The 277,798-nt window shown below is 43.5% G+C and overlaps 8 protein-coding genes, 1 long non-coding RNA gene and 2 pseudogenes across 41 annotated transcripts; 3 read left to right on the plus strand and 8 right to left on the minus strand.

Moving 5' to 3' along the window:
* Positions 1 to 48,257: 48,257 nt before the first annotated feature.
* On the minus strand, positions 48,258 to 56,548 carry LOC139706746 (uncharacterized). The gene is made up of 2 exons (XR_011708402.1): positions 51,195 to 56,548; positions 48,258 to 49,374 (listed from the first exon to the last, which is right to left on the minus strand). It is a non-coding gene; the product is annotated as an uncharacterized lncRNA (long non-coding RNA).
* A 4,413-nt stretch (positions 56,549 to 60,961) lies between these two features.
* LOC114105498 (zinc finger protein 268-like) lies at positions 60,962 to 62,176 on the minus strand (annotated as a pseudogene).
* Positions 62,177 to 62,219: 43 nt separating this feature from the next.
* On the minus strand, positions 62,220 to 63,376 carry LOC139705464 (zinc finger protein 268-like; annotated as a pseudogene).
* Positions 63,016 to 64,655, minus strand: LOC114105497 (zinc finger protein 268-like). The gene is made up of 2 exons (XM_027952023.2): positions 64,644 to 64,655; positions 63,016 to 63,674 (listed from the first exon to the last, which is right to left on the minus strand). The coding sequence occupies exons 1-2, from the start codon at positions 64,653 to 64,655 to the stop codon at positions 63,378 to 63,380; spliced, it is 309 nt and encodes a 102-aa protein (XP_027807824.1). The 3' UTR covers positions 63,016 to 63,377.
* Znf10 (zinc finger protein 10) lies at positions 63,596 to 129,866 on the minus strand. Of its 10 annotated transcripts, none has more exons than XR_011708420.1 (12): positions 129,846 to 129,866; positions 117,972 to 118,084; positions 116,959 to 117,093; positions 111,314 to 111,468; positions 110,580 to 110,657; positions 105,759 to 105,885; positions 105,365 to 105,457; positions 89,087 to 90,438; positions 87,722 to 87,821; positions 66,204 to 66,299; positions 64,833 to 64,913; positions 63,596 to 63,674 (listed from the first exon to the last, which is right to left on the minus strand). XR_011708420.1 is itself a non-coding variant. In XM_071615798.1 (11 exons), exons 5-10 carry the CDS (start codon positions 110,610 to 110,612, stop codon positions 66,226 to 66,228), a joined length of 1,779 nt encoding a protein of 592 aa, XP_071471899.1. In that variant the 5' UTR covers positions 110,613 to 110,657; positions 111,314 to 111,468; positions 116,959 to 117,093; positions 117,972 to 118,084; positions 121,021 to 121,186; the 3' UTR covers positions 63,910 to 64,913; positions 66,204 to 66,225. The 10 variants fall into 10 exon arrangements, 6 of the variants coding, with proteins under 6 accessions (XP_071471899.1, XP_071471906.1, XP_071471900.1 ...); XR_011708416.1 differs by lacking the exon at positions 129,846 to 129,866 and adding an exon at positions 121,021 to 121,186; XR_011708422.1 differs by lacking the exons at positions 117,972 to 118,084; positions 129,846 to 129,866 and adding an exon at positions 121,021 to 121,186.
* Znf891 (zinc finger protein 891) lies at positions 125,914 to 127,359 on the plus strand. The gene is given in 9 exon segments (XM_071611741.1): positions 125,914 to 126,093; positions 126,095 to 126,145; positions 126,147 to 126,275; positions 126,277 to 126,576; positions 126,717 to 126,896; positions 126,898 to 126,946; positions 126,949 to 127,182; positions 127,185 to 127,268; positions 127,271 to 127,359. Coding segments are annotated over 9 exon segments (1,296 nt in total).
* Positions 128,899 to 153,418, minus strand: Znf140 (zinc finger protein 140). 6 transcript variants are annotated; one of them, XM_071615812.1, is made up of 5 exons: positions 153,143 to 153,418; positions 150,814 to 150,940; positions 150,507 to 150,605; positions 130,840 to 132,021; positions 128,899 to 129,926 (listed from the first exon to the last, which is right to left on the minus strand). In XM_071615812.1, exons 1-4 carry the CDS (start codon positions 153,149 to 153,151, stop codon positions 130,868 to 130,870), a joined length of 1,389 nt encoding a protein of 462 aa, XP_071471913.1. In that variant the 5' UTR covers positions 153,152 to 153,418; the 3' UTR covers positions 128,899 to 129,926; positions 130,840 to 130,867. The 6 variants fall into 6 exon arrangements, with proteins under 6 accessions (XP_071471913.1, XP_071471914.1, XP_027807793.1 ...); XM_071615813.1 differs by lacking the exon at positions 128,899 to 129,926 and adding an exon at positions 129,934 to 130,175; XM_027951992.2 differs by lacking the exon at positions 128,899 to 129,926 and having other exon boundaries at positions 130,201 to 132,021; positions 150,507 to 150,602.
* Positions 153,419 to 157,631: 4,213 nt separating this feature from the next.
* Znf84 (zinc finger protein 84) lies at positions 157,632 to 212,924 on the minus strand. Of its 7 annotated transcripts, XM_071615764.1 has the most exons (7): positions 187,693 to 187,857; positions 186,247 to 186,438; positions 181,838 to 182,071; positions 181,048 to 181,244; positions 173,196 to 173,322; positions 172,479 to 172,574; positions 157,632 to 164,347 (listed from the first exon to the last, which is right to left on the minus strand). In XM_071615764.1, the coding sequence occupies exons 4-7, from the start codon at positions 181,060 to 181,062 to the stop codon at positions 162,366 to 162,368; spliced, it is 2,220 nt and encodes a 739-aa protein (XP_071471865.1). In that variant the 5' UTR covers positions 181,063 to 181,244; positions 181,838 to 182,071; positions 186,247 to 186,438; positions 187,693 to 187,857; the 3' UTR covers positions 157,632 to 162,365. The 7 variants fall into 7 exon arrangements, with proteins under 7 accessions (XP_071471865.1, XP_027807777.1, XP_027807776.1 ...); XM_027951976.2 differs by lacking the exon at positions 181,838 to 182,071 and having other exon boundaries at positions 187,767 to 187,857; XM_027951975.2 differs by lacking the exon at positions 181,838 to 182,071.
* Positions 198,040 to 212,935, minus strand: LOC114105475 (zinc finger protein 26). Of its 4 annotated transcripts, none has more exons than XM_027951988.2 (5): positions 212,843 to 212,935; positions 205,314 to 205,529; positions 203,918 to 204,044; positions 203,575 to 203,670; positions 198,040 to 199,748 (listed from the first exon to the last, which is right to left on the minus strand). In XM_027951988.2, exons 2-5 carry the CDS (start codon positions 205,350 to 205,352, stop codon positions 198,379 to 198,381), a joined length of 1,632 nt encoding a protein of 543 aa, XP_027807789.2. In that variant the 5' UTR covers positions 205,353 to 205,529; positions 212,843 to 212,935; the 3' UTR covers positions 198,040 to 198,378. The 4 variants fall into 4 exon arrangements, with proteins under 4 accessions (XP_027807789.2, XP_071471908.1, XP_027807790.2 ...); XM_071615807.1 differs by having other exon boundaries at positions 198,040 to 199,751; XM_027951989.2 differs by lacking the exon at positions 205,314 to 205,529 and having other exon boundaries at positions 198,040 to 199,751; positions 212,843 to 212,926.
* A 3,762-nt stretch (positions 212,936 to 216,697) lies between these two features.
* Positions 216,698 to 239,695, plus strand: Znf605 (zinc finger protein 605). 7 transcript variants are annotated; one of them, XM_071615785.1, is made up of 5 exons: positions 216,698 to 216,891; positions 217,276 to 221,238; positions 228,355 to 228,475; positions 228,690 to 228,782; positions 233,778 to 239,695. In XM_071615785.1, the coding sequence occupies exons 2-5, from the start codon at positions 221,224 to 221,226 to the stop codon at positions 235,610 to 235,612; spliced, it is 2,064 nt and encodes a 687-aa protein (XP_071471886.1). In that variant the 5' UTR covers positions 216,698 to 216,891; positions 217,276 to 221,223; the 3' UTR covers positions 235,613 to 239,695. The 7 variants fall into 7 exon arrangements, with proteins under 7 accessions (XP_071471886.1, XP_071471896.1, XP_071471890.1 ...); XM_071615795.1 differs by having other exon boundaries at positions 221,054 to 221,238; XM_071615789.1 differs by lacking the exon at positions 216,698 to 216,891 and having other exon boundaries at positions 217,053 to 220,688; positions 221,054 to 221,238.
* A 5,485-nt stretch (positions 239,696 to 245,180) lies between these two features.
* Positions 245,181 to 274,438, plus strand: Chfr (checkpoint with forkhead and ring finger domains). 4 transcript variants are annotated; one of them, XM_071615778.1, is made up of 18 exons: positions 245,181 to 245,268; positions 245,387 to 245,527; positions 251,349 to 251,448; positions 253,507 to 253,616; positions 254,465 to 254,524; positions 254,634 to 254,846; positions 257,859 to 258,026; positions 260,463 to 260,622; positions 261,398 to 261,552; positions 261,684 to 261,846; positions 264,010 to 264,155; positions 265,631 to 265,819; positions 267,330 to 267,413; positions 267,924 to 267,994; positions 268,965 to 269,052; positions 270,981 to 271,088; positions 271,496 to 271,568; positions 273,310 to 274,438. In XM_071615778.1, the coding sequence occupies exons 2-18, from the start codon at positions 245,398 to 245,400 to the stop codon at positions 273,350 to 273,352; spliced, it is 2,061 nt and encodes a 686-aa protein (XP_071471879.1). In that variant the 5' UTR covers positions 245,181 to 245,268; positions 245,387 to 245,397; the 3' UTR covers positions 273,353 to 274,438. The 4 variants fall into 4 exon arrangements, with proteins under 4 accessions (XP_071471879.1, XP_071471881.1, XP_027807850.1 ...); XM_071615780.1 differs by having other exon boundaries at positions 245,214 to 245,268; positions 245,384 to 245,527; XM_027952049.2 differs by lacking the exon at positions 245,181 to 245,268 and having other exon boundaries at positions 245,384 to 245,527; positions 265,700 to 265,819.
* Positions 274,439 to 277,798: the final 3,360 nt, after the last annotated feature.

The following is a 277,798-nucleotide window of genomic DNA, read 5'->3' on the forward strand; positions in this document are numbered from 1 at the left end:
CCAGTTTTTGATGCTATAGTATGAATACAATATTAGTATTAGCAGGCCAAAGAACAGCTATTACATTAGTTTGAGAGGTCACAGTATTAATATTATATTAATGTTAAAGGCTACAGAGCAATTATTACACTCGTTTTACATGCTATGATGTAAATATCATAATTGTTTAGGTTACAGGGCTGCTAGTTTATTAGCTTTATATGCTATAGTAAGGATATTACATTCGTAGTAAATTTCAAAGGGCAGGTGTTATATTGGAATTAGATTTCATCATGTAGATATTACATTAGTATTAAAGTCCACAGGGCAGCTGTTATAGTAGTTTAAGGCCATGCATGTATATTATATTAGTATTAAACATCAAAGATCAGCTATTATATTAGTTTCAGATTGTATATTATAAATACCACATTATTATGAAAAACCACAGGAAAGCTATTACATCAGGTTTAGATGCTATACTATGGAGATTTTTTAGCACTAAAGTCCACTGGGCAGATATTAAATAAGTCTTAGATGCTATAATATGGATGTTTCACTAACAAAAGTGTTAATATTATATTAATGTTAGAGGCCACAATGTAGATATTGTATTAGTATTACAGACCACAGTTTGGACATTACATTAATATTGAAAATCACAGGGCAGTCATTATATTGCTATGAGGGCACAGTGTACATATTTCATTACTGTTAGAGAGTATGATTCTGATATTATATTAGCATCTAAGGCCACCATATGAATATTATATTACTGTTAGAGGTCATAGTATGGATATTACATTAATATTAGAGGCCACAGTATGGACATTATGCTAATGTTAAAGATGATAGGGCTGAATGTAATATAGCTATGGGTACTATATTACTATCAGAGGCCACATGTGGACATGTTAGTATCAAAAGCCACTATGGATAATGCATTAGCATTAGAGGCTGCATATAAATAACATGTTAGGGCTGGGGATGTGGCTCAAGCAGTAGCGTGCTCGCCTGGCATGTGTGCGGCCCCGGTTCCATCCTCAGCACCACATACAAACAAATATGTTGTGTCCGCCGAAAACTAAAAAAATAAATATTTAAAAAATTCTCTAAAAAAAATTTTTTTTTAAAAAATAAATAACATGTTAGCACTATCACATCGCCATATCAGTAGCATGTTACCACCAAGTCTGGGAAGGTGACACGCCCTCTGGTGGTGGCTGGGACTCAATTCAGGACACTGCAGTTCAGAGGTGCACTCCTGGCATTCCTGGGAAATAGATGAACTTCAGTACTGTACTGTATCCAGATTATTCAAGGCCAATTTTGGAAATTCAAACAGAAATGAAACTCATTAAACACTATTTGTTAAAAAGTGGTGATTGAACAAGCTTTTGGAAACTATATTCAGTGAAATGAATGTATATGTAAACCAAAATTTCCACAAATATTGACTCATAATCTTCATAACTAAAATTTGAAAAAAAATTAAACAGAAACAGAAGAAAATCCATGTAATCTTAGAGAGTGGTAACAGTGTGTGTGTGTGTGTGTGTGTGTGTGTGTGTGTGTGTGTGTTCATTCTGGAACTGGAGATCAAATGCAGGGCTGTACACATGTTAGACAACCTCAGCTACATAAAACCTCAGCTACATCCTTAGCCCTTGGTGATGAGTTTTAACACACAATACTAAAAGTAAATTGACAGAAGAATATATTGATAGCATGGACTTTATGAAATTAAATTTTTACCAAGTGTGGTGTTGCATGCCAAGAATCCCAACTACTCAAAAGGCTGAGGCAGGGAGATTACAAATTTAAGGCCAGCCTGGGAGATTTTTAAAGGGATAGGGTATAGCTCAGTGGTAGAGCACTTGCCTGGCATATGTGAGGCCCTGGGTTCAATCCCCAGCATCTCATGAAAAAATTAAATTTTATACTCTGTGAAAGAGAGAACAAAAAGAAAAGCTATAGACTGAGATAACTATTTGCAATATGCAATTCTCTTGTGCCTCTTGTGAAGAAGCATATCAGATAACTAAGGCAGACAAAGCCATCAAGGAGGTGAAGCTAACTCCCTGATCCTTAAGTGTGGGCCCTGTATAATGACTTCCTCCAGAAAACACAATGTGGACATGCCCACATAGAGAAACTTGAAAGGCACTACCTCAGCCAGGTGAGCACAGTAAGTATTAACATGCCATTCACCTTGAGGGTCTGAAATGACAAAGTAGCTGTCCACCTCTGTGACCTGCTTCCCTAAGACTCACAGCCCCAGGCTAAACAAGAGAAAAACAAGGAAACAAGAAAGGCACTCCCCCAGCCAGCTGAGCACACTCAGTACTAATATGACATTCACCTTGAGGGCTTGAGATGACAGAGCAGCTCTCCACCTCTGTGACTGCTTCCCCCAGACACATGGCTTAAGTCTAAATGTGAGGAAAAACAGGTAAACCCCAAAGTAGAACAATCTAAAAGATACCTGACAGGTCCTCCCCATGGTGCCGAGGTCACTGGAACAAGGAAGTTCAGAGAAACTGTCACCCCAAGAGGAGTCTACAGAGACATGTTGACTGGATGTCATTTAGGGTCCTGGACAGGGTCCTGGAACAGGAAGAGGCAGAACTGAGAATCCAAAGGAAATACAACTTCAGTTAATTATACCATACTAGTGTTTATTCTTCATGACAAATGGTCTAAGATGTTAATACATCTGAGATAGTGTGCCGCGTCCGGCTAACGGAGCCGAGTCCTGCGAGGGACGGCGGGGTTAAAAAATACACAGGACACCAAGGTTCTTCATCCAGGAGGGAGCATGTGCGCGCTTTATTGCCAAATTTGTTCCCCTTATATATCTTTTTAACAGCTGCAGGAAATCACTCAAAAGTGAGGAGGGAAGAGTAATAACTGCGTCCTTGGGTTACCGTCATGTCACCGTCCCCTATCAGGAGGCTCGAACAGGTCAAGATGTTCCCGAGAGACACATATGCTCCAGGCAGATAAACAGGGAACCGCAAGCCCACGTCACGGCCTTGTGAGCTGGCCACATTGACATGCATAACAAAGAACTGGGGGTTGAGTCCCCAGGGGCCAGGGCGGGCCTGCTACCAGCAAGTCCCCCTTTTTTGTTTTTTGCATGTCAATGGGAATCAAGTAGACCCTGTCTTAGGTCATCCACCGCCCCTGCGCTGCTTACCCATCTCTAGGGAGGCCCCATTCCCCTGGCTTAGGTTGCAGTGCAAGCATGGAAGTTGCCCGTCACTGGATACTACAAGATCAGCTCTTGTCCTACATAAACGGACACTTTTCAGTTAGGATGTCATGGCCAGCAGAACACAACTGCGGATCCCAGTCATCATCTTTGCCAGTGGGATAGCTATGACCAGGGAGCTTTCTGAACGTAAGGGTCTGGGATGACGGCACCAAGTCGGCAGGGTAATTAGGGACCTGGGCAAAAGCAGGCATACATAGGAGGGCTCGGGTATTGGCTCCTGTCCAGTTACATCTCATCTCCGGATGGGTCCTAAGTACACCTCGTGGGCGGAGTCGTCCATCTCCAGGCGTTGGTAGTGAACCTGTATTGGCTTGGAGGTTAAAATGTTAATCTGGTCCTTAATGAATTGAGTTATCCTATTTGCAACACAAGGTCCCAAGGTTGCAATCAAAAGAAGACCCAGTAAGGGCCCCAGGAGGGGAAGAAGGTAGGGCAGGAACCCATTCATCCCAGTCCTTTCTATAAGCTGCTGAGATAGACGGCATAAGAATGTATCGCTGTACCCAGTCCAGCTGTGCCTGTGCCCACAGCAGCCGTTATCCCCAGTGTGGCGAGTAACGGTAGAGCCTGTATAGCTCGCCTGTGTCTTCTCACTAGAGTGTCTAGGCTGGGGATGGGCAGGGGCTCATCTCCTGAGACAATGGTTATGTCAGGGAGGAGCAGGGTGAGAACGCAGACACCTGTCCAATTTGTAGGGAGTCTGGGAAAAGCTAAATTTCCACCACACATAAAAACTGTACCATTAGGGGGACAAATGGGCAGAGGAGGTGAAGAGTAATTCTTTACTAATGAGCAGTTCCCAAAGGAAGAGACTCCAACATCAACATCATAGGTATTATTTTGCATCATGCCCAGAAGGCAAGACATAAAACCACCTAGAGGCTGCACCTTAAAGGGTAGCCCAGATTGACATGTGTTGTCATCATCAATGGTATAATTAATGGGGACCGCCAATGGCATGACTGCACCTGCTGTCATGCAGAGCCAGCAATCACCAGCAAGCGTAGGATCAGAGTTGTTAAGTAAAGAAAAGGTAGTTTCTAGGATATCTAATGTATTGGCATCTAAATCAGGAAGCTGGGATTTGGGCAATATCAAGGGGTGGTATGTAGGCTTAGGGATATCCGGCTTTAAAAGCTTAATCGCCTGAAGGTGTTTGATAGCATCAGTGGGTCCCCCTCCATCAGAGACTCCGATGGGGGCCTGCATGGGCCAGCAGGAGGGTTTACCCACGACGCCCTCACATCCTGCCTCCGTTAACCGAGTCGTGATGCCTTCTCCTCCCCGGTCACCAAGAAAAGGAATAAAATTATAAGTGGTCCCCCCTTCTCCACGGGTGTTAGGATGGCCTCAAAATACTGTTTTCCTTGATTATTAACACAAATTGAGGCCGATGTATAACAGGAGATGTGCATTGCCGGGGTGTAATGACAAGTGGCGGAACAGCTTCCAAGAGTCTCGGTCGGATTAGGGACAACAAGTCCGGGCTTATTAACACATACCCATTTTGGTTGCTCAAATCCTCCGATGTTTTGATTGAGTTCAGCCACCATGTAGGCTACTTTAGTCCCACAATCAACGCTCTGGATATAACCAGAGGGGGCCGAGTGCCGGGGCCCTACCTTACACTCACAAGGGGCTCCAAAAAGATATTCATGAATATTCCCAGGTGGGGGGTCAAGCCCTCCTTCAACAAACCTGTCCAGAAGGAATGCCACAAGCGGGGTCCAGCTCATGAGGTGTGTCTCGGCACTCACTTGAAGGGGTGGGAAAAACAGTGGCAGGATCAGCCATCTTGGGAACTTCATTTTGTCTTGAATTTTCATTCACCGGTCTGGTGCAGCACTCCGGGATCCAAATGGGTTTTTCCGTCCCTGGAGGGAAGACACATATAGCTCCTCTCACTCTAGCCAAGAGTGGAGCAGGGGGTTGCCACTTCCCTGTAGCCAGATCCTTCCATCTTATCTGTGCTTTTTGTATGGTGGGAGGGGAAAAGTGACGCTGCACCGCTGTACGGCCTTCGGCGTCAGTGAGCAAAAAATTTAAAGTGAATAGAGTTATGCTTAGGAGTGCTTGTGGTCCCTGACAATTCTGGTATATCTCCCCCTCTTTTGTTTTTTGCAAATAGGTTTTAAGATGTTGATGGGCCCGTTCAACAATGGCCTGTCCTTGGGGGTTATATGGGATTCCTATTTTGTGTATAATATCCCACTCTGAGCAAAATTTTTGGAAGGTTTGACTAATATAAGCTGGGCCATTATCTGTTTTTATACATCGAGGGGTTCCCATAAAGGAAAAGGTTTTAACATAGTGCTGTATCACGTCCTTAGACTTTTCTCCTGAATGTAAAGTAGCGGAGATAAAACCAGAGAACGTGTCTATACTGACATGCACAAAAGACAGTTTTCCAAAACTAGGAATACGAGTTACATCAGTTTGCCAGATGTCGTTTGGCTGAAGGCCCCTTGGGTTGACTCCCAGAGAAGGGGAATGGATAAAAGGTGCACAAGTAGGACATAGGGAGACAATTTTTAAAGCTTGATCCCGGGAACATCCTGAGCGGAAACGCAAAGTGTGTGCGTTTAGGTGAAATTTATTATGAAGTTGTAGGGCCTTATCATACTCAGTTATTGTATATATAAAATTAGTGGCATGTGTGGCAGCGTCTGCCATGGCGTTGCCCACCACCAGAGGACCTGGAAGTCCGGAATGACTTCTAATGTGACCTATGAAGAGGGGGTCTGCCTAGCCCATATAAGAAGCTGCACTATTTGTAGTTGATCCATGATAGTGGATTGTTTTCCAATATAAGGTGCCGTCTCAATCGCGGAGGCGAGCCTGGCGATATAGAGACTGTCTGTGAAAACATTAAGGGGCACCGAGCTATAGGTCTGTAAGGCCAATATTAAGGCTGCAACCTCCACTTTTTGGGCCAAACAATCGGCCACTCTCTTGCGGATGACTTGGGTCCCATCTGAAACGACAGCAAATCCTTTTTTGGCCCCGTCAGTGAAGACGGTTTGTGCCCCCGGGAGAGGATCCTTTTTTAGGATCTTTGGGAAAATTATTGGACATGTCTTTAGGCTTTCAAGGAGCCTGCTTTTAGGGTAGTGATTGTCAACCTGTCCCATGAAACTACAGAAGAAAAGACACCAGAGATCATGTTCCTGTCTTAATTTAGAAAGAATGTCTTGATTATATGGTAATATGAGAACATCAAAGGTTTTCCCAAACAAGGCATCTCCTAGATATTTTGCTTTCCAAACTAATTGTATTACCAGATCATGGAAAGGTATCAAGACCCGGGAGGGGGACGCAGGTAAGTGAACCCAATAAATAGGACCAGTCTGCCAAAAGACTCCAGTCGGGGTGAGTTTTGATGGCAGAACAATGAATAACAAGGACTGGGAGTAGTCCACCTGCATCACCTGCATCTCTTGTAAGGCTGTCTCTACTAATCTAAGCACCTTCAAGGCTTCTGGAGTAGGTTTTCGCGGGGAGGTGGGTGAGGGGTCTCCTCTCAAAAGGTCATACAGGGGTTTAAGTTCACCAGTAGGGATATGGAGGGAAGGCCCAGCCATTGGATTTCCCCCAGAAATGTCTGCCATTGGTGCAGGGTTTTGAGCTGTTTCACCTGAAATTGAGGCCTCTGGGGAGTGATCCCTACCTTGTTAATAGTATATCCTAGGTAGTTATAAGGATACTGAATCTGCACCTTCTCTGGGGCTATAATCAGTCCGGCCCCCTTTAACAGGGACTGGAGGACTTCATAAGACCAGAAAAGTGCTTTCCTATCAGGGCCTGCCAACAATATATCATCCATATAATGGACGAGGTAAAAGTTTGGGAATTGTTGCCTAAAGGGTTGCAGAATTTTTGCTATAAAGTACTGACACATAGTAGGGCTATTGGCCATTCCTTGAGGTAAGACAGTCCATTCAAACCGCTGATAGGGTTCCCTAAAATTTATTGAAGGTAAAGAGAAAGCAAAACGTTTACAATCCTGGGGGGCCAGGGGAATAGAAAAGAAGCAATCTTTTAGGTCCAAAATAATAAGATGCCAATCTTTAGGGATAGCCGTGGGGAAGGGTAGTCCTGGCTGTAAAGGTCCCATGGGCTGCATGGTATTATTAATAGCCCGCAGGTCTTGGAGAAGCCTCCATTTTCCAGACCCCTTTCTTATGACAAAAATAGGAGTGTTCCAGGGGGAAGTGGAAGGCACTATATGCCCCACCCTAAGCTGTTCCTGAACCAGAAGGGTCGCGGCCTGCAATTTGTCCTTAGTTAGGGGCCACTGTCCTATCCACACAGGGTCATCTGATAACCAAGTAATAGATAGAGGACATGGCTGCATTTCAGTGGCCCCTAGGATAAATTTCCTAGCCCCCTCCGATCTCCTCCACTTCTGGTAATTTCTTCTGTAGGGTCCACAGGCGTTGCCCTTCCCTCATGTCTTTTCCCCAGTCCTTTTCCGGGAAGCCATCCCATATCTAACATCATGTCATTAACAAATTTATTACTCCCTTTTAGGGTCTGAGTAGTGAGGATAGCTCCCATTTGTTGAAGTAGGTCCCTTCCCCAAAGGTTTGTGGGGAGTCCAGCCACTACGTAAGGCTGAAAATAACCACTGTGTCCTTCCTCATCTCTCCATTTTAGAAAGGAGGCACTTTTTTCTGGTCTCGTCTGCCCAATCCCCTGTAATACAGCTGAGGGATCTTGGAGAGGCCAAGCAGATGGCCATTGTTTCTTAGAGATAACAGAGACATCAGCTCCTGAATCTAATATCCCCTTGAAGATTTTATCCTGTATTTTAATGGTTAACTGTGGTCGGGAGTCCAAGTGTGCTACCCAAAAGGTTTGAGGGGTGCCGGTGGAACCAAAACTGCCATTACCCCGGGCTGCCTGTAGGGCGCAGCTGGGTAGGGACGCCGCTGACAGCAGCAATAATTGTGCTATGCGTTCTCCGGGAGGAATAATAACGATCCCTTGGGTAGCCTCGGCAACAATTTTTAACTCCCCGTGGTAATCACCATCAACCACACCTGTAAGAATTCTGAGCCTCTTATGCAGAGTGTTGCCTCTTCCCAGTATCAGTCCCACAGTTCCCTCTGGCAAAGGGCCAAAGGCTCCAGTCGGCAGGGTCTGGGGACCCATCTGCAGAGTCAGTACTGCTCGGGAGGTGGAACTGAGGTCCAGTCCTGCGCTTCCTGGTGTTCCCCTGAGGAGTTCCCAGATAGAAAGGGGTTGGTCAGGGGGAGGCGGCGGAGATGCCCACTCCCCGGGGCACTGTTTCGTCCCTGCACTGCCCCGTACACTTTGGCTTCCAGGGCCTGGGGCGGGCCCCTGCTCCCGTTTCCCGACGGTATTGGGTTACCCTGGATGTCAAATTTTGACCTGCACTCACTACTCCAATGATTTCCTTTATGACATCGAGGACAAATTCCAAGCGTCCCTCTGCCAGCACCCTCGCTCCTTTCCAGGCAGTTTCTCCTTATATGTCCCTCTTTCCCACACTTAAAACACCCCTTAGAGCGGGTTCCCCTGTTATCAGATTTTTGCATTCCAGTCTTAAGGGCAGCAGCCAAAACCTGACCAGTAATATGAGGCCCATCTATATCTTTGCATGCTCGAATCATGTCATCTATACTTTTGGCCCGGGAGGACTTAATAGCATTTTGGCAGTAAGTGTTAGCGTTTTCATATGCCAGTTGTCTAATAAGTGGCATAGCCTGTTCCAGATTAGGGAATATTTTTCCAGCCGCCTGCATTAGGCTGGCTATAAAGTCCGAATAAGGTTCAGAGGGTCCTTGAGCAATTTTTGAAATTTTTGCTTCAGTCTTAGAAACAGGCAGGGCTTTCCAGGCATGGACCGCAGCTGAGGCTATCTGAGCATAGACCCCCAGGATCATAATTAATTTGCTGATTTATGACAGCATATTGTCCCGAGCCTGTTAACATTTCGAGGTTACGCCGTGGGAAGCCGGCATCCTGATTGACTCGGGCTAGCTCGCCACACCTCTCTTGATTTTCACTTTTCCACAACAAAATATCCCCTCCGGACAACACAGCCCTGCGAAGCTGTTGCCAAACTAAATCCCAATCATTGTTATTGAGAAAGCCTCCTGTCAGAAACCAAGGACAAGCCTGGGCGATAACTTCAATGAATTCGGTTGCAGTCTTAGTTTTTATTCCTGTTCCTTGTGTATTTAACAGCTCTTTTAGTTCATTGGCCAGACGAACCTTCGCTGTTGAGTTACCCACGGTATGTACCCTGTCTCTTTAAATTATCTTTAAACCAATCCTCCCCCTTCTACCTTTAGAAGGTGAGCCCCGTCCGCTTACCCCTACTTTCCGGATCTCGGTGCGAACCTCCAGATTCCGCGTCCGGCTAACGGAGTCGAATCCGGCGAGAGACGGCGGGGTTAAAAAATACACAGGACACCAAGGTTCTTCATCCAGGAGGGAGCATGTGCGCGCTTTATTGCCAAATTTGTTCCCCTTATATATCTTTTTAACAGCTGCGGGAAATCACTCAAAAGTGAGGAGGGAAGAGTAATAACTGCGTCCTTGGGTTACCGTCACGTCACCGTCCCCTATCAGGAGGCTCAAACAGGTCAAGATGTTCCCAAGAGACACATATGCTCCAGGCAGATAAACAGGGAACTGCAAGCCCGCGTCACAGCCTTGTGAGCTGGCCACATTAACATGCATAACAAAGAACTGGGGGTTGAGTCCCCAGGGGCCAGGGCGGGCCTGCTACCAGCAATAGTGCACCTAAGTCATCACAAGGGAAAAATCAGGTTGAGACTTTCTTTGAAATTTCTGTATAAATATAAAGATACTCAAATAAAACTTTAAACATGGCTACATTTCTAGGCTGGGGTTGTGGCTCTGTGGTAGAGAGCTCACCTAGCATGCACAAGGCATTGGGTTCAATCCTCAGCACCACATAAATGTAAAATAAAGATATTGTATCCACCTAAAACTAAAAAATAAATAAATAAACATGGCTACATTTTCAGAAACACCTGTTTTTTAAATTATTTGTATAGTTAATTACTGGTAAATGACACTATTAGCTAGTTCTGTATTTTATTATGAACATAAAATTTATTATAACATAAAAATCAAATAACTCAAGCTAATATTTAATTCAAGACAAGTGCCTCTGTTATGTTCTGTGTTGAAGTAAAAACACATGTAAACTTGTTATATTTTTATGCTGTCACTAGGTACTTCTAAAAACTTCATCACTTTAGAGGAAAAAATGAGATTCTATTTTAACTAATGGCCAAATTTTATCAAAAGATCCACTTTATAAAAATATATGTTCCAATGGCAAATTGACTCACTTCAACTTTGGATTAGTTATCCCAAAGAATCCTTGTCTCTATTTTGTTTCTATGCATACACTTTAGCAATAATAAAATAAAATATTTTCCCTGGACAAATAGTCAAAGAAAAGAAAAAGGTAACTGCCACAACATTGGCAGTGATGATGAGTGACACCTTCTGGCATTAGAGTTTAAGAGGACACCAGTGTTCATCTTCATGATGCTCTGCAAGAAGTGGTGAGCCCAGAAAAGTACAGGTGGTAGTCAGCCCAACAGTGACTTTAGATGCTTCTGTGTTATGGGAAAACATTCTACTTTCTAAAAATCATAAGGAACTATCAGATGCCCAAACTCTTAAATGAAAAGAAAAAGGTAAACAAGATTGGAAAACAATCTGCCTTGTGAGCAGAAGAGTTTAAAAAGACACAAAGGTTCATTTCCTCCATGACATTCTGAAGGAAATAGTGAGACACAAGGAGCATAGGTGGCAGCTCCATCCATGCCTGATCTTAGATGCTGCTAAGATCAGGCATGGATGGAAAAACACTCTACTCTTTAGAGATTACAAAGAATTATTAGATGCCCAGACCCTTTAAAGTTTCAAATTCAGAAGAACTTCTATGTAATTTTATTATCACTCTAGCTAGTCATGAAGCTAATCATAACTAAAGGATCTATGGAGCTGTCAATGCAGTTCAGTGGAAGAGTGTTTGCCCAACATGTAGGAGGCCCATAAAAAAAGAATTTGTATCTTATTTGTGTAATCAAATAGGAAATGAATGATCACTGCTTCCAGGAAAATATGTTGGACCCGAAACACCATTGAGACTATCAGAATCAAAATACTCTTGCTGTGAATTGCATAACTAGACTATCATGAACAGCAGGGACACATCTTAAAGCATGTTCATGTTAAAGAATACCATTGAAAAAATAAAAAGGCTTTATTGACTGTTGAGAAGAAAAATGGACATAATATAGCTTATGAAATTATTAACACATTGTAAACATGATAATGGCATCAAACTCCTCCAGGACATGCCAGGCACATGCCTGTCATCCCAGTTGCTTGGGAGGCTAAGGCAAGAGGATCATAAATTTGAGGCCCATCTGGGCAATACAGCAAGACCATGTCTCAAAATTAAATTTTAAAAAGGACTGGGGATGTATGTAGCTAAGTGCTTATCAAGCACATAGAAGGCCCTGAGTTCAACACCCAGTGTGAAAAAAAAATTCTCCAGGCCACACATCTGATCATAGACAACCACTGCAGGAATAGAACAGGGAAGAAGCCATTATATCAACCTCCCAAAAATAATTAAAGTAAACCTGCACTTTGTTCAGCTCACAATACTAACATATCTAACCTCTGCTTCTATAAATTTAAATATGATAACATTTTAAATATGATAAAAAGTGTATGTACTTTTCTAATAAACCCAGCATATATGCAAAATACTCAACTCTGCTCTAAAAGCCAACTTATAAGCACATAGGGGCACAAACATTAGGATAAAATGTAATTATGGCATTTCACATGAAATAACTCTAAGTGATAATAAACATATAACCTCAAAAGTATAAATTCAAATTTCTGAACTCAAAACATAATGGTATATTAAAAAGTGATAATTTGAACAGACACAAAACACAAATAGAGTTCTCCAACAAGAATTCCTGGCAATATACAAAGCATCATGCATATCAGAAGACTCAATCCCTTGCTTGCAATGAATAAAATAACTAACTTTTTATAAATGTAAAACTTTAGGGGCTGGGGATGTTGCTCAGTGGTAGAGCACTTACCTAGCATGCGTGAGGCACTGGCTTCGATTCTCAGCACCACATAAAAATAAATAAACAAATGTAGAAGTTTAATAAGACATAGGGATATGCTTTCTAAATTGAAAAGTAGAAAAGAAAATGTCTGTTTAAAAAAAATTATTTTTAGTAAAAATATTTTTTAATTACAAAACTCAGCTATTGACTTGTCTCTTACACATTGTAATGACTTGAGTCCTAAGGAAACTTCATCTACAGTGATTTTAAGAATCATGCAGGGCTGGGGATGTGGCTCAAGCAGTAGCACACTCGCCTGGCATGCGTGCGGCCTGGGTTTGATCCTCAGCACACATACAAACAAAGATGTTGTGTCCGCCGAAAACTAAAAAATAAATATTAAAATCCTCTCTCTCTCTCTCTGTCTCTCTCTCTGTCTCTCTCTCTCTCTCTCTCTCTCAAAAAAAAAATAATAATAATAATAATAATCATGCAGGGGGCTGGGGTTGTGGCTCAGAGGTAGAGCACTCGCCTATCATGTGTGAGGCACTGGGTTCAATCCTCAGCACCACATAAAAATAAAATAAAGATATTGTGTCAACCTATAACTAAAAAATAAATATTTAAAATAAAAGAATCATGCAGGGGACTGGGGTTGTGGCTCAGAGGTAGAGCACTCGCCTATCATGTGCAAGGCCCTGGGTTCAATCCTCAGCACCACATAAAAATAAAATAAAATAAAGGTACTGTGTACAACTAAAAAATAAATATTAAAAAAAATTTGAGGTTGTGGCTCAGCGGTAGAGTACTTGCCTAGCATGTGTGAAGCCCTGAGTTCAATTCTCAAAACCACATAAAAATAAATAAAAGTAAAAAAAAGGAACCATGCAATATAATAGTTGACATTGAAATTTTTTCTTAAAATAATTTCATCTAAATCTGGAAGAGATATATGTAAATACATAATGTTTTTAAACATATCTCTGGATTCCTCTGATGCTTAAGTTCTGCCAAACGACATTGTGTGTGTGTGTGTGTAAAAATATATGTGTGTGTGTGGTGCTGTAATGGAACCCAAGGCCTCTCAATTGATAGGCAAGTGCTCTGTCACTGAGCTGCATACCCAAAGACATTTCAATAAGCAGAAAAATAATTAAAATCATTTAAGATTATCATGAGAATTTTCAAACAAGACAAGTCTCTCAATGAAAAACCAAGAAAGCTAAAAGCATATTTTAAAAATATTGCTGATGGAAAACAACAGACTTTCACAGGATTAAGAATTCTGTAGAAAACTAAAAAGAGAAGAAATTAAAAATTGAATAGGAGAAACCTACTGCACAGAACTGGAAACCTGGAAGATGGAAAACATGGGGCATTTTCTAGTAAATACAGAGATTGCAAAACAACTAAAATAAGAAAACTCAATCAATTAGCATAGAAAAGTTTGGACTGCTGCTTAGAGATCTCCCATTGGAAAAGACCCTGGGATCATTAAGGCTCAAAGCTGAGTGTTACCTGACTTTCACAAATTCTGATTTTATTTCAAATGTTTATAATCTAGAGAAAAGATATGACTTTTCTAAGTTCAGTTTCTGTTCCATCAAAGCCTGATATACTCAGGTTATTTCATCCAATGTAGAATGTCAATGTTTATACAACAGGCTATTTTGTGTACTACTGCAAATGTACTGTCAATTAGTGCACTGAGCTGTGGCTGTGAGAGGGGGTTCTGGAGAAGGGTAGGGCCTAGAAACAGGGTAGAGTCTGGAGGAGGGCCACAGTCGGGACAGGGCAGGGATCCGGAGAAGAGACACAGCCTGAAGAAGGGACAAGGCCTTGGGGGAGGGGTGTAGGGCAGAGCATGTGGAGGGTGCGGTCTGGAGGATGGGGTGGGATCAGGAGAAGGGAGGCAGGGCCTGGAGGAGGCCTCTGGAGGAGGGTCAAAGCAGACAGGAGGGACAACATGTGGTGACAAAATAGTGGCCTTGGTAGTCACTAGCTCAGAGCCCCTCCTTCTCTAGACTTCCATCCCAACAACTCACCCAGGGAAACTGACCTGAGCTGGGCGGAGGCAGTGACAGCCTGCCTGACCCACCACCCTCCAACTTGTACAGTGGGCACCAGCAGCTTCCCTGAATCTGGGGCAAAAGTCCCTGGGCCATCCACCACCACTGCCAGCTCTGTACCAGCCAACTTAAAGTGCATGGAAGTGGCAGGTGTTCCACTGAAAGAGGAGAGGAGCGAGGCAGGGTAATTTATACCCATAATCCTAGTTACTATGGAAACTGAGAAAGGAAAATCCTAAGCTTGAAGCCAGTCTGGGCAATTTAGCAAGATCCTGTCTCAAAAAAGAAGTGAGAGTATTGCTCACTTATAGATGGTAGAGCACTTACATAGGATGCATGAAGTCCTGAGTTCAAACCCCAGTACTAATATATATATATATATATATATATATATATATATATATATATATATATATATATTTTATATATAATATATATATATAATATATATATATATATATATATATATATATATATATATATATATATATATTTTAGGTGAGGGATATGCTGTTATTATAAAATTCAATTCCTTTTATTCTACATTTGTCTTTATCATTATTTAAATGCATTAAATGTTCATGGAGAATTAACTATTTTGGCAGAAGCTGTAGAGCACTTGAAAACTAAAATTTAAGATGCTATTTATTATATATAAATCAATTGAAGATAAATGATTCTAAAATGAAGATGTAAGTCAGTGGAAAATCTAGATTGTGCTCACAGAAACCTAACTCTCCAACATATGGGTGCAGGCAATGATTTTCTCAACAAGACCCATAAAGTTCAAAAAATAAAACCATGACTCAATAAGTGGGATGCCTTCATATTAAAATGCTCTGCCTAGTAAAGGAAATAGGATCATAAAGAGAGCCCCTCAGAATGGGAGAATTTTTTTTCCATTTACTCTGCCAACAAGGGATTAATATCCAGAAATATAAATTACTCAAAACACTTAACAACAGAAAAATGAATAGCTCAATAAAAAAATGGGTGAAACAACTAAACAGACATTTCTCAAAAGAAGAAATACAAATGGCCAAAATAACATGAAAAAAAAGGTTCAACATCCCTGGCAATCAGAGAAATGCAAATCAAATCTACATTAAGATTTCATTTCCAGTTAGAATGGCAAGAATACAAAAAAATAACAAACACTGGTGAGGATGTGGAGAAAGGTACACTCACTGTTGTTGGTGGGACTGCAGACAAGTGCAACCACTCTGGAAAGCAGTACAAAGATTTCTCAAACAAAAAAAAAACTAGAAATAAAATCATCACAAGATCCAGCTGTCCCTCCACCTTTTTTTTGGTATTTATCTAAAAGAACAAAAATAAGTATGCTACAGTAATACAGACATATCAATGTTTAAGCCAGCACAATCACAATAGCCAAGCTATGGAACCATCCCAGGTATCCAACAACAGATGAGCAGATAAAGAAAGTGTGGTATATACACACAACAGAAGTTTACTCAGCCATAAAGAAGAACGAAATTACTGTATCTGCTGCTAAATAGATGGAACTGGAGAACATCATGCTAATTGAAATAAGCCAGACTCAGAAAGTCAAGGGTCAAATGTTTTATCTTATATACAGAAACTAGAGATAAATAAGGAAATATAAAAAGGGGGAGATCCCATGAAGATAGAAGGGAGGTCAGTGGAATAGAAGGGGCTGTAGGGGGAAAGAAGAGGGATGGGAAAAGAGGAGAACTGCAGAAGGAAACTGAACAAATGATGTAAGTACATATACAACTATATTACAGTGAATCCCACCTCCATGTATATCTATAAGCCACCAATTTAACAAAAAAATAAATAAATAGAAGGAATACCATAGAGAAAGGGGAGGAAAAGGAAGAAACTGGAGAGGGAAAATAAAAATACTGGGGTGAAATTCAACAAATTATATTCCATGCATGTCTGCATATATCAAAATGGACCCCACTATCATATATAAGTAAAATGCACTAATAAAAACATTTTCAAAAGAGAGAAAATGCACATATACTGACAATTAAACTGCAATTTTCTCAACCAAAGAAAAATGTGGTTCATGAGTTTAGTTACCATGAAAGCCATAGAATAAAATTTCTTAATATTTTTAGGTGTAGATAAAACAAATACCTTTATTTTATTTATTTGTATGTGGTGCTGATGATCAAACCCGATGCCTCACACATACTAGGCAAGCACTCTACCAGAAAGCTATAGCCCCAATCCTTGGAATACAGTTTTAATAAATAAATTTGTTACAAATAATATGTTAAACTGAAATAAAGTAGTGGGCTATTAATACATGTGCTTTTTCCATATTCTTTTCTACTACTTTTTTTAAAATTATTTATTAGTTGCTCAAAACATTACAATGATCTTGACATATCATACATTTGATACAAGTGGGGTATAAATTCTTTTTTTTTTCCACTTGTACAGATTGCAGGATCACATTGGTTTTACAGCCACGTTTATACATATAGCCATATTAGTGTCTATTGTATTCTGCTACCCTTCCTATTCCCCTCTTCCCTCCCTTCCCCTCCCATCACCTCTCTCTACCCACTCTATGACACTTTTCTCTCTCTCTCTCTCTCTCTCTCTCTCTCTCTCTCTCTCTCTCTCTCTCTCTCTTTTGTTCCTCACACCATCTTATATGTAATTTTGCATAACAATGAGGGTCTCCTTCCATCTTCCCTGCGATTCCCCTTCTCTCTCCCATTCCCATGCATCTCTCATCCCAATTTAATGCTAATATTCTTCTCAAGCTCTTCCTCCCTGCTCTGTTTTGAGTTGTCCCCTTTATATCAAAGAAGACATTTGGCACTTGCTCCTTAGGTATTGGATAGCTTCACTCAACATAATCTGCTCTAATGCCATCCATTTCCCTGCAAAAGCCATGATTTTGTTATTGTTTAGTGCTCAGTAATATTCCATTGTGTATAAATTCCACATTTTTATCCATTCATCTACTGAAGGGCATCTGGGTTGATTACACAGTCTAGCTATTGTGAATTGTGATGCTATGAACATTGATGTAGCTGTGTCCCTGTAATATGTTCTTGTAAGGTCTTTTGGGAATAGTCCGAGAAGGGAAATAGCTGGGTCAAATGGTGGTTCCATTCCCAGCTTTCCAAGGAATCTCCATACTGCTTTCCAAATTGGCTGCACCAATTTGCAGTATCACCAGCAATGTACAAGTGTACCCTTTTCCCCACATCCTCGCCAGCACTTGTTGTTGTTTGACTTCATAATGGCTGCCAATCTTACTGGAGTGAGATGGTATCTTAGGGTGGTTTTGATTTGCATTTCTCTGACTGCTAGAGATGGTGAGCATTTTTTCATATACTTGTTGATTGATTGTATGTCCTCCTCTGAGAAGTGTCTGTTCAGGTCCTTGGCCCATTTGTTGATTGGGTTATTTGATATCTTATTGTTTAATTTTTTGAGTTCTTTGTATACTCTAGATATTAGGGCTCTATCTGAAGTGTCAGGAGTAAAAATTTGTTCCCGGGATGTAGGCTCCTTATTTACCTCTCTTACTGTTTCTCTTGCTGAGAAAAAACTTTTTAGTTTAAGTAAGTCCCATTTGTTGATTCTTGTTATTAACTCTTGTGCTACGCGTGTCCTATTAAGTAATTTGGAGCCCGACCTCACAATATGTAAATCGGAGCGAACTTTTTCTTCTATCAGACGCAGAGTCTCTGATTTGATATCAAGCTCCTTGATCCATTTTGAGTTAACTTTTGTGCATGGCGAGAGAAGGGGATTCAGTTTCATTTTGTTGCATATGGATTTCCAGTTTTCCCAGCACCATTTGTTGAAGATGCTATCCTTCCTCCATTGCATGCTTTTAGCCCCTTTCTCAAATATAAGATAGTTGTAACTTTGTGGATTAGTCTCTGTGTCCTCTATTGTGTACCATTGGTCCACCCACCTGTTTTGGTACCAGTACCATGCTGTTTTGTTACTATTGCTCTGTAGTATAGTTTGAAATCTGGTATCGCTATGCCGCCTGATTCACTCTTCCTGCTTAGAGTTGCTTTTGCTATTCTGGGTTTTTTATTTTTCCATATGAATTTCATGATTGCTTTATCTATTTCTACAAGAAATGCCATTGGGATTTTGATTGGCATTGCATTAAACCCATAGAGAACTTTTGGTAATATCGCCATTTTGATGATGTTAGTTCTGCCTATCCATGAACAGGGTATATTTTTCCATCTTCTAAGATCTTCTATTTCTCTCTTTAGGGTTCTGTAGTTTTCATTGTATAAATCTTTCACCTCTTTTGTTAGGTTGATTCCCAAGTATTTTTTTTTTTGAGGATATTGTGAATGGGGTGTTTTTCCTCATTTCCATTTCAGAGGATTTGTCGCTGATATACAGAAATGCCTTTGATTTATGCATGTTGATTTTATATCCTGCCACTTTGCTGAATTCATTTATTAGTTCTGGTAGTTTCTTTGTAGACCCTTTTGGGTGTGCTAGGTATAGAATCATGTCACCTGAAAATAGTGATAATTTAAGTTCTTCTTTTCCTATTTTGATGCCTTTAATTTCTTTCGTCTGTCTAATTGCTCTGGCCAGTGTTTCGAGAATATATTGAATAGAAGTGGTAATAGAGGGCATCCCTGTCTTGTTCCAGATTTTAGAGGGAATGCCTTCAATTTTTCTCCATTCAGAATGATGCTAGCCTGAGGCTTTGCATGGATAGCTTTTACAATGTTGAGGTAAGTTCCTGTTATCCCTAGTTTTTCTAATGTTTTGAACATAAAGGGATGCTGTACTTTGTCGAATGCTTTTTCTGCGTCTATCGAGATGATCATATGGTTCTTATTTTTAAGTCTATTGATGTGGTGAATAACATTTATTGATTTCTGTATATTGAACCATCCTTGCATCCCAGGGATGAATCCTACTTGATCATGGTGCACAATTTTTTTGATGTGTTTTTGTATCTGATTCGCCAGAATTTTATTGAGGATTTTTAAATCTAGGTTCATTAGACATATTGGTCTGTAGTTTTCTTTCTTTGAGGTGTCTTTGTCTGGTTTTGGGATCAGGGTGATGTTGGCCTCATAGAATGATTTTGGAAGAACTCCCTCTTTTTCTATTTCCTGAAATAACTTGAAAAGTATTGGTATTAATTATTCCTTAAAGGTTTTGTAAAACTCCGCTGTATACCCATCCAGTCCTGGGCTTTTCTTGGTTGGTAGTCTTTTGATTGCTTCTTCTATTTCATCCATTGATATTGGTCTGTTCAAATTGTGTGTATCCTCCTTACTCAGTCTGGGCAAATCATATGACTTAAGAAATTTATCGATGTCTTCACTATCTCCTATTTTATTGGAATATAGGGTTTCAAAATAATTTCTAATTGTCTTCTGTATTTCTGTAGCTTCTGTTGTGATATTGCCTTTTTCATTCCGTATATTAGTAATTTGAGTTCTCTCTCTTCTTCTCTTCATTAGCATGGCTCAGGGTCTGTCGATCTTATTTATTTTTTTGAAGAACCAACTTTTAGTTTTGTCAATTTTTTCAATAGCTTCTTTTGTTTCTATTTCATTGATTTCCACTCTGATTTTAATTATTTCTTGCCTTCTGCTACATTTGCTGTTGTTTTGCTCTTCCTTTTCTAGAGCTTTGAGATGAAGTGTGAGCTCATTTATTTGTTGGTTTTTTCTTTTTTTGAGGAATGACCTCCAGGTGATAAATTTCCCTCTTAAAACTGCTTTCATTGTGTCCCATAGATTCCGATATGTTGTGTCTGTATTTCCATTTATCTCTAAGAATTTTTTTATTTCCTCCTTTATGTCTTCTGTAACCCATTGATAATTCAGTAACATATTGTTCATTTTCCATGTGATGTAAGACTTTTCCTTCCTTCTTTTATCATTGATTTCCAGTTTCATTCCATTATGATCAGACAAAATAAATGGTATTATCTCCACCCCTTTATATTTACTGAGGGTTGCCCTATGGCATAATATATCGTCTATTTCTGAGAAGGATCCATGTGCTACTGAGAAAAAAGTATATCCACTTGGTGATGGTTGATATATTCTATATATGCCAGTTAAGTCTAGGTTATTGATTGTGATATTGAGTTCTATAGTTTCTTTATTCAACTATTGTTTGGAGGATCTGTCCAATGGTGAGAGAGGTGTGTTGAAGTCACCCATAATTATTGTGTTGTGGTCTATTTGATTCTTGAACTTGAGGAGAGTTTGTTTTATGAACATTACAGCACCTTTATTTGATGCATAAATATTGATAATTGTTATGTCTTTTGGTGAATGGTTACTCTTAACAGTATATAATGTCCTTCCTTATCCCTTTTGATTAACTTAGTCTTGAAGTCGATTTTATTCATTATGAGGATGGCCACCCCTGCTTGCTTACGAGGACCATGTGCGTGGTATATTTTTTCCCAACCTTTCACCTTCAGCCTGTGTATGTCTTTTCCAATCAGATGTGTCTCCTGGAGGCAGCATATTTTTGGATTTGTTTTTTTAATCCATGTTGCCTGCCTATGTCGCTTTATTGGTGAGATTAAGCCATTAACATTTAGAGTTACTATTGATATATGGTTTGTACTTCCAGCCATGTTTGATTATTTATCTTTTTTAAAAAATTTGGTTTGTTTCTCCATGATTAGCTTTCCCCCCACCCTCTGGCTTTACTGAGGTACTTCCCACTGTTGGTTTTGGTTATTGTTTTTCATTTCTTCCTCGTGTAGTGTTTTGCTCAAGATGCTTTGCAATGCTGGTTTTCTGGCTGCAAATTCTTTTAACTTTTGTTTATCATGAAAGATTTTTATTTTGTTATCGTACCTGAAGGTTAATTTTGCTGGATACAGAATCTTTGGTTGGCATCCATTGTCTTTCAGTGTTTGAAATACGTTGTGCCAGGATCTTTTCGCTTTCAGCGTCTGTGATAAAAAATCCGCCGTTAACCTTATTGGTTTACCCCTGAATGTAATCTGCCTCCTTTCTCTTGTAGCGTTTAATATTTTCTCTTTGTTCTGTATATTGGATATCTTCATAACAATGTGTCTTGGCATTGGTCTACTGTGATTTTGTGTGCTCGGTGTCCTGTATGCATCTACAATTTGTACATCCGTTTCCTTTTTTATTTCTGGAAAGTTTTCTATAATTATTTCATTCAGCAGGTTGCTCATTCCCTTAGTTTGAACCTCTATACCTTCCTCTATCCCAATGATTCTTAATTTTTTTTTTATGTTATCCCATATCTCTTTGATGTTTTTCTCGTGATTTTTTACCAGCCTTTCTGAGTTGGCTAGACTCTTTTCAAGATGATATATTTTGTCTTCATTATCTGACGTTCTGGCTTCTACTTGCTCCACTCTGTTAGTGATATTCTCATTTGAGTTTTTAATTTGGTTTATACTTTCCTGCATTTCTAGAATTATTGTTTGATTTTTTTTTATAATCTCTATCTCCTGATAAAGATGCTTATTTGCTTCTTTTATCTGTTTATGTAATTCATTTTCAATGTGTTCTTTCATTGTTTGAATTTGCTGTCTCATAACATCTTTAAGATTCCATTCCATCTGTCTAAGGTATTCCTTGAGTTCTTTATTTGACCATTTTTCTGATGCCTCTAGGTCCTCCTGAATATTCAGACTGTCCTGCATTGTTTGTACTCCTTTTCTTCCTTACTTTTTCATGCTGCTCATGTTACTTCTTGTTCTGTTTGACTGTTGAGTTACTGTTTACTCCTATAAATTTATTTGATGCTTGGGTGGAAAGGTATTAGAAGGGAAGGGAAGAAGTCACTAAAGAGAATGAGAGTAAACAGGTAGAATTCAAGGAAGGGGGAATAAGAAAATTGAAAAAAAAATGAAAAGACAAAAGAAAAAATAGAAAAGAAAAAAAATTTAAAAATAATCAAAAAAATAAAAATAAAAAATAATTTAAAAAATCTAAAAAATAAAAATGAAAAAAAAACCCCAAATAATAATAAAAAAATTTAATAAATGCAGTCTTAGAGTTTCATTAACTTCTCTTCCAGTAGGTGGAGCTGTGCCCACCGGGCCAAGCTTCTCCTCTCGATACGCGGGAACCAATCACTGTGCAGCAGCTCCTACTCCCCACTGGGTGGGTCTCCAATCCTGAGTGCCTCGGGCCTTTTTTTGTGTCTAGTCACTTCCCCACTTTTCCTCCAGCCAGGCCCTGCTCACCGGTGATGCTCACCACAATACTGGCTACATGCCAGGTCTGCTGTTCCTGGGAGACCTATTTTCTTGAACAACTGGGCACACTCTCCCTGTTTGCCATTCCCTCAGACCCTAAGTTTGTGGAGCTTGGGGCTGAGAACCCTCAGCGTATTTTGCTTGCCCTCTGGTAGCCATGCCCCTGGTAGCTGGTGCAAGAGACCTCAGTTGTCAGCACTGGTGGGAGCGGTAGCCGGGGGTCCCGTGCCACTCCTGATTCCCTCGGACTGACTATCGCACTCACGGGAGAGCTGGGAGGGGTCCTTGAGGTTTCCCCGCTGTGTGGAGAGGGAAGGCTAGGGGGTTACACACCTGCCGCTGCTGGTTTCAATGAAGTTATCTCCTCTGCCGCATTCTGGTGACGTCAGTTCTCTGCCATGGTGGTATCCCATGCAAATCGTGGCAGTTCATTCCCTTTGCCGGGTGACCAATGCAACGGGTGTTTCCTGACTGGCTCTCCCAAACCCCGTCTCAATCCTGTGGCCACTGCCTATGAAGGCTCAGTTGGTATTAACCTCCGCAGTTTCAGAAGGGCCAACCAGTTGTTTCAGTGGGATCATTTAGCGCAGAGTCACAGCGGTTTGTCTGTGAGACACAGGTGAACAGGAGCTTGAATTCAGCCGATCCGGGCTTGGTGTGTGTTCTGAGAGGCACAGACTGTTCACCCCAGATCCACGTCAGCTCAGCATTGCCTAGTGATCCTGAGCAAACAGCATTTAGATGGTTTAAGACTCCCTATGCCCACGCAGCTGAAGAGGTCAGAGACTTGATCTCTCCACGCCCCCCGCCATGTTGAGTCTCCAGTCTCTTTTCTACTATTTTAACGTTAAAAAAAAAAGAACCATTAAAACAATAAGTAGGACCGGGGTTGTGGCTCAGTGGCAGAGCACTTGCCTAGGATGTAGAAAGCACTGGCTTTGATTCTCAGCACCACATATCAATAAATAAAATCAAGATCCATTGGCAAATAAAATAATATTTTAAAAAATAAACAATAAGGAAAACAAGTAATAGAGTCCCTCCTGGGCTTAGAACCCTCATTTATTATTCCTCCTTCATCCCATCCTGGTTCTCCAGAAACAATCTGGGGTAACTGTATTAAGATGATGAGGGGGCTGGGATTGTGGCTCAGTAGTAGAGCACTCGCCAAGCATATGCAAGGCACTGGGTTCAATCTTCAGAACCACATAAAAATAAATAAATAAAGTTATTGGGTCCAACTACAACTAAATTTTATTTTAAATTATGGCAAGTGGAGAGGGAAGATGGCGGCGAAGGGAGTGCATCACCCCCGTGTACCGTGTCACTGTGCGGGAGAATGACGAGTTAGAATGGCTAAAAGCTATCTTGTTATGAATTTCCAGCAAAATTGGGGTGCTCCAAAACCTAGAGGAAGGATTTCCATCGCACGAGGATCAGCTACGGGGGCTCAAACGCGAGAGATTTGTCCGCACGGAGGGTCACGCTGCTTATTCAGCAAATCGCTCCGCGGCTAGAGTCTGCGGTGCACGCTGGGAAACGATGAGATAGCAACGCAAAGATACAGGGCTGCGGTTTCTGCGGGCTTCTGCCAGCTGTGCAATCACTGTGCTCAGTGCTGAATTCTGGGTTTGAGACGGGGGAAGGAAGTGGTCCAATTCGGTTCTCCACACCAGTCAGACCACAGAGGAAGCCAGCGGCCACCATCTTGGAGAGCTGACGTCACCATCCCTGTTTTAGACTGATCAAAGCTCATTCAGCCATAGAACAAGTAATTTCAGGCTGCAATTTGCCTGCGTCTCGCAGACAAATTAGTCAGGCTCAATGCTAAAGAACCCGCGGAAACTGCTTCTTGGAGCCTGCTCTAATCAGAACATACACCGAGCATGGAGCGGCCGAATTCCGGCTCCCGGAACTGCTCTGGCCCAGGGCTAAAGAACCCGCGGAAACTGCTTCTCGGTCCAGGTCCTGCTGAATACTGTGGAGGTGAATACCAACCGAGCCTTCATAGGCAGTGACAACAGGATTGAGACGGGGCTTGTGAGGGCCAGTCAGGACTCACCCGTTGCTTTGGTCACCCGGCAAAGGGAATGAAATGCTGCCATTCGCATGGGATACCAACATGGCAGAGATCTGATGTCATCAGAAAGCGGCAGAGGAGAGAACCTCATCGATACCAGCAGCGACAGAAACAGTTGGTCTCCTGGTAAAGAAAGTGAGTCACAAACACCCGAGTCTCTCTCACTTTGTCATCAAGCCAGAGTGGCAGAGCAGAGCCGCTGCCTATGCCCGGAACAGGCCCAGTGGCCCGCCGGAGGGGTAGTCACGTCACCCCAATTGGAGTAGGGGCAGAGCAGAGCCGCCACCTGTGCCCGCAAGGTAGGCAGACCTGCGACCGACCAGCGGATCAGGCCCAGCGGCCCGCCAGCGTGGTAGGCACGTCACCCCAATTGGAGTAGGGGCAGAGCAGAGCCGCCACCCGCACCCAGAACAGGCCCAGCGACCTGCCGGCATGGTAGTCACGACAGCCCAATTGGAGTAGGGGCAGAGCAGAGCCACCACCTGTGCCCGCAAGGTAGGCAGACCTGCGACCGACCGGCGGATCAGGCCCTGCAGCCTGCCAGCGTGGTACACACGTCACCCCAATTGGAGTAGGGGCAGAGCAGAGCCTTCGCCCGCACCAGGAACAGGCCAAGAGGCCTGCTGGCATGGTAGACACATCACCCCAATTGGAGTAGGGGCAGAGCAGAGCCGCCTCCCAAACCCAGAACAAGCCCAGTGACCTGCCGGCGTGGTAGACACGTCACCCCAATTGGAGTAGGGGCAGAGCAGAGCCGCCACCTGCGCCCGCAAGGTAGGCAGACCTGCGGCCGACTGGCGGATCAGGCCCAGCGGCCCGCCAGCGTGGTAGGCACGTCACCCCAATTGGAGTAGGGGCAGAGCAGAGCCGCCGCCCGCACCCAGAACAGGCCCAGTGACCTGCCAGCGTGGTAGTCACGACACCCCAATTGGAGTAGGGGCAGAGCCGAGCCACCGCCCACGCCTGCAAGGTAGGTAGACCTGCGACCGACCAGCAGAACAGGCCCAGGGGTCCGCGGGCGTGGTAGACACGTCACACCAATTGGAGGAGGGGTAGAGCAGAGCCACCGCCCACGCCTGCAAGGTAGGCAGGCCTGCGACCGAACGGCAGAACAGGCCTAGCGGCCCATCAGCGGGGTACACAGATGACCCCAATTGGAGGAGGAGCACAGCCACCGCCCGCCCCTGCAAGGGAGACTTTTCAACTATACAAGAGCAATATAAATATATAGGGGGAAAATTTCAAAAACACAACAGTTTCACCAAGCAGAAAGTAAAGCGAGCAGTATGAAAAGACAAGGAAAGAAAGGACCACAAGCAATGCAGGACAACTCAACTTTAGAAGAGGTAATAGCTGCAGCAGATGGAATGTCAGATAAAGAATTCAGGATATATATGCTTCAGATGATCTGGAGTCTCAAGGAAGACATGAGACAGCAAAATCAGACAATGAAAGATCACTTCGACAATGAATTACATAAACAAATCCAGGAAGCAAAAGATCAACTATACAGGGAGATAGAGGTTATAAAAAACAAACAAACAGAAATCCTGGAAATGCAGGAAGCAATAAACCAACTTAAAAACTCAATTGAAAATACTACCAGCAGAGTAGAACACTTAGAAGATAGAACATCAGACAATGAAGACAAATTATTTCAACTTGAAAAGAACATAGACAGCTCAGCAAGACTGTTAAGAAACCATGAGCAGAACATCCAAGAAATATGGGATAACATAAACAGACCAATCTTAAGAGTCATTGGGATACAGGAAGGTATAGAGGTCCAAACCAAAGGAATGAGCAATCTATTCAATGAAATAATACGAGAAAACTTCCCAGACTTAAAGAATGAGACAGAATCCCAAATCCTAGAAGCCTACAGGACGCCAAATGTGCAAAATCATAAGAGATCCACACCTAGACACATTATAATGAAGATGCCCAACATACAGAATAAGGAGAGAATTTTAAAAGCTACAAGAGAAAGGAAGCAGATTACATTTAAGGGTAAGCCAATCAGGATAACAGCTGATCTTTCAACACAGACTCTGAAAGCTAGAAGATCCTGGAATAACATATTTCAAACACTGAAAGAAAATGGGTTCCAACCAAGAATTGTGTATCCAGCGAAATTAAGCTTCAGGATGGAAGATGAAATTAAAACCTTCCACGATAAACAAAAGTTAAAAGAATTTGCAGCTAGAAAACCATCTCTTCAAAACATCCTCGACAAAACATTACAGGAAGAGGAAATGGAAAATATTAATAAAAAACAACAGTGGGAGGTAGGACAGTAAAGGGGGGAAAAATAATCAAAGAGGAAAACAAACCATGTTTAGTAACATAAATAAACAAATATGGCTGGAAGAACAACCCATATCTCAATAATAACCCTAAATGTTAATGGCTTAAACTCACCAATTAAGAGACACAGGCTAGTACAATGGATCACAAAACAAGACCCAACAATATGCTGCCTACAGGAGACGCATTTGATAGGAAAAGACATACATAGGCTGAAGGTGAAAGGTTGGGAAAAATCATATCACTCATATGGACTTTGGAAACAAGCAGGACTGTCCATACTCATATCAAATAAAATAGATTTCAAACCAAAGTTAATCAAAAGGGATAAAGAGGGACACTACATACTGCTCAAGGGAACCATACACCAACAAGACATAACAATCATAAATATATATGCCCCAAACAATGGTGCAGCTATGTTCATCAAACAAACTCTTCTCAAGTTCAAGAGTCTAATAGACAACCATACAATAATCATGGGAGACTTCAACACACCTCTCTCACCACTGGACAGATCTTCCAAACAAAAGTTGAATAAGGAAACCATAGAACCCAATAACACAATTAATAACCTAGACTTAATTGACATATATAGAATATACCACCCAACATCAAGCAGTTACACTTTTTTCTCAGCAGCACATGGATCCTTCTCTAAAATAGATCATATATTATGTCACAGGGCAACTCTTAGACAATATAAAGGAGTAGAGATAATACCATGCATCTTATCTGATCATAATGGAATGAAACTGAAAATCAACGAAAAAAGAAGGAAGGAAAAATCATGCATCACTTGGAGAATGAACAATAGATTACTGAATGATCAATGGGTTATAGAAGACATCAAGGAGGAAATTAAAAAATTCTTAGAGATAAATGAAAACACAGACACAACATATCGGAATCTATGGGACACATTGAAAGCAGTTCTAAGAGGAAAATTCATTGCTTGGAGTATATTCCTTAAAAAAAGAAAAAACAACAAATAAATGATCTCATACTTCATCTCAAAATCCTAGAAAAAGAAGAGCAAAACAACAGCAAAAGAAGTAGAAGGCAAGAAATAATTAAAATCAGAGCTGAAATTAATGAAATCGAAACAAAAGAAACAATTGAAAAAATTAAAACTTGGTTCTTTGAAAAAATAAATAAAATAGACAGACCCTTAGCCATGCTAACGAAGAGAAGAGAGAGAACTCAAATTACTAGCATATGGGATGAAAAAGGCAATATCACAACAGACACTTCAGAAATACAGAAGATAATCAGAAATTATTTTGAATCCTTATACTCCAATAAAATAGAAGATAGTGAAGGCATCGATAAATTTCTTAGGTCATATGATCTTCCCAGATTGAGTCAGGAGGATATAGACAACCTAAACAGACCAATATCAATTGAGGAAATAGAAGAAACCATCAAAAGACTACCAACTAAGAAAAGCCCAGGACCAGATAGGTATACAGCAGAGTTTTACAAAACCTTTAAAGAGGAACTAATACCAATACTTTTCAAGCTACTTCAGGAAATAGAAAAAGAGGGAGAACTTCCAAATTCATTCTACGAGGCCAACATCACCCTGATTCCTAAACCAGACAAAGACACTTAAAAGAAAGAAAACTACAGACCAATATCTCTAATGAACCTAGATGCAAAAATCCTCAATAAAATTCTGGCCACTCGGATACAAAAACATATCAAAAAAATTGTGCACCATGATCAAGTAGGATTCATCCCTGGGATGCAAGGCTGGTTCAATATACGGAAATCAATAAATGTTATTCACCACATTAATAGACTTAAAAATAAGAACCATATGATCATCTCGATAGATGCGGAAAAAGCATTCGACAAAGTACAGCATCCCTTTATGTTCAAAACTCTAGAAAAACTAGGGATAACAGGAACATACCTCAATATTGTAAAAGCAATCTATGCTAAGCCTCAGGCTAGCATCATTCTGAATGGAGAAAAATTGAAGGCATTCCCTCTAAAATCTGGAACAAGACAGGGATGCCCTCTCTCACCACTTCTGTTCAACATAGTTCTCGAAACACTGGCCAGAGCAATTAGACAGACAAAAGAAATTAAAGGCATCAAAATAGGAAAAGAAGAACTTAAATTATCACTATTTGCAGGTGACATGATTCTATACCTAGCAGACCCAAAAGGGTCTACAAAGAAACTACTAGAGCAAATAAATGAATTCAGCAAAGTTGCAGGATATAAAATCAACATGCATAAATCAAAGGCATTCCTGTATATCAGAGACAAATCCTCTGAAATGGAAATGAGGACAACCACTCCATTCACAATATCCTCAAAAAAATTAAATACTTGGGAATCAACCTAACAAAAGAGGTGAAAGACTTATACAATGAAAACTACAGAACCCTAAAGAGAGAAATAGAAGAAGATCTTAGAAGATGGAAAAATATACCCTGTTCATGGATAGGCAGAACTAACATCATCAAAATGGCGATGTTACCAAAAGTTCTCTATAGGTTTAATGCAATGCCAATCAAAATCCCAACAGCATTTCTTGTAGAAATAGAGAAAGCAATCATGAAATTCATATGGAAAAATAAAAGACCCAGAATAGCAAAAAAAATGCTAAGCAGGAAGTGTGAATCAGGCAGTATAGCGATACCAGACTTCAAACTATAATACAGAGCAATGGTAACAAAAACAGCATGGTACTGGTACCAAAACCGGCGGGTGGACCAATGGTACACAATAGAGGACACAGAAACCAATCCACAAAACTACAACTATCTTATATTTGAGAAAGGGGCTAAAAGCATGCAATGGAGGAAGGATAGCATCTTCAACAAATGGTGCTGGGAAAACTGGAAATCCATATGCAACAAAATGAAACTGAATCCCTTTCTCTCGCCATGCACAAAAGTTAACTCAAAATGGATCAAGGAGCTTGATATCAAATCAGAGACACGGCGTCTGATAGAAGAAAAAGTTGGCTACGATCTACATACTGTGTGGTCGGGCTCCAAATTCCTCAATAGGACACCCATAGCACAAGAGTTAATAACTAGAATCAACAAATGGGACTTACTCAAACTAAAAAGTTTTTTCTCAGCAAAAGAAACAATAAGAGAGGTAAATAGGGAGCCTACATCCTGGGAACAAATCTTACTCCTCACACTTCAGATAGAGCCCTAATATCCAGAGTATACAAAGAACTCAAAAAATTAGACAATAAGATAACAAATAACCCAATCAACAAATGGGCCAAGGACCTGAACAGACACTTCTCAGAGGAGGACATACAATCAATCAACAAGTACATGAAAAAATGCTCACCATCTCTAGCAGTCAGAGAAATGCAAATCAAAACCACCCTAAGATACCATCTCACTCCAGTAAGATTGGCAGCCATTATGAAGTCAAACAACAACAAGTGCTGGCAAGGATGTGGGGAAACGGGTACACTTGTACATTGCTGGTGGGACTGCAAATTGGTGCAGCCAATTTGGAAAGCAGTATGGAGATTTCTTGGAAAGCTGGGAATGGAGCCACTATTTGACCCAGCTATTCCCCTTCTCGGTCTATTCCCTAAAGACCTAAAAAGAGCATGCTACAGGGACACTGCTACATCGATGTTCATAGCAGCACAATTCACAATAGCAAGACTGGAACCAACATAGATGCCCTTCAATAGACGAATGGATAAAAAAAAAATGTGGCATTTATACACAATGGAGTATTACTCTGCATTAAAAAATGACAAAATCATAGAATTTGCAGGGAAATGGATGGCATTAGAGCAGATTATGCTAAGTGAAGCTAGCCAATCCCTAAAAAACAAATGCCAAATGTCTTCTTTGATATAAGGAGAGTAACTAAGAACAGAGTAGGGACGAAGAGCATGAGAAGAAGATTAACATTAAACAGGGATGAGAGGTGGGAGGGAAAGGGAGAGAGAAGGGAAATTGCATGGAAATGGAAGGAGACCCTCAGGGTTATACAAAATTACATACAAGAGGAAGTGAGGGGAAATGGAAAAATATTACAAGGGGGAGAAATGAATTACAGTAGAGGGGGTAGAGAGAGAAGAGGGGAGGGGAGGGGAGGGGGATAGTAGAGGATATGAAAGGCAGCAGAATACAACAGACACTAGTATGGCAATATGTAAATCAATGGATATGTAACTGATGTGATTCTGCAATCTGTATATGGGGTAAAAATGGGAGTTCATAACCCACTTGAATCAAAGTGTGAAATATGATATATCAAGAACTATGTAATGTTTTGAACAACCAACAATAAAAATTTTAAAAATAAATAAATAAATTATGGCAAAATATACATAATGTAAATTTAAAAAATAGATTACGAGGGTCAAAACCTAAGCCTGCTGCACAGCCAGCCTGAAAGAAATAGTAAAGCAGCAGGGCACATAGCCAGGCTATCCTCAGCTCTCAGTCCCAAGATGGAGCTCTTTCTTCACCAATAACACATTTCCCACACCTGCTGCTGGTCACTCCAGAAGCTTCTGGGGCATCACACTCAGGCAATTCTAAGGAGAAGGAAGCTTCAGGCATTCCTAGACACATGACCCACAGTGTCCCAAAGACAGGCATCTCCCTGAGGTAGCTCCGAGGAAAAGGGAGCTCCAGGCACCCCTAGAGACATGACCCACAGTGTCCCAGAGCCAGGTGTCCACCTGAGGTAGCTCTGAGGAGAAGGGAGCTCCAGGCATCCCTAGAGACATGACCCACAGTCTCTGCAAGCCAGGTGCCTCCCTGAGGTAGCTCTGAAGAGAAGGGAGCTCCAGGTGTCCCTAGACACATAACCCACATTGTCCCCAAGCCAGGTGTCACCCTCATGCAGTTCTGAGGAGAAGGGAGCTCCAGGTGTCCCTAGAGACATGACCCACAGTGTCCCCAACCAGGTGTCTCCCAGCTCTGAGGAGAAGGGAGCTCTAGGCATCCCTAAATACATGACCCACAGTGTCCCCCAAGCCAGGTGTCTCCCAGAGGCTTCTCTGAGGAGAAAGGAACTCCAGGCTTCCCTAGAGACATGACCCACAATGTCCCCAAGCCAGGCATCTCCCTGAGGTAGCTCTGAGGAGAATGGAGCTCCAGGTGTCCCTAGAGACATGACCCACAGTGTTGCTGAGCCAGGCATCCACCTGAGGTAGCTCTAAAAATAAGGGAGCTCCAGGCATCCCTAGAGATATGACCCACAGTTCTGAGGTCATAGTGGCTCCCTGAGGCAGTTCTGAAGAGAAGGGAGCTCCAGACATCCCTAGACACATGACCCACAGTGTCCCCAAGCCAGGTGTCACCCTGGGCAGTACTGAGAAGGGAGCTCCAGGCATCCCTAGAGACATGACCCACAGTGTCCCCAAACCAGGTGTCTCCCTGAGGCTTCTCTGAGGAAAAGGGAGTTTTTCCCTCCCTGAGGGGTGACCCACAGTGTCTAGGAACCAGGCTTTCCAGTGTTGGTCCTGAGGAGAAAGCTGGCCTCTCACCTTGAAGGAGATAGACCAGCATCAAAGATGTGATGATGCCTCATCCCCTTATGGTCACGCCCCTGATGGCCACGCCTTGCAGGACGCTGCTCACTGCTCAGAGGCGGTGCCAGCTTCTGGGTTCCTGGTGAATCTCAGCCCTTTCTCCACTCTTAGCAGTTACTGTATAAAACCTGTTCCCATGGCTGTCACGAGGTCTGGCTGTGTTGTCTGTGGCATCATGGAGTGGAATCTTAGGAGAGGAAGCCCACCTCCCTGTTCACAGGAAAGCAGGGAGTTGAAACTCCAAACCCCAGCTCTTGTGTTCCAATGAAGGAAAATTTAAAGTCAGACACCAAAAATCATGTAGGAGAGGTTTCTTAGAAGTGAGAGTGAGATGAAAATAAACTAAAAGAAAAGTGAGGTTAAGCAAAAGCACTCTCAAGGAGGATAGTGGGCATCTCCAGGCAGAGAATTATAAAGGAGGCTGTCCCTGAATTATAAACGAGGCTGTCCCCAAACTTTATTACTGTTTGATTTTACCAAGAGAACTGGGGACCAACTCTGTACTCTGGCAATCAGGTATTCAATTTCTCCTTCATGTTGTGCAGTGGAGTTTTTTACCTTAGCTGGTCCTCTCCAGAACAGTCATGGTGGCCATCCTATTTAGGGGGCTTCATCTACAAGTCAGTCCCATGTTAATGTGGGCACTGGGGTCAATTGCATGTCAGAAGTTACCTTAATGTGACTATGCTACTAAAGGAATCTTCTGTAATGGCACCCCCTCCTCCACAGAAAATCTTAACTAAGTTTCTCCAAAAATCTTCACCATAATTGATTTTAGGACTATCAGCAAAAGAGTCTCTATCTACAAGAGAGTTCAATATATGTAAACTTCCTATTTTCCTGTTTCTCTATTTTACTTGGCCACTGGCCTGGAAGAAATCATCACTCCAGGTGCTGAATGCCCCTTTACTAGTTTTTCCACAAATATTTATCCAGTATAGTAGTTTGTAGAAGTGTGGGGAGCCACTCTGAATGACCCACACCTTCCAGTCCTGAAGCAAGAGGCTCTGACCTGTCACTACATTTTGGGATCACTTGGGTGTTGTCCAAACCCAGAAAGTCAAAGTCATGTCTTCAGATGTAGGTGTCACCCCTGAGGTTGAGCTACACTGACCAATTCTTTTGTAATACTACCCCTTTGCCCTGTTTAGGATAGAATGTTCTATGAAAACTCCCTTTGTGTATCCCCTTCTCTTGCTTTGCTTTTGGGTGTGGCCTTCCTAGATGTCAGTCAACCTGCAGACAGCAGACATCACGAAGCTAGACACAACCCCCTGAAACCTGATCCCTTGCCTCATTTGAATGGCTTCTCCTCAATAAAAGGGTTTAGCAAGTGATCTCTCTCTCTCTCTTTCTGTGGACCCTTAAGGTCAGAGGAGCCATCATAGGACCCAAAGAAAAAGGTATTTCTGTCTCTTGTGTGATTATTCTGTACAGCCCAGTTCACCTGGAATAACCCTCAGTGTTTTAGTCATGAGAAACCCGACAATTTGTGGCCCATACAGAGTGACTCAGGATGACTTTTAGAAATTTAGTGGGTTTGAAATTTTTCTTCAGAAGTTAAGCATGCTTAGGATTGCAGAGTATTGTGGGCTGAATTGTAGAAAGTAAGTGAATTAGACAGAAGAGAAATCTATGATGCTAAACTTTTTAATATTTGGGAATAGTTTGTCTTTAGAAAGAAAAATATATTTTTATAATTCTAGAGAATTATAAAATAATGTAAAGAATTATTAAGATGATTAGTGGGATATGCTGTTAAGTTTGGTCCTCTCCCATGGGAAAAGTGCTTTTGTGGACTTTTTTGAATTGTTTTGTGAATCTTTATATTTTGAAATATTAGGTAAAGATTTTTGGGGTTTATATACTAGAAGTCTGTGCTTGGAGAGTGAGAAAAAGAGAAGGAAAATTTTGTGATGAGACTTAGTAAAAGGATTCTTTACCTGTAGAGGAGTGAATTTTATTTTCCTATTGTTTTTGTGAATACTCAGAATGCTTATACTGAACTCTTTGCTACATTCTTGTCCTACTGGATCAGAATAGCTGGAACTCAGCTGCTGTGGACACAAGACTTGAGCCACTTTCCCCTATAGTGTCTGTAACTAGACCCACCACCAGCAGTGCTTTTAACCCTTAAGCAACCTGGCCTGGGTGCCAAATGCAGACTGCCTTAAAATCTGATAGTAACACTGGTGTCTGCCATTAAAACTCACTTTTAAAGTCTCACATGCTGCAAGGGAAAGTACAAAATACAGGAGAATACAAGCTGCAAGCGCAGGTCTCAAAGACAAAGCAAGCTGCTATACACCTGTAGGATCCTGCTGGACAGGGATAGGGGGTGGGTATACAGACAAATCAAATGGAATGCAACTGACTAGGGAAGCTCCAGGAGCCTTTGCCCTGACAATGGGCAGGTGGCTCCATGCCTTTTCCATCACCATGGTAACTGCCCAAAACCTAGCATTGGAGTGACCTTCCTGGTCCTGCTTCCTGCATTTTTGCAGGCTTCCCATTGGTTCTTCCACTGTCACTCACGCATGACTTCTGGTCCCGCCTTCCAGCCACTAACCTGTACTTCCTGTTTTGGACCTGCTACCAGGAGCTACCCAGAGCCTACATTTTTAAGAATACCCTCCTGTAAATGCTAACAAAAGATATCTTTTTCAGGCAAAATTTAATTCCATAGGTTTCTATGATGCAGCCCTAAATATAAGTTATTTTTGAATTAAATAACCTGACTTTTCTCTATGGTTTTGTTACTAAATAATGCTATTGGTGGGAGATTTTCAACATATGCTTTTTTATATTTTGCTTTTAATTTTGAAGGTTACGAGGGTGCATTTTCTTGTCATAGGAACAAAAGCTGGCAATGTTCCCGTGATTAACAAAAAAAAAATATCTTTATTCTCATTCCTAATAATTACAATAAATAAATAAATAAAATATACATAAGGATCTTATTTCAGCTACATCATGTCACATATAAGAGTGCACTCCTAGTTAAAAATAAATTGAAATGAATCCAAATATCTTAAAAACCATGTGGCTACATAAAGTTAATACAATTGTAACTTATGCCCTTATTCTTAATATATATTTTTCTAGGTATTTGGATAACCTATAGTTATTAATCCATAAAATAATTAGCATATATGTCTAATTGTTTAGTTAATATACATTTATCCAATTGCTTTTCTTCAACAGAAAACCAATCATTTCTGTTGATTTTCTTATAAATGATTTTCTTACAAATGCATTTATCTGATGCTTTGCCTTTTAGTTAGATATTTTAGATAAATACATTTTACTATAAATTTGCTTTCAAGAGAGAATACAACCTTCAAGCAATCTCTAATTCTCAAGTTACTGTACAAACTTTTATATATATATATAGTTTGTTTGTTTGTTTTAGTTGTAGTTGGATACAACACCTCTTTTTTTTTTAATTTTTATGTGGTGCTGAAGATCAAACCCAGCACCCCACACATGCTAGGCAAGCTCTCCACCACTGAGCCACAACACCAGCCCCCGTACAAACTTTTATAAGATGATTAAAAATATATAATTCTATCTACAGAAATATTCAAGGGCTTTAACTAGATTTTCATTGATATTTCTTCTTATAAAAGTACAAAATTTATTTAGATTCTAAGATTTTCAGAAATTATTCCAAAGTATAGCCAGGAAAACTTTTAAAAAGATGCTTCAACAGAGAGGAAGCACACATTGGAGGTCCTAAGAAGAAGAAAACATCTTTGTGTGAAACAAGGTCTTTAGATTCTAGATTTTAATGATAAAGGTATTTTCCTAAACCAGAAAATCTTTATATCATTATCTGGACAGATGATATAGAAAGTTAAAACAATAAAAAAAAAAGATTTATATGTACTGGACTGACTATAAAAATTTTAACTGATTAATTCAAGAATATATTAGGCGGGGCTGGGGATGTGGCTCAAGCGGTAGCGCGCTCGCCTGGCATGCGTGCGGCCCGGGTTTGATCCTCAGCACCACATACCAACAAAGATGTTGTGTCCACCGAGAACTAAAAAAATAAATATAAAAGAAAAAAAAAGAATATATTAGGCTATTTCTGTAATTTTATTATGCTAATGTGAGCTAAGATTTTGTCCATATTCTGACATAATAAAAACCTATTAAAATGTTAAGTTTATTTCCTTTAAGGAAGGTCTTTATTGACTAATGATTCTTACTGTTTAATGTGATTTTTTAAAAAATACAAATCCTTTAAGAAGGCCTCTGTCCTTGAGCTGGAGCTTCACTGAAATGTTTACATTCCTAAGATAAAAGAAGTTACCAATCGGGCTCCATGGTAAGAGCTGGCAGGGGGGGTCGGGGGAAGAAAGGGGAGAAAAAGCTCTCCCCTTCTCAGTCATGGTCCTTTAAGTGTTAACTTGTTCAGAACAGTGAAAGAAAAAGCTGCTTTTGTGTGAACTTCTGCAGACTGTGAACTTCTGAACCCCTCCCCTTACATGCAGAGTATAAAGTTCTGAAACTATCTGAACTCGGGGTTCAGGGGGATTGATTGATTACAGCAAAAGCTGTGCCCCCTGAACCTGGCTTTAGCCAAATAAAATCTGCTTCCTGATTGGTGTCTTGCCTAGTCTGTGCCCTGCAACTCTTCCTTTACAGACAAATGGAGTCATCATTAGCCATAATTTGTAGCTTCACACCAATTTCAGTGGACAGTCAAAGAGTTAGTCCCATTACTCCCTTTTCTTAACTAATGAAACTAATGTCTTCCCATTAGCTCTTTTGCTTCTGTTTATTTTCTACAAATTAACTACCAGATTTTCTTTCTTACCTACTTTGGAAGTAGTTTAAATTTGTACTATAAATTTACTTTCAAGAGAGAATACAAAATCTGCCTGCATTTCACTGCTCATTGATAGCTACTACCTAACACCTTCACCCAGCCCTGCACTCCACCAGGCCAAGTGCTGCTGCAGCCAGGGGCCAGGTGGGCAGAGGTGCAGACATGTGCAGCTGCAGGAGCCAGGAAATTCACTTATGCGCCCAACAGAAGCCCAGAAACAGGCCACTGCAGAGGTCTCTGGGAAGTGTGGTCTTTGAGACAGAGTGACTTAGCCAGAGTCTGCCCCATTTTAGGATCATGGTTTTTAAGAAAAGAAGTTAAGGCTGGATGTGGTAGCACACACCTGTAATCCAAGTGGCTCTGGAGGCTGAGGCAGGAGGATCGCAAGTTCAAGGTTAGTCTCAGCAATTTAGTTAGACCCTAAGCAACTTGGCAAGACCCTACCTCAATATAAAAACTGAAAAGGGCTGGGTTGTGGCTCAGTTGTTAAGCATCTCTGAGTTCAATACCTGGTGGGGGAAAAAAACAGTTTAATCTCAGCCCATGGTGACCACTGTTAAGGTGAGGAGAACTTGATTTCAGAACAAACCCTCTGGTGATTCTGGGAATGCAGGCTTCAGTCCCCTGCCTTGGGGCATTCTAACTAATTCTAAATAAATCATTCTAGATAACTCAGCTCTAATCATGGATACCCTTGGGAGCTGCAGGCTACACTTTCATTCAGAATTCCCAGGGATTCTTGACTGTAATCTGGTGTTCTGCCCACACAGGAGGATCTGAAAGCTGTATGCCATGTGCTGGTCCAGGCACCTGGAAGACCATGGCAGTATCACCTGGTTCTCTGCAGCCCTTGCCACAGAGGACCTGAGAATTGTGTGCCTCATGCTGGTCCAGGCTCCTGGAGGACCCTGGCATTGTCAACTTGTGTTCTGCCCACACAGCCCTTGGCACAAAGGACCTGAAAATTGTGTGCCCCATGCTGGTTCAGGCACCTGGAGGCCCCTGGCAGTGTCATCTGGTGTTCTTCCTATACAGCCCTTGCCACAGAGGGCCATGGGGGCTGCATACCATGTGCTGACCCAGGCACACTATAGGTGTCATCTGGTGTTCTGCCCATGCAACCCCTGCCACAGAGGACCTGAGATCTGTATGGTCCCTAGGAGCTGCAGGCCACATGCTGGCCCTTGTACCCCAAGGATTATAAGTACTTCAGCGAATAAACTGCCCACACAGCCATCAACACTGTGGGACTTGTCAGAGGGCCCACCTCACTAGGAACATACTCACCCAGCAAACTCCAGCATCATCAGGTTTCTTCTAAAAAAATTGTAGTCATGTAATGGAAAGAAGTCTTTAATACAGCCATGGTTGAAAATAATAACTCTTTAATATATAATACCCAACTAATACACAAATTTCTCCAGCTATTTCAAATAAATTTTAGACAAAAACAAATCAGGTTCTAATAGAAGCATGCAATGTATTTGATTAATATATCTTAAGTCCTCCTTTACTTGTGGTTAAATTATACTGTAGATCTTCAAGTCTGTGTTTTGCTTCTTTGTTTTATCTCATAGTGCCTGGGATGGAGGCACTCCACCCCTGATCTATAACCCCACCCACAAGGTTCTTCTTGTAACAGACACAAATACAATATTAAGGTAACTTTGAATTTTAACACATCAACTTCTCAATATTTCTCAAGTACTTAAACCTATAAGAAAAATTAGTCATTAAAACATGAATAAGAGCAAGTGTGAGAGTAGAAGCAAATGTGACTCCATTTTATTTTATGAATTCATCTTGTAAAACAACCATGCCAAGTAGAAGGGTCATGACCAAGGCAAAATGTTCTTTTCCTTTTGCTACAGAAACCTTTAAGAACAGGAACTCCCTAATGGGGCATTGTTTCTGTAACTAGGGTAATGGGGCTCTGTTTCTGTAACTGGGGTGACTGGGCTAACTGTGATTGGTTAGGCTTCCCTCTGCTTGACTGCACTCTCCCACTTCTGTAACCTGGCTTGCTTGCATTGGCTAGACCCCCAAACATCCCTTTTGTGGTTTTCAAGCTTATAAGGAGTGCCCTTGCAATTGTTCTGGGCTGATCAGGGGAACAGTTTTATGTTCTGGTTAGTCACCACTAGTGTGCTTCAATAAAGGCTTGATTCGATTATACATGAGTGGTCTGGAAGTCAGTTTATGAAACCCTAGGATGAAGCTTTAACTATAACACAAGCAATGAGGTGCACATTAACCCTTCCCCTCAGGCCGCAGTGAGACTCCAGGCAATGGGCCCTCCCTGCACCATCTTGAGGGGCCATCTGTGTTTCTTCTGCATCCTTGGATTTCTCCCCAAAAAATATACTCAAGCCAAACAAAACGCACTGAAATGTCATAATGATGAGCAGCCAAAGCCTTAGTAAGGAATACTGTTGTAAAAGAATTTCTGCTAAAATATTACCTGGGAAAGTAAAGAATATGGCAGAACTTCTTCCTCAGCACACCAGGCAGTGCTCAGGAAGCTTCTTCCTCATGTTTTCCTCACATGGATCTCTGTCATCCTGAATGCACAGTGAGTCTCCATGGGTAGGTGCCAAGGAGAAGGAAGCTTGGTCCTCACCACAGACATATTCCCCAGGCATCCCCAGGCCATGATGTCTCTCTACATGGGACCCCAGGATAAGGAAGCTCTGCTTCTCACCATAGATATATCCCCCAGGCATCCCCAGACCAAAGTGTCTCTCCATGTGGGTCCCAAGGAAAAGGAAGTTTTTGTCCTCACCATAGACAGAGTTCCCAGGAATCCCCAGGCCATGATGTCTCCCCAAGTGGGTCCCCAGGGTAATGAACCTCTGCTCCTCAACTTAGGGCCCCCAGGTGTCCCCAGGATAAGGAAACTTGCAGAGGACACAGAACAGGACCCACAAAAGCAGGTGGTCAGAGAAAGTTGTTATGTGCGCACTCTGCTGGCTGTCATGGGTAGCGCAGGATACCAATGCTCACCATTCAGAGCTGCCTCTGCACACCCTAGTGCTAGTCAACAATGAAGCTCTGAAATTCATAGTTCTGATTATTTCAGGTTATGATTTTATAAATCAAAAAGAAATGGGAGTGTGGGGCTTATCTTAGTGGCAAAGCTCTTGCCTAGCATATGTGAGGCACTGGGCTTGATCCTCAGCACTGCATTAAATAAATAAATAAAATAAAGGCATGCTGTCCATCTACAACTATACAAAAATTTAAAAATATATAGCTCGGAGGGTGGAGGATGGGAAAGGCAGTGGAGCACAACAGACACTAGTATGGCAATTTGTAAATCAATGGATGTGTAACTGATGTGATTCTGCAATCTGTGTATGGGGTGAAGGTGGGAGTTCATAACCCACTTGAATCAAAGTGTGGAATATGATATGTCAAGAAATTTGTAATGTTTTGAACAACCCACAATAAAAAAAAAATAAATAAATAAATAAATAAATAAATAAATAAAAAAAAAAAATATATAGCTCAACCTGTGTCTTGATCAGAATGGTTGGAGACAGAAAGCTTCAAAGTACATGGCCCTTAGACAAAATTCCATTGATTTCCTATATATCAGCAATCATGTAGAGGAAAGAGTGGAATTTGTAAACTGGAATAAGAGAATTCTAAATGTATTAACATTTAAAATAGCACACCCATTGGTTGATTGGGTTATTTGGTTTTTTTGGTGCTTTTTTAGTTCTTTATATACCCTAGAGATTAGTGCTCTATCTGATGTGTGAGGGGTAAAAATTTGCTCCCAAGATGTATGCTATCTATTCACCTAACAGAATGTTTATTTTGCTGAGAAAAAACTTTTTAGTTTGATTCTGTACTATTTATTGATTCTTGGTTTTAATTCTTGCACTATAGGAGTCTTATTAGGGAAGTTGGGGCCTAATCCCACATGATGAAGATTAGTGCCTACTTTTTCTTCTATTAGATGCAGAGTCTCTGGTTTAATTCCACTTAGAGAAGTGCAAATCAAAACTACTCTAAGATATCACCTCACTCCAGTCAGAATGGCAGCTATTATGAAGACAAACAACAATAAGTGTTGGCGAGGATGTGGGGGAAAATGTACACTCATACATTGCTGGTGGGACTGCAAATTGGTGCAGCCAATATGGAAAGCAGTATGGAGATCCTTTGGAAATCTGGGAATGGAACCACATTTGACCCAGCTATCCCTCTCTTCGATCTATACCCAAAAGACTTAAAAACAGCATACTACAGGGACACAGTCACATCAATGTGTATAGCAGCACAATTCACAATAGCTAAACTGTGGAGCCAACCTAGATGTCCTTCAGTGGATAAATGGATAAAATATGTGGCATATACACACAATGGAATTTTACTCAGCAATAAAAAGAATAAAATCATGGCATTTTTAGGTAAATGGATGGCACTTGACAAGATAATGCAAAAGTGAAGTTAGCTAAAAAAAAAAATGCTGAATGTTTTCACTGATATAAGCAGTCTGACTCATAGTGGGGTAGGGAGGGGGAGCATGGGAGGAATAGATGAATTCTAGATAGGGCAGAGGGGTGGGAGGGAAAGGCAGGGGCCAGGGGATTAGCAAGGATGGTGGAATGTGATAGACATCATTATCCAAAGTACATGTATGAAGACACAAATTGGGTGTCAACATACTTTATATACAACCAGAGATATAAAAAATTGTGGTATATATGTGTAATAAGAATTGTTATACATTCTGCTGTCATTTATTTTTTAAAAATCAATTAAAAATAAAATAGCACCCCCCAAAACTGAAATACCTGCTTTCAGAAAATCTTGAAACAGTAGAAAGAAATCAAATGCAATGTAAATAAATTCAGAGATATTCCTTGTTCAGGTCTCAATGTAGTTGAGATTAAAATTATCTCAAACCTGATCTGCAGATTCAGTGCATTCCCAGTGAAATTCCCAGCAAACTGTTTCTGGACCTAGGATATGAACACACCTCAAGAAGGCATACATCTGGACCCCAGAACCTGACAAAATACTCCATAGACTTGCATTTAAAATGCAAAACTTCAAAACTCTAGAAGACATATATGACCACATGTTTCATGATGAGGCTTTAAATACAGCCCCCAACCAAATCCATGAAAGACAAAAACTGATAATGTGGATTGCATTAAATTTCTCTGTAAAAAATCATATTAAGGAAATGGAAAGACAAGTCAAAGACTGGGTGAAACAATTGGAAAGTATGTGTCTAAAATAAACATGTCCAAAATATAATAACACCCTCAGCAATAAGACAACCCAATGGGTAAAATCTGAACAGACAACTCACAAGAAAATATGAGATGGCAAAGAAGCATAGAAAGGATTCTTAGCATCATCTGTCATGAAGAAAGCACAGACTAAAACTCTTGAGATGCACTGCACACCTACTAAGCTGCTAAGGTCTTTCCTTAAGTGCAGCATCCACCTTGAAGATGATGAGCAGCCACAGGTACTCTCGTGCATTGCTGGTGGAGCACACTACAGCTCACTACTATCAAAAAGCTGGCCATTTTCCCCAAAGTTAGACATGGTGTCACCACATGATCCTAAGAACATAGACAACTGCCTCGAAAACACATCTAGGTAACAGCATGCAGTTACATATAGCAGTTCTGTTCACAGTGGCCAGATACCTCAAAGGATGTCCCTGCCCAAGGTGGGGGTGGTATTCAGAGGATGTCCCTGCCCAGATGGTGGGGGGGGATCTGGGGGCTTCAGAGGAAACACCTGACCCCACATATCATACTCTGCAAAGAGAGTACACCACACCAATCTCCAGTGGCACCACAACTACTATTTGGGGAAAGGGGATGGCTCCTGAAGGGTTCAGGGGAGCTCACTTGCACTGTGTCCCACATTGATCCCTTGTTTGTGTGTTTGTTTGTTGGCCTTCTGTTTTGTCTGCTAATAAATCAAAAGCCCAAGGCATAGACCCCTTTCCCCCCTTGTCACTGAAGGCAGAACAGTGAGGATCCAGAAAACTCACATGTCAGCTCAGGTCCCCATAGGAATCAACCCCTAAAAAAGCCCAAGCCTGGAAAATCCATTCCTGGCTCTGGAGAAAAGTCTAGGGTTTGAGACAGAGTTGGGTCAGGAAGGGAACGCCCTGGTCTCCTGGAAAGTGATGCTTCCTCTGTCTGCTGCCAGGTTCCTCCCTTGGCTTCTCCTGGTTTCCTCCAATCTGCAGCCTCAGAAGTGCAAGTCAGACAGGGATGTGAGTGTGTACACATATGTACAGGCACACAGAGGTGCATGGGTGTATCATGGGTATGTGTAACAGAGTTGGTGGGGAAGACTGTGAGGGTGTTGTATATGTGTGTGCACCTACACAAATGTGTATACTTGTATTTGTGTGTTTATGTGTCCACTTGGGATGCACCCCACTCCTCCAGGGGAATCTTAGATCCTCACTTTCCTACCTTTTTTTTTCTTTTTTAAAAATATCTTTATTTTATTTTTATGTGGTGCTGAGGATTGAACCTGGTGCCTTGTGCATTGTAGGTGAGCACTCTACCTCTGAGCCACAACCTCAGCCCCCTACCTTTTTCTTTTAAGAATATTAAGAAGTGGTGCATTTCTTATTAAAATTCACACACTTGGTCAAGGCCCAGCCCAGCTTAGGGAGGGCAGAGGGATCATGCAGGCCAACTGGATAGGGGTGTCACTCCCTCTGTCACTACACCCCTTCCTGTGCTGCTGGAGGAGGCTGGAATCAGGCCTCTCTACCCCAGCAGAAACATGACTAGAATGTGCTGAGGTCTCCCTCAGAAGAACAAGTTGAGCAATAGAGGGTTAGAAGGAAGCAATGCCCAACACTCAGGGCATGGACTTTGCTGCCCATGGAGGAAGAGAGCAGTTGCTGGTCTTGGATCTGATGCTCATCCCTGAGCTGAGAGCAGCACTTTCACACAGGAATGTTCCCAGGCACAGCAGTGAATGGCCTGAGCTCAGAATAGAATTGAGGGGCTCAAAACTAAAACAGTTCCTTTCCTGCCACATACCCTTGACCTTATCTAAGCCCCGCCTGCCTTGTTGTCTTTAAACTCAGCCCTCCAAATGCCTTGGCCACTTTCTTTGGTCCCTCACCTAACCAAAGCCAAAACTGCTCCAGGATTCCTCTTCAGCTTCAAATTCAGAACAGTCTCCTTAATGTTGAGGTGATTAGCAAGGTGCTCTGGGAGGAGAAAATATGTTTAGTACAGGGAGAGCCAGTGTGTTCATTTCCCAGCACCAACAAAACAGAGCACAGAAATAAGTGTGAGTTAAAACACAAACCTGCTATCTCACCATTCTGGAGGCCAGAATCCCCCAATGAGGGTGTCAGCAAGGCCATTCTCCCTCTGAAAGCTGTTGGGAAGGTCCTTCCTTGTCTCTTCAGCTTCTGGTGTTTGCTGACAATCTTCTGTCTTGCAGCATTAGAGAAATAATTATCCATTAAAGCAAGGGAAGAGAGTTTAATCAGGGCTCTATATGCTGGGAAAGGGGTGTCCTTGCTAAACTGATCGAGCAGGGTGCTTACTGGAGACAGGGTAGCCAGATGTCAACAGGGATGGCAGAGGATGAGGAGCCTAATCAGATACTGGGGAGGGGGTGTCCTTGCTAAACTGACTGAGCAGGGTGCTCTACTAGCACTGAATTTTAAAAGGTAGGGCAGCAACAAGCCCGGGAAAGGGTTCAGGAGTCTGACAGAAATGTGGCCAAGCAGAGGATCTTTGTCAGTATCCTCTTGTTCAAGAAGAGAGATTCTTCTCTCCTTTGAACAATATTAAATCATGTTGTCATTTGTTTGCCTTGTATTTATCAGGGACCAGCTGACTCATCTCTGGGACTTTGTAGTGGAGGATACTTGCTGGATTGGGCCAATAGCCAGGCATTTAATGAGAAGGAATTAATATGAAAGTAAAGAAAACATGGAAAAAAAGAAAAGTCACAAGTAAATTCTGTTTCTGGATTGTCTTTGATGGTGCTATGGTTTCAATTTTTGTCATCCAGAATTCATATGATGAAATTTTATTCCCCAAAGTTATGTGGAAACAGTAAGGGGGTACTCTGAGAACTGACTGGGCCCTGAACACTCTGCCCTCCTGAGTGTATTTACCCATTCATAAATTAATGGATCAAGGGGCTGAGATATAGCTCAGTTGGTAGAGTGCTTGCATCACATATACACAACCCTGGGTCCAATCCCCAGCACCACAAAAATTAATTAATTATTTAATTAATTAGTGGATCAATGAGTTGTCAAGGGAACAGATTTGCTACAAAAGCTAGCTCTCTGGCACAGCTGGTCTCATCATGCAGTGTCTCAGGATACTGCAGAGTCCCCTCCAGAAAAAGGTCTTCAACAGATTTAGCCCCCTGACCTGGGATTTTCTACACACCTTAAAATTAATATTTTTTTTTTCCTTTTGGTGCTGGGGATTGAACCCAGAGCCTATAAGGCAAGCACTCTACCAACTGAGCTATATCCCCGGCACTAAAAATCGTTTTTTTAATGAATGACTCAGTCTCAGTTGTGAAGATATAGCAACAGAAAATAGCCCAAGACAGATGGAAATATCAAGAGGCAAAGCAGATGGCTAGGGGACAAAAGGAAACTGATGAGGCAACATAGGAATTCCTGGAATATTAATTTTTAAAAAATAGCATTCCTGAAATTGAAATACTGAAGGATTACTCTGACAAAATATATACAAGTATGCATTCAGAAAACTTTGAAACATGGTTGAAAGGAATAAAAAGAAACATAAATAAATGCAGAGATTTTCCTTGTTCAGGATCAATTCAACCATTGACATAGGAGTGAACAAAAATAGCTCAAAAGGGGGCTGGGAATGTGGCTCAGTGGCAGAGTACTTGCCTCACACATGTGAAGCATTGGGTTTGATCCTCAGCACCACATAAAAATAAACAAAATAAAGATATTTTTTAAAAAAATAGTTCAAGACTCTACACATCTGGTTGTAAGCACTTATCATAAAGCTTCAGTGATCCCAGAGTGTGGCATTGGAAAAGGAATTGGAAATAGACAAAAGGAACAGAATAATGAGCCCAAAAAAGACCCATGTAAAACCAGTCAAATGGTCCTGTCAAAGGGACAAAGGCAACTTGATGGAGAGAAAAAGTCTGTACCACAAAAGGCTACAGAACAATCATGAAAAAAAAAATGAACTATGTCAAACCCATTTGGAATATAATGAACACAATCTTTATGGCTTATCCAAAAAGCTACTCAAAATAATCCATAAAGTTAAATTTTCAAATGCAAAATAATAAAATTTACAGAAAAAAATCTACATAGCCTTGTATCTTATAAATAGGAGGAATCAGACACAGAAATGCACACAGGAAAAACACCCTTGTGGAGACTGGAGCTCTGCTGACAAAGCCAGGAAACTAGAGAGGCTGCAGTGACCATCCCGGGGAATGCATCCAACACCTCGATTCCAGAGCTCTGAGGCAACAAGACTCTGTGTGTCTAAGCTATCCAGTTTGTAGTGCTTTGCTAGGCAGCTCTAGGACAATGATACAGGCACATTCTGCCCCACTCTCTGCAGATACTTCTCTCCCCAAGCTCACCTCACATAGAGAGGGGGCAGGAACAGGGCACTTCACAGGCCATGACCACTGTCAGGTGTTCACTTCCCTCCCTGACTGTCTGGAGACTCTGGCCTCAGCTTTCAACCTCCTACGGCCAGTGGAGGATGAGGAAAGGAGTGGTAAGAGGTCAGCTTTCCTGGAACTGGACACTGAGCCTCCATCTTGCTGTTCCTGGACCCCAGAAAGCACAGAACTAGACAAATCCCACCCTTTACATGTCCTTCAACTCTACCTCCCAGCCATCCATAGCTTGTAACAGCAAAAATGTCCCTTTTAATCTCATGAGGCAAAGGAGAGGATGTTCCACCTGGTCAAGGCATCTCACCTGGGTCCACTGGGCCCGAGCAGGGTGAGGGTAGAACAGCCTGGGGGTCAAACAAGACAGAAAGGGGAGAAGGGAATGGAGGGGCTGGTTGTCAGGACACTGAGGATGAATATATCTCCCCACAGAGGCTAAGTGCAAGCGCTGAAGAGGGACCTCCTGCCTCCATCCAGGGCCTCTGATAATTGCATAGACACTCCTTCTCAGAAGGCCTAGTCCCACTCAAGGGTCAGCTCCAGGGACTTTAGTCTGTTTCCCCAAAATGGGCATGATGCAGCTTGCTGAGTCAGGATTCTGACTTTTAGGACTAGCATACTCCCTGTTCAGCACAGGAGGAGCAAAATGTCCTCCCACAGCCCAGGCCTCCAACTGTGCCTCCCTTACAGGCATCTCCTTTGTGGAACTCCAGGCCCTTCTGGCTGCAGAAGAGGCCACAGGCCAACACAGGGATAGCTAAGGACTCTGCATGTTTCCTGGGAGGGCTGAGGGCTGGCACTCCCCACAGCAGCTGAAGGCAGAGCAGTCACTGCCTCTGCCCTCTTGAGTCTGGTGGGGGCTTCCTGGTGGGGGATGCATGAGCTCAGGCCTCCTGAGGCAGGTAGGAAGATAGTTGTTCCCCCAAGTCCACACACCCTGCTGGAAGCAAATCCCCTGAGCTCAGGGACTCAGCATAGTTTGTGCCTTATGTGAAACACCCCCACCTCCAGCTCCACGACCTCCACCATGTCCATCAAAACAACTGCCTGAGGAAAGCTCAAGGCTTCCAGGAAAACTTACAACACCTGATGACAGGCCCTCAACCTCCCTTTCTCCAATCATTTAGAAAGTGTCGCGACCCCTTGCCCGCAAGGAAGACGCAACTCAGGAATCTTCTTTCAGCAGTTTATTCAGGTCCTTGATATTTCTTCTTCTCCCTCTTGGATGCCCCTCCCAGCCTTAATAAAGCATCTCAAGCCCCAATGCAAAGCTGCCACGTGGAGCTTTCTCATAGGGTGATAAGGGATTACGTGCCAACTCTCCAAAAAAGGAGTTGTTTATCACAGGCCACAGTGGAAGCCGGCGCCATCTTCTAATGGAGGCCACAGTCTATAGGAACGGCTCACCACAGTTCCCCCTTCTGTTTTATAAAACAATGCAGGCGAAAGTAGAGGTCCTATCCCACTGTGCAGAAGTGGCTGCAATGTATGGTTCAGTCCTAAGGAGGCGCCTTCCCCAGACCTGATCCCATATCAGCCGACGCCTTTTTTCGTAGGGCGGGGCGTGGACGTCAAACCCGCATGCAATAGGACATGCTTTCCTTGAGGTCCGTTGAGGGATCACTCAAGTGCAGTGCCTTGCCTCGCATCCTGCATCGTGACGACGATGAGAAGTAGGATAACACAGGTAGCCTGGTAATGATGACAAAATTTAAGTTGGCAACACAATCCCTAAGCCCCAGAGGAAGGTAAAGAGTCTGTAGCCGAGAAGAAAGACCAGTCCTGAAACCCATCTGCGTGCAATGGTAACAAGACCTGCAGAGTGCAAGGGCTATTCAGCACTGAGAAAGCATAGGAAAGAGGGCACGCCAATCCCAGTGCAATGTGAAATTAACTTGGGGTGCAATGACCATGCCCAGAAATCACTGTTTAAGATGTGCAAGCCAGATTTGTGGAGAAATGCCATTTTCTAAGGCCGCAAGAGCCTGTACGATCATAGCCTTCTCTTTTGCATGGCGAGTTTTAAGACGACAGAGAAGCCACAAACAAAGTACAACACCGAAGCAACACATTGCCCCAAAAATGCCCACTCCCACCCATTCCTTAAAAAAGGAAAAGGCAGAGGACAGCCAACTGGTGAATTGACCCAAAGTCACTGGTTCGACACAGGTACTATTCAAAACAGCAATCTGAGTTGGTTGAGACTGGATCAAGTTTTCTGCTTCCAAGGACCAGGTTCCGGATAGATATTCCCCGATGATGCAGGAGGCATTTCTGGAATCATTAAATCTGACAGAGGTTATACATAAATGTGCACGTTGATCAATACAACCCAAATGTACTAGGTCAGACAATTCCTCAACTTGAGCTTGAAGCAGATCTATCCTTTGATTAGCAGCCAAAATCCCAGATAAAATGTGTTGATTAATTTTACTTTGGGATTCAAGTACGGTGGATGTTTGTTGAATAACCTGATTAATAGTGGCAGCAGTTTGTACTTGGCTGGCCATGGCTACTCCAGCTGTAACTGCTGCAGCAGCAGATACCGCCACAGCTGTCACTATAGCTGCCGTTATTCCAAAATCTCTACGGGCTCTAATCAGTTCAACAATAGGAAAAGACTCTGGATCTGCAGTAACTGGGATCGGGACAAAGGTTGGAATTTTCATAATCACTGCCGTAGTCCAGGAGCCATTCCAACACTCAGACAAGTAACAAGTAACATTAGAACAATTAAGCATCCCCTGTAATGTAACATTAGCCAAAAGAAACAGGAACAGAGATTGGAGACAGACTGCTGCGGAGGGTAATGTAGCATTAGATAATTGTGAATTATTTGCAAAAATTTTAAGCCTCCTACCTCGCTCCGAGTCTTGGGTAATGCCAGAAACATTAAACAGCCAACTTTGGACTCCTAATATTTCCCTGGGGAAACACAAGCGCGGACTAGACTAGCCCAATCTGAGGGAGTCATACAAAATCTAGTAAGTCCCTCCACCTGAGTGAGAGTGAAAGCGGCATCTATGCCATAAGTGCAGACGGATTCTGCCAAGGTTTTAACTATCTTAAAGTCTAAAGGCTCATGATATCTTCCCCTATTATTGTCCTGAAACACCGGGTACGCAAGTCCCATATCTGTATTAACTGTCCTCCAAACTTGCGCATGAAAAGATCTCCCGGAACCTTGGCTCCCCCCCACATACGGGGGTGGGGCAACAGGCATCATATCTTCTTCTAAATTTTCAACCTCCTCCTCCTCAGAATTCTGTTGACCAATATTAGATCCCTCCCCCTTCTTACAGTAGGCATGCGTGCCTTGTGTCTCCTTTTTCTTCTTTTTCATTTTTATCTTATGTAGTTGTTGTAACAATATATCAAGGTCCTCAGAACTCTCTGAGTCGCTTGTGTTCTCAGGCTTTCTGAATTCAGTCAAGTCTGGGTAGAGCCTTCTCCTATTTTTATCTTCAGGCTCTTTTGCCTTCTCACTACTGTTACTTTTGATACTCTCTGCCACTTCACTATGTGATCTTTCAGATTTTTCCTCATGTAGTTGTTCAAGAACGGCCTGACCCTCACTCACAGCTTCTTGGCATTTACCATCTGTAAGGCAACTACGGACCATTTTCCAAAGGGGTATCACCCCACCCTCTAATATGCCCTGCTCAGAAGCAAAGTCCAGATCTTTGCCTAATTTATCCCAACTAGGTACAGTAAGGCTGCCCGAAAATGCAAACCACGGTGCAGCGATATCTATCTTCTGTAAAAATCTCTGTAAAGTACTATGTTTCACTTCCAGGCCCTTGGAACGCAACAGGCCATCTAGGGCCAGGAGAAGCGGACTTGAAGATGCGGCACCCATGACACAACAACAAAGGAAGCACAAAAAACAAAAGCGAAAGTAGAAGCGAAAGTACACAGTGCAGCTGCAATAAAATGTAAGGCTCTCTCTGTATTTTCAGAAGAGCTGCCCCGCTTTGGTCGCGGATCCCACTTACTAGGGACTAACCCCGCTTTGGTCGCGGATCCCACTTACTAGGGACTAACCCCGCTTTGATCGCGGATCCCACTTACCTGGGACTAACCCCGCTTTGGTCGCGGATCCCACTTACCTGGGACTAACCGGTGCACCACCCCTGACTGCTGAAAGTTCTGGTTCCCGGGTCTCGGCACCACTTGTCGCGACCCCTTGCCTGCATGGAAGACGCAACTCAGGAATCTTCTTTCAGCAGTTTATTCAGGTCCTTGATATTTCTTCTTCTCCCTCTTGGATGCCCCTCCCAGCCTTAATAAAGCATCTCAAGCCCCAATGCAAAGCTGCCACGTGGAGCTTTCTCATAGGGTGATAAGGGATTATGTGCCAACTCTCCAAAAAAGGAGTTGTTTATCACAGGCCACAGTGGAAGCTGGCGCCATCTTCTAATGGCGGCCACAGTCTATAGGAACGGCTCACCACAAGAAAGGGTTTACAATTGACAACATGCATCTCTTGCAACACAGAAGGGCCTCTCTCAGAAACTGAGAGCCATTCCCTTGAAATGTAATCATCTAGCAGGATAAGGCCTCTCTCCCAGTCTCTGTGGGAAGACAGAATTCTTAGACAACTGTCACAAACACGATTGGCCTAATTGCATTTACAATGACTAAGTCTATTTTTTACTTCACTGACTCCTATGCTCATACTCTTCCCCATCCCTCACTTCCCCTTTAAAATACCCAAATTAACTCTGCACAGATCATAAAGGAGTTCAGGTCTTTCCTCTACCATGATTGTTTATCTAATAAAATCTGTTCCCACTGCTTTACCTGATGTCTTGTTGAATTTATCTGTGACATCATTACAAGTGAACATTCAGAAGAGGAGAGAAAGGAGTCAAGGGGACCACCTAAGCTCCATCCGCTGCACTCAGCCCCTCCAAGCACAGCTGAAGCCCATGGAGCAGAGGCAGAGGAACCACATTCAGCAGGTGCACATGGCTGAGTGCCCAGTCCACAGGGTGCAATGGACTTGCCATCTTTGTGTTCAAGGCCTGGGCTGGAGGCAGAAAACAGAAGATGCCACAGAAGCCTCTGGGAAGTGTAGTCTTTGAGATAGTTACTTTGCCAAGGACTGCCTCCATTTTAGGATTATGGCCATTCAACAGTGTCCACTCTCAATGTGAGGAGAATCTACACACAGAAGTGAAGCTCCCAGAAGCTTCTGGGAGCTGCAGGCTGCACATCTTCCCTTTCCATGCCCCAGGGATTCTGGGTAGTACAGTCCATCCTGTCTGGGGCTGCCTCCCACCCCACTGCAAAGACTCCTTGGATCTGTAGCCCCCTGAGGTTTCTGGGTAATGCAGTTCTCCTGTCACTGCCCCCTTCACTACAGAGGCTCTGGGGAGCTGTGGGTCCCTGGAGATTCTGGGTAGTGCAGTCTGTTGTTCTACCAATGCAGCCCTCACATTCACCTGGACCCTGCCCCACCAGAGGATATGGAGAGTGTAGTCTGTTCTGCCCACCAATGCCTCCTCCCACCCTCACCTCAAAGGCTCAGAGGAGTTGTGCACCCCCTAAGGAAGCTGGGTAGTAAGCCTCAGTGCTCTACCAATATAGTCCTCACCACAGAGGCCTCTAGGAGCCACAGGGGCACATTCATCCAGGCACCTCCACAGATTTTGGATAGTAGCAGTGGTAGTTCAGTGTCCATGCAGTCCTCACCATGATGGCCTCTGGAAGCTCTTGCCCCCTGCTGATTCCAGGTAATGTATTCTGGTGTTCTACCAATGCAGGCCTCACACTCACCTGGACTCTGCACCCAGGGATTCTGGAGAATATATTCTGTCATTCTGCCCACTAATTCCTCCCCCACCCTCATCCCAAATGTTCCTGGGCAGTACACTTCAGTGCTCTACCAACATAACCCTCACCACAGAGGCCCCTAGGAAACACAGGCACATTCATCTGGGCACACCCAGGGATTCTGGACAGTGTTCTGCCCATGCAGGCCCCACCATATGACCTCTGGAAGATTCAGGCCCCCAAGGATTCTGGGTAGTGTAGTCTAGCATTCTTATTCAGCCCTCAAAGCAGACAGTCTGAAGCCTCAGCCGCTCTGTGCCCAACTATCCACCTAGCTCCTCCTGGGCCCTCCTGGCAGACACTGAGGGAAGCTACACCCACTACAGGAATACCAGTTGGGACTGAGGGGCAGCCTACCAAGTTTGGTTACACAGTGGGATCCCAGGTGCTGGGGTGGGACCAGCGCTATGCTGTCTTAGGCCTGGTGAGATGACCCCTGGCCTAAGTTCTGAGGCAACCTAAAAACCAAGGCTGTAGAGGGGAAGCTATGTTCTAGGGGAAAAAATGTCATTGACTGGAGTTCAGGATCTAAGGGAGGGGAGAATGGAGGTCTTCTGTGGGGACAATGGGGGACACAGGTCCACACTAGTTTTGAACAAGGCACCTTATAGTACTGGATTTGTTTTTCCTTTAGTGTAATACCTCCCTTTGCTGATTTTCATTGTTGTTTTTAATTTTCTCCTCATGGAATATTTTGCCAAGTATGCTTTGTAGTGCAGGCTTTCCAGTTGTAAATTCTTTGAACTTTTGTTTATCATGGAAGATTTTTATTTCATCATCAAATCTAAAACTTAATTTTGCTGTATATAAGATTCTTGGATGGCATCCATTTTCTTTCAGAGCTTGGTATATGTTGTTCCAGGAATTCTAGCTTTCAGGGTGTGGGTTGAAAAGTCTGCAGAGACCCTAATTGTTTTCCTCCTATATGTAATCTGATTCCTTTCTCTTGTGGCCTTTAAAATTGTCTTCTTATTCGGTATGCTAGGCATTTTCATTATAATGTGACTTGGTGTAGATCTGTTCTGATTTTGTACATTTGATGTCCTGTAAGCTTCTTGCACTTGATTTTCCAATTCATTCTTCATGTTGGGAAATCTTTATGATATTGTTTCATTACTTTGTTTGTAACTCTATGCCTCACTCAATCCCAATAATTTTTTAATTTGGTCTTTTAATGTTATCCCATAATGCTTGAATATCCTGCTTATGGTCTTTTACCATCTTCACTGTGTGGTCATACTGCCCCCAGCCAGTGCAGGCAGCTAAACTAAGGGTCACTCAAGTGAATTTCCTAAGGTATCAAATAAAACACAGACACACAATTTACCTTTAATTTAAGCCCTGGGATAATTCCTCTGCCCTAGGCCTCAAGCTCCCCAAATGGGAGAGTGAGGAATGTCATGAGAAGCTGGCAAGAGAGAGAGCTAGCCCATTCAGGAGTGGTCTTTTATTGGGGGGACTCTCATTCTTTAGAAATTTTCATACAAAAAAGATCAAGAGGGGCGGGGTTACAAGGACAAGTAAGGTAACTCAACCCCTGGGGCTTCTTTCCCTCTGGCTGGGAGCCACTGGAGGAATGTGCCCCATGGCATCTCAGGCCATGCAGCACTCCCAGGTGAGATGAGTGCTCTGCCATCATCTCCCATTCAGAGGCTGGTAGAGGACAGGTTTGAAGCCCATCTGGCCACCTCTAGGTCCTCCTGGTATCAGTAGCACTGATGTGGAGGGGGATCTTGCTATAACCTGACCTGTCTTCACTCTGCCCTTTCACAATGCTGTCCTCAGAGGTGACATGAGAGGTGAGTCAGAGTCCCTTCTCTAGAGAACTGCATCTCTTAAAAGGAGTTGTTGGCTGCCTACCTCACATTGGGCAGGAGAAAACAGTTATTGTTGTGAAAGAATGACTGGATGCATCTGAATAACAAATATTCAGCATTTTGTTAGCTCAATATTGCATACAAAAAGTTGATAAGAAATATAAGCCCAAGAAAATCAAAGTGCATTATGAAATTCTTTTTTATTTTTTGGTACTGGATATTGAACTCAGGGGCACTTGACCACTGAACCACATCCACAGCCCTATTTTGTATTTTATTTAGAGACAGGCTCTCATTGAGTTGCTTAACGCCTTGGTTTTGCTGAAGCTGGCTTTGAAATCATGATCCTCCTGCCTCAGCCTCTGGAGCCAATGGGATTACAGGCTTGAGCCACCACACCCAGCTGCATTGTGAGCTTCTTGAATGTTAAAGATTCTGATTTTGTATTATTCCTAAAGAGCTATAACTTAGATGGTGTACACATGTCCAGTGTACACCTCTGATTTTCCATGTATATATATGCATGATCACCAATTCCAGGACCCTAAATCTCTCATGTCCACATCCACTCTGTACCCCCACCCCAAGTAGCCACTGCTCCACCTTAAGTCATCCATGACCCTGGGCTGTATCTGTACCTATATGGGTGGGGTCATCACTAGCATTCAGAATCATGACTTTGGCTGTATCTATACATATGTGGGCAGAGTTGTCACTAACACTCAGAATCATGACCCTGAACTGTTTCTGTACTTAGGTGGGTGGAGTTGTCACTAGCACTCGGAATCATGACCATGGGCTGTATCTGTAGCTAGATAGGTTGGGTGATAACTAGCCCTCAGAATCATGACTCTGGACTGTATGTGTACATAGCTGGGTGGGGTCATCGCTAGCACTCAGACCAAGACAGCTCCTGACAGCCATACATTAGTGCCCCTCGCTGGCAACATACCCCAAAGGCAACCATTGTTCTTGGCTTCTGTTGCCATAGTCTTTTCTTAAATTTCATATAAAGGGAATGATCATACTGCATGTTCTGGAGCCTGGCTGCTTCTGCTCAACAGCATTCTGAGATTCATTCACTTATGCTGTTCCAAGTATCTTTACTTTTCCTTACTGTATAGAAGTTTGTGGCTTAATGTGCCACAAAATGATTGGGCACTCAAACACTAATACGTGAACAGGCTGCAGTGTTTCATCAAAGGCACTATGGGCATTCTCCTAATACTTGGTAGCACAGGCATGCACTTATTTCTCTTGGGATATAGCGAGCAGTTAAAATGCTGAATTATACCATGGGCAACTTTGTTTCCAGAAGAAACTGTCAATTTCCCAAAGTAGCTATCCAAATTTATACTCCCTTCAGCACATGAGTTCCAGTTCCTCCACATCCTTAATGGCATTGGAAACTGTGGGATGTTTTATCCACTTTGCAGGGTGGACTTGTGCATCACCATGCTGTGTTGTTGAAGGATTGTGCCCATAAGCACATTTCCATATGCATATTGTCGATTTGGTTTTCCTTTCTCTGGAGTTTTTACACATATCCTTTGCCTGGTTCATGTTGGGTTGTGATTTTTCTTAATTTCTACTTTTATTGCTTTGCTTCTTATAGCTGGAATCCAGGGTCCCATGCATGCTAAACACACCCTACCATGAAGCCACATCCCAGCCAAGCTTGTCCTTTTTTTTTTTTTAATACAGTACTGGGAATTGAACTCAGGGTCTTGTGCATGGCAGGCAAGTGCTCACGGAATTATATATATTCCCAGCCTTTTCTGATTTTCTTAAAGATGTCTTGGAGGCAAATTTGGTATATATATATATATATATATATATATATATATATATATATATATATATATATATATATATTAGTTGTAGATGGACACAATACCTCTATTTTATTCATTTTTTATGTGGTGCTGAGGATCGAACCCAGTTCCTCACGTGTGTCAGGTGAATGCTCTGCCACTGAACCACAACCCCAGCCCATATTTCTTTATTTTAACAAAATCTATTTATTGTACTTCCTTTATGGTTAACATACTTGCATTCTTTTTGATAGACTTTTGCCTTCCCCAATGCCATAAAAAAATAGTAGTGTGGTTAATTACATTAAAAGACTTCTAACTGTAAACTTTCCAAACATACAACTGTCTTCCAAGTACAATCCTCACAAGAAAGGTGACTGAAATGGGCAGTAAATTTCTTATGTGTAAAAGACCTCCCTAGTTCCCAGAGGCAGCCTTTTCCTGCTGTACATTTGACTCAGTTTCCCTCAAGACAAATTTGGGTTTCGAGATGGCTCCTCTCTATCAGGTGTTGCAAATAGAAAAGAGGAAAGGTTAAGACACTGGGGCTCTCCCCAGCTCTTTCTCTTCTAGGGGAACTTTCCATTGCATCTTCTCAACAATTTCTATTTCCACTTTATTAGTCAGAACTAGTAACTAGTTTAGAAGCATGGTCACATTTAGCTTCAAGGACAGTGGAGACATGCAGTTTAGAGCACATTGCCATTGTGAGTAGAGTGATCTGTGGGCATGAAAGGAGATTAAGCTCACCATTAGAAGTCTGTTAAACCTAGTATGTCTTATTTACTTTTTTAGCTGTAGATGGACACAATACTTTTGTTTTATTTATTTTTATGTGGTGCTGAGAATTGAACCTAGTGCCTCACATATGCTAGGCAAGTGCTCTACCACTGATCCACACCCCCAGCCCTAGTATGTCTTTTTTTTATTTTTATTTTTGGCCAGGTATACATTCATTAGCTATAATACCATTAGGATGGGGGGAGGAAAAGGGGATTGAAGCCAGGGTCTCACACTTGCCAGGTGAGTCTTCTACCAAGTGAGCTATATCCCCAGCCTGAGAATAAGTCCATATTCACAAATATTATTTGCAAGTAATTTCTCTCCCAAATGTCTATTTGATGGCAGTTTGTAAACTGTTGAAATGATCTCTCCTTGGCTTCCCCACACACACACAAACACCCATACAATTATTAACTATTCCTGAAGCTTCTAGAACCTTTGTCTTTACTGTGCTGGGGAGCAATAGAGGGACTTACTAAATGTACAAGCCAGTGGTGGAATTATTGGTTTACTGGTGACAGATCCAGGACTTCTTACTGCTCATAAATGAAAGCTTCATTCCTGTCAAGTTTCAATCATCTGAAAAATTTTTCATTTAAGAACATTTATCCTTAACTCTGTAACACTTCTGCCTTCTATGTGCTGAGGTCACTAGATAAGATGGCAAACTTAAACCTAAGCCTAGTTGGTAGTTACCTGAATTTGCACTTTCTCTTAGGAGCTTGTTCTTATTTGGTACATCAATGACAAAATACACTTTTACAGTTTACCAGATTAGGATATATAGACTTTAGTAAATATTTGCAACTCTTTACATAGGTTTCTCTCTGTCAATCATCCGTCTCCACCCCAGATATCTTTTTTCTTAAACATCTTTGTTTTTTTATTTTTTATGTGGTAGTAAGGATCAAACCCAGTGCCTCACATGTGCTAGGCAAGCACTCTACCACTGTTACACCCCAAAATTTTGAGACTGGATTCTGAATAATGAGTAGAACACCACAAATACTGGGCATTCAGAAATCAATAGCTTCCTCCCCTCAGGGAGCAGTTCAATTCCCTTCTCAAATAAATAGCACAAAATGGAGAGTGTTTCAGAAATATTTACAGTGCTGAATCCTCATAGTTTTCACAGATAGCCCTAATCTGCCAGGATCCTGCTCTTCCCAATCAATGCTCATTCACATAAAGAATGTGCCGAGGTTGAAGGAAAGTGTCTCTGTGAAAGCAACTGGATTTGATTTTCACCACCCTGATTCTACAGCTATACACAAACATCTCAGCTGTACCACTTCTCAAAGCCCCTGGCTTGACACACCACCTCGATGTTTTGAGCTCATCATTTCCCATGTTATTGTTGTTTGAAAATTTTCAGCAGCAGCAACTTCTCATTTCCCCCAGAGCACAGAATCATATGTAAGCATGATTCTAACAGTTAGCTTCCTTACTTTATACCATGTGCCAAGTTCCTGCCACAGAACATGAAAGCCTTCCCTCCTACCACATGAAACCACAATTCCCTACTGTCCACAAAGCCTTGCAAGCTTCTGCCTAAACTTCACTCTCTGGCACCAATTCCTGAAGCAGTCTGAGTTATTATGCAATAAAACACACACATTCATGGTTAACTTGCCTAGTGTATTAAAAGGATACTAAATAATTCAACTTAAACACAAGTGACTAAGTAAAAAAATGACACTTATTAAAACTGTTCTGGCAAATCTATACAGAAGGAACTAATTAACAATCACATCAAGATGCTACCACAGAACAAAAGCTCAGGTTGCTTTTCTGTTCTTGAGAATTTTACTGAAAATATGGAATGTTTCAGCCAACCTTAGTTATCATGCAGGGCACTCTGAATGGTAGTCACATCATCATGACTCCTACACTGTGAGGGTTACTTCTCTTAAAAGAAATCAAGATGGGGCCTGGAGTTGGGGCTCAGTGGTGGAGCACTTACCTGGCATGTGTGAGGCACTGGATCCTAGCACCACATAAAAACAAATAAAGGCAATAAGTCCATATACAACTAAAAAACAAGAAAAGAAAAGAAATCAAGATGCTCTAGCCAGCAACCAGGCTATAACAACCCATGGAATATGCATCATATTGATTTCCATAACTAACAAGTTAACTGCCAGGACTGCTTACTAAGGGTGAAAATGACAGGAAGTATTTGTGGTGTTGCTAAAAATTCATTTTTATTAGCCATAGTTATACAAAAACCAACTTGTGTTTACTAAGAAACATATTGGTATAGAGGGTAGGAACTCTGGTAAGCAATCCTGTATATGCCATCTGTTTCACACACGGCATTTCTAAGTCAAACATCCAACTATACAAAAGCCACATGAAGTAACCCAGGAAGATATTTAAATCATTTCTGTAGGCCTTAGGATGTATTTCTTAGTGAAATTCTGATTATTACATTTATTTACACACTAAAAAATTGTATTTGTTTACCATTTAAAGTTCAATATTTCCTCCCATCTTTTCATAAAACTTGGATCATCTACAAAATAATTTCCCTTAAAATTATTTCTAAAGGAGGGGCTGGGACTGTGGCTCAATGGTGGAGCACCTGCCTCACATGTGAGGCACTAGGTTCAATCCTTAGCACCACATAAAAATAAATAAAGATATTGTGACCATCTACAACTAAAAAAAAAATATTTTAAAAAATATTTCTAAAGGAAATTTTTCCAGATTAAATGAAATAAGAGGCATTTTAGAATGAACATTCTGATACCTGATGAGGTGAACCTTACTGCTGAGGCTTTCCCTCATGTGATACAATCAGAAATCTTCACTCCTACATCATCATCATCATCACTAGAAGCTGGCCATTTCTAGATGAAGAAACCATAATGGGGCTGGGGATATGGCTCAGCAGTAGAGCGCTCACCTAGCACATGCAAGGCCCTGGGTTCGATCCTCAGTACCACATAACAATAAATAAAATAAAGATATCATGTCCAACTACAAGTAAAAAAATATTAAAAAAAAAAAAAACAGAAACCATAATGTATAGCATGGTCCTCTAAGGTATGGGCTCCTGACTCCTACATTTGTAATTTTGATAGTTCTGCCATTCACTGGTTCTAATATTTTTCTCTTTAAAATCCCAATGACTAATAAATAATAAATGTCAGCAGAGTCCATTCCACATTCATTTTCTTCACAAAACTTCCTCCATGAACTTTACCATGGACTAAGACAAACTGCCAGCACTCATCTCACTCATGGGAAACTTGCAGTTTCCCACAAGTATAGATTGAAGCAAGGTACAGTGGCAAGAACCCATAGTCCCCACTACTAGAGAGAATGAGGCAGGAGGGTCACTTGAGCCCAGATTCTTGAAACCAGCCTGGGCAATAGAGTGAGACCTCTTTGAAAAAATAAATAAATAGGTAAAATAAAAGATCTGCTGCTGAAAACATTCAGAGGGTTTGCTGAATTTTTAGCATCCTGTGTGTATTTCCTAGTATTTTGGAGCACAAAGAACAGCTTTTGGAGGGCTGGGATTGTGGCTCAGCGGTAGAGTGTGAGGCACTGGGTTTGATTCTCGGCACCACATACAAATAAGTAAATTTTTTCATCAACAACTAATAAAAATATTTTTTAAAAAGAACAGCTTTTTGTAATTACTGTGTGGATTCCTGGCATATGCCAACCATTGAAAACATTTCTGTTTAATGAGTTTTCTGGCATACAATGAGATGACTCAAATTGAGTTTCTCTTTTATATGATTTTGTTGCTATTCCCTGTGAATTAACTTTTGAGAGAAATTTTCTGATATGAAATATATCAATATGTTTCTCATCTGCATGAGTTCTCTGGTGCATAATAAGTTGTGACTTCCAACAAAAGGCTTTCCCACACTCAGAGCATTTGCAAGGTTTCTCTCCTATATATGTCTTCTGGTGTGCACTGAGAATTGACTTCTGAGAGAAGGTCTTTCCACATTCAGTGCATCCATAGGGCTTCTCTCCTGAGTGAGTTCTCTGATGTACAATAAACTGAGATTGCCTAATGAAGGCTTTATCACACTCACTACACACATAGGGTTTCTCTCGTATGTGCATTCTCTGATGTATGACAAGCTGTAATTTCCCACTGAAGAACTTCTTACACTGATTGCATTTATAAGGGTTTTGCCCTACATGAGTTCACTCATGTACAAGGAGTAGTGACTTCCAAATGAAGGCTTTCCCACATTCACTACATGCATATGGTTTCTTTCCTGAATGAGGCCGCATATGTATAATGAGGTATGACCTGCTGCTGAAGGCTTTCCCACATTTGCTACATACATAGGGTTTTTCGCCTGCATGAGTTTGCTGATGTGCAATGAGCTGGTCTTTCCTATTAAAAGTTTTCCCACATTCCCTGCATTCAAAGGGTTTTTCTCCTGTATGAATTCTATGATGCAAAATTAACCGTGAATGGAAAGTAAAGGACTTCCCACATTCAGTGCAGGCATGTGGCTTCTCTCCTGTGTGTGTCTGCATGTGTATAATGAGGTAGGACTTACTCCTGAAAGCCTTGCTACATTCATTGCACACATAAGGTTTCACTCCTGTGTGACTTCTCTGATGCACAATGAGCTGTGACTTCAAACTGAAGGCTCATTACACCCATAGGGCTTTACCAGTGTGTACCATCTAATGTACAATGAACTGTGACTTGAATGTGAAGGCTTTCCCACAGTCAGTACAGATATAGGGTTTCTCTCCTGTGTGAGTTCTCTGATGTACCATAAGATTTGACTTTGTATTGAAGGCTTTCTGACATTCACTGCATTCATATGGTTTCTCTCCTGTGTGAGTTTTTTTTTAATTTTTTTTTAGAGAGAGAGAGAATTTTAATATTTATTTTTTAGTTTTTGGCAGACACAACATCTTTGTTTGTATGTGGTGCTGAGGATCGAACCCAGGCCACACGCATGCCAGGCAAGCGTGCTACTGCTTGAGCCACATCCCCAGCCCGTGTGTGAGTTTTTTGATGTACAATGAGCTGTGACTTCAAACCAAAAGCTCTCCCACATTCATCACACCCATAGGGTTTCTGTCCTGCATGACTTCTCTGGTGTGAAATGAGCTGGTATTTCCAACTGAAGGCTTTCCCACATTCATGGCATTCATAGGGGCTCTCTCCTGTGTGAATTCCCTGGTGTATAATGAGTTGTGAATTAAAACTGAAGGCCCTCCCACAACTACTGCGCTCATGGAGTTTCTCTCCTGTGTATGTCCGCATGTGTATAATGAGGTAGGACTTGCTCCTAAAGGCCTTCCCACACTCATTACATCCATATGGTTTCACTCCTGTGTAACTTCTCTGATGCGCAATGAGCTGTGACTTCAAACTGAAGGCTTTCCCACACTCATTACAACCACAGGGCTTTACTCCGGTGTGTACCCCTTATGTACAATGAGCTGTGACTTGAATGTGAAGGCTTTCCCTCAGTCAGTACAGACATAGAGCTTCTCTCCTGTGTGAGTTCTCTGATATACCATAAGATTTGACTTTGTATTGAAGGCTTTCTTACATTCACTGCATTCATATGGTTTCTCTCCTGTGTGAGTTCTTTGATGTATAATGAGCTGTGACTTAAAACCAAAAGCTTTCCTACATTCATCACACCCATAGGGTTTCTGTCCTGCATGACTTCTCTGGTGTAGAATGAGCTAGTCTTTTCTTTTGCAGACATTCCCACATTCACAACATTCATGGGGATCGCTGCCTGTACGAATCCTCTGATGTGTGACATGTTGTGGAGTGAAATCAAAAGCTTTCCCATATTCACTGCTTTCATGTAGTTTCTCTCCTGTGTAGGTTTTATGGCATACAATGAAGTATGCCTTACTACTGAAGTCCTTCCCACATCCACTGCATTCACAGATTTTCCCTTCCACAGGAGTTTGCTGATGCACTACAAGGTATGACCTGCTGCTATAGGCTTTCTCCCCATGATGCACCTGCTGGCAAATAAGTGGTGACGTCTTGTTCAGTTTTCCCAGATTTGTTATTTTCATATTATGTAATTCCAGTAACAGTTTGCCCATGCTTAGAATAAAATAATAATTCCCTCTGTATGTGAAACCCATTAGGATTCTTTCCAGCATAGTTAGTTTCATAGTTCATAATTAGTATATCATAGTTCAACATCTTTTCATGTGTGCCACAGTTATGAACATTGTCTTTAAGTATAACTTGTACTGAGAAGACACAATTCTCCAAATGAAGTACATCCAAAGCTTTTTGCCACACTTCCCACCTTGCCTTGGTTCTCCTGTTGCCTCTCTGTATGATCACCAATTTCCCAGATTTTGTCTAGAAGTGAAAATAATTAGTCATGTTATAAATAACAACATGATCCTGGTATGGTATACAACCGCATTAAAATTACCATGTCATAAGATTTTTAGTTTCAGACATCAGATCTTAAAAGAGAGATCGACTGCTATAAGAAACTAACAACAAATAAAGATGGTTTTGAATTCCAAGTTTTGTATAATGTAACAAAAACAAATCCGCTCAAGGAACAGTGAGCATAATATAAAGAAGTTGTATGGGATCTTTAAGCATTAGTTTCATTCAACAAATACTGTATACATTTTATGTACCAAACATTGTGCTAAGCTCTGTAGAAATGGCAGAGAGTGTTGCGTATTAGCTCATAATCCCTTTGGGAATAATGTCCCACAGAACACCTAGATCACATGGACCATCATCATGAAGCTACTTAGGATAAGGAGCAGTTCTTAAAGACTCCCAGAGGAACAACAAAACAAAGTTTCATACAATGGACCAAAAATTAAAATGGCATCAGACCTCTCATTAGTAGTGTTTGAAGACAGAAAACAGAACAACTGACAATACTGAGAGTGAAAATATTGTCAGATACACAAGGCTCAAAGGGTCTATCACATGCACCCTTTCTCAGGAAGGAAGTGCTACTGAAGGAAGTGCTTCAATAACATACACCAAGAAGCCAGGCAATGTGGCACATGTATATAACTCCAGCAACTGGGGAGACTGAGGCAGGAGGATCAGAAGGACCAGCCTCAGTAACATAGCAAGACTGAAAAAGAAATTAGGAAAACTATCTCATTCACAATATCCTAAAAAATAATATGAAATACCTGAGAATAAATGTAATGAAGGAATAGAAGAACCTCTACCATAGAAGAAGGGGATTGAAGGGTTGAGGGAGAGGGAGAAAAAATGAGATAAGGGACAATGGAATAAATCTGATCTAACCTTCCTATGCATATTTATGAATACATTACAGTGACTCACCATTATGTACATCCACAAGACACTAATTTAAAAATAAACTGTGAACAAAGAGCAGACAAATCAGTAGACTAGAGCAAAGGGAATGGGAGAGGGAAAGGGTGCTGCCCCCGACCTGCACGGGGAGCTGAAGTTAAGGTCGCCTGCGTGAATTTCTAGGTACACCAAATAAAACACAGACACACATTTTACCTTAAAACAAGCTTCTGGATGGCTTCTCCACTCTCGGCCTCAGGCTTCCCAAATGGGAAAGCAAGAGAAAGTCACGAGAGGCTGGCAAGAGAGAGAGAGCACGTTCAGAAGTGGGCTTTTATTGGGGGAACTCTTGTTCTTTGAAAGTTCTATCCAAAAAAGGCCAGAAGGGGCAGGGTTACAAGGAACAGGTTAGTGTAATTCAACCTCAGGGGTGACACCTACATCTGAAGACACGCCTTCTACTTTTTGAGCTGGGACAATGCCCAAGTCACCACGAAATGTAGTGATCGATCAGAAGGCATGGGTCATTCAGAGTGGCTCCCCACAAACGGGTAAATACTTGGCAGTGAGTTATAACAAAATACATTCCATGCTTTTATTACTTGGTCAAAATTAACCCCAATGTTATGTATAGTTAATATGAACCCAAAATGGACTAAGAAGGTTTTAAAAGTTACAACACATGAGCAGGGGAGTTGCTCAGTGGTGGAGCACTTGCCTACCATGCACAAAGTCCTGGGCTCCATCCCCAGCAGTACGTACCACACACACACACACACACACACACACACACACACACACACACACACACCTCAGAGTTACAACATACAAGAATAAAGGAGGGGGTGAGGGGCTGGAGTTGTGGTTCAGAAGTGGAGCGCTTGCCTAGCATGTGTGAGGCCCTGGGTTCGAGCCTTGGCATCACACAAAAATAAATAAATAAAATAAAGGTATTGTGTCCATCTACAACCAAAAAAAAAATTAAAAGAAAAAAGAATACTCAAAGACCCCCACAGACATAGAGGAAACAGCAAGAGAAGACCTGAGGGGAAACGAGGACTTGGAGGAACAGCATGAAGACAGGCTCCATGGGGTGGGGGACTAAAGTGGGGAAGGGGACAGGCTTCATATGATGCTAGATGTGCTTAGAGAGTGAAAGGAGCATGTTAAGGCAACCAGCAAGGCCAACCTAGAAGGCGAAGATTCCCCAACAGTTTACAAAGAGAAAAAGTTGGAACTGCACCTGTTGAATTTAAGCATAAACTGTGTGTGTATATATATATATATATATATATATATATATATATATATATATATATATATATATACACACACAAGTATGCATGCATATATAAAGGACAGAGAGGAAGCCACGCCAGTGAACGGGGGGAGAGGAACCCTTGCTTACATGAGTAATAAAGCAAGAATATCATCAATCAAGCAACAAGGGAATGGAGGATGCCAAGGAGATTAATTAAGTGCATGACTGTGAAGGAGACCAAAACTGTATAGACAAGAGGGTGAGTCACATGGAGACTCATACCAGCTCTGAGAGAGAGGAGAGAGCACATCACCTCCATCACTGACCTGGGTGGCCTCGACTCAGGCTCTAGGTCTGCACCACACACAGCTCTGCACTTTGTTCTAACCTGAAGACAACACCAGGTGTAGAGTGTGGATACCCTGTGAAGAGAAAACCATGCACTCAGGCAAAGGTCATTCAACCAATAAACTGAGATTAACTAAGGAAAGCTCTAAGTGAAGCCAACAACACAAAGAGTTCCACAGAGCAGTAGGAGAGGTGGCCTCAGGTCTATACTCACTCCCCTCAGGAAGTGGCACCTACCCAGGGACACCAGGTTGCAGTAGTTCTCCAACATCACGCTCCAGTACAGGCACTTTTGCACTGGATCCAACAGCTGCCACTCCTCCCAGGAGAAATACACAAACATGTCCACGAAGGAGAGAGGGGCCTAGCCATCCAATCAGATGGGGTGGGAGGACATTAACAAAGTGAAGAGCCCAAGCCAGGAAGAGACAGGATTTAGATGGAGAGAGAGGATCCAGCGGAGGCTTACCCAGAAACAATCTGAACAACACGCAGCATGTGAAATGAGAGAAAATGCACCAGAACACAAGGCACGTCCAGCCCCACGAGAGATGGGATCAGGGCAGGAAAAAGCCTCCTGGCGAGGCCAGCCTTCATGGTACAGACAGAGGCAGGAGCCTCCGGTAGTGAAGCAATATCTGGCCCATTCCAGACCCCAAAAGAACAGCCAAAAAACATCTTATTTAAACTTCTTTGGTTTTAAAAGAACCAAAGAAGGATCATAGACAGGAAAACACATCCAAAATATCTGACCCTTTTGCACATGCACAACTGTCAAACCGTTCAACCATTAAACTGTTATAACTGTCAAACGGACCCCGGCTCTATAAATATGAGAGCTGTTCCTCAATAAACGGGCATTTTCTCCAATGGCAAGCCTTTATCGTTCTTTCAGTACTCACATGTCCGAATCAATAAATCAATCTATCTATCTATCTATTGTACTGGGGATTTAGTCTGGTGTTCCTCTACCACTGAGCCACATCCCTTTTCCTTTTTATTTTGAGACAGAAACTTGCAGAGTTCCTTAGTGTCTTCCTAAGTTGCTGATTCTGGCTTCACATTTGTGATCCTTCTGCCTCAGCTCCCTGAGTCTCTGGGATTAAGGGCATACACCACCACATCTAACTGAATAATGCTTTAAATGGAAAAAAAATTTGGAAAATCATTCCATTTTCCCTGGTGCCTTCAAAGCTATTTCACTCACACTGGAAAACAAATTTTCAGAATGTGAAGGATTGGATACATCCTGTCAGCTTCCCATCCCACCCCTGCTTTCCTTCTCATATATTAAAATAATTATGGAGAGAAGCCCTGAGAATGTGAGAAATGTGGGAAGTCTTCTAATTTTCCCACTTTTTTCTTAGGACTGGGAAGATTCTTCTTGAAAGATTCATGTCAAATTGAATAAATTGTATGCAAGTAAGAAATACAAAGGGCTTAGGTGTTCCAGTTTTGTTTAGTTGTATGAAAGGACTCATACTGTACAAAATCTTGTGGATAAGCCATGCGGGGCAGTATTCATCTTTCACGGTTTCCTCCAAAGACTTAAAAGGATTCATATCATGGAAAATCTTTCTGCTCTTTAAACAATGTGGTAACACTTTCACCTTTCCAGGTTCTTTTTGAGTATCATGGGAGAACTCACTCTGGAGAAAAGCCTTGTATACAAAAATGTCATGAGATTTTCAGTTGTTTTAGACTTACTCATCAAACTTGAGGGAATTTTTTACTTTATTCTATTTTACTTGTTTTGGTACCAGGAATTAAGGCCAGAGACACCTAACCACTGAGTCATGTAGAGAATCAGATGTGAGTGCATTACTATTACTGTCCTTGATGGAGTTTGCCTGCAAACGGAATATTCTGTCAAGGCATAGATAGGTAACAGCGGACATGCTTGAAAACGAGGTGTCTGCTGTCCTTGGGAGGACTTGCCTGCAAGCGGGATGTTCTGCCAAGTGGGCTAGGAGGGCGCTGAGAAAAAATTTTATTATCTGTTCTTAACAAGAGCAGAGCTCAGCATACTCCAGGCCAAGAGTAGATTAGCCATGAGAAGCGGGTCACTTCTGATTAGAAAGTAAAACTTCTGTGTGCTATGTTTAATTAGCTGAAAGACCTGATTTATTGATGTTGGAAGGCTGCCTTCTTTGATCACAATACTATAAAAAGATTGCTTGTACACAATAAAGGACTTTTTTTCTGCTGCTGCTTTGCTTGCTCTGCTTCTTCTTTCTTTTCCCATGCTGACCTGCACGTGAATTACTGCAACATTTGGCATAGTCGGCAGGATCCAGCACTGAAAGGGTAAGCACCCCGGGTTAAGAAAACGAAAGGGGGACTTTCGGAACTAACAAAATATCAAAAGGGTATCGCCCCGGGTTAAAAGAGACTTTAGGGGGACTTTCAGAACTAACAAAATACCGAAAGGTATCGCCCCAGGTTGAAAGAGACTTTGGGGGGACTTCCAGAACTAACAAAATATCGAAAGGTATCGCCCCAGGTTGAAAGAGACTTTAGGGGGACTTTCAGAACTAACATGGGAAACTCCCAGTCCTTAAAGGAACAATATGTGGAGTTACTACAAGGATTATTATATTCCATAGGTGTGAAAACATGTCATAAGAGACTCAAGGAGTTATTTAAAATTATAGAATGTCATTGTCACTGGTTCCAGGATCAAACTAAGGTCCAGTTAAATTTAGGGGAATGGAAATTGGTTCAGAAAGAGCTCCGTAAGCAGCATCAGGCTGGAAATGTTATTTCTTTGAAGATTTGGACATTGTGTAGTGCTATTACTCAGGCATTACAATTATTAGAAAGCAATAATGAAAAGGGCTCTCTTTGTGGAAGTCAAGTTAATACATCAAAATCTGATAATAAGGTTAACAAAATGGTGCCCAAGGAAGATATTTGTGATACTATAGATGATTCTCCTAAATCAGATCTGGGTGATGAGGAAGATTCAGAAAGTTCAGATAGTAACTCCAGTATGAAAGAAATTATGGAGGCCTTTGTGGAAAAAATGAAATTAAAAAAGCAAAGGTCCTCTCTTAAACCTACTACTCCTTCTAATGCTTCTCTCTTTCCAATGACAAGGTATAGAGTTGATGTGGGTAGAGAACAACAACGTTTTTCATTTCCTCTTACTATGATACATGATGATGATGATCTTGCAGATCCCCCTGGTGGTTTTGTTGATCCATCACATTTGTTTCCTATAACTAGACAACAAAACCTTCAAAATCCCCAAATGATTGATGTTCACTATACTGCAGTGGAATACAAGTTTATTAAGGATTTAAAAGCTGCAGTCTCTCAATATGGCCCTCAGTCTCCTTTTGTGTTAGGTATGTTAGAAAATTTGGGAACTTCTAAACTACTTATTCCTTTGGATTGGGAGGCATTAGACAAAACAGTTTTGGAGGGATCTCAGTGGTTACAATTGAGAAGTTGGTGGGAAGATGAGGCAAGAAAACAAGCTCGAGAGAATGAGGCTCAAAATCCCCCCGGGACCTATGGAGGATAAGTTAATGGGGGAGGGTAATTACGGTGCCTATAGAGAGCAGGCTCAATATACAGATCCAGATCTTCAACAAGTTCAACAGGTTTTCTTAAGAGCTTGGAGACATGTGATACCCACTGGTCAAGCACAACCTTCCTTTACTAAAACTGTACAAGGGGCTACTGAACCTTATACTGATTTTCTTGCGAGACTGCATACTGCTGTAATGAGGGCAGTAGGTCAAGATCAAATAGCAAAGGTATTATTGGAAACATTAGCATTTGAAAATGCAAATCCTGAATGTAAGCATATTTTGGGGGCATTAAAAGGGCAGAATGCCTCATTAAGTGAATATGTGAGAGTTTGTGCTGGAGTGGGAGGAATTGAACATCAAGCTTCTGTTTTTGCTGCAGCCATGGCTGGAGCCCTTAAACCCAATAAATCAGGAACTTGTTTCAATTGTGGAAAAACAGGTCATTTTAAAAAGGATTGTAAGAAAAAGGGTAACAATAGTATATCTCCCAGTGCAAAAAGGACACCTACTGAAGTTTGCTGACGATGTAAACGAGGCAAACACTGGACAAATGAATGTCATTCTAAGACAGATAAAGATGGAAACCCTTTGCCCCCGTCCGGGAAACTACTCAATGGGCTGTCATCCCTGGGGCCCATAAACAATACCGGGGATCATTTCTCATTTGTTTCGGGCATCTGTGACTCCCAAGTTGGGTCACCCACCAAACAACCCCAGGATAGTACTAAGTTAACTATTGATAATCTTTATGCAGCTACTCAACAAAGTGCTGCTGTTGATTTACCAATTAATAAAAATGTCTTGATATCTCCTGGAGGTGGAATTTACAAAATAAAGTCTGGTGTTTTGGGACCTCTTCCCTCTAAGAGTTTTGGATTAATTGTTGGACGTAGTAGTTCTGCCTTAAGAGGCATTCATGTTATTCCTGGCATTGTTGATCCTGATTTTACAGATGAAATTTTCATCATGGCATATTCTACTCAACCCCTTTTTTTGATCAGTGGAGAACAAATAGCGCAGATTTTGCTGTTACCTTTTTTTCAATTTCCTTCTAAAAATCAATCAAGGACTGGAGGATTTAATAATACAGAAAAAAATATATTTTGGGAAACCTTAATTACTGATCAGAGACCCTCTTTAACTCTAATTATTCAAGGAAAAATATCTTGAAGGGTTAGTAGATACTGGAGCTGATGTCTCAGTTATCTCTATAAGACAATGGCCACAAGAATGGCCTAAACAAAAATGTCAAATAACATTAAATGGATTAGGGGCAATAACAGATGTGTGGGTCAGTTCTGGCCCTTTATCATGTCATACCTTAGAAAATATTGGATTTTTAACAGGCTTTTACATAACCAATGTTCCAATTAATATTTGGGGCCATGATATTTTATCTCAGCTTGGAGCACACATTAATATTCCTTCAAAAAACTTGTAGCCACTGTTCAGTCCCCTCGAGCTATGCCATTAACCTGGTTAACCAGTACTCCTAAATGGATTGAGCAGTGGCCTTTAAAAAAAGAAAAGCTCAAGGCATTAAAACAATTAGTTACTGAACAATTACAGGCGGGACATATTGAATATTCCACATCACCTTGGAATTCCCTGTATTTGTTGTTAAGAAAAAGTCTGGAAAATGGCGTTTATTGACAGATTTAAGGGAAATTAATATATGTATTAAACCTATGGGAGGATTACAATTAGGACTTCCCTCTCCTGCTATGATTCCAAATAAATGGTCAATTTCTGTTATTGATTTAAAAGATTGGTTTTTTACAATCCCTCTCCAACCTAAGGATAAAGAAAATTTTGCTTTTACAATACCTGAATATAATAATCATCAACCTGCTAAACGTTATCAATGGACTGTGTTACCTCAAGTCATGATTAATAGTCCTACCTTATGTCAGGAATTTGTTGCCAGAGCCTTAGAACCAGCTCGACAACAATTCCCTCATTATATTTTATATCATTATATGGATGATCTTTTATTAGCAGCCCCTACTAACATTGAACGTGACCGTTTTTATAAAGCAGTTCTAAAAGGTTTATCTAAATTTGGATTACAAATAGCTCCAGAGAAAGTGCAAATTGATTTTCCTTATTCATATTTAGGATTTGTTTTGGATAAACAAAAAATTAAGCCTCAAAAGGTTCAAATAAGAAAAGATAATTTAAAGACTCTTAATGATTTTCAAAAATTATTGGGAGATTTCAATTGGATTCGTTCAACCATAGAAATCCCTACTTATCAATTGCAACATTTATTTGCTACTTTAGAAGGTAATTCTGAACTACATAGTCCTAGAACTTTAACTAAACAAGCATTACAAGAGTTAACTTTAGTTGAACAATGTTTAAATGAAGGATATTTGTCTTATATAGACTTAGAAAAATCTGTACAACTAATTCTCTTCCATACTCCTCACTCCCCGTCTGGAGTACTAACTCAAAATGATCATATAATAGAATGGATTTTTTTTTACCTAATAAGTATAATAAACGATTAACTACATATATGGATAAACTAGCCTTTTTAATAATTAAAGGTAGATCTAGATTGTTACAATTGAGTGGTAGAGAGCCAAATCAAATTATTACTCAAATAACTCAGCAACAAATTTCTTACAATTTACAATTAAATGATAATTGGCAAATTGCTCTAGCTGGTTATTCTGGAGCTTTAACTACTCAATATCCTAAATCTAAAGTCTTTGAATTTTTTAGAAAACATTCTATGATATTAGTAAACCCTATTTCTTCGATTCCTCTTTCCGGTATTACTGTTTTTACTGATGCTAACAAAACTTCAGCAGGATATCGGACTCCTATAGCTTCTAAAGTATATCATGAGTTTTCCTCTGTACAACCTGCTGAATTATGGGCTATTACCTTAGCTTTATTAGATTTTTCAAATGTTTCTCTTAATATTGTTTCTGACTCTCAGTATGCAGTTTTGGTGTGCACACATTTACCTTCAGTTAGCCTTCCTATTAATCCAAAAACTGTTATTGAAAAACTATTTGCTTTTACACAAAGATTATTGTTACAGAGAACTATTTCAGTATATTTTACTCATATTAGAGCACATTCTACACTGCCAGGATCAATATCTAGAGGAAATCAAAATATTGATCAGCTATTATTCCCCTTACAAAAGGCTCATCTAGAACATGCTTTACATCATACAAACACTAAGGTCTTTACAAAAAATACAATATAACTCAAAAACAAGCACGTGAAATTATAGCTATTGTTCATCATGTGCTCCTTTTAATATTCCTTATTGTCCTCCTGGTGTTAATCCACGGGGACTCCATCCTAATGGCCTTTGGCAAATGGATGTTGTTATAATTCAGTCATTTGGAAGACTAAGATATGTACATCATACTATTGACACTCATACTCATTTTCAATGGGCACAGCATTATCTTCAGAAAAAGCTGATGCAGTCATTTCTCATTTATTATCTTGTTTTGCTATCATGGGAATTCCTAGAGAACTTAAAACTGACAATGCACCTGCATATACCTCACAAAAATTACATTCATTTTTACAAAAATATGACATTACACATACATTTGGCATACCTTATAACAGTCAGGGTCAAGCTATTATAGAAAGGGCAAATTGTACGTTAAGAGAATATACACTAAAAATAAAAAGGGGGGATATGGCTATGGCTTACACACCTCAAAATATACTTCATAAAACTTTACTAACTTTAAATTTTTTAAATGTCTGGTCAGCTTCCGAGGTTCCTGCAGCTCAGCAACATTTCTCTACATTTAAATCTCAACCATTATTTCTAAAATCGGAAATACCTATATGGTACAGGGATGAAAATAAAGAATAGATTTCTGGGTTGTTGCACCACATGGGAAGGGGGTTTGCTCATATTTCTACAAGTAAAACACCTTTCTGGGTACCTTAAAGACTTATCAAATTGCAGAATGAGCGACCCATTTGTCAGACAATTTCAGGAGCTGGCAATGCAGAGAACAGCAGACCCCCCCAACATGGGGACAGATGAAAAAGTTGACTCAAGAAGCTGAAAAAACCCTTCAAAAGGCAAATTGGCCTTTAAATCCTGTTAATCTTTTTTTAACTATGCTTGCAGTTATTAATTGCCAGGTAAGTATAGTTTCTGCTCATTCTTTTGTTTATTGGGCCTATGTTCCTAACCCTCCTTTGGTGCGCAGTGTTTCCTGGGGAGAACCTGAAGTTCGTGTGTGTACTAATAATACTAATTTTCCCCCCCTTCTGTATGTGGGGGAATTGAAGATATTCCATTCCATAAAAATCTGTAAAATATTTCAAATATAACTGTAGCTATTGAAGGAGTCCCATTGTGTATAGGGGCTCGTTCTTTCTGTTTGCCTCTTATAGCACATAATGACTCTCATTCCTATAATACTTGGGGAGTTAATTATCATAGTTATTCTACTGCTGTTTTTACTGTCATGATATCTTCCCGAGGATTTAATACCTCTAATATGTATGTTAATCAATAATCACTATCATCTGAAGAATGCTTTGTCAGAATTCATCTTCCTTTATGTTCAGCTAAATATTTTGAAACCTTTTAAACTCATTTAGAGTGGGGAAAATGCTGTGATCATCACCCTAAAACAGTAGTCAAATATCAAAATATCACTATAGTTGATTGGAGTCCTGATCATTCTGAATTTATAGAAAGTTGGTCAAATCGTACTTTAAGATGGCATTGACATAATGGGACAATAAATGCTTGGGGTAATGAGAAAATTAAAATGCAACATTATGCTTTGGTCCCTCCAATGTTACAGCATATAAAGTTTTCCAATATTCAAGGGGATATATGGAAATTATGCGCAGTATCTGGGAAACTCACTGTATGGACTGGAAATTTCATGTTAAGACTTATCTCATTCCTCTCCTTTTGAAATACATCTACATAATAATCTGATTTATTTTGCTTCTGCATGTGTTAAATTCCCTTATTCTCTTATGATTGGAAACTGGGAATGAAATGTAACTTGGGGAACAATATCATGTATAGACTGTTATCTTACTCAATGTGTAAATAGAATTGGGAATTAATAGAAATTAATAATTATTCTTTAGTTATTGTTAAAGCTTGCACAGAATTGTGGGTGCCTGTTAATTTGACTCGACTTCGTCTGATTCACTGTTTGTTACTCATTTGTACAATGCTGTTCAAGTTTTGTTACATTGCTCTCGATGATTAATAGGAATAGTTATAGCTTCAATCCTTGCAGTTGCTTCTGTAACTGCCACTGCTGCAGTAGCTGGCGTTGCTTTACATCAAGGCATTCAAACTGTGGATTTAGTGAGAACATGGCATCAAGATGCTCATTTATTATAGCAACAACAAAAGGACTTAGACTCTCAATTGGCTACAGATGTGATCAATTTACAACACACCGTTTCCTGGCTTGGTGATCAAGTGACTCTCTTGGCTACCAGAAGTGTTCTGAAGTGTGACTGGAATTCTTCTCACATTTGTGTGACTCCTGTGCCATATAATACCAGCGATTCCTGGGAAACTGTTAAAAGACGGTTAAATGGACATCAAAATTTAACTTTAGAAATTATGAATTTGGAAAAAAATATTATGGACACCTTTAATAAGACATTACCTGAACTAACAGGATCTGACATTTTACAAAAATTGTCTTCAAGTATTGCTAATTTAAATCCTTTAAGTCATTTCTCTACCTTGTTGTCAGCTTCTTTAGGTAACACTGTAATAATTTTTGTATTGTGTTTTGTTTTGTATATAGTCTTCCAACTGAAACATGAAACCTCTCTTACCGCTTCTGCTATGGCTCATTTACAAAAACAAAAGGAGGGAGATGTAGAGAATCAGATGTGACTGTGTTACTATTACTGTCCTTGATGGAATTTGCCTGCGAACGGGATATTCTGTCAAGGCATAGATAGGTAACAGCGGACATGCTTGAAAACGAGGTGTCTACTGTCCTTGGGAGGGCCTGCTCGCAAACGAGAGGCTCCTTCAAGGTTTAGATAAGGTAACAGCGGACATGCTTGAAAACGAGGTGTCTGCTGTCCTTGGGAGGACTTGCCTGCAAACGGGATGTTCTGCCAAGTGGGCTAGGAGGGCACTAAGAAAAATTTTATTATCTGTTCTTAACAAGAGCAGAGCTCAGAGTAGATTAGCCATGAGAAGCGGGTCACTTCTGATCAGAAAGTAAAACTTCTGTGTGCTATGTTTAATTAGCTGAAAGACCTGATTTATTGCTGTTGGAAGGCTGCCTTCTTTGTTCACAATACTATAAAAAGATTGCTTGTACACAATAAAGGACTTTTTTTTTCTGCTGCTGCTTTGCTTGCTCTGCTTCTTCTTTCTTTTCCCATGCTGACCTGCATGTGAATTACTGCAACAGAGTCACAATTAAAATTCTTTTAAATTTTTTTTTTCAAATATTTAAACATGGTCTCACTGAATTGCTTAGGTCCTCACTGTGTTGCTGAGGTTGAGTTGGGAACTTGTGATTCCCTTCTTCAGCCTGCTTTTTCACTGGAATTAGTCAGGCAATCTCTTCAGCAAGGAACCTTTTTTGTCTATTCAGGGGTAATGAAAATGCACCCTGGAGTGGATGTAGGGACTGTTTCAGCATGAAGATGTGAACGCAACATGTTTCTCTTGATTAAATATCTCTTCTTGTTAGATTTAATTTTTCTGTATTTTAAATTTTTTGTATCTGTAGCCATCTCTCACAAATTATGACATAATCTTATATATACTGTGCCTGTATGTGTGTGCAAAATTTAGTGTGTAGTATAATTTTGAACATAGAAGTATGTTATAGAATAGTACACAAGATTCATTGGTAAAATGTATCAATCCTTATTTGCAGCATTTTATTTATTTTTTTTTTTTTTTAGAGTTTTCATTTCCCTACTTCCCTTAAGTACATTTTCTCTCATGTTCATTTTTTTTCACTAAAGTTCTTACCAACTAAATTATGTAACTCTAGTCTCATAATCTAAAAACTTTTTCCAGGTGAAAAAAAAAAAAAATCCTCTGAGAAACTCTACAATGCAATCTACCTCCCCTACAGGATGAAAGCCAACTAACTTCTTAATGGGGTTCACAAAGTCCTCTATGATGTGTTCCCTACCTATGGCTCTGGCTTCTTCTTTTTTTTTTTTTTTTTTTTTGGTTCTGGGGATTAAACCCAAGGGTGCTTTACCACTGAGTCACACCCCAGCCTTTTTTTTTTTTTTTTTTTTTTTTTTTCCTTTTAAGACAGCATCTTGTTAAATTGCGGAGGCTGGCCTCCAACTTGTAATGCTCCTGCCTCTGCTTCCCAGGCGTACACCACCACATCCGGCCTCACTTCTTAAAACACTTCCACCACCACCATTAAGCCCCACAACTCTTCATTCCAGCAATCCTAAAGAGCCCAAATTTCACCAACACAGCAGCTCATCTGAAGCTTCTCAAATGTGTACACGTGGCTCCCTTCACGAACTGGCGGTCAGTCCTCGTCCAGCACATTCACCTTCCCAAACTCCATTCACAAACCTCTTTTCCGCTGGGCTGATGGTGCATGCCTGTCATCCCCGCTACAGGTGCGGATGAGGCAGGAGGACTGCAAGTTGGAGGCCAGTCTGGGCAACTCAGCTAGACCTTGCTCGAAATGAGAAATGAAAATGGGCAGAAGCAATGGGTGGGAAGCCCGACGCCACCACAGGGAAACACGACAGCTCGGCAGCTCGGCAGCTCGGCAGCACGCCTACACTGACCCGCCGCCGGCTCCCCGCCGAGCCCGCAGACCCCCGCGCCCTGTTTCCGTACTCGGCACCTGCCGCGGGGCCACAAACCCAGGACAATCGGACGAATTAACCGACAAGCGCCCGAGACGCAGTGACCGCCAGCGGGACAAGCTGGAGGGCAATGACCATCCGCCAACTCGAGGCTAGGCGGGCAGGAAGCGGACTGAAGGAGGAGAGCAGCCTGACGGCCGGCAGCGCTCCCTCCTCGCAGGCCCGGCGCCTGGCAGCCTTCCCGGGATGAGCGGAAGCCCCACTCACCCAGACGGCCCCCGTGCGGATCCTAACTGCCACGCCCGGGAGGCCGTGGGGCATGGGCGCCCGCTCTGGCTCCGCGAGCCGCACAGCAGCCGCACAGCAGCCGCCGGCCCTTGGCGCCCAAGACCGCACAGAGGTTCGGCCGACCCCGACAGGCCCCGCCCCGCGGACGCACGGGAAGTGCGTCATGCTGCCCAGCGCGCGGGGAACTACAACTCCCGTAGGCCTCTGCGCGGGCCGCCCGGGGAATGCCGGGAGCCTCAGCGGCGACGGCCCCGTCCCTCATCCTGCTATATCAGGGGTTCCGGACACCCCGCTACTTGTTCCCGTTAGTGACGTTCTGATGGACGAAAAAGCGAAATACGGAGAGCGGCCGCAGTCCGCGAGTTTGGGGAGCCTCGGTCTTCACGGAGGAAACACCTGGAGGGCCGAGAAGCCGCCCGCCAGCCTCGCTCTCAAAACGCCTGGTCTGAATAGACTTCTTTTCCTCCCAGCCCAGTCCCCGAATTTTAACAGAGCGACGAGTGGGCTTCCCTCGGCTTCAAAACCCTGTGGGTGGGCCCGGCGCGGGGCAAGTGCTCTACCATGAAGCTACACCACAACCCCTAGATCCCATCGGCTCTAGAGGCTGACACAGAACGGCCACTTGGAAGCTAGCCTCAGCAATTTAGTGAGGCCCAATCTCAAAAAGTAAAAGGGCTGGGATGTCAGCGGTTGAGGCACCCCTGGGTTCAATCCCCAGTACCAAAAATAAAAAAAAAATAAAAACCGTATACGTTAACTTTTCTTCTTTATTACACTAAAATCCATTGATCTACCTTGCACTTCGGATTATTCTATCATTTATTTTGTAATGTCATGCATTAGCCATTTGGGAAGTACCAGCTGAGTTGACATATTTCACCACACAATAAAATCGTCATCATCAATATCATTGATCTTCAGTATCATGAAACTGAAATTCACAATGGTAGATATAAGTTTCCTGAAATTACATTTTTTTCGACTTTTTTTTTTTTTTTTTTTTTTTTTTCCTGTGCTGAGGCTCAAACCCAAGGCCTCAAGCATGCCAGGCAAGTGCTCTACCATGAAGCTACACCACAGCCCCAGAAAACTAATTTTATATTGTCAAAACAATACTAGCATTCTTTCCCTTAAAGTGACAAGTTCAATTGGTTGATTTAGGGGGAAAAAAATGTCAAAGTCTGTGGCCTTTTAATGCAAACTTCAGCTCCCAACCGAGGTAACAGTGCAGATGATTTTTACTTGGACAACCCCAAAACTTCAGTACACAACATAGAATGTTCACTGCAATCATAAGAAGGTATGCACTCAAGTGCTGGAATAAAATGAATTTTTACTGCTTCCTTAGGGACATTCTGAAGAGAAACTAGCCACTTTTTTTCCTGACATGCAGTTTTACCCTCCACTGTTTTTGCATTATCTGTGCAAAGGTTCACAACATAAATAATAGCTTACATTTGGGAATGTCAGTGGCTACTGTGAAATTCTAACCCCAACGTAGAGCCACACATTATCTAATGGTGGTCTCTCTACCATCTCCTTTGGGAATGTTTCACAAACCTATTCTCCACTTTTGCCGCAGGGATGTCATGAAAGTCGTGATGAGCTCTTTTCGTTGCATCCTGTGAGGTGAACGGTGGTTCTGATTTGTCATATTGCTGAGGATGTTTGTTACATTGCTGAGAAGTTTGTCACCTGGTTAAGATGTGTTGGTCAGCATCATTGCCTTAAAGTTACTCATTTTCTCCATGACTAATTAACGTGTCATAGTGAGGTAGCTGAGACTGTATAAGTACCTCATTCCTCACTGAGCATGGAGACTTGGAATAACCTGATGTTGGCTGGTTCTTCACTTCATACCCACAGCCCCAAATCCTGCATTCTAAAAGAGACGAAAGCACTTCTCAGCTCAGTGTCCTGTCCATGATTTTCTTGTAAATTTGCAGTTCTTCAACTCTGATGAAAACAAGAGTCCAATGTTATGGTGGACAACCCTTGGATTGTCAACGTTAATGTCAAGCTGAGCCTCATAAGGCTCTAAAGTCCTGAATGTGGCATCCCTGTCCCGGCACACAGCAGGAAGCTTCATGAGGTGGTCTCTGCCTGGACTCATCCAAATAAGGCTGCAGAGAATCCAATAGTTCCAACTGTAGTCAATCAAGAGCATTTAATTTGTCTCCACTGTGCTCCTTCTGCAGACAGGCCCTGCACCTCCACCCCACTCCTGCCACATACCCCAACAACCCTTCTCCCTGCCACCTTATTTAAATTGTAGCAAAAAACATAGGACAAAGATTTACCACCTTAATGTTTCTTAAATATACAATTACTGGTATTAAATGATCTAACCAAGCAGTCCAAAATTTCTGCCCTTACTCTTGCCTTTATGGTCCATTTTTTTTTTCCTGAGTCTATAACCACAAATTCAGGTAACAAGCAGGGAACACTGAGAATGCACACAGATACAAAAACATTTAAAATCTGAACACAGAACATGGTTCTGCCCTGGCAGCTGCCTTGGTAATGGAGACAGGTTGAGGGAGGGAGAAGCAGCTGCTGTCTGCCAGAATCCCTGCTGCAGCCTGAGATCAGACTTGGGAGAGGATCCCAGGGTTCTGGTAACTAACCTGCTAGAGTCTTCGGAAGACACTGGTGCCGTATCTGAATCATCCTGAGACTAGGATCTTTTGCCTCTGCCGGGCTGCACAGTGCACAGTGCATGGGCGAGTGCTAGAAATACATCAATTCGTCATGTACAGGTAATGTCAGTAACTGAGGATGCCCGGGCCTTGTAGGGCTCAGGGGCAAAGGCCTGCCCAGCATGCAGGAAGCCATGGGTTCCTTCCCCAGCACCATAAAAACAGACTTCTCTTTGCTTCCCCTCTGTCCAGCATGATGGCCAGCCCTTCAGATGCAGAGGCAAGGAGCAGCAGAAGAGATGCAGACACCAGCCCGGGACATGTGGTGTGGCACCCAGCTCCTCCGCTTCTGGTCACAACCCCAGAAGAGTCACTGAACTCATAAAGCAAAGCTGTCATGGACACTAAAGGAGGCAGCATGTGACTCAAGACGCACACAAACCATGCAGGATGCTTTCTTCACCTTTCTCTTCACCTGGAGATGGCATACAACAGGGACAGGGCAGTTGGGAGTCTGGGTAAGCGTGCCTCTGGGGAGAGCAGTAAGCACGACGGCAGCCTGCACTCAGTTCTATCTCAGAACAGGTAACTCCAACACCACCCAACTATGGACCAGGGACTACCTTATCACATCTCTGCCACAAGTTTGCTAGTTTTTTTTTGCTTTTTAAATTTATTTTATTTATATTTTTTAATGGTACCAGGGATTGAATCCAGGAGCACTCAACCAGAAAGCTACATCCTGAGCCCTTTTTATTTTGAGACAGGGCCTCACTAAGTTGCTGAAGCTGGTCTTGAACTTGCAATACTTTGGCTTCAGCCTGCCAAGCCACTGGGATTACAGGTGTGCACCACTGTGCCTGGCTTGCTAGTCTTCAAATGAAGCTCTCCCATTTCCAAATCTTGGTGAATTTGGCCAAATTACTTAAAATTTCCAAACCCTAATTACCTCAAAGTTTCCAAACCCTGTAGAATGGGGTTGGAGGGGTAATGTTAATTCTTTATAGGATTGATTTAAATATGCAGTTACCTAATCATGAAAGGGCCTGGCACATTGCTGCCTCATGTTATGCTATCCCTGGAGCTGCCAACATCAGCACCTATCATATAAATACAACCTTCAGTAGCAGCTGCAGATCTCCTCCTTGCCCTGCAAACCCTGGTTTTCTACACATTTTAAAAATCAATTTTATTGCTGGGCACAGAGGTGCACGCCTGTAATCCCAGCAGCTTTGGAGGCTGAGGCAGGAGAATCCAGAGTTCAAAGCCAGCCTCAGTAAAAGCTAGGTGTTAAGCAACTCAGTGAGACCCTGTCTCTAAATAAAATACAAAAAGGGCTGCAGGTATGGCTCGGTGGTCCAGTGCCCGGGAGTTCAATCTCTGGTACACCCCAAAAATCAATTTTATTGAGGTAAAACTTACATATAACAGACTGGACCCATTTAAAGGGTGTTGTTCCATGAGTTTGACAAATGAACAGTGGGAACCAACAGGGCCAAGAGAAGATGGCTCTAGCGATTCCCAGGTCAAGCTGACCAGTCCCTCCTCACCCAGCCAGACAACCCCTGACAGGTCTGGATCTGCTTTCTGAGACCCAGGTTCCATCTGTGGAACTTGACAATGCAGTCCCATGGTCTGTGCTGTTTCTCACTCCCTGTACTAGACTTACCCTCCTGCTGGCTGCATCCCCAGCCAGGTGTTATCAGAATTCCATTCTATTCAACACCATTTGCTCATTCACTCACACATCCTTATGTCTGTGTCTATTCCTCTTTCAGCTACTGTGAACAGTGCTACACATTCATCTACATGTTCCTGAAGGGACATATTTTCAATTCCCTTGGGGAAATACAGTGGACTTGATGGTCATACAGTTAACTGTTTAATATTTCGAGAACCTGCCAAACTAGTTTCCAAGCAGATGAACCATTTTACAGCCCACCAGCAATGTCAGTTCTAACCCCCCCCCCCACCCTCCACCCCCCACTTCGTCTGGTTCTCCTTGGCCATGACACTGGATGTGAAGTGCTAGCTCCTCCTGGTTTTGATTTTCATTTCCCTATGCTGAGCATCTTGTCATGTGTCTACTGACCACTCATGTATTCATTTGTGAAGCATGTGAAAATATTCTGCAGTTTCTAATTGGATTGTTAAAACATTATTCTCCTTTGGGTACAACAGAGAAACTCAAAGGAAAGAAGAAAACAATACAGGTGGCATATATTGGGAATAGCAGGTGAACACTCTGTACTCATCCTCATAACTGTCACAATCTCGACCCTTGGCCTCAGCTGCCCAAAGAGTTGGTGGGAAGGCCATATCAGAGAAGACATCACATATGCTAATAAAGAAATCTTACAGCCAAACAGGCTCCCCTTCCTCACCAAACTCAAATTCCTATGGAGGGAACAAACAGTAAATCATATTTGAAAATCTGAGCAAGCTTGAAACTGAGGTTAAATAGCTATTGAACTTAAGGAAGTGACTAAAAGACTCCTCTCTGGCCCAGTCTGGTGAAATGCTTCAGGCATAGGTAAAAATGAGAGCGACCAGGTATTCTGGGGGTGGGGGGTGCAGTGTTAAACAGGGTATATACAGAACCCAAGAACTAACAAACAGGTCCAGGAGAATCTGAGACCATAGGAGAAAGGGCCAGGCATTCAGCACTCATCAAGGCTCCTGGCCTGATGAGCCTGTGCAGAGCTGTGCTGCTGCTGTGGAAGGGCATCCACCTCTGCTTCCCACCAAGTGGGCAGAAAGGACGGCCAGCTCAGGCCTCAGTCTCCAGCAGGAGGCCTCCTTTCCTGGCTGGCCCTCTCGTCTCCTGCGTGTACATTCCTGCCAGCTTGGTTTCTGCTTTCTGGGAGAGCCAGCACACCTGCACCTGAGAGCTCACCAGTTGGCAGTTCTGGAGGCCTGGTACTCGGCTTTGGCTGCCATCTCTGAAGACCAACTGCAGTCACCCAAGTGGTTTCCAGCCTCAAGTCCTCTTGTTTGGGCATTATATCAACTCTGGCTCCTGTGACCACCTGCCACACTTCATCTTCCCCTATGGTCTCAGAATTCATTTTCCCAAATAATTTGTATATTGTTGGTAAAGAGAAATTAAAGTGTAAACAGCCTTAGTATATTCAGTCATTGCTTCAATCAATGGATATGTGGTTTTAGAGAGAAAGGGGGAGGTGCTGTCACCAGAGACCCAGCCCTCATTAATGCTTCATTACTAGAGAATGAGGCTCCAATTTCTCATATTTAGGAACTGCACACAAGGTCACATCAAACACAGCCACCACCATTTTCTTTTACTTTTTTTTTTTTTTTTTTTTTTTTTTTTGGCCATGGTCTTGTCATTTCTGAAAAAAAGCATTTCCTAGAATTAACTGCAATGGGAACATACTGTCTGTACCCAGAGGTCCTTCTCAACCCCACTCTGGACCCTCCAGTTGATGGAACATGGCTGTCAGGCAGAAAAACAGCCCAAGAGATGAGTCAATTGGGTTGTTTTCTTAAGTTATAGGGCTCTTTACATTTGGGATAGAAGTCTTTGTCAGATGTACATATTGTGACATACTCCTGTGGCTCAGCTTTGTATATTATTTTTTATTCAGCATCCAATTACTTGCATTATGTTAGAAAAAAATCACTGTTAGATTTTTTTTTTCTCACTCATTTAGCACTTACTAACTGTTCAGAGCAGTCATTTCCAAGTGGAGAGGTTCTCACTCCAGCTCTCCACTGACCTGTGGGCAGCACGACTTCCTGTTCCCAAGATCTCACAGCAGAACTTGCCTGCTGCCACCAACACCAGTGAGCTTGTAGACACCAGATATTGAGGATGAAGGTGGCCAGCAGGATGCCAAAAACGGCTCCCATCAATGGGCCTCTGCTCAGTCTCCACCTTCCCCTGCTTCCACAGGTTTTTGATGGTCTTGCAGTTCTGGGGATTAAACCCAGGGGTGCCTTACCATGGAGCTACACCCAGCCCTTTTAATTCTGAGACAAGGTCTAAGTTGTAAGGCTGGCCTCAAATGTTCAATCCACCTGCCTCCAGAGTCTCTGGGATTACAGGCATGTGCCACAACACCCAGTGCATTTGTAATTTTTTTTGTACTAAGGATTGAACCCACGGGTACTTAACCACTGAACTACCTCCCCAACCCTTTTTTATATTTTTATTTAGAGACAGGGTCTCACTGAGTTGCTAAGCACCTTGCTAAGTTCCCAGTCCTTCTGCCTCAGCCTCCCCAGCAGCTAGGATTGGTGTGTGCCACCACACTCAGCCTAATCAGTACTTTTTAAAGAGCTAAAGTTATTTCCATTCTGGGGATGAAACCCAGGGCTTCATGCATGCTAAGAACTGAACCCAGCTCTACCTGAACTATATCCCCTGCCCTTTTAAATTTTTGAGAGAGGGCATTGCTAAGTTGCCCAGGCTGGCCTTGAACTTGTGATCCTCCTCCTCCAGTCTCATGAGTTGCTGGGATTACATGGTGTGCCACTGTGCCTGGCTGTTCTTTTTTTTTTTTTTTTTTTTTTTTTTAAGTTTTCTTCTATGTAAAATTTGTGCTTTTGGTGCTGAGAAATCTTCCCCTACACTATTATCATAAGTATTTTTCCTAGATACCTTCACTGTCAGCTTTCATATTCAGCTCTGTGATGCATTCCAAGTTACTTCTTCTATGTACCTTGAAGTAAGGGGAGTATTTCTCTGCCCCCACGCAAATACCTAGTTATTTCAGCAGCATTCATTGAAAACTCTTTCCTACACCAAATTATTTGGACACTTTATTCAAAACTGGAGAATCTAGGTGTAGACTGGTTTCTAGACTTCGCGTCTTACTGACTTACTTACATACCCAGGCTGATGCCAATAATACACAGTACTACTAACATAGTTCTGTGGTAAAGCTGTGAAATCAGGTAGTGCAGCCCTCATACTTGGGAGTTTTGTTGTTGTTCACTCATTTTGGCAGAACTATCTTGAACCAGGTTTCTGCGAGTGCTAGGCAGCACTCCACTCTACCTCTGCAGCCTCCTTTCATTTTCAAACAGGGTCTCCAAAGTTGCTCAAGCTGGTCTTGAATCAACCTTTTTCTTCTTCAGAAATTCTTTTGTTTTTCTAGGCCCTTCTCATTGCCATTTAAATTTTTGATTACTTTGTCAATTTCCATATGAACGCCTCTAAATCTAAAAAGACTAATCTGTGGAGCACCACCACACTGAGCTTCCCAACCTTGGCTATGGCAGGGACACTCTTCTTTTATGTAGTGCTGGGACTGAGCCCAGGCCCTGCACGGCTAGGCAGGTGCTTCATAGGAGGGCAGCTGGCTCGTGCCCCTGCACTTCCCATGCTCACTGCATGCCTCTGCTGTGGCACGCAGACTGAGAGCCGGCTTCCTTTCCTGTGGCCTTGCTCAAGTTCCTCATCAAGATTACTTGCAAACATGAGTTTCTGAAGAGGAAAAAAAAAATTATATCACTGAGGGGACTGTTTTCCTGATTCTAAAACTACCTTATGTTCCTCAAAGAGACTTTGTCAAGAATAGAAAAGTAAATTTAAAAGTAGAATGAAAGAAAGAAGAGCCAACTCCAGTTCTCCCAGCAGGAAGGTAAACTTTCCACACACTGGTCGGTCTGGGTGGCACCGTCTGCTGTCTAAGGAGGCGTTCACTTAAGCAGCTATGCTCACTCCATGCTGACCCTGCTCGAGCTTTCTTCACAGTGTGTGGCAGCACTGACACTTTCCGATGCTGTCAGACTTCTGGTACATGACGTGCCACACCATGGTTATACCATGTACGACTGTTCTGCTATTGGGCACTTTTTATTATTTTGCAAATGATGCACTGTTGTAAGCAACACTTCAGCTAGACACCTGTCAGGTGTTGTCAGCAGAACTACCCACAGCCCTCACAAATGCACCTACCAGGTGTGGCTTACATGTCATGTCAGTCCACACAACAGCCCTCTGAAGCAGGTATTAGTAGTATCCTCCTTGAAAGGTTGAGGAACACCAGCCACAGATATCAGAAAACCCGAGGCCCACTTAAAGGGCTACTCTGACATTCCTGTGAAGAACTATAGCCGTAATGAAAACCGCGGACAGGAGTACACTGCGTGTGAACAGCATGGGGAAATGAGCAGCCCTGGATCTGACTGGCTCTGCCACCACGGATGTTCTCCCCACTTTATCACAAAGCACAAGTTATGAGGGGCTGTGCTCCTTTACAAGACTTTGATTCCAGCCACCACCCTAGTCTTCCCAGGAGAGATCACAACCTACTAGTCTCTGCAATGTTATCATTCAGCCATCTGAGCATTGCCTGTGCTATAAAATGGCAAACGATGGTCAGTCCCCACTGCTAACTGAGAAGCACACAGCAACACTGAAGCCAAGGCAACTGTTGCTTGGGAGCAGCACTGCAATAGGAAAATGTGTGTCACAGTAAACTGCAGATGTACTCACGGAGGTGGCAGCAAGGGGAGATTTTTAAAGGCAAAAACAAGGACACCATGTACTTTGAAAGATGACTGGCCATAACCATGAACAGCAAGGTAACGTCACTCCAAGGCTGAACACAGCCTCTGGGCAGGCATCCCCATGAAGGGCCATCTGTGTGAAGCCTCGTGGCCTCTGAGTGCACGTGTGGCTCTCTGAGCATCTTATCAAAGTCACTACCAGGCAATCATGCGTGATAGCTCTTAGGGTTGACGCAAGCTACTTCACTTTGATTTTGACACTTTTCACAACACACACACAAGATTCATTTATAGAATGAAACAGAAAATTAAAGCAGATCCTATTCCTGAATCTTTTTTGGGTAATGGGCTTACCAGAGAATCTGAAGATTGGGGTCTTCCCCCTAGAAGACCTCTGTACCAACAAAACAATTTTGCATACAATATTAAAAGCTGTTACTGATCCTCAGGAATTAAATCATAATCCCAGTAATTGTCAGTAACTTTCACAGGTAAATTCTGACTTAGGTAAAAGGGAAAAGCATGTATGAGTGGAACTCTATGGCCCCAGAAAATTTAGAATCAATAGGAACCTTGGTCAGCAGATGGTTGTCAGGCACCTGAGAACCCAGGAAGCAACAAGCACATGTAAATTAGGTGACAAGTAACATTCAGTGGGGGAATATTTTAACAATCATGGTAATGGTGACAAAGAACTTGGCACACGTGAGGCCCTCTTCTAAGCTGTCACACTCACTCTCAAACACTCACCTCGATGATCCAAGGTACGTGCTCCACTCATCTCCAGCTTGCTGGGAGGCTGTCTGCACTTCAGGCAGAGAGAAGCCAAGCAGATGCCCACGAACACCAGCTAGTCAGGGAAAGAGGTGGGATTTCACCCTGGGCATTCCAGCTGGAGTACATGCCCTCAGGTAATAAGTCTCCTCTACAAAGGGAAAGGATTCAGCAGTGCTGGGTTGTCTGGTGCGCACATGTGCTCTGAATATTGCCCAGGTTCCTGCTCCTGATCCAATGGTGACCCTCCCTTGAGTATCCAAATGCCCAACGATCCTCTAAGTCTCCACATCCAGAGAACTGCTGCATTTTAAAATGCGTAGGAACATTCAGCACCTTTTTGCAAAGAGTGGAACTCTAAGGCCCCAGACAATTTAGAATCAACAGGAACCTTGGCCAGAGGTGGTCCTCAAGCTTCCTGGATACTGAAGAAACTAGATGTCCTTTCTGAGCACTTTAAGATGTCTTAACAATTATTTCAGCAACACTGAATAGACTATAAAGCTCAAATCCCATAACCTAACACGTCAGTTTTTCCCATTTACCAAGACTTTCTCATCTTTCCACTGAATTCTTGCCCTCGTGGAACTGTATTTAAAAATGAGTTATCACCAGTAGTATAAATGTGTTCTTTACTGTTTGACATGAGAGGCATTTTCCTTGCTGCTAACCAAAGTGTGGCCTAGCCAAGATGTCAACCTCAGAAGTGCCACTGAGCAGCACCTGGCCAAGGGAGTGCGTCTTGCCAGCTTGATGCAGCAGCCCAGCTGTTCTCGTTCTTAGCAAGCCACTCCCCACACAGGCACCCTCGTCTCTTCTCCTTCTGAGGACACCAATGAGGCTGGATCATCCCCAACCACCACCCTCACAGCTCCTCCTCAGGCTAGCACTTTCAGTTGGTCAATAATGCTTCAGAAAATTGGACTTGTGTACTGAAACGAAATTAGTGGATTTTTCCTACTCCAGGACCTTTTTAGGGGGGTACTGGGTATGGAACCTAGGGATGCTCTGCTGCACCCCAACCTGTTTAAAGTTATTCTTTATTTTGAGACAGGGTTGCACTATTGCTGAGCTTGGTCTTGAACTTGCGATTCTTATGCCTCAGCCTCCAGAGTAGCTGGGATCACAGGCCTGGCCACCATACCTGACTCCACATATGTCCATGTGCAGAGCTTCTCTCCAGGTGTTCTGCAAAGCTCTGGGTGAAGGATGCCCTACAGTGACCACACCAGCCCTTGCTTCCTAGTACGCCTTGTCTGGAATGCAGGTGAGGGCAGGGCTTCCTGCAAGCTCAGCCCCACACTGATGGCAGGTGAAGAACTGCTCCCCAGTATGCCCTACCTGATGGACAACACAGGGGGAGTCCTGGCTGAGAGCGAGGCCACACCGCTGACACCTATAGGTCTCCTCTCCAGCGTGGGTCTTCTGGTGCTTCACAAGGTCATTCTTGCGGATGAAGGCCTTCCCACACTGGCAGCACTCGTAGGGCTTCTCCCCAGTGTGGATTCTCTGGTGCACGATGAGGGCAGAGCTCTGGCTGAAGGACTTTCCACAGTCGTGACACTCGTAAGGCTTCTCTCCAGTATGGGTCCTCTGATGTGAGAAGAGGTGCGAGCTGCGACCAAAGCACTTCCCACAGTCCTTACATTCGAAAGGCTTGAGGCCAGTGTGGATCCGGTGGTGCACCACCAAGTGGGACCTCTGGCTGTAGGACTTCCCACACTCACTGCACTCGTAGGGCCGCACTCGAACGTGAGTTCTCTGGTGCAGAATGAGGTGCGTGCTCTGTCGGAAGGCCTTCCCACATTCGGGGCATTCGTAGGGCTTCTCTCCTGTATGTGTCCTTTGGTGCCGAATGAGCCTGGAGCTGTGGACAAAGGATTTTCCACACTGACCGCATGTGTACAGTTTGTCCCCAGTGTGTGTCCTCTGGTGGGTGACCAGGTGGGAGAACCAGCTGAAGGACTTTCCACACTCTTTACACTCATAGGGCTCCTCGCCAGTGTGCGTCTTCTGATGCCCAACAAGGTGGGAACTCCGGCTGAAGGACTTTCCACACTCTTTACATTCAAAGGGCTTCTCTCCAGTGTGAATGAGCTGGTGCCTGGTAAGATTGGAGCGCCAGCTGAAGAACTTTCCACACTCCTTACACTCATAGGGCTTCTCCCTGTGTGTGCCCGGAGACACGTGGAGGGATGCTCTGGGATCAAGAGGGCTGCTGCCAGCAGGGCACTTGCAGTGTTGGCCTCCTGTGCGAGCTCTCGCACACTCAATCAGGTGGATGTTTTTGCAGAAGGCCTGGCCACACTCCCCACTGTCACCCACGCAGTGCCCCTGATGCTCCCTAAATGCCAGGTCATGTTTCATGCTTCTCTCATCTGAGCTCCGTGTGTGGAAATACTCCCTCAGCACCAGCTGAGCAGGAAAGAGGCAGCTGCCCTCATACTTACCACTCTCACAGACCCTGCCTGGAGGAAAGACTTTCTTTGGGGTGAAGGCCACTTGCCTCAAATGTCTGTCTTGGTTCTCCTGATACTTGCCCAACGGGTCTTCACATTTCCACACGTCTTCCAATGACAGATACCAGAGATCCTTCCTTGCCATTCCTTCTACTTTAATGCCACAGGGTTTTTTATCTTGAGAAATGTTCTTACTGGAAACAGGTGATTTCATTTCAACGTTAGTATCCAAATCTGAAAGAAATGAAAAGCTCTCTTTGATTAAAGTGCTGAGGTTAGGAATGGTGGGGAGTACATGGAGTCAGAAGACGTAGGAGTATAGAGCTGCCTTCAGGGTCGTGCTGAAAGGATAAAAGAAACTGAAGTTAAAGACCAGGCATTGTAAAGCTTCTAAGCTGCAAAGCCTGAGTTAAAATGTAAAAGACCAGGTATTGTTAAGTTCCTATGCTACACTCAAAACCTGAAATTCCTGTAGCTGTTAGGACTATCTACAGGACTGCCCAGTAGATATTCCCCCTGACCATTTAGTTGTTAAATAACCTGGGCCCTGTGCAGTTTGCCATGTAGGCATTCAGGGCCCAAACCAATCAGTTTGAATGTACCCCCCTTCTTAGGACTGACCTATCACCCCCGCCCGACCTGTTCCCGCCAATGAATGTACTAATCATGTTCGAGAGTTGTTGTTTGATTTTCCCACGGTGTATGGTGATTTGTTGAAGGGGACTGTGATGTATGTAAAGTCCCTGCCCTCCCTAAAAAATGTATATAAACCCTGCTCAAGTTGTTCTCAGGGCTCTGGGCTGCTCTCCCTCCTTGAGTGAGCACAGCGCCCCAGCATGCTGGATCTGCAATAAACCCCCTTTTGCTGTTGCATAAGTCAGTCTCTTGGTGGTCTCTTCCTCCGTCGTTCGCCGGTCCCTTACAGTGCGGGAGAGAGGAGGTGGGTGAGCAGCCAAGCGCTACGCCAGGCACACAGAAGAAACACCACATGAAGGGGAGGTGCGGTTGGTGCACAACCACTGGGACCAAGATGCAGCAGTGGCAGGAAAAGGGAAATGCCAGACGGGGTGCCCACACACTGCTAAGCTTCCCCTCCACAGGGCATGAATCCTGTGCAAGCACGGTCTCAGGGCAACAGCACTTGGAGGTGTCAAAGCCTTGGGAAGGCCTCATAGAAGGTCTTGAGGTCATGGTATGCCCTGGAGGGGACAGGGGGACTCAGGTCTCTTCCTGCTGAAGTGGGGCTCTGTTCACCGTTTGCTCCTGCCACAGAGTACCATTCCCCAGAGACAAGGCGTCACGGGCCTGCCTGGCTATAGATTGGAACCTTCACAACTGTAATTAACTATTCAAGTGGGTTTTTTTGGTTGGGGGACTGGGAATTGAACCCAGGAGCATTTTACCATGGAGCCACATCCCTAGCCACTTCCATTTTTTGAGACAGGGTCTCACTAAGTTGCTGAGGCTGACTTGAACTTGCAATTCTCCTGGCCTCAGACTCCCAAATCACTGGGATTACAGGCATGAGCCACTACACCCAACCTCAGGTACTCTTCTATAGTGACAGAAAAATAACACAGACATCAAGATTAACAATTTATATATGATAATCACTAAAGAAAACTAACTCAGAACCTCAAGTCTTTCCCATCATCTCCTAGACTTTCTGCCTACCTGCTGTCTATTGATATTAACACAAATTATTTCCCCTATTTAAGTGTGACATTTGTTTGTCAATACCTTTTAGGTAAAATGCTTGGTTCCAAATCTAAAAAACAAAACACACTACTTATACAATTCCACTTCTTACACAAATAAGGAGGAACTGTACCCCCTAAGGAGATATGGTTAAGTCCTAATGCCCAATAATTCATAATGTGGCCTTACGTGGAAATAGGACCACTGTAGAAGGAAGTAGTTAAATGAGGCAGTACTACAGTACATTGGCTCCTAATTCAATATGACTGGTGAGCTTATAAAAGAAAAGATCCAGAAACAGACGTGAGTGGCCACCACATGGAGTGGTTCACCACAAGCTCGGGAGCCCCTGGCTGTGAGGCGCTAGAAGAGGCAGGAAGAACCCTCTCCTAGAGGTCTGACATGCCCCTAGTGGCACCTTGATTTTGAACTTTTAAGCCTCCAGAACCATAAGCAGTAAAGTTCAATTTTAAATCACCTGGTTTCTGGTTCAATTTGAGCATCCCTTATCCAAAATCCTTAAGACTCAAAAGAATTTTGAATTTTGGATTTTTTCATATGTTAGAATATAAACACGTACATAACAAAATATTTTGGGGATGGGACTATGCCTAAAAACAAAAGTCACTTATGTTTCATATATACCTTACACACACAGCCTGAAGACAATTTTGTACTATATATAAATACATACATAGGTACATAGATAGATCTATACATAGATCTATACATATATACATATTTTATATAAATCTATATATATGTATACATATATGTGTATGTGAGTGTGTATGTATGTATGTGTGTATATGTGTGTGTATATGTGTATATGTGTGTGTGTATACACACACACACACACCAGAGATTGAACCCAGGGGCACTTAACCACTAAGCCATATCCTCAACCTTTTTATTTTTTTACTATGAGACAGGGTCTCACTAAATTGCTTAGGGCTTTGCTAAGTTGCTGAAGATGGCTTTGAACTTGCAATCCTCCTGCCTCAGCCTTCTGAGCCAATAAATTACAGGTGTGTGCCACAGTGCCTAGCACACAATATTTTTTTTTTTTATTGTTCGCTGTTCAAAACATTACATAGTTCTTGATATATCATATTTCACAATTTGATTCAAGTGGGTTATGAGCTCCCATTTTTACCCCATATACAGATTGCAGAATCACATCAGTTACACATCCATTGATTTACATATTGCCATACTAGTGTCTGTTGTATTCTGCTGTCTTTCCTATCCTCTACTATCCCCCCTCCCCTCCCCTCCCCTCCCCTCCCCTCCCCTCTTCTCTCTCTGCCCCCTTTACTAACATTCGTTTGTCCCCCTTGTATTATTTTTCCCCTTCCCCTCACTTCCTCTTGTATGTACTTTTGTATACCTCTGAGGGTCTCCTTCCATTTCCATGCATTTTCCCTTCTCTCTCCCTTTCCCTCCCACCTCTCATCCCTGTTTAATGTTAATCTTCTTCTCATGCTCTTCGACCCTACTCTGTTCTTAGCTACTCTCCTTATATCAAAGAAGACATTTGACATTTGTTTTTTAGGGATTGGCTAGCTTCACTTAGCATAATCTGCTCTAATGCCATCCATTTCCCTGTAAATTCTATGATTTTGTCATTTTTTAATGCAGAGTAATACTCCATTGTGTATAAATGCCACATTTTTTTTATCCATTCATCCATTGAAGGGCATCTAGGTTGGTTCCACAGTCTAGCTATTGTGAATTGTGCTGCTATGAACATCGATGTAGCAGTGTCCCTGTAGCATGCTCTTTTTAGGTCTTTAGGGAATAGACCGAGAAGGGGAATAGCTGGGTCAAATGGTGGCTCCATTCCCAGCTTTCCAAGAAATCTCCATACTGCTTTCCAAATTGGCTGCACCAATTTGCAGTCCCACCAGCAATGTACAAGTGTACCCTTTTCCCTACATCCTCGCCAGCACTTGTTGTTGTTTGACTTCATAATGGCTGCCAATCTAACTGGAGTGAGATGGTATCTTAGGGTGGTTTTGATTTGCATTTCTCTGACTGCTAGAGATGGTGAGCATTTTTTCATGTACTTGTTGATTGACTGTATGTCCTCCTCTGAGAAGTGTCTGTTCAGGTCCTTGGCCCATTTGTTGATTGGGTTGTTTGTTCTCTTATTGTCTAATTTTTTGAGCTCTTTGTATACTCTGGATATTAGGGCTCTATCTGAAGTGTGAGGAGTAAAGATTTGTTCCCAGGATGTAGGCTCTCTATTTACCTCTCTTATTGTATCTTTTGCTGAGAAAAAACTTTTTAGTTTGAGTAAGTCCCATTTGTTGATTCTAGTTATTAACTTTTGTGCTATGGGTGTCCTATTGAGGAATTTGGAGCCCGACCCCACCGACTGTAGATCGTAGCCAACTTTTTCTTCTATCAGACAGCGCGTCTCTGATTTGATATCAAGCTCCTTGATCCATTTTGAATTAACTTTTGTGCATGGCGAGAGAAAGGGATTCAGTTTCATTTTGTTGCATATGGATTTCCAGTTTTCCCAGCACCATTTGTTGAAGATGCTATCCTTCCTCCATTGCATGCTTTTAGACCCTTTATCAAATATAAGATAGTTGTAGTTTTGTGGATTGGTTTCTGTGTCCTGTATTCTGTACCATTGGTCCACCCGCCTGTTTTGGTACCAGTACCCTGCTGTTTTTGTTACTATTGCTCTGTAATATAGTTTGAAGTCTGGTATCGCTATACTGCCTGATTCACACTTCCTGCTTAGCATTGTTTTTGCTATTCTGGGTCTTTTATTTTTCCATATGAATTTCATGATTGCTTTCTCTATTTCTACAAGAAATGCCGTTGGGATTTTGATTGGCATTGCATTAAACCTATAGAGAACTTTTGGTAATATCGCCATTTTGATGATGTTAGTTCTGCCTATCCATGAACAGGGTATATTTTTCCATCTTCTAAGATCTTCTTCTATTTCTCTCTTTAGGGTTCTGTAGTTTTCATTGTATAAGTCTTTCACCTCTTTTGTTAGGTTGATTCCCAAGTATTTTATTTTTTTTGAAGATATTGTGAATGGAGTGGTTGTCCTCATTTCCATTTCAGAGGATTTGTCGCTGATATACAGGAATGCCTTTGATTTATGCGTGTTGATTTTATATCCTGCCACTTTGCTGAATTCATTTATTAGCTCTAATAGTTTCTTTGTAGACCCTTTTGGGTCTGCTAGGTATAGAATCATGTCATCTGCAAATAGTGATAATTTAAGTTCTTCTTTTCCTATTTTGATGCCTTTAATTTCTTTCGTCTGTCTAATTGCTCTGGCCAGTGTTTCGAGAACTATGTTGAACAGAAGTGGTGAGAGAGGGCATCCCTGTCTTGTTCCAGATTTTAGAGGGAATGCCTTCAATTTTTCTCCATTCAGAATGATGCTAGCCTGAGGCTTAGCATAGATTGCTTTTACAATATTGAGGTATGTTCCTGTTATCCCTAGTTTTTCTAGAGTTTTGAACATAAAGGGATGCTGTACTTTGTCGAATGCTTTTTCCGCATCTATCGAGATGATCATATGGTTCTTATTTTTAAGTCTATTGATGTGGTGAATAACATTTATTGATTTCCTTATATTGAACCAGCCTTGCATCCCAGGGATGAATCCTACTTGATCATGGTGCACAATTTTTTTGATGTGCCTTTGTATCCGAGTGGCCAGAATTTTATTGAGGATTTTTGCATCTAGGTTCATTAGAGATATTGGTCTGTAGTTTTCTTTCTTTGAAGTGTCTTTGTCTGGTTTAGGTATCAGGGTGATGTTGGCCTCGTAGAATGAATTTGGAAGTTCTCCCTCTTTTTCTATTTCCCAAAGTAGCTTGAAAAGTATTGGTATTAGTTCCTCTTTAAAGGTTTTGTAAAACTCTGCTGTATACCCATCCGGTCCTGGGCTTTTCTTAGTTGGTAGTCCTTTGATGGTTTCTTCTATTTCCTCAATTGATATTGGTCTGTTTAGGTTGTCTATATCCTCCTGACTCAATCTGGGCAGATCATATGACTTAAGAAATTTATCTATGCCTTCACTATCCTCTAATTTATTGGAGTATAAGGATTCAAAATAATTTTTGATTATCTTCTGTATTTCTGAAGTGTCTGTTGTGATATTGCCTCTTTCATCCCGTATGTTAGTGATTTGAGTTCTCTCTCTTCTTCTCTTCGCTAGCATGGCTAAGGGTCTGTCGATTTTGTTTATTTTTTCAAAGAACCAACTTTTAGTTTTGTCAATTTTTTCAATTGTTTCTTTTGTTTCGATTTCATTGATTTCAGCTCTGATTTTAATTATTTCTTGCCTTCTACTTCTTTTGCTGTTGTTTTGCTCTTCTTTTTCTAGGATTTTGAGATGAAGTATGAGATCATTTATTTGTTGGTTTTTTCTTTTTTTAAGGAATGAACTCCAAGCAATGAATTTTCCTCTTAGAACTGCTTTCAATGTGTCCCATAGATTCCGATATGTTGTGTCTGTGTTTTCATTAATCTCTAAGAATTTTTTAATTTCCTCCTTGATGTCTTCTATAACCCATTGATCATTCAGTAACCTATTGTTCATTCTCCAAGTGATATATTCTTTTTCCTTCCTTCTTTTATCGTTGATTTTCAGTTCCATTCCATTATGATCAGATAGGATGCATGGTATTATCTCTACTCCTTTGTATTGTCTAAGAGTTTCCCTGTGACATAATATATGATCTATTTTTGAGAAGGATCCATGTGCTGCTGAGAAAAAAGTGTAACTGTTTGATGTTGGGTGGTATATTCTATATATGCCAATTAAGTCTAGGTTATTAATTGTGTTATTGAGTTCTATGGTTTCCTTATTCAACTTTTGTTTGGAAGATCTGTCCAGTGGTGAGAGAGGTGTGTTGAAGTCTCCCATGATTATTGTATGGTGGTCTATTAGACTCTTGAACTTGAGAAGAGTTTGTTTGATGAACATAGCTGCACCATTGTTTGGGGCATATATATTTATGATTGTTATGTCTTGTTGGTGTATGGTTCCCTTGAGCAGTATGTAGTGTCCCTCTTTATCCCTTTTGATTAACTTTGGCTTAAAATCTATTTTATTTGATATGAGTATGGATACTCCTGCTTGTTTCCGAAGTCCATATGAGTGATATGATTTTTCCCAACCTTTCACCTTCAGCCTATGTATGTCTTTTCCTATCAAATGCGTCTCCTGTAGGCAGCATATTGTTGGGTCTTGTTTTGTGATCCATTCTACTAGCCTGTGTCTCTTGATTGGTGAGTTTAAGCCATTAACATTTAGGGTTATTATTGAGATATGGGTTGTTCTTCCAGCCATATTTGTTTATTTATGTTACTAAACATGGTTTGTTTTCCACTTTGATTATTTTCCCCCCTTTAGTGTCCTACCTCCCACTGTTGGTTTTCATTGTTATTTTCCATTTCCTCTTCCTGTAATGTTTTGCCAAGGATGTTTTGAAGAGATGGTTTTCTAGCTGCAAATTCTTTTAACTTTTGTTTATCGTGGAAGGTTTTAATTTCATCTTCCATCCTGAAGCTTAATTTCGCTGGAAACACAATTCTTGGTTGGAACCCATTTTCTTTCAGTGTTTGAAATATGTTATTCCAGGATCTTCTAGCTTTCAGAGTCTGTGTTGAAAGATCAGCTGTTATCCGGATTGGCTTACCCCTAAATGTGATCTGCTTCCTTTCTCTTGTAGCTTTTAAAATTCTCTCCTTGTTCTGTATGTTGGGCATCTTCATTATAATGTGTCTAGGTGTGGGTCTCTTATGATTTTGCACATTCGGCGTCCTGTAGGCTTCTAGGATTTGGGGTTCTGTCTCATTCTTCAAGTCTGGGAAGTTTTCTCGAATTATTTCATTGAATAGATTGCTCATTCCTTTGGTTTGAAACTCTGTTCCTTCCTGTATCCCAATGACTCTTAAATTTGGTCTCTTGATGTTATCCCATATTTCTTGGATGTTCTGCTCATGGTTTCTTAACAGTCTTGCTGAGCTGTCTATGTTCTTTTCAAGTTGAAATACTTTATCTTCATTGTCTGATGTTCTGTCTTCTAAGTGTTCTACTCTGCTGGTAGTATTCTCAATTGAGTTTTTAAGTTGGCTTATTGCTTCCTGCATTTCTAGGATTTCTGTTTGTTTGTTTTTTATAACCTCTATTTCCCTGTATAGTTGATCTTTTGCTTCTTGGATTTGTTTATGTAATTCATTATTGAAGTGATCTTTCATTGTCTGATTTTGCTGTCTGATGTCTTCCTTGAGACTCCAGATCATCTGAAGCATGTATATCCTGAATTCTTTATCTGACATTCCATCAGCTGCAGCTATTACCTCTTCTAACGTTGAGTTGACCTGCAATGCTTGTGGTCCTTTCTTTCCTTGTCTCTTCATACTGTTCGCGTTCCTTTCTTCTTGGTGAAACTGTTGTGCTATTGAATTTTCCCCCTATATATTTATATTGGTCTTGTATAGTTGCAAAGTCTCCCTCGCAGGCACGGGCGGCGGCTCTGCCCCTCCGCCAATTGGGGCAATGTGCCTACCACGCCGGCAGGCCGCTGGGCCTGCTCTGCCAGTCGGTAGCAGGTCCGCCGTCCTTGCAGGCGCGGGCGGCGGCTCTGTCCCTCTGCGGGCCGCTAGGCTTGTTCTGTCGGTGGTCGCCGTTCTGCCTACTTTGCAGGCGCAGGCAGCGGCACTGCCCCTCTGCAGGCCTCTGGGGCTGTACTGCCAGTGGGTCGCAGGTCCGCCTACTTTGCAGGCGTGGGGGGGGGGGCGGCTCTACCATTCCTCAGGCCACTGGGTCTGTTCTGTCTCTCGGTTGCAGGTCTGACCTGCTCTGATGGTGGTCTCAGTTCCGACTACCTTGCAGGCGCGGGGGGGAGGGGGCGGCTCAGCCTCTCAGCAGGCGGCTGCTCCTCTTCTGCCAGTGGGTCGCAGGCCCGCCTACCTTGCAGGAGTGATTGGAAGCTCTGTCCCGCCGCGGACCACTGGGCCTTTTCTGTCGGTGGTCACCCTTCCCCTACCTGGCAGGCGAGGGGGGTGGGGGGCGGCTCTGCCCCTCAGCAGGCCACTGGGCCTGCTCTGTGATTGGTCCCAGTTCCGTCTACTATGCCAGCGCAGGGGGAGGGGGCGGCTCAGCCTCTCAGCAGGCGGCTGCTCCTCTTCTGCCAGTGGGTCGCAGGCCCGCCTACCTCGCAGGAGTGATTGGAAGCTCTGTCCCGCCCTGGGCCACTGGGCCTTTTCTGTGGGTGGTCACCCTTCCCCTACCTGGCAGGCGAGGGGGGTGGGGGGCGGCTCTGCCCCTCAGCAGGCCGCTGGGCCTGCTCTGTGTTTGGTCCCAGTTCCCTCTACTATGCCGGCGCAGGGGGAGGGGGCGGCTCAGCCTCTCAGCAGGCGACTGCTCCTCTTCTGCCGGTGGGTCGCAGGCCCGCCTACCTTGCAGGAGTGATTGGAAGCTCTGTCCCGCCCTGGGCCACTGGGCCTTTTCTGTCGGTGGTCACCCTTCCCCTACCTGGCAGGCGAGGGGGGTGGGGGGCGGCTCTGCCCCTCAGCAGGCCGCTGGGCCTGCTCTGTCTTTGGTCCCAGTTCCCTCTACTATGCTGGCGCAGGGGGAGGGGGCGGCTCAGCCTCTCAGCAGGCGGCTGCTCCTCTTCTGCCGGTGGGTCGCAGGCCCGCCTACCTTGCAGGAGTGATTGGAAGCTCTGTCCCGCTGCGGGCCACTGGGCCTTTTCTGTCGGTGGTCACCCTTCCCCTACCTGGCAGGCGAGGGGGGTGGGGGGCGGCTCTGCCCCTCAGCAGGCCGCTGGACCTGCTCTGTGTTTGGTCCCAGTTCTCTCTACTATGCCGGCGCAGGGGGAGGGGGCGGCTCAGCCTCTCAGCAGGCGACTGCTCCTCTTCTGCTGGTGGGTCGCAGGCCCGCCTACCTTGCAGGAGTGATTGGAAGCTCTGTCCCGCCCTGGGCCACTGGGCCTTTTCTCAATATTTTTAATAATGTTGTGCATGAAACAAAGTTTGGATACACTGAACCATCAGAAAACAAAGGTGTCCGGGAGGCCAAAGCAGGAGTATATCCAAGTTCAAGGTCAGCCTGGGAAACTTAGCAAGACCCTACCTTGAAATGAAACATAAAAGGGCTGGGGACATTGGGACTGAGGTTGTGGCTCATTGGTAGCATTCTTGCCTAGCATGCATGAGGCACTAGGTTCAATTCTCAGCACCACATACAAGTAAATAAAATAAAGGTCCATCAACAACTAAAAAAAAAAATTTAAATAAAAGGGCTGGGGACATAGCTCTGTGGTGGAGAAGGGAAGGGAAGGAAGAGAGAAAGCAGGGAAGTAAGCACAGATGACTGTCTCCACACCCTGGGGACACCTATGGCTGCTTGGCACTACCACTGTCCTAACTGAATCTGTGCTACAGCAATCATTTTCTTACACTTATTCACACGTAAGGACTTAAGAGTGAAAAATACAACATGTCAATAACACAGTAAAAAAGAACAAAAACAAAAAGGTGCAGGCGCTGTGCACATGGCGACCGCCTACTAAACTCCCTGGAAAACATTCCACACCCATCTCTGTTCCCTACTACCAGCACTTGCTCTGCTCATTCTTCAGTGATCTACAGCACTACGGACCCAAGGTGAAGCTGGAGTGATGCAGTCACATTTAGGGAAAGGACATAGCACAAACACTGTTTCTGAAGAGTCTCAGCAAGACAAGCAGCTCGATTACCAAGGAAGAACTAAGGCTTGCAAGAAACCAGTGCAGCTTCCCCAAGGTGACTTGAGCCACTGGAGCAAAATCCTTATGAAATCAATCAGAAATACATTCCTGGCAATCCATGCCTTTTTATTGGCATAACAATGGCCTGGCAAGAAACCGGCTCCTTTAAAAAAGGGAGTACTAGAGCTTTCCTCACTTGCAGCAGGTCTGCAGAGCGCTGGGCAAGCTGCTCATCAACACATTCCAGCCTTGGTTCTGTTGGTTCCTGGGTCCTGCGGGGGCTTCTCATGGGGATAATAGCATGACAGACTTGTTCTGGCATCAGGATAGTGACAGCTTCCCCCAGTGCCAACCTTGGCCAGCTCTTCTGTGAATGTCCCCCTGCTTGGGCATCAGTAGATGCTTTATCACTGCCAATCTTTAAAATATATAGCTGTCTTTTCTTAATTTCTGCAACCAACCATGAATATCCAGTTCCCCTGGATTTTCAGTTTACTAAGTTGAGCACACTGTCATGTGGCATATGCTCACTGATACTGATCATCTTTTGGATTCTTCTGATGTACTGCAGACAATTTAATTTTTAGTTCATGCATTTTAAGTTTTCTTTCTATTTTTCAAGGTTTTTCCTTCTTTTCATCACTTCCAGCATGGCGTTCACCAGTCTATCCTTCTGTCCCTTCAGGTCATTCCAACAATGTATTTTTCTGTAATATGTTTCACATTTGAACTGCTGTTCAATTTCTCAGGCAGCACCTTTTGTGCTACAGAAAGACACAAATGCTTGGGGGGCTGGGGATACAGCTCAGTTGGTATAGAGCTTGACTTGCATGCAGTAGGCCCTGGGTTCAAAATGAAGAATAAGAAGAAAGAAGAAAGAAGGAAGAAGGAAGAAGAAGAAGAAGAAGCAGAAGCAGAAGCAGAAGAAGCAGCAGCAGCAGGAAAAAGAAGCAGCAAGAAGAAAGGAGGAGGAGGAGGAGGAGGAGGAGGAGGAGGAATAAACAGTGGAAAGATACAAATGCTTACACTTTTTCTTATCACCATTATCAACAGGGGCATCTGCAGGCCTTTTTGACATCTGAAGTCCTTTACACCACAGTCCAGAGAGTAAAGAAGACATAGAGTATACAATGGGCACATATCTTGGCCTCATGTGGGGAACTGGAAACCTGCCATTCATTATCCAGATAACACACATCTTATTGCACCCTTTGAGCACGCTTGTGTAAGGAACACAGGCACACCTAGAAAAGGTACACCACAGCTGAGTGGGCTAGGAGTCTTTGCTTCCCTTGGGGACTGAATAAATTGTATCACATTCCTTCATATTGACAACAACACGCAGTACACCAAGTAACTCTACACTTTTGACATCATGTCAGTGCTCAGAAAGTCTGGGTTTTATCAGGTGGGTGCAATGTGCACACCTGTAATCCTACCTACTTGGGAGGCTGAGGCAGGACGAATACAAGTTCGAGGTCTGTTGAGAGCCACCGCCCAGTCAGAATGACGCCTGGCATTTGCCAGAGGGAATGTTTGAAAGGTGACCAGCAAACCATTGAGATGATGATTTGAGTTAAGCTATATATAATTGCTGTGATGCTGGATTGATTGTATTGTATATTTGACCTTTACTGACGGGCAATAGGGCGGCTCTTGCTGCCTCGGGTGCCTGCTACTCTGGAGTTCTCCAGGGGATTCCTGGAGAGTTCGTATTGGTTGGGGAAGTGTCGGAGGAGGGATTTCCGGTGGGTGGGTGGGTGGCGTTTGGAGGGTTCCGGCAATAAAGGAGTTCCTGTTTTGAACCTACAAGTGCCTCGTGGTGGCTTAGTTATTTTGTGCCCAGTCAGACTGCAGCAGAGGTCAGCCTGGACAACTAATTGAGACCCTGTCTCAAAATTTTAAAAGGGCCAGGGATGTAGCTAGGTGGTAGAGCACCCCTAGGTTTAATCCCCAGGACTGGGGGTGTTGGGAAAACATATAACGGCAGCAGCACCCCAGAGAAAAACCCCAGCATGGCGTCTAACAACCCTCTTTCTCCTCTTTGTTTATTTCACTGGCGCGAAACTTCTCCTCTTTTTCTTTCACTGGCGCGAAATGTTCCAATGTTCAAACCCTGCTGGTGGGAAGCCTTAGCCCCAATTAGAATTAACTTCTTGGGCTCCGGAACTGACATATGGAAGAGCTTGCCAATAAATGGGCGACCTGTTATCTACCTCAGCCCTGCGACCTCTCCTTAGACCTATATAAACACACAGCCTTTTGTAATAAAGTGGAAACCTCTTTGGTGATCTGTGTCGTGTGGTGCGGCGTCTTCCAGTCTTACAGGGGGGAGAAAAAGAGTTTCAGGTTTTAGAGTAGTTTCATCTCAACTTTCCAGATTAGATGCTCAACTTGTACTTTTTCATGGCAGCTTTAGGAAACAAACACAAGCAACATGATCTCTGTGCCCAGCCAGTTCCCTGGGTGACTTCTTTTTAAACGCCCACTCCAATATCTTCATTTTCATGACCATTAGAGTTCCTAGTTTCTATTCTGCCCTGATGATTCTTGGTCCCCTTTCCATTACCCAAGGCATCAGAGAATCTCAGAGTGGCTTTTCAAACTACAAATGGCAACTGCAAGACTCTAAAATGGACATTGATGTGAAGGGGCTGCACACTGGTAAAGAAGAGTCTGAGTGTGGTGTCTGAGCACGAGTGGGGTGCTCTCCATCACCAGTGTCCTAGAAACCCTGACTTACTAGGAAACACTGTTACGCAAATACATCACCATCAAACTGCAGCACCTGTCAGTCAACATTTCTAAAGCATCGTTCATTACACTGATGGTTTTGATGATGAAGTTCATTAAGTCTTGTAGATTTATTTAAATTCCATGTGTTTGATAACATGGAGTTTCAATATTTCATTTGACAACATTATCAATAGACATATAAATTATTTTATCAACAAATATCTAAACTGCTCAGTCTAGTTAATGACTGATATTTTTGGAAACTTGTCAATTAACATCTAGGAAAACTTGCTGAATGAATGAACACAAAATAAAAGAAATAAGAAAAGGAAGGAAGAAAATAGAAAAAAGCTTTCCTCCCAGGCCCAAAGCAGTTGACTGATCAAGTTCTTACAAGTGAGCCAAAGCAATCCTCAGTGAGAAAAGTGAAGCCGGAGGCATCATAATACCAGACCTTAAATTATACTACAGAAACAAAAACCAACATGGTATTGGCACCAAAACAAACATGAAGACCAATGGAACAGAATAGAAGACATAAGAGACAAACCCACATAAATATAGTCATTTCTCATACTAGACAAGGTCCCATAAACACACATTGGAGAAAAGATAGCCTCTTCAACAAATAGTGCTGGGGAAATGGGAAATCCACATGTAACAGAATGAAATTGAATCTTTATATCTCACCCTGCACAAAACTCAACTCTGCATGAATCAAGGACCTAGGCATTAGACCAGAGATCCCCATTCCTACTATAAGAAAAAGCAGGCCCAAATTTCCATTATGTTGACTTAGGAACTGAATTCCTCAATGAGACTCCCAAAGCACAAGAAGTAAAATCAGGAATCAATAAATGGGATGGTATCAAACTTAAAAGCTTCTTCACAGCAAAGGAAACAAACTAGAACATGAAGAGAGAGCCAACAGAATAGGAGAAAATCTTTGCCACCTGCACATCAGAGCATTAATCTCCATGATATATAAAGAACTCAAAAAACTTAACACCAAAAACACACATAACTCAATCAATGAATTCATAGGACTCGTAAGACTCAAATATTGAGGCATCGGAAATGCCTTCCAGGTGTGCACATCAGGTACTGGTGAAGAGGTGAAGAAACAGTTCTTTCCAATGTGACAGGAATCTAATGGGACTGGGAAATTAATGTCCCCTGAGAGCCCACGTAGAGCCCCTTGCATGTGTGCTGGCCCTCTGTGTGGCGAGAAGCACTGTACCTGCAGCATGACTCTGACAGCAACACATGAGATGCACTGAGCTCAGAGCACAGAAAAAAGACCACTGATTGAGAACACAGGGGTGGGAAGCTGGGAGACAACTTCCTATTTTTTTAACTCAGAAGGCCAATTTCCCAGAAATACACAGGGAATCGGGAAAATAAATTACCTTTGGAAGCTACACAACAATTTTCATTTTAGGGATACTAACATTAAAATGAAATATGAGTAAGTTGAAAAACATTAAATACGGATCTATAGTGGGAAAAGTGGTTCAAGAACAACACTTCTGGAATGGAGGGAGCCAAGCCAGCAGGAGCCTGCGAGCCTCCGGAGCAGCTTACAAATGGCTGGAAACAAATGCTCAGAACACTAGCAGGGGACAGTTCCACTGGCCAGCTCACAGAGAAGAGCTGAGCTCTGTGGAGGGGCCACAGGAGAAAGAGTCAGGGAGATGAAAAAATTACCCCATGGTAAGTGGAGCTCATGGTAATAATCCCCAAACAGGAGCAGGGCTGAGCAAGGTGTGCCACAGGAAGACAGTTTTAGTGAAGCAGTCAGACACCTTGGTCTCTGCAAGCCAACGCAAGCAAGCCTGCCAGGAATGCAGAACAACTGGAGGCAGGAGACTTTAGCACTCTCTCAGAAAGGAGGACCTATGAGGAGAGCCTGAGCCTATCTCGAGGCTGTGCCCCCTCAGGCCATGTGGACATCACTGTGGCAGCTCCTGCCTGGTGCTCACCTGGACACAACTCTTGAACTGCCCTCTCCACCAGCCAGGGCTCTTCCCCTTTCTCCAACTGCAGGATCACCTCTGGTTTAGGAAGCTGGTGCCCTGTTCAGGGAAAGAACAAGGCCCAGGTAAGCACAGGAGAGCTCTAAAGTAGACAGAGAAGAACCCTAGTTAAACCCACCCCAACCCTTCCACAGCACTGGGGCTACAAGGAGTTAGCAAAAGAAATATGCATTTTTTTAAATTTAGCAATTTTTCCCCACAAAAGTGGGATACAAAGACCCTACTCTATGCCCTAAAGGAAGCGGGTAACTGAACCCAAGCCCACAGGGTCTGTAGCCACTAAGCAATGAAAAGCCAAAATCACCACAGTGAGTAGTTTTCAAGCACAGGTTAGTCTTACCCAACGACACCAGGTTCTCATAGTTCTCCAACATCACATCTTTGTACATGACCTGCTGAGCTGGGTCTAGCAGCTGCCACTCCTCTCTAGTGAAGTCCACAAGCACATCCTTGAAGGTCACCAGTGTCTACAAAATCAAACAAATCTTCACTGAGCCGGATTAATATATTTGCCTCCCTTTGGATCCTGGCAAAGGGAGGCTGCCTGCACTGAGTGGGGAGAGGATGGACCAACTCGCTCTAGGAACTAGCAGTATTTATTTTGAGGTATCTGGGTCAAGTCTCCCAAAGAATGGATCTTAGGTAGTTACTATCCAAAAGCAAAGTCTGTGTCATGCTTTAGATTAGAAACAAACATTTTTATTTAAACCAAGTTTATTTAAAACAACTATGGAAGGGAAAATCAGACACCAGAAGTTAACCCGTTTATACCTAAATTCAAGGCAAGAAAATAGGGAGGAAAATAGAGATCGAGCACACTGCATGGCTCAAGAGGCGCATCACTCAAGCCATGTCTCATGACCCCAAATAATCACCCAGAACATTTTCCCTCAACACTGATAGGCATAAAAAAGAAGAAGAAAGTTATCCTTTAGTAGTAGCAAAACAATTTAATGAAGGAAACAAGATATACAAATGTAAAGACTGTACTAGCTTCATCAAAAAGAAGTGTTGATTATATGTAGAAAAACTATCTATTTGGAGCTTGGCACAGCAGCACACACCTGCAATTCCAGCAGCTCGAGAAGCTGAGGCAGGAGGATCTCAAGTTCAAAGTCAGCCTCAGTCATTTAGTGAGGCTCTAAGCAACTTAGTGAGACCCTGACTCAAAATAAAAATAAAAAGGGCTGAGGATGGGCTTAGTGGTTAAGCTCCTCTGGGTTCAATCCCTGTTACCACAGGGGACAAAAAAATCTACTTGAATGAAGAATATATGCCTGTTTTTAAATGCTGAAAGAAATGTCAAAACAAGATTTCTTTTTTTTTTTTTTTGGTATTACTGGGGATAGAATCCAGAGTTTCACACATGCTAGGCAAGTGCTCTGCCACTGAGCTACACTCCCAGTTCTTTTTGTAAATTTTTCTCTTGATATAAGGTCTTGCTAAGTTGCACAGGCTGGCGCTGATCCTCCAGCCTCAGCCTTCTGAGTACCTGGGATCACAGGAATGTGCCACTGTGCCTGGCTAAGCCAGAATTTTTTCATCTAATGGAAATATCTTTCAGAAATGCCAAGAAATATACATTTTGAAATGAAGTAAAACCAACAAAGTTTGTTGTCAGAAGATCTGCCCTAAAAGATGTGCTACAAGATATTCTTCAGGCAAAAAGTGAATAACGCTGAAGAGAAAACTGAAATCTTAGAAATGAAGGATGAACCACAAAAACAGTATATATCTGGGTATCATGGGTTTCTTTCTTTTTTTAATATTTTTTTTAGTTGTAGTTGAACACAATATCTTTATTTTATTTATTTATTTTTTCATATGGTGCTGAGGATCAAACCCAGCAACTCCCATGTGCTAGGCAAGCTCTATACCTCTGAGCCACAACCCCAGCCCAGTGTCATGGGTTTCTTCCCTTAAACTCAAAAATATATGGGATATAGAGGAAGGAGCACATATAACAATAATGCACATTTCCAAAAGCTAGAAGAAAGGATTTTCAAAGTTTTCACTATAAAGAAATTATAAGTGTTTCAAAAGATAAATATGTTTAAGATCACTTAAACATTACACAATATATATGTGAATTGAATATTATATGATACCAATTAACATGTACAAGTTTTATGTACTGGTTTAAAAACTATTTTAAAAACATTAAACTTATAATTATAAAAAAGTATATATATGGTAGTTGAAAGCAAAGCTGCAACATTTTCCGGTGGGGTTTTTCAACATAAGTAAGGACACAAACACACATGCACACACACGCAATATGAACTCAAAAGGAGGAAAATCAAGGGATGCATGTGTTTAAAAGGCTTCCAGATTTTAGTTGAAGCGGTAAAAAAATTAAGTCTAGATTATAAAAGATTAGGTATGTACATTCTATTCTCTACAACAACCCTTTAAAAACACAAAAATGCAATGTTAAAGAGTCAAAATATAAATTAAAATGAAATACTAAAAAACACCCATGTAAAGGCAGCATGGGGGTGGGATGGGGAATATGCAGAAAACACAACGACACATTTAAATTCAAGCACATTAATATCAACAGTCAGGGGCTGGGGCTCAGTGGTAGAGTGCTCACCTAGCACATATGAGGCACTGGGCTCGATCCTTAGCACCACATAAAAATAAATAAATAAAATAAATGTGTTGTGTCCATCTACAACTAAAAAAAAAGAAAATTTCTTTTTAAACTCAACAGTAGGGGCTGGGGATGTAGCTCAGTGGTAGAGCACTTGCCTCACATGCATGAGGCCCTGGGTTCATGTAAAAGTAAATAAATAAAAATAAAGATATTGTGTCCATCTGTAACTAAAAAATATATATATTTTGTAAAAACTCAACAGTAAGTAAACAGACTAGTTAAAAACTGAGCAGAAAAAACTAAAACTTTTCACCAAAAATGGTAAATACTCATATGAAAAGATGACCAAGGGTTGTGGCTCAGTGGCAGACCACTTGCCTAGCATGTGTGAGGCACTGAGTTCGATTCTCAGCACCACGTATCAATAAATAAAATAAAGGTCCATTGACAACTAAAAAAATTTTTTTTTAAATGCCCAAGGTCATAATTCATTAGGGAAATGGAAACTAAAACCATAGCAAGACAGCAGACACCTATTAGGAAGGGTAAAGTTTCAAACCAAACACCGGTGAGGATGTAGAGTGACTGCTGCTCTCCACTGTGGAATGGAAAATGCCTCACTTTGGGAAAATGCTGCTCACATTTCCTCAAGTTAAAGTTACTTGCACCACATAGCCGATGTCATCTGGCTGTCACTCTAACAGAATACATGGGTAATCAACAACAAAAAGGTTTGTTTGGGCTCCCACTTCTGGAGGTCTTAGGCCATGCCAGTTGGCCCTGGGGCAGCACCATGCATTGTAGCAGGAGTCTGTGGCAGTAGGTACCTATTCACATTATGGCCGGTAAGTGCAAGGAAGAGAGGGCCAGAGACAGAGGCCCACAATTCCCTGAGAGGGGCTACCCCAATGCCTAGGGACCTACAGGCCTACAGGCCCCTCCTCTTAAAAGTGCAACTGCCCCCAACACACCAAGCCAGAGAACAAGTCAACACAGGGCCTCTGGGAATACCTAACCTGCCATTCTCTTGGCTAAATACTAGGAGAATGAAAACAGGCTCACACCAAAACCTACATGCGAATGTATAAAAATCGGTAAAGGACTTTATTGAAAGCTGCTCCAAACTGGAATTAACCTAAATGTCCTTCAATAGAGAATATAAAAACAATGTTTATGCCCTTCTTCTCTGATGTATCAAACTACTTTTTCTACTATTGTATATCTGTGGAAATTTCCATAATAAGCAAGGGAAAGCCAGGCACGGTGGCACACACCTGTAATCCCAGTGGCTTGGGGGCTCTAAGGCAGGAGGATCATGAGTTCAAAGCCAGCCTCAGCAAAAGCAAGGTGTTAAGTAACTTAGTGAGACCCCGCCTCTAAATAAAATACAAAACAGGGCTGGGAATGTGGTTCAGTAGTCTAGTACCCCTGAGTTCAATCCCCAGTACCAAAAGAGAGAGAGGGAGAGAGGGAGGGAGGGAGGGAGGGAGGGGGAGGGGAAAAGATCAAGCCATAGTGATTTCTTATTAACTCACTTTTCAGCAACACAGCCTAGCTTCTCATTCTCAGTAGCACAATTGACATGCAAGCCCCTCAGCTCAATCAGCTTGCCAGTTACTGACCTGTGTCTGTTCTGCCGGGCCTTTCCTGAGGGCCTGCAGCGACAGGCACAAGGTCCACACTGCCCACTCTCCCCTCAGAGCTCTTCAAACAGGCCATGCTTTCTCAAAACTCTGGGTACTCACAAATCCACTTCCTTCACTTCCTTCACGCTTAGGCGGATAATCATAAATGACTTTTTTTTTGTAGTTGTAAATGGACAGAATGCCTTTATTTTGTTTATTTTTATGTGGTGCTGAGGATCAAACCCAGTGCCTCACACATGCTAGGTAAGTGCTCTGCCACTGAGCCACAGCTCCAGCCCCATAAATCATTCTTAATGTCTTGGTGTGAATGTCATTTCAGCAAGTTTTCTCCTGAACCTTAAAATTATTTAAATCTCCTTGTGTTCTATGCATACACCAAACTCCTGCCCAGAGCATTTACTGGGCAAGGAACATCTGTTCTGCTCCTGACTGTTCCCCAGATCACCTTTCTATGCCCACATAAAGGATGCAACCAGGCTGCTCTGCTCCTAGATGGTGCATCCCCCTGAGCACTCTGTGCTGTGCCTTGGTGGAGTTTTCTCTCTTTGATAATTACCTGTGCTGCCCTGAGATCCTTCAAACAGGAGATCCCCACGGATGAATTCACACAACCAGCATCACACCAGAACAGCCAGGACCAAGGAAGCCTGTGTGAGGCACCAACACTCTACTTCTTCTGTGGGTTTAATGACTGGTGTGGATGAAAGAGCATTCCACCAACTGGGTCCAGCTCCAGCCCAGCTGTTCCACTTGTGTTTGTTTTGTATTAAAGGAAACAAACCTACATCTACAAACAAAGGAGACAAAACACTCCTGGTCTCCTGGATGCAAACTCCTATGCCCCTGGGCACAGGGCATCAGAACCTTGGTATAGAGGGGTTCCCAACTGGGCAACAAGGAAAGCAGCCCAACATACCTGGGACCAGGCAGGCAGTAATGCGGCCTCCATGCCCTCCTTGTTCTTGGCAACACTTTCCTGAGCAACAGGAGAGTCCTGAAAACCCAAGTTGGGGAAAAGAGAAACATGAGACAAGGTTGCTGACTCTTTAACTGTGCAAAGGTGTCAAAGACCCACCACACAGAAAAATAACACACAATGCCTGAAACTTCCCAAGATTATAGACGGGGTTACATAAAAGGGACCCCTTAACCTCTGGAGTACCATGCTAAAACTAATTCGGGACTGGATGGTTCTACCTACCACTACAGATCCTCTTTTGAGGTAAAAAAGCAATAAATAAACTGACCTAACATTCACACTTTAGAAATAAGAAACAAGTTCCCTCCTGCTGGTCACAGAAGGAAGCAGAGGCCTGAAGCACCTGGAGGGAAGTGCAGCATGGCCAGGAGTGCAGGCTCCAGGGAGCCAAGGGCAGCATCCGGCCCACAGCCTTCATGGAGGAGGGACAAGAAAATGAACCCTGCCACAGCCTCCAGAGGAGCACTTGGTCCTGCAGGCCCCTGAACTAGGCCTCTGGCAACCCTGAGTAGAGGACACTGCCACGTTGAGCTGCTGGCCTGCAGAACTGTGAGCAGAGTGCTGTGTGAAGGTGCCAGGCACCTGGTACTTGTTACACAGTAACAAGAAATCCACATGGTCAACTTCTTCCTTGAGGGACTTAAACATTAAGGAGAACATCACACACATACCTATTTACCATCACCAGGCTGTTCACTCCTCCACACAGGGCCAGCTCTCCATCTGCTCTAACGTCCTTCTCCCTGAAGGTGCTCTTCAACATTCGTGGTAAGGGATCTCGTGGTTGTAAATTCTCGCAGCAATTGCTGTGACGTCTTTACTGTACCTTTGGTTTTTTTAAATAGCTTTATTGAGATGCAACTCCTATACAATATAATTCACTCATTTAAAGTTTTCAATTCAATGACTTTTGGTATATTACATAATTTTAAAAATTGCAGTAAAATACAGATGACAATTTGCCACTGTAGCTGTGTTCCAGCACACAATTCAGTGGCGTTACACCCACGATGTTGTACAGCCATCACCACTAACTCCACAGCTTTTCATCACTCAAAACAGAAACTCCAATCTGTCGGGCAGTAGCTCCCCATCCTCCCTCTTCATGGCCCCTTACAACCTTTATCTACAAATTTGCCATTCTAGATAGTTCATGAAAGTGGAATCCAACAATATTTGCCATTTTGTCCAATTTATTTCATTTAACATGAAGTTTTCAAAGCTCGCCATATTGCAGCATGTATCAGAACTCCATTCCTGCCAGGCACAGGAGCCACACCTGTTATCCCAACAACTCAGGAGGCTGAGGCTAGAGGATCACAAGTTCAGGACCAGCGTGGGCATCTTAGTGACATCTGTCTCAAAAAGTAAAAAGGGCTGGCATGTAGCTCAGTGGTACAGCACTCCTGGGTCAATCCCCAATACTATTTATAAAAAAGAACCTCATTCCTTTTTATTGACCGAATACTACTCTGTTACACATTCCACATTAACCCATTCATTTGCTGATGGACGCTGGGCTGTTTACAACTTTCAGTTATTGTGAATAATGCTTCAATGGACACTGGCAGACAAGTATCAATCCAAGTTCCCCTTTTCAATTTCTTTGAGAGTATACTCAGGGTCTTCTAGTGTTGTTTAGATTTTTTGTTGTTGTTTCCTTTTTTCAGTACTGGAGATAGAATTCACTAAGAACGTCCTAGGTTAAGAACTCTACCACCAAATTACATCCCCAGGACTGAATCTGGTGCACTTAAACCACTGAGCCACATCTCCAGCGCTTTTTTATTTTGAGACAGGGTCTCACTAAATTGCTGAGACTGGCCTCCAACTCGTGATCCTCCTGCCTCAGCCTCCCCAAGCCCATCTTTATTTTTTTGAGATGCAGTGTTGCTAAGTTACCCAGGCTGGCCTCAAACTTGGGATCCTACTTCAGCCTCCCGAGGAGCTGTTCATGTTTTTCTTCCTTACTCTCCTCTCCTTCAGTATAATGACCACAGCCCACATTATCACTATCAACAGGGATCTGTTCTGAGAACTGCATGTTAGGTGATCTTGTTACTGTGTGACCATCATAGACAACACCTAAGCAAACCTATGTGTAAAGCTGCTGCCAGCTTAGCCTAGCATGCCTTATATTCTTCACCTTTACAAGAAGGTATACTCTCTAAAATAACAATTAAAAAGAAGAGCAAATCCATACTTAGCAAGGTCATTTATTACCAAGTCTCATTCACTGTACACATGCACATGCTACCTGTGTGTATGGTGCTGGGGTCAAACACAGTGTGGGGCCTTGCAAAAGGAAGGCAAGTGCTCTGCCCCCAAGTCACCCCCAGCCCACCTGCTGTGTCTCCAAGAGGTGCACTGTGTTGCCACCACAGTGGCACTAGGTTGTCCTATCATTAGACAACAGCCGTTTTCCAGCTCCATTGTATCACACTGTCCTATTTTTCGCCGTCATTGACTAAAACCTGCTTGTGGGGCACATACATGTTCACACAGTGGGCAAGCGGCCGTTGTCCACAGCTCAATAAAGCATTCCTTTTTTTCTTTCGGCTTCCTTTTCTTTCTGCATTTCACTTTGGACAGCTTTACTGCCATGCCTTTAAACTCATCAATCATTTCTCCTTCAAGTCTGATGTGTTGTTAATCCACTGTATTTTCCTTTTAGATAATATAGATTTTTCTCTCTAGATTCTCGATGTAGTTCTTCTTTTATACCTCCTATTTCTCTTTAGTGTGGTTTTTTGATTTGTCTTGGTTTTTTTAAAATATGAAGGTGTACTCTCTAGAACAACAACAACAAAAAAAAAACCAGTAAATATATAAAAGTCACTGAAACCAGGCACTTCTGCCACTGAGCTAACTTTCCCAGCCCTTGAGACAGGGTCTTGCTAAGTGGCTATGGGTGGCCTCAAGCTTGTGATTTTCCTGCCTGTGCCTCGAGTAGCGGGGATACAGGTGCATCACTGGCTTCTATGACCTTCTTGACAGTATGAAATGACTCTAACAGTTGCATTGCCCTCCTCTGCTGATTCCAGTCAGTGTCTGTGTCAATCTAGGTCAGTGTCACCTCATTACTGTCCTCTTTGCGTGCTTTGTAATCTTTGGATGGCAGATGTTGTGGATTTTATTGCATTACATGCAATATAAATCTTGAGTGTTGTTTTAGGATGCAGTTTTTTTGGAAAGAGCTTGATCTTTCTGGGTCTTACTTTACAATCTGCTAGGAGGAGTCAGCAGTAGTTAGCATAGTGCTGAATATTTCCCACGACTGCAGCAAGACCTTCCTGATAGGCCCTGGTACGCTAGGAAGTAGTCTTCCCCTCCTTCCGGCCTGTGTAAACTTCAGGTACTATCCCTCTGGCCCCTTAGATGACCCTTTCCCTGGCTCAGGCAGTATTCTCCAATGCATGTAATGACCTGTGCTTGTTGGACACTCAAGGAGGACCTCTGCAGACCTCCCCATTCACTCTGTTGCACTGTTCCTCTGCCAGCAGCGTCCTTCCCTTCCTTGACTCTTGACAAACCCTATCCACCCTGCAAGGTCATACAACCAATCCTTTCTGTGCCACAACCTCATTTCTCCAGGTAAATCTAGTGCTTCTTCCTCTTTGCCCCCACAGCTGCTAAGACAAGCAGCAACATGAACACACAGCCAGCTGTCCAAGGAAGAGGTCTGATATTAGGCTACAGGTCTCACTGTACCTGGTCCTGAACCCTTTGCCCAGCAATGTGAGTAAGGATCAGTCACAACTTGTAGATGACGATAAAGGCAGTGAACACACTAGATGAAGACTCAGATGCGAGAGTGGGTGCTGTGTAAACTCTGGGTGGGTATTATCAGAGCACAGGCTCCTTTGAAAGAGCCACCGTCAGCAGGCCCAAGAAGTGGAATAAGCCCATGTGGCTCCTGTATTCCTTAACATCTGATGATGCCCCAAGTGCTCACAACACAGTAGGTCCATCCTAGGGGTTCCAGACCCACCCTCCCTCATGGATTTCACTTTTCACAATGTGAGAAGCAACCAAGGATGTGGAGCCTGCACAAAACCTGGTCTGGGTCTCAGAGTGGCTTGACAGGTAAAGATTGGCAGACAGCATGAAGAAAGGCCGACCCAGAAGACGTTGTGTGAGGCTGCTGGTGCATCCAGTGCAGGTGGCCAACAGCAGTAGAGACAGCAGGCAGTGTACACAGCCAGGCCCAGCCAGGCCAGGGCCCAAGAAGGCCATTCTCAGAAGTGTGGACTCCTCCCTAGGTGTTATCAGCCAGGAAACATCAGATTTGTGTCTTAAAAATGCTGTACCAGGGCTGGGGCTCCATGGTAGAACACTTGCCTAGCATGTGTGAGGCACTGGGTTTGATTCCCAGCACCACATATGAATAAATAAAGGTTCAATGATAATTTTAAAAATATTTTTTTAAATGCTATACCAGAGGGGCTAGGGTTGTGGCTCAGTGGTACAGCGCTCATCTAGCACGTGGAAAGCGCTGGGTTCGATCCTCAGCACCACATAAAAATAAATAAAATAAAGACATTGTGCCCTACTACAACCAAAAAAAAAAAAAAAAAATATATATATATATATATATATATATATATATATATATATATATATAAATGTTATATTAGAAGTGGTTAAATGAAGGATCAGAAGAAAATACAAAGGCCGCAAAGAAGCCAGGCAGGAGGCTGACAGTTACTCAGAAAACGGGAACATGAATGAGGGCCACAACAGGGACATGGGGAGCAGAAAGTTCTGGGAGATGGATATGTCCTGAACAATGATAGCTGTTGGGTGAGGATCGGCTCATGGCTGCTGCAGGTCCAAGTTGAGAACAGTGCATCAGAAGGAAGAGGTGCTACAGGAATGGAGAGACTGGTTTGCAACGCAGGGCGTGGGCCACAGAGAAAGCACATCTAGGAGGGTCACTTGAATGTGATATACCCTGATGTGATGTCTGCCTGCCATGTTTCTCTTCTATAATGTGTACTCAAGTTGCCTGGCAACAGACCCCCACCTCTGTGGCCTTTTGTCAGGATTCAAAAGTAACTGTGGACTTCTGCTTTAAGACTCAGATGAAGCAGACCAATGGAGAGGGGAGCCTAAGGGCAGTCACATGTCCCCACCAACAGCCCGACAGCATCACTCACATGACACCTGCTAAGGGACCAAGATACAGGCTGAAAATAGGGCACACAACGAAAGACAACCCAAAGAATACACTGAAGGGCCATGATTAAACTATGGAGAAATCAACACGCAGAAAGCAAAGGAGAAAGAGAAGCGAAGCCCATAGAGAAGAACTTTGACAATGAGAAGATACAGAAGGGGGAATGTCAAGGAGGGTAGGATCAAAATAGAGTTGGATAAATCAAGGGTGGAAATATATTAGATCAGTTGGATAAGGGTTCACTAAAGATTTGGGAAAAGTAGTTTCAACACACTGTTCCCATGATAGGAATGAGAAGTACGGAAATGGCAAAAGAAGAGAAATGGTAGCACTGGAAGAGGTAATGGGGTCAATCAAGCGGACGTGAGTGTATGCAGGCAGGAAGGCATGACAGACAAGGGGGCTGGCACGGGGAGGAGGAGGGGATGGGATACAAAGCTCTGATGAGAAAGCAGGCCTGCAGAGGAGGAGAGTGAGTCCTTGTATATGCCAGGAAGTCGGGATAGACGGCTTTTGACAGTTCCATAAAAACATTACATAGAACGAAAAGCTGTAAGCTGTGGATGAGAGAGACGGCACTGGCTATGAGCTCTGAGGAAGGTGACAGCCTGGGCCACACTGCAGTGGAGCAACAAAAACAGCTGGAAATGGCAAGCTGAGGCTGTGGAGAGTGTGCGGGTCACATCCAGCTACCTGGCTGTGATCTCTGGCAAGCTCACTGCCAGGCAAAGGAAAAGGCACATGACAGGATGAACCACGCAGGCTTGGCACAGCCAGGAGCAAGGACACGATGCCCAGTGAGAGGTGTCTGATCATAATACAACCTTCTCTGGGCACAAACACCAGCATCGGGGAAGGAGCTGACAGACTTGAGACGAACCTCTAAGAACCTCTAAGAACAGAATCGGGAGACTCAGACGTGACACGAACAGGAAAATAACAGGCGACAGGCAGGAGGAAGGATTTTAGAGTTTGAGGTTTCACATACTATGTTGCTGGGATGATGAGAGGAAGACTGAGGCACAGCAGTGGAGGAATGTGCAGAGCCCCCAGGGTGAGAATGTCACCTATAAGGAAGGCTCCACTCATGTAAGAAAGTCCCAGAAAAACAACCCATAGAAGAAAGCTGTTCCAAACCTTCTATTTGCCGACATCCAGCAATACTTCTCTCTTGTTCTGGCTGCAGTAGCATAATGAGTCTTGGCCTTTGGGGAGCAGTCCCCCTTTCCTGGGTCACAGCAGAGAACTCCAGCCCATCTTCTTATTTGGTCACTGTTGTAGGAAACAAAACAAAGATGAGAGGCAATCCTGATGCTCTGGAATCCAAAAATCTTCCCAGTAAGACAATACACACCCATGAAAGGCAAAGGACAAGTCCCCAGCAAAAGCAAAGATCAAAGGCATTTGAGAAGCTCACATGAGTGCCTGAGGGCTTCCTAGCCAGTGGGCTCTTTTTAAGTGAGACCGGAAATGACACAAGGAAAGGTCTCATGCTGAATCATCACAGTAAATGCCATTCTACAGAGGACCTCTAAATTTTCAGAGAGATATTTTTATACCCACCACCTCCAGAAGGTAAAATCTTCTAGGAGTGAGAAACTAATGTGACTCCATTTTTTAAAAAGAAATACATAACAGCAGCTTCTACCTCAAGGCCTGTCCTAAGGAAGGAGGCGTGACCCTTGTCCTTGGAAAAACCCACAGAGCACTCAGAGTACATACCCACCCTGCTGAGTTGTTTGTCTGTAAATAATAGGAGAGGTCTGCGGAGCCAGGTGTCCCTGACTCAGTTAGGCTAGGTGAGGACCCATGCAACCCTCCTAGCAACCTTCAATCAGCATAAGACAGGGAAATACCTGGAATGCCAGATGACCCCCAGATAGTTTATGGTGGTTGATAACATGTTGGGAAACATGTAATTTAGCACGTACACCCCTCGTGGCCTAAACCAATCAGTTCAAACGAACCCCCCTCTTGTACTAGCCAATCACCCCTACCCAACTTGTTCCTGCCAGTGAATATGCTAATCAATGTTAAGAGTTATTGTTTGATTTTCCCACGGTATGGAATGATTTGCTATGTGATGTTGTGACGCATAGAGTATCCCCCAAAACCTATAAAATCTCACTGAACAAAGGACCAGGACTCACTCCCTGAGACCGCGCATCGGGACGGTTGTGAGTCCAGGCTCGAGCTTGCAATAAAGACCCTTGAGTGCTTGCATTGGATTCGGCTCCTGGAGGTCTATTGGGGTCCCACGAATCTGGCATAACAGGAGACAAACATGACAAATCTTCAACATTTGGATGTAAATATTATAACAAAGCCTACATTTTCTACCAGATGTAGTCACCAAAAAAAGTATTGAAGCCAGGCACAGTGGCATACATCTGTGATCTCAGTGATTCAGGAGGTTGGGGCAGGAGGATCACAAGTTCAAGGTGAACCTGCCTTAAAAATTTTCAAAAGGACTATGGATGCAGCTATTTAACAGAGCACTTGCCTAGCATGTGTGAGGCTCTGGATTCAATCCCTAGTACTGCCCCCCTCAGCAAAAACTTTTTGCTAATTTAATTTATAATCATTCTGTTTTTCTTCTGAATCATCATCAAAGGACGGAGCCAGAAGACAAGGGGGCCAACCTTTGCACAGGAAACTCATATAAGGAAAAAAGGCTATATTAACCAACCACCACCCAGTGGCTAAAAAGAGCACACACTTACTACCTAACAGCTCTGGTCTACATTAGTGTGTGGGTAGCGCTGCTCCTCCTGAGCCTCCTGGGGAAAATCCACTTCCTGCCCCTGCCAGCTGCCAGAGGCACCAGTTCCTCCACCACGCTACCAGCAACAACTACCAGCAGCCACCCAGCTCTGTGCCTTTGTGCAAGTCACACCCTCCAGCTGTACCTTTGGCTTCCCTCTTCAGGACTCCTGTGATTAGCCCAGGCCCATCAGAATAATCCAGGGTAATTGTTCCCATCTTAAAGTCCTTTTGAATCACAATTCTTTTTCACCACTTAAGATTCAGGTTCTGGGGACATCTTTGGGGAGCCATTACTTTGCCTACCACATTACTTTGCCTTCTCAAAGCCAGCAAAGGCTCAGCAAGTCACCCACTGCGGTGCCAGCAGTTGCACAACATAGCTCCAACCAAATTACTTGTCATTCAGCTTCACAGCGCCTACATTCTGGGCGCTGACAACTTTTCAACCTGCCCCAGTCTCTAGAAAAGGAAAGGTTAGGATGCAGCAGCAGAGAGGGACTGTGCAGAGAGGAGCAAAAACGCTGTCTTGAATGTTTGTTCCAAGTCAAAGCCTACAGACAAGAAAGAGAGAAGGAAGAGCCCTGGCTGACAGGAGAGATGCTAGAAAGAGCACCACAGTAAGCGCATTGTCTGCAGAACAGGAACAGTGTGACATTTCATTTCCCTTAAGTTTTAAAACCCAAAATGCTTTAGTGCTTAAATTACTTGATGAAAACCACCATTTCTAGGCTCAGTTCTCCTTTAACAGAATGTTTTTCTAGTAAAATTGTAAAAAAAAGGAATGGACCACTTCCATTATCATTTTATGAGGCAAGAAGATATCAAGGAGGAAAAATGAGCATGGGAGTTCTTTTTAAAATTTCCAGTTAGATTTTGTTGAGAACTGAATTTAATCTAAAAACAGAACTATTTTCATTCTTATTGATCCTTTATTCTTACTTTTTACAGGGTACCAGGGATTGAACTCAGGAGCGCTTGACCACCAACCACTGAGATACATCCCCAGCCCTATTTTGTATTTTATTTAGAGACAGGATCTCACTGAGTTGCTTAGCACCTCACTTTTGCTGAAGCTGACTTTGAACTCCCAATCCTCCTGCCTTAGCCTCCCCTGCCTCAGCCACCCAAGCTGCTGGGACCACTGTGCCCAGGTGATCCTTTATTCTTATTTCATACCTTCTATTAGTTTTGTTTTCATATAGTTAACACATTACTTCTATTTAAAATTAATACTAAGTGTTTTCTTCCTATTGTGAACAGACCTTTGTTTTTTGCAGAAATATGTGCTAACTTGTTACTGAGGACAGTAGTAAAACAATGTGTTAACTTATCTCCTTTTCAGTCACTTCATTAAAAACTTACTGATAATAAATAAGTCTCCTGCATGCTGGTGACTTAGCTAATTAATGACAGTTTTAGAGTTTGTTTACCAGGACACAAGCCTCGCATGTTTAAATATTGCCTAAGACCATGCAGCATACACTGACAAGCAGTCAATCATCCTGATCTCTAGATGTGTGCCTGAAATCCCTGCCCCTGCGATTGGCAAAAAAAGAGCTCAAGAAGTAAGCGCTGAGAGGAGGAATGAAGGAACACATGAACGTTTTAAAAAGAAGCAGGAGGCTGTGCAACCCCCGCCCCCTTCATAAGTTTTGCAAGATGAAGGACAATCATGAAGCAGAGGAGGAGCAGTTTCCTCATAAAGAATAGTGAAGTGCTGAGGTGCTCTATAAGGGGGGAGGGAGTTGTCCTATGTGGTCCTCCGGTAACTGCAGACAACATCTCTGCCCCAGCACTGTCCACTGGCATTCAGGGTGACATCTTGTCTTTCTTTTTCCTTTGTTTTAATTAATAGCTTCTTGCTGCTACTGACCTGCAGGGAGAGGGGAAATGCTGCACCTTCTCCATACACTTTGGGGAGGATCTATGTGTTCAATTTTGCTACTAACCTTAAGTCTTTCACACATTAAATGCTGGATGACATACCAAACTATAGCTAATTTAACAAATCTAGTGTCAAGAAAAAAAATGAAAATGTAAAACCAAGTTGTGAGCTGTCCCGGGAAAAAAGTAAGTTAAATACACACACCTTCCAATTAATCTATTTAATTTTTTTTAAAAATGTGAAGACGCTAGAGACAATGATTTCTTTTTTCTTTTTTTCTTCAGGCCACACACAAACTACTTGATCTTAACTAAAAATACTGATGCCATTCTGGGCAATTTCGACGCAAATACTGCTTAACGTCAACGAGGAGCAAAGTTCTGAATCGCTTTTGCATCAGACGACAAAACAGCCACCCGTCCTTTGCTCCCTGCCACCGCACTGGTGAAAGCTGCCCCGCCTGGCCTCAGGGTCCGCCAGCGCCCGCGACTGGGGTGCCCGCGGCAGTGCCTGGAGGGGCCGCCGCGCTTGCCCCGCGTCAGGCTCACCGTGGTGCGTCCCGGCGCCGTGCTCGTCCCGCGGGCACCTCCGCCGCCCCGCCCCGGCCCTCCGCCGAGGCGCCCCGTGCGCGGGAAACCAGGCCCGCCAGGAGGCCACAGCGACGGCCAGGCCCGGCGAGCGGGCGCGGGCAGCTGGCCCAGGGCCACGCAGGCCGTCGGCGGCCGCAGGGCGGTGTCCACTGCGGCCCGCCCCGCCCCGCGGGGCCTCTTCCCGGCTCCTCGGCCTGCCGTTGGCGCGCCACGCCCCTACCGGCACGCACGCACCATCCACACTGACGCACGCACGCGCATCCCTCACGTGCCAACGCGCACGCGCCGCGCCCCGCCCCTGCCGGCACGCTCCTCCGCGGGGCGCGCTGGGAAATGCAGTCCCGCCGCGCCTTTCTCCTGACGCCTCGGGCAGGTGAGCGCGCTCGGGCGGAGCAGGACCGCGCGGGCGGAGCAGGATCAGCGCTCTGCCCTGGTCTGGACCCTGGGTCCGCCCTGCCCGCGTGCTATGGGCGTTGTTCCTTTCAGGCTCCACTGTACACAGTTCGCTAATAAAACACCGGGTGTGATGTGTGCATTTCGGCCCTGGGATTGGCCCAGGGGCTCCACCCGAGCTACTCTGCTACTCTCACCCCGCCCCGCGATCCCGCCTCGGCGCGGCCAGGCTCCGATCTGGCTCCTTAGCCATGGCTGGTGCATGGCCTCTTCGCCAGCTGGCCTGGCGGTACCGCGCTGGGCCTGTTCAGGCGATTTCTAGTTCGCTGCTTTTCAGGGTGCCGACCTTAGGGGTCACTCGAGTCCTTGTAGTTTGGCCTTGTGGTACAGCATTTTTTCTACCTATTCTGTTTTCCAATAAATATGTGCATAGGTTTTTAAAAATCAAATGCTTAAAGGCTCTAAATAAAAACAGGAAGTTCCTTTTCTGCATCCATTTTTAGATATGTAAGCAACTCTGACTTTGGACTGTCCTCAGTATTTTTAATTACTTCATTTTTCAGCTGTAGATGGACGCAGTCCCTTTATTTTATTTCTATGTGGTGCTGAGGATGGAACCCCGTGCCCCACACATGCTAGGCAAGCGCTCTACCGCTGAGCCCCAGCCCCTTAGCATTTTATTCATCAATTTGAGACGTTGTTTTAAATTTCTTACTATGCTATTGAGAATTTTGTCTGCCTTTCTTCTTACCACATCCTTAACTCACAATGGATATGAGTATGAATATGTAATGTAGTTCTCACAAACTTTGGTTAGGTACATTCAGTGTTTCATTGTGATAACAGTCTTTCCTACTGAGCCAAAGACAATTCTTTGTACAATTTTTTTTGCTTTGTTTGTTTTTTAACAATCACTTTTGGGGGGCTGAGGTTGTGGATTAGAGCGCTTGCCTAGCACATGGGAGGCACTGGGTTCGATCTTCAGCACCACATAAAAATAAATAAAATAAAAGTATTGTGTCCCCCTACAACTAAAAAAAAAAAAAAGTTTTTTAAAAAATTACTTCTTTGAACTGGGCACAGTGGCCGACGCCTATAATTCCAGTGGCTTGGGAGGCTGAGACAGGAGGATCGCAAGTTCAAAGATAGCCTCAGCAACAGTGAGGCAGTAAGCAACTCAGTGAGACCTGTCTCTAAACAAAATGCAAAATAATAATAATAATGAGGAGGAGGAGGACTGGGGATGTGGCTCAGTTTTGAGGGCTTTCGCGTTCAATCCCTAGAGCCAAACAAAAAAACTTTTTTTTTTTTTTTTTTTGGTTTGGCACTAGGGATTGAACCCTGAAGCACTTTGCCACTGAGCTATATCCCCTCTAAGTTGCTGTGGATGGCCTCAACTTTGCTCAGCCTCCCAAGTCACTGGTTTTACAGCTGAATGGTCTTAAACCCGCGTACACTTCTACTTCCCTCAAGGTCTAATCTGCCCAGCACTCTTAGCGCTTCCTTTTTCCTGCAGCAGCTGACATCAGGGGATTTCCCTTGACGTCCTGCATTTCTCATCTCAACTATGTTAAATCTTCAGTGTCCTGGAAGTGTTTCTACTCATTTTCTTGGTCAATTTTTATCTTATTACTTTCCACAAAATGGTCTAAATAATCTATATATGTTACTTTTTTTTTTTTTTAACAATTTGCATTGTTCCTTTGCAAAGTTGGAGGGACAAAAGCTCAGTGACCATTATTTTTTTTTAATATTGTTTTTTTGTTGTAGACAGACACCATACCTCTAATTTATTTTTTTTTAATGTGGTGCTGAGGGTGGAACCCAGTGCCTCATATGAGCTAGGTGAGTGCTCTACCACTGAGCCACAACCCCAGCCTGCCACCACAAGTTACTATGGTCCTAACATTCTGCATAGAAAATTATTTTTTCATTTGAACACTGAAAACAAACAGTGCTAGATAGAAAATGAGCAGTGTTAATGGAGAAGTCTTGCTTCATGCCTATTAATGTTCCTTTGTATATAATTATGTACCACCTCTTTAGAACTGATTTCTACAGGGATGCAGGTATAGCTCAGTGGTAAAGCACTTGCCTAGCATGTGTGCAGCACTGAAATCGAGTCTCAGCAACTCAACAGCTAAAAAAAACATAAAAGATTTATGCAACTATTTCATGGTGATAAATACTTTAGTTCCAATAGTCTTAAGAAATTACCAATTTGGATCAATCCTTAGATACTGTTATTTTTAGAAATTTTCTCCATGTCTGTTTAATTCTTTCAATTTTCTCTTCTTTCTGGATCCTTGAATAATCTGGTGTTGAAATTTTGAAACTGTACAATTATCTTACCTTTTTTTTTTTTTCCTTTTAATTCATGGCTTTTTCTCTTGGATCTGTTTTCTAAAGAGTTCCTTTGGTTGTTTGTTTGTTTGTTGTTTATTTGTTTTTTAACCAGAAATCGTATTCAAGAGCCTCAACCACTGAGCTACATCCCCACGCCTTCATATTTTGAGACATGGTCTCATCACTAAGTTGATAAGGCTAGCCTCAAACTTGATGTCCTCATGCTTCAGCCTCTCACGTCACTGGAACCACAGACATGCACCCACCATGCTCAACCTTCTTTTACTTTTAACCCTTTTGTTATGATCTTTAATTTCCTAAAACCCATAGCTTCCTATTCTTTTTCCCCCCATGGGTAAATCATCTCTCTCATGAGTATTAAAATTTTAAAAATACAAATTTATACCATAATGAACACACTTGTATCCATCACCATTTTGCTAAAAAATCTTAGACATCAAATATTATCTGTAGTTATCTATTGTTTGGTAAACTGTTTCGTTTTTTCAATTAGTACTATAACTAGGAAAAAAAAAAGAAGAAGAAGAACCTACGGAGAATGGAGGACTCAACCCACAGCACAATTCATTCTTTTTTATAGTTATTTTTTTATTTTTTACTTTTTGGTGGACATAACATCTTTATTTTATTTTTATGTGGTGCTGAGGATCGAACCCAGCACCCCACGCATGCCAGGCAAGCGCGATACCGCTTGAGCCACACCCCCAGCCCAAAGCAGGTTTTATATAGTATGAACTATCATAAGAAAAGATGGGCAGAAATTAAACGAATATTTGTTTCAATGTCAAGACATATGTAGTGGGCTGGGGTTGTGGCTCAGCAGTAAAGCGCTCGCCTCGCACATGTGAGACCCTGGGTTCAATCCTCAGTACCACATAAAAATAAATAAGTGAAATAAAGGTTAAGAAAATGTAGCATTCATGACTCTGGTAAAATTTTCTAGTAGGGTAGCAACAAATCATACAACAAAGGTTTAGAACAAATAACTTTAAGGTTATTTGCCTTTGTCTTAAGGTAAGACAGTGATGTTTAACAGGAAAATTACTTGTCTACTCCAAAATATTAACAACAAAATAGCAAACTGTACAGGAAATTTAATTACACAACTTTGCATTTTTGACTCCTCAGTTTTAACTTTTTTTTTTTTTTTTTTTAAATAACACATGCTCCTTTCACCCAGAGCTAAGAAGTAGTCTACCTGAGAATTTAGTACAAATAATTGGGATGGTAGTTCTAGAGAGACTATAAAATGACTATACTACTTGTCAGTACAAATCCTGGTGACAATTTTAAGATAGCTAAACCTTACTGAGAGGTGACAGGGAGGGTCTACAAAATATTCTCACCTTGTCCCCCCATGGGGCCATACCCACCTTCCTTCTTTTACCTGAACCTGCTCTTTGGCTGCAGGGAGGACACTGGTGAAACACATTCTTCTCCTGAGTAGATCAGAGAAACATCCTGATCTTGCTGCCCTACTATGTAAGTTTGTCACTTCTGGATTCACAAAATGGCAGTCATTGATGTGCCCTCTGCCTGAGCTCTCCCTACACAGGACTTTACCTGTGTCTGCATGAGAAATAATGGGGAGAAAAGAATACTGGCTAGATTTCTAACAGCCTGGTTACAGGAACCAGTGACTTCCAAGGTTAAGTGATGGAGTTCACTCAAGAGGAGTGTATGATGCTGACTCTTAGAGAAGTCTGTACAGAGGGGCAATGTTGGAAAACTAAAAATCTCACCACAGTGGAATATCAATTACACAGACCTTCTGTGAACTCCTCCCAGATCAAGAAGACATGAGAGGGGCTGGGGCTGGGGCTGGAGCTCAGTGGTAGAGCGCTTGCCTAGCATGTGTGAGGCACTGGGTTCAATTCTCAGTACCACATAAAAATAAACAAATAAAACCAAGGTATGCTGTCCATCTACAACTATAAAAAAAATTAAAAAGAAGACACAAGAAGTATTGAAAAGGAGAATTCCCTAGGCCATCTGTCCACACTGGAAGATCAACTTAAAGCCAGAGGGCCAACTCCTATGCAGAATATTTTGGAAGAGAAACCATCCAATGGAGAGCAAACAGGATTCATAATGAACGACTGGTGCTCCACATTAGAAGACGGGGAATGTGTTAAGATTAGAATGCACCGCAAGACCCCAGAGGGATGTTTGAGGCAAGTGACATACACCCAAAAGGAACCAATATCTCAGGAGAGATTATGTGACTATCATGAGTTAGAAGAAAACTCTAAACTTAGATCAGAACTCATTTTTTTTACAGAGTGTTTCCACGAGTAAACATTGCCATAAATCTTATTCAGACAGTGAACATTTGGGGACACAATTCAATTGCAAACAATTATGAGAAAGACTCTCTAAGTGAGAAGCACTATGAAAGTCATTAATATGATCAAGCTCTATGGATCATAAAAAAATCTAAAACAGCAAGAAGAGAATGAATACACATGCCGCAAACCTGGTCTGCACTTCAAACACAGTAACATGCTTTCTACACACAACAGTTTTCACATGATAGGAAACTCTCATGAACACATCAAAAAGAAGAAAACATTTTGTCATCATTTGCCCCTTAAGTAACAAGAACAGATTCATACTGGTGAGAAACAATATGAACGTGATCAATGTGGAAAAGCCTTTAAAAGGAAATCCAAGCGAGGCGCGGTGGTACACACCTGTAAACTCAGCAGGAAGCTGAGGCAGGAGGATCACAAATTCAAAGCTAGCCTAGTAAAAGTAAGGTACTTAGCAACTCAGTGAGACCCTGTCTCTAAATAAAATAGAAAAGAGGGTTGGGGGTGTGGCTCAGTGATCGAATGCCCCTGAGTTCAATCCCCAAAAAAAGGAAATCTAATTTTATTTTGCACAAAAAAAAGTCACATGGGTGAGAAAAAAAATATGAATGTAGGGAATGTGAGAAGATATTCAACAACTCCTCCACCTTAAGGAGACATGTAAGAAGTCACACTGGAGAGAGACCTTATGAGTGCAATCAATGTGGAAAAGCTTTCAGTCAAAAACCATCTCTTAAGGCTCATGTGAGAACTCACATGAGTGTGACCTAGAGAGAGACCCTATGAGTGTGACCTGTGTGGAAAATCCTTTGGCGCAGCTCTTACCTCATAGAACACAAGAGAATACATGCCGGGGAGACACTCTATGGGTGCAGTGACTGTGGGAAAGCCTTCAACCCCAGCTCTCACAAGGTTCACAAGAAGACACACACTTGAGGGGACTTTTTTGATGCAGTGACTGGGAAAGCCAGGGGCCTCTCATCCCTCAGGATTCATAACAGGACTCACCCCAGGGAGAAGGCCTACCAAAGGAAGGAGTGTGGGGAGGCCTTACCAGTTCCTCTTCCCTGAGGAAACAAGTAGGAATTCACACTGGGGAGAAACGCTACAAATGTATCCAATGTGGGAAAGCTTTCAGAGCCCTTCACTTACTATACACAAGAGAATTCATGATGAGACAGAAACCCTGTATGTGTTGTGTGTTGTCATCTTTTTCATTGTCTAATGGTGCACTTCAAACTCATTATTTGGTCTTTCTTCTCTAAAATTAGCATTTAAGGTTAAATATGGCCCTGAAGACACTCCTTTGACTTTATAACACATTTTGTCCCAGGTTAATATATTTGAATATTGTCTATTTGTCATGATATTTTTGATCCTTGACTATATACAATTCCATAGTTTTCACATGTGAAGTGTTTCAGTTGCCTTTTTGAGTTCTGAGTTGCTGCACTGGTTCACAGTATCTGGAACACTTGAAGCTACTTTATTGGTGTTTTCTTGAGAGTTGCCATCAGGCCCAATAAGGCAGATATTGCTTCTGGCCTAACTGCTCATCCTTCCTAACTAATATAGCCAAGGGTGACAACATCCTTCTTTCCTGACCAATCAGAAATAGACTAGTATCACTGAACCCGACTATTTTGTTCTTTTTGCAAAACTTTGCCTTTCTACCTTCTTTCTTCTGCCTTCAAAGGTACCATTTTTGGAGCTGAGAGAGACATCTATCTTGTGCCCAGGAGAATGACAACTGATGCCTAAAGATAATGTAGAAGAGCTCCTGCTTCCTCAAAACAGCTTTGTATAGCTGTGCTAGTCCTCCTCCCTGCTTATTACCAGGACTCTCTTTTTTGGGCAGTGCTTGGGATGAAACCCAGGGCCTAGGCAAGTGCTCTATCACTGAACTACATCCCCAGACCAGGACATCTTTATATGTGAGAAAAATTAAGTATACTGCTTTTTTTTTTTTTTTAAAGAGAGAGAGAGAGAGAGAGAGAGAGAGAGAGAGAGAGAGAGAGAGAATTTTAATATTTATTTTTTAGTTTTCGGCGGACACAACATCTTTGTTTGTATGTGGTGCTGAGGATTGAACCCGGGCCGCACGCACACCAGGCAAGCGCATTACCGCTTGAGCCACATCCCCAGCCCCAAGTATACTGCTTTTTAAAAAACAGTATGTGAGTGCAATCAATACAATGTGAGTGTATGTATTTGCAAAGGAATCCAAAAAGGAAGATGGAAGAGGAATGTGGGCTGATTTTTGTGCTTAGGCAGGAGATAAAGATAGAACTGAAGCCACTTGGAAGCAAGACATCAGAGAAGCAAGGGAATTCCAAGATTTCAGCACCAGAAATCTAGGAAGTTCTCAGACAGAGGGCAGATTACCAATGTTAAATGCAAAGTGAAGCTCGAGGTTGGATTATTACCACACAACCAGCATTTACTTCACTCACACTGAATATATTGTTGCTCTATCCCCTTATCTTTCTGCATTCAGAGTACCTTCCTGTCTCAGTGCTGAAGCTTAGTTTAATCTTCTTTTGGAAGACTTGTAAAAACTTGACTGAAACACAGTAATACAGGGAGAAGTTTACAGCATCTATGAATTTTCCCAAATAGTACATACCTACTTAACCTGCCTCTAGATGAACAAAGAGCCCAATCAACACCTCTCCCACTTCCCTGGTGCTGCAAGGGTCCCCCACTCTTTACTTGGCACCCTCCTTCTTGTGCTGTCCCCATGCTTCTTTAGTTTCATTACATGTTAAATTCCATAGGTATTTTATTGAAAACCAAATATAATATAATTATCAGTGAGTAAACTTAATATTCATTTATATCACAGTTGACAAGTTTTCTATAAAGGTCTAGACACTATTTTAAACTTTGCAGGCCATATATATCTCTATTGCATATTCTTCATCCTTTTAAAATAAAAATTAAAAAAATAAACAGACATTTAAAAATTGTAAAAACCATTCTTAATTCACAAGCCCTGATCTGGACATGGGCCACAATCCCCAACACCTGACTATATTTCACACAAGTCAGGTCCCACTGAGTAGAGAGCAGGTGGTTTCTGGATCTGAATCAGATAATGGAATATATTAGGTAAACCCTTAAGTATATAAAATATCAACTTAAATAAAGTGTTTTCATGTTCTCCCTAATATTGACAGCTCAGGTAACATGATCTTCACCCTGATACAGACTACCAACTACCTTAGAAAACCAAATCCGATACTACATACCCATCTCTATCCAGGCATCATCAGTGTTTGAGCCAGACTACAGTTTTCAGATCAATATCAGCCTCTCCTAAATGAATCTTATGCAAAGCTTTGGGACGCTTCAAAATATATATACAAAAATGGCATAATGACAAAAGCTTCCAGAGAATGCAGCCCTTCTGATCATGCATGCAGAAGTCTAGTGGCATGTAAATAAGGCTCTCCAGGACCAGATTATTCTAGGTTTTATCTCCTAAAAAAATGACTCTGAACGTGTGAGGCACTGGATTTGATCTTCAACATCACATAAAAATAAACAAATAAAATAAAGGTATTAAAAAATGACTCTGAAATGAGATATTTATCCATTAACACCTTTTACAGATGTGCAGCTACTATAGTATCAGTGCTCAATAAAGTTTCTCCTATTTACTGATTCCTTCTATGAAATTGCTTACCTTGCTGATCAAAGCAAACTTACCCTGAAGGTGTGAGCTGTGCCAGCTGGGCAGCTGATCATACCAAAAGGCTTATATATGTGCTTATGAGAAAACTGTTCTCTCTGTAAATGGAACAAAAAAGGGAAACTGCCTGGGAAATTTGCTGTGATGCATCTTCCATTTCAGACTGTCTTAGTTAGATTCAAGGATAAACAGGAGTTAGCATAACTTTAAAACCAAATTCTCTCACTGCAAAGTTAAAACCAGAAAACGCCTAATGTTTCTGTGTTTGTATGATGTTCCTATGAAAGCAGAGCACTCTTCTTGTGGATGTCAATATCGTAGTAGTTATACTTTCAGAGTCACATATGCTGTGGAAGATGAGCAGGTACAAGATTAGTTTAGTAAAAGCCAAAAGGTTTATTTATAACTTCCTCTTCTGAATTCACTTCTTTAAAAAATCCCATCTCCCCCCACCCCAAAATGAGACCCTTCCCCACACTGATTCCACCCAAGATGACTGCTCATTAGAGTAGTTTTTCAACATGATTCCCTCATCTGAGCTTCAGATACTGCCTTCTCTCCTTCAAGAGTATTTAAAACTTTAATAAATACTGAATGGAAAATATAGGAATTCCCAAGCACTGTGTTTCTATGCATCACTTCATTTATGTACTTTCTGATGTCCAAAGTATCCTTTTCTAAAGCTCTTTCTTACCATGCATCTGTCCTGGCTGAACTAACAGATGAAGAATAAGGACTGATATCTCAAATAAAAGTTCCCTCATATCTTAATAGGAAGGAATTTACAAAAGTAGAGTGAGAGACTCCTACCAAATGAAGAGTATTCTCAGTGTTATAAGAACAATTTCCTCAATAGTGATTTTGCCTTCTGATAGAGAATGAGCAGCTAGAATGGCTTTCCCACAGATTTTGGGACTCTTCTGAAGGATTTTGAATAAGGTGTGGATCACATCTTCACATTCACACAAGGCTTCTTTCTGAGAGTTGTCTGAAGGGAAAGTGAGGCATTACCTTTTGCTGTTTACTGATGAATTTGTTCTTAGGTTTTCTTTATAGTGTGTTCAGCAAGAAAAGAGTGGTAATTAAATGAATTTTCATAAACATAGGGGTTGTCCAGTGAGTGTGTTCTCTGGTGCTTAGCAAGGTTTGAACTCCAGCTGAAGGATTTGTTGCACACTTTGCAAACATAAGGCTTCTCTCCAGTGTGAGTCACCTGGTGCAGAATGAGGGAGAAGCTCCTGCTGAAGGCTTTGTTGCACTCAGCACAGGTGTAGGGCTTCTCTCCAGTGTGGGTCTTCGTGTGCTGCGTGAGAGACGCATGCCAAGTGAAGACTTTACCACATTCGTCACATTCGTAGAGCTTTTCTCCAGCGTGGACTCTCTGGTGTTTCGTGAGGAACGAATGGCAACGGAACGCCTTCTGACACTCAGGGCACTCGTAGGGGGTCTTGGTCGTGTGGATGCTGTGATGTCGAGTGAGGTGTGAGGAGCGCCGGAACGCCTTCCCACACTCAGTGCACTCGTAAGGCTTCTCTGCAGTGTGTGTCACCTGATGGCGAATAAGTTCAGAGCCACTGCTGAAGGCCCTCCCACATTTCCTACAAACATACTGCTTCTTCCCTATGTGAATCCTCTGATGTCGGGTGAGATTGGAAGCACGACTGAAGGCCTTTCCACACTCAGTACATTTGTAGGGTTTCTCCCCAGTATGTGTTCTCTGGTGCTCAACGAGGAAGGAAAGGTAACTAAAGGTTTTATTGCAGTCCTTACACTCGTGGGGTTTCTTCCCTGTATGTATCATCTGATGTTTCACCAGGTTTGAAATCTGGCTAAAGGTTTTGCCACATTCCTTACACACATACGGTTTCTCTCCAGTGTGAGTTCTCTGATGTAACACAAGGGAAAACCGCCGACTGAATGTCTTCCCACACTCGCGGCATCCATAGGGCCTTTCTACCGCACAGATACTCACGTGTCGAGGCAGAGTTTCTTGGTGAGGGTCTGCCACTTTCCCAGTACATCCCTGATTTCCTTGAAGTGTGTCGGGACCACCCTTGCATTTCCAGCTTCCTTTAATGCTGGAATACATGGGACCTTGGCTTAGCATTCTTCCCATCATCAAATACTGGGATGAGTCATCATGAATGACATCTTCTGGAGAAACTTCTTGGATCTCAACACTTGACTCTGACACTGAAAGATACAAAAAAAAATGCAAATAAGGCAATTTTTTTTTCTGTATTAAGTAAATTTAAAAGCCATTCCTTTTATTTACTTACTTAATTATATTGAGACAGGGTCTCACTAGGTTACCCAAGCTGGGCTTGACTCATGATCCTGCCTCAGCCACCCAAGTGGCTGAGATAGCAGGCCAAACTTGGCTTATTCTCACCACCATTGCCCCACCCTTTTTTTTTTTTTTTAATATTTTTTAGTTGTAGATGGACACAATACCTTTATTTCATTTGTTTTTATTTTATGTGGTGCTGGGGATCAAACTCAGAGCCTCACACATGCTAGGCAAGTGTCCTACCACTGAGCTACAGCCCCAGCCCCTTCCATTTTTTATTTTGAGACAGGGTCTCACTAAGTTGCCAAGGCTGGCCTCAAACCTGCAATCCTGCCCTAGCTTTCTGAGTTGCTGGGATCACATATGTGTCACCACACCCAACTCTGCCATTCCTCCCTTTTTGATGAGAGAATTGGGGGGAAATTAAAAATAAAATTTAGCAATTCCACGGCTTTCATAGCTGCTATATTTAGCTGTGAAGTCTGAGCAGTGTGCCCAGTAATCAGAAGAGACAAGGTTAAGAGAGATATGGACACACAGGGGGAAAGACCACATGTAAGTAACGAAGGAGAGGGGGAAAAAGACACAATCATCCCGGAGACAGATGTTCATGAAGGACAGGAGTTCATGTTCAGGTCTCTGTTCAAACTGCACTGGTTGCCAGAATGATCTGAAAGTGGCAAGTCCATGATGCTGCTAATGAACACTGCAGGTATTCTTCAGGTCCCACAAGACATCCAACTGTGGGCCGAGTGCCGTTTGGAACATCATACAATACCTGTGCCAAGTGGGAGGAAAGAAAATGTTTCTCCAAGAACTGCGCACCGACTCAGCCTTCTGTGCGGACAGGAGGCTCAGCATTGGCGCAGCTATCTTCCCATCCAATACCTTTCACAGACAGGCACGGCTTTGATTTCCTCAAGCCTGAATTTTAGGAAGTGACTTCAGTTTTCATTTGGAACAAAATTTTATAAAACTGTGATTTATGTTTTTTGTGATCCTAGGGATGGAACCCAGGATGCTTTACCACTGAGTTGTACCCTAGTTCTTTTTATCTTTTTTTTTAATATTTATTTTTTGTAGTTGTAGTTGGACACAATAATTTTATTATTTATTTATTTATCATTTTTATGTGGTGCTGAGGATCGAACCCAGGGCCTTGCACGTGCAAGGCAAGCGTTCTACTGCTAAGCCATAACCCCAGCCCCCTTTTTATCTTTTGAGACGTGTTCTAGTCAGCTATTTTGCTGCTGTAACTCAAAGATCTGACTAGAATAGTTGTAGAAGAGGAAAAGTTTATTTGAGGGCTCACAGTTTCAGAGGTTTTAGTCTAAAGAAGGCAGACTTCATTCCTTGGAGCTCAAGGTGAGGCAGAACATTATGGCAGAAGAGTGTGGCAGATGGAAGCAGCTCACATGGTGATCAGGAAGCAGAGCGAGACTCCGCTTTCCAGAAACAAAATATACACCCCATAACCACGACCCCAACGAACCACTTCCTCCAGCCATACCCTACCTGCCTCCAGTTACCACTCAGTTAATCCCATCAGGGATCAATTAACTGATTAGGGTAAGACTCTCACACCCCGATCATTTCTCCTCTGATCCTTCTTGCATTGTGTCACACATGAGATTTTGCAGGACACCTCATATCCAAACCATAACAAGACAGGATTTTCATTACATTGCCCACGCTGGCCTTGAACTCACAATTCTCCTGTCTCAGCTTCTAAGCTTCTGGAACTACAGATATGCACCACCAAGTTCAGCTGAAGGGGTTTTTTAAAAAATATATTCAAATCCTCACTAGGCAGGTGGTGCATGCCTGTAATCCCAGTGACTCAGGAGGATGAGGCAGGAAGATCACAAGTTCAAGACCAGCTTTAGCAACTTAGTGAAACCCTGTCTCAACATAAAAAACAAAAAGGATTGAGGATGTGGTTCAGTGGTTAAGCACCCCTAGGTTGAGTCCCCAGTACCAAAATAAATATAAGTGTGTGTGTGTGTGTGTGTGTGTGTGTGTGTGTGTGTTTTCAAATCTTTATTCTTAGGAAATACACAAGTATGTAAGGGTAAAATACCATGATATGTATAATTTATTCTCAAATGTTTCAGGAAAAAATGTAAACCAAATGATAAGGCAAATGTGGCAACATGTGAGCCGTGTAGGTAAAGGGCATGTGGGTATTCTTTGTGTTATTCTTACAACTTTTCTGTAATTTTAACATTATTTCTCAATAACACATTTAAAAATTCACTATTCTCCTGGGCTGAGGATCTAGCTCAGGGATAGACTACTTGCCTATCATGCATAAGACCCTGGGCTCTACCTCAACACCACACACAAAAAAAAAAAACCAATTCATTTTTCTTTCTAACATAGTTTGACACATTTTGAGGGGGAAGGAATGCTATTCCATATTATCACTGTTAACTTTTAGGGAAAAGTAAATAGACCTTATGTCTTTTGCGGGGGAGGCTACCTGGGATTGAATTCAGGGGCGCTCGACCACTGAGCCATATTCCCAGCCTACTTTGTATTTTATTTAGAAACTGGGTCTCACTGAGTTGCTTAGTGACTCACAGTTGCTGAGGCTGATTTTGAACTCGAGATCATCCTGCCTCAGCCTCCTGAGCCGCTAGGATTACAGGCATGTGCCTCTGCACCCAGCAACCTTGTATCTTTAATGTCTGTTTTAGTAATGAATCAACATCTGTACCTATGCGGTACACACACAGAAATACAGAATGATTACAAGAGGGGAGACAGCAAAATAGCTTCTGGAATAATGATCTCAATAAAGAGAAAATTAAATTCCTTTCCTGCTGCTTTCATAAGCCAATTACACATCTACTGAGTATCTGTGTAAAAGCCGTGGGGTTACTGACAAATTCTCTTCAGAAGCTGAGAATCAGTAAAGAGAACACAGAAGAAAAATAGAAAAGAAAAGAAAACATTAGCTAATGATATAAAATCAAAAGAATACATTCATTATATTTAGAGTAAAAATCATAAAAAAAAGATGAAGTATGAAAATCTATGCCACAGAAAAGAAAGGCTTCATCAAGGAGACTAGTTAGAGCTGAAATCCCTGAATAAATCTGAACATTTAACAATACTGGAAAAACCTGTGTTAAACACATGGATCTAGGATCATTTTTGCCTATGAGTCCCCAAAACAATGAGTAAAAAAACACAACCAAGAAAACCAAGTTTAAGATATTAACATACAAACCACATGTGGTAGCACACAACTGCAGTCCCAGCTACTCAGGAGGCCCTAGCAGGAGGATCTCCAATCCCAGGCCAGCCTGGGCAACTAAGCAAAATCCTGCCTTGCTGGAAGCCAGGCATGAATTATGGGTCTGTTGAGCCAACACAAGTCAGGGAGGCCACTTTTCTGGGGACTCCTGGTTCAAGAAAGCCCAGGTCATGCTGGTGCTCTGCCTCAGCTCCAAGCCCTAGGTTCAAATGCAGCTGCCAGAAACGGTATAACCAGCCACCAAACAACTTGTCTTCCCATCCCCACCCTGTCTTCCTCAAGAAGCCTGCCACATGGAAACTTCTGATGTACTTCCCCTTAAATAAAGGATCTTAAATAAAGGATTGTTCAGTTCCAGTTCCTCTCAGCGCTGGAAGACCTACCAGGCATCCCGCCTTTAAATCTAATTTCTGGGTTTTTTGTTTTTGGGGGTTTATTTTTGCTACAAATAGAAAACTAGAACTTTACTGGTGAACTTACACTATTACCAAGGAGAGTGAGGGTGAGAGGAGCCAGGCTTTTTAAAAAGTGTCTGTTGTCTTTTATTCCTTACTGATTTTTTTCAGACTTTTTATTTTCCCAGATAGTATACATTTCCAAGCAGTAATCTGCTCTACTGGGGTACTAGTAACCTCAGCACTGCCTCAAGAAATAGAAAACAGCTGTGAAAGTAGCACAGTGTCGAAGAGCCCTGGGTTCAATCCCTAGTATGGGGGCGGAGCAAGAGGGTATCAAAGAAAAAAAGAATATAGAAAGAAAAAACATGCTAACACTGACCAAAAGAAAGAAAGAGTGGTTACAATAATTTCAGACAAAGCAGACATCTAAAGAAGAGCACTGCATAAGAAGAGTCCTCAAGGCTGGGGTGTAGATCAGTGGCAGAACATTTGTCAAGAATGTATGAGGGGGTGCTGGGGAGGTGGCTCAAGCGGTAGCGCGCTCGCCTGGCATGCGTGCGGCCCGGGTTCGATCCTCAGTACCACATACAAACAAAGATGTTGTGTCCGCCGAAAACTAAAAATAATAATAATAATAATAAATTTAAAAAAAAAAAAAAAGAATGTATGAGGGGGCTGGGGATGTGGCTCAAGCGGTAGCGCACTCGCCTGGGATGCGTGCGGCCCAGGTTCCATCCTCAGCACCACATACAAACAAAGATGTTGTGTCTGCCAAAAACTAAAAAAATAAATCAATAAATATTAAAATTCTCTCTCTCTCTCTCTCAAAAAATAAATAAATAAATTCATAATGTCAAGCCATGATAACTTATTAAAAAAAAAAAAAAAGAATGTATGAGGCCCTGGGTTCCAGCCCTGGAACCCCAAAAGTATTATTACAAATAAAGAATGCTCCTAGAAAACATTATAATTCTTAGTGTGTATTCACATCACAACAGAATATCAAAATAGGTGGGGCATTTTATACCCAAAAGGAGAAATACAACCAGGCACAGTGGCCACACCTGTAATCCCATCAGCTCAGGAGGCTGATGCAGGAGGATCATGAGTTCAAAGCCAGCCTCAGCAACAGAGAGACCCTAAGCAACTCAGTGGGACCCTGTCTCTAAATAAAATTCAAAATAGGGCTGGAGATGTGGCTCAGTGGTCGAGTTCCCCTGAGTTCAATCCCCAGTACCCAAAAAAAGAAGAAACAGAAACAGATGAATCCACTATCAGAGTTGAAGACTTCTCTATCAGAAATGCACAGATCCAGTAGGCAGGAAATCAATAAGGACACAATTGACCTCAATGACACCTTTAACGCACTAAGTACAACTTCTATAATGTTCACACAAAAACAGAGTACACATTTTCTCAAGCTCACATGGAACTTTCACCAAGACAGATCACATTCTAGGTCATAAAACAACCTTTACACATTTGAAAGAGTAGAAACCATGATATATCCTCCCAAGACCACAGCAGAATTAAATGGAACAAGAAATCAGTGAACGAGAAATAAAAAACAAGGGTTAAATGGAAAATTTCCAAATACATGGACATTAAACAACACACTTTTAAATAACACAGAGGTCAAAGAATAAATTGCAAAAAAAAAAAAATTTTCAAAATACTTTGAAACAAATGAAAATAGAACTTACCAAAACTTAGTGGAATACTGCGAAAGCAGCGATTAGGGGGAAATACACAGCAATGAATGCATCTATGTATTTAAAAAGAAAGATTCAAAATCAATCCACTTTAAGAAGCTAGAAAAAGAGCAAATCAAATCCAAAGTAGGCAAGAGAAAAAGAAAAATTGGAGCAGAAATCTGAAATTGAAAATAAGATATTGGATAGGGAATGCCTCAGTCTGGCTCGGCACAAATCACGAGCCACTGAAGCAGAAACAAACTTTATTCCTGAACTCCACCAGCACACTCCACACACGCTCCCCAGGAACTCCCCTGAACGCCACGCAGCTCCTCCAGGAACCCCCAACCGGAAAATACCGCCTCCGGCACTACCCCAACCAATGAGAACTCTTCAAGAATCCCCGCGAGAGCTCAACCAGAACTCAATGGGAACTCCGCGAGAACTCAAAAGTCATCATCTTAATGGCTTGCTGGCGTCACCTCTCAACCACTACTTCTGGGAAAAAAGGCATGCGTCATCCCGACGCAGCTATGGCCCTCAACAAGGGAAAATAAAAAATCAATAGTAAGATGCTAGCCACGTTAACTAAGGAAAAAAAGAGATGACACAAATGGTGGTGGAAAAGGGTCACTTCATATCCCCTGAACATTCAAAGAATAGTAAAGGAATGTTCTAAGCAACTCTGTGCCTATGAATTTGATAAACCCACATGAAATGTCACAATTGCTTAAAAGACACAAACTGTTAAAACTCAGACAACCTGGGCTGGGGCTGGGGCTCAGTGGCAGAGCACTGGCCTACACATGATCCTTAGCACCACATAAAAATAAATAAAATAAAGACATCTGCCATCTACAACTGAAAAAAAAAAAAAGACAACCTGAATAGGCCTGTATCAAAGAACTATATCAATAATAACTTTCCTGAACAGAAAGTACCACGTCCAGATGGGTTCACTGGTGAATTTTTACCAAATTCTCTACACTCTTTCAGAAGAGAGAAACAAAGGGAATATTTCCTAACTCGTTCTAGAAGGTCAACGTTACCCTAATACCAAAGATATTACAAAAAAAGAAAATTATAAGCATTTTGTGCCGTAGTCTGGCTGGGCACAAAATCACGAGCCACTCACAACCTTGTAGATTCAAACAGCAATTCTTTATTCCCGAACTCACACCAGCACTCTACAAACACGTTCTGGGCAAAATCCACACTTCCACTGGGCTCTCCATCCCAAAATACTCTCTGAATCCCGCGAGAACTCAACGGCAACTCAAGGAGCGGGCAGGCGCTTGAGGCAGCAGGATACGCCCTATTCCCAGCAGGGTCCACCTTAAACCTGGAACCACCCTAATCCAGCAGGATCCTCCCTAAACCCGGATCCACCCTGGTCCTTGAGCAGGGTCACCTTACTCGAACATACATGCAATGTCACTGCAAATGACCTGGGTCCAAAGGAGAGTCCTTCCTCTAAGCAACATGGAGTAGGCGGACAAAGAAATTGCGATGCGTCATTCCTACTTGGCAATGGCTCTCAGCATCTCCCCCCTTCTGATTAATTAAACAACAAGCAATGTGGCTTAAGGACCGTGCCTGGTAGGTTGTCCAATTCAACATATGGTTCTTACCCGTCATGGGAAAAATTGACCTCTAGGCGTCAGCCTCCTGTCTTAGGTTGATACCACTGCAATTGGATCATACCCGTCACTGACTACCGGTCCAGCATACAGCCATACTTGTGGAATGGCCTATGCACCAGTGGGAGGGTGAGGTTCTTGCCTCACTTCTGTTGGCCCCCAAATTTGGCCTTGGTGCCAGTGGGGGGGTGAGGTTCTTTGCCTCACCTCTGTTGGCCCCCAAATTTTAGACAATCACTAGCAGAAGGGAGGAGGATACAGAAATGCCACGACACCAAGCCAATTAACGGCTCCTTTGGAAAAATTGCATCACTGGTGACACCATCAGCAAAGATATGCCAGCACTACCACAATTCGCAGCACCAAACCATAGTTCACAATGCATACAAGTGATACATAGTCCAGGCAAGTTCTGCAAGCAGTTCAAAGCGGAGGAGTCTATCAATATGTCCATTTCCTCCCAAAGTAAATCGACTCCTTGATTGAGCATTACTTGTTGAGTTATATTCATTGATGCATCAGTTTATACAGTCTACTGTGATAGCTATCATAAAAGCTGTAGTTTGGTTTTATCTTAGTCTTCACCGGCACTGGGATGGAGATAGGAATTCTGGCAATGATGCTAAAGAGACATTATCCTAAACAGAATTATTAAAAATAATGAAAAGGAAAGGTGAAAGTAAACAAACAGATCTGTTAACCTCCTTTAAAAACAATCCTTAACAGCTGTTTACCTAATTTAAATTAAACCATATAAATCACGTGAATAAAAAAATAATAATTCGGATCCATTTTTTCATGAGCGCTCCTCATATATGAAATATGGACATACGCACACACAGACATACAACACAAAACACAAGAGTGCACACAAACGTACAACACATAAGACAATAGTAAAGGCCTTGTAGCTTTACCTAGGTGAAATCTCCATTGCAATGTTTAAAAACTCCACAGTCAAAAAATAAAACTGATCAGAAAAACATTAACCTAGGTTTGTATGAGCTCAAAAAATAAAATAGAACTTTATGATGTGGGAAAAGGCAATAATAAAATAGATATTGAAAAAAGCATCCTGGTTAATCACTGTCGCAGATGTAAGAATAGCCAAGCTGGAGCTCTGGATATCAGCTGTTATGGATTTGAGTCAAATCCTCTTCTTTTTGGTCTGTAGAAATTGCTTTGGTTAGTCCCTCTGGAATCCAAATAGGCTGCTGTTCTCCCTGTGGAAACACACAAACAGAACCCCGACTCCAGACAATCACTGGGTCAGGACCTATCCATTGTCCTGTTAGAATATCTTTCCAAAGCACCTTAGGCTTATGTACATTTTTTGGATACATATGCCTTTCCGCAGCACTAAGTCCTGATGAATCCAAATTTTAAAAGTTTAGAGTAAAAAGCGTTATTTTAAGTTTATCTTTGGGGGATATATACCCCTTTCCAATTCCCTCTTTTTGCTTTAATAAGTACGTTTTAATAGTTTGATGAGCTCTTTCAACTATGCCTTCTCCCTGTGGATTGCATGGGATTCCTGTTATATGAGTAATACCAAATGATGAGCAAAATTGTTTAAAAGAGGTAGAGGTATAGCCAGGACCATTATCTGTTTTTAACTGTTTAGGAACGCCCACAGTGGCAAAATTTTGTAAGCAATGAGCTATAACATCTTTAGTTTTTTCTCCGGCATGAAGGGAGCCCATCAAAAATCCGGAAGAAGTATCAACTATAACAGGTAAATATTTTAATTTTCCAAATTCTGGCAAGTGTGTGACATCCATCTGCCAAATATGCTTAGGTATCAGTCCTCTAGGATTGACTCCAAGTTTAACTTGTGGTAAAAAGGTCACACAATTTTGACATTGCTTTATTATATGTCTGGCTTGTTCCTTAGTTATTTTAAAACGCTTTTGTAAAGTATTAGCATTAACATGGAACCTTTTATGAAAATTTGTAGCTTCTTCTAGTGTAGAGAAAATATGTATGTCATGTGTAATTTTATCTGCTAAATCATTGCCCAAACTAAGGGCTCCAGGCAATCCTGTATGTGCCCTGATATGTCCTATAAAGAATGGATCTTTTCTGTCCCAGATTAGACTTTGTATAGTGGAAAACAAAGAGAAAACAGTAGAGGAAGGAAAAATCCTACCAGCATCTTCAAGGGATACTATAGCATTAACTATATACTGACTATCAGAAAATAAATTAAATACAGAATCTTTAAACATCACAAAAGCTTGTAAAACTGCATTAAGCTCTACCTTTTGAGCTGTTTGGGTACTAAAAATGTAAAATTTTGATCAGGGGTAACTACTGCAGCTGTACCATTATTTGACCCATCAGTGAATACATTTGAAGCATTCATGATAGGGGTTTTTCTTGTCATTTTTGGAAAAACTACAGGATGCTTAGACCAAAAAGACAACAAAGGATTAGATGGTAAGTGATTATCAAATGTAACATTAGATTTACACATGATTATTGCCCAAGTATTTAACTCATTAGCTAACTCGTCAGTTTGATTCATAGTATATGGAGTAATAATTTTATTGGGAGAAATTCCAAACACTCCCTTCGCTGCTTTTATTCCTTTGAGTATTAATTGTCCTACAGCCTCAGGATACATAGTAAGAATAGTGTTAGGAGAATAAGATAAATGTATCCACAATAATGGACCTTCTTGCCAAAATACTCCTGTAGGAATATTTTTTGTTGGTAGTACAATAAATAATAAGGGCAAACTTATATCAATTCTATCCAAATGCATATTTTCCATATATGTTTCAATAATTTTTAATGCCTTTCTTGCTTTAGGAGTTAACATGCGGGGTGAATTTGGATCTGATGGACCTTTTAGAATATCAAATAAAGGTCCCAACTCTCCTGTTGGTATGCCTAGATAAGGCCTTATCCAATTTATGTCTCCCAATAACTTTTGAAAGTCGTTAAGTGATTTGAGTTGATCTACTCGTATTTGAATTTTTGGTGGACGGACCATGGTTGAGGATAGTAGAACTCCTAAATAATTAATTGGAAAATTTAATTGTACTTTATCTATTGCTATCTCTAGATTATAATTTTTTAATAAGTTTGTAAGTGTGGCATAACATTCCAGCAATATGTTTTTATCTTTATGTGCTAATAATACATCATCCATATAGTGAAATATTTGTAGTTCAGGATTTTGATTTCTAAGTGGCTGGATTGCTTTGTTAACATAGATTTGACACATAGTTGGACTGTTAGCCATCCCTTGAGGGAGTACTTTCCATTCATATCTCTGATCAGGACCTTCATGATTTAATGCAGGGATAGTAAATGCAAAACGTGGACTATCCTCGGGATGAATTGGAATTGAAAAAAAACAATCTTTAATATCTATAGCTAAAACATGCCAGGTTTTTGGCAAAGCAGACAATTGAGGAATCCCTGATTGAGCAGGTCCCATAATAACCATCTCATTATTAATGGCTCTTAAATCTTGCAATAATCTCCATTTACCAGATTTCTTTTTGATGACAAAAATGGGAGTATTATGGGGAGATAAGGAAGGATGTATATGTCCCTCCGCTAATTGTTGTTTGACCAGATCATTGGCTACTTGTATCTTTTCTTTAGTCAGGGGCCACTGAGGAACCCACACTGGTCTTTCTGATTTCCAAGTAATTTTGATTCTCTCAGTGGCCCTTTCTGAAAATCCAACCCATGTCTGTCTGTTCCTTGATCTATTTGTATTGGTGCGGCTATACCTTGTTCTTGTTCTCCTAATCTTTTTTCTTTCCTAAAACCTTGTCTAGCCCTAGTAGTGGGCGCATTAGGATTGATGTTATTTGTTAACGTCAAACCTAATTGATCTAGGACATCTCGTCCCCATAAATTTATAGAAAGATGATCCAATACATATGGCTGTATAGTTCCTTCACATCCTTCAGGATCCTTCCAATCTAATATCATGCACTTCTATGGGGATTAGTCGCCACTCCTAGGCCTTGAAGCGTTTGAGTGGCTTGTTGTAATGGCCAATGTTTTGGCCATTCTTGACGAGATATGATGCTAAGGTCAGCACCTGTGTCCAGTAGCCCATTAAACTCATGTCCTTGAATATTTAGTTTTAGCATTGGGCGAGAATCTAAATTTAAAGACAGCATAGCCCAATCTACACCTGTGGAGCCTAATCCCCTGGAACCTCTTTCTAGACTACAACTAGAAAATTTATTATGTAGGCTGGGTATTATTAACAACTGTGCTATTCTATCTCCTGGTGAAATTACTGATATACCTCTTGGAGAACTAGCTATAATTTTTATTTCACCTACATAATCGGGACCCCAGGACTTATCATAAGTCCTTTTAGTGTAGATGAACTACGTCCCAATAATAAGCCTACTGTTCCTTGGGGAAGAGGTCCTTTTCCTCCTGTGGGAATGATTTAAACTCCCATCTCTGGAGTTAGTACTGCTCTGGCAGAGGCACAGATGTCCAACCCTGCGCTCCCTCGGGTTTGTCTGATGAGGGATTTAATGGACAATGTGTCCTGGGCACTACCCTGATGGGGTTGCTGGGTTCCTCCACTGCCCCGTATATTTGTGGATGTGGGCCCCGGAGCATTGGGCCCCCCAGTCCGTTTTTTGGCAATGGAGCCTGATGCCTTTCTCCACGATATCGTGGGTAAATACCTGGTCCTTGTCCGTTTTTTGATAAGGGAGTACCCTCTATGGTGGTTTGAGAATGGCATTCATTAGCCCAATGTCTCCCTCTACGGCATCGTGGGCAAATACCTGGTATTCGATTCCTTTGATACCTAGTTTTGTTAAACCCTCCTCCTATGGGGCAACTCCTTTTAAAATGTCCTGTTTGTTCACAATTGTAGCATGTTTTTGGCCTGGCATCTAAAGCCTGTTGTACTGCAGCTGCCAAGACTTGCCCTTGTTCATTAATGTCTCTACATAATTTAATATATGTGTTTAAATCTTCATGTCTCCATGGTCTAATGACCTCTCTGCAGCAACGATTTGCTTGGTCATAAGCCAGTTGTTTTATTAATGGCATTGCCTGTTCTGTATCCCCAACAATTCTGGCAGCTGTTTGAATAAGCCTATCTACAAATTCAGCGTAAGGTTCATTAGCTTTCTGTATTACCTTAGATAGCTGACCTTGTAAATCTCCATGTCCTTGTAAAGTCTTCCATGCCCTAACTGCGTCTGCAGCAATTTGTGCATATATAGCAGGATCATATTCAATTTGTTGCCGTTGACCCTCATAAGGTCCTTTTCCTAACAACATATCTAGATTTCTTTGAGGGTAACCGGCTGCTGCATTTCGCCTAGCTGTCTCCGTGCAAAATTCCTCATTGGCAACCTTCCATAACAAATATTGTCCTCCATTTAGCACAGATTTACACATGCTACCCAATCTGCTGGCGTCATGTCCAAGTTAGTAATGGACTCAACCATGCTTACCGTGTAGGGTGCTTGGGGACCATAGGTTGTTACAGCCTCCTTTAACTGCTTCACTGTTTTAAAATCTAAAGCACGGTGAATTCGCTGCCCTCCTACCTGTTCAAGTATAGAGCATGCTAATCTTTGAGGTCCTGTCTCAGGATCCCATTTATCAACTACAGGGTTTGAGGGCCACTCAGCTGTCTCCATAGGTGGGGCTGTTGGTTGAATTACGCCCTCTGGTGATAAAACGGAGTTAGTAACAGCCTCCTGTTGTGGCCTTTTTCCTAATAACTCCTTTTCCTTTAAATTTTCTTCCTCTGTCTGACTAGCTTGAGAGACTTTCTCTTTTGCTTGATCTAAAATGTCTTTCTCCATGGTCTGAACCTCTAACAATTTACTTAACACCTTTTCGGTTTGTTTTTTACTGATTTCTAATCTACTATAAAGATAATGCAACCCAATAAGATAACACAAAACAAAACCGAAACTGAATGAAACAAAAACAGAATAAAAAATTGTTGTATCAATTTTCTCTTCCTCAGGGCCGACAAACTTCAAACCTTTAGCCAACCATTTTTCCCAGGTTGCCTGAGAAATTTCTAGGGATAGGCAGCTTGAAACAAAAACAAAATAAATCAAAACAAGAACACATTGTTTTCTGAAATGGTCACCCATTCTCTCACCTTCCCTCAGGGGCGAGCAATTTCACTTACCTCTAAGCTTTAGACATTCCCCGTCTGGGCCACCAATTGCCGCAGTCTGGCTGGGCACAAAATCACGAGCCACTCACAACCTTGTAGATTCAAACAGCAATTCTTTATTCCCGAACTCACACCGGCACTCTACAAACATGTTCTGGGCAAAATCTACACTTCCACTGGGCTCTGCATCCCAAAATACTCTCTGAATCCCGTGAGAACTCAACGGGAACTCAAGGAGCGGGCAGGCGCTTGAGGCAGCAGGATACGCCCTATTCCCAGCAGGTCCACCTTAAACCTGGAACCACCCTAAACCCAAGGAGCGGGATACTCCCTATTCCCAGCAGGATACACCCTAAACCTGGACCCACCCTAATCCAGCAGGATCCTCCCTAAACCCGGATCCACCCTGGTCCTTGAGCAGGGTCACCTTACTCAAACATACATGCAATGTCACTGCAAATGACCTGGGTCCAAAGGAGAATCCTTCCTCTAAGCAACATGGAGTAGACTGACAAAGAAATTGCGATGCGTCATTCCTACTTGGCAATGGCTCTCAGCAATCTCCCATGAACATCATGTAGAAATCTTCCCTGAGTAGTTGGCTCTCTGTATCTACAGATTCAACCACACATCAAAAATATTCAAGAAAGGGCTGGGGTTGTGGTTCAGAGGTAGAGCACTCGCCTAGCATGCGTAAGCCACTGGGTTCGATCCTCAGCACCACATAAAAATAAAATAAAGATATTGTGTCCACCTACAACTAAAAAATAAATGTTTAAAATAATTCAAGCAGGGTCCACCTTAATTGTTTTATTACTGAACATGTATATAGACTTGTCATTATTGCCCAACAACAGTGCAATAAATTCCTGTAGAATTCATGCTGCGTCAGGCACTATGAATAACTTAGAGGTGATTTAAAGTGCACAGGAGGATGTGACAGCTCATATGAAAACTCTATGCCATCTGAACATCTGCAGGCAGACAGTCCTGGATCCAACCCTCCACAGGTCTAAAGGGTTACCTGTATTAGCAAGTCAGACCCAACAGCGTATGAAAAGAACCACACCCAGCACCAAGTGGGACTGATTGCAGATATGCAGGGCTGGTTCAGCATTTGAGAATCAATTACTTAACACAACACACGAGGCAGAAATCACAAATCCACAGATACGAAAAAGCACCTGCCAACTCCAAAACCCACTCATGACAACTCCTGGCAAAACAGGAATGAAGGGGAGATCCGTCAACTTGATCTAAAACCCACAAAGCTCAAGCTGACATCACAGAATGGTGAGAACTAGGAAGCTTTCCTGGTGAGACCAGGAGAAGAAGGATGTGCCCCCACCACCACCTTTACACATGACACTGGACATCCCAGCCGATACAGCAAGACGCAACAGAGAACACAGTCATCCCTCTGTATCCACAGGGACCGGTTCCAGGACACACTCTGGACAATAAAATCCATGGTGCTCAAGTCCCTTTATATGAAATGCACTACTGTAGCAAGGGACGTCAATAACGGGGAAGTTGTATATGTGTGGAGACCACGGCTGAGTGGAAACTATCTGTATTTTCCTCTCAATTTTGTGAACATAAAGTCATCCTAAAGTAAAGTTTGTTATTTTCAAAAAATCCTTTCAGTATTTACAAGAAAAAAAAATCAGTATAGAAAGGTTTGGGGTATTTTTATTTCTACAACAAAGTTTAAGTGATATAAATACACAACAAATTCACTAGCTTTGGCTGTAGAGAAGCAATATAGCTTGTTAGCAAGGGCTGGGGAAAGTTAGTTAAGAAAAAAACTCAGTAATAATTACACAGGAATTTTACAAAGAAATTTAAAAATTTAAAAATCTCTCCAGGTAACTCCTAAATATCTAGTTTAGCTCAATATCAGCATCACCTGGTAATTTGTTCAAAATGCAAACCTGGCACTCTACCCCCAACCTACTCACAGAATTTCTGGGAGATGCCCAGGAAGGATTTGGTACTTCTCCAGGTGACTTTTGTGCAGACTAAAATTTGAGGAGCACTGAGATATCTTTCTTCAGCTCCATAAATGATACTCAGGTGTCCCACAGAGACCCAAAACACAAACTGATACACTCTTGAGCCCCTACACAAACTTGCTCATCATTCCCTTCTTAGGAGATAATACTACCAAGCAAATGATGATGCCAACCATAATTCCTGAACCTTCTTCATGTCTAGTCATGTTCACCTATTCAATTATTATGTCCTGTGGATTCTATGTCCTTATTTTTTACCAATCTTTCTGTCTCCCTCGACTAACTAACTAGATGTCTCTATTGATCTTATTAGAGCTAGACTAGGTTATGATAAAAACTTTTAAATGTAAAGTGTTTACTTTAGCCAAGCATGGTGGCACACGCCTGTAATCCCAGCATCTCAGGAGGCTGAGGCAGGAGGATCGTGAGTTCAAAGCCAGCCTCAGCAACTTAGCAAAGTCCTCAAGCAATTTATCAAGATCCTGTCTCTAAATAAAATATAAAAAGGGCTGGGGATATGGTTAGGGTTAAGCACCCTGGGTTCAATCCTGGTACCAAAAAAAAAAAAAAAATGATGCATGTTTATGATTACACATCATTACTGTCTCTGTGTGATATTTCACAATAAGGAGTTTTCAAAAAAAGATACAGAGCCAGGCATGGTGGTTCACGGCTATAATCCCAGTGGTTCAGGAGGCTGGGGCAGGAAAATCCCAAGTTTAAAGCCAGCCCCAGCAACCAGTGCGGCCCTAAGCAACTTAGAGAGACACTATCTCAAAATAAAAAAAAAAAAAAAAGGGCTGGAGATGTGGCTCAGAGATTAAACACCCCTAAGTGCAATCCCTAGTACTAAGTACCCCAAAAAAATATAACAGGAAAGCCAGACATGATGGTGCACACCTGTATCCAAATTACTCAGGAGGCTGAGGCAGGAGAACCACAAGTTCAAGGCCAGTCTGGCCAACTTAATGAGATCCTGTATCAAAACAAAAAATAAAATAAAGGCTGGGGTGGGCGGCATAGTTCAGTGGTAGAGGACCTGCCTAGCATGCTTAAATCCCTGTTCAATCGCTAGTACTGGGAATAAAGACAAAATTTCCAAGAGCTACAGTACAGTAGTGAAATCCGAGCAATTCCTCCACGCTGTCCCTTTTCTTACTTCCCCAATATATGATCGCATTAGTTTTGGATTTTGTTTGTTTGTTTTTATTGCCCAAAAGAAGCCAGATGGCAAATGCCTATCACCCCAGCTACAGAGGAGGCTGAGGCAGGAGGACTGCTAGAGCCCAGGAATTTGAGACCAGCTTGGGTAATGGCAAGACCCTATCACAACAACTAACTAAATGAATAAAAGTTTAGAAAAAGACATCTTTACTGTTTAACTTGCATTTGAATAAAGTCCCCTGTACGTGTTTTCCCGCTTGACTTTAGTCCACATCAGCACCTTCTTCCTAAGACCTTCTCTGCATCCTCTTAGAAGTCTCTGTACCAGGACATTAATGACAACTACTCTCCTGACAGCAAGAGATGTTCTTACAGCACATCTCCTGTTCCCTCTTCAGGCCTTATATGCTGCTGTTTCCTAAACACAGATGTCTTCCTTTTTCCTCAATAGGACCATTCTCTAAAGGTCACTGTGCCTCTAGTAGACCTCTGATTCAGCACCAGCTACAGAGGTTACAGAACTTTTTCTAAAGACATACAAATATACATTCATATTTTTTCCATAATAAATTTTCAAGAGTGGGCATGGCCATATTTATTTTTAAAGAGGTTCATCAGCCAGGTGCAATAGCACATGTCTATAATCCCAGTAGCTTAGGAGGCTGAGGAAGAAGGATCATGAGTTCAAAGCCAGCCTCAGGAACTAGTGAGGCCCTAAGCAACTTAGGGAGACCCTGTCTCAAATTAAAACATAAAAAGAGTTGGGGGGCTGGGGTTGTGGCTCAGTAGTAAAGGGCTTGCCTTGCATGGGTTCAGTCTTCAGCACCATGTAAATAAAAATAAAGGTATTGTGTCCATGTACAACTAAAAAAATTTCTTAATATTAAAAAAATTAAAAATAAAAAGATGGGGCTGGGGCTCTGTGGTTTTGCACCCATAGGTTCAATCCTCAGTACCAAAAAAATACAAATAAAGATGCGTCTGATCAGCAATTGACTGCCAACCAAAGGTGAGGAAGGCTTTCAGAGCCATTCTCAGTTTATTTATGGCTTCAATTTTTACCTCTTTGTGTAAGATCCCTAAATCTGCATCTCTAGCCTGAACTTTTTTCTAAGATACATTCCAACAACCATGGCTGAACACCTTCATTTGTATCATCTTCTAATCCCATCAAGTATATCTCAAACTTATCTGTCATCTTTTTTCTAAAACCAGGATTTTCCTGGGGCTAGGGTTGTGGCTCAGTGGTAGCACGCTTACCTAGCATGTATGAGGCACTGGGTTCGATTCTCAGCAGCACATACAAATAAATAAAATAAAGGTCCATCAACAACTAAAAAAAAAATTAAATAAATAAAAACCAGGATTTTCCTGTTTTTTGTTTTCTTTTCAATCCCTACCCAGAATATTCCGGCCTAAAATACCAACTTGAAATTCCTTCTCTCATTGTGGAACTGCTAATCTCTAACTCGTGTTACTTAAAAACACACAAAGGCCACAAATTCTTTGATAGTTTCTACAATTTTGTATATCCTTTAGTCTCTGTATTGCCTGAGAGAAAGTCTTGACAAGATTAAAATTTCAGTAAATATTAATACATGAATAAATGAATCAATCATCAACCAGCCAAACAACGATTTAATCTTTCCAAGATGACTAAAAAGAACAACACTATAAACTATACATGACTTCTTATTTAAGCAACAGACACATTTGCTGATTTGAAGGAAGAAAGGCGAGATAGCAGGAGGCACAGTGAGACCAGGCCTGGCGGCCACACTGCATCCCAACAGCCCAGGAGGCAGAGGCAGGAGGGTCACGAGTGGAAGCCGCCTCAGCAACTCCACAAGACCCTGTCTCTAAATAAAATATGAAAGGGAAAAAAAAAAAAAAAAGGGGCTGGGGATGTGGCTGAGTTCTCTCATGTACGCTGTGAGCAAGACTTCATCATCTCCACATCGTTGGTATGTTTGTGGGAAAATTCCCAACTTGCATTCTAAAAGTATTGCCTTCTCATTGACTAATGGTGTTGTTACTTTAAAAACTTTCCCTGGCAGTTTCTACCTCACCCACCTGAAGGGAGATCTCTGCTCACGTCTCCTTTTCCCAGCCAGGGCTCTTTCCCTTGCTCCAATAAGGAAACCACATCTGGCTTAGAAATGGAAAGACCTGCTTACAGAAAACAAAATAAATTCAAAGTCAGTCCTTAAACTCTAAGAAAAAAGGGACCATTAAAATAAATAGCAGATTGAAGTATGAAAAATTTGAAGATTTGATGATGTTATACTTCCATCTGATGAAATAATTTGTAAAAATCCATTTCCAACATCTATAATAAAGATAAAATTGTGGCCTGATGGCAATTGGGAGGAATACTCACCCAGTGAAGCCAGATGGCTGTAGTTCTCCAACATTACACATCTATACAAATCTCTCTGAGTAGGCTGAAGCCAGTTCCACTCCTCCTGGGAGAAGTCTACAGCCACATCTCTGAATGTCACCGATTCCTGAAATGACACAGATGTCTTCACAACCAAGACCTATGCCTTGCTAGTCCCTGATGAGTCTCACTGTGGAGAACGGAAAATGTGCAGAGTAGTGACAATGAGAGGTTCCAGAATTCTAAGTATTTTTCAACTAACAATCTAGCTTCTCCCACCCTCCCACACTAGGGATCCAACCCAGGGCCTCAAGCATGCTGGGCACTCACTGTACCACTGAGCTACACCCCTCAGACCCTTTTATTTTGAGACAGGGTCTCACTAAGCTGCCCACACTGACCTAAAACTTATGATTCTCTGGCTTCAGCTTCTTGAGTAGCTGGGATTACAGGTGTACACCATAATGCCTGACTCTGCTTAGATTATTGTTTAGTTCAAAAGAAGAAAAACCGTAAGTGATTTGTTCTAAGATGATTTAATTTTGTTCAAGATTTAGGACTATATACATGAACAATAAGAATTTCACACTGTAGTTGAAAAAATTCTTAAGATATTATATTTCATACTGGGCACAGAACACACCTGTAATCCCAGCGACTCAGGAGACTGAGGCAGAAGTATTGCAAGTTCAAAACCAGCATTAGCAACAAATGAGTGCCTAAGCAACTTAGCCAGACCCTGTCTCAAAAAGAAATTTTTTTTAAAGGGGGCTAGAGATGTAGTGCAGTGTTAAGCACCCTGGTATCCCCACCAAAAAAATACATTTCATGAATGTTATCAAATAAACAATGTCTGTTTTCCTTAGCAACAGCCTATATTAAGATGATTTGGCCTGTTTCATGGTAATAACTAGCTATAGCACATAGCAGCAACACCTGTGAAATGGGACATGTGCACTCACTTTTGTTAATGTTGTCCCAAAGAAATAGTTGTGAAGCATAACAGCAGTCAACAACATCGCAGAACAAGTAAGATAAGCAATGTACATACAGCTCCAGGAAGGAGCCTAAATTCTTTCCCTCAGGGTTGGGGAATAATATACAAGCCTCTGCTTCAGAGGCTGGTTTTGAACTACTTAAGTGATTCGACTAATTAACTCTTAAGATATGAATGGGAATTTTTTTTTTTTAATTTTTTAATATTTATTTTTTAGTTTTCGGCGGACACAACATCTTTGTTTGTATGTGGTGCTGAGGATCCAACCCGGGCCGCACGCATGCCAGACGAGCGCGCTACCACTTGAGCCACATCCCCAGCCCATGAATGGGAATTTTAAAAGTCCCAAATTTTGAGCTAGAATGGAGGTCAGAGGTAGAGCCCTTGTCTAATGTGCAGCAGGGTTCTAGGTTCAATCCCTAGCGTATAGCCAAAAAAAAAAGAAAGAAAATTCTAGAACTAGTGGCAGCATCAGATTGATGGCAGTTATTTTTTAGTTTCATAGTTTTTTAAAAAGTGATAAAAGGTTAACTAATAAAGGAAACAGTAAGATCCTCCAGATAGCCTCTGGATTTGGAGACACCTGTAACAAAAAGTAGGACAGGCATGTGGAAGCAAAATCTGGTGCGTTAATTTGGAATGGCTGACCCTGTTATGCCCACTCCTGTGAAACACAATAATCAGACAAGCATTTAGCCCAAATGAGATAAAAGCAATCAGTGTTCCTTGATAAAAGCACTTAATGTCAAATCTGAAAAATGAGTTCACCTACAGAGCTGCTGAAAGATGCTCCCTAAAGACTTGGGGAATACGTGAGCCAGCAGCCGTGGGAGGGGCGCCCAGAAGGTGAGCGTTCCTTCCATCAGCCAGGAACAGCAGCATCTGGAAAGATACCTGCCCTCTCCAGCCACCCAGCCTGCAGTCCAAGAGCCCGGCTAGGGTAGAGCCTGCAGTCCAAGAGCTTGGCCAGGGCAGAGCCCGCAGTCCAACGCCAGGGCAGAGTCGCGGTCCAAGAGCCCGGCCAGGGCAGACCCCGCAGTCCAAGGCCAGGGCAGAGCCGCAGTCCAAGAGCTTGATCAGGGCAGGGCCTGCAGTCCAAGGCCAGGGCAGAGCCCGCGGTCAAAGCCAGGGCGGGGCCTGCAGTCCAAGAGCTTGGCCAGGGCAGACCCCGCAGTCCAAGGCCAGGACAGAGCCGCGGTCCAAGAGCTTGGCCAGGGCAGAGCGGCGGTCCAAGGCCAGGGCAGAGCCGCCTGTACTACTCGGCCTTCCCGCGCGCTGGCGCCCCGAGCCTGAGCCAGCTGCGCACCCGAGAGGAAATGGGAGTCAGCTTACCACAGACATGGTTCAGGAGGCTCCGGGAAAGAGCGGTGCAGCGCGAAGCGGACGTGGGTGGGGGGGGGGGAGTGCGCCAGCCTCGGGGGCCGGCCGGTGCTCCTTCTGCGCAGCAGCTTAGCCAGGACGCCGCCTCCTCCCCTGCGGCGCAGCGCAGCTTCCGCCGAGGGACACCGCTGTGGGACAGGTCTCCGGACAGGAGGACAACTCTGCAACGACCAAGCACCGGCCTTTGCAGCACCAACACAACCACAATCAACTCTCGGCTTAGTAGGACCTCCTAGACGCTCTACTACAACTCCCAGCATGCCCCGGGACCCTACCAGGAAACCGGAGCCCAGAGAACTTGCCTCCTATAGGCTCTACTACAATTCCCAGCATGCCCCGGGACCCTACCAGGAAAGTGGAGCCCAGAGGACCCGGCTCTACTACAACTCCCAGCATACGCGGGGACCCTACCAGGAAACTGGAGCCCAGAGGACCCGGCTCTACTACAACTCCCAGGAGGCCCCAGTACCAGCCACAAAACCAAGGACCAGAAAATAAGTCTCCCAGATGACCTTCTACAAACCAGGACAGTAACTCCTAAGACTGAAAACCGACCCCAGGGGACCACACTCCCTGTGTCCCTACACAACTTCCAGCCTGCCCTGGACTCCAACAGGAAACCAGAGCCCAGAAGACCACCTCCTTGAGGTCCTACCGCAGCCCCCAGCCTGCCGGCCGACAGGAAACCAGAGCCTTGTGACTGTTACAGCAGTAACAGTCTGGCCTGCCCCTACAGAGCTGCTGAAAGATGCTCCCTAAAGACTTGGGAAATACGTGAGGCAGCAGCCGCGGGAGGGGCACCCCTGCCCCCGCCTGTCCTTACCTGTCCTGCCTGCACCTTAAGAGGTGCAGATACTAGCGCTCTGGACTCACTGAACCCCTGGGATGCTGCCGTGTCTGATAGAGGAGGACGCAGGAGGACCTTCCAATATGTAATGACATCTTGTCCAGATGCCCACTAGGCCCAGAGAACAGTGAACTGATCTTAAAGGAATCCTTCGTTCAGCAATCTTTTCACCTGAATGTCCTCTACCCAGTATTTAGAAATTACTTTTGGGGTTTTTTGTTGTTACTGTTGTTGTTTTGTTTTGTTTTGTTTGGTATTCGGGATTGAACTCAGGGGCACTCAGCCACTCCTGAGCCACATCCCCAGCCCTGTTTGGTATTTTATTTAGAGACAGGGTATCACCGAGTTGCTTAGAGCCTCACTTTTGCTGACCATGACTTTGAACTCACAATCCTCCGTTTCAGCCTTCCAAGCCACTGGGATTATAGGCATGGGCCACTGCGCCTGGCTAGAAATTATTTTCAGTTAAAGTCATTGTACTACAGTGATATGTGCATACCCATGTTTATTGTAACATGATTCACAGTAGCCAAACTATGGAACCAATCTAGATGTCCATCAACAGAAGAATGGATAAAGAAAATATGGTACATACACACAATGGAATTTTTTTCCAGCCATAAAGAAGAATGAAATTATGTCATTTGCAGAAAAAATGAATGGAACTTGAGTACATTACATTAAGTAGCTTCTAGCATGGGGGGTAGAGCAAAGAGCTCTCCAGAAGGTCAACCAATAAAAGCAGCCCTGATGCTTGGGCATGCAATCTAGCACACCCTATGGAGCTCAAAGTGTCAGTAACAGGGAAAGATGCCACACAGAGTTTGCGATAGACCCCAGGGGAGAACCACAGGCCCATCTCAGCTGCTCTGTAGGAAAATCATCTGGTGGTGGACAATTTTATCGTTTTAGTCTGTTTTCTGCTGCTATAACAATACCTGAGACCATGGTAATTATTTTTAAAAAGGTTCATATAATTCCCAGTTCAGGAGGCTGGGAAGCTCAAGATGAGGTAGATGCATCTGTCAAGGGCCTCATGCAAGTACTGGAAAGACGCATCAGAGAGAGACAGAGGGACACAGAGAGAAAGGGGAAAAGGTGCCAGATTCACTTCATAACACCACAGTCTCACAGTACAGTCACCCAGTCCCAAGAGAGCAAGAACCTGCTCCCTCGAGGAGCATGAGTCTTCCTTAGCCAGGCACAGTGGCACAGGTCTGTGATCCCAGTGATTAGGGAGGCTGAGATAGGAAGACAGCAAATGCAAGGCCAACCTCAGCAACTTAGGGAGACCTTCAGCAACTCAGGGAGATCCTGTCTCAAAAATAAGAAATAGAGTTGGCTATGCAGCTAAGCAATAACGTGCCCCTCAGTTCAATCCCCAGTATTAAAAAATAAAAAACAAATTTGAAGCCCCAACACCACTGCACTGGGGACCAAGATACAGCATGAGTTTGGGTGGGGGTGGCCACATTAAAATCATTGCACATGTGCTCCTGAGAAACAGCTCCTGGTGTGTCATCAGGACCTAAGAGATGGAACACCCCATTGCAATCTATCAAGTGATGTGGTCACACTGTCCACAAAGGGCTGAGTCACACCAAGACTGCGGCATCAATGTGGACAGGTGCAGCCATTACCCAAAGGGATGCCCCCCTGAGGGCTGTAACCCCTACTTCTATAGCTGCACTTATTTCCACTGCCGATGGCCACCTATTGCCCTGTGCAACCCGTCAGACAGGAGAGCCTCAGTTCTGCATGGAAGCAAGGCAACTCACTTAAGGGCAACTTGACAGTCACAAAGGGAAGCCACTCTGCTACAGATGCACGAAGCTATCCACCTGTGGAAAGTGGTCCAAGGCCTGCAGACACAGGGACCTGGTGCACGGTCCAGCTGGCTGGACAGGGCCTGGAAGGAGAAAGTCGGACCAGGGCTGCAGTAAAAACAGACTGTGTGGGTGGGCATGCATGGAGATCTTCATGTTGCACATAGATACTGATCAGAGAACGTCATGGAAGAGGCTCCAGACAGCCATGAGAGCAACCAGATCTGGCTAGGGGCTGCCACAATAGCGCTGGCCCAGCTGGCACATGAACAGGCAGCTGTGGGGCAAAGATAGGGCTTTTGTGCTGGGCCAACACCCAAGTCCCGTTTCCATGGCTGTTTCAGGCACTGTCGGCAGTAAACCTTCACCAGAGGCCACGGCTGTGCCTCTGGAGGTACGGTTCCTGAACGATACCAGTAAAAACTGGTCTCAGGTTGGCCATTTGGGTTGAGAAAACCCAGTGGTTTGTTCTTACAGGGCAGATTCAAGGGAAGGTTTTTCTTCGCTGAACATTGGGCCTCAGCCAGGACAATTACAAAGACTTAGTGTGCTATGCCATTTGGGGACCCAAATAACAGTGCATCAGATGAGGGGATCCACTTTGAAGCAAAGGAAATGCAAGAGTATGCTCAGGACGCCAGGATCCTCTGGACCCAGCACCCTCACAGTGGTGCTGTACTCTGAAGAGCTCTGCTGGAGGTGTGCCTGCAGCAACCAGGCAGGCCAAAGACCTTAGCAAGGCTCTGCATGCCCAAAGAGAATGTGCAGGGCCCAAACACCTGGCTGAGAGCAGAACACCTGCCTCTGTGACCAAAGACCCCATGGGGAACCTTGTGCCTCATGTGACACCTCTGGGCTCTGCGGGCCTAAAGTTCCTGACTCCTTTTCAACACAGGTCAGAGCATATGTTCTAAGCCATCAACCACAGATGCCCTGTGGGAAGTCTGTGCTCCCTATGGCCGGGACCAGCAGGCCAGGAGAGTGGGGTTCTGCAGGGCTGCTTGGCACTGACCACCAAGAGGTTCAGCTGCCATCACACAACAGAGCAGACCACAGGAGGGGAACTCAGGACCCTCTAGGCGCCTCTTGGGGCTTCCAGGCCAAACTACTACAGTAATGGCCAGAGACAGCAGCTTGGATCAGGGAAGGGCATGCTGATGAGGGCTCAGACCCTGTGGAGATGAGGTCCTGGGACATGCCAGAGGCCGTAATAAAGGGGCTACCAGGCAGCAAACACAGCCGGAGGAGCTGTGGCTGGTCCTACTCACCTTCCTTGGTGTCCCAGAGCCCCACTGAAACCCTAGAGCAGCGACTTCCAGAGGTAACTTAAAAGACAGTGTCTAAGCAGGGGAAGGGCAAACTGCAGTCCCAGATGCATCGTCCAGATCCTCCTCAAGGAAGAACATGCTGTCCATTGGCAGAGGGAGCAGTCAGCAGACAACCTGGCTATCAACTTGTCCAGATCTCCTGAGGGCCCCTAGCCTGCCTCTCACAGCTGAGCCAGGCCTGGCCATCATGGCCCACCAAGACATTCCGGCAAACAATATCTGCTCTGGGCGCCATTGGCTTGGGACAACCGAAAGTCCAGTTTGACATTTTCCTCTATTTACTCCTTTCTTATTCTCCCACAATTCGGCAGCTGCTAACCTCAGGAAACACCTTGTACCCCAAACTTCTAAGTGCCTACCTCCTAAGAACCCACTTTATGATAGCCTGGCTTCCTGTTAGTAAGGATATTTGGATTGTAAGTAACAAACACAACATGAACCAGCAAAGCAAACAAGAGGCTTTATTAGGATATCTGGATTATCCCAACAATTGAAGCATGGAAAGGGCAGAGTAAATCTGGACATCAAGACAAGGAGAAGCAGGTACCAGGCCTTTTATGGACCTTGCTTCCACGATAGCTTCATCTTCTCTAGTGCAGACCACATTTCTCCATGGAACAGAAAACAGCCAACATTAAATATTATAACTCCAGAAACTAGAGACAAGAGTCACGCTTTCCAGAAGCCTTCTAATAGAAAAGATAAAACATACAATGATTACATTGTCACAGTGAGAAATACACGGACAGGTTCATAACCACATGCATCAAATATTGGATAAGCATTAACAAAGAACCACAGCATTTAGTTGCAATAGATTTGAAAAAAAAAATCCACCCCCAAAAAAACAAAGATCAGAGAGTACAGAAACCTCTAGGAACTGCCAATAGTTCAAGGAAACCAGAAAATATTGCATAGGAGAAAAAAATTATGTTCAAAAATAATTTAAAATAATACTGGCATGGGTTTGTATAAAAGTCCTGGTATATTTCAATGAAGAGTCCACAGTGGGTCACAATATTTCAACATGGAAATGTGTTACCAAATTTGCATTAAAATGACCACTACATGTAAGAAGTGAAGAAAATGAACTAAAAAGAATGGGAGCAAGGTGCAGAGAGTGTGCCTGAAGCTGCAAGGGCCCTGGATAATTAATGAGCACTCAGAACAGTATTCTCAGGTGCTAAGCATCTGAAAGCTTGCTGGTACCCTAAGCAAATAAGTAGACAGGCAGGCCCACTGAGATTGACAACCTGGATGCGTACCGCCAGACAACCAACCAAATGACTGAGGAAGTCTCAAGGGTAGATCCCAAAGGCCTAGAGGTCTATACTCTGTTGTTTATAATAAAGGCTTTGCTAGATAAATTATACATGGTATTCATCTCAGGTTTCCACAGGTAACATTCTTCAAATCAACATCAGGAACCTATGGGGGGATCCACAGATAACTGTGGCAGAGTCCACCAAAAAAAAAAAAAAAAATGCCAAACAGAGGGCATACCTAGGATAGGTTTCAAAATACACAAACTGGATCTCCAAAGAGCCCCATTCCTTAGCAAAAAGAGTACAGTATAAATCATCTTTTGTAGAACTGCATACAATTCGAGATCTGTGGAAGAAACTGGTGGCCAAATAGGATAACAAGGAATGCTATCCCATATTAAGTATTCTCCCTCAGTATTGCTTAATATGCTCCATGAAATCACAAGTAAAATCAGTTTAACATCATTATTATTTTGTCCTAGGGACAGAACCCAGGAGTACTTTATCAATAAGCTATATCCCTAGATCCCTAGTGCTTTCTGAGACAGGGTCTAGCAAAGTTTCTGAGGCTGGCCTCAAATTTTCAATTTTCCTGCTGCATCCTCCCAAGTAGCTGAATTATAGGCATGTACAATCATGCCCAGCAAAATTTCCTTTTTAAAAATACCTTTGTTTTATTTATTTTTATGTGTTGCTGATGATCAAAACCCAATGTCTCATATGTGCTAGACAAGCACTCTGTCACTGAGCCACAATCCCAACCCCAAAACTTCCTTGTGATGTGGGATTTATAATAGGAAATCAATGAGGGAAGTGTAGAAAGATGTTTTTTGTAGTTAAGGCATTTAAAACATACACTAAAAATATCTAATTCCAGAATCAGAGCTCCCCCCCCCCCAGGGACGTGGCAAAATCAGAAAGTTCCAAAGAGGCTTCACAAAGCAACTGGGTGCACACCAGGTCCTCTGTGGACTAGGTCTCTGAGTCAGCACTGAACCTCCCTGTGACTAGAGCCTGACTCTCAAAAAGCTGAGGGTTGTTCTCTTCTTGGACAATCAATCAGCAGGCTAGTGCTGAAGTTCCACTACCCATTGAAGACAGTATTAGGTTTAACTGCTTAATAGTTAGTGGAATAACCTAAAAGTGGAGTAAGCAAATTTGGAAAAGATTGCTGACTCAGTACTAGACCTAATGAACCAATTTGTATGACTAGGAAAGAGACACCATGAGGGATGGAAGGGAAAAGTGGAAAGATCACAAAGCCGAACATCACTCTGTTATTGTTTGTTCATTTACAAAGGTTTGTTTCCTTTGCCAGGCAAAATAACTTTCAAGCATTAGAGAAAATAGGCACACCATAAACTGTAGGAAGAATAATGAGGGGCTAGGGTTGTGGTTCAGCAGTAGAGCGCTCGATTCGCACTCACAAGGCCCTGGGTTCGATCCTCAGCACCACATACAATTAATTAATTAATTAATTAAAAGTTAAAAATTGTTTAAAAAAATTTACTATGAGCCAGGCATAGTGGTACATGCCTGTAATCCTAGTGGCTCAGGAGGCAGAGGCAAGAGGATTGCAAGTTCAAGGCCAGTCTCAGCAACTTAGTGAGGCCCTGTCTATAAATAAAAAATAAAAAGGGCTAGGGATGTGGCTCAGTGGTAAAGCACCCTTGGATACAATCCCTGGCACACACACACACACAAAAAAAAAAAAATCACTAGGAGAGGGGCTGAGGGTATAGCTGAATGGGAGAGCACCTGCCTGGTGTGCCCAAGGCCCTAGGTTCAATCACTAGCACCACAAAAAAATTACTATGAAAAAAGAGTGGGGACAATTTGGACATTGAAATTCTGTTATATTGGTTTAGAAATTTAATCACATTTATCTAATGTCTTAACTTCCCAACCATGTTGCAAAATTAATTAAAGAAAGAATATGATTAGAATAGAAATTACATAAACGATACTAATAAGACAATTTTGGGTGCTGGAGCTGTGGTTTAGTGGTAGCTTGCTTGCCTAGCATTATGAGAAACTGGGTTTGATTCTCAGACCACATATACACAAATAAAATAAAGATCCATTGAAGACTAAAATTTTAAAAAGTTAAAAAAACAAGTGGGGGCTGGGGTTGTAGCTCAGTGGTAGAACACTTGCCTCACACATGTGAGGCACTGGGTTCGAGCCTCAGCACCTCATAAAAATAAACAAAATAAATATATATATTTTTAAAGCAATTTCTGTGTAAGAAAAATCTCAATTTTCTGAAGTTTGAAATCAAGTTCTCAAAAGCTTGATATTAGACATTTCTGAACATTACAGAGAGAATGAACTATAAAATTCTAATTTAGCTAAGGGATGTTTCCTGCATTTTAAAGGAAATGAAATTTAAAATAGTAATTTCACCCAGGAGTCATGGAGCTGTTGAAAGAAGGTGAAACACAAATATGTCAAATGAAGAAATTACAGAAATTTTGTTTCCTAATACTTGTCCAGTAGTCACAGAAATGTGCAGGAAGGCAAAAGCAGCTTCCCTGAATGTTCACAGAGTATTTCACCACAAAATTCATTGTATTTTACTTAAGAGTGAATTGTCACTCTTAAATAATTGGTTTCCACAACTAATTTTTTTTAACAACACCCAGAACAGCAGCAACACAGAGCAGCTGTATTTCATCACAGCAGTTCGGAGGCAAGCTGTGCCTGGATCTCGCAGCCTGGGAACACAGGCAGGAGGAACAGCCTGAGGCTTTGTGTCCCTCAGGAGTCTGCAGCTCACCACTCTCATCCCTCAGGAGTTTGCAGCGGAGGACTGCATCTCACCACCCCTTCTTCAGTCAGTATCTTGTATCACTGTGCTACTCTTGGTTCCTGCCTCTGCATATACAAGATTTTATATAAAATGTTCCTCAGACTCTGAGGGCACTGGAAATGTTAACATTACTGAAGAAGAAGGTCAATATTAACAACCAATCTCTGTAGATGTCAACAAACAATAAGAAAAAAGAAATGTGTCATTATTGCCTAATCTATTGATACTGGCAAAAAGCCATGTTAAATCAATTACCCTTTTCACAGCATTAAGACAGAAAAGCCAGTGACATGTAGTGTCTTGACACATCAGAGGGACCATAAGCTACATATGCTTCACGCTTCCTGCAACAGCTACCTGCAATGCCCAAATACAAAGCATTATGTGACAGAGGACAATAAGCCATAAATACAAGAAATCTCTTATTCAGATGTTTCAATGATTCATTTATTCACATATTTTTAAAACTTCCTACTTTGAAGGAAACATCTGTCAGCCATTTAGACTGCTGGTACCCACATCTATAATTGTGAGGTTTCCATGACAGCATTACTTCAAGGGGCACACATTTCCAAGGTAATTCTTAGGCTTATCTACAACATGAACTCTCTAAAGTACAACATCCTGGGGGTACATGTCCCAGAGATAGTGATTTCATAGAAGTTCATTCCTAACGGCATATTCTTATGTACAACAAGCTCTTGTTTCCTGAAAAAGTATTGCCTCACTTGCTGCATTCTGGGAATTATCCCTCATCTCCTGTGGGAATATTAATAGCTGATGAGATTTGACCTCTGGAAGGCTTTCTGATATTCACAGGATTTCCCATGCTGGAACTTTCCACTGCAAAAGACTTGACCATAGTTGGGACTCACTGTGTTCATAGTATCATTCTGCTCCATGAAGGCTGGTGTCCAAGTATTCTCGCATGCTTCCTGCTGAGTGCTCTACCTATATAGCTTCATTTATAGAGTTCTGATCCTAAGGAATACTCTGATGCAAAACGTGATGCAAATATTACCTGAAAAATTACCATAACTGCATTTTCTGAAGTAGAACAAAGTGAGATCTGTCAAAACGTCCCATCAAGGGCACACCTAGGCCATCCTTACTGTGTGAGTTCTCTGATGATTAATGAGCTGGGACTTCTGTGGGAAGGCTTTCCCACACTCACTGCATTGGTAAGGCTTCTCTCCTGTGTGGATTCGCTGATGATTAACAAGCTGTGACTTCTGAGAGAAGGCTTTCCTACATTCACCACATCCATAGGGCTTCTCGCCTGTGTGTGTCCTCTGATGTGGGATAAGATGTGACTTCCGAGAGAAGGATTTGCCACATTCCCTGCATTCAAAGGGTTTCTCTCCTGTATGGATTCTCTGGTGATTAATGAGACTTGACTTCTCCCTGAAGGCTTTTCTGCATTCACTGCACTCATAAGGTTTTTCTCCTGTATGAGTTCTCTGATGTCTAATTAATTCTGACTTCTCAAAGAATGCTCTTGTACAAAGACTGCACTTGTAGGGTTTCTCTCCTGTGTGGATTCTCTGATGAGTATTTAGCTGTGACTTCTGGGAGAAGGCCTTTTCACAGTCCCTACATTCATATGGCTTCTCTCCTGTGTGAGTTCTCTGATGAGTTGCAAGACTGGACTTCTCACCAAAGGCTTTGCCACATTCTGTGCACTCATAGGGTTTCTCTCCTGTGTGTGTCCTCTGATGTGAAATGAGATGGGACTTCTGACAGAAGGCTTTCCCACAGTCACTGCACACATACGGCTTTTCTCCCGTATGAATTCTCTGATGATTAGTGAGGCTTAACTTTTCACTGAAGGCTTTTCCACATTCACTGCACTCATAGGGTTTTTCTCCAGTATGAGTCCTCTGGTGTCTAACAAGCTGGGATTTCCTGCTGAAGGCTTTCCCACATTTACTGCAGGCAAAAGGTTTCTCTCCTGTGTGTGTCATCTGGTGTGATATGAGGTGTGACTTCTGGGAGAAGGCCTTCCCACACTGAATGCATCCATGCGGCTTCTCTCCTGTATGGGTTCTCTGATGATTAATGAGGCTTGACCTCTCTCTAAAGGCTTTCCTACATTCACTGCACTCATAGGGTTTCTCTCCAGTGTGAACAGTCTGATGTCTGATGAGTTCTGATTTCTCAAAGAATGCTTTCCTACAATCAGCACACCCATAGGGTTTTGTTCCTGTGTGCGTCCTGTGATGGGTAACCAGCTGCGACTTCCTGCTGAAGGCTCTCCCACACTCCAGGCATCCAAAGGGCTTCTCTCCTGTATGAATCCTCTGGTGATTGATAAGATTTGACTTCTCACTGAAAGCCCTCCCACATTCGCTGCATCCATAGGGCTTCTCTCCTGTGTGTGTCCTCCAATGAGATATGAGATGTGACTTCCGGGAGAAAGCTTTCCCGCATTTGCCACACTCATATGGCTTCTCTCCTGTATGTGTCCTCTGATGGGACGTAAGCTGTGACTTTTGGGAGAAAGCTTTCCCACACTGGCTACAATCATAGGGTTTTTCTCCGGTATGAGTTCTGTGATGTGTAACAAACTGTGCCTTCTGGGGAAAGGTTTTGCCACATTTACCACAGCCATAGGCTATCTCCCTTATGTGTCTGCTCTGATGTTTAATGAGACTGGATTTTTTACTGAAGCGTCTCCTACATTCACTGCATTCATAGAGTTTCTCTCCTAACCGAGTTCTGTGGAAAATGACAATCTGTGACTTTTTATAGCTATTGTTACCACATTTATCACATTCATAGTATTTCAACCAAGAATCAGTTTCCTCAGGTTCAGTATTGAGAAACAATTTATTAAATACATTCAAGTCATCTGATTCCATTCTTCCATAATCTGCTCTTGGAATAAGCAAATCTAAATGATGTCTTAAAATCAATCCACCTAAGTCACCTTCATTATTTGATTTACTTAAAGGAACAACGTTCATACTTGGATTGAATTTTTTTCCAAATGCATCCCATTCATGACCTCTTTTCACATTTTTAAGCTTGTCTTGGTTATCCTGGTGCCACTTCATTTGACCATCTACTTGCCAGACTTCTACAAAGGAAACAAAACACCCATTTGGTTATGCTTAAGTAAATAAAACACCAGAAATGCTATGCTGAGGCACTAACTGCCTTTTTTTTTTTTTTTTTTTTTTGGTGCTGGGGATGCATTGTGCATGCCAGGCAAGCACTCTACCAACTGAGCTATATCTCCAGCCCAACTAACTGTGTTTTTAAGGTTTAGCCTCTGAGTATAAAATAACTCCCAAAGTAGAATGCTTACCCCCTAGGTACTGAAAAATATAGGAAGCAGTGAAAACAGAACAAACCTACAGTCACCTTTGGCTCTTGCCAGACATGAGTTTATCAAAGAAAAAATGTGAATGCATGAAGATCCAGGAGTGGTGGTGCACGCCTGCAATCCCAATAACTCGGGGAGGCAGGAAAATCAGAAATTTGGGGCCAACCTTAGCAATTTAGCAAGGCCCTAAACAGCTTAATGAGACCCCAACTCAAAATAAAAATAAAAGGGGCTATAGGTGTGGCTCAGTGGTTAAGCACCCCTAGGTTTAATCTCTAGTATCCCACCACCACCAAAAAAAAAAAAAAACATGCAGGAAGAGCAATCAGAAACAAAGACAGGAGGCTGGAAGAAGCACTGATCCAATGTTGTCAGGAACCACCTCACTCGGTGCCCACTGAAAGCATACCATGGGACTGCCAAGATAGTAGAACAGTTAGCCGGTAAGACAAAGAACAGATTATACAAAACACAACTGAGCTGGGGCTGGAGTTATGGCTCAGTGGTAGAGCGCTTGCCTTGCACACATGAGGCACTGGGTTCAATCCTCAGCACCACATAAAACAAATAAGTAAAACAAAGGTATTTTTAAAAAAACACAACTGAGCTAAAACTGTGATAAGTAATATGAAGCACATGAATGAATTGAAGTAACTGCCTACAGCCATTTCAAGCTTGAGGATGAAAAATATTTTGTATATTTTCCCCATTCTCAGATGTTCTGGAAGTTGGATTTAAACTTGCCACACACATCTCACAAATTACTACCAATAGACCCTCACTTGCACCACACTTCAACCACGTCCTCTCTCATGCAAATCCTCAGGCACACAGCTTTAAAATCCACAAAGCAGCTCACTCACATCATCCCAAGACCTGAGTTACCATTCTCAGCATGTTCTGAGTTGGATAGTAATTTTATATAGCTCTATTTCCATCATCCTCATGATGTAACCACTTAACACTAATTGCTGCAAGTGCTCTTCAAAAGGCCTGTTTTTTTTTTTTTTTTTTTTTTTTTTAAAGCAGGAGGGTAAACTCGTAGAGAGGCATGAGGGATCCTACATTTTGTTCTCTTTTTTAAAATATTTATTTATTTTTTTAGTTTTTGGCGGACACAACATCTTCGTTTGTATGTGGTGCTGAGGATCGAACCCAGGCCACACGCATGCCAGGCGAGCACGCTACCACTTGAGCCACATCCCCAGCCCAAAAGGCCTGTTTTTTAATAAAAACTTTTTTGTGTGAGGTCAATTTGGGTGTGAAATACAATCAGTAATGTGAAAACTTTAATTTTTTTGGTACTAGGGATTGAATCCAGAGGCATTTTACCATGGAGCCACATCCCCAAACCTTTTTTTATTTCTTTATTTTGAGAAAGAGCCTTGCTGACTTGCTGAGGCTGGCCTCAAAATTCTGATCTCCTGCCTCAGCCTCGAGTCACTGAGATTACAGGTGTGCACCACCAGCAGGTTTTACCACCTTCTAATCACACTTTTATCTAATTACATCTTCCAATCTGTGGTCAGACTGAACTTTCAAAAATATAAATCAAATAATTAAACTTTTATTTAAAATTATAAATCAATCCTAATTCTTGTGTGTGTGTGTGGGGGGGGGGGGGTCCTGGGGAACTAACTCAGAGCCTTGCATATACCAGGCAAGCACCCTACCACTAAGCCACATCCCAGCACTCCTACCTCCTTGTGTGTGTGTGTGTGTGTGTGTGTGTGTGTGTGGTGCTGGGGATTGAACCCAGGGCCTTGTGCATGTGAGGCAAGCACCCTACCACTAAGCCACATCCCCAGCACTCCTAGCTCTTTTTCAATGCCTGTGAGTGGGCAGGGGGTGGGGAGGGTGACTCAGAGGCAGAGCTCTTGCCTAGTATGCTTGAGGCCCTGAGTTCCAAACCCAGCACTGTAGGGAGAAAGAAAACAATCAGTGAAGAAAAAACTCTTTAAAGATTCACTGCCCAGCCATTATGAAGTCAAACAACAACAAGTGCTGGTGAGGATGTGGGGAAAAGGGTACACTTGTACATTGCTGGTGGGACTGCAAATTGATGCAGCCAATTTGGAAAGCAGTATGGAGATTTCTTGGAAAGCTGGGAATGGAACCACCATTTGACCCAGCTATTCCCCTTCTCAGTCTATTCCCTAAAGACCTAAAAAGAGCATGCTACAGGGACACTGCTACATCGATGTTCATAGCAGCACAATTCACAATAGCAAGACTGTGGAACCAACCTAGATGCCCTTCAATAGACGAATGGATAAAAAAAAAAAAATGTGGCATTTATACACAATGGAGTATTACTCTGCATTAAAAAATGACAAAATCATAGAATTTGCAGGGAAATGGATGGCATTAGAGCAGATTATGCTAAGTGAAGCTAGCCAATCCCTAAAAAACAAATGCCAAATGTCTTCTTTGATATAAGGAGAGTGACTAAGAACAGAGTAGGGACAAAGAGCATGAGAAGAAGATTAACATTAAACAGGGATGAGAGGTGGGAGGGAAAGGGAGAGAGAAGGGAAATTGCATGGAAATGGAAGGAGACCCTCAGGGTTATACAAAATTACATACAAGAGGAAGTGAGGGGAAAGGGAAAAAAAATACAAGGGGAAGAAATGAATTACAGTAGAGGGGGTAGAGAGAGAAGAGGGGAGGGGAGGGGAGCGGGGGATAGTAGAGGATAGGAAAGGCAGCAGAATACAACAGACACTAGTATGGCAATATGTAAATCAATGGATGTGTAACTGATGTGATTCTGCAATCTGTATATGGGGTAAAAATGGGAGTTCATAACCCACTTGAATCAAAGTGTGAAATATGATATATCAAGAACTATGTAATGTTTTGAACAACCAACAATAAAAATTTAAAAAAAAAAAAAAAAAAGATTCACTGCCTCCAAGTAGAGGCAGGACTGGCCCCTGCCCTCTCCCAGTCACTTTATAAGTACCGCGCGCTAACCGATTGCGCCACTGGAGCTCTTCTCCCAGTCACTTTAGAGCTCCCAAAACACTGACCTCCAGCCACAGAGGCTTCCATTCTGTTTCTTAAAGTCACTAGGCCCCTTCCTGACTTATAACATTCCTATTTGTCATTCCTTCGGGGACACTTTCTCCTAGTTCTTCACACAGCTTGCTCATCTCATGGTCCTCATGTGCAGACCCAGCTTCTCCACATTTATCATTCTGTGCTGGACTGCATACTTGTATTACCTCAAAAATCATATGCTGAAGCCCCCACTGTGTCTGCATTTGGAAAAGATGAAGGTCAAAGAGGCTGTGAGAATGGAACTCTGAAGTGACAGGATTAGTGTCTATAAGAGACACCAGAGAACACTGTCCCCCCCACCAGCATGCACTGAAGAAAGATCACACACCACAGGAAAGCATCTGTCTGCAAGTCAGGAAGACAGCCCTCACCAGAGATCTGGCACCTTGACTTGGATTTCCTCCAAGTGAGAAATAAACTTCTTCCTTCACTTTTTTTTTTTTTTTTTTTGGTATTGGGGATTGAACCCAGGGGCAATTAACCACTGAGTGACATCTCCAGCCCTTTTTTATTTTGAGAAAGGGTCTCTCTAAGTTGCTGAGGCTGGCCTTGATCTCCCTGCTTCAGCTTCTCACATTACTAGGATTATAGGCATGCACCATAACATCTGACCTAAGAAATAAACTTCTGGTTGTTTAGGCCATTGCTTCTGTGGTATTTTGTTGTGGTAGCCCAAAGACACTAATACATTCTCTATTGTGACATGTAAATCAATTTCCACAACTGCCATGCCAGGGTCTGGATTTTACTTGGGTTATTTGCTCTCCTGTTCTTTCACCTTCTCACTGCAAAATGAGCATTATATGGGGAGGAAACATTTCCACTGCCCCTACTGTGCCCAAGGCACCTGGCTTGGTGCTTGAAAAGCAGCAGAGATCATGGGAAGGAAATACATCCTTACTGCCCCTTCAGAACCCAGGGCACCTGGTTCAGTGCCTGAAAAGCAGAAGAGATCAGCAGGTACTCAATGCAGAAAAGTGAATGTTCTCCACAGAAAGCCTGCCTGCACAGTTGTCTCTTAGATACTGCCTGGGTCCAAGGCTTGAAGAGTGCTCCCAGCATTCTGTTCCTGGCAAAAACTCACATGCCTGGACTGCACACCTATAGATTGCTGGGTTCTGTCGGCACAGGGGAAATGAGCAGCACTTGCCAGCTCCCCCTGGACTGCACACCTGCAGATAAGACTGCTCTGGCCTGTCAGCAGAGGGGGACAGAGCCATACCTGCCAGCTCCCCCGGGACTGCACACCTGCAGATAAGACTGCTAGGGCCTGTCAGCACAGGGGGACAGAGCCATACCTGCCAGCTCCCCCTGGACTGCACACCTGCAGTTAAGACTGCTGGGGCCTGTCAGCACAGGGGGACAGAGCCATACCTGCCAGCTCCCCCTGGACTGCACACCTGCAGTTAAGACTGCTGGGACCTGTCAGCACAGGGGGACAAAGCCATACCTGCCAGTTCCCCCTGGACTGCACACCTGCAGTTAAAACTGCTGGGGTCTGTCAGCACAGGGGGACAGAGCCATACCTGCCAGCTCCCCCTGGACTGCACACCTGCAGTTAAGACTGCTGGGACCTGTCAGCACAGGGGGACAGAGCCATACCTGCCAACTCCAAGAAGACTATGGGCAGTGAGGCCCTAATGGGCTTCCCTAGGCAGGCAAACTGGACGCCAGTTGCTACTACATGTTTCTGCAGGAGAGTGTACCATGTGGTCCCAAGGAGGTCATGGGAAGCTAGTACACTGGTTCCTTTAGACTCTGCCTGGGCCTCTTCCTATGATCCAGTCTCATTAAGGTACAGAAATAAACCCCAACCATAGGGCAGCTACAGGCCAAGTAGCTATAGGCCTTGGAGCCTCTCTTATGACTCTGAACATGGGGTGGTCTTGTGGACACCTATATGCAATCCCTGTTTGCATAAATAATTTTGACAATTAATTATGTGCTGCCTTGCAATGAAATATGAACATTCAATGTTTAAATGCTGAACAAAAAGTTTAAAAAATAAGGGGCTGGGGTTATGGCTCAGCAGTAGAATGCTTGCCTCACTTGTGCAAGATCCTGGGTTCAATCCCCTGTACCACATAAAAATAGATAAGTGAAATAAACCTTTATTGGACAACTAAAAAATATTTTTAAAAAATTTTAAAAAATAAAAGCCAGCTACACATGTCACTTTTTTTTAGTTGTAGATGGACAAAATAACTTTATTTCATTTATTTATTTATTTTTATGTGGTGCTGAGGATTGAACCCAGTGCCTCACACAGTCTAAGTGAGTGCTCTACCACTGAGCCACAACCCCAGCCCAACATCTTCTTAACCAAGTGTCACAGTTTGCATCTGGAATGTCCCCCAAAGTCTTGTGATGAAAGCATGGTCTCCAATGCAGCAAGTTTCAGAGGTGGGGCTTTGAGGCTGTAAGGGATCATGATGGTTCTGACCTCACCAGTGGATTAATCCATTGGCAGCTGTGTGGATGATTGGAAAGTGGGGACTGATTGGAGGAAGCAGATCTCTGGGGGCATGCCCTGAAATGGTTCACCTTCTCCCCAATCCCACCCTCATCTCTCTGCTTCCAAACTGCCATAAGCAGAGCTGCTTTCCTCTGACACAACCTTCTACCATGATGTTCTACCTCACATCAGACTCAGAGCAATGGAGCCAGCCAACCATGGACTGAAATTCTGAGGCCCTGAGACAAAATCAGTCTTTCCAGGGCTGGGGCTGTGGCTCACTAGTAGAGTGCTTGCCTAAGAAAGGTGCAAGAAAGGTTCCAGATAGAGGAGAGTGCAGGTGTTCTCTGAACTTGACCAAAGGGTGTAACGTTTTCTTCCAAGGGCTCTCCAGTGTGACAGCATATTACTCATTTGTCTATTTTCTTCTTTCCCTGCAAACTTATGGCAGCCCCATTTCAACATTTCTCAGTATTTGTGGACTTGCAACATTTATTCTCTGTGTCTGAACTTCCTGTTGTGCTTTGCTAGCTATCCACAGATTCTTAGTCCTTGCTGCAGGAGCTGTCTATGCTGTCTTGTGTGAAATGTTCTGGGACTCCAGCCTACATAGTTCTCACCCTTTTCTGAGGTCCCATCCCAGACTAGGTCCTAATGTTGTAATATTTTTTTATTTGGTTGGTTCCTGTTTTGTTTTGTTTTTTTGCTTTTTGTGTGTTTTTTTGCATTTGTAGATGCAAAGGCCTGCAATTTTGTTTCTCTGCTTCAGTTATGAAATGCACAGTGTCCATTTAGTCTATGCCCACAAGCATTATTTTAATACAGAGGTAAAAGCTAGGGTGTGCAGCACAGTATCTGGAGAATACTTGACCTGGTGCCCACCCACATACTTGCACTCTCCACTACCTGGAACCTTTCTTGGGTAGGTGCAAGCATGGTCCACATGTAGAGACATGGACGTTCTGGGGACTTACAATGTCACAGCAGTCCTGAACCAGAGGTGGGAAGTAAAGGGGAAAGGCTGGGCTTCCCAGTTCCCCAAGGGACAAAGGTGAAGGTACAGCAACAGTGTCTGGGGGCTCTCAGAGGAACCAAGCTCTGCTGCCCACCTTTTATTGGCACTGCCCCTCCCTTCTCATATCCCCAGTCTCCTGGTGCACTGGAGGAGACCCCTTCTCCAGTAAATTCTTACAATCAGATACACATTTCAGGATCTTCTTTTGGGAGAACCTAAGCCAATGTCAAACAAAAGACAACGAATAAGGTTTAACTGTTCAGTGTGTGTGGTATGCTTTTTCAAAATCAAGCACAATGGTATTATTGAAGATAACTTATGAAAATTCAGAATCCGATCCATCTAACATTTTGAGAACTTCAGCAATGAGACATTTAGGTGGAAGTTGAGGGCCGGGTGTGGTGGCGCCCACCTGTAATCCCAGAGGCTTGGAAGGCGGAGGCAGGAGGATCGCAAGTCCAAAGCCAGCCTCAGCAATTTGGAAGGTGCTAAGCAACTCAGTGAGAACCCTGTCTCTAATAAAATAGGGCTGGGAATGTAGCTCAGTGGTTGAGTGCCCCTAAGTGCAATCCCTGGTACCCCCCAACCAAAAAAAATTTAAGTGGGAGTTGAGGAGGGAAGACTTTCAAAAGATATTTTTCTCCCAAAGAGCAGAACATTTAAAAATGATAGCTAAAGCAGGAAAATTGAAAGTTCAAGGCCAGCCTGGGCAAAGTAGCAAGACCTGTCTAAAAATGAAAATTTAAAAGGGCTAGCAACACAGCTCAGTGGTACAGCACCCCTAGTTCCAGTTCTCAGTACTGTAAATATATAAAGATAAATAAAAGTAAAAACAACAATAAGGAAGAATGGGAGGAAGAGATTCTCCTTACACTCCATGGTCTAATCCAGAGAAAACACAAACAGGACCTATTTGAAGAGGCAATGTCTGGGACGGGTGGTGGCTCCATTTTTTAGTGATTCTGAACAGAGGGCTTCACAAGCTGCTCCAATATTGAAGGGAAAATTAAAATGCTGGAATGCACAAGCAGGTTATCTTTGACCACAGGGGAAAGAAGGACAGATCACACACACCAAAGGAGAGCAGATCACACAACAAGTATGAGCCCTGGATTCCAAGGCAGGGAATAACATCAGGACTATGAGGAAGAAGACACGTTTAATCCTAAACTGCAAACCAAGAAGCCACATCTGACTGGGATTTTTCTGAGTAGCTGTCGTCAACTGCTCCAAATCACCACACAGATATAGGGATTTTGAAAAGAGCAGATTTCAAAGGTTCCAGACCAATACTACTCGCTGAGGCTGGACTTCTACTTCCGCCCACCTCCAGGTTCTCTCACACTCACCTGCAGAGTCTGAACGTGGAGTGTCTCCATCTCCCACCCATGGCTCTTCGCCTTGCTCCAACTTGAAGATGACATCTGGCTTCATAACTTCATAGCCTGTTGGGGGGAAATCAACAAGGGCATGGTTCTGGCTCCTGGGCTTCAGGGCCTCTAAGGAAGCAGCAGGGCTTAAGAGGGGGTCTTCATCTCAACAGACAATTCTCAGGAGTCATGACAACAGCTGCCCCTGTGGTGAACAGGTCTAAGGATCTTTGACTGCTCCATTCGGCACTGTCTCTGGAGCCACACCACAGGGTTCAACTCCAGGCTCTTTGGCCTTCTTGCTCTCAGTCACTGGGACAGTTACTTTACTTCTCTTTGCCTCAATTTTCTTCTCAGGAAAAAAGGGTACCTACCACGCAGGACTGCTCCACTGCCTAAACTGGTGGACTCCCTCCTGCGATGCACCTGGGGTGTGCAGTAATGCAGCACAGCACACGGCAGACACCCACCACTGTCACCACTACTCATCAGTTAGGTTTCTGACAACAAACTTAAGGTTTCATTATTGGGAAGGTGGGATCCAGATACTTTCTTGCCAACATAATCCAAGACTTTTATTTCCTAAATTCTGGTCCAAAATCATTAAAAAATTCAGAAGCATTAAGCAACTTTATTTAAAAAGAGAAAAGCAATGCATTGGACATACTCTGAGGTCCCTGAGGAATCTTTTCTTACCCAGTGACACTAGGACGTGGTAGTTCTCCAGCATGACATCCTTGTACAAGGCCTTCTGATGGGGACCCAGTAACAGCCATTCCTTTTGGCTAAAGGCCACACATAGATCTTCAAAGGAGAATGATTCCTGGAAGAGCACAATCCCAGTGAGCCGGAGGTGGTCATCACTGCCTGATCCTGGAGAGGTGTACCCGGCTCGACACACTGCTCTCACAACTACACGTCACACAGACACCTACTACGTCCCTCTGGGTTTTTTTCTTTTTTCTGGAGGGGACAGGTGGACAGGAGTGATACCTAAGATTACAGTCAGAGTTTGTGCACTCCAGGCAACTGCTCTACCACCAAGCTACATCCCCTGCTTCTTCATTATTTTATTTTGAGACAGGGTCTTGCTAAGCTACTGAGGCTGGCTTTGAATTCACAATCCTCCTGCCTCGACCTCCCAGAACTGCTGGGATTACAGGTGAGCACCACCATGCCCAGCTCAGTGTTCAAGATTTTAAAGGGAAAGTTCTAATTGATATTAGAAAATATTGGATGGATCCAGAAGGTGAAATGAAACGAGGAAATAAAAGCAATTCTTTAAATCCCAGCAATGGAGCCAGCTGAAGGGACAGATTCCTGACACTGATGATGCAGTAAGAAAATGTTAAATCTGTGCCATCTGCACGGTTCTGGTTGTTTTAATCTGTCTTTTTACATTGGCTTTTGTTTTCTAAATGTTGTTTTCCAAGCTATTGTATATTTATTTGGATTGCAGAACAAATGGTAAGATAAATCCTTTCTTTTTAATGTGATTAGAAATGTTCTAAATGAAGCTAATTGTCAATTTTATTAAGGAAGATTGCTTTGTGCCCACCACCTGGTGTAAAATAAAAAATCAAGCAATTACAAAAAAAAATAAGATAAAATAAAAAATAACACACGTCTTACTGCTGACAGTTAGCCATGAAAGACTTTACAGAAAGGAAGATAACACGTCCAAAGGCAGGTTTTCAAAAGATGACTGAACAAGATGAATTCTTGTCCTAGTCTCCTGAGATCAAAGAAAAACACAAATCTTAAAAATGAAGAATGCCATCATTAAGAAAAAAATTTTTTTAAACCCAAGAAGTGTGTCACCAAATGCACACTGTTCACCTTGAGAGTGTCAGTGAATCTGAAGACTAATCAACAAAACCATCCACTCTGAATAAAGATGGAGAAAGACTTAAAACTGACAGAGGAGCTGGGTTGTGGCTCAGTGGTAGAGTACTTGCCTAGCATGTGTGAGGCACTTGATTTGACTCTCAGCACCACATATAAATAAAAATGAATTTTAAAAAAAAGCTCCATCAATATCTAAAAACAATTAAAAAAAAAAAAAAACCTGACAGAGCTTGCCAGGTATTTTGGTGCACACCTGTGATCCCAGATACTGGGGGCTAAGACAGGAGAATCAAAAGTTCAAGGCCAGCCTGGACAACTCAGCTAGACCCTGTCTCAAAAGAGAGAGAGAGAGAGATTGAGATTGATTGATTGATTGATTGTTGATGCAGCTCAGTGTAGAGGGCCTTAGGGTTCAATCCCAAGTAGAGTCGACCCCTAAATTTACAGAGCTTGGGAAGCAAGATGAGTGGCACAATATCCCAGAACAGAAAACAGCACCACAGATAAGAATTTCCAGAGATGACAGCCAAATGCTCCCTAAAACCAGCAAAAGGTATAAGCCTAGACTGAAGCAGTTCAGTAGACCCCAAAATAGACAAATACAAACAAATTCATGAAATAAAAATATGGCATCATTCATAGGGAACAGCAATTCAAGTAGCTGAAAGTTTCTATTAGAAAGCTGAAGCCAGAAGGGAGTGGAATATTTCTTGTTTCAAGGAGTGGTGATGGGGTGGGAGTACAGGGGCTTGAATCCAAGGACAGTTAACCACTAAGCCATATCCCCAACTCTTTTTATTTTGAGACAAAGTCTTGCTAAGTTGCTGAAGCTGGCTTTGAACTTGTGATCCTCCTACCTCAGCCTCCTGAGTTGCTAGGATCAGAACAACTCAGCAGAGAGTGAAATGTTTCCAAATGCAAAAAGGAGAGACCTGTAAACACAGAATTCTGTTTCTAGCTTGAATATTCATCAGGGGGCTGGGGATACAGCTCAGTTGGTAGACAGCTTGCCCCACATGCACAAGGCCCTGAGTTCAATCCCCAGCACCACAAAATATATATATTCATCAAGAATAATGATGAAACAACTTTTCTTATGAAAGAAAGCTAAGATAATTCAAACCCAACAAACCTGTTCTACAAGAATTACCAGTGGGAGGTTCTCAAAGAGAAGGGAAATGGTACTAGAGTGACTTAGAAAAACAACAACCATGGTAGAGATCTGGGCAAACACAAGCCAATGTTCTCTCAGGTTCATCGGTGTTCACATGATGACTGATGGCAAAACTTCACATTGTCTGACAGAGGTGTTAATATACACAGATGCAGTATGTAAAGCATCTTATAAGAAAGAAAGGAAAGGGCACTAAATGATGGCACTCTACAATCCCACTTGAGCGTAAAATGAAATTTAAAACATTTAAATGTCAGAAAACACAAGTTCAAGCAATTTAGTGAGACACTTCTTATAGAGAATCAGATGTGACTGCGTTACTATTACTGTCCTTGATGGAGTCTACCTGCAAACGGGATATTCTGTCAAGGTATAGATAGGTAACAGCGGACATGCTTGAAAACGAGGTGTCTACTGTCCTTGGGAGGACTTGCCTGCAAACGGGATGTTCTGCCAAGTGGGCTAGGAGGGCGCTAAGAAAAATTTTATTATCTGTTCTTAACAAGAGCAGAGTTCGGCATGCTCCAGGCCGAGAATAGATTAGCCATGAGAAGCGGGTCACTTCTGACTAGAAAGTAAAACTTCTGTATGCTATGTTTAATTAGCTGAAAGACCTGATTTATTGCTGTTGGAAGGCTGCCTTCTTTGTTCACAATACTATAAAAAGATTGCTTGTATACAATAAAGGGCTTTTTTTGCTGCTGCTGCTTTGCTTGCTCTGCTTCTTCTTTCTTTCTCATGCTGACCTGCAAGTGAATTACTGCAACAACTTCTGAAGATTCTTAAAAAATATTTTTTTAAAGGGCTAAGGGTACTGGTCAATGGTAAAGTGCCTGAGTTCAACTGCCAGTACCCTCTTCCCCCACAAAAAAACAGATATGACAAAACACAGCCTGTGGTGGGGTCAGGGTACAGATTTCTGATAAAAATCTTGACCAGACAACTCTTATAATGAATAATAAAAAGACAACCCAATTAAAATAGAGGCAGAATATCTGAATATAATTCATCAAAAAGATACAGGAAGGCTGGGGTTGTGACTCAGCCATAGAGTGCTTGCCTCACACAGGTGAGGCCCTGGGTGTGATCCTCAGCAGCACCACATAAAAATAAATAAATAAAAAATAAAGATATTTTTAAAAAAAGGTATAGGAATACCTACTAAACACACAAAGGATCATTAGCCATGAAGGAAATACAAAGCAAAACCCTAGTAAGACACCACTTCACATTCCCTAAATGGTGATAATCAAGACATCCCATGAAGGACAGGATGTGGAGAAACTGCAACCATGCTCTGGCAGGAGTGTGAGCTGACCCAGACACGAGGAACCACAGCTGCTTCCTACAAGGTAAATATGATTCTGCTGCACAATTCACAGTGCCACTCTTGGTTATGGACAAAGAGAAACAAGAGCACATGTGGACACTGAAGCCTGCCCGTGGCTTTTCATTTCAGCACGCTCACAACAAGAAGAGAAAGCAACACAAATACCCACCAACTACTGAATGGATAAAGCAATATAAGGAACTACAATCTGTCAACTAAAAGATGAATTTCTAACATGCTTACATGGATGAACCACAAAAGCATTAAGCTAATTAAGACACCAGACACAAAGACTACATATTACATAAATCCATTGACATGAAATGCCCTAAAAAGGCAAATCGACAGAGTAAGCAAATTAGCAGCTGCCTTAGGCTGTGAGGAAGAGTGGAAACTGCCACAAATGTCACTCAGAATTTTCTTTGGTGATGGAAATCTTCTAGAACTGAACTGTAACAATGGTTATACAATGAAAATTTACTTAAAACTCACTCGACTGTACATCAAAGTAAGGAGATGTTTTTGAGATCATATATAAGCAAAACTGTTAAAAAGATATTATGGGGCTGGGGTTGTGGCTCAGTAATGGAGTGCTCACCTAGCATGTGTGAGGCACTGGGTTCGATCCTCCACACCACATAAAAAATAAATAAACAAAGGCATGTGTCCATCTACAACTAAAAAAAAAAAAAATTCACCAAAAAAAACCCCTGAATCATGAATAAATTTATGTAAACTTATTAGACAACCTAGATGAAGTAGCTGTACTTCCCAAGAAACAACATACCCAAAATGACACATAAAGAAACAAAATCTGAATTAATCCTATAATTGTTAAAGAATTGACCCCACAATTTAGAACCCTCCTTCAAAGTAAACTCAAGATCTAGGTGGCTTCCATGGTGAATTCTTCCATTCTTGCAAACATTTAAAGGATAAATAAAATGGTCTCAAATTTTTTCAGAGAACACAGAAAGAGAGCAAACTTCACAATCACTTTACAAGGCCAGCAGACCCTTGCTCTCGAACCCAATGAAGATGTAAGAAAGAGGCTAATTGGGAGAGGGTACAGGCAAATCCTCATTGGGATAGGAATATTTTATTCCTGGACCTGAGAGGTGATTTCATGCATAACCACTTGATAATAATTCATTAAATAGTTTTACATTTATATACATTTCATATGAATTGGGCTTTACAATATAAAAGGGCAAATGAACTAATAGTTATGGTTGGCTGAGGATGTAGCTATGGCAGAGTGCATCCCAGCATGCACAGGCCCTGGGCGGATCTCCAGCACTTATAGTCATCACTCACTAAGTCCCACTTTGGCATTCTGACCTCCAATCACACTCTGAGGAATACTATGAAAAATACCCCTCATCTGTGGATTTTAGGCTGGAGATGTAGCTCTGCAATAGAGTATGTGCCTAACGTGAAAGGCCTGGGTTTAACTCACAGTCCCTCAGAATAAAGCAAAGCACCCACGTGCATTTACTACACTGTTTCTATTAAGAACATTACCCATGATATTATTTATTTAAATTCTTCATCAAGGAAAAAGAAGAAAAAAAAAACCTAATGATCAAGAAATACTTTCTATGATCAGTTTGCTTTTTCCTTTGAATAGTGCAACTTATATCAACATTCACATATCATTATAACTGTCAAAAACTTGAGAGCCAAGAAGGCAGGGATGCCCTCTTTTATGACTTCTATTCAACAAAGCTCTTGAAACTCTAGCCAGAGCAATTAGACAGATATTAAAGGGATACAAATAGAAAAAGAAGAACTCAAACTATCATTATTTGCTGGAGAGATGATTCTATACTTAGAGGACCCAAAAAACTCCACCAGAAACTTCTAGAATTAATAAATGAATTCAGCAAAGTAGCAGGAAATAAAATCAATACCCATAAATCAAATGTATTTCTATACATCAGTGATTAATCCTCCGAAAGAGAAATTAGGAAAACTACCCCATTCACAATAGCCTCAAACATAAAATAAAATAAAATACTTGGAAATCAACTTAAGAAAAGAGGTGAAAGACTTCTACAATCAAAACCACAGAATACTAAAGAAAGAAATTGAAGAAGACCTTAGAAGATGAAAATATCTCCTATGCCCTTGGATAGGCAAAATTCATATTGTCAAAACAGAGCCAGGAGTGGTGGCGCACACCTGTAATCCCAGTGGCTTGGGAGGTTGAGAGAGAAGGATTGCATATTCAAAGCCAGCATCAGCAACAGTGAGGCGCTAAGCAACCCAGTGAGACCATGTCTCTAATAAAATACAAAAAAAAAATGGCCATAATATTCAAAGCGCTATACAGATTCAATGCAATCCCAATTAAAATCCCAATGTCATTTCTTATAGAAACAAATGAAGCAATCATGAAATTCATTTAGAAAAATAAGAGACTCAGAATAACCAATGTACTCCTTGGCAAGAGTGAAGCAGGAGGCATCACAATACCAGACCTTAAACTATACTACAGAGCTATAGAAACAAAAAGGCATGGTATTGGCAGCAAAATAGACCTGTATATCAATGGTACAGAATAGAAGACACAGAGATAAACCCACATAAATACAGTTATCTCATACTACAAAAAGGAGCCAAAAACATACATTGGAGAAAAGATAGCCTCTTCAACAAATGGTAGTGGGAAAACTAGAAATCTATATGCAGCAAAAATGAAACTAAATGCCTATTTCTCACCATACACAAAACTCAACTCAAAGTGGATCAAGGACCTAAGAATTAGACCAGAGACCCTGCAACTAATAGAGGAAAAAATAGGCCCAAATATTCATCATGTCAAATTAGGCTGCGACGTCCTTAATAAGATCCCTAAAACGCAAGAAATAAAATCAAGAATTAATAAATGGGATGGATTCAAACTAAAAAGCTTCTTCTCAGCAAAAGAAACAATCAATGAGGTGAAGAGAGAGCCTACATTTTGGGAACAAATTTTTACCACTTGCACATCAGATAGAACTCTAAGCTCTAGAATGTATGAAGAACTCAAAAACTTAACACCAAAAAAAAACAAACAACCCTATCAACAAATGGGCCAAGGAACTGAATAGACACTTCTCAGAAGAAGATATACAATCAATCAACAAATATATGAAAAAATGTTCATCATCTCTAGCAATTAGAGAAACGCAAATCAAAACTATTCTAAGATTTCATCTCACTCCAGTCAGAATGGCAGCTATTAAGAATACAAACAACAATAAGTGTTGGCAAGGATGTGGGGAAAAAGGCACACTCATATATTGCTGGTGGGACTGCAAATTGGTGCAACCAATATGAAAAGCAGTATGGAGATTCCTTGGAAAGCTGGAAATGGAACCACAATTTGACCCAGCTATCCCACTCCTTGGTCTATACCCAAAGGACTTAAAATCAGCATACTATAGTAAAACAGCCACATCAATGTTTATAGCAGCACAATTAACAATAGCTAAGCTGTGGGACCAACCTAGATGCCCTTTAGCAGATGAATGGATAAAGAAAATGTGATATATACACACAATTAAATATTACTCAGCATTAAAAGATAATAAAATTATGGCATTTTCAGGTAAATGGTCAGAGTTGGAGAATATCATGGTAAGTGAAGTAAGTCAATCCCCCCAAAAAAACAAAAGCCAAACGTTCTCTCTGATAAGTGGATGCTGATCCATAATGAGGTGGGGCATGGGAAAAATGGAATAAATATGATTGTGTAAAGGGGAGGGAAGGGTGGGGAGGAGGCATGGGGGCAGGAAAGATGGTGGAACAAGACAAACCCTAGGTACATGTATGTCTGCACATGTGGTGTGACACTACATCTTGTATAACCAGAGAAATGAAAAGTTGTGCTACAATTGTATACCAAAATGAATCAAAATGCATTCTGCTGTCATATATACCTAATTAAAATAAATAAAAAGTATTTAAAAATGTGAGAGCCAATTTTGCAGTTCAAACATAATAATCAAATGGGACACTATAGCTTATAAATATTAAAACCTTAAGACCTTCTGAAGGCACCGGTCCAATTTTACCCCAATCCCAAGCTTCTATTCTGAGACTATTTCCCTCCTGATTTCTTCACTACTCATACTTTTCTTTTTTATGGAAGACTTGTATACCTCTTCTAACCCCCTGGAAAAATAATGAGGAATGAACCATCAACTCACCTGTAGTGTGGTCATTTTCTGTTGCCTGTGCAAGAGGATTCACAAGTGTGAGATCTGTTCTGCTCTTGTCTCTTCTGCCTCTGCCCCAAAATCTGGGGTAAGGTCTTGGCAAGATCTTCTACACTGTGAGTGATCTCTAGCTGCAGGAACTCCTCCCTTAGTTCACATGAGCAGGCTTAATGGCGGGGATCCAGGATCTGTGGACGCAGAGACAAATGCACTTCAACTGGGATGTTCACCAAATGCATTCTTTTTAGTTAGTCTATGTCATACTTTGCACAAATATTTTCTTCCTCTTTTAGAAACTAGGAATGTATGACATGTAAACCCAGGTGTGTTTGCTATATAGTTTAAATAAGCTTCACAGGAACACAAGCAGCACATAGTAAAATACATCACAAGTCTGTGTCTCCACAAACAGACACAAGTATCATAATTAAAATAATTCTGAATTTAATTTAAAATTCACTGTGGACACCAATGTGCAAGTCACTTTTAAAAATCCTTTAAAGCAAAAAAGATAACTCTGTTTTAGGCAGATAAAAAATTTCAAAGCTTATGTGATTTAAATTAAAACAGATCTCAGTCTTTTATTTTTTAAACGATTAGTTGTAGATGGACACAATACCTTTATTTTATTTATTTATGTGGTGCTGAGGATCAAACACAGTGCCCCACACATGCAAGGCAAGCACTCTACCACTGAGCCACAACCTCAGCCCCCAGATCTCAGTCTTAATCAACTCCTTCCCTTTATTGGCTACCTGAGTTTTACAAAAGTGAACTTTACCTGAGCCATAGTGTCCCTTAAAATCCTCCATGTTCTTCCTGCATTCCTTTATTTTGTCTATAGCTGATTATCAGTTTCTGAAGGAAACGTGTTACAGTCTCCAGCTCCTGTGGTTCTGTTGAGGTCTGCACAGAGGCCACATGCTTCTGGAGGACACTCCAAAGCCCAGATGCTTTCTGCCTTACCATTCACCTCTCTGGTGGCATCAGTACTCCTTTGTGAGTTTCTGTCATTCTTCATGCAATTACATTTAAAATTTCAGCATTGTTTATCCCAACAGCTCAGAGCTCAGACCTATTATTTGATCCAAATAACCTTTTTCCTGATAAATTCAACACACATTTATTATGGTTCTTACACTTACTATTCCTTCATTTTTTTTTTTTCCTTTCCTGCCTTCTGAGCTTAACTGGTAAGGATAAAGCAGACATAGACTGACAAATGAGAGGTAAGATGAAGACAAGGGGACCTTGTAACAGTAACAACTAACACACTGGTGCTTCCTACACATAAGACAATACGCAGGACAGTTTTCAATTTTCATGGACAGTCCTGTAAGGAATTTAATATAGTCCCCATTTTATATAAAACAAAATGACAGTGGATGTGGCTCAGTGGTAAAGTGCCCTGGGGTTCAATCCCCAGTAACAAATTTGAAAAAAAAAAAGGAGAATTACAATGTCTTCTCTCCTTTCAATTGTGTTCAAGGTATTTACCACTAATATCATCACATCATTTGTCATTTGTGTATATTTATGTAGTTATGTATACACACATACACCATAAATTCTGGAATTAGCTCTTCTTTCCATGCACACATTCTGTCACTTATTCCCATAAAAACTCAAATGAAGAACAAACTGCATCACTCCTAAATCATCTTAAAAAACCAACCTCTTGGGGCTGGGGCTGTATCTCAGTGGCAGAGTACTTGCTAGTACCTGTGAGACACTGGATTCAATTCTCAGCACCACATAAAAATAAACAAATAAAATAAATGTATGCTGTCCCTCTGCAACTACAAAAGTAAAAATAAAAAATGTTACCAGACTTTAAAAAAAAAAAAAAGAACCAACATCTTGCCTATAATCCCAGTGGCTCAGAAGAGTGAGGCAGGAGGGTAATAAGTTCAAAGCCAGCCTCAGCAATTTAGCAAGGCCATGAGAAACTTATGAGACACTGTCTCAAAAGAAAAAATATGGGGGGCTGGGGTTGTGACTCAGAAGTAGAGTGCTTGCCTAGCATGTGTGAGGCACTGGATTCAATTCTCAGTACCACATATAAGTAAATAAATAAATAAATATCCATCAATAATAAAAATTTAAAAAAAAAAGAATAAAAAAAAAAAATGAGCTGGGGATGTAGGTCAGTAGTTAATTGCCCCTGGATTCAATCCCTGGTAGACAAACAGCAACAAAAACAAACAAAAGGGCTGGGGTTGTGGCTCCATGGTAGATCAATTGCCTGACATGTGTGAGGCACTGGGTTCAATTCTCAAAAATCCATATGCAACAAAATGAAATTAAACCCCTATCTATCACCATACACAAAATTCAATTCAAAGTGGATCAAGGACCTAGGAATTAAACCAGAGGCACTGTGCCTATCAGAAGAAAAAATAGACCCTAATATCCATCATGTGGAATTAGGCCCTAACTTCTTTAATAAGACTCCTATAGCAGAAGAATTAAAAATCAAAAATCAATAAATGGGATGGATTCAAATTAAAAAGCTTCTCAGCAAAAGAAACTATCAATGAGGTGAAGAGAGAGCCTACATTTTGGGAGCAAATTTTTACCACTTGCACATCAGATAGAACTCTAAGCTCTAGAATATATAAAGAACTCAAAAAGCTAAATACCAAGAAAACAAATAGCCCAATCAACAAATGGGCCAAGGAACTGAATAGACACTTCTCAGAAGAAGATATACAATCAATCAACAAATATATGAAAAAATGTTCATCATCTCTAGCAATTAGAGAAACGCAAATCAAAACTATTCTAAGATTTCATCTCACTCCAGTCAGGATGGCAGCTATTAAGAATACAAACAACAATAAGTGTTGGCAAGGATGTGGGGAAAAAGGCACACTCATATATTGCTGGTGGGACTGCAAATTGGTGCAATCAATATGAAAAGCAGTATGGAGATTCCTTGGAAAGCTGGGAATGGAACCACGATTTGACCCAGCTATCCCACTCCTTGGTCTATACCCAAAGGACTTAAAATCAGCATACTATAGTAAAACAGCCACATCAATGTTTATAGCAGCACAATTAACAATAGCTAAGCTGTGGGACCAACCTAGATGCCCTTTAGCAGATGAATGGATAAAGAAAATGTGGTATATATACACAATGGAACATTACTCAGCAATAAAAGAGAATAAAATCATGGCATTTGCAGGTATATGGATGGAGTTGGAGAATATAATAATAAGTGAATTTAGCCAATTCCAAAAAACCAAATGCTGAATATTTTCTCTGATATAAGGAAGCTAATTCATAATGAGGTTGGGAGCGGGAGCATGGGAAGATTAGACGAACTCTAGATAGGGAAAAGGGGTGGGAGAGGAAGGGAAGGCAAGGGGGTAAAAAAGATGGTGGAATGAGATGGACATCATTACCATAAGTACATACATGAAGGCATGAATGGTGTGAATATACTCTGTATACAACCAGAGATATGAAAAATTGTGCTCTATATGTGTAATATGAATTGTAATACACTCTGCTGTCATACATATTAGAATAAAAATAAAAATAAAATAAGTATATAAAACAAAGGTCCATTGACAACTAAAAAAAATTTAAAAAAAAAAAAAGCTCTTCATTTACATATCTTTTTGTGACCCAAATTTCAGTGCCACCTCAGGAGGACAGATTTCTCTCAGTTATAGAAGCAACTTATTTATATCCTAAACTGTGATAACACATGCATTTGAGACCAGCAACTAGCAGTTACCATTAAACAAATATTAGCAGTAACTACTGTTGCAAAAGTAAAATTATGACAACATTTTTAAATGTATACAAGAAAAACATTACAAGTAACTCCTATTGCTAATCTAGCCACTATTATTTTATTTTATTTTATTATTTACTTTTATTTATTTATTTATTTATTTATTTAGGTGGTGGTACCAGAGACTGAACCCAGGGGTGTTCTACCTCTGAACTAATTTTGAGACTGTGTCTCACTAAGTTGCTGAAGCTAACCTCAAACTTGGAATCCTCCTGCCTCAGCTGCCCCACCCCCGCCCCAGTAGCTGGAATTACAGACATCTGTGACCACACTGGCTACAGATAACATTCTTAAGAGATTGAGGAAGCTAGGGATATAGCTTGGTGGTAGAGGGCTTGCCTAACATGTGAGAGGCCCTGGGTTCAATCTCCAGTATCATCAAAAAAAGAAGAAAGGAAGGAAGGAAGGGGGAGGGAAGAAGAGGGGAAAGGGAGGGGGAAGAAGAAGAAGAAGAGGAAGGAAGAACAGGAGGAGGAGAAGGGGGAGGAAACAACCTAGCAGGTCATTGTGGTTTACATCTATAATCCCAGCTACTTGAGAAGCTAAGAAAGGAAGATCATAAATTCAAAGCCAGCCTGGGCAACTTGGTAAGACCATGTCTCAAATAGAATAAAAAGTGCCAAGATGTAGACCAGTGGCACAGTGCTAATGCACAAAGTCCCAGATTCAATCCCAGGTATAAAAATAAGTAAAATCTCTGAGCAATTAGGAAATTATAGCCCGCACATGTGCACACACAGATATACCATGAACCAAGAAGATACTCCACAAGAAACCTAATTTTCTTTGCATTATGCTTTCACTTAGTTTCACAGAATAAAATTATGACAATGTAAACAATAAATCTCTTTATCATTCAAATCATTTTCTTCGCAGATGGCTGAATTCACAGTGTAATTTCAACTTCCTTTATAAGCTTGTAAAAGTCTACTTGGTGAGGGTTAGTCAGATTTCACTGAGAATTTGTCAAAAGGAGAGATACGTGAAAATGAGTTAGATTTCATGCGGAGAATATCAAAGATTGAGAATTTCAGGTGAAAGGGATGTGATAAGCAATCTGGGTAGTTTTAAAATATTTCTAAAACTAGGTGTGGTCACACACACCTGTAACCCCAGCTACTCAGGAGGCTGAAGCAAGAGGATCACAAGTTGAGGCAGCCTGGACAACTCAGCAATATGCTGTCTCAAAATAACAAATAAAAAGATTCAACACATGAGGCTCTGGGTTCAATCCTCCCAGTGGGGGGGCGGGGGGAGTCTGATATTTGTTACTCTGTAGACTCTAGACCTGCCTTTACTCAGTGAAACAAAAATTTACAATGTTGGACCTTGAAGGAGGAGTTATCCCTGAACTAACTCTCTGATAGTCAGTCCTCACTTACCCCCTCAGCAAAAGAAGTCTAAGCCCCTCACTGCAGAATGTGGCTCATTTTAATTTCATTGGCTTCATTTTTTCACCGTGGCAGTTTCCTGCGAACAATACATTGCTCCCTGTGATAGCAGCTCTCACGTGCATCTTTGAAAGGGAGGGGCAACTTGCATTTTCATCCTACAGTTCCAGGCTTCTTCGAATTCTAAGAGAATATCCAAGAAAGGCAGAGAAGAAAAAGTAACTTACTTGCCATGCACCAGATGATTTTTCCCCACAAAACCCAGTGTAGAAAACCCAGTACAGAGAACAGCAAGGAGACAGGCACTTTGAATCCCAGAGATTTGGGAGTCAGCAGACTGAGGCAGGAGGATCCATTGCAAGTTTGACACCAGCCTCATCGACTTGGGAAACCCTATTTCAAAGCAAAAAAGGACCTGGATACCGGGATGTAGCTCAGTGGTAGAGGACGCCTAGGTTCAATCTCTGGTGAGAGAGAGAGAAAGAGAGTGAGTGTGTGTGTGTGTGTGTGTGTGTGTGTGTGTAACAAAGAGGTTCACCTCTTTCCCAACATGTACCACGATGCCAGGAAGCCTCACACCTGGGCCCTGGACCTATGCAGTTCTGTTCAGAGCCTGTGATCACCCACCACAAGACAGAGGGGTGGAGTAGGCAAAGGCCTTCTCTGCTCTGTCTACACTCAGGGCACAGGGCAACACAGTCCCATATGCAGAACTGGTATCTCCGCTACAGACTAGGAACAAAAGCAAGAGAAACAGACAAGTCATCAGGAGCCTGATGAGAACTCCCGGAGTAAGTTTAAATTCCCCACTTTGAACAAAAAATTTTAAGGAAAGATAGCAATGATATGCCGTTATGACTTAAAGCAGCATGTTCTCAATCTTGTTTTTTTTTTTTTTTTTTAAGTAAATATAAAAAAGTAAGACGCATTAAAAAGCGTACCTACGTTTGCTGACTATAAAGGCACCAAGGCGACTACCTTCGGTCATGTATCAGGAATAACGCTCTTTTTAATGTTTATTAAAATGCTTGAAACCCATCACACATTTCATATTTATCATAACTGATAAAAGCACACATCCTGAATTAAGTCCTTGACTTCAACAAAACAACCTGCCAGCAGAGCGGTGTCAGACCAGCACCACCGGCTGAAACAAAGGCACAGTCAGCAGCAGGTTTCACAACGGCAAAAGTCTCTTCGATGAAAAGGAAAGCCAGTATCAAACCCAGAGCCGACTTCAGGCCAAGAAGGGCCCGCCAGGGTCAGTCTCTGCCAGGTCACCTACAGAGCGCAGCGGCCGCCCGCGATCTAGCCCGGCCTCCGCGCGCCCCCGGCTCCCGCCCGCATTCCCGCCCCGCCCCGCCGCGCGCCCCCGGACTCGCCCCCGGATTCTCGCCCGCGCTCCCGCCCCGCCCTGCCGCCCGTCGCAGACACCACCTCCCCTCAGCCGGCTCGTCTCCCGGATCCCCCAACATTGTCGCGCCGCCCAACCAGACGCAGAAATACGCAACCCAGCGCGGGCCACCGAGGCCCCAAGGACACAGCGACCAGCGCGCAAGCCTCCGGGCAGCGAAGGACAAAGAGCAGGGCGGCACGGCAGAGAGCGCGTGCGCGATGGAGTGTCGCGCAGAACTACCGCTCCCAGTGTGCTCTGCGGGACGCGCGTCCCGTCCGATACGCAGACGCCGGGAAGCCCCTGGGAGAACCCCGTGGGAGAATCCGTGGGAGAGCCCGTGGGTGGACCGGTGGGAGCAGCTGTAGGAGCAGCCGGTTGGTGGAGCTGTGGGAGCTGGAGGACCGTGGGAGGAGCCTTTGGAAAGAGCCTGGAGAAGATGGGGGGGGCGTGGGAGGAGCCTGGAGAAGATGAGGGGCTGTGGGAGGAGCCTGGAGAAGATGAGGGGCTGTGGGAGGAGCCTGGGGGATGGGGGGGCTGTGGGAGGAAGGGGGCCGTGGGCGACTGCTTTAGGCGAAAACTACCTCCTGATAAATGTCTTTTTATTTTTTTTTTGGGGGGGGGTTGTTGATAGACCTTTATTTATTTATAAACCTAGTGCCTGACACATGCCAGACAAGTGTGCTACTGCTGACCCCAGCCCCAGCTCCTGATAAATGTCTTTGTTTCTGTACCTTGGGCTCTGTTTAGTGGGGGCACACCCTTGAAACACACAGCGGCTCTCACTAAGGTTGTAGCTCAGGGGTAAAGCACTTGCCTAACATGCAGAAGGCCCAAAGTTGCCTTCCATGCCCAGCACTGAAGAAAAAAAATTAATTCCTAATGGCTCTGTTGTTTGCAAGAGGTTCCACAGAAGCATGCCCTCAGAAGGCCTGTATTTGTTTGAAGGTGTTCATTAGGCACCTCTGAATCTATCTGAAATCGCACCTAATCATATTATAGCCTGCCCTGCATTTCATCTTTTTTCTGAGGACCTTGCTTTTGCTGAGAAGGTTATTGAATAGAAAGACATTTCCTTCATGTAATAGCTCAGTTTTAGTTTCTCATTGCTCTCATTTTGTTATATGCATAGAGAAAGCCAGGTAGTGTCCTGAATACATTGTTTAAAATTCACTTATCTACAACATTAGAGGTCAGTAGGTAATGTTAGTTGTGGAGCAGGCTTAGCTGCAGGGTAGCCTGGACACTGGACCCCCATCCGTTTGGTTCATGATCACTTGTTTGCCTCAAGTCTGAACACTCAGCCCCCACCCATCTGGTGCAACCAACACCCACCCATGTCTGACCCCTGCCCGGTCTGCCTGAAGGCAGAAGATGACACCCTTAGCAACTACTGTATGATCCAATCACTGTACGCCAACAAGGCAGCTTGCAGACCCAAACACCCCATTAGATTTTGGCTATAAAAACTCTCTTGCTGCCCCCCCCCCCATCTCTCTCTCTCTCTCTGATTCTCTCTCACTCTCTCCTCTCTCTCTTGCTTTGCTCTGAGAAACTAATGTGACTCCATTTTTGAGAAACCAGCCTCTACCTCAGAGCAAAGCCTGTCGAAGGAAGGGGGCGTGACCCTTGTCCTTGGAAAAACCCACAGAGCACTCCTAAGCACATACCCACCCAGCTGAGTTGTTTGTCTGTACCAGGAGAGGTCTGTGGCACCACGTGTCCCTGACTCAGGCTAGGTAAGGACCCATAGCAACCCCCCTAGCAACCTCCAATCAGCATGAGACAGGGAAAATACCTGGAATGCCAGATGACCCCCCAAGTAGTTTATGGTGGTTGATAACATGTTGGGAAACCATATAGTTCAGCACATACACCCCTCATGGCCTAAACCAATCAGTTCAAAAGAATGCCCTTCTTGTACTAACCAATCACCCCTACCCATCTTGTTCCCACCATTGAATGTGCTAATCAATGTTAAGAGTTGTGGTTTAATTTTCCCGCGGGATGGAATGATTTGCTGTGTGATGTAGTGATGCATAGAGTATCCCCCCAAAACCTATAAAATCTCACTGAACAAAGGACCGGGGCTCACTCCCTGAGACGGCTGTGACGGAGCTGTTGTGAGTCCAGGCTAGAGCTTCCAATAAAGACTCTTGTGTGATTGCCTCGGATTCGGCTCCTGGAGGTCTATTGGGGTTCCACTAATCTGGCATAACATCTCCCCCACCTTTTCTCTCTCTCTCCTTTTTCTCCTATCGATCAAACATCGCCACAGTAAAGATCTCTTGGTCGCTCCAAGTGTCATGGTCACTTTCCTTTCAGGTAAATTTTCCATTTTACATCTACAAAACAAAATCCCATTTTCTCCGTGTTCTATGGAATTTCACTATGTTCCTTCAAATTCCCCAGCAAGCTCTTTCACAAAGGCTCTGCTGTTACCCTCTCCAAGGCCCTACAGGCTTTAATAATATATTCCATGAGGTTCAAGCATGTGGGAGGCCACTCTGAATGATTTGTGTTCTCAGTCCTGGAGTGGAGAGGCTTTGTCACTACCTGGACATTGCCCCAGTCCCGGAAGTTTGAGGATGTGTCTTCAGACATAGGTGTGTCGCCCCATGGATTGAGCTACACTCACCTGTTCCTTTGTGATATTACCCCTTTGCCCTGTTTGGGATAGAATGTTCCATGGAAACACTTTGTGTGTCCCTTTCTCTTGTTCTGCCTTTGGGTATGGCCTTCCTAGATGTCAGTCAACCTGCTGACAGCAGACATCAGGAAGCTAGACTCAACCCCCTGAAACCTGACCCCTTGCCTCATTTGAATGGCTTCCTCCCAATAAAAGGGTTTAGCACGTGCACTTGCACGTTTTCTCTCTCTCTCTCTCTCTCTCTGGACCCTTAAGGTCAGAGGAGCTGTACAGGAACCAAAGAAAAAGGTATCTCTGGCTCTTCTTGTGTGGTTATTTCGTGCAGCCCAGTTCCCCTGGAGTGACCCTGAGTGTTTCAGTGAACATGACACTTGCAAATTCTGGGTGGTAACACCCAGTGCCATGTTTTAAGCTTCTATTGAATAGCACCCCACCCCAGTACCAAATTTTTATTCCCATCATAACTGCTTTCCAAAATATCACCCAAAACTTTATAACATACATGACTATGAAGATGTTATTATTTTTCACGGTTGGACTACTTGAAGTTTCTTAACATTGCAGCCTCTCAAGAACTGCTTTACTGACGTAAGCCAGTGATCCCAATGACTTGGGAGACTGAGGCAGGAGTATTGAAAGTTCAAGGCCAGCCTGAGCAATATGGCAAAATTGTTTCTCAAAAACTAAAAAAAAAAAAGTTTGGGGATGTAGCTCAGTGGTAGAGTATCCCGGGATTCAATTATGGGGAGTTAGGGTTAGGAGAGGACTGCTTACATGATAGATGGTTTTCAAGAACAAGTATTCCAGGAAGAAAGAAAGACACACATTGCTTTTTATATCCTGAAAAGTGTTTCACCATCACTTCTGAAAGAACCAGAAAGTCCAGTGGTCCATTTTCAGAATACAGTACTCAGCCTTAAATCTAAAATTAGAATGAAAGAAAGGCCCGCAGAGGGGATCTAGAGAAGGGAAAGTTGCAAAATAGCACTACAGCCTGTGGGTGTGGCAAATCCAAAGTCCACTGCACCTGAACAGCCCCTTGACAAACAGGAGGGCTGGGAAGGGGTCGGCCTGGCCAGCAGAAAGAGAACGGCAAGCTGCACGTGTGTCAGAATGCATTCACCCTAAGACTTTCCCACCACAAGATAACAAAGGGACTTGGGAATAACTTTAAATGACCCAAGGCATATTTCTTCAAATAACCCAATAGGAGACATTAAAACCTAGGTGACTGTACAGACGCCATAGTACTCAGCCAACAAGGAACCAAGGAAGGGACCTTGCACTCTAGATTGTTATGGCAAGATTGCCATAAATCACCTAGTCTATCTTAAAGCAGGAGACAGAACCTTTATTCACCTGCTGGTGGTCCAGATCCACCAGCTGGTGGCCAAGGAGCAGGCTGAAAGTCTGCACCCTTCGACCCCCTCCTGGGGTTTGAGTATACCTTTTATAGTCCAAAACCACATTAATCATAAGTGGCTGTTGCTATAATTCAAAACCATAAACAAACATCGTGAGATCTGAAATCATAAGCAGAAGGGAAGTGAGTCAAAACGACCCTAGTTGAGTATAAGTTAAAGAATGATTACTAACATCTAGATGATCAATCTCTAACAGGGTACATTGTCCAAGAAAAATGGGAGCCAAAGAGAATAATTTTACATTGTATAAGAATTTCCATTTTGTGTTGCCAAACATGCTGTGCTAAGAAACTGTTGATGGGTACAGAGGCGGGGTGTTCCCATGGGAGAAGCATTTCTTACATAATGTGGGGTCTCCATTAAAATGGAGTCTACTTGGTCACTGCCCATATAACCTGGCCCATTACAAGGGAATAAAATGCTGGTTGTACCCAATATGTGCATTTCTGACACCAGATGCCAGATCTTGCAATACAATCATTAAAATAAAGCCTCTGCTTGTGCTATAAGTCCCTATTTCAGAATATATTGAATAACAAATTCACAAGCTATTCTTTATTCCTTTCCAGCCTTTTTTTTAAAGTTCTAGTCTTTTCACATATTGAATCTGAAACAGTCTCCTGTAGAGTGCTCATAGATTTTACTTCATTATCCAATTTCATACGCCATGCCTTTTGATTAACTAGCTCATTCTCATTTGTTATCAATATAATTGGATTTATAACTGCTGTTTTCCCTTTTGATTATTATGTCTCATAATTTCTTCATTAATTTCTTTTGCACTAAGTAAATATTTTTAATGTAAATTTGCATCTTTTTTCTTCAGTACTGGGGAATGAGCACTGAGGCTCAACCATTGAGTCAAACCCTGTTTTCATGTTTTAATTATTTTGAGACAGAATTTTGCTAAGTTACTGAGGCTGGCCTCAAATTTGTGATCCTTTGTCTCAGCCTCCCAAGTAGGTGGGATTATAGGGGTGCATCATTGCACCTGGCTGCAATGTTTGTGTTTTATTGTTTTGCAGTACTGGGGATTGATTCCAGAGATTTTTCACTTGCTGGACAAGTGCTCCACCACTGAGCTAAACTTCAAGAGCCCATTTTTATCATTTTCTTTTGCGACCGGGTCTTGCTATGTGGTAGGGACTTTCTCAAAACAAAGGAAATATGGTACCATCAGTATCAGTGTGCACATTCCACAAGTCTTTTGTAACACTGTGTCAACCATATAGTATACAGATACAATTCCCAGGCAGACCTTGTTACCTTGCATGGGAGCTGGCATGAAGAGAAGGCTGACAAGAGCTGATAAGGATGTGACTCCTGGTTGGGCCCTCCACCTCTGAATAAGAATCTGCTGAGCCCGTGCCAGCACTCATAAACACACTTCCTGCTGAAGGCCCAGATGTCCTCTCTGTGCCAGAATCCTGCAAGAGCTAAGATGCCCAGGCTGGCCTTGAACTTGCCATCCTCCTACCTCAGGCTTCTGAGTCACTGGGATTATGGGTAGCTTAAAGCTTGTAATGCCTTTTTCTTAGAGATTTTTTTCACCATTTTTTTAGTCACTAGTTCCAGGGATAGCTACTACTGATTTATACTACTTTAATTTGAATCAGATATTAAAAATATTTTTGAGCTGGGTGTGGTGGCACACACTTGTAATCCCAGCGGCTCAGGAGGCTGAGGCAGGAGGATGGCAAATTCAAAGCCAGTCTCAGCAACTTAGTGAGGCACTTAACAACTCAGCAAGACCCTGTCTCTAAATATTTTTTATTAAAAAATGGCTGGGGATATTGCTCAGTGGTTAAGCACCCCTGGGTTCAATCCCCAGTATCAAAAAACAATCCTATTATTCATTTGTTATTATTATTGGGGAGGGTATTAGAGATTGAGCCCAGGGAGACTTTACCACTGAATTTACCTAGCCCTTTTTAAATTATTATTACTTTCAGTTGTATGTGGACAGAATAACTTTATCTATTTTATATGTGGTGCTGAGGATCCACCCCAGGGCCTCACACATGCTAGGCAAATGCTCTACCACTGAGCTACAACCCCAACAAAGCCCCAGCCCCTTTAAAATTTCTTTTGAGTCAAGGTCTTGCTAAATTGCCCAGACTGGCCTTGAACTTGTGATCCTCTTGCTTTAGCCTCCCGAGTTACTGGGATTACAGGCTTGTACCAATATGCCTACTAATTTTATATCTTTTAAAAAGCTGAGGAAGTGTGTATTTACACCTTTTGTTATGCTTGCCATTTGTTTTCTCTGATTCTATTCATTTGCTGCACTGGTTACTATCTGGAGTCCTTTCCTGGGCCTGACACAACGTGCTCCCACCTTTCTTCTTCCTTCCTCATGGAGTTATTGACAGAGTCCACTTCTCCATGCAGGGGAGGTGGGGGGGAGCAGCACCGCTTTATACACATAGGACTCTTGATTGGCACTCTAGCTCCCCCTGAACACCCCACTTCCTGCTGCCCTCCACTGTTTCTAAAAACAAGTTAGCTGTTGATCTTAATGGATTTCCCTTGTGTTCCATTTCTCTTTGATGCTCTCAACATTTTCTTTTCAGATTTCAGCATTTTTAATATTATATGTTAGATAATGTTCTTTCTTTGCATGTATTCAACTTGAAGTTTACTGAGCTTTTTGAATGTATAGATGAGAACTTTTCAACAAATTTGGGAAGTTTTTAGGCCTCTCATTGCCTTTTGGGCTCCCTTTTCTCTCTCCTCTCTTTCAGGTATTTCCATTATACCTATGTGGGTATGCTTGATTTTGTCCCATACTTATCTGAGGCTATTTTTCTTCATTCTTACCCTCTCTTCTTTGGATTACATAACCACGATCAACTTGTCAGTTTTTTAAATTCTTTTTTTCTAATTCAAATCTGTTGATGATCTTCTCTACTTAATTATTATTATTTTAATATTCCTTATTTGATGAACATTATCTTCATACCTTCCTTTATTTCTTTGAACATTCTTAGAACAGCTGCTTTGAAGTCTATGTTATCTGCTACTTGGTTATGCCTACAGGAAGTTTTTGTTTCTGTTAAGGCAATTTTGTTGCCTGCTGTTTTTCTCACATTATCAGTCAGACTTTCCTGTTTCTTTTTATGTTTTAGATAATGTAAAAACTCAACTTTGTATATGGGCTCCTTAGGCAATCATAATTGTTACAGCCAACTGTTGGCATAGTGACTGGCAGGTTACTTAGGTCTTTCTGTCCCACGGGGTGACATCTTTAATGTGAGACTCAATGAGAGTGCAGACTCAATCACCTACCATCACTGTGATGACAGTTTTGGCAGGGTCTTCTCTCTCTTCGTCAGCTGTTGACTATTAATTGCTAGCTATTGTTTTGACCTTAGAGGTAACTGAATCTATTCTAACATCTGATTCAATTAAATCTGGGCAGCTTTACAGGAATAGTGTTTGAGGTCATTGGCTATGTTAGGACCCCAGGAGGGTGTATTTTAGCTGTCTCTCTCCCTGGTAACTCCAGCAAATTAGGAACTTAGCTTTTGTCTCCAATGAGTCTACCAGTCTCCTCTTAATTCCATAGCATCACAACTTCATTGGAGGATCCTATAGGCTGGACTTACACTCCAGCCCATGAAGCCAGTTCCTTTAGGGAAAAACCTGGAACTCTGCCTCTCCCCATGAGCATAATTTTGAGTCACAGTCCTGGAGCTGGAGGTGGGGACAATGGCTCATTTTTCTTTGACTTACCCCTACCTTAGGATCTGGAAGCTCAGTAGGGGGATGAAAAAGAGCTATGGTCTCTGGGGCTCTCAGCTTGTCTCTCCTGGTGTGAAATCTCTACTTTTAAAGAGTGGGCTGGGGTTGTGGCTCAGCAGTAGAGTACTTGCCTTGCATGTGCAAGCCCCTGGGTTCGATCCTCAGCACCACATACAAATAAATAAATAAAAATAAATAAATAATGATATTTTAAAAAGGAAGGAAGGAAGGGAGGGAGGAAGGAAGGGAGTGCGGGCTGGGTGAGGATGACTTGGTCCTTGTATTCTCAACATGCTAGACCTCATGTGGAGCCTCCAGCCCATGAGTGAAGGCTGGATGGAAAAGGAGCACCCACATCTTGGGAACCCTTGTGCGGTACTTCATCTCTGCCATGGGTAGCTGGGGGTGGGGGCAGGGCCTGAAGAGGCACCGTAGGCCTCAGCTGGGAGCTGGAGGAGTGGAAACCCTGGGACTTTTTACACGTCCCAAGTGGAGTTTCCACCACGGTGAGCTGGAAAGGAGGGAGTAAGATATTGCTCAGATGCCATGGACTCTCACTCATCACACCAAGTTTAGTAGGTTTTCTTGAATATGTTTCTCCATTTGATGTATGTCCTTTTGCTGTTTCCAGAGATTTTAAATTCTTTGCAGCTTCACTGGGATTCAGTCCAAAGAGCTCCTTAGTCTGCGTGCTGGAAGAGGAACTCCTTATCCCATCCTCTTTTGAGTACTTCTTTACTTTGTAGCACAGCAAGATAATCAAATTTCATCCCATATTTTCCCAACTGCAGCCCTAGACTGAGCCATTTCTCCAAGGCTCTCTAGTTCCTTACAATGGGAAATGGTAGTTAGACAGCAAAGTAGGAACAGCCAGTGTGCTTATTTTTATTGGATGTAAGTGTGTCTCAGATCTGTCAGGATACAGTGCAAGAAATATGCACATTTGTGTCTATGTCTTTACACACAGTCATGAATTCATACTGACACTTCCCATTCCAGTCCAACACCACAGGGGTTCCTCATCAAAATTCCTAACTTCCTTTGCCAACAGTGGAAACCTGGCTCTCATTTTCCATACTATAATTACTTGCTTGGTCTGGAATACACATTAGTTTTAGTATTGCCTATCCATATCACTGTGAAAAACCAACTCCTCACTAGAATTCACTCATTCCCTTAAGTTCTTAAGGATGAGAACATTAGTTGTATTATATTTAGGAACTATACATAGGGGAGGGTGGATACACTCACAGCACATTATATGCATGTATGAAAATGTTGCAAAGAAATCCATTATTTTGTACATTATGTATTAATAATGAAAAAATATACAAAAAGACACACTCAGTTAATTGTCCCACCCCTTACTCCAGTCTCACAACCTCAAGGCAACCAATGTTTCTAGTTTATTCATTCATTCAGTATTTCTATGGAAATGTGCAGCTATGTGATGTTTTGTACTTCCACTTTTGATTTAAAAAGTTGGGTTTTTTTTTCGTACTGGGGATTGGATCCAGGGGTGCTTAACCACTGAGCCACATCTTCATCCCCAGCCTTTATGTGTGTGTGTGTGTGTGTGTATATATATATATATATGTGTATATATATGTATATATATATATATGTGTGTGTGTATATATATATATATATATATATATATATATATAAATTTGGTTGTAGTTGGACACAATACCTTTATTTCACATATTTATTTTTATGTGGTACGGAGGATAGAAACCATGGTCTCGCACATGTGAAGCTAGTGCTCTACCGCTGAGCCACAACCCCAGCGCCACCCCCCCCCCACCAATGCTTTAAATTTTTTTTTCTTTTAAATTGTAGATGGACACCTTTATTTCTATATGGTGCTGAGGATCAAACTCAGTGCTGCACATGTGCCAGGTAAGCACTTACCACTGAGCCACAATCCTGTCTCCCCAGCCCTTTTTATTCTTTATTTTGTGATAGGGTCTTGCTAAGTTGCTGAGGCTGGCCTTGAACTTGCCATGTTCCTGCCTCAGCTCCTTAGTCACTGGAATCACAGGCATGGCCACCAGGCCTGAGAAGCAGCCCTGCAGCCCCATCCTGACCTGCTCCTGGATGTGACTTCTGAGAGCAAATATACTTGCAGGGGGGGACCTACCCTTCCAATTATAAGCCCAACATGCTTTTAGTTACATTGCTAAGAAATAAAGAGACGCTGGAGCTGGGGCTGGGGCTCAGTAGTAGAGCACTTGCCTCGCACATGTGGGGCCCTAGGTTGGATCCTTAGCATCAAGTAGGGATAAATAAATAAAATAAGATAGTGTGTCCATCTACAACTAAAAAGAAAGAAGGAGACAATGCTGATACTTAGCATTTAATACGGAGAATACTGGGGGATGTTGTGTCACAAACTATCAAATATATATGAAAGTTACATTAAAAAATAAAATGCCAAATTCTTGAAAAATGCTATTCAGTGTTAATTAAGGAAAGTCACACAAAATATTCCTTAGCTTTCAGAATAAGTGCCTTGTGATTTTACTTTATCTACATATTAAAAAGAAATAAAAAACTTTTACACTCCCCCATGAAAAAGTCTATTGTTTATAATGAATTTTTTTTATTTTATAAAAACATAGCTTCCAATTTGGAATGTGGCTTTCCATGCAACACAGTTCCTATGGAAAATGCTTCCCTGAAGGAGTAAACCGCAAGATGTTCTCAGTTATGACTGTCCCAAGTCTTCTCACAACACCACACCTGGTAGGCTCACTGCTCCTGTCCCGTCAGTCCCCTGTGACTGCCTCCTGGGGGCTTCTCAGGCTCTTCCCAGCTGTGCTGGTCTCTCCCACATGTCTCGTCATGTGAGTGCATTTTCAGGACCTCTGGTCATCACTCTGTTGCCCTTTGAGGACAGCTTCTCATGCTCACTTCATCACTCGGGTGTCCCCTCTGTGCGTCTTCCTGTGTATACGGAGCCCTGAATTCCAGCAGAAGGATTTTCCACACTCAGAGCACTTCCAGGGCTTCTCTCCCGTGTGAACTCTCTGGTGTTCACTGAGGGAGGACTTCTGAGTGAAGGCTTTCCCACACTCGCTGCACTTGAAAGGCCTCTCTCCTGAGTGGGTTTTCTGGTGGATCTGGAGGGACGCCTTCCTGGGATAGGCCTTCTCACACTCACTGCACTCATAGGGCTTCTCTGTAGAGTGAGTCCTCTGGTGTATAATAAGCTGCGACTTCCCACAAAAGGCCCTCTCGCACAAGCTGCACTCGTAGGGCCTCTCTCCTGTGTGTGTCCTCCTGTGGATGACAAGGTACGACTTGCTGCTGAAAGCCTTTCCGCACTCACTGCACCCGTAGGGCTTCTCCCCGGCATGGGCACGCAGGTGAGCAGTGAGCTGCTCCTTCCTGCCGAAGGCCTTCCCGCACTGACTGCACTGGTGAGGGTTGTTCCCTGTGTGAGTGCCCTGGTGCACCACCAGCTGTGTCTTCATGTTGAAGGCCTTCCCACAGTCGCTGCACCGATAGGGCTTCTCTCCCGTGTGCATTCTGGTGTGAACCAGGAGGTAGGACTTACTCCTAAAGGCCTTCCCACACTCAGCGCACTTGTGAGGTTTCACTCCTGTGTGAGTTCTCTGGTGTACAACGAATGGGGACTTCAAACTGAAGGCCTTCCCACACTCACTGCATTCATAGGGTTTCACTCCCGTGTGGCTTCTCTGGTGCAAAATGAGCTGAGACTTCCAACTGTAGGCCTTCCCGCATTCGCCACAACCATAAGGCTTCCCTCCTGTGTGAACCTCCTGGTGGACGATGAGCTGCGACCTGAACGAGAAGACTTTTCCACACTCGGCACACGAGTAGGGCTTCTCCCCAGTGTGGACTCTTTGGTGGGCATTCAGGTTGGACTTGGCACTGAAGGCTCTTTCACATTTGGTGCACTCGTAAGGCCGCTCGCCTGTGTGGATCCTGAGGTGCACGATGAGCTGCGACCTACAACGGAAGGCCTTCCCACATTCGTTACATACACAGGATTTTTCTATGCTATGAGCTCTTTGATGCTTAAGAAAACATGATTCCTCACACCCATGAAAACCATCAGGCGTCTTTCTTACATAACCTCTGCTTGACCCCGAGTTTTGTGTCCAGCGTTTCCCAAGTGTATTACACTTATGGAGTCTTTGTCCTGAAGAAACGTGGGTTTTGCTTATGTGAAGTTTTCTGAACATATTACAAGCATGACTTCTCTCAATACTTTCAAACTCATCTTGATTTTTCTGGTACCAATCTTCCCAGCCTTCTAAGGAAAAACAAAACACCATGCAGTTCTTAAATTCTAATATGGAATTAATTAAAAAGCTTTAAAAATGCATGTAGTAGCTGGGGAGTGTATCCCAGTAGTGGAGTATTTGCTTCACATGCATGTCCCAGCACAACCAAAAAAAAAAAGAGTCTTTTTTTTTAAATTGTGTTACTAGGCCTATGCCACTGTTCAAAAGAAATACTGGCCAAGCATAGGGGGCAAGGGGTGAGGGGGAGACTGGAATCAATCTCCTCATGAAACTGGCAGTGAATTAGCAGTGATTGAAAAAAAAAAAGGGGGGGGGGAGGTTTCTAAAGGGGCTTAAAAAACTTACCCTGTACTTAGGGGCCAATTCCCAATTATTTTATATATGAATTTTATTACTGTGAGATTTTTACCTAATTAAAAAGTAAATTCAGGGGCTGAGGCTGTGGCTCAGTGGCAGAGCGCTCACCTAGCATGTGTGAAGCCCTGGGTTCAATCCTCAGCACCACATAAAAATGGATGAATAAAGTAAAGGTATTATGTCCAACTACAAGTTAAAAAAACTACAAGTAAAAAAAAAAAGTCAATTCAGAGGACACAAGGTTCCTGGGGCCAGATGTTCAGGTCTGATGGCAACAAGACTTTAGAAAGGAGAACAAAGCTAGAAGCAGCGGCACGCCTGCAATCTCAGGACTCGGGAGGCCAAGGCAGGAGGGAGCAAGCTCCGGGCCAGCGCCAGCCACTCAGCAAGGCCCTGTCTCAGAGTAAAATAAAAGAGTCGGTTTGTGACTCAGTGGTAGAGCTTGCCCAACACACATGAAGCCCTGGGTTCCATCCCCAGTACTGCAAAAAAGGAAGATGAAGGGCTGGAGCTGTGGCTCAGTGTTGAAGCACTTGCCTAGCATGTGGGAGGCACTGGGTTTGATCCCCAGCACCACTTAAAAAGAAATAAAATAAAGGTATAAAAAATACAATTAATTTTTAAAAAGGAGGATGAATGAATCCCAAAGCCTAACACTTCAAACCGAGAAGAAATGCCAAGTACAAACTTCCTGAGGAGAACTCCTTGGCAGGGTTTAAGAAACAGGAAACAGGAAAGGATGAGCACATCCAGGACCCACTGGGAAACAGAGCAGAGAGCAAGAAGCAAAGTCTCCTGCCACCCAGAGGTGCTCAGTGGAGACCCTCATTAATAATATTCTTCCTTAGAAAGGTGTGTCTGGTTATGACATAAACAATGAGAAAGAAAAGGGCAGAGAAGCACATCAGCAAGTCAGCGAGGATGCGATGACAGTGGCTTGGACCACACTGAGGGAACCACTGGAGGAAGAACCAGAGTACCCACCGAGGGGCTGCCATGGGACTGAGGAAAGGGGAGGATCGCCAGCTCCCACACAAGGTGCAAGGCTCCTCAGAAACGCAGAGCATGGTGCAGGCAGAGGGCAGCTCTGGGCACTGCTGCATCTGAGGTTAGTGCCCACGCACCCACATGTGAGTCAACAGCCGGGCCTGAGTGGTGCATGCAGGAAAAGTGCACAGCATGTCAAAGTGACATAAGGCAGGGACCACCAGGGGACCAGGGCTGCAGGTGACAGCCCAGATCCAGGCCCAAACCTTGTCTGGTACTGATAGTAATGACCAGACCAGGGGCCAAGAGAGATGGCAGCAAGCGAAGGCCTGGGCACTGCTCAGGTCCAGGGCTACCAGAACAGGCAAGGCCCTGTGTGGGCCTCGGCACACCCGCTTCTCCAGAGCTCTTCCTACACAGCCCCACTCCAAGGGTAGTGGAAGACCCAAGTTAGGGTTTGTACTGGGAAGTGAGGCAGTGGACAGACCACAAGGGGAAACCATTAAGTGGCTGGAAGGAAGGCCTGGCCTTGCAGACCACCTCTGCATAGTACTCCTCCATTGCTGGATTACTGCTTAACAGAATTAGTCAGAAAACAACAGAACCCCCCAGAATCACAGACTGGAAGCCTGCAAGGTCTGGAAAGGAGCCCCAAGGTTGGTCTGATAACAGTCTGACTCTTCAAGCCTTACTACTCCAAGACTTACTACAACAGAAGTGGGCACTGATCAGACTACTCAAAGGGCCCATAGAATGGGTATTCTCTCAAAAGCCTGGGCTGGGTCTCAGTGGTGGAGCACTTGCCTAGCATGTGTGAGGGACTGGGTTCGAGCTTCAGTACCACATATAAATAAAATAAAGGTATTGTGTCCATCCACAACTAAAAAAAAAAAAAGGTCTGACTACAGAGGACAACAAAAGATGCTTCACGGGAAGTGCAGGGCACAGAGCCCTCCCTGACCTTTCTCTACAGGGAAAGGTGAGCCAACAATGACTGCCATCTGCCCTTCTAGAAGAGGAGTGTCTGGAGCTGCTCTATAGAAGACAACTTGCCAGTAGAGGCTACTGACTCCTTACTGTTTTATTCTTGTTAAATCCGGGATTGAAGACATACATTTATTTTCACAGACTAATGACAGGATGCTTATGAAAACAAACCCAGCAATACCAGCTAAGACGATGAAAGCTCCTAGATATGACTGTGAATCTGAGCTTCCTAGTTACAACAATAATGATCTAGTCTGGGTGGCAACTGAGGAGACGAGTATCAACAAGGTAGTTTTCAAAGGACAAAACAGTTATGGAGGCAGAAGCAGTTGAAAGATCAGCAAAGTAGAAAGGAAGCAGACAGAATTCCCAGTGAGCCCCAGTCCAGGGTGCAGCAGCAGCTGCACAGCAGCCACAGCACTGGGACGGGCAGGGTGGGGCCCAGGGTGTCCCCACGGCAGCAGGGTTCAGAGCCGGGCTTTAGGGAGTGCCTGCACCCTCAGGGCTCTGAACTCATCGGTGGCTTAGTCCACTGAGGGATTCACAAGGTGATGGCATTCCTGGGAGGTGGTGGGCACTGGTAGAGCTGACCCCAGTGGGCCCTGAGAGCACACTATGAAGGGCTTACATTCTCTCAAGACCTCCCTCCTGCCCTCCCTCTCTCTCCCTGCTTCAAGGCTGCCATGAAGGGAGAGCTCTGCTCTCCTTGGTCCTCTCTGCCTCAGCATAGGACTGTTCCTGGGGGGCCAAGCAGCTACAGACCGAAACCTCTGCAACCATGAACCAAAATAACTCTTGCCTCCTTTCAGTGGTTTCTATTAGGCATTTTGTCACAACAACAGAAAGCCCACAGAGGGGGGAAACTGGGAGGAATGGCAATGTTGGAAGGAAGTTTCTTCCCATTTCTGCACCAGAATGAAGCCTGGGAAACCACAGAGGAGCTCTCCTGCAGGCATATAAGCCCTAGCACCAAGTGCAGAAGGAGAACAGGAGGAAGGTGGCACTGCCGGTAATACCACAGTGGAGAGAAAAACCTAAACGTTCAGAATGGAAGGAGGCTGAACTGGGGAGCAAGCCCAGTGTGTGACGGTGTGAAATCACACAGTGATACAGTGAGACCAGATGTGGGGCTGTGGGTGGAGTCTAAGCATTGCACCCACCAGAAAGGAGAAAGGAATGTGAGGGAAGAGGATGGATCACACAGAGCCAGGGGAAGAAGTTCTCTGAAGGTCTCCTCGACTGTGGGAAGGAAGAAAACTGACCCAGGAGGCAAACCGTGGGGCAGAGCTCAGAAGAAGGGCATGCCTACCTCTCAAAGCCAGGGAGGAAGGAGGCCCAGTGTGTCCATGACTGCTGACCCGAGGCGCTCATGTCTCATCGTAAGTCAGCTGCAAGGGTTCAAGGACTCCCAAGATTTCTATGCACAACACCCAGCAGTGCCAAGCTCTCAAGAACAGCCAGTTTACCTCTACACCTCCCATCTTCCTAGCTCTTACCCACCTGGACAGTTCTGAGTGGACATTTTGGCATTTAGTATCCACGGCTCTTCTCCTTGCTCCAATCTGAAGATTAAATCGGGTTTGGTACCATGATATCCTGTTAATGGAAAAATCACAAACGATGAGGGCCAAACTGCTGGAGATGAAATTAAGGGCTCAGAAACTACAAAACACAACTGCTCGTTTGTACCTTGGGAAACAGCACAACCAGGAGGTGAGGGCCCAAGAGGAAAACTTCACCTCTAAAGTTCAAGTTCATAGTCATTAAGTACATCAGAGGCTCCAGGGGGAAGATCACAAAAGAAAAGGTATAGTGATGTGTGACTTGGGGTCTGAGTACTCACCCACTGACAGCAGGTTGCTATAGTTTTCCAGGATCACTTCCCTGTACAGGTACCTCTGTGCAGAATCCAGTAGCTGCCATTCTTCCCAAGAAAACTCCAGGGACACATCGTTGAATGACAATAAGCCCTATAATAATATATACCCCATTCAATCAGATGTCATTACAGTAAGTGATACAGGAAAGACACAGAGCAACTGGAAAAGTAGAATTAAAACTCAATCATCAGCTTGTGCGAAGGAGCACACTTGTATTCCCAGCAGCTCAAGAGCCTGAGGTAGGAGTATTGTTCAAAGTAAGTTCAAAGCCAGCCTCAGCAACTTACTGAGATCCTGTCTCAAAAAATAAAAATGGGCTGGGGATGTGGCTCAGTGGTTAAGTGCCTCTGGGCTCAATCCCAGGTACAGAAAAGAAAAAAAAAAGAAGAAGAAGAAAGGAAGGAAGGAAAACATGAAAATAAGTTTAAAAAAGATATGGAAATAAAAGTGATTTGTAAGTTGCAGTAGGCAGAAGAGGGAGGGAAATTTCAGCATGATAGACTACTAATAACTTCTCTTATTGAGAATCATTTAAATCACCTTAATCACGTACAGACACACATTCACAAGAAAAGGAAAATAAAAATAAAGAGAAGGTATTAAGATATTTTAGCAGATTTTTAGAAAACAGAAAGCCAAAAAAAAAAGGTGGTATCTAACTCCAGGAGAGAAGCTAATCCAAAGACAAGCAGAGGGGCTGTTAGTGAAGAGTAAACCATCTGCCCACAGAAACTCCAAAACCTCTGGGACAGAAAGTCAGAATGCCAGAAAGAAGTGTGAGCTAGAATAGGGAAAGTCTGGGAGCCGTGTGCAGACCAGGCTCCCACGTCCCACCCACCCAGGATCTGGCAGCAGCTGTCACTCAGTCAGTGTACAGCCACACAATGTGCTAGCAGGGACAGGAGCTGTCGCCAACCATGCAGGCAGGGAGCAGAGCCAGGTGGCTGGGCAGAGGCACTGCAATGGAGACAGGGTATGGGCAGCTCTCTGCTGAGAATGTGAAAACACAGTTGGCCTACGGGACCGGAGGACATGGTAAGGGCATCCCAAGTCAATGAGAAGCCACCAGAGGCTTTGAAGAGGATGGATTCTGCCCTATGTTCTGAAGGATGTTCTAACTGCTGTGGAGAAGTCAGAGGGTCGTACAGGAGCAGCACCAGGGAGGCCAGGGGAAGGAACTGCTTCAGCCCCAGCTGGATCCCTTTTTCTCTCCACACTGCTTAAGGCCACAGCCAGGTGCAGACTCTAGGAGGCTGTTTCCCTGACTCTGTGGAATGCCCACAGGATCCCTGAAGAACACACTTGGAGGGAGGGACACCCCAGAGGGAGAGACAGTGAGGGAACTCCAGGAAAACTTACAAGAGTTGAGGGAAAAGAACAGATCACAGCACGGCACATGGGAAAAACCTGTCACAGGCTGCAATCCCAATAATGCTGGAATTATCAGGAAGTTTAAAATAGCCAGGTTAGGGCTGGTGATGTGGCTCAAGCGGTAGCGTCCTCGCCTGGCATACGTGCGGCCCGGGTTCGATCCTCAGCACCACATACAAACAAAGATGTTGTATCCGCCGAAAGCTGGAAAATAAATATTAAAATTCTCTCTTTCTCTCTCTCTCTCTCTCTCTCTCTCTCACTCACACACACAAAAAAAAAATAGCCAGGATTAATATACTAAGGGCTCTAAAGAGTAAAGTGCACAGCATGCTAGGACACATGGGTACTATAGGCAAACAGATGAAAATCTCAAGGGAAAAAAAAAGAAAGGCTACAGATCAAAAACACTGAAAAAGAAATGAAGAATGCCTTTGATGGACTTATCAGTAAACTGAAAAAGGCAAAGGGAAAAAAATCTCTAAGCCTGAGGACATATGAACAGAAACCTCCAAAACTGAAGAAAAAACCCGTAACATAAATTAAAAGTAAATGAATGAGAAAAGATAAACTTGTGCTAGCTCAAAAGAAAGTAGGAGGCCTGGGGTTGTAGCTCAGTGATGGAGCACTTGCCTTACACGTGTGAAACACTGGATTTGATCCCCAGCACCACATAAAAATAAATAAATAAAATAAAGGTATTGTGTCCATCTACAACTAAAAATATATATATATGTAATTTAAAAAAAGCAGGAGTAGATAGTACAGGTATTTCTTTCCTTTCTGCTTTTCCTGTGAAACTGGGGATGGACCCAGGAGCACCCTACCAACCCTTTCTGTTAATTAAACAATTTTTTTTTTTTTTTTTTTTGAGACAGGGTCTTGCTAAGTTGTTCAGGCTGGCCTCAGACTTGCGATCCTTCTGCTTCTGCCTCCTGAGTCACTAGGATTATAGGTGTGTGCCTCCATGTCAAGCTAGACACAGTAATCTCAAACAGAGCTCACTTCAGAGCAAGGAAGGTTATTAGGAATAAAGAACTGCATTGCATAAGGATAAAAAGAAACAACAGGGCAGTTGTGGCTCAGTGGCAGAGTATACCACATAAGAAGATAAAAGGTTAAAAAAAGAAAAGAAATAAGAATTCCTAATTTATATGTGTGCAATGACAGAGTGTCAATATAGGTGAAGTGAAACTGATGGACCCCAGGGGGAAACAGATGATTCCCCTATCACAGCTAGATACCTTAATACCTCACTATCAGAAACACAGATCCAACAGGTTGAAAATCAGTATGGACACAGCTGACCTCAAAGACACCTTCAGCCACTGCTCTTTATGACCTTCACACAAGAACAGAGTGCACTGTCTTCTCAAGCTCACATGGACTATTCACCAAGAAGGCCACATTCTAGGCCTTAAAACACATCTAACACGTTTGAAAGGATTGAACCCATACACTGTATCCTCTCAGAACACAGCAGAATTAAACACAACAAGAAATCAATGGAACTAGAAATCAATAACTAGAGTTAATTGAAAAATCCTCCAAACACATAAAGATTCAACAACACATTTATAAATAACAAATAGGGCAAAGGAAAAGTCTCGAGAGAAACTTTAAAATATTTCACACTAAACAAAAATGAAAGTACAACTTATTGAAGTATACGTAATGCAATGAAAGAAGTGCTTAGGGAGGAATTTGTCACTGAATCATCCTTACTACCACCTTAAGAAATTAAGAGAATAGGAAAAAAGAAAAAAGGAAAGGAAAGCCAAATTAACTACAAAGTAAGCAAAAAAAAAGGAATAATAAACCAGAAAATAATCATTACTCATAGGCTGGTTTTATGAAAAGATGGATGAAATGAAAGCTTCTACCCAGGCTAAGAAAACAAGAGAAGCCACAAATCACTGTCTTATGAATATAAAAATACAATGGAAAAAAGAGTCTATGTTACAGTTTGGAGATGAGGTGTCCCCCAAAAGCTCATTTGTGAGACAATGCAAGAAAGCTTAGAGGTAAAATGATTATTAACCCAATCAGTGCCGGATGTGGCTAGAGAAAGTGGGCCATGGGGGAGTGGCTAGAGAAAGTGGGCCATGGGGGAGTGCCTTTGGAGTATATATTTTGAACCTGGACAGTGGAGTCTCTCTCTGCTTTCTGATCATTATGTGAGCTGCTTTCTTCCACCACATACTTCTGCCATGATGTCCTGCCTCATCTGGTGCCCCAAGGAATGGAGCTGGCTATCTACAGAGCCCTCAAATACACCTTTTTTCCTCTAAAAATTTATTGCTGCAGTTGTTATTTTGAGGTAGGGTCTTGCTGTGTTGACCAGACTGGCCAAGAACTGCAGAGTTCACATAATCCTCCTGCCTCAGTCTCCAAGTAGTTGGGACCACAGGCAATGCGCCACCTACCTGGCCCAAAATAATTTATTACTGTGGTGCCAGGATCAAACCCAGAGCCTCATGCATGCTAGGCAAGCATTCTCCATTGAGCCACATTCTAGCACCCCAAATCTTTTTTCAATGTTGAATTAAGCAAAGCTGAAAGTCCACCTCATCACCTATTAAATTCACAATTTTTTTTAATATTTATTTTTTTTTTTTAGTTTTTGGCGGACACAACATCTTTATTTGTACGTGGTGCTGAGGATCGAACCCAGGGCCGTGCGCATGCCAGGCGAGCACGCTACTGCTTGAGCCACATCCCCAGCCCCTAAATTCACAATTGTAATCAATTATTTTTAAAATTTAAACATTTATATATGAAAAAAATTGAAAAGTTTCAGAATATCAAAACCTAAGAGCAGAAAGGTAAAGCTCCCTAGTGGTTACAAGCTGGGATTTCTCACAGCCAGAACATAGAGAAGTGAGTTTGTAACAGTGACTTGGACACTATTTTTATTAAAAACAAAGACTCTCCAAATGGGCCTGTACATATAACAGGCATCTCTGCCTTCATTTTGCATCTATGTCCTTTATTCTGAGCCAGTTAATGCCTTAGCTTTTTTGTTGTTGTTGTGACAAAATACCTGAGGGAAAAAAAAAGGGGGGGGGGGACAAAATACAGTCCCTGAAAATGTGTCCCCAAGGACCCACTCCCTCCAACTAGGTCCCACCTCTGACAATTGTGATCATCTCCCAATATCCCCTTCAGCTATGAGTGCATTGATGGATTGGTGCACTGATGAGGTCAGAGCCCTCAGAATGTGCCTGAGCTCTTTGTATCACCAAATAAATTTACAGGGAAATAGCAACATTAATAACTCATGTATCTTGAGGAAAAGATCTGGACAAAAACCCTCAAAGCTGCTGAATACTTAAGAGAAGGGAAGCAATGGCCAAAAGAGAGAATGTAATTGAAATCACACTAAACAGGAAAATCTATAAAGCTATTTTCACAGTAAAACACAAAACAGATATCTGTGTACATAATCCTACAGGTAAAACAGACATAAAAAGCACAAAGGAGGATGCACAACAAAAAGTATATTGCAGCCATGCACGCCTGTAATCCCTATAGCTCAGGAGGCTGAGGCAGGAGGATCACAAATTCAAAGCCAGCCTCAGCAACAGCGAGGCACTAAGCAACTCAATGAGACCCCGTCTCTAAATAAAATACAAAATAGAGCGGGAGATTTGGCTCAGTGGTCGAGTGCCCCTGAGTTCAATAACCCCGGTAACAAAAACAAAACAAAAGTATATGGCAAAATTTTCTGTGAAGTAGAATAGAAGGAATTGATGAACCCAGCCGAATTCCATTTTAAGAATGGGAGCCATCTCATCACAAAGTCATGAAAAGTTCATTTCTGTTTTACTGTAAAATACTAAGATTTCTATTTGGCCTTACCATAATTTGATGTTTTAAAAACTTGCTTGAGATTCCTGCCCATGCTTTGAACTTACAGGTGCCTAGCTCTCCTTGACCAGTTAACCACCCTCCCTGAAATCCCAGCTGCTCCTCATCAACTCTGATGAGTCTGCTCCCTACCTTGAGATGTTAAGCTATGCAGATCATAAACCTGCTAGATAGGTTACTGTATTATGCTTGCCTGAACCCTGTCAGCTGTAAATTCGCAAGACATCACCTTTGTAACTTTTGTTATAAACCCCCCTCCCTTGCCCTTAGATCAGACACTGTCCTCTGGCCTATTTTTTCAGGTGAGGCAGTCGCTGGTCAGCTCTCTTGTGTACACAATATAAACTTGCTTTAATTTGGTTTAAAACTGGAGTCCGAGGTCTTTTCTTTGCATCGTGGTTCAACAGGAATGAAGCAATCTTTTATACTGTGAATATAACCCTACAGCATTTGTGTCCATAAAAAATGACAGAGAAAGGGTGGGGGAGGGGAGACGAGGAGGAGGGGGGGAGGGAGAGAAGTCTGTAGGGAGGGCTGAGGTTGTAGCTCAGTGGTAGAGCACTTGCCTAGCATGTGGGGGGCACTGGGTTCGATCCTCAGCATCCCATAAAGATAAATAAATAAAAGAAAGGTATTGTGTCCATGTACATATAACAAGAAAAAAAGTCTGTAGGGTAAAAAGATGAGGTGGGAAGGCAAGAGGGCTTTTAAAGGCAGAGAGAAGAAAATGTGTGTGCATATGTATACACACCCACACACATACATGATACATAGAGAATGATAAAGCAAATGATTACAAAATTGTAACAACTGAGGAATCTAGATGAAGGTGCACAGAAACTTTTTGTGTGTGTGTGTATGTGGTACCACAGATGGAAATCAATAATTCACCACTGAGTTAACACCCCCAGCCCTTTTTATTTTTTAATTTGAGACAAGGTCTCACTAAGTTGCTGTGACTGGCCTCCAACATGTTATACTCCTGCCTTAGCCTCCCAAGTCACTGGGACAACAGGTGTGCACAACCATTCCCATCTCGGAAAGTTGTTTTTATTTTACAACACGGGAAATTTAAAAATACTATTCTAGCAATTTCTCTTAGTTTGTAAATTACTTCAAAACAAAACAACTCCAAGGTTTTTCATCATGATTCTTCACTTTAAAAGTCTAATAATATTGGGCTGGGGATGTGGCTCAAGCGGTGGTGCGCTTGCCTGGCATGCGTGCGGCCCGGGTTCGATCCTCAGCACCACATACAAACAAAGATGTTGTGTCCGCCGAAAACTAAAAAATAGATATTGAAATTCTCTCTCTCTCTCTCTCTCTCTCTCTCTCTCTCTAAAAAAAAAAAAAAGTCTAATAATATGGTCTTCCTTTTCTATACTTCACACACCCACATCTCACTCACTCAGGCCACAGACTTGCTTTCCACCTGAGAAAGGAACCATGCGGGTTTTCTTGGCCTTGGCTTCTTCTCCAAGGCCTGAAATGCTTCTTCCATCTAACCCCATCTTTCCACGATCACCATGCTGTTTTTCAGACTGTTTAAATGTTGCCTCAAGAGAGAGCTTCCTGACTCTGCTACCTGAAGAAGCCACCCAGCCTCTCTCATTTGTACATATAACATTCACAACTTTTTAAAGTGATGTTCCTCTAAGCGTTGATGATTTTCCCCGTAGGGGTAATGGACTCGGTCTTTGTCCATTAGAAAATATACCTGCATGCTCTTGAAAAGTATCTGGCAAATAGTTGCGTTAGTAAACTTTCCATTAATGTGACAAATAACTAAGGTAATCAACTGTTTTAGGAGAAAAGGGTATTTGGGCTCATAGTTACAGAGTTTTAGGCTACATTTGGGTAGCCCAACTGCAGTGGGCCGTAGCAGCACATGTGCGCAAGAGCTCAGGGGGGACAAAACTGCTTACCTCAGGGCTGGGAAGTAGAGATGATTACAAGAAGGGGGGAGTCCCGTTGTCCCCATTGTGGGCATGTCCCCAATTACTTAAAATCTCCTACTAGGCTTAAGTCTCCACCACCTCCCAAGAGCACAGCCCTGGGGATCAGCCTTTAACGCAAAGGCCTCTGGGAAACATTTAACAGTTGTCAATAAGTGCTTGTTAAATCAATACATGCACTCAAAAACAAGAAAATTCTGTTTACATTTGTTAAAATGTTTTTTGGGGTGCTGAGAAGCAATGAGAGCACATACTAGAGAGGAACTGCCTGGGTATGAATCTTAGCTTTGTCATCCTACTTTCCTAGTATTCCTTAGTAGTTTGGGACCATGTCAGGTTCCCAGTTTCCTCACCTGTAAAATAGAGCCATGAGGCTTGAATGACTTCATACATAAAGAGCTTAAGAGAGCTAGTCAACAGTAATAGCTATTAACATTATTCAATGGTTTTAAAATGTTAGTTTTACCAGATATTCTAAATTCACTTGTTTTTTAAATTGCTGTGGTAAACCGGGCTATTTTATCTCACTATATTTTCTATATAGTTGTTTAAAAACAAAAAGTTCACTGACTTTGAAGTGCCCTTCTCCCTCGCACCCTAATTCCCCTTTCCACATGACCCAACAGCCCCACTGCTGCTGAGCAGTTCCTTCAGCCTGCTGCCCTTCACCTGAAGCCCTCCTTCACTCTCACCACCCCCAAAATGCTCTACTCTGGAAAATTTCCTGAGACTACACATTCCCAAATCAAACAGATAAAAACCTTTTTTCTCATGAATTATTAATTTTCTGTGGCACTTCATATCGTGGCTTTTATGAAGTTCTCTTTTCTCAAGCTTAGGGGAAAATCACTCTTCCTTTCTCTCACTTCTCTTGCACTCTGGTCCTTCATCTCACATCCTTTCCTCGTCGTTATCCTGAATCCTCAACTTGGTGCTCTTCAGGGTTCTACTCGGTCACACTCTGAGTTTCTTGGAATAAATGTGTCCCCAGTCTGTGTGTTTCCAGTTTGGTCTGCCCATGGGAGCTATAGATTACGCACAGGCACTGCATACTCAACATCTGAGAGTCTTTCTGGGGTTATCTCTTCTAACAGTGATCTTTGTCTCAGGAAATGCTACAACCACCCGCGTAGTGCAACAGGTCCAGCAATCCAATCACTCATCTTTACTCCAACAATCACAAAGTCCAAAAGATCCACTATCCCCTTCCTCTGTAAAAAAAAAAACAAAAAACCCCTGCGTCTTTCTCTTTTGCACTTTCCAGCTAATCTCTTGTCCTCCTTCCTCACTGTTCACTTGATTTCCCTTCGCATCCGACCACAGATTCCCTGAAACAAGAAAAGTAATTTACCTTTGCATTGCAAGCACCAACCTCAGGGAGTGAACACCAAGTCACTTAATAAATAAGCACTTGCACAAACGAAAGAAGAAAGTAATTTCCCCCCAAAGAACTCTTATGGATCTGCATAAAAAGACAAACGAAGATCCTTCCTTAAACAAGGAATCTCAGAAATCTGGGCCCACCGCTGGCAACGAAGGGTGACTGCCAAAGACGACGCCGGACGCAAAATACCATAAGGAGCGTTTCTGGATCCCAGGGGCCGCCGGGTTCAGGTCCCGTCAGGTCTTGGATGCGACAGCAGGGATGAAGTGCCAGGTCGCTTTTCAAAGGCACGAGAAAGCCCTGCTTACCCAGTACGGCGCCGTCCGGACCCTGGCGGCCATCCCCACGGGCGCGGAGAGCCTGGCGCCCCTCGGAGTCTCCTCTCTGCTGCCCCCGTCGGCGCGGCGGCCTCGGCGGGTGATGGGGCTGGAGGTTCGCACGCTGCTAGCAGCGTCTCGGGACGCCCTGCAGACCAGCACCCGGGCGCTGCCCCGGGCCTGAGCCCGGGACGGATGTGCCCCGCCCCTGTCCGCCGCCAGCCCCGCCCACCGCCTGCATTCCCTCTACACTAGGAGGAAGTGCGTCACAGCGCTACCTCCGGGGACGGAGGAGCGGAAGGGAGGTCGGAGCCTGAAAAGAACGCCCCTGCCCACCGCCAGCCCCCCCCTCTACACTAGGGGCAAGTGCATCACAGCGCGACCTGTGGGGGCGAGGAGTGGAAGGGATTCCGCCCACGCTCCCAGGACCCCCGCAAAGGGCGAGGGGACCGAAGGCTGTTCTCCGCTCCACTCGGTTTTGAGTCCAAGTGGGAGGCAGAGTGACTTTACACCTAGTTTATGCAAGTCAGCAACTGCCACCTGCCCAACACCACCATAATGTACAAGTTGATCAATAACTCATTTCGTGCCCAGAAACATTTGTACAGGTGAACATCCGAAATCATATCAAAGACACCAGACAAAGGGGCTTATCAACCTCACCAGAAGTGACCCCCTTACCTAACCCTGTTATGGGGAGACGCCTCAGAAAGCACCTAAGTCTAAATTTCAAATCAAAAGAGAGCTTTATTTACCTGGATAGGTACTGTCACCCACTGTAAAGACTCAAACAGCTTCCAGGTCCATCCAAAGAAAATATAATCACAAAGACCGCAACTCAATGACTTGTTTAGCATCATGTAAGCTAGCCAATCATAGAAATTAGAACATTGATAAGTGGGACCTTGGGCTCTAGGCAGGACTGGAATTTTCCAATCAGCAAGCAAGTGATAAACAGAAGCCAAAATAGCATTAGCTTTGCAGTTCAGTTGACCACCGTCCTGGGTTCAAGCAGATAAATGCTAGACAGTCACATCCTGAACTTGGGCAGAGGTTGGCAGGGCGAGAATCTACTTCGAAGTTGTGTAGACCCACAAGGGCATTCAAACCCAAGATATAGCTCACCAAGACCACTGCTGCATCCTGAGTAGGGTACAATTCGTGGAGTACAAATTACAGAAAAACAATTTTTTTTTAAGAAAACAGCTTTATTTCAGTTTCTCAGAAACACCTCTTGTAACAGTGTTTTAAAGAAGGCAGCAAAATGGAGTCTGAGGCCTGTCTATGGCAGTTCTTGCTTTATAATTGTCTTATCTCACTTATCAAAATATTATACTCTATATTTTACACTCTTATTGATTGTATTTATTAGTATACACCACAACAAGCTCCATAAAAGGAGGAGTCCTCTACCAATCGTGGACATGGGGGCACCCTGACCTCATCACCTGATCATTTGTTACAGCCTTGCCCAGGAAAATCACAGTGATGAATTTAAAAATTCCCTGTTCTCAATCTTAAGCCCAGTTCAGTTTCTCTTCCAGTGACAAAAACAGAACCCACTCCAACTTGATACCTCAAGCTGACACCCTGAACCTTTCTTTTCACAACTCAGTTGGTTCTTTTAAAACCAGGGGCTGGGGATGTGCCTTTATGGTAGAGTGTCTGCCTGGCATGCACAAGGCCCTGGGTTCAGCCCCCAGCACCACAAAAACAACAATTAAAAAACCCGAATTTGACTACATACAGCAATAAATTTGCAAGTGGTCTGTGCCTTTGCCCTGTGGCTGCCTTAATACTTAACACTTCTTGTAGTGTGTGGGCATGCACGTACACACACACACACACACACACACAATATGATGTCTGACTTGAGTGTTTAAGATATTAGCAATTAAGACTGGAATGGAAAAATTAAAGAAAAGAACTTTAAAAAAAAAGGCTGGAAAGGAATAAAGAACTTGTGATTGATTGCCAGGAGCATGACTATAAAGAGACCCTCCAATACTCTGAAAACTGCAACCAATGTAAGCAGTGTAGCTTGTGAATTTGTTATTCAATATATTCTGAAATAGTGGAAAGACATAAACATGTTTGGGCTATGGTAATGGCATAAATTGTACATGGCAGGCATACAAAAATAATGCTTTGTACTGTGAGTTGAGAGTCACAGAGTTGTGTAGCATTTTTGAACATCAGTGCACCAAATATGGTAACCAACTTCATAAAGGAAAAAATACAGTAGATGTAGAGAAATAACTAGAAGCACATCAATAATAGCAGATATATGAGCTCTTTATTCAAAACAGATGAAACAATTCTGTCCAATAATAATGTAACAAAGCTATCAATACAAATGAAGAAACTTTTCTGCCTGAAAATCTTTTCTAAAAGTGTTCTGTTAAATAAATATTGAATGAGGCAGGGGAATACAGATAAAACTGAAGGTAAATTTTTTTTTTAAGAATTTGTAGGAGAAGCTGCTTTTTTCAAATAAAGTGACCACAAGAAATTTCATAATCTTAACAAGTTGATTAGAGGCAATGTAGCTAAAAGTACATTATAATAACGTAGATAGTGTAGTAAACAAATGGAAACTCCTGGACTCTGCTCTAGGTAGTGAAGTGGCACCCACTTTCTCCACAGAAAAGACTTAACTGGGCTTCTCCAGAAATCTTCACCCAGTCTGATTTTAGGACTGTCAGCAAAAGAGTCTCTGCAAAAGAGTTCAATGTAGATAAACCTCCTATTTTCCTGTCGCCCTATTTTACTTGGCCACTGGCCAAGAAGATACCAGCACTCCAGGTGCTGGACACCCCTTACTAGTTTTTCACAAACTTATCTAGTATAGTACTTTGAAGAAATGTGCAAACAAGGCCTCTGGCCTTGAGCTGGGACTTCACAGAGATGTCTACATCTTTAAGATAAGTTACAAATGGGCTCCATGGTAACAGCTGGCAGGGGGAGCAAAGAAAGGGGAGAAGATGCTCTCCCCTTCTCAGGTGTTGTCCTTGAAGAGTTAACTTGCCCAAAACAGTGAAAGAAAAAAAGCTGCTTTTATGTGACCTCTGCAGACTGTGAATTTCTGAGCCCCTCCCCTTCCATGCTGGGTATAAAACTCTGAAACTCCCTGAACTCGGGGTTCAGAGGATTAATTGATTATAGCAAAAGCTATGCCCTCTGAACCTGGCTGAAGCCAAATAAAACTGTTTCCTGCTATCTTTGGTGCCTTGCCCCGTTTTCCCTACAACAGTAGTGATAATTGATATAACCATTTTGTTGACCTATTTGATGAAATCTAGTAAAGCTGAAGCTACTCATAACTTACAATCTACCTTTGGAGCTACTGATTCATTTACATATCAGAGAAAACTTGAATATGAAATCAAGACAAACATAAGAATGCTTCATGCACCATTTATAAAAGTAGATTAAGGGGCTGAGATTGTGGCTCAGTAGCAGAGTGCTTGCCTAGCATGTGTGAAGCATTGGGTTAGATCCTCAGCACCCCATATAAATAAATAAAAAATAAAAGTACATCAACAACTAAAATTACATATATATTAATTTTAAAAAGTATTTTAAATGATTTGATAGACAAATTCTATGCATATATATTAATTAATACATTCTAGAGCAGTTTAAATGAGTATATTAGATCTACACTAATCCATGATGATAAAACCCCAAAATTAAAATGTTAGATAAAGCAAGTGGCAACTTCCAGACTCAGCCTGAGACCACTGGAAACAAAGCCTCAGACTGGGAAGTACAGCCCCGCCCGAGCAAGCGGGATTCTGGGAAATGTAGTTCTGCACTGACACTTCCGCCGTCAGGCCTGGGCGTTGTGAGGCCTGCTGTCAGGGTGAGCGGAGTGGGGGCAGGCGGCACGGAGGCTGAGCGTGGGGAGGCCTCGGCGTCTGGCCTGTACTCCCCGTGACCCCTGTGCAGAAACCGCTCTGATTCAGTCTCGCGGAAGCCCGCCAGAGGCCCCCAGCGCGTGCTCCGGCAGGAACGGATTGTGGATAAGTGTCCCTGAGGTGGGTGTCGCGTGGCGTGGCGTGGCGTGGCGTGGCGTGGCGTGGCGTGGCGTGGGCGTGGCGGGGCCGGGGCGTGGCGGGGCCGGGGCGTGGCGGGGCCGGGGCGTGGCGGGGCCGGGGCGTGGCGGGGCCGGGGCGTGGCGGGGCCAGGGCGGTCTCTGGCGTACCTGCCTGTTAGACGTGTGTGGATAGTTAACCTGTAGACACCTGAGGGTTGGGCAGGGGCGCGTCTGTAAAACGGCAATCTGGGATTGAGGGCTGAGTGTTCAAGGCCCTCGGAAGACTTGTGGGAGACTCCTTGGGTAGCCCTTGGGCGTCAGTTCTTTGTGCTGGGGCCCAGTGCATCCGCAGACCCGCGACTGTGTCTATCGGGTTTCTTTGTAGGTTAACTAAGACTCTGGTTGCCAGTGATTCGTTTGCAGGCTGGGAAGGATGCTTTTGTGGTGTATCTGTTTTGGGTGTTTCATTAACTGGAAGTCCTGTTGGTTGTGAAGACGTTGGGTTTTACTTGAGCTCTGTGCTCCTGGAAAACAGCAGAGGTTCAGAAATCTCCAGGAAAAGGCTCACTGCAGAGAAGCTCCTTTTGTACACGTTCTAGGTAAGTCCCAAGAGTGCCCTTGTTTGCCTGTGATAAGCCAGACACGGATCCTCTGCATTTTCATTCTTTGCCTCAGCAGTGATTAGTGAACCCCATGGATCAGGCAGGACAAAAAATCTGGTTAGCAAACATGGACTGTTTTTTCCTCCAGTTCCATGAAATTTGGCCCTCGTACAGCCTCTCCTCACAGCAGGCAGAAAGTCTCTGGTTTGCATCCTGTTCACCCCACTCTTTAATCCCACTTTGCCTCACCTGATTCTTTCTAACTTTCTTTACTCCTTTCTGTGAAAGAAACTGCTTTCTGCCTTGCAAAGATGAGTGTAGATCCGAGGGCCCCACATCCTCCCTATTGTGGTCCCCCATTTCCCTTTTCCTACCCCATAATAATCCCTGGGAGATAAGTCTCCTTACTCTGGATTTGTTTATCTGCTAGTGATTGCTGTTTTAGGGGAGGTGAGTGGCTGAGTTTCTTCTCTAGGCTGTGTTTGAGGATTTTTTGATGGAGGCATCAGAAATTGGGGCACTGTGTGGATGTAAGTCAGTGTTGGTTTGGTGGGGGTTGTGAGTGAACAGTGGGGCTAGTAATTGGAGTGCTTGGAGCAGCTTAGTATCAGTTGTGTGCAGGGTGGCCATCAGGAGAGCCTGTGAGGCTGCCGGTGAATGGTGGGCAAACATGGGATGAATTAGAGAATGTGCAGGAGCACCCTGTGGGATAAGGGGTTGGGTGTCCCTTGGGGTTCAATGACTGGAGCAGCAGTGAAAGATAGATAGCAAGGCTGGGGATGTCAGTGATGAGAGGCTCTGTGAGAACACATTGGGGCAGCTGTGAGGGCAAGTAAACTGGAGGAGAGAGTGGTTGGCGTCCTTTGGGACTTACTGAGACTCACAGGGATTTCACTGACTTGGTTTTAGTCAGTAAATGGACAAGTCGTTGAAGGGCTGGGTAAGCCTATGATTAGGGCCTCAGTGCTATAGGGATGACTCTGTGGCTGCCATGGGACCAAGTGATTGAGAGCCCAGTATGACTTAGGAATGACTGACACACTAGTCAGGTGTGGTGGCACACTCCTGTAATCCCAGCAGCTTGAGAGGCTGAGGCAGGAGGATCACAAGTTCAGTGCCAGCCTGAGCAACTTAGCAAAAGAAAGGAGGAGGCTAGGGATATAGCTCAGTGACGGAGCACCCCTGGGCTCAATTCCCAGTTCCACAAAAAATAAAAATAAAAAATAAGGGAATGGCCAGCACCAGGGCAAGTAAGTGAGGGCGTGGGTACTCTGAGCATGCACTGGAGGGTCAGGATTGAAGCTCCAGTCCTGAGCATGTCATCATTGGTGGGGGTGTGGAGAAACTCTGGGTCCCATTGATTTATGCCCTACATGGATTGGCATTGTTACTTGAGGGGGTTGGAGTTGAGTGCTGAGGAGCTTGAGCCAAGGAGGCCGGAGATGACAGGTGACTCATGAATGAGGTTTCATATTTGGGTGGCCTGTTGGGGTGAATGACTAGTATGCCTGTAGGTGTCTGTGATAAGCATGGAGTGAAGGGTGAGGGGGGAGAAGTTGGGCCTGTGAGTGTTGATGAGAGGGAAGCTGGAGCTTTCTGGCTTGTTTGCCATTGGCAGGGAGCCACATGCTCTCTGGTTATCCTGGCACACAATGCCAATCCTGTGCCAGTCTGAGGTCAGTGGTTGAGGATTGTAGATGCTAGCTATCATAAGGCCACTGAGAGTCACTAAGGAACCTACAGTGCATGTCACTGAAGGCCCTAGAAGGGTGGCCTGTTGAGAAGAGACTATGGGGCTGTGCAATTGGTAATTGAGATTCTGTGGGGATGAGGGGGTTACTGGGGCAAGTGATAGTGGAATTTATGGGGTTCAGTGGTTGTGTGATCTGGAGGTTTACAGAGGGGCCTTTTGGATTTTGTGATCTGCAGAGGTCTTGGGATGTGGAGCTGGAGGATTCTTAGGTGGTCACTAAGGGAGAGATGTGTGGGGGTCCCATGTTTGTGGGACTGGAGGCAGGGCCGAATGGGTGTTGGTCATGTGTGGGCCCAGACAAGCCTCTCACAGGTAACTTCTGTTAAATAATCATACTCATTTTTTGTATTCTGTCCTCTCATTGTAGCTTGTGACTGTTGGTCAGGAACTACTTTTACTTGAGTGTTTCCTTTTTAAAAGTTTTCAGCGACCCCCCTGGCTTCAGGGTCTTGCCTTCTATAACTTCCGCCTTGCTAGTTATAATCCATAGTCTGTTCTGTCCCTGGCCATGTCCAACTTCAGCCCTCTGCATGAGGACCTTGGTTGATATGGTCTTCCCACAACATTCCTCAGCAGCCTTTGGTATTATTTGAGACACAGGACAGAGAGCCCATGCTGTATGTCTTCTTCCTCAGTTTCACCTGTTTTCTGGAAAAGAGCCTTCTGACTCCTTGACCACATTTGGTCATCCATGCTAGGCTCTAGGCTTCTTGCCCATGGAGACTGAGTGTGGGCTTGCTGTGGCCTGCTTCCACAAAGGAACTTTTGGGATGGACACCATCATGCCTGGAGCACCCGAGTACACAGCAGGTGTTAACTGCAAGTGCTGGACAGTTTTGGTGAGCAGTTTTGTTGTGTGAGGTAGGGTTCTATCCCTCTTGTCCCAAAATTTATGGGCTAAGGTTTTTTTCAACATTTCCTTTAGTAATAGTAAGAGTAATCTTACTCTTATGAAGAAAGTGATTTTCCTGCATAACCCTGAGCCCTTGAAGTCTTTGGTTCTGATTCTACATCTGGTTGAACATAAGTGACTTGGTCCATGGCCGTGAAGAAACTTAAATTCTGTTTGTGTGCATCAGGATGTGGGATATGTTTGTTTAGTTTATTGTACTTATTTTAAATCTTGTTCTGTATTTTCCTGTAATTCTGCCTAAAATGATATGATGTGTACCTTGTGGTCTTTTATAAACTGTTTTTTTTATTGGTTGTTTTTTGTGTTTGTTTTACAGTAATGGGGATTGAACCCAGGCCTCATGTATGGTGGGGAAGCACTCTACTATTGAGCTACATCCCTAGCCCCTCATCTTAATCTAGTAGTCACTTCCTGAGTACCATTCTGCCTGTCTACAAAAGAGTTGCATTTTGCCTTATAACATCTAGGCAAATAATTTCACTTAAATTAATGAAGTCATTCCTGCCCCAGGAAACATTGCTGCAGAAGGAGTGAGTCATCATCATTGCATTTCCACAATCCCTTCATGTCTCTTCAGAGCAGTTTTCCATAGTGCTGCTCCTGTGGGGGGTGTTTGCTTGGACCAAGGAGGTGAGCAACTTCATTCTAGCACTTCCTGGAAGGCACCGGGGTTGTTACTGCAGTGTGGAAGAGACGTGGCCCAGATGCAGGCCAGGTGCAGAAGATATGCCAGAAGCCAAGGCTCCCTCCCATTTCTTAGCCCACAGCCCTGATTGTGTCTACCAAACATCTAGTCCGAGGTTTTACAAGACTGAGTTCCCAGAAAGAGAAAACTAAGATTTAGGTCCCCAGACCAGTGACCTCATCTAAAATGACATTTCTGTTGCATTCACAGACCATTGCTCTCAGAAACAAAACTATTCATGTGAGATAAGCAGAGAATTCATGTGAGATTCTCAAGAATGAGAATATAGTCTTGGTTTCCAGATCTTTCACTAGAGGCCTCTCTCCAGAGTCAGAACAGACAGAAGTCAAAAACAGCAGGTTTCCTGAGAGCAGCAGAAAATGATTGAGTCACAGGTGAGTTATTTGTTTATCTTTAGTAGTTTTTTTCCCACTGTGGATGTGATGAGGCTTACAGGAGACTTTATAACAAACAGGAAAGGTCTAAATACATTTAAGTCATAATCAAAGATAAATGATAAACTTGGGAAAGAAGATGTCAAAAATAGCACAAATTTTATATGTATTAAATATATAGAGCCATACAGAAGCCTGAAGTTGGAAGATAGGTAAAGAAGACACGGGCTCCTCCATTGTCACAAAGGTGAGCAGCAGGCTTTTCTCAGACATTCCCAAAGCCCACAGCAGAAAAGGAACTAGGAGTGACAGTGTCCTCCATGGGAAGGAAAAGGCAGGCCAAGTGTTTGAGAGAAGTGCACACTTCTTGATGGCAACACAAGAGGAAGCAGTGATGGCTCTTGAGATAAGTGGCATAGTAGATGGCACCCATCATAGCATGTGCTCTAGGATAGCTCCTTAAAACTCCTCAGTGTAAGCTAAGGGAATGAACCTAAAGAACACAGAACACCATTCCTCAGAGACTGAAGCAGGGACACATCCTACCTAGATGCTAGTTTCAGGAAGGACACTAAGTCATCTGGCAGAGTTGACCGGGTCCCTATAAATCCTCTCAGTTGGAATTTTGATAGTTTAGGTTAAAATGTTTGTGCTTCTGTTGGCAAAGGTGCGCATGCAGGCATCTGCCTCCAGCTGTATCTGTGCTCTAATCCATGGAAAAGGAGTTCTTGACCACCTTGCTTATCTCTCCCTTTCATTCTTTTCCTTCCTTATTTTCTTAAGAATTTTGTTGTTCAAATAAATATGCAAAAAGTTTCATGTTTTCTTAGTTTTGAAATTCACTTGTATGCTGGGAGCTCAGCTGAGCTGGCCTAGCTGAGCTGCAAAGCATCAGAGTCATCAGGGAAAGCCACAAGCCTCCCAGAGAGCAAGGGCAGCACCATCCCTCACCTCTGAGATGGTACAGGCAGGAGCCCAAGCAAGTGCCCCTTCCCCTGAGATGGCACGCCAGTTAGGTCGGGTCCATGCAACAGGTATGGGGCCAAATCATGCCACTGCAGAGGAGCCCTGAACAGGAGGCCCCTGTGCTGTCCCTTTACCAGAAGGCACCCCTCATCTTTGTGTACTCCTCAGTCTTGAATCAGTTGGTCTGTCTGTTGTATACAGTCTGGTTCATGGCATAGTTTTTTCTTTTCCAGAATGTCATGTGACTGGAATTGAAAGTATGTAAATCAGCTGGGCATGGGGGAGCATGCCTGTAGTCCTGGCTACTTGGGAGGTTGAGGTGGGAGGATCACTTCTGCCCACAAGTTCAAGACCAGCCTGGGAAGCATAGCAAGAACCCTCTCAAAAGAAATAAAACATAGAAACAGCACGTAGCCATTCAATAATGCTTCTTCAGTCATGGACCTAGAACTGGCTGGTGTGCCCCTTAGCCCCAAGTGCTGTCCTTGGGCAGTGTCTGCCTATATGATGCACCAGCTGTTTAAGCATCTGCTTGTTGAAGGGCACTGTGGTTGCTGGCACCTGCTAGCAGTTAGGAATAATGCATTCTTCTGCATGTAGGTTTGACCATGAGTGTTCTGTTCACCTGGGTCAATACCTAGAAGTGGGATTTTTGGGTTTTCTGGCAAGTGTGTTCAGCTCTATAAGCTGCCGCCAAAGTCTCCACATGTTTCCAAGGTTGCTGTGCATCTTACACTCTGACTGTAGCAAGTGGAAATTGCTGTTGCTCACATCCTCACCAGCATCCATCAGTTTTTTGTCATTTTGCCTTTCGTTATATGCATAGTAGTATCTTACTATGATTTTAGTTTGCATTTTTCCCTTGACAAATGACATCAAACATCTTTTCATGTGTTTATTTTCCATCCAGTCTTTTTTGGTGAAGTGTCTGTTAAGATCTTTTGCTCATTGTTTTATCCTGTTTTGTAGTGATGAGGACAGAACCCATGGCCTTGCACATGTTAGGCAGGTGTTCTACCACCCAACTATGTCCAGTCCTTCTTTCGCTCACTTCCTTCTCATAATTTTGAAAAGGGGCCTTGCTAAGTTGCTGAGACTGGCTTTGAACTTGCAGTGCTCCTGCCCCAGCCTCTCGGTTGCGGGGATTGCAGCAGTGCACTTTGAATAAGTTCTTACATAAAGCGTAAGTTCTATGTGGAGGTTCATCCTTTTGCTCATGGGTACACAGTTGCTGTGGCATCATTTGTTGAATGGACTCTGGAGCAGAGCATGTTTGTGAGGTTATCTCTGGGTTCTGTTCTGTTCCAGTGAGCTGTGTGCATCTATCCCTTCACCACTACCACCTGTCCTAATTACCCTGGCTCCATGGGGAGTCTTAAAACCAAGTGGAGTCCTATAGTGCAGTGCTTTGTCCAGATGTGGCCATCCAGTACCTTTGTCTTTCCAAGTGCATATTAGGATCAACTTGCTAATGCCTGCAGAGCCACTTGCTACTTTAAACAAACAAATACTTTATTTTATTTACTTGTTCTTTTTTTTTTTTTTTTAATGTGGTGCTGAGGATCGAACCTAGGGCCTCCCACGTGCCAGGCAAGCGCTCTACTGCTGAGCCAACACTTGCTACTTTGACTGTTTGAAATCCGTGGCATTTTCAGGGAGAAGTGATGACCCGGCCACACTCCATCTCCAAGCATGGAATGTGTGTCTGTCCATGATGTCATGTTCTTTGATTTCTCTTGTCACCAGTTAGTAACACACAGATACTGTTACTGTGTTGCCTTCTGTGTATATTGGTACCTGACTGTGTTTGGGGGCTGATGTAAATGGCCCTATAAGACCTGTTCTGTTCCCATTGTTCACTGATGGCGTGCAGGAAACCACTGGCTCAGGTGAAATGGCCTCTTGTTTTCCAGCAGAGTTCACTAGTCCGTTCTAGGAGGTAGTGCGTATACGCATGACAGATTTTTTTTTTTTTTTTTTTTTGGCGTTTTATACATGGACAAACGTGTCATCTATGAATAGGGTTTTATTTTGTTTTTTTGTTTGTTTGTTTGTTTGTTTGTTTTTACCTTCTGCTTCTTTTTCCATACTGGACTAGCTAAGGCTCCAATGCAGAGTTTGAATAGGAACAGTGCAAGATGCCTTTCCTGTTGTCTTCTGATCCTTATAGGGGAAGCATTCTGTCTCACCATCAAAATATGTTATTAGTTGTATGTTTTCCATAGATATCATTTATTAGGTTATGGAATTTCCATTATATCCCTTGGTTTACATTCCTTGTGTATGTGTGTATAGGTGTGTGGTGCTGGGGATCAAAACCTGGGCTTCATGCATGCTAAGCATATCCTTTCACTGATCTATACTTCCAGTCCCTGATTGATTGATATTTTGCAGTACTAGCGACTGAACTCAGGACTTCATGCATGCTGTGCAAATGTTCTATATTCTACCATTGAGCTACATCCCCATCCTTTTAAATATTTTGATTTTTTTTTTACATTAGGTTATATGATCTTACTAAGTTGCTGATGCTGGCAAAGAACTTGTGATCCTCCTGCCTCAGCCTCTCTAGTAGCTGGGGTCACAGGTGTGCACCACCACACCCAGCATTTCTAGTTTTCATTTGTTTTGCTTTGGTACTGGGGATTGAATTCAGGAGTGCTCAACCACTGAGAAACACCCCTAGCAATTTGTATTTTTTCATTTTGAGACAGAGTCTCACTAAGTTGCTCATGGCCATGCTAAGTTACTGAAGCTGACCTCAAACTTGTGATCATCCTGCCTCAGCCTTCTGAGTTGCTAGGGTTACAAGTATGCACTACTAAGCCCAACATTTCTAATTTTTAAAAATGATAATTTGGGATATTGATTTTAGGTCTTTTTCTTTTCAAATATATGAGTATTTTTCTAATAAAATTTCATGTAAGCATTGTTTTAACTATATCCCACAAAATTTGACAAGTCGTCTTTTCATTTTCATTTAGTTTAGACTATTTTCATAATATCCCGATAATTTCCCATTCAACCTGTGGCTTTTTCACATACATATGGCTTTGGAAATGTTCTAGATACATGTTATTGATTTTTAGTTAATTTTGTCATAGTCCAAGAACACACTTTGTTTGATTTATTTTAAAATAGTTATGGGTTGCCTTATGGCACTGTGTGCATACATTGTAGGGTGTTTGCTTAGCTCTTGTGGGCTAAGTGTTCTCAGTTAAGAGTTAAGAGTCAGACTGGGGTTGTAGCTCGCCTAGCACATGCGAGGCCCTGGGTTTGATCCTCAGCACCGTGTATAAATAAATAAAACAAAGGTATTGTGTCCAACTACAACTAAAAAAATTAAAAAAAAAAAAAAGAGTTAAGAGTCATTGGGTCAAGTTGACCCAACTGCTGTTCAGGCCATCTGCATCCTTCCCGATTTTCTGACTGCATATCATGTCCATTCCTCAGAAAAGAGTGCTGACTTCTGTCGTTGTGTCCATTTTTAGGTGCATACACATTCAGAGTCAACGTGTCTTCTTTGAGAATTAACCCTTTACCATTTGAAGTGTTCTTTATACTTGATAATCCTCCTTTTTCTGCAGTGTCTAATAATGTTTTTCTTGAGGTCTACTGCCTTTGTTAAAAAAGCCATGCCAGCTGCTTATTGTTTATATGTTGCTACCTTTTTTTAAACTTTTGTGTTCAAACTGTTTTTGTCATTAACATGTATCACTGTAGTCAGCTATAGTCTGGGTTGCTTTATATATTCCATTTCTGTGACTTTGTCTCACTATGAGCTTCTTCTGATCTATCCACCCCCCCGACCCCCGCATCTTTGCATCTGGTGTACTATAGGCTGATTTCTTCATTTCACACCCATACTTTATTTCTAGGATTCTGTTTAGTTCTTCATCAGATCTGCGTACTCAGTTGTACAGCCTTTTCTCTCTCTCTCTCTCTCTCTCTCTCTCTCTCTCTCTCTCTCTCTCTCTTTCTTTCTTTCTCTTTTCCCCCCTTTTGGTTCTGGGGATTGAACCAGGGGTGCTCTACCACTGAGCTTCATCCACAGCCTGTTTTATTTTTATTTTTAGATAGTATCTTGCTAAGTTGCTGAGACTGGCCTCAAACTTGTGATCCCCCTGCCTCAATCTCCTGAGTTGCTGGGATCACAAGTATGTGCCAATGCACATAGCCCTTTTGGTCCTGTTTCATATTTTCATTGACCTTTTTTGTTTTTCTGAATGAACTATGGATATTTATTTTATTTTAATTTTTAGTTGCAGATGGATGTAATAATTTTTTTTAATGTGGTGCTGAGGATTGAACCTAGTGCCTTACACGTACTGGGCAGGTGCTCTAACACTGAGCCACAACCCCAGCCTTTATTTCATATATCCTAATGGGTCTGGACTTTGGTTTTTAAGATGGATCTCAGTCATGATGCTTTGTTTCTTTGTACACTCTGCACTCATTTTTCCTCATGCTTTGTTTTAAGAAGCATCTGGATTCCTTTCTCTAGATAGTATGTACATTTGACTCTGCAGGGGCCTGATGTACTGCCATCTAAAGCCACTTTCTTTCTGATTGAGGTCTTTGCAAAGCACACCTGTTCTGTGTACTTAGATTACGCACCCACATAAGTCTAGCTTGTTGTTGTGATTTCTCAGGAGACAGTTTTTCCCCCTTCCATGTAGCACTAAGATTTGAGGCAAAAGATTAATTTTCTTTCTTTCTTTTTAAATTTTTTTGTAGTTGTAGATGAATAGAATGCCTTTATTTTATTGGTTGAATTTTATGTGGTGCTAAGATCGAACCCAGTGCCTCACACATGGGAGGCAAGTGCTCTGCCACTGAGCTACAGCCCCAGCCCAAGAAATTAATTTTTGATATTATTTTTCATCAGTCAAAAGCCAAGTGACCCTTTTCTTGTTCCAGCTTTACCATGGAAAGTAAGCTAGCAGGTCTCTGTTCTTGAGCTTGCTCCATGCTTTGCTTCTTTACTCTTACCCTCTGTAGCTCTTGTGGCACACATGCTCACGTTCACCCCAGACCAATGTGGGCCTCTGCCTGCTCTGGCCTCAGCTTTCACTTTGAAAGAGACTGGGTCACCCACCATCCTCCCTGTGTTCCTGGACTCCTGGCAGCCTGGGAAGCACACTTGTTTTCATGGCTTCGCTCCTGCTGCTGCCTCTGGGAAGTCCCTTCTCATTGTCCTCTCAAGACCTCTCAAGGGCCTGCCAGTCCCTGAAGAGCCTAACCTGGTAGTGTCCTCACATGCGGTGCTCAGGCCATTTTGTCTCCTCCCTTGCACACACTTGCTTCATAGCCCTGTTCACCTCACTGTCTCTGCTGAGCGTCTAAAGGGCGTTGAAAACATGAGTTTTTTCCCACTCATCTTCATATTTTAGTGCCTGTTAGTTTCTAACTGTTCAACATTTGTGTTTTACAAGATACCTGAAAGAGCTGGCTGGTTGTTCTGACTTGGAGGCAAAGCTGCCTCTGGAAGGAGTAGTGGCTTGGTCCTCACAGAGGCCGAGGTGCTATTGTCACTCTGCAGGGCAGACCAGGCACACGTCTTCATGCCCTGGGGCTTTCCCGCTCGGTTGAGATACCCATGACACTTCTTTGAGAACCACTGTGCTTATTTAGAGACAACCTGTTCTAGTTTCTGATTCCTGGATGGGTAGATGGATGAATGCACTCACCATGATGAGTAGTTGAGTGGCATTTTTCTTTCTCCTTCAAAGCATAATGCAGTGTTAGGGTGTCTTATTAATTACCCATTGCTGACAACAAATCACCCCAAACCTCAGTGGCTGAAACCAGGAGGCATTCACCTCACACCACTGTGGCTTGGGACCTGTCAGGGCTCTGGAGGTGCTGGAGGAGATGGTCCCTTCCAGGCACACCACCTGGGTCTCTCAACATGGCTGCCATACCCCTCCCCCAGGAAGAGGAGGAGCAAGCTCCCAGTAGGGAATCAGTCTCTGATAACCTAATCTGGAAGTGGCATCCACTCTGTGCCCTTCTGTTCCGTGGAAGTGAGTCAGGAGGGGAAGATGCACAAAGTGCTGTGCCCAAGGCTGCTGTCACACACAGAGGAGAGCCTGTGTTCTGCACAGCCTTGTGGGACCACTGCAGACTTGCCGGGATTGTGCTTTTCAGATATCATTTGAGGATGTGGCTGTGGACTTCACATGGGAGGAGTGGCAGCTGCTTAACCCCACTCAGAGGAGCCTGTACAGAGATGTGATGCTGGAGAACTACAGCAGCCTGCTCTTCCTGGGTGAGGTGCCCTTCTGTGATTGGCTGTGTCCAACCGGGCCTCTGGGGGTGTTCACTGATTGCATATGCATTTCAGATGCCAGAGATTCCTTGATTCCAATACCAAATTGAAAGGTGTTTAGTCTCTTGTTATTTCAGAGCATTTGTAATAAGACATTCCTCAAGGGACTCCAGCTCAGGCATCTGGGTCCATGTCGCCTCCTTCCAATCTCCAGGTTATCAAATCATTAAACCTGATGCCGTTTTCAAGCTAGACCAAGAGGAGTCATGGACAGTATATGAAGAAACCCTACACCAGAACGTTTCAGGTGAGAAATCATGAAATGTATTGAAAATGGTGAATTAAATTAAATCTCAGGGTTTTGGCAATAGGTGAGTACTTTTGAAATGTTGCTTATAAACTGTTTGAAATTCCTAAATCTTTATAGACTCCAGAGTAGTGACAGGAGTTCTTCATGATTTTTGCTTTGCTGTTCCGTGCCCTAGCCTGCTGGCCTCTCTGAGTGCAGTTTATTTATTTATTTTAAATTTTTTTTAGTTGTTGATGGACTTTATTGTCTTTATTTTTTTTATGTGGTGCTGAGGATTGAACCCAGTGCCTCATGCATGCAAGGCGAGCACGCTACCATTGAGTCACAACCCCAGCCCCTGTGTGCAGTTTATGATGAATCAAGCCCTCCACCTGTGCAGCACATACACAGTGGCCACTCATTGAGGACCCCTTCCTTGCATAAAGAGTTCTTCCTACCTGCCTTACATTCCTACTTTCCTTATTCCCACTTCCAAGTCGTCCTACAGAGGTAGGCTTTGGTCCTCCTCCTTAAGAATGCATAATTTTTAGCCAGATGCAGTGGCACATGCCTTTAATCCCAGCAGCCTGGGTGGCTGAGCTGAATTGCAATTTAGCAAGGCCTAAGCTATTTAGCAAGGTCCTAAGAAACTCAGTGAGGCCCTGTCTCTAATAAAATAGAAAAAAGGGTTGGTGATGTGCCTCAGGGGTTAAGTCCTCCTCAGTCAATCCTCGATACCAAAAAAAAAAAAAAATCCATAACTTTTTTCACTTTTTTATATTTTATTTTTTAGTTATAGGTGGATATAATATCTTTATTTTGTTTTTATGTGGTGCTGAGGATCGAACCCAGTGTCCCACGCATGCTAGGCGAGCACTCTACTTCTGAGCCATAACTCTACCCACTTTTTTTCCACTTTAAATAACATTGACCACTTTTGAGTTCATATTAATGTAGAACTTCTTTGAGTTATTACTTTCCTTCCTCTAATTTGACAAATTTGGGCTTTTTTCCCTTTGGAAATTTAATAGGTATGTCATTATTGAATTTTTTACAAGGCTTCTCATTTAATTTAACAGTATGAAGGAAACTTTGAATTAACAAATGACGTTACTGCCCTCCCAGGTACCAGATACCATTGCCCAGATGATCTCTGTCTATGTGCTTTTCCATACCAAGAGTCTTCTGCTCCATAAATGCCTCTGTCTCATCTTGTAACTTAGTAACAAAGTGCCTATGCAGGCACAGCACAGTTGACAACAGGCAAATAAGATCCCCAGGGGTTTCAGAGAACTAGCTTCAAGGGTGCCAATCATCATATACAAAGATGATCAGGCTCCATATGCTCAGGGACAGCATGCTCACACCTCGGTAGGGTTCCTTGTGTGTCTTACAGCAGAGACAGAGTGGAAGGCAGAGCAAGTGGTGTGGAGCAGAGCTGAGCACTGACACAGCCAGGAGACGCCTCCTGCCTCCGCTGCAGCCCTGCCTTTGAGGCCTCTCAGTGGGCCTCAGTCCTCCCCTTGCAGGCTGTGTGTCCATGCTTGCCTAGCATGCGTGGGGCACTGGGTTTGTGTGTTGGTACCTTTGCCCTGCTGTGTGTTGTTAAGCTCCATTTACACTGGAGAATAGCAGAACGTGGCAGAGCCTGACTAAGCCCCTCTTCTGTGCCTCTTCTGTACCCAGAGCATTTAGACGAGTCTCTTCCTCAGTGCCCCCCATGTTTCTCTCTGCCTCTGAGCCTTTGGTGGGGGTGTGCTCTCCCCACATAGACACTGCCCCCCTCTGGTTGAGCTTCTCTTCCCCCCCCACCAGTGGATGCTCCTTGACTTCCAGCTTGTCTGAAGCCCTTGCCGGCTGAGCACCTATATTATAGGACCTGAGGCCTGTTCAGACTTGACTGGGATTCCTTAAACTGTTAGGCTTAAGGTTAGAGAGATGGCCAGGAACTTACTGATCTCTGTTCTATGTGAAATTTATGGTACAATTATTAATATTTTATTTGTTTATTATTATGGAGGCAGGTAAAGAGGATCTTTCTTTTTTGTTTTTAGTATTGGGGATTGAACTCACAGTTTCTCTACCACTGAGGTACATTCCCAGCCCTTTTATGTTTTTGAGATAGGGTTTTGCTAAGTTGCCCAGGCTTACCTTAAACTTGCGACCTTCCTGCCTCAGCCTTCCAAGTCACTGAGATCACAGAGTGCGCCACCACACCCAACTAGCATTTTTCTTTTTCTTTTTTCTAGTATGGGGATTGAACCCAAGGGTGCTTGACCACTGAGCCACATACCCACCCCTTTTTATTATTTTTATTTTGAGATAAGGTCTTGCTGCATTGCTAAGGGCCTCACCAAGTTGCTGAGTCTGTCTTTGAACTTGTGATCATCCAGACTTAGCCTCCCGAGTCACTGGGGTTACAGATGTGTGCCACTGTGCCCATCAGGAGATTTCTTATTGGTCAAATATCTGTTCAGTAGAAGGGTTTCCATTTAACTTGTGTATTAACCTATGCTGGGAAGTACTTCAGAATGTCTGGGTCTAGGCCCTTCCTGTGGGGGCTAGCAGGTCTGGGTATGTAGAGTCTGGGAAAACTGCAGTGATAGAGTTCACATTCCCCCATTAATTTAGAACCAATAGGGCTAGGGATGTGGCTCAAGTAGTAGAGTGCTCACCTAGCATGCATGAGGCACTGGGTTCAAGCCTCAGCACCACGTAAAAATAAAATAAAGATATTGTGTCTACCTAAAAGAAAACTAAAAAATAAATATTTTTAAAAAAAAATTTAGAACCACCACTATTATATGGAATGAGAGGACTCAGAAGGAAATAAGAGTCATGAAACAACCATGCAGGAGCATAGAATTTAACATAAAAGAAAATACAGAACTGTATGGCATTCAATAATTGAGTATAGAGTTCATGATCAGATTCAGTGTTACAGGAAGGAGCTGCTTTAGCACTCAGCAAGTGTGTTCCTCCCCACACATCGAGGTAGCTATGTACTGCACTGTGAGCTAGGAAAGTACCAGTGGGAACTACCACTTACCCCAATCCTCGTGGAGTTGACATTCTACAGGGAGAAACAGAAGTAGAGGATCGTCAACTTGATAAGTACTACGCATAAAATAAACAGGATGTTTGTTAGTGTGCTGTCAAAGTGATGTGTACATTTTAATGAGCCAGGCCTGCTGGAAAACTGCGAAGAGCATGCCAAATATAAGGAATGGAACATGCAGAGGACCCATGGCAGAAAATGTCTTTGTGATAAAAAAAAAAAAAATGAGAATATTGTGAAATAAAATTGAAGAGGTTAGAGCAAACCAGTCATACAGGACATGCATCAAAAAATTTTCAAGCAGGAGGATGAAAAGGCCTGGTTACATTGTTTTTGGTGGGGGGTGTTCTGGGGGTTGAACTCAGGGGCACTCAACCACTGAGCCACATCCCCAGCCCTATTTTGTATTTTATTTAGAGACAGGATCTCACTGAGTTGCTTAGCGCCTTGACATTGCTGAGGTTGGTTTTGAATTCATGATCCTCCTGCCTCAGCCACCTGAGCCACTGGGATTACAGGGTATGCCACTGCGCCTGGCTTCTGATTACATTTTTAAAGGTGACTGGATGCTAAGTAGAGGCTAGAATTGGAAGATGGACTCCCAGTTAGGAAGTAGGTCATTTTGGAAACAGGATGTAATGGGGGTCACATGGCAGAAACAGAATGGAGAAACATATATGTTCTGTGGTATAACACTAGCAGTAGTCCACCTGTCTTCCCAAATGACATGTTTTTATTTCCTTTAAGATTTTTTGATACAATTGAATATCTAAGCCTTTAAATCCATAGGTGAACTACTCTATTATTGCTTGATATCAGGTTGCTTATTAATTTGAATAAATATACTTCTTAACACTGCTTCTTGATCTTAATTTGAAATTATTATTTCTTCTTATATTTTGAAGAGCAACTTGCTCTTAAACTCTCCCCCTCCATGTGTCTGCTTGTGACTCTTGATTCTGGTCTCCAGAGTTCTTTCTGTTTTCTCTCCTCTCAGTGGACTGTGTGAACATCACTCATGCACGAAACATTGAGCATTCTCATTCTCCTCCACATCAGCAGCTCTAAGTGGCTCTTCCCCTGAAATTCTGATGTCTGAGAATTAGAGGAGATGCCTCACAAAAAGTATTCTTAAGAAAAAAGAGTACTTGCTTTACATTTAGAATCTCACCAAATATTTCATCTTGCAGAGTACCTCCTGGGAATCTTGCCTCCCAGTTGCTATAAACAATGTCATCAACAGTCAGCAGACCTTTAAAAGATCACTCCAATATTCATTAAGCAGCCATGTGGTGGAACTCACAAGTACATATACCTGTAGGATGGAAAAAGCTGTACTAAGGTTATACAAGAAAGTTCTTATGGTTTGGAATAATTTCAATTTATAACATGATGTAGATTTTATATGTAGATTATGATTCAGTTATAGATCCAGTTAAAAGGGTCTGAATGTCAACATGCATCAGATAAAAGTGTTCACGTGAGCTCTGGAGAATTCTTGAAATTATCACCAGAAAGTGGTGCCAGTGGTGGAGGGGTCCTGGAGGTGACGGCCAGGTGGCTGTCTGGCACAGAGAGGTTTTCAGTGCAGCAGTGGCACAGACATCAGTGCTGTCCGTAGTGAAGGACGTCCCACTTGTGCTCTTCTCAGGCCAAGTTCGTCTTCTCTTGTGCTGACTCGCTCTTTTGCTGTTCCCATTTTCAGCATATCATGAGTCTCTCTGATGGTTTTGTTCTTGTCTTTTTCCATAATCTGCAGCTAACAAAGCTGCAGACATAAAGTAGAAAATTGCAGATTACTGCATAATTTTGACCTTTGTAATTCTAACACCGGTTCCCATTTCCATTAAATATGTCAGTGCCCAGTACATAGAGAGTATTTGTGGGTCTCACTGTGTTCATGAGCATAGTCACTGAGGAAGTTACACAGTGTGGTTTTTTTTCCCTCTTTTTAGAAATCTGGCTAGACAGTGATTCTAAAATATGGCATCAAGATAATCAAGACAAGCTTAAAAGTATGGAGAAAGGCCATGGATGTGATGTTTTGGGGAAAATATTTAATTCAAGCATGAACTTTGTTCACTTAGGAATGAGACTCCATAAATGTGGCAGAGGTGAAAAAAGTTTGAAACATCCTTTTGATTTTCTTATTCCAAAAAATAACTGTGGCAAAAAGAAATTTGATGAGCTCAGCAAGGAGTTACTGTTTTGTGTGAAACCCGACAGAGGCTGTGGAGAGGTACAATACTGTGATGACAAGAAACACAGAAGAACCAGCAGCAACGAGGCTTGTGGGACACACACGGGAGTCTGCTTGTGCTTGGAGTGTGGCAGAGTTTTCCACAGGAAGTCACAGCTGACCATTCACCAGAGAACTCACACAGGAGAGAAGCCCTATCTTTGCAGCGAGTGTGGGAAGGCCTTCTCACAGAAGTCCTTGCTCACTGTGCACCAGCGGACACATTCAGGGGAAAGGCCCTATGGGTGTGGCGAGTGTCAGAAGGCTTTCAGCAGGAAGTCCCTGCTCATGCTACATCAGAGAACTCACACTGGAGAGAAGCCCTACGGGTGCAGTGAGTGTGGGAAAGCCTTCAGCAGGAAGTCCCAGCTCAAAAGGCATCAGATGGCTCATGCAGTAGAGAAGCCCTATAGCTGCAGTGACTGTGGGAAGGCTTTCTCCCAGAAAGTGAAGCTCATCACACATCAGAGGGTACACACAGGAGAGAAACCCTATAAATGCAGTGATTGTGGGAAAACTTTCTTTTGGAGGTCTCAGCTCATTACTCATCAGAGGTCTCACACTGGCAAGAAACCATATGTGTGTAGTGAGTGTAAAAAAGCCTTCAGCAGGAACTCACTCCTCATTAGGCATCAGAGAATTCACACAGGAGAGAAGCCCTATGCATGCAGGGAATGTGGTGAAGCTTTCATCCGAAAGCCGCAGCTTATCAAGCATCAGATAATCCACACGGGGGAGAAGAGCCATCGATGCCGCGATTGTGAAGAGGCCTTCTTCAAGAAGTCAGAGCTGATGCGGCATCAGAAAGTTCACTCTGGAGAGAAGCCCTATGGCTGCGTGGAATGTGGAAAGACCTTCTTTGGAAAGTCGCAGCTCCTAACCCACCAGAGAACTCACACTGGTGAGAAACCATATGGCTGCAGTGAGTGTGGGAAGGCCTTCACCCAGAAGTCAAGCCTGATATCGCATCAGAGAACACACACTGGCGAGAAGCCCTACAAATGCAGTGAGTGTGGGAAGGCCTTCAGCGAGAAGTCCAGTCTCACTCACCATCAGAGAACCCACACTGGAGAGAGGCCCTTTGAATGCAGTGAGTGCAGGAAAGCGTTTGCCTGGAAGCCACAACTGCTCAGGCACCAGAGGATCCACACAGGGGAGAAGCCCTATGAATGCAGCGAATGTGGGAAAGCCTTTGTTCAGAAGGTGCAGCTCATTAAACATCAGAGAAACCACACGGGAGAGAAAACCCATGGGTGCAGTGATTGTGCAAAAGCTTTCTTTGAGAAAGCACAGCTCATCATCCATCAGCGAATTCACACAGGAGAGAGACCCTACAAGTGTGCCGAATGTGGGAAATCGTTCACCAGAAAGTCCCATCTCATGAGGCACCAGAGGAGCCACACAGCAGGCAGAGGCTGTGCATGCACTGAGTGTGGTGGCAGCTTCAGCAGCAGGTCGCAGCTCACATTGCACCAGAAAGACCACACAGAACCAACGCCACGTGAGTGCAGCAAGGGCCGACCCCTGCCTGCTGTCAGATGTCCCCACTGAGGACAGGTAGGAGAGACTCCTGTTGAGATAGCAGCTGCTGGAAACATGCTAGCAGGGAGTTGAGTCACGAGAGCTTTCTAGTGTTTGAAAAGCAGATGTTGTGCAAAAGCCTTCTCCCAGAAGATTCCCTGGGGCACCCCTGTGAGGACAAGCCAAGGTGGAAGTGAGGTTGGCAGCACCCTCTGTCAGAGGTCACAGGGATTCATGTTTAGAGACTTCAACAGGGAAAGCTGGGGGAGCAAACTCCTCAGGATTCAGAGGTGTCATCAGAAAGGAGGTGCTGGACGTTGTGTCTTGAGAGTCTACATGAGGAGTTCTGGTGTCCAAGGGTCTTTGAAGTAATTCTGCCAGGAAACTGTGTCTGTTGTGTAGGAATCATTACAAACAGCTGTCAGTCTCAGACAGACATGTCTGCTAAAGGGTGAAGACTTCACTCTTGTGTGTGGTGGAGTAACCAGGATCAGAGCATGCTCCTGCCTTCAACAGCTATATGTAAAAAGGCTTTTTCTTTTTTTAATTTATGTTTTTAATTGATACATAGTAACTGTATGTATTTGTGGGTTTTAGTATGGCTTTACAGTGTGGATACAGTGTGTAATGGTCAGGTCAGGCATATCTGTAATTGGCATCTATCTGTTAGCTCAGCTTTACATTTCTTGTGTTGAGAATATTCAGGATCCTATTCATTAGTTATTTTGAAATATTTGTATTGCTAATTGTTGCTGGGTGCAGTGGTGCACACCTGTTACCAGGATCTTGGGAGGCTGAGGCAAGAAGATCACAAGTTTAGGCCAGCCTGGGTCCCACAGTTAAAAAATGAAAAAGGCTGGGCTGTGGCTCAGTGGTAGAGTGTCCATGGTTTCCATCACAATTCTGAAAACCAGGGCTAACTCTTCCCAACCATAGTCAACCTACTGTGTTTCAGAATGTCAGAAGTCAGTCCTCCTGTCCAGCTACATACTTGGGCCCATTGGCTACCCTCTCTTGGCTTCCCCACCTCCACTGTTTCCCAGCCTCTGGGAACCTATTTTGGCTGGTCTCTGCTCCCTTGAGGTCAGACTTGGCTTCTGCAGGTGGTATTATTGCTCAATGCCTGACACATTTCACTTACTTGGTGACCTCCAGTTCCAACCTCATTGTTGCAAACAAAAGCAGCATTTCCATTATTTTATGTCTGAATGATATCCTGTTGGCACATATACCACATTTTCTTTATTCATCCAGCAACAGACACCTGAGTTGATTCCACATCTTGGCCAGTGATGATTCTTGACATGACACATGTGGTCTGTGGTCCCAGACAGATGGAGCTGACTCATGGTCACCCAGCCTACTACAGTGGCAGTTTCCAGGTGGCCACACAGGGAAGGGGCCAAGAATAGCCTTGCTGGTGAGAAGGGAAGGATTCCCACAGGGCCACAATAGCTGGAGTTTGCAGGGAAGATGTGGAGGTGTGCTAAACAGAGAGGGGCTGTCTGAGGGATCCCCAACTCCTTTGGCTGAGTAAGGATTTACACATGTGTAGGAAACCTGGGAACAGCTGGAGCTGTGCAAGGCAGGGGCAATTCAAGTGGGAACTGGCCAGAGACGAATGGCTGGTCACCGTGTGGCAGCAGGCGGGCTCTCAGAAGCCCTGTTTTAGCAGAGGACTGACTAGCCCTATATCAAGCTACTCTGTTTCCAAGTAAAATTTAGTGAAAGGCTGGGTTGTAGCTCAGTGGAAAAGAGCTGGCCTAACATGTGAGGTGCTGGGTTCCCTCCCTGGCACTGCAAAAAGACAACAATTTTAAAGCACCTAGAAGGGAAATCATACACAGGAACAAATCACAGCAGGGCATCTGGACAGGGCTGTGTAAGAAGATAAGGAAGCTGCCTTAAATTACTGAAAGAAAGCACCACAGCAACCCCCACAACCTAGAGTTTTCTGGTTCCATCAAAAACATCTATAAGGGCTGGGAATGTGGTTCAAGCGGTAGCGCACTTGCCTGGCATGCACGCGGTGCTGGGTTCGATCCTCAGCACCACATACAAATAAAGATGTTGTGTCCGCCGAAAACTAAAAAAAAAATATTAAAAAAATCTCTCTCTCTCTCTCTCTCTCTCTCTCTCTCTCTCTTAAAAAAAATCTATAAATGATGGAGGCAAAATGAAGCCTTCTCAGAGTCAGAAGATTGTTTGTTCCACAGGTTGACCTGCCCATAGGAGATGCTGAAGGAAGCCCTGGGCAGCAGAGAACAGTACAGAATGGAAGTGTGGATCTGTCTAGGGAGCCCAGAGTTCTGGGAATGGCGATGAGGGGTGGATGAGAGCACTTCAGAGTGCTTTGAGGGGAGAGTTGGCCCTCACAGCCTGTATCATGACAGAGACTCTGAGTGTTTGAGATGATGAGAAGGGAAGCGTCTGGCAACATAGCATGTGGGTGACCCTTAAGTGCAGTTGGACATGGCTGAGCACAGTAGCCATGCCTGTGATCCTGGCTGTGCAGGAAGTTGAGGCAGGAGGAGCAGAAGCTCCGAGAAGAAAAAGGGCTGGCTCAGTGTGAGAGCAGCCCTGGGCTTGGTCCCCAGTGCTTTGGGGAAAGGGTAGTTGAATGGACCCCATCAGCCAAGTGGGAAGCTGTTCCCGGGGCTCAGGGTAAGTCCCCTTCAGCAGCCACACTCGGGAGTCCTCTAAGTCCTAGGTGTTCATATGCTGATTGCTTTCTGTCTCTCCAGGCCCATTGCTCCTTCTCCTTTGCACCCCAGAGTTTGTCTTAGGGATGACTCCACTGGTTTTTCTTCTCAGGTTTGAACAGTGTAAGGTACCAGGAGCAGATCGGGATGGTAGGGCAGGGACCCTCTGTGCCCTCCCCGCTCCCTGCTGGACACTGGCTTGGCTTTCCAGTTCACAGCCTTTCTGGCTGTGGCACCTCTTTGGCTAAAGATTTCCTAAGCTCTCCTTCTCCTTTCCCTCAGACCTAGGGTGAATACAGATCTGGGTGCCACCACTGGTTTGGTTTCATTTTGGAGATGTCTGTAGATCGCCCCTTTATTAATATCCTTGAGTTGCTATTGAGTGTGTGGGGCATACCCGAGCACACTACTTGGGGAGCTCCACCACCGAGCTATATTGCCAGCCTTTCTTATTTTTTTTTCTTTTTAATTGTGAAACAGGTCTTGCTAAACTGCCCGGGGTGGCCTTGTGATCCTCCTGCCTCAGCCTCCCAGGTAGAAGGATAATGGGCCTGTACCACCACACCCAGCCTTAAGGTGGTTTGTTTTCTGCATTGTGTTAAATAATGAGCACTAAGACTGTGAGAGCATTAGCCCTGGTGCCTGTGCCTCAAGGACACAGACTGATATCTGTCAAGATTTCATATTCCAGACATTAATATTTTGTCTTTGTATTTTAACAATGCAGTAGAAATTATAACAAATATGAAAGGGTGTGTGTGTGTTTCATGTTTATGGCCCTGGAGTCTATTATTGTCTGTTACAAACATAAACAGGCTTGCAGTTATTACTGAATCCCTCTTCAGTACCAGAAAACAAAATGTTTGCAAAGTCTTAAGCTACCTCTGGGTCAGCCACACACCTCCAAGAAGCCCTATTACTGGCTGTATCATCCTGGACCAGGAGCAAGATCAACTGTTGCACAGGCTCTAGAAGTCACCCTGTGTGGTTGGAAGGCCCTGTCCGCTTTCTGCTGTTCCTTATGTGCAGCTCATGTGGTCTCTGCCAGTCCTCAGTTACCATTGTCCCCTCTCACACACTGCCAGAAAGAAGCCTGTCCTCTCTGAGAGTAAGGAGTTGCTTAGCTAACGGTCCCATGGAGCTGACTGGGCTAACTATACTGCCAGTGAGTAACTCCCTGTGTGGCTTCCGTTCCCGCAACTCAGCTGCCTCACCAGCCCTTGGGTGGCGACGAAGCTCCCTTACCCTAGACCCGCATGTCATCTCTTCTGAAACAGACGTTGATGCAGGCCTCCTATTTGGACAGTGCCAGTAAGCACAGGGCAATCTGTGTTCATGAACTTTTGTATCACTCTGTTCTGTCTCTAAGGGGTTAAATAAATGCCTTGATATTTGGTATAAGTAGAACACAGCATTGAGTTATCTGTAATTGTTTTGTAGTCCTTGTTATAATTTGCATAGGATGATCTCTGTCAGGATTGTTTCACAGCTGCGTTCATTTACAAAGTGAAGGAGATTCCCACTCCCATCATCTTAGCCAGTTTTATCTATTGATGTCTTGTCTGTGACATAGCGGACAGTATAATTTCTTTTCTATTTATTTATTTATTTATTTATTTATTTATTTTTCTTTCTTTTTATTTATTTATTTATATTTGAACCCAGGGCCACTCTGCCACTGAGCTATATCCCCAGCTATCTTTATTTTTTATTCTGAAATAGGGTCTTTCTGATTTGTTGAGGCTGGCCTTGAACTTCTAACCCTTCTGCCTTAGCTTCCAAGTCACTGAGATTACAGGCATGCATCATCAACCCAGTAGTCAATATAACCTCTCATGACTAGTTCAAAAGATAAAATTCAACTAAATTACACCTGAAGTCTGCTTTCCTCTACAAGTTCCCACCCAACATCACACTGCCAGATCAACTTACAGGCACAGGACACAGATCAACAGGATAGGCACAGTGGCACATGCCTGTAATCCCAGATACTGCAGAGACTAAAGCAGGAGCAAGACGCTGTCTCAAAATAAAACTGAAAGAGTTGGGGGTGTAACTCAGTTTAGAGTGTCTCTGATTCAATCCCCAGTACTGAAAAATAAATGAGAGAAAATCAGAGATAAAAGGTTAATTTAAAAGGTTCATAAAATGGTCAGTTTCTACAATGAACAGGATAAAGACAGCATTACAGGTGTGGCAGAACAGTTAGTACTATAAATTCTAGCAAATTTTAGAGAAAATATGATAATAGTGGTCACTAAACAGTTCTATATTTACTGACGAAATTGAATTTACAGTTAATCTCCCAACAAGGAAAACTCCGGGCCCAGACGGTGTCACTGATGACTCTTTTTTCTTCCCACATCTCATTGGTGCTCTGTGGCAGCAGTGACAGGAGCCACTGTCATGACTGGCACCTGCACCCGAGGTAGCCGCATGATGTGACACCCCACCCTCCTTCCCCCACTCCTCACCCTGTCGCTGCCTCTGTTGAACCCCCTTTGATTCCCATGAGACCCCCATGCCTTTCTTTCCCCTTTGCCTCTCTAATGCCACACAGGAGAGAAAACACACTTCTGAGTTTGGCTTATTTTGCTTACATAATGGTCTCTAGTTCCATCCACTTTCCTGCAAATAACTATTTCATTCTTCTTTATAGCTGAATAAAACTTCTTTGTGTGTGTGTGTGTGTGTGTATACACACACACATATATACACATATATATATACATACATACACACACACACACACACACACATATATATATATACACACACACACACACATACACATACATACATTATTCATCCACTGAGGGACACCAGGATGGTTCCATAGTTTGGCTATTGCAAATCATGCTGCTATCAACATGGGGATGCAGGCATCACTGTGGCAAGATGACTTTGATTCTCAAGGATTGATACTGAGGAGTGCATAGCTAGGTCATGTGGTGGTCCCTGCCTACTCTTCTGGGGAACCTCCATACTGATCTCCATGGTGGGATCATAGGTATCTGTCACCATGCCCGGCTGTGTTTGTTTTCAGCACTGAGAATAGAGCCCAGGGATGCCCCATTGGTAAGCTACATCCCAGCCCTTTTTATTTTATCTAATTGACTCAAAAGTTGCTGAGGCTGGCCTTGAAGTAGCAATCCTCCTGCCTCAGCCTCTTGAGTAGTTAGGATTCAAGTGTGTGCCACCATGCCCAGCCTCTGCTTCAAAAAAATTTTTTTAATCAATGTAAATCACCTTAACAGACTAAAGAGCCAGAGTTTGAATATGATGATTTGTTGTTTGCTGTTGACACTTTCCAGACTTGAGTAAACACTCTGGAGATAATGTTTCTTATTTGGGAGTGCTGTTTCAGCCCATCCATGATTCACTGTGGAGCTGTGGATGGAGACCAGCCCTTTGTGCATGCCATGTGCACTCTGCCCCTGAGCTGCAGGTGAGCTGTTGACCAGGTACACCAGCAGGCCATTGAGATCTAGGCGTGCAGGAGCTGTGCTGCCTCTCGAGCCCCATGACCTAGCAGATCCAGTGATGCCTGAGGCATCAGTGGCAGAGGGGACTGCCTGGACCCTCTGGCAGGCCCCATAGGTGAACTATAATGCAGGCCCTTAGGACTTTGGGGCAAGGCCCATGTTTATGTAGGTAAGTAGTCTCCTTTTGAGAACCAGCTTTTGGCTTGCTACTGGGGCCTATTAAGAGTTGCTTTAGGAGGCTGGGGCTGTGGTAGAGCACTTGCCTAGCATGAGTGAGGCACTGGCTTCCATCTTTAGCACCACATAAAAATAAATAAAATAAAGGCATGTTGTCCATCTACAACTAAAATAAATAAATAAATAAAGAGTTGTTTTAGTTTTAGTTGGGGGTTTTCAAAGAAACAGAACCAATAGGATATATGTGTATGAATATTCATGTGTGTATATACAGTTGGCTCACAGTTTGAAAAGTTACACTACAGCTGCTTGCAACCCGGAGAGCAGAGAAGCCTCAGAAGCAGGAAGGCCAAAGGTGCAGCCCCAGTCTGTAGTCAAAAGGCCCACAAATCACTGGAGGGCTGCTGGTACAAGCCCCAGAGTCCTGGAGTCATGTATCCAAGGGAGCAGGAAACCTGAAGCTCAGGAAGAACTGGTCTTCCTCTTTGGCGTTCCGGTTCCGTGTGAGCCTGTCCCGAACCACCCCCACCCCCACCCCCACCCCAGATTGGATGGTGAATGGTGCCTGCCCACACTGAGGATGGGTCTGCTCTTGTGTTTGCTCACTGATATGCCAGTCTTCTTTGGAAACAACCTCACAGACATGTTCAGAAGTAAAGATTTTCCAATTCTCTAAGCATCCTTCAACCCAGTCAAGTTGACACTCAAAGTTAACCATCACAGGGACTGAATGTTACCAGAGTCCTAAGCCAAAGGCCTGACTCTGGGGCTCTATCAGGTCTCCACTAGCCCCAAACAGCAGGTGGAAAAAGTAATGGTGATGAGCAGTGATTAGTGCCACTACCCTGGGAAGATGGGACTGTGTCCTCAGCCCTGTCTTCCAGGGGTTGGCAGTGGCTTTGAGGCCTAATAGACATGGGAATGGAGGCTCTGCTCAGCTGCTGAAGCAGGGGACCTTGATGAGGTGTGGTCTGTCCATCATTATCTCAGGACTGGCTGGGGGGGTCTTGTCAGAGATAAGAAGGTTGCTGTTACCTGGCTTAGTTTTGGTTCATCTCAAGATGTTTATTGATCAGACCAATTGTCCCTGGAGTGCAGGGTCACTCAGAACAAAGGAGACAGATGCAAAATGGAGGAGGAGGGGCAAGCAAAACTTAACAGTGTAAGTGCTTGCTACATGAATACTTAGCAATGGAGCACCAAGTCATTGAATGGAAAAAATGGTGATGTCCCCATGAATGTGCTCTAAAGGAGGGCCTCAGCTTAGCGGGGCTTCAACAGTCAAGTGCACAGGGCAACCTGGTCTGTGGATGTCAGCCTCTCTTCCCAGCCTCCCATGTCACTACTCGAGAGCTCATGAACAAAATGGCCACAGTGATGGGGATGGAGGTTACTCATGGGCTCAACAACATTGACTTCCTCTCACCAAGGCGGACCTGGCCACGGCCACTGCTGAGTGCCCATATGGCAGCAGTGGAGATGGATGCCAAGCCTCCCTATGGCATCCTTTCTTAGGGCATTACAGTGGACCACCTCCGTCATGGAAGGGCAGCATGCTGTTCATACTGGAACAGAAGCTCTGCATTTGCATTTGTCTTCCTGAATGCTTCGTCTCTGCCAAAACCACCATCCAGAGATTCATGGATGCCACGTCCCTCATGGTATTCCACACCACACCAATTCTGAGCAAGGAACCAGCTTCACAGGAAAACAGGATCACCAAGGGCCCATGGTGATGGAATTCACGGGTCTTGCTGTGCTGGGGATGTCATCTTACTCATCTACTTCTCTGGTGGAATCCAGAGTGATACAGTAATACATTGGTTAACGTCAGACACCATATACAATGATGGTCCCCTAAGATGATAATGGGGCTAAAAACTCCTATTACTCTTACTGTTCCTTTTCTGTTCAGATATAGAGATACCATTGTTACGGCTGCTCACAGTATTCCGTATAGTAACATGCTGTACAGGTTTGTGGCTTATGAACAAAGGTCTAATAGTGTACACCCCATGCCCAGCACACTCCTGCACCCAGGCTTTGCACATATACCCTGATGGGCACACAACACTGCCCAGTGAGGCATTTCTCAGACCACACTGCGTCTTGAAGAGAGGCAGGGCTGTGTGTGGTGACAGATGTCTCATCACTCCCTCCACCACAAGTCCATGATGTCCCAGAGGCAGTCACTGCTATTCCCTTCTGCAAACTTTTAGAAAATTTTAGTAGGAGAAGGGAGGGTGTTATGTGTGGGCAGGGGAGTATTTGGGGTCTGCCCTGGGGTCTTGCACATCTAGACAACAGCTCTACTACTGAATTGCATGCCAGCCCTTTTATTTATTTTGAGACAGGGTCTCTGCTAAGGTGCCAGGCTGGCCTTGAACTTGTGATCCTCCTGCCTCAGCCTCCTCAGTCCTTGGCCTGACTTACTACCATGTCTCAGAGATGTCCTTATTTTTGCAAATATAGGTGGAGATGCATTTACCCACCTATATTTACGAATGTTTATATATGTATATGTATTTTTTTTTTGTACAAAAACTGGTGCCTACCTCACACTTTAATACTAAATTGGAGGTCTTCACCAGTGTAGACCGCTGCTTGGTTCCGCCCAGAAAGCATGTGCACGGCCGTGCCCACCGTCATTTGGTTCTCGGTCATGTTTCAAGAGGGCAGAGAACGTTGTTCTCTGAACCACACCGGGGAGTGCCGCTAGGTTCCACTAAGTGGGTCAGCCACGTCAAGGAAAAAGCACTGCACGTGGAAGGACGCCGCAGACCCGCCTCGGAGCTGGGCTCCCACCAACCCTGTCATTCAAGGGCGAGAGCTAGCCCCAGCCGCCAGCCTGTCCCGGCTCGGTAACCCCTAAGTGACAACGGGGTATGAAAGTCATCCTATTTACATTTATCTCACTACAGGTAAAGCGCACCGTCGCTTCTATCGCCGAAAGGCGTGTGGATTTCGAGTAAGGCTTTAAGAACCGTCGCACGCCCAATCCAGAAGTCACTGCATGCCCTTTGCCCCAACATAACATGGCGCCCACCGCAGCTACTTCCGTGATCCCCGAAGATGAAGTTGTCCCCGCCAGCACCAAAGATGGCGGTCTGGTCCGCAGCCTCTCGTCTGCGCACACTCCGCTGGTCGCAGGCCGACTCTTGGTGGCCGCTCCCCGGGCCGCTCTAGCCGCCGCTCTCGGTGCGTGTCGCCGCCAACCAATCACAGGGCGCGCCGGGCGGCCCCGCCCGCGGATCAGCTGAGGGCCGCGATGTCTGTTGACAGCGGCGGGGCGGCCGGTTCCGGGGCCGGCGCGGGGCGCGGGGTGAGTGGAGGCTGTGGGCCGGAGGCCCGGGGGCGGCGGGCGGCGTAAGGGGCGCCGAGTCTCGCGCGCCCGCGGGCCGGCGGGGCCTCCTTCAGCAGGCGTTTCCGGGTCTCAGTAGGCGTGAGTCCGATGGAGCCGCCCGGGGGAGGCGAGCAGCCGCCGCAGCAGCCCTGGGGGAGGCTCCTCCGCCTGGGCGCAGAGGAGAGCGAGCCGCACGTCCTGCTGTGGAAACGCGAGTGGACCATCGGGCGGAGGCGAGGTGCGCGCCCGGGGCGATGGAGCGGAGCCGAGGGGGGACAGAGACCGACCGGGATTGGCACCGAGGGCAGGACGCGGGTGGGGAGGGACAGGACCGAAGGCGGGACCAGCAAGAGAGACGAGGACTGGGAGTGGGTGGCGGGGGAGCCCACCAGGCTGCTGGGGGTGCAGTGTGCTTTCCACTTTCATGAAATGGGCTCATGTAAGACCTGCCATTTATTAATATATTTGTCTGCCCCAGGTGCAATTCCGAATGCTTCGTGTAGTTCATTTATTCCTTATTCATGGCTTTATAGACTAGTATCATTAATATATCCTTCAGAAAACAATTTCTCACGTCCGTTACTATACAAAGTTTCTTCTCTAAAAATGGTGGAATGAAATTAGCAAATTCACAGTTATGTGGGATTTAAACACAAATCTTAAATGATGGGGGGTCAAAGAAGCCACAAGGGACATTAGAGAATACCTTGAAACAAATGAAGACAAAGAATATACTGATATTTATGGAATGTAGGTAAGCAGTGAGGAAGGTCAGTTTATGGTTGTAGTGTCTGCATTTAATAATATCTTATTCCTAGCTCCTAAAATAATTATTTGCTTAATGAGTATAGGAAGCTAAAGACTTGAACAAAATTACACACATCTAGAGAGAGAAAGTACCTTCAACTTCTGCACTACTTGTTTTTAGACTCCTCAGCTGCGCCTGGTAATTTGACTTCCCTTGTAGCTTTCCTGGTTGGAGAGAAGTAAGTAGTCAGGTTCATAACATGTTTAGTTTGTCTGAAAATTAATATATCATCACTCTGACTTCATAGGTTTTTGTTTTTGTTGTTTGTTTGTTTGGTTGGTTGGTACTGGGGATCAAACCCAGGAGCACTTATCCACTGAGCCACATCTCCAGCCCTTATAAAATTTTTAAAAATTTTCAGACAAGTTCTCACTAAGTTGCTTAGGGTCTCATTAAGTTTTTGAAGCTGGCCTTGAACTTGAAATCCTCCTGCCCTAACCTCCTGTCACTGGGATCACAGGCATGTGCCCCCATGCACCGCTGACTTCATGCTTTAAAAGAGGGAGAATGAGCCTGGTGCCTTGGAGTATGCCTATAATTCCAGCTAATTGGAAGATTGAAGCAGGAGAATCACAAGTTCAAGGCCAGCCTAGGCAATTTAGTGAAACTCTGTGTTAAAATAAAAAGGACTGGGAATGTAGCTCAGTTCAGTGGCAGAACACCCCTGAGTTCTATCCCTAGTACTGAAAGAAAAAAAAAAAAAGAGGGAGAGGGAATGGGAAAGATTGCTATCCAGAAACAAATATTTTGGGTTAGTTTCACCTTTTACAATGTGCCTGCACCTTTATACTAAGATTTGGTGAGAGTAGAGGCCTTGGAAGCAGGCTTCCTGGTTTCCAACCTGTCACCAACACAGCTTACTTTGGGCTAACAACATACCTTTCCAAGTCTTTGTGTCTCCTTCGTAGAGTTGCTGTGAGGATTAAATAAGATCATATGTGAACTGCTGAAACAAGCCTGGCTTATAGTTAGCACTTTCATCAGTCACTGTTATAGCACATTATGCATGCTATTACACGTCAAGACATTCAACTTCATGTTAAGGCAGGGAGGAAAAATCTGCTTTAAGAAAAGTACTTTCAGTGAATGCATTAATAATGGTGCTATCAAAAACATAAAGGTGCTGTATTAGTCTGTTCTTACTGCCATAATAAAATACACATTCTGAGTGGCGTAAACAGCCACATTCTGAGTGGCTTAAACAGTGGCTTAAAAAGCTATTTCTCAGTTTTGGAGTCTGGGAAGCCAAGGTAAAGTCCATGCTGGCCACTTTGGTTCCTGGTGAGGATGGTGTTCCTGCAGGGGCTGCCTTCTAGCTGTGTCTTCATCTGGTAAAGAAGGCACATGCTGGTCTCTTTTCCTTTTCTTAAAAGAGCACTGACCAGGGCTGGGATTGTGGCTCAGTGGTGGAGTGCTTGCCTAGCATGTGTGAGGTGCTGGGTTCGATCCTCAGCACCACATAAAAATAAAATAAATAAAATAAAGATATTGTGTCCATCTACAGCTAAAAAAGAACACTAACTGCCTGGCACATGTCTATGATCCCAGCAACTCAGGAGGCTGAGACAGGAGAATGGCAAGTTCAAAGCCAGTTTTGGCAGTTTCGTAAGTCCCAAAGTATCTTGGCAAGATCCTGTCTCAAAATAAAAAATAAAAAGAGCTGGGGATGTGGCTCAATTGTTAAACATCCCTGGGTTCAATCCCTCATACCCTCCCCAACAAAAAAAGAAAGAAAGAAAAAGAGCACCAGTTGCATCAGATCAGAGCCATACCCTTGTGACCCATTTCGGTTTTGTCGACTCCCCACAGGTCCTACCTTCAGGTAGTCACTTTGGGGCCTCTACATGAGTTGTGGGGGACACAGCCTTGGGTCCTCAGAGTTGTGTGACTGGATGTTTATCTGAGAAGAATGCTTGCCTGCCACGTGCCAGGCACTGGGGAGGAGCACCGAGCTGCATCTAGGAAAGAATTTAAGAACCTCACCCACAGTGGCAAGCAGGGCAGATCATCTTGGTTCCAAACTAGAATGTGCGAGTGCTGGCATATGGAAGCCTGTCTTGAAATCCATACTGGTGATGCAGTTGGCACCTGGGGCTTGGCTATGAGGGGATCGTCCTGGTGGATATGCTCGGTGGAGTGAGAATATCTTGACCACAGGTGATATTCACCTTGGATAAATGTAACAAAGTAATTCCAAAAATATATAAAGTTTATGTAAGTAAGGTTTGTTTTTTGGGGTTTTTTTTTTGTACTGGAAATTGAACCTAGGGGTGCTTTACGACTGAGCTATATCCCCAGCCCTTTTTATTTTTTATTAACGAGACAGAGTCTCATTAAGTTGCCAAGGCTGGCCTCAAACTTGCAACTCTCCTGCCTCAGCCTCCCGAGTCACTGGGATGAGAGGCATGCACCACTGTGCCCAGCAAAAATATGATTTTTAAATCTATTTTTATAGAGAGATTTACATATGATAACATCTGTTTTGGTGTTCAGTTCCATGAGTCCAGCTCCACCTGTCAAGATGTAGAATATCTCCAGCATCCAGAAAGTCCCCTGGTGACCATAAAGAGCACATCCTGGTCCCACAGCCCCTTCCCTCAACCCCGGCTCCTGGAAGCCACCAGTGTGTCCACTTTCTATCCCTGTGGCTCTGGCTTTCTGGAGTACCATCCAGGTGGAACACAGCATCCCCCACAGACCTGTACCCACTCTGCGACTCTCCTTGGAGGGGTATTCTGATAGTTGTTCTTTGCACTTGCTTGTGTCCGTGATTGTTCCTTTTGTGGTGAGTAGTATTCTGCTTTTGTACATACCACATTTTGTTTGTTAGTTAACTACCAATGGATGGACATTAGTTTGTTTCTTGTTTTATCAGAAATAAAGCTATTATACATATAAGTTTACAGGTCTTTGTTTGGACATGCATGTTTATTTTTCTTAGCTAAATACTTAGGAGTGGGATTTCTGTGACATGTGTTAAGTGTATGCTTATCACCGTCAGAAGCTCCCAAAGTGTTTTCCAGAATGGTTTGCTGTTTTTCATTCCCCCTAGCAGTGCATGACTGGTCTGGTTGTTCCACTTGCTCTTTGGTAGCCTTGGATGTAGTCAGTCTTACTTTGAGCCAGTTCTGTGGTGGTGCTGGAAGGCTTTCACTTTCATTTCTCTGACTAATGATGTTGGACGTTTTTCATCTGCTTATTTGCCATCCACATCTCAAAGAGATTATCAAAGAGATAAAGTGTTTGAATCTTTTAAAATTGCATTGTTGACTTTCTTGTTATTGAGTTGCCAGTGTCAGCTGTAAATTCTGGATACAATACCTTTATCAGATGAGTGTTTCACAAATATTTTCACTAGTCTGTGGCTTGTCCATTCATCTTCATAGGCAGAGTCTTTTGAAGAACAGATGTTTAATTTTGTTTGTTTGTTATGGTGCTGAGGATACAACCTAGGGCTTTGCAGATGATACACAAGTGTTCTTCATTGAGTTACATCCCCAGCCTCACAGCCCTCCCCTTTTGAGACAGGGTCTTGCCAAATTGCCCAGTCTGGCCTCAGACTTGTGATCCTCCTGCCCCAACCTCCAAAGTATCTGGGATTACAGACAAGAACCACCACATCTAGCTAGATATATATTTTGGATGAACTTCATTTTATCAATATTTTTCTTTCTGGATTATACTTTTTGCATCCTGTCTAAGAAATTCTCACCAGAGCAAGCATCAATAATATTTTTTTTCTTTGTTTTCCACCACAAACTTCGTAGTTTTAGGTTTTGCATTTCTCTAGGACTGGCCATCCTTACACCAACATAACACTGTCTTTCATGCTAAGTTAGTCAAGATATCTAAATCTTCCAACTTTGTTCTTTTTCAAAATTCCCTTGGATATGCTAATAAATTTTTTCCTATGAACTTTAAAATCAGTTTGCAGTTTCTGTAAGCCTTCTGGGCTTTTGGTTGGAATTGCATCAAATATGTGAACTAATCCAGGAGAGAACTGGCATCTTTTTTGGTGGGGGGAGGGTGGATACTGGGTATTGAACTCAGAGGCACTTGACCACTGAGCCATATCCCCAGCCTTATTTTGTATTTTATTTAGAGGCAGGGTCTCACTGAGTTGCTTAGGGCCTCACTTTGGCTGAGGCTGTCTTTGAACTTGCAATCCTCCTGCGACAGCCACTGGGATTAGAGGCGTGTGCCACCACATCTGGAGATAACTGGCATCTTTTTTTTTTTTCTATCCTTTTTTGGAACTGGGGGACGAACCCAGGGCTTTGCGAATGCAAGGCAGACTCTTTGCCACTGAGCTAAATCCTAGCCAGAGAATGGCCTCTTAACAATAGTGAACTTCTGATTACTTCTGTCATCCACAGCTCCCAGACCAGTGTTGCCACATCCTCAAACTTGCCATGACCTCCTCCTACAGCTATCTCAGTTCTTGGCCACTTTTTCCTTTGGAAGCCCATATGGCAGCTCTGTGTGTTTTGGGGTTGGGGGCACCTTCCTTGAAACCAGCTTTCACGGGACTTAAGTGGGCTGTGACATGTCCATATCTTCCACTGCTTTGGGTTGTTGGTCTCCTCTGGAGCTGTGAATTACAGGTGTGTGCCATCATGCCCAGTATCAATTCCTTTTTTAATTGCCCTTAATTCTTTAGTATCATTATGTATCATCTTAGACTGCTCTTATAAGCAGTGGTAATTAGTGATTAGACATTTAAAAGCTTCTGATAGTTTTCCTTTTGATTTAAAACGAGAGCAAGTAAGTATTTGAAGATATCCCCTCTTATATTTATTGAAGACACAATGACTTTAGTCAGTTGTGGACACATTCCCCTTCTGTTTTATATTTTCTTATACATGTGCCTATGATAATTTGGTTTTATATATTCTGTGACTGTCATTGCTTCAGTTTTGTGATGACTTATGAAACCTAAGTTTACATAGAGAAGAAGTTAAGGAGTAGGTGAAATACTGAAGAGCTAATTAAGCCCCTGAGTTTTTTTTAAAACTTCTGATAATATTTATTGGACTAGATGTGCATGTGGGCATGCTGTAAAATTGCCAGGAAAAAGCTGTTGAGGTTTGATGGGGGTGGGCCAGACCCTGTCCCTCTGGATTAACGCTCTGGCACACGAGTACTGTTTCCAGGGGTGTGTGCCACTGTCACCTGCTTTAGTGAAGCAAGGCAGTAGTGTTTGCCGAACCCGAGAGTCAAGTCCAGTGTCCTGCTACCCTCTCTGTTTTAGGTTGTGACCTCTCCTTCCCTAGCAATAAACTGGTCTCTGGAGATCACTGTAAAATACTTGTGGATGAGAAGTCTGGCCAGGCAACACTGGAAGATACCAGGTGAGAGTCCTGCACTAGTTTCCTGTGAGCTCGTGTGGCTCAGGAGACTGAGGCATTGTTTTGAGTGCAACCCCATGGCTCCTTCCTCTGACTCAGGAGCTCCTTGTGGCAGATGTACTTCAGGTTTCCAGAAGGGACACCTGGGTGATGTGTGGTGTCTATGGCCCATGCATTCCTATTAAGTTAAATATGGCTCATAAACAAGACTCACAAGCAATGGATGCATTTTTGGTTTGAATACAGGGATGCCCTATGATGTCTGATAAATTCATCATCTTAGTTTTGTAGTTTCAAAGTCCAACATGGGTCTAACTAGGCTAAAATCAAGGTTTGGAACAATACTGACCAAATTATAGTTATATCACACACACATGGAATGTGTGACAATGAATCCCATTGTTATGTGTAATTGCAATGCACCAATAAAAAGCAAGGAAAAGATAAAATCAAGGTCTGGACTAGTGGTTCCTTCTAGAGGCTCCAGGGAGACTCCACTCCTTCCTTTCTCTAGCATCCAGAGATGCTGCGTGCCTGGGCAGAGGCAGGCTACAGGGGAAGGGGCAGCCGGGCAAGAGGCACTGCATGGCCAAGGCCCAGAGGTACTGGGATATATGGTCAGAGTGGTGCACGGGAAGCCACTCCAGGGAGTGTGGGCTCCAGCTGAGAGCAGTGGGAAGTCATTGCAGGAGCTGGGGAGGAGGATGGTTGAGGGTGAGCTGTGGGGGCTGAGGGCCTGCTGTACTGCATGGTCGAGGTCAACACACTGATGCACTGCTTGTTGGAGGTTTTTTTTCTTTTTTCTTCCAGTACGGGTGATCAAATCCAAGAATGCTTTGCCAGTGAGCTATATCTCCAATTTTTCTTTTGAGACAGGGTCTTGCCAAGTTGCTGAGGCTGGCTTTCAACTTGCAATTCTCCTACCTTGGCCTCCAGAGTAGGTGGGATTACAGGTGTGCACCACCACATCCAGCTTTTTTTTTTTTTTTTTTTTTTTGATACCAGGTATTGAACCCAGAGGTGCTTAATCACTGAGCCACATCCCTAGCCCATTTTATATTCTGAGACAAGGCTAAGATGCATGGGGCCTCTCTAAGTTGCTGAGGCTGGCTTTGAACTTGTGGTCTTCCTGCCTCAGCCTTCTGAGATGCTAGGATTACATTTGTGAACTACTGTGCCAGCTCATATCCAGCTTTTGTTGTAGGTTTACTGGGCATGGCTGTGACTGTTTACATGCTGTCATTGGCGGCTTTTACATTATAGCAGCAGAGCTGAGTAGTTGGACAGAGACTTTGTGACCACAGAACAGGAACTCTTATTGTCTGGCTCTTTACAGAAAATGTTTCCTGTTCCCTGACCTAAGTGAACTGCTCAGATGTGAATCCCCTCCTCCTAGTGAGCCTGCAAAGCTGAGGCATGTGGTGGTTCAGGTGCTGAGTTTTATGCATTCAGTATCTGTCATGTAGCTGACTCCTGGACACCATTAGATCTTCCCCAGGAAACACTTCCTGTTCCCTCTTACTTGGTCCTCCCCTTATACCATGGATCTTGACCTTTCCCATCCAGCAGTGTGGCCACTGCTGATCCAGGCTATGTGTTCTGAGCACAGGGGCCAAGTCATCTTCCCAAGAGCCAGCGCCCATCTCTTAGGAGGGAGCTATGCTTATCTGGGGGATGCGATGCCAGGGTGCACATGTGGACAGTGTTGCCCACAACTCACAAGAGGCTGGAAATGGAAGCACAATGCTGCTGAGGGGCCTCGGGACCCACCAGGAGGCACGCGAAGGGAGTCTGGCATGGGAGTAGCAGAATTATTAAAACACTCGATGAGACAAATGGTTTGGTTGCCAGGTAGGTTGTCAGTAAAGGAGTAACAGGCAAGCTTTTTCCCCAAGAGAATTTTAAGAGGGTACTTGAATATGTGCATTGTAAAATAGTTACATCATTCCTATGAGTATTTTCAAAATGATAATATTGAGCCAGTTTCCTAATGGTGGTAGAAAAATAATTTAATCCCAAATTACTTTGAGAAGGATAAATTGCACTTTGTTTTCTTTACAGTACCAACGGAACTGTGATCAACAAGCTGAAGGTGGTTAAGAAGCAGACTTGTCCTCTGCAGACGGGGGATGTCATCTACTTGGTGTACAGGAAAAACGAGCCCGAACACAGTAAGAGAGGAAAACATACTGGCTAGACTCATCCCCAGTGCTGTGCTAAGGGAGTGTCCAGCTGAGGCTGGGGCATATCTTTAGAAAGTGTTGGCACAGGTGTCTCCTGTATATATTCCCTTTGTTGTTGTGTGAACTCTTGGTGTAAACAGCTGGAGAATGGTAGTGTCGACCACAGTCAGAGCCTTTCTTCAAGAATGCCTCCATAGTTGTGAGCAGCGCATCAAAACAGCCAAGGAGGAGCAAGTGGGGCCAGGTGGAAGAACTGGAGCTGTGGGGAGCAAAACCTAGGAAGAGGGCCTGGGCCCTTGTTGGCTCTGCTCTTGGAGACTGTATAGGAGGCAGTGAAGGTCAACTCCAGGACTGTGTGTGTGTGTGTGTGTGTGTGTGTGTGAGAGAGAGAGAATGATGTATATTCACAAAATTGCATGCCCATGATCACTGAGTAGGACAAGGAGTGCTGGGAGCCCTCTGATTTAAAGGCATCCTTGAGACTCAAAGAACACAGGAAGATCTTCCTTGGTAAGGAAGAAGAAGCAGGGGCAAAGGTTCCTTAGGGCACAGTGGGCATAAAACCAGCCCCTTGCCACATGGAAGAATCTTGAGTTTGTTCTTTTCTTTAATTATGAGCAGCATGTATTATTTGCCTTAGTCTGCTTCCTGAGGTCATTCCCTGAGGCTTCTTATTTTAGTTGGCAAAGATGTTGCACGTCAATTGTGTTAGAATCTCTTAAACTGGTGAATGTGGTTACTGGCTGGTAAGTGAAGATAATCAGCAGGTAGATGGGCTGCGAGATGAGGGGCCCCTCCTACATGGCCACCCTCTGATAGGGTTGATTTACTCCTAGATGTGGCATACCTCTATGAATCTCTACGTGAAAAGCAAGGCATGACACGAGAATCCTTTGGTAAGTGATCTTGTGGCAAAGACATGGATGCGTGGGGGACAGTGTACTTTGGTTCCAGCCCTGGGATGTCTTCCTGGGCTCTCAGTATGCGTTCCTTTTGTGCTTGCAGAAGCCAATAAAGAAAATGTGTTCCATGTGACCAAAGAGTCCTCAGGTCCAGGACGAGGTGACGACCCCCAGGTCCCACCTTCGTTGTCTCCCGCCACTCAGGCATGCTTGGAGGAACCACAGCCATCAACGTCGACATCAGACCTCTTCCCCAGGGCCTCCACCTCTTCCACAGAGCCGACTGCCACAGGGCGAGAACATTCCTTCAGCTCTGGTGAGATGGAGGAGGTCACGGTGACAACCACGGTGCTTTGTTTCCTAATCTTTACCACATTGTCACAGACAGAAAAGCCTCAACCAAGGCTCTCCTTAGCAGGAGTTCTGTAGTGGCAAGTATTGACCTGTCCTTCCCCAAGAGAAATACTGCAGGTACCATGGTATTTCTATATTCTCTTATTTCTTATTGAGGTATGCTCCATATACTATACACATCACACAATTACAGTGTACACATCAGTGGTTTTTAGTATATTCACAAAATTGCATGCCCATGATCACTGAGTCTGGAACATTCTGTCACTTGAAAGGAAATACGTTGCTTTAGATTTGCCTGTTTTGGATATTTCACATATGTGGAATCATACAGTATATGGTCTTTTGTGACCAACTTCTTTCACTTGGTATAATATTTCTGGGTTTACTCAGGGTAGAGCATATTAAAAAAAAAAAAAATGGTACTGGGGATGGAACCCCAGGCATTGTGCTTGCTATACAAGTGCTCTATCACTGAGCTATATACCTCAGTCCTTTTTATTTTATTTTGAGACAGGGTGCCCTAAGTTGCTGAGGGTGGCCTCAAGTTTATGATTCTCCTGCCTCTGCCTGCCAAGTCACTGGGACTACAGGAATGTACCACTAAGCTCAGCAGAGAAATGTATAGTTTGAAACCAATTTTACATGCCTTGTTCCTGATAGCTTAGCTCTTTTTGGCTTTCCCCACAGTTATTGGGATAAAGTCAGAACATCCAGGTGCAGTATAATATGAATGTGTCCTTGCAGGTGGTGTACACATGTATTCAGTAATTAGACCACAGTCTGCTTTGATTTTTGATTTTTTTTTTTTTAGTTTACTTTCTCAGTTATTCACTTGTATTTTTCATCTAGATTATCTTTAGAATTAGCTTTTCAAGTTAAAAAGAAATCTTTTTGAGATATTGATTTGGGGAGAATTGATATTTTTACAAAATCAGGAAGATGTTATTTCTCCCTGGTTATTAAGGTCTTTGATTTTTTTTTTTTTTTTTTTTTTTTTGCTACCAAGGATTGAACCCAGGGGTGCTTATCCACTGAGCCACATCCCCAGCCCTCTTTATTTTTTGTTTTGAGACAGGGTATCATCAGGTTACTTAGAGCCTTGCTAGATTGCTGAGGCTGGCTTTGAACTTGTGATCCTCCTGCCTCAGTCTCCCAGGCTGCTGGGATTATAAGCATGTACCACTGTACTTGGTGTTCTTTGATTTTTCAATGAAGTGTTCCCCCCCTCCCAATACTGGGGTTGAATCCATCCAGGGGCACTCATATCAATGAGCTACATTTCCAGCTTTTAAAAAATTTTTTGTTCTGAGATAGGGTCTTGCTAAGTTGCCCAGCCTGGTCTTCAACTTTTGGTCCTCCTGCTCAGCCTCCTGAATGATTGGGATCATAGGCATTGCCACCATGCCCAGCCCATGTAAACTTTTAAACTAAAGCCCCAGCTTCTCAAAGTCTCTTGATATGCCTTCATTTTAACATAATTACCTCAAATTTATGAATGAAAGAAATTGCAATCACATTCAAAAGGCAAACATGCCAGACCTGAGTGATCAACTAGATAAAGTCTTAAAGCTCTCTAGGCCTGTGCACCTTCACCAGGGTTCCTCAAGTATAGATAGCACAGGTGGGATGTGTGCTGGCTCTCCACAACTGGTTCCAACACCTGTGACTCATTCCATGCCATGATAGTCCCAAAGAAGTGGAAGTGCTACTCAGTCCATTTGCATGGCTCATCACACTCAAGGGCAGGCTCTGGGTTGGGTGCAGCTCTCTAGCCACATGCTTAGGTCAGGCATGCCACATCTGTCATCCTAACCTATTCATAATATTTTATGAATATTATAAGGACTTCCTCAGAACTCAGGCATGGGACAGTTTAAAGAGAACCTTAAGTTAGATAATCTTTTAGTCCGTCCATCTGTGTGCATTGTGTTTAGTCTGGTAAACTGTGATTATGTTCTAAGTTCTTTAAAGAGGTAATGCATTCATATATTTGTAAATTTTAAATAATAAAATTTTTTCTGTCCATATGCCTAAGCATATATGTATAATATGCTTATAAACACTAACACTAAACACTAACACTAAGAAAACAATTATACTTATAAACATTAACAGTAGCAAAACACTTACACTAACAAAGTAACTATGGTGAAGACTTGTTGAGCACCTATTAGACATGAGATAGTGTAGTAAGTGCTCTTTTTTGGTTAAGACTCCTTGATGGAGCCAGTCAGGGAGGAGCCATTACCATGCTCTTTATTCTGGAGATCGAAGCACAGCAGCCTCTCACAGTTGTAGTGTGAGTGAGTGGTGGGGACAGGAGCCAGCCCGGGAGCTGTTAGCTTTTCCCCTCAGTACAGGGGTTCAGCTGTTTCCAAAGTCATTCTTTTCTCCTCAGCTACTCTAAGTTTATCATATAACATGGTTTGAATATCATGGACTACATACCTGTCATACTGTGATATTCCAAACTAGATCTCAATGAAGACAGAGGATGTAGTAAATTGCCAAACTCCTTCCAGTTATGTGTCTCTAGCTTCTTCTTCTATGCCTGCCAATGACCGCCCTCTTCCTTCCCATGATCATACAACTGTTCCACTCCTGCCAAAGGCCTCTGCTTCACATGGGCCTCTATTTGGAACATTCGCCCTGAAATGTGCACTGTGTGATTGTTGGCATGTGGGTTTGCACATGGTCCACCAGTGCTCAGGGCTGGTCCTGTCAAAGACATATCTGCATTTCTTCCCTTGTGAATGTGCTTTTGCCCCCAGCTCCACTCACACAGAAATGGGCCCAAATGTATATAAGACATGATGTTCATGGTATCGACATAGCAGAAGTGGTGTGTCATTCTTAAACTATGACATCTTGGACTGCGGATTGCATTTGGCTTAAATCAGTGATACTTTACCAGCATGTTCTCTCATGAAATAGAGAAATTAGAACCTGTCTTGTTTTTCCCTTTTCACAGGACCCGGGGGTACAGGATTTTCCCTAAAAGGATGTGGTCCATCTGTGGGAAGTAGTGAACTCTCCAGCCTTACGTCAGCTCTCCCAGACAGAGAGGGAGCACAGTTTTCTTTGCTGGAACCCCAGAACCAGGAGGATCTGGAGCCCATGAAAAAGAAAATGAAAGCAGGTTGGTCTTGCAGCTCCATGCATCCTCTGCCCTCTCCACGAGGTGCTAGGAGTACTCTGGGCTTGGTGGCCATGGCCTTGCATGTGGCTTCATTTGTGCTTACCCATGGAGACCCCTTCAGATGATTACTGCAGCACCTCACATTTGCTAAATGAAATTGGGGCCTTTTCTTTCCCATTGTGTGATCTGGATGGAACTGCTTGCCACCAGGCTACAGTCTTGGGTCTAGAGGTAGTATATTCCTAATTGCAACATGGATGCCAGAGTTCTCTCTCTAGATCTTTTTTTTTTGTGTGTGTGTGTGTAACTAGGGTTGAACCCACGGCTTTGTGCATGCTGGACAGTGCTCTGCCACCGAGCTGCAACCCCAACTTATTTTTCATTTTGAGAAGAGTCTCTCTAAATTCTCAGATTGGCCTTGAACTTGCAATCCTCTTGCCTCAGCCTCCTAAGACTTATAGATGTGCACCACAATGCCCTGCTTTGATGTTGTCTTAGATGATAGTTTGAGCCTTCACATTGAAGATGATTTAGAGAAAAAATGTCTGTACTTTAAAAGCCAAAATTTAAGAGATTATTTTTAAGATGTGGAAATGTGGTGGGTAATGCTAGCTGTGCAACAGGCCCGGGGCACTACGGGACCCAGGAAGTTGGTCTTTGGGAGAAATGGAGCTATGTGAAGACTGGGGAGTTAGTTAATCAACTTGGGGAAGGCGTGGGAAAAATCAGCAGCAGTTTTATAGCAAAAAATACACACATATAAAAACGAGGCAATTATATAACTCCAGAAAGATGAAAAAATGTGTAAATCAGAAAAGGTAATTTTGGTATATTGCTCCGCCCAGCAGAAAATGCTTACATAAATACAATGAAAGCCATTTGCTGCAGTTAACCCACAGTCCTGTTAGATAATATTGGGAAGAAGGTTTCAGGGGCCTAAACACCTTCCTGTGTTGGTAGATATCAGGTGATGATTTCTAAAATGGGTAAATCAAGGCTGCGGATGTAGCTCAGTGATAAAGCATTTGCCTAATGTGAGTGGCCCAGAGTTCAATTTCTAGCACTAAATAAAACAAAATTAATAAGTCAATGTAGCATTATAATTTAAATACATGGAAATGAATACCAAAAGGTGCAGTAAAAGACGTGGAAGTGGTTTCTTCACCTGGTGAAATTGCAGTGAAGGCAGGCTGGGCAGAGGTGACTACATTCTTCTATATGACTTAAGTTGCATGTTTAATATTTCTTTAAAAATAAAAATTACCGGGCATGTGGCACACAGGCCTCTATAGTCCCAGCAACTTGGGAGGCTGAGACAGGAGGGTCACAAGTTCAAAGCCAGCCTAGACAACTTAGCTAGACTCTGTCTCAAAATAAAAAATAAGAAAACGGTGTAGCTCAGTGGTCCAGTACCCTGGGGTCAAACCTCAGTACCAAAATAAATAAATTAATTGACCTGTGACAACCAACATCTGAGCTTACACCTGAGCAATAGAAACATAACAGGAGAAGGAGCATCTTAAAGCCACTGGTGCCATCTTAGTCTTGTTTTCTAGCATGTTCCTGTGTACTCAGGCATCATGCTTTTTCATTTGTTTTTTTAAAAAATTACATTTATACAAATACTATTTAACATGGGCTGGGGATGTGGCTCAAGCGGTAGCGCGCTCGCCTGGCATGCGTGTGGCCCGGGTTCGATCCTCAGCACCACATACAAACAAAGATGTTGTGTGCGCCGAAAAGTAAAAAATAAATAAATATTAAAATTCTCTCTCTCTCTCTCCTAAAAAAAAAAAAAAAGACAAATACTATTTAACAGCTGGCCCATCTCTCTCTTTCTTCCTCTATCCAGGGGTACTTAACCACTGAGCCACATCACCAGTCTTTTGTATTTTTTATTTTGACACAGGGTCTCACTAAGCTATTAGGGTCTTGCTAAATTGCTCAGGCTGGCTTTGAACTTGCATGCCTTCTACCTCCCAACTTGCTGGGATTACAGGTCTGTGGTCCCTAACCCAAGCCTCTCAGCCTGCACCCCCCACCACCACCTTTTTTTTTTTTTTTTTTGAGGTAGAGTCTTGCTGTGCTTCCCTGGCTGGCTTTGATTTCCTGAGCTCACGTGACCCTCCTGACTCTGCCTCCCAAGTAGCTGGTACTATAGACATGCACCTAGCTTATCCTTTCTTTCTTAGCTATACATCGTGTGTGTCATTTTATGTCAGAAACTGTTCCTCTACACCAGAACGTAAACATACTGGAACATGAGCCTTATCTGGAGCCACCCTAAAAATGGTCTTTGTAGATACAAACGTAAGGTCAGCACTGCTTCTGCAGCCTGAGGAGTCCCCTGGTCTCCAGGCTGGGCTCTATAATACGAGGCTGTGCATCAAGTTCTGCTGTGGTGTGCCTGTCAGAACATATGCCTTTCTCTCCTAGGTGAGGCACTTGACCCGAACCTGCAGCAGTTGGTTGCAGACCAGGGTAGAAATACCCAACCTCCCCGTGAGGATGTCAGAGCTGCTGCCATGAAGCCAGACAAGATGGAGGAGACGCTCACATGCATCATCTGCCAGGACCTGCTGCACGACTGCGTGAGGTGTGCTGCCAACCCCCGCCCCAGCTGGCTCACGGTGGATCGCGGGGGCAGGGGGTGAAGAGGGGTTTGCCAGTGGAGCAGTTGTCAGGTCCTTTTTGGCGTGAGGTGTGTCGCTGACACCCCAGCTGGCTCACAGTGGACCCTGGCCACTGGGAGGAGGAGGCTGCCAACGAAGCAGCTGTTAGGTCCTCTTTGGCATGGGGACTACTAAGGTGCTATTTTCATCGTACTTGAAGAGCTACCCAGGAGACTAGGGCTGTAGAATCCACAGATTTTGGCAGTATTGGTTTTGACTGACATGGGCTATGGGTAACCCAGTGAACCCGAAGTCTAGCTTGCAGACAGATCAGATGCACTATACCAAGTTTTAAATGTTTCCTGGTTAAAGAAATGTTTAACACTGTCATAGAATGTATATCCCAGGAGCAGCCCAGATGAGCCTTCTCTTTACTCTAGTGTCTACTTAGAAGGTGTAGCCTTACCCAGCTTCCAATCCTGAGACGCTGGTTCCTGTTGCCCATGTTTCTGCAGTCATAATCTGCTTTCCTCTGTCCCTTTTGATGACACAGAAGCAGTGTGACCTCTAGTTTCTTTTTATCAACCAAGCCTGATTAAAGTGTTTTCTGTGAGAGTGATGGCTGGGCTCCACAGTCAGCCCCTGGCTTTGATCAGCTTGCCCTTCTGCCTGGGAAGGCCTGCTGCACGTCTTGCTCCAGGGGTCCTAGTGGCCAATCTTTGGAGGCTTCTGTCTGAAGAGGGGTTCCTCTTGTTCTAGCTTGCAGCCCTGCATGCACACGTTCTGTGCAGCTTGCTACTCTGGCTGGATGGAGCGCTCCTCCCTGTGTCCCACCTGCCGCTGTCCAGTGGAGCGGATCTGTAAGAACCACATCCTCAACAACCTTGTGGAAGCATACCTCATCCAGCACCCAGGCAAGTGGGCCAGCCCCTCCGCAGACTCTCCCTTCCTCAGGGTGGGGAGCTCAGCTCTGAGGAGAGAAGGCTGTGTGTCTCACTGGTCATGCCTTGCTGTCAGTGAAAGCTACTGTGTTCTTTGAATCTAGACAAGAGTCGCAGTGAAGAAGATATGAGAAGTATGGATGCCAGGAATAAAATCACCCAAGACATGCTGCAGCCCAAAGTCAAGAGGTCTTTTTCTGATGAAGAGGGGAGTTCAGAGGACCTGCTGGAGCTGTCAGATGTTGACAGCGAGTCCTCAGACATCAGGTAGTCCCTGTTCCTGCCTGGGAATGGGGTCTTGGAGCCAGAGGTGCAGCCAGTTCTCTGATTAAGAGTTTGCTGTGGGGTGGGTAGCCGGGTTCCTGTGGTCTGAGCTTGTTTTCTGATGCTGGAGAGTGGCCAGGACTGGGTGAGCTGGCAGAGAGTGGATGTGCAGCCTTGCATGCACACGTTCTGCGCAGCTTGCTACTCTGGCTGGATGGAGTGCTTCTCCCTGTGACCCACCTGCCGTTGTCCACTACTACAGGTAACAGAGACAAGCTCTGTACCCTCTTGCAGTGGAGCCAGTCGCCTCACATGGGTCCTGACTCACTGGTCCTACAGAGTGTTGTAATTAAGTTTTACTTTTTCCCCACGTAAGCACTATGTTTCCCTGTAGTTTATCTAGTGACGGTGTTCTCTTCTACCATAAATGGCAGTATCACAGAAAAAGCGCTGTCCCCTGGCTAAGAGGACATAGCCCTAGATCTTCTTCCCCAACTCTGAAATCAGAGTTTTCATTTTTGGCCAAGGCTATGATATTTATTTATTTATTTTTTAATATTTATTTTTTAGTTGTAGATGGACACAATATCTTTTTTTAATATTTATTTTTTAGTTATAGGTAGACACAATATCTTTATTTTATTTGTACATGGTGCTGGGGATCGAACCCAGTGCCTCACACATGGTAGGTGAGCACTCTACCTCTGAGCCACAGCCCCAACCCTGGATACAATATCTTTATTTCGTTTTTGTGTGGTGCTGAGGTTCAAACCCAGTGCCTTACATGTGGTAAGCGAGCACTCTACCACTGAGCCACAACCCCAGGCCTAGGCTATAATATTTAAAAAGACAATAAACAAAGCTCAAAACTTTTAATCATCTTTATTTGTTTTTGCAAAATTTAGTGATGGTGATCCAGCAAAAGAAAGAAAACCTAAGAATCACTTCAGTGTTGACATTTTATTTCTCTTTTCTTCTTTTTTCTTTCCTTTGGTTCTGAGGATCAAGCCCAGGACCTTGTGCATGCTAAGGCAAGCCCTCTACCAGCAGTGACACCCTCAGCCTGAGTGTTACCACTCACTGTGTCCACTAGGTTTTTCGTGTGTTCATCCGTGTACATCTTTACAAAGTAGAATGTAAGAACCAATTGAGTGTTCTGTAAAGATGGGAGCATGTTGCACTCGGGATTCTGAAGCCTTCCCAATACCCTGCCTCTGGAAGCAGTGCTGCAGGCCGTCCTGTGGTCACCCCTGTGCATACGTCCAGCAGTTTCACCAGGATGACTGTGGAGATAGGCATGGCCAGGAATTTTACCTTGCTGGACTTTTATGCATGTTATCCAGTGCCCATCAGAAAGGTCACTTTAATGCCACTCTCTGAGGTATATGTGAAGGATGCTCTTTGCCAGCTTAGTATGAGAAAACAGTAATGTCCTTTTCATTTACATTTTTTGTTTACAAATGAGCATCTTTTCACTGTGGCATTTTTGTCTGATCAGCTTATCCATTCCTGACCCTCATTGCCTTAGAAAGCATTCTCTAAGATAAGAGCCTCCTACTTTTTCAGAGGATTCTTTTTTACAGTCTACCTTTTTGCCGAGTAGTTTCTGAGGTGCCATAAAGACAAGCAATCCACGGCAACACAGGCCATAGAGATGAGTGGTGCAGGGCTCCCGCTGTCCAGTTGGAAGGTCACTAGAGGAGAGTCTCTTCGGACGTGGCATGTGCGCTGGCTTTAACAAGGGGAAGCAGTGCCTGTGCTGTGGTCTCATGTGAGCCCAGGCCCCTCGTCAGCTCAGCGTGACCCAGGATCTGGTGTGCTGAAGCCTGGGGATGAGCAATGGCACAGGGTGGTGGCCTGCATGGGTGAGTGGGTGCCCACCCTCAGATTCCTGTTTGGGTGGTTCTGGATAATGCCCTCTCCAGCAGCTGGGGCTGGGCAGGAAAGAAGGGCCTACCCTGTCCTTTACACGCAGTGGTGGGAGTGGAGCTGTGCAGGGCCAGAGAAAAAGTGTGAAGGGGCTGAGGCCCCACAGAGGAAGACAGCTTCGGGTTGGCATGGTAAGGTGCTGCCCAGGGTCTGTCCTTGTCTCAGATGCAGAGCTGCACCAGTGCCTGGGGGCCTGCTCCTCCATGGCTGCAGCTCTGCCGCTTGCTCTTCCTGCAGTCAGCCATACATCGTGTGCAGACAGTGCCCCGAGTACAGAAGGCAAGCGGTGCAGCCCCTTCCCTGCCCAGCACCCGACAGTGAGCCGGGGGCCCAGCAGGCCCTTGGTGGGGATGCACCATCAGCGTCTGCCAGCTTCACGGCAGGTGAGACAGCAGCATCTAGCCCCACGTCGCGTTGTTGTGACCCCTGTTGTTCTGGCCTTCTATACTGTTTCCACTTGGGGGACTTCTGCCCTCCAGTCCTTGGCCTGCATGGCCCACTGCCTCTCAGATCCTCTCAGTTTTTATAATCTGTCTCAGGGAGGATCTAATAAATACCTGCTGTTTATGTAGGGGTCTCCTCTGGACTTGCCTGGGAATTACTAGTCCTGATTTTAACACTTGGTCCATCCCCAGTCCTCTGCTTTAGGGCAGGTGATGTCTCAGTGGGGTTTGCCAAAACCAAAATAGGACCACACATCTGTCCCTCCCATGAGAGGCTGGCCTCTCTCCAGCAGTGGATGCCCAGTCCTCAGAAACAGGCTCACATCTCCAGAGTTGCCCTGAGCTTTCTCCTGTCAGTTGCCCATTTCCAACAGGTGGATCTCCAGATGCCTCCCAAAAATGCAAGAGAGGGGCTGGGGGGTCTAGCTCAGTCGTAGAGCACATAATTAGCATGTGTAAGGCCCTTGGGTCAAATCCTAGCACCAGGAAAAAAGGAGCACTCTTGGCCCCACCCATTCTGTGGTCTCTGCAGAATGTAAAGATAGCCTGAAGCCCCTAGCCTCTCAGCCAGGGCTCAGCCTGGACTTGTCATGAGACCACCAGCTCAAGATTGTGCCTCAGAGCCATGTCCTTGACCACCCTGCTGCACTGTAGCCACAGTTCTCCTGGTGGCATCTAGGACCTGTGTATGGGACAGGCAAGGCAGTGTTCTGCCGTTGGCAAGGGTACTCAGTACCCAGTGACTTCCCCACTCTGCATGTTCCTGTCTTTCATAACAGGATCCACCAGTGTCTGGCCTTGGGCCGTCAAATTACTAATTAGGCCCATGCATGTAGAATATGTGTCACACACAGATAGAGCCTGAGTGCTGTAGGTGCTCTGTGACCCTTAGAGTGGATTGAGTTGTGATGGTTAGCATGGTAACCTCCCCATGGTCTCCTCTATATGGGTGGTAAGTGTCTAGGGAACGTACCATGTGGACAGAGTTCCTGATGCCAGATCAGGTGGTCCCTTGCCCACCATGCCTGCCTTTTGTTATTGGAAGGACATAACTGTTCTCTTGTCTCAGCAGAAATTAAATATGTAGCATGTTTTGTTTTTTTATAATATACGTGCTTTTCCTTTGTAGGAAATATTAGAAAACCTCTGACTGATCTTTGAAATCTGGTTACAACCCCTGAACCAAAAAACAGTTTTTGGTTCTTTCTATTTTTATTTTTTTGGTGCTTGGGATGGAAGCAGGACCTCATGCATGCTAGGCAAGTGCTCTACCACTAAGCCAGACCCCATTTTTGGTTATTTTTCAATCTACTCAAAATCTCTTAGTTTACATGGCAGGATATCATCTGACTCCTCAGGGACAGTCTGAAAATCTTCTGTCCTCTCTTAAGCCTGTCTCTCCTCCTGTGTGCTAGCTGCTTCTCTAGATGTGAACCTCTTATCTGCCGTCTTTCTGCCTATGTCCCAACATGCCTGTACCTCAGCAGCCCAGGATTATGTGTGCCCTCTACAAGGAAGCCACGCCATCTGCACCTGCTGCTTCCAGCCCATGCCTGATCGGAGAGCGGAGCGGGAGCAGGACCCACGTGTGGCCCCTCAGCAATGTGAGTAGGCCAGGCTGCCTGCGGTGCCCCTGGCTCATGTTTCAGATGTGTTGACCTTGTGTGAGGTGTGAAGTAAGATGTAATGTCGTTTCTTCCACACCCCCACCCCAATACTGGAGGTTGAACCCAGGAGCTTGTACTTGCTGGCTAAATGGCCCACCACTGAGCTGCATCCCCCTCTTTTTATGTTTTATTTCATCGCACAGTCTGGCCAAGCTGAGATGTGATGTCTCAGTGGGGTTTGCCAAAACCAAAATGACCTGAAGCATGGGACCCTCCTGCAGCAGCCTCCTAAGCTGCTGGGATCATAGGTGTTGACCCCATGTGACTATGTTGAACTGTACTAATGCTGCCTGTGGAGACCAGGTCCTCTTGGGTTCTGGATCTACAACCATCCCCACATCAGCACCAATCACTGTATGATGTGTCACTTATAGATCTAACAGATGAAATAGGGTGTTTTTAGTTTACAGTTCTTTGCCATCAAAACAAAGCCCATCATTTATTTGATGGCCATTTGAATCTACTCTTGCCTGAAATGTCTGTCCATGTACATAGGCTTTTTAAAAAATATTTCCTGACTATGTGAGCTCTGCATGTGCTAAGCTGTTGCTGTTGAATGAAGAGAAGCATGGACCCAAATGGCAGCATCTGCCAGTCCCTGCTGGGCGCAAGCTGCTGTCTTGGATGCCAGGGGCACAGCACCAGCACACCATCCAAAGTGGCACTTGGAAGGCACTGCTCTTGACACTGAGCTTGGCAGGCTGGAGGGGCCTGGCAGGGTGGTGGGCTGTGTATTGCAGGTCAGGCAAAAGGGCACTAGGGTATCCTCTGGGCGGTCACTGCCCACTGCATGGTGTATGAGCAGCCACAGAGAATGCTCACCTCAGAGTGCCTGAGACACACAAGATGGCCAACAAGCCACAGCTCAGGGAATAGCTCTACAAATTGTCAAAACTCCAGCTTTGCTGGGTGCAGTGGCCACACCTATAATCCCAGCAGCTCAGGAGGCTTAGACAGGAGGATCACAAGTTTAAAGCCAGCCTCAGCAATGGTGAGGCACTAAGCAACTCAGTGAGACCCTGTCTGTATATAAAATATAAAATAGGGCTGGGGATGTGGCTCAGTGATCAAGCGCCCCTGAGTTCACTCCCTGGTGGTGGTACTACTACTACTACTACTACTACTACTACTAATAATAATAATAATAATAATGACAAAGGCAATAGTGTGACAAAATACTCAGGTAGAACATATGCTCAGAGCCAGAGGGAATCCCTGCAAGCTGTTTGGATGATGGGACACATGTGGTCATGGGTCTGGCTTTTTTCTAAGGGCTTAGTCATTACAGTTCAGTCAGCTTTGATGCTAGGCTTTGGCTGGAAAGTCACCTCTGTGCCCACTTCCTTGGAAACCCCTTCTATGTGGTTTTCAAAGAGGTGAGCCCCTGAGTCTGGTGCTGAGTGTTCTCTCAGCACTTGGGGCCTGATTGACTGTCCTCTGTCCACAGGTTCAGTCTGCCTACAGCCCTTCTGTCACCTGTACTGGGGCTGCACCCGCACTGGTTGCTTTGGCTGCCTTGCCCCTTTCTGTGGTAAGATCACCTCTTCAGCCCTGCATGTGTTCTCTTGATGACCTCAGAGCAGGTGGTGGTGGTGTTTGTGGCCTGGTGTGTGCAGGGGCAGGGGTGGGCCCTGTCATTCACTAGGTACCCACCTGCCTTCTCCTGCTAAACATGCTGGAAGTGTGGAATTCATGTTGGCTCACAGTCAAGCCACGTGGAGCAGTTAAGGAGATAATGAACTTCCAATGCAGGAGGGTTTATTTATGCATATAGAATTACCTCTCCTGAGAAAATAATCTTCCTCAGTGGTCCCGATTTTCTGACACCAAGCCAGGTGTTCACAAACTCAGATCTTATCATTTTAAGGAGGGAGGGTGATGGAAATAATTTTTCTGTATTATAATCTCATTTTATTATGGAATTTTTAGTTTTTGCATAATCTATAATGAAAAGAAATTTGGTTATCCCATCAGGCAAACAATTCTTTGATGCAATGTTGTCTTTATAAAACAGATAATTCTGCTTCCCTTCCCCTGGCAGAGCTCAACCTGGGGGACAAGTGTCTGGATGGAGTGCTGAACAGCAATAACTACGAGTCAGACATCCTGAAGGTGCCTGTCACACACGCCTGGCTCAGTGCCAACAGGAGGCCTCCCCTTCACTTCTGTAGTTACTTTCAGTGAATCCTTGTAAATTTTCTGAATAGTGATCTGCTTAGCTCTGCCCCTCCCATTGGTATATGTCTGTTTTTCCACATATTTCAAAAATAGGCATTTCCTTTTTGCCATAGTGTCATGAATCCATAGGAATTGGTTCCTACAGTTCAGAGAGGGTTTCTGGGAAGTTCTGGCCCTCCTCTCTGACTTTGTTCCTTCCCATTTCACATGCTTAATATGAACCTGCGCTTCCTGCTGTGGACCTGGCTTCCCTCCTGCTTGCGTCCAGCACTATGGACGGCACAACAAGAGCAGGGCTTCCTGTTTGCCATGGACATTTGACAGGCATGGTCCTCTCAGCAGCTCTACACCTGCTTTTGGGTCTATTTGGGGAGTTTTTCTTTTTTTTTTTTTTATTTATTGTTTTAGTTTTCAGCGGACACAACATTTTTATTTTTTATTTGTATGTGGTGCTGAGGATTGAACCCAGCGCGCTGCACGCATGCCAGGCGAGCGCACTACTGCTTGAGCCACATCCCCAGCCCTATATGGGGTGCTTTTCTGTAGGCTTCCATTAGAGGGGCCAGCTGCTCCATGTTTCCAGAGGGCAGACAGCAGATGCCAGGTTTTCATCCTCTCTTGTCATGGGACGTTGACAAGGTTGTTTCAGCTGTACCTGTGCTGTGAATGCCTTTGTAGGATTTTGAGAGACTCTGATGCCTCTTCCACCTGGGGTTCAAAGGCTAGCCCTCTCTGAGGCCCAAAGAGGCTCATACCAGGAGCTCTGTGGGCCAGGGCTGCCCATGGGCAGCTGTGCCATGGGTTCATCCACCTCAGAGGCTTCTCATGAAGTGCTTTCTCTCTTGTTGTTTAGTGTTTCTGCCTCTAGACTAGTCTTTATTCTTATTGCCTTTTTGTCCTGCAGAATTACCTGGCAACCAGGGGTCTGACATGGAAAAACATGTTGACAGAGAGTCTTGTGGCTCTTCAGCGGGGAGTGTTTTTACTGTCTGGTGAGCTTTGTTTCATTCGCCTTGTTCCACTTGCCCTCTGTAGAATGGAAATGATTTCTAAGGCAGCCTTTGCCTCCTGCCCAGCAGTGAGCACCTGGCAGGTCACCCTGGGTAGTACTACCTGTCTGCTTTCCTACGTTTATGACTTCAACCTCCACCCACCCCAGCAGAGACAGAAAGTCTTCATTTTTGAGTTTGAAAAGCACTGTGCTTATGCCTGCATGGCATACTCCGGAACTGACTGCTCTGTAGGGATGGGAGGAGCATAGCTTGGGAGACTTCACCACTCACCTACACCAAGTCCTAGGATGGTTGTTCCCAGACCCTTGTTTGTCCCTTGGTGTGTGGATCCCTCAGTGGGGGCTGTTCCCTCCCCCCACCAGGGTAGCACAGGTGCCTTGTAGCGTATGACTTTTGCTACCCAGGGAGGCCGAAGGAATATTAACAAGCAGGGTTTTTTTTCTGAGATACTAATTATTATGAGAGAAAGACTTGAGAGATTTGCTTAAAATTCCATCGAGGGATTGGGGATGTGGCTCAGTGGTAGAGCACTTGCCTAGCATGCATCAGGCCCTGGCATTGATCTCTAACACCACACACACACAAAAAAAATATGCAGAGGTGGTATTTTTGTGACCACTCTTCTAGGCCCTTCCAAATACCTGTTTGTGGATGGCCTTCCAGATAACACCCTCCTGTGCTGTTTGTGTCTGGTTTTCCCTCAGCAATGTATCATGCACTCCTTATGCCAAGAAAGGTCTATACCCTGGTTTGCATGGGTGCATGTGGTGCTGGGAATCCAGCCTGGGCTTGTGCGTGCCAAGCAGGCACTCCACTGCTGAGCAGAAGACGCATCCCAGTCTCGACTTTTATTGTTGTGCAGCCTTCTAATGCCATAGTGTATTTAGCTAATTCATTAATAAAGGGTATTTCAGTTATTTCCAGTTCTTCACTATTTTAAACAATGCCACATTTGTTGAGCATGCAGTGTTGTAGATCCGAGAAGTCATCACCTTAGAGTAAGCGGGACTCTCAGGGCAGCAATGCACAGGTGGAGACTTTGTCACATGAGCACACTGTCCTTCCTGAGGCTATGTAGGCTCCCACTAGTGCCTCAGAGCATGAGGGTGAGCATCTCTCTGCCTGTCAATTCCACATGTCTCTCTAAGTCTTGTTAATGGGAGAAAGGTCAACAGTGACATGTCGTTGTTTCATTTGCCCATATTTAGTTATTATTGACAACTATAGCCAGTCTTTTTGCATTTGTGTGGCATGTGCTTACCTGTGATCTTGGCCTTTATTTATACTAGGTTTTTTTAAAAACATATTTTTTTTTAGTTGTAGATGGACACAACACCTTTATTTTATTCATTTATTTTTATGTGGTGCTGAGGATCAAACCCAGTGCCTCACACATGCTAGGCAAGTGCTGTACCACTGAGCCACAACCCCAGCCCAATCTACTAGGTTCTTTAAGGGTTTGTTTTGATGTGGATTTGTGGGATATCTTTGTTAATTAAGTACATAGCATTGCTTTTTGTGTTTTAAATATATTGCCACTTGTAGTCATATCATGAGTATTTCACATTTGTTATGTTTCCATTTTGATGTAGTCAGATTTACCTAGTATCCAATTTATTTTTTCTCTTTTTTTTCTTTCAACGTTGGAGATCCCACTCAGTCTCATGCACTCTAGGCAAGCGCTCTACCACTGAGCTATATCATGTTCCAAGTATGATCTCCAATATTGAAACAAAAAAAAAAGAGAAACATTAAGTTGGAACCTAGATTGGTTCTGATGTTCTTTTTCAGCTTCTGTGTCCCATTGTGTGAATCAGTGTCCTTAGCATTGCAGGAGTTTGAGGTGCAGCATCTGTTCTGTTGTTTGAAAAATGACATTGCCCGATAACCGTCTGTGTTCCCTGCAGATTACAGAATCACTGGGAACACTGTACTGTGTTACTGCTGTGGGCTGCGTAGTTTCCGGGAGCTGACCTATCAGTATCGGCAGAACATTCCTGCTTCTGAGTTACCAGGTAAAGAACTCCACAAACTCCAATTCTGTCCAGTCCAATTCAGGATTGGTGTCTGTCCTTAACAGGTGCTTGTTTGGGCTGTGTTCTTGTCAGAAGTCCACAGCAGAAGGGGGAAGAGCCACCCAGGCTGCGTGAGGCCATGTTTGCCTCCACCAGTCAAGACAGTGTGTGTTGCTAAAGGAGAGGTGCGTGGACACTTTGGATAGAGTGCTAGAGGACTCCATTTCCTGAATGTGTCTTTTTTACCAGTTTGATTTCCTTTCCTGAAATCCTGCACAGTCCTAAACTGGTGATGAAGAGTGACAGGGCCCTTTATGCTCAGTGGTGGCTTCCTTGGGTACCTATTTAAATGCAGCAGCTGAGTGGGGGTGTTGCCTGTAATGGCTGTGCACTGTCTTCTTTTCTAGTGGCTGTGGCATCCCGTCCTGATTGCTACTGGGGCCGTAACTGCCGCACTCAGGTGAAAGCCCACCATGCCATGTGAGTGAGACAGGGGTACCAGGCTTGGGGAGGTGACTACAGTGGTTCACCGTCTGCTAAAAAATATGCTAATTTTGGTGGGGCACAGTGTCATCCCTCTGTAATCCCATCTATGTGGAGGCTGAGGTAGGAGGATGGCAAGTTCAAGTTCAGCCTGGGCAACTTAGTGAGACCCTGTCTCAAAATAAAAAATAAAAAGAGCTGGGTAGATATTTCTGTAGTAAGGCAACCCTGGATTTAATCCCCTTATTAAAAAAAAATTGGAGGGAGGTGTATATACATATGTAAATGTATATGCGTATACATACACAGACACACTAATGTATGGGGCTGAGGTGTAGCTCAGTGGCATTCAGGGATGTAAATAAAGATTCCATTATTGGGGCTGGGGGTATAACTCAGTTGGTAGAGTACTTGCCTCACATGCACAAGGCCCAGCAACACACACACAAAAGATTCCATTATTGCCTCTATGACCTTGGAAAAATCCCCAGAGTGCATGCATAGTATGTGTAAGGCCATGGGTTCCATTCCCATCACCACCAAAAAATGTGTGTGTGTGTGTGTGTGTGTGTGTATGTGTACAGTAACATTATGCTTATGTAAACTCACACAGCATGTAAAGTAGCATCTTCATGGAGAGATTCCACCTCTTTTGATACCTCATTTCCTGTTTTCTTTTTTTTGAGGGGGGATGGTGCTGGGGCTTGAACTCAGGACCTTGTGCCTGTGGAGCAATGCTCCACCCCTGAGCTACATCCCCAGCCCTCATATCCTGAAATTTCTATATGCAGATGTTCATTTGCTCTCTGTTTTCTTGGCTGGAGTCACCTCTGACAGCTTCCAGAGCACAGCAGACATGAGAGGTTTAGCACTGAGACAGTGGCTGTGGTCATGGAGAACATCTGTTGGAAGCCATAGGCCCACAGCGTAATGCTATGACAGCTGGTTGTCTTCCATACTGTACGTGGGTGTTTGTGATCACTGTAGCGGGGTCACCTCCACTGTGGTGTCTTCAGTGTGGTCTTTAAAGGTTATTCTCAGAATTTAGGACTAATCTCTCTGCCATCTCCTTAAACAACTGAGTGAGATGATCACTCTCAGTCAATTCCTTGGCCAGTATATAATCCCCAAATAGGCATTTATGTTTCAAATTGAAGTAGTTGAGACAATGAGAGAGATGTGGACTTGGACAAAACAAATTCCATCAAGCAGTTATTTCTTGGGATAAAATCCTTGTGTTATATTTGAGCTTAAACAGTGTTGGAAGAGGCCATTTTTTCCCTAAAAAGGAGATTTCACTAGTAACCAACATTTCTTATGAAAGTAGGGATTCAGGTAACACAGACACATCCCATCTCCCTCCTCAAAGTCTCTGCTCTTGCCCATGGCTTGTGGAGAGGGGAGGTGCCACCATCACCTGCCTGGTCGCCTATCTCCACCCTGTCAGGAAACACACAGGGAGGGCTCAGGCTCTCTCTGAAAAGGCACAGCTCTTATGCTTTTCTCTAAGGAAATTACCCAAGATGTTTTCACCTCTATTTTAAAATTTAAAAAAAGAAAAAGGCTACTTTGGGGTTTCATTTCTTTGATGTTATTAAAAACATACTGCTGTGAGTCCAGAAACACACACACTTACACAATTCTCATGTGGTTCCTCCAGTTTGTGGTTTCAAAGCCTTGTTAATTTGAACACTTCTCTGATGTTGTCTTGTGTGATGTGACCAAATTCTTTTTGCAGGAAATTCAATCACATCTGTGAACAAACCAGGTTCAAGAACTGAACATCAAGGGGACATACAGGCAGATTGGAGCACTGGAGGCAGGGACGCTGCAGTTAAGAATTCTGAACACCAACACATTAAGGGCATTTTTACAGTCCCCCTAAGCAATGCTGAGTCTCTGGTCAGTTCTGTTGTGTGACTTTTCCTTTTGTGGAGTTTATTCCCAGGCAGCCTCTGGCCACAGCCATCCTCCTGGTGAGTGGTAGGAGCAGCTGGCTGAGGCCTCCTGCCAGGTGCACAGCTGCCCCACCCATGGAGGTGGGGTAGTGCAGGTTTGCTCTTTTTGTACTGCTTATCCCATACTGCTTTTCCATAACTGCAGTTAAAATGGAAATCTCTTTTCAGGAAAAATTTCACGGGAAAAAGAGGAAGTTTAATCAGAAGCATTCTGCTTAAGAAAAGGGAGAGTAAGTTTACAGCCTACAGGATGTACAGAATACAACGCTGTTGAGGAAACCATACCTTTTATATATTTTTAATGGGTTTGGTGCTTATCTGATAAGATTTAAATATTACAAACTGTAGCACAAATAATATAATTTGCAAATTTACTAAAATCGGGGATAGTATGATATCTGAAAGAATGAGCATATGTTTCTATTTGTTAAAACAATCATCAAATGTCCACAACAGCTAACCCTGGACATGACTTTCAGGTTAGCAGCTCCTTTCTAAAGTGTGTGAGTTGCGTCCGCTATCCTCAATGCAGGGCTGGCAGGTCCTTTTGTGGAGGGAGGATGAGGTTGCCAGCCCTGTGAGATCCCCCTGCAGCTGGGTGGGTCTGGGGCCACTGCTTCCTGATCCCTTTCCTCCTCTGTTAGGTTTGCCATGTCATCTGGAATAATACTTGAAATTTTGGTTTTTGTTAAAAAAAAAAAAAAGAAAAAGAAAAGAAAAAGTTTTTTTATCTTTTGTCGAAATCACCTGTTAAGTTTGTTTGCAAACTGGTAACTTTTTTGCTTCTTCTCAGGAATACAATTTTCAACTGTTGTCTTGCTCTTGATACAGATTGAGAGGCAGCATTCTGTATTTGTGGGAGAAAGTTCTCTTTTTTGATTCTAATAAACAAGCTGTGTTTGTTTCTCCTCTCTGTGTGGGGTTCTGTGTGGGGCTGCCCTGTGTTCCCCATCTTGATGGAGATAGGCTCCATGAAGATTTGCTAGTTCTTACTGCTTATCCCATTTATTGCCTTCTGGTCCATCTGTGGCTCTACCAGCAGACTAACTGACCACTTGGAGTGAGCTCACTTCTGGAGTCACACAGGACCTGAGGTTGGGCCTAAGCATCAAGGAAAACAGCAGAGAGTCTCTTTACCCTTGCCAGCCTCAGGAGCCACAGCCTTTTGTCCAGTGTGGGTACTTTATTTTCAGCTGGGTAGGGAAGCCTGCCATGGTCTGTGCTATAGAGATGGACCACACCTGCTCCCAGGGATTAAGATGAAAATGCCAACCTTATAGAGGATGCAAAACAATTTTATTTTAATGCTGCTCTGACTCAGACCCAAGGCAGTTGCACAGAAGGCAAGTGATTTACCACCAAGTTGCCCCTGAACCCTACAGCAAGCAGTTCTTCATGCCCAGGGTGAAGTGGGACCAGTACCTTTGCTCTGGTCTCACTGGACCAAGGGAGGAGCACTGAGCTTTACTCAGTCCACTAAAGAACTGGACACCCAGGGGCTGGGGTTGTAGCTCAGCGGTAGAGCGCTCACCTAGCACATGCAAAGCCCTGGGTTCGATCCTCAGCACCACATAGAAATAAATAAAATAAAGGTATTGTGTCCAACTACAACTAAAAATAAATAAGTAACTGGACATCTGGTCCACACTGAGGGGACTCCAGTAGACTTCTGGTGAGCATGTGACAGAACAAAGCTTGCATCCTGCTCTAACTTGAGGGACCCTCAGGCCAGCATGGTCATTTCCGTGGTGTGACCTGAGCTGTTTAGAGAGGCAGGTGGGCAGGGCTCATGCAGTGTTTATATGTTTTTCTGAATTTCTCTTAAAAGACCCATCCACCTTACACTAAAAATCACAAAATCTTCAATTGCATGGAGCCTTGCTGACCCTGGGGTGAATGTGCGGGTATCCTCACAGGCTTGCCTTGCAGGGGGGTGGCCATGTAGCCGCTGCAGATGCCCAATGCTTCTGTGTGGCTCTTCAGCCCAGTCTTGGAGCAGACTCAGAGCTAGGCCTCAGCTGTCCACTACCCTCCTGTGCTCCTGGTGCCAGTAAGGTCACCCCATTCTCCCAGTGACCCTGCCCAGTGCTAGGTGAGTGCTGCCTACCTCAGCTGCACACCCTCCAGTGTGCTATCCGGAGGGTCCTTCCTGGTCTGAAGGGTCTGAGCTTCAAGTCAGAGGAAGCGGGCCTCAGGGGCTGTGGGCCTGGAAGGGTTTCTGTTAGCTGGGGGACCCTGGTGACAGTCTATCCCTTGTTTTGGTCTGGCAACCCAGGAAGGGGTAACACTGCTCTTCTTAGTCTGTAGCTGGGCTCAGAAGAGACCCAGAATCTGGGTCTCCAGAAGCTTGGCAGTAGAAAACTAGACTCTCAGGAGAAAGAAAGCAAAAAGAGGAATTTGCTGAACTCAGAATGCCCAGAATAGATTTGATTTCAAGTGTGGCTTGATGGAGGAAACTGAACCTTGTCCCTAGAACCATCTTCTCCCTCTGCCCTCTCCACTTTGGCTCCACTTTGGCACGAACAGGAGTTGCTTTTCTCCCTGAGGTTGTCCTGGCTGTAGAGAGGCTGGGTCTTGCTTTCCTGAGGACAAAGGCTCATGTGGGGGGCAAGGCCCAGTCCTGTGTGCAGCAGCATAGGTGAATCCAGGTGATTTGGCAGGGCCGCCTCCCAGGAGCCAGTGCCACCGAACACAGCCAGTGCTTTAGAAATCATATGAACTTAGAACTAAATCAGTTGTATTTAAGAAAGGTAATAAGCACTTGGCCTTACCACTTCCTAGTTGGGGGCTGGAATGTCTGCATATGACCAAAGGGTTTGTAGGAAGATGTGCAGCTCTGCAAGCTTTCTGAAGTAATCACTGAGTTGTATGCAGGGCACATTTTGTGGTATGTAAGCTATGTCAGATCAGGCGAGGCAGGCAGCTACCAAAGGAGGCAGATTTAAAAGGGCCGCTGAATGAGGCTTTATTGAGATATCACTCCTGGGCGAACTCGATCAGACCCACAGAGTGGACAGGGGAAGGGTCTGAGGAGAAACCGCATGGAAGCTCAACCAAACTGGACTTTTATGGGGCTTACAGCAGGAAGGGAAGGGCTTGGGACAGGAAAAGGTGTTTTTAGGGTCCTTTGCCCCCTTGGAGTTGGTCAGGGGAATTGGCTGAACTCCAGGATTGGCCAGGGGGTCCTGCTGATTAACAGGCGTTAGTCAGGAGATCTGGCTGATTGACAGGCATTTCCTCCGGCATCTGATTGATGTTCTTTTCCCGCGCTGGCTGCTTTGTTCTAAGTCGCTACTAAGTCACCACCACCGACCTAACAAGCTATACCTTAATAATGCTGCAAAAAGTTTTCCTTAGGGCTGGGGGTGTAACCCAGTGGTAGAGGCTTGTCTGGCATATGCAAGACTCTGGGTTCTGTCCCCAGCACTATCAAAAAAAAAAAAAAAAAAAAATCAGTATTTTTTTCCATGTGGACATGGCTATCAATTTAACATAATTTGGTTAGGGTTAGAGTGTTTTCTTTTTTAGACTTAGTAATTGTCACATTTTATTTGCTGATTAAGACTTGCCCCAGTTCCCCATACATCTTACTTTACATAGTATAATATACCAGTCAGGAAGCTAACACTAATCTTTTTTTTTAATATTTGTTTTTTAGTTGTAGTTGGACACAATACATTTATTTTATTTATTTATTTTTATGTAGTGCTGAGGATCGAACCCAGGGCCTCACAAGTGCTAGGCGAGTACTCTATCGCTGAACCACAATCTTAGCCCCTGGATTAAGATCACATAGTCTTAAACGAGTTTATAGATCCATGCCGTTTAATGTCACATGCAGATCCATTGACACTATCACGAGATACACATTTCCATGCAAAGACTCTCCCCCACCCCCGCCCCTTGCTACTGCTTTTCTAACCCCATCATTACTAATCCCTGACAACCAGTGGTTTGTTTTCCATTTCTCTAACTTGTCACTCCCACAGTGAACGTATAAGTGGAACCCTCGTTCAGTACAGGCCTTGAGAGCTCTCCCTCGGTGGAATGCCCTTGGAATTCGTGGTGGTCTGTGCCATTCACCGCCCACCTGGCGGACACATTTGGTCGTTTATTCTTTGGGGCAGTTACAAATGATGGTGCTAGGAACAATTATGGGCAGGTTTCTGTGCGGGAACAAGCTTATTTCTCTGAGATAGGTGTCCAGGAATGTGGATGCTGGGCCATATAACTATAATTTGGAGGGGAGGTACTGGGCATGGAACCTTG

This window comes from Marmota flaviventris, chromosome 1 (assembly GCF_047511675.1).
Source record: "Marmota flaviventris isolate mMarFla1 chromosome 1, mMarFla1.hap1, whole genome shotgun sequence".
Lineage (NCBI taxonomy): Eukaryota > Metazoa > Chordata > Mammalia > Rodentia > Sciuridae > Marmota > Marmota flaviventris.

Coding starts and splice junctions, on each gene's coding strand:
- Znf10 (XM_071615798.1), bottom strand. CDS start 110,612: ATGGAGGCCGCATTACTGCCTGCCTGGTCCCAG. Junction 90,439..105,364: donor AGTTCAAGAGTTGTGTCCAG/GTGAGCACCAGG, acceptor CATTTCTTTCAG/ATTTGGATACTAACGTTGAA. Junction 66,300..87,721: donor ACGTACCTTGGATCATCGAG/GTGAGTGTTTGA, acceptor TTCTCTTCACAG/GGTATCCACACTCTACACCT.
- Znf140 (XM_071615812.1), bottom strand. Junction 150,606..150,813: donor CAGCCATCTGGCTTCACTGG/GTGAGTATTCCT, acceptor GTTTTCTGTAAG/CAGGTCTTTCCATTTCTAAG. Junction 132,022..150,506: donor GAGCAGAGATCTCCCTTCAG/GTGGGTGAGGTA, acceptor TGTATCTTTCAG/TGTCAGAGTCAAGTGTTGAG.
- Znf84 (XM_071615771.1), bottom strand. Junction 172,575..173,195: donor CCACGTCCTAGTGTCACTGG/GTAAGAAAAGAT, acceptor TCCCCCCAACAG/GCTATGAAGTTATGAAGCCA. Junction 164,348..172,478: donor TCCACGTTCAGACTCTGCAG/GTGAGTGTGAGA, acceptor TTTCCTTTGTAG/AAGTCTGGCAAGTAGATGGT.
- LOC114105475 (XM_071615807.1), bottom strand. CDS start 205,352: ATGTGCCGTGCTGTGATCTGTTCTTTTCCCTCAACTCTT. Junction 203,671..203,917: donor TAGCAACCTGCTGTCAGTGG/GTGAGTACTCAG, acceptor TTCCATTAACAG/GATATCATGGTACCAAACCC. Junction 199,752..203,574: donor GTCCACTCAGAACTGTCCAG/GTGGGTAAGAGC, acceptor GTTTTTCCTTAG/AAGGCTGGGAAGATTGGTAC.
- Znf605 (XM_071615785.1), top strand. Junction 228,476..228,689: donor CAGCAGCCTGCTCTTCCTGG/GTGAGGTGCCCT, acceptor TCCAATCTCCAG/GTTATCAAATCATTAAACCT. Junction 228,783..233,777: donor CCTACACCAGAACGTTTCAG/GTGAGAAATCAT, acceptor CCCTCTTTTTAG/AAATCTGGCTAGACAGTGAT.
- Chfr (XM_071615778.1), top strand. CDS start 245,398: ATGGAGCCGCCCGGGGGAGGCGAGCAGCCGCCGCAGCAGCCCTGGGGG. Junction 254,525..254,633: donor CATGACACGAGAATCCTTTG/GTAAGTGATCTT, acceptor TTGTGCTTGCAG/AAGCCAATAAAGAAAATGTG. Junction 264,156..265,630: donor GTCTGCCAGCTTCACGGCAG/GTGAGACAGCAG, acceptor CCTGTGTGCTAG/CTGCTTCTCTAGATGTGAAC.